The sequence below is a fragment of the Penicillium brevicompactum genome (assembly GCF_028827555.1).
Source record: "Penicillium brevicompactum strain IBT 35665 chromosome Unknown utg000005l_segment0_segment0, whole genome shotgun sequence".
Classification (NCBI taxonomy): domain Eukaryota; kingdom Fungi; phylum Ascomycota; class Eurotiomycetes; order Eurotiales; family Aspergillaceae; genus Penicillium; species Penicillium brevicompactum.
The window spans coordinates 5,425,494-5,688,111 of record NW_026623208.1 but is presented as its reverse complement, the minus strand read 5'-3'; the positions used below and the strand labels follow the sequence as shown (position 1 = coordinate 5,688,111).

General features: G+C 50.9%; 102 protein-coding genes across 102 annotated transcripts in view; 53 read left to right on the top strand and 49 right to left on the bottom strand.

The window, feature by feature from the left end:
• Positions 1-154, top strand: part of N7506_008029 (uncharacterized protein) — a gene marked incomplete at both ends in the record, with an annotated part of 1,680 nt that extends 1,526 nt beyond the window's left edge. The window contains 2 exons of the mRNA XM_056957322.1: positions 1-3; positions 53-154. The exon at positions 1-3 is cut by the window's left edge and continues 141 nt beyond it. Coding sequence (XP_056811656.1) covers positions 1-3; positions 53-154 — 105 coding nt within the window. The remainder of the gene's footprint in view (positions 4-52) is intronic.
• Positions 155-1,119: 965 nt separating this feature from the next.
• N7506_008028 (uncharacterized protein) lies at positions 1,120-1,419 on the bottom strand (the record flags this gene model as incomplete). Its single annotated transcript, XM_056957321.1, has 1 exon — positions 1,120-1,419. The coding sequence occupies one exon, from the start codon at positions 1,417-1,419 to the stop codon at positions 1,120-1,122; it is 300 nt and encodes a 99-aa protein (XP_056811655.1).
• Positions 1,420-3,174: 1,755 nt separating this feature from the next.
• Positions 3,175-4,030, top strand: N7506_008027 (uncharacterized protein; the record flags this gene model as incomplete). The annotated part of the gene is made up of 5 exons (XM_056957320.1): positions 3,175-3,247; positions 3,300-3,339; positions 3,362-3,395; positions 3,438-3,579; positions 3,630-4,030. 5 exons carry the CDS (start codon positions 3,175-3,177, stop codon positions 4,028-4,030), a joined length of 690 nt encoding a protein of 229 aa, XP_056811654.1.
• Positions 4,031-4,478: 448 nt separating this feature from the next.
• Positions 4,479-6,348, top strand: N7506_008026 (putative Golgi matrix protein; the record flags this gene model as incomplete). The annotated part of the gene is made up of 6 exons (XM_056957319.1): positions 4,479-4,512; positions 4,561-4,652; positions 4,713-5,126; positions 5,180-5,895; positions 5,948-6,054; positions 6,104-6,348. 6 exons carry the CDS (start codon positions 4,479-4,481, stop codon positions 6,346-6,348), a joined length of 1,608 nt encoding a protein of 535 aa, XP_056811653.1.
• Positions 6,349-6,524: 176 nt separating this feature from the next.
• N7506_008025 (guanylate kinase) lies at positions 6,525-7,330 on the top strand (the record flags this gene model as incomplete). Its single annotated transcript, XM_056957318.1, has 3 exons — positions 6,525-6,601; positions 6,716-6,813; positions 6,861-7,330. 3 exons carry the CDS (start codon positions 6,525-6,527, stop codon positions 7,328-7,330), a joined length of 645 nt encoding a protein of 214 aa, XP_056811652.1.
• Positions 7,331-7,729: 399 nt separating this feature from the next.
• On the bottom strand, positions 7,730-8,157 carry N7506_008024 (mitochondrial 54S ribosomal protein bL32m; the record flags this gene model as incomplete). Its single annotated transcript, XM_056957317.1, has 2 exons — positions 7,730-7,767; positions 7,830-8,157. The coding sequence occupies 2 exons, from the start codon at positions 8,155-8,157 to the stop codon at positions 7,730-7,732; spliced, it is 366 nt and encodes a 121-aa protein (XP_056811651.1).
• Positions 8,158-8,417: 260 nt separating this feature from the next.
• On the top strand, positions 8,418-9,803 carry aspD (septin aspD; the record flags this gene model as incomplete). Its single annotated transcript, XM_056957316.1, has 6 exons — positions 8,418-8,553; positions 8,613-8,741; positions 8,801-8,882; positions 8,972-9,109; positions 9,198-9,411; positions 9,465-9,803. The coding sequence occupies 6 exons, from the start codon at positions 8,418-8,420 to the stop codon at positions 9,801-9,803; spliced, it is 1,038 nt and encodes a 345-aa protein (XP_056811650.1).
• A 1,758-nt stretch (positions 9,804-11,561) lies between these two features.
• N7506_008022 (SKI complex subunit WD repeat protein SKI8) lies at positions 11,562-12,803 on the top strand (the record flags this gene model as incomplete). The annotated part of the gene is made up of 7 exons (XM_056957315.1): positions 11,562-11,564; positions 11,615-11,651; positions 11,701-11,961; positions 12,014-12,180; positions 12,235-12,328; positions 12,386-12,572; positions 12,623-12,803. The coding sequence occupies 7 exons, from the start codon at positions 11,562-11,564 to the stop codon at positions 12,801-12,803; spliced, it is 930 nt and encodes a 309-aa protein (XP_056811649.1).
• A 105-nt stretch (positions 12,804-12,908) lies between these two features.
• On the bottom strand, positions 12,909-13,735 carry N7506_008021 (kinetochore Spc25 family protein; the record flags this gene model as incomplete). The annotated part of the gene is given in 3 exon segments (XM_056957314.1): positions 12,909-13,205; positions 13,220-13,452; positions 13,510-13,735. 3 exon segments carry the CDS (start codon positions 13,733-13,735, stop codon positions 12,909-12,911), a joined length of 756 nt encoding a protein of 251 aa, XP_056811648.1.
• A 248-nt stretch (positions 13,736-13,983) lies between these two features.
• Positions 13,984-16,864, top strand: N7506_008020 (uncharacterized protein; the record flags this gene model as incomplete). Its single annotated transcript, XM_056957313.1, has 3 exons — positions 13,984-14,086; positions 14,137-15,321; positions 15,372-16,864. 3 exons carry the CDS (start codon positions 13,984-13,986, stop codon positions 16,862-16,864), a joined length of 2,781 nt encoding a protein of 926 aa, XP_056811647.1.
• Positions 16,865-17,133: 269 nt separating this feature from the next.
• N7506_008019 (copper metallochaperone ATX1) lies at positions 17,134-17,422 on the top strand (the record flags this gene model as incomplete). The annotated part of the gene is made up of 2 exons (XM_056957312.1): positions 17,134-17,221; positions 17,271-17,422. 2 exons carry the CDS (start codon positions 17,134-17,136, stop codon positions 17,420-17,422), a joined length of 240 nt encoding a protein of 79 aa, XP_056811646.1.
• Positions 17,423-17,607: 185 nt separating this feature from the next.
• Positions 17,608-20,460, bottom strand: N7506_008018 (DUF2293 domain-containing protein; the record flags this gene model as incomplete). Its single annotated transcript, XM_056957311.1, has 6 exons — positions 17,608-17,731; positions 17,784-18,355; positions 18,405-19,847; positions 19,906-20,160; positions 20,247-20,366; positions 20,419-20,460. 6 exons carry the CDS (start codon positions 20,458-20,460, stop codon positions 17,608-17,610), a joined length of 2,556 nt encoding a protein of 851 aa, XP_056811645.1.
• Positions 20,461-20,971: 511 nt separating this feature from the next.
• Positions 20,972-21,429, top strand: N7506_008017 (Complex 1 LYR protein; the record flags this gene model as incomplete). The annotated part of the gene is made up of 2 exons (XM_056957310.1): positions 20,972-21,258; positions 21,315-21,429. 2 exons carry the CDS (start codon positions 20,972-20,974, stop codon positions 21,427-21,429), a joined length of 402 nt encoding a protein of 133 aa, XP_056811644.1.
• Positions 21,430-23,792: 2,363 nt separating this feature from the next.
• On the top strand, positions 23,793-26,012 carry N7506_008016 (RING finger and CHY zinc finger domain-containing protein; the record flags this gene model as incomplete). Its single annotated transcript, XM_056957309.1, has 2 exons — positions 23,793-24,965; positions 25,011-26,012. The coding sequence occupies 2 exons, from the start codon at positions 23,793-23,795 to the stop codon at positions 26,010-26,012; spliced, it is 2,175 nt and encodes a 724-aa protein (XP_056811643.1).
• A 5,616-nt stretch (positions 26,013-31,628) lies between these two features.
• Positions 31,629-33,643, top strand: N7506_008015 (Leucine Rich Repeat domain protein; the record flags this gene model as incomplete). Its single annotated transcript, XM_056957308.1, has 3 exons — positions 31,629-31,806; positions 31,863-32,201; positions 32,250-33,643. The coding sequence occupies 3 exons, from the start codon at positions 31,629-31,631 to the stop codon at positions 33,641-33,643; spliced, it is 1,911 nt and encodes a 636-aa protein (XP_056811642.1).
• A 729-nt stretch (positions 33,644-34,372) lies between these two features.
• Positions 34,373-36,333, top strand: N7506_008014 (TFIIH subunit TFB1 family protein; the record flags this gene model as incomplete). Its single annotated transcript, XM_056957307.1, has 2 exons — positions 34,373-34,514; positions 34,565-36,333. The coding sequence occupies 2 exons, from the start codon at positions 34,373-34,375 to the stop codon at positions 36,331-36,333; spliced, it is 1,911 nt and encodes a 636-aa protein (XP_056811641.1).
• Positions 36,334-36,446: 113 nt separating this feature from the next.
• dscB lies at positions 36,447-37,499 on the top strand (the record flags this gene model as incomplete). The annotated part of the gene is made up of 2 exons (XM_056957306.1): positions 36,447-36,806; positions 36,873-37,499. 2 exons carry the CDS (start codon positions 36,447-36,449, stop codon positions 37,497-37,499), a joined length of 987 nt encoding a protein of 328 aa, XP_056811640.1.
• A 225-nt stretch (positions 37,500-37,724) lies between these two features.
• Positions 37,725-39,674, bottom strand: N7506_008012 (putative PHD finger domain protein (Ing1); the record flags this gene model as incomplete). The annotated part of the gene is made up of 3 exons (XM_056957305.1): positions 37,725-38,517; positions 38,574-39,226; positions 39,303-39,674. 3 exons carry the CDS (start codon positions 39,672-39,674, stop codon positions 37,725-37,727), a joined length of 1,818 nt encoding a protein of 605 aa, XP_056811639.1.
• Positions 39,675-40,476: 802 nt separating this feature from the next.
• On the bottom strand, positions 40,477-43,798 carry kgd1 (alpha-ketoglutarate dehydrogenase KGD1; the record flags this gene model as incomplete). The annotated part of the gene is made up of 3 exons (XM_056957304.1): positions 40,477-41,389; positions 41,440-43,484; positions 43,595-43,798. The coding sequence occupies 3 exons, from the start codon at positions 43,796-43,798 to the stop codon at positions 40,477-40,479; spliced, it is 3,162 nt and encodes a 1,053-aa protein (XP_056811638.1).
• An 832-nt stretch (positions 43,799-44,630) lies between these two features.
• Positions 44,631-47,684, bottom strand: N7506_008010 (uncharacterized protein; the record flags this gene model as incomplete). The annotated part of the gene is made up of 1 exon (XM_056957303.1): positions 44,631-47,684. The coding sequence occupies one exon, from the start codon at positions 47,682-47,684 to the stop codon at positions 44,631-44,633; it is 3,054 nt and encodes a 1,017-aa protein (XP_056811637.1).
• Positions 47,685-48,242: 558 nt separating this feature from the next.
• Positions 48,243-50,809, bottom strand: N7506_008009 (uncharacterized protein; the record flags this gene model as incomplete). The annotated part of the gene is made up of 3 exons (XM_056957302.1): positions 48,243-49,764; positions 49,823-50,600; positions 50,644-50,809. 3 exons carry the CDS (start codon positions 50,807-50,809, stop codon positions 48,243-48,245), a joined length of 2,466 nt encoding a protein of 821 aa, XP_056811636.1.
• A 1,572-nt stretch (positions 50,810-52,381) lies between these two features.
• N7506_008008 (GINS complex) lies at positions 52,382-57,547 on the top strand (the record flags this gene model as incomplete). Its single annotated transcript, XM_056957301.1, has 10 exons — positions 52,382-52,423; positions 52,488-52,548; positions 52,614-52,665; positions 52,719-52,908; positions 52,961-53,069; positions 53,123-53,165; positions 54,415-54,620; positions 54,705-55,162; positions 55,212-56,187; positions 56,229-57,547. 10 exons carry the CDS (start codon positions 52,382-52,384, stop codon positions 57,545-57,547), a joined length of 3,456 nt encoding a protein of 1,151 aa, XP_056811635.1.
• A 558-nt stretch (positions 57,548-58,105) lies between these two features.
• N7506_008007 (uncharacterized protein) lies at positions 58,106-59,580 on the bottom strand (the record flags this gene model as incomplete). The annotated part of the gene is made up of 2 exons (XM_056957300.1): positions 58,106-58,973; positions 59,084-59,580. 2 exons carry the CDS (start codon positions 59,578-59,580, stop codon positions 58,106-58,108), a joined length of 1,365 nt encoding a protein of 454 aa, XP_056811634.1.
• A 258-nt stretch (positions 59,581-59,838) lies between these two features.
• Positions 59,839-60,718, bottom strand: sod2 (superoxide dismutase sodB; the record flags this gene model as incomplete). The annotated part of the gene is made up of 5 exons (XM_056957299.1): positions 59,839-59,926; positions 59,978-60,045; positions 60,096-60,274; positions 60,321-60,503; positions 60,592-60,718. The coding sequence occupies 5 exons, from the start codon at positions 60,716-60,718 to the stop codon at positions 59,839-59,841; spliced, it is 645 nt and encodes a 214-aa protein (XP_056811633.1).
• Positions 60,719-61,027: 309 nt separating this feature from the next.
• Positions 61,028-63,349, top strand: N7506_008005 (putative G-patch domain protein (TFIP11); the record flags this gene model as incomplete). Its single annotated transcript, XM_056957298.1, has 1 exon — positions 61,028-63,349. The coding sequence occupies one exon, from the start codon at positions 61,028-61,030 to the stop codon at positions 63,347-63,349; it is 2,322 nt and encodes a 773-aa protein (XP_056811632.1).
• Positions 63,350-64,848: 1,499 nt separating this feature from the next.
• Positions 64,849-65,877, top strand: N7506_008004 (VIT1/CCC1 transporter family protein; the record flags this gene model as incomplete). The annotated part of the gene is made up of 3 exons (XM_056957297.1): positions 64,849-64,909; positions 64,969-65,314; positions 65,370-65,877. The coding sequence occupies 3 exons, from the start codon at positions 64,849-64,851 to the stop codon at positions 65,875-65,877; spliced, it is 915 nt and encodes a 304-aa protein (XP_056811631.1).
• Positions 65,878-66,438: 561 nt separating this feature from the next.
• Positions 66,439-67,023, bottom strand: N7506_008003 (DUF4202 domain-containing protein; the record flags this gene model as incomplete). Its single annotated transcript, XM_056957296.1, has 1 exon — positions 66,439-67,023. One exon carries the CDS (start codon positions 67,021-67,023, stop codon positions 66,439-66,441), a length of 585 nt encoding a protein of 194 aa, XP_056811630.1.
• A 567-nt stretch (positions 67,024-67,590) lies between these two features.
• N7506_008002 (uncharacterized protein) lies at positions 67,591-69,212 on the bottom strand (the record flags this gene model as incomplete). The annotated part of the gene is made up of 3 exons (XM_056957295.1): positions 67,591-68,237; positions 68,292-69,002; positions 69,056-69,212. The coding sequence occupies 3 exons, from the start codon at positions 69,210-69,212 to the stop codon at positions 67,591-67,593; spliced, it is 1,515 nt and encodes a 504-aa protein (XP_056811629.1).
• Positions 69,213-71,007: 1,795 nt separating this feature from the next.
• Positions 71,008-72,242, top strand: N7506_008001 (cation diffusion facilitator family transporter; the record flags this gene model as incomplete). Its single annotated transcript, XM_056957294.1, has 2 exons — positions 71,008-71,886; positions 71,949-72,242. 2 exons carry the CDS (start codon positions 71,008-71,010, stop codon positions 72,240-72,242), a joined length of 1,173 nt encoding a protein of 390 aa, XP_056811628.1.
• Positions 72,243-72,542: 300 nt separating this feature from the next.
• Positions 72,543-73,873, bottom strand: N7506_008000 (Cytochrome P450; the record flags this gene model as incomplete). Its single annotated transcript, XM_056957293.1, has 2 exons — positions 72,543-72,707; positions 72,755-73,873. 2 exons carry the CDS (start codon positions 73,871-73,873, stop codon positions 72,543-72,545), a joined length of 1,284 nt encoding a protein of 427 aa, XP_056811627.1.
• Positions 73,874-77,102: 3,229 nt separating this feature from the next.
• N7506_007999 (uncharacterized protein) lies at positions 77,103-78,519 on the bottom strand (the record flags this gene model as incomplete). Its single annotated transcript, XM_056957292.1, has 3 exons — positions 77,103-77,782; positions 77,884-78,079; positions 78,202-78,519. 3 exons carry the CDS (start codon positions 78,517-78,519, stop codon positions 77,103-77,105), a joined length of 1,194 nt encoding a protein of 397 aa, XP_056811626.1.
• An 822-nt stretch (positions 78,520-79,341) lies between these two features.
• N7506_007998 (uncharacterized protein) lies at positions 79,342-82,005 on the bottom strand (the record flags this gene model as incomplete). The annotated part of the gene is made up of 4 exons (XM_056957291.1): positions 79,342-80,410; positions 80,463-81,225; positions 81,277-81,775; positions 81,895-82,005. 4 exons carry the CDS (start codon positions 82,003-82,005, stop codon positions 79,342-79,344), a joined length of 2,442 nt encoding a protein of 813 aa, XP_056811625.1.
• Positions 82,006-82,703: 698 nt separating this feature from the next.
• Positions 82,704-84,681, top strand: N7506_007997 (Zn(II)2Cys6 transcription factor; the record flags this gene model as incomplete). Its single annotated transcript, XM_056957290.1, has 3 exons — positions 82,704-83,107; positions 83,161-83,766; positions 83,814-84,681. The coding sequence occupies 3 exons, from the start codon at positions 82,704-82,706 to the stop codon at positions 84,679-84,681; spliced, it is 1,878 nt and encodes a 625-aa protein (XP_056811624.1).
• A 295-nt stretch (positions 84,682-84,976) lies between these two features.
• On the bottom strand, positions 84,977-86,212 carry N7506_007996 (uncharacterized protein; the record flags this gene model as incomplete). Its single annotated transcript, XM_056957289.1, has 1 exon — positions 84,977-86,212. The coding sequence occupies one exon, from the start codon at positions 86,210-86,212 to the stop codon at positions 84,977-84,979; it is 1,236 nt and encodes a 411-aa protein (XP_056811623.1).
• An 845-nt stretch (positions 86,213-87,057) lies between these two features.
• Positions 87,058-87,462, top strand: N7506_007995 (uncharacterized protein; the record flags this gene model as incomplete). The annotated part of the gene is made up of 2 exons (XM_056957288.1): positions 87,058-87,297; positions 87,430-87,462. The coding sequence occupies 2 exons, from the start codon at positions 87,058-87,060 to the stop codon at positions 87,460-87,462; spliced, it is 273 nt and encodes a 90-aa protein (XP_056811622.1).
• A 5,190-nt stretch (positions 87,463-92,652) lies between these two features.
• Positions 92,653-93,612, top strand: N7506_007994 (uncharacterized protein; the record flags this gene model as incomplete). The annotated part of the gene is made up of 1 exon (XM_056957287.1): positions 92,653-93,612. The coding sequence occupies one exon, from the start codon at positions 92,653-92,655 to the stop codon at positions 93,610-93,612; it is 960 nt and encodes a 319-aa protein (XP_056811621.1).
• A 3,211-nt stretch (positions 93,613-96,823) lies between these two features.
• Positions 96,824-97,834, top strand: N7506_007993 (uncharacterized protein; the record flags this gene model as incomplete). The annotated part of the gene is made up of 1 exon (XM_056957286.1): positions 96,824-97,834. One exon carries the CDS (start codon positions 96,824-96,826, stop codon positions 97,832-97,834), a length of 1,011 nt encoding a protein of 336 aa, XP_056811620.1.
• A 289-nt stretch (positions 97,835-98,123) lies between these two features.
• N7506_007992 (nucleoside deaminase) lies at positions 98,124-98,627 on the top strand (the record flags this gene model as incomplete). Its single annotated transcript, XM_056957285.1, has 1 exon — positions 98,124-98,627. The coding sequence occupies one exon, from the start codon at positions 98,124-98,126 to the stop codon at positions 98,625-98,627; it is 504 nt and encodes a 167-aa protein (XP_056811619.1).
• A 1,661-nt stretch (positions 98,628-100,288) lies between these two features.
• On the top strand, positions 100,289-103,103 carry N7506_007991 (uncharacterized protein; the record flags this gene model as incomplete). Its single annotated transcript, XM_056957284.1, has 7 exons — positions 100,289-100,336; positions 100,387-100,426; positions 100,477-100,502; positions 100,561-100,888; positions 100,938-101,122; positions 101,174-101,372; positions 101,422-103,103. The coding sequence occupies 7 exons, from the start codon at positions 100,289-100,291 to the stop codon at positions 103,101-103,103; spliced, it is 2,508 nt and encodes an 835-aa protein (XP_056811618.1).
• Positions 103,104-103,609: 506 nt separating this feature from the next.
• On the bottom strand, positions 103,610-105,499 carry N7506_007990 (phosphoribosylaminoimidazole carboxylase ADE2; the record flags this gene model as incomplete). Its single annotated transcript, XM_056957283.1, has 4 exons — positions 103,610-103,806; positions 103,871-104,828; positions 104,883-104,980; positions 105,034-105,499. 4 exons carry the CDS (start codon positions 105,497-105,499, stop codon positions 103,610-103,612), a joined length of 1,719 nt encoding a protein of 572 aa, XP_056811617.1.
• A 197-nt stretch (positions 105,500-105,696) lies between these two features.
• Positions 105,697-107,104, top strand: N7506_007989 (uncharacterized protein; the record flags this gene model as incomplete). The annotated part of the gene is made up of 5 exons (XM_056957282.1): positions 105,697-105,706; positions 105,776-105,821; positions 105,875-105,923; positions 105,978-106,614; positions 106,671-107,104. The coding sequence occupies 5 exons, from the start codon at positions 105,697-105,699 to the stop codon at positions 107,102-107,104; spliced, it is 1,176 nt and encodes a 391-aa protein (XP_056811616.1).
• A 424-nt stretch (positions 107,105-107,528) lies between these two features.
• Positions 107,529-108,871, bottom strand: N7506_007988 (FAD-dependent oxidoreductase; the record flags this gene model as incomplete). Its single annotated transcript, XM_056957281.1, has 2 exons — positions 107,529-108,296; positions 108,353-108,871. 2 exons carry the CDS (start codon positions 108,869-108,871, stop codon positions 107,529-107,531), a joined length of 1,287 nt encoding a protein of 428 aa, XP_056811615.1.
• Positions 108,872-111,220: 2,349 nt separating this feature from the next.
• On the bottom strand, positions 111,221-112,090 carry N7506_007987 (uncharacterized protein; the record flags this gene model as incomplete). Its single annotated transcript, XM_056957280.1, has 2 exons — positions 111,221-111,967; positions 112,022-112,090. 2 exons carry the CDS (start codon positions 112,088-112,090, stop codon positions 111,221-111,223), a joined length of 816 nt encoding a protein of 271 aa, XP_056811614.1.
• Positions 112,091-112,567: 477 nt separating this feature from the next.
• On the bottom strand, positions 112,568-113,329 carry N7506_007986 (uncharacterized protein; the record flags this gene model as incomplete). The annotated part of the gene is made up of 1 exon (XM_056957279.1): positions 112,568-113,329. One exon carries the CDS (start codon positions 113,327-113,329, stop codon positions 112,568-112,570), a length of 762 nt encoding a protein of 253 aa, XP_056811613.1.
• Positions 113,330-114,061: 732 nt separating this feature from the next.
• ctpA (Cu(2+)-transporting P-type ATPase CCC2) lies at positions 114,062-117,589 on the bottom strand (the record flags this gene model as incomplete). The annotated part of the gene is made up of 1 exon (XM_056957278.1): positions 114,062-117,589. One exon carries the CDS (start codon positions 117,587-117,589, stop codon positions 114,062-114,064), a length of 3,528 nt encoding a protein of 1,175 aa, XP_056811612.1.
• Positions 117,590-118,203: 614 nt separating this feature from the next.
• N7506_007984 (uncharacterized protein) lies at positions 118,204-119,471 on the top strand (the record flags this gene model as incomplete). Its single annotated transcript, XM_056957277.1, has 3 exons — positions 118,204-118,252; positions 118,468-118,716; positions 118,822-119,471. The coding sequence occupies 3 exons, from the start codon at positions 118,204-118,206 to the stop codon at positions 119,469-119,471; spliced, it is 948 nt and encodes a 315-aa protein (XP_056811611.1).
• Positions 119,472-120,017: 546 nt separating this feature from the next.
• rgsB (uncharacterized protein) lies at positions 120,018-121,251 on the bottom strand (the record flags this gene model as incomplete). Its single annotated transcript, XM_056957276.1, has 3 exons — positions 120,018-120,254; positions 120,308-121,043; positions 121,097-121,251. The coding sequence occupies 3 exons, from the start codon at positions 121,249-121,251 to the stop codon at positions 120,018-120,020; spliced, it is 1,128 nt and encodes a 375-aa protein (XP_056811610.1).
• A 777-nt stretch (positions 121,252-122,028) lies between these two features.
• N7506_007982 (zinc-dependent alcohol dehydrogenase family protein) lies at positions 122,029-123,119 on the bottom strand (the record flags this gene model as incomplete). Its single annotated transcript, XM_056957275.1, has 2 exons — positions 122,029-122,555; positions 122,609-123,119. The coding sequence occupies 2 exons, from the start codon at positions 123,117-123,119 to the stop codon at positions 122,029-122,031; spliced, it is 1,038 nt and encodes a 345-aa protein (XP_056811609.1).
• Positions 123,120-123,693: 574 nt separating this feature from the next.
• Positions 123,694-126,209, bottom strand: N7506_007981 (fungal specific transcription factor domain-containing protein; the record flags this gene model as incomplete). The annotated part of the gene is made up of 2 exons (XM_056957274.1): positions 123,694-125,947; positions 126,001-126,209. 2 exons carry the CDS (start codon positions 126,207-126,209, stop codon positions 123,694-123,696), a joined length of 2,463 nt encoding a protein of 820 aa, XP_056811608.1.
• A 397-nt stretch (positions 126,210-126,606) lies between these two features.
• gcnE (histone acetyltransferase GCN5) lies at positions 126,607-128,182 on the bottom strand (the record flags this gene model as incomplete). Its single annotated transcript, XM_056957273.1, has 7 exons — positions 126,607-126,627; positions 126,681-127,388; positions 127,445-127,559; positions 127,618-127,844; positions 127,894-127,947; positions 128,005-128,096; positions 128,161-128,182. 7 exons carry the CDS (start codon positions 128,180-128,182, stop codon positions 126,607-126,609), a joined length of 1,239 nt encoding a protein of 412 aa, XP_056811607.1.
• Positions 128,183-128,360: 178 nt separating this feature from the next.
• N7506_007979 (OST5 family protein) lies at positions 128,361-128,773 on the top strand (the record flags this gene model as incomplete). Its single annotated transcript, XM_056957272.1, has 4 exons — positions 128,361-128,463; positions 128,522-128,551; positions 128,611-128,665; positions 128,728-128,773. 4 exons carry the CDS (start codon positions 128,361-128,363, stop codon positions 128,771-128,773), a joined length of 234 nt encoding a protein of 77 aa, XP_056811606.1.
• Positions 128,774-128,943: 170 nt separating this feature from the next.
• On the top strand, positions 128,944-130,107 carry N7506_007978 (Rad1/Rec1/Rad17 family repair protein; the record flags this gene model as incomplete). Its single annotated transcript, XM_056957271.1, has 1 exon — positions 128,944-130,107. The coding sequence occupies one exon, from the start codon at positions 128,944-128,946 to the stop codon at positions 130,105-130,107; it is 1,164 nt and encodes a 387-aa protein (XP_056811605.1).
• Positions 130,108-130,770: 663 nt separating this feature from the next.
• N7506_007977 (rhomboid family protein) lies at positions 130,771-131,919 on the bottom strand (the record flags this gene model as incomplete). The annotated part of the gene is made up of 2 exons (XM_056957270.1): positions 130,771-131,476; positions 131,528-131,919. The coding sequence occupies 2 exons, from the start codon at positions 131,917-131,919 to the stop codon at positions 130,771-130,773; spliced, it is 1,098 nt and encodes a 365-aa protein (XP_056811604.1).
• A 1,296-nt stretch (positions 131,920-133,215) lies between these two features.
• Positions 133,216-135,270, top strand: N7506_007976 (WD40 repeat domain-containing protein; the record flags this gene model as incomplete). Its single annotated transcript, XM_056957269.1, has 5 exons — positions 133,216-133,265; positions 133,324-133,340; positions 133,424-133,572; positions 133,691-135,196; positions 135,244-135,270. 5 exons carry the CDS (start codon positions 133,216-133,218, stop codon positions 135,268-135,270), a joined length of 1,749 nt encoding a protein of 582 aa, XP_056811603.1.
• Positions 135,271-135,994: 724 nt separating this feature from the next.
• Positions 135,995-137,745, top strand: trpE (anthranilate synthase TRP2; the record flags this gene model as incomplete). Its single annotated transcript, XM_056957268.1, has 4 exons — positions 135,995-136,006; positions 136,084-136,232; positions 136,306-136,379; positions 136,436-137,745. The coding sequence occupies 4 exons, from the start codon at positions 135,995-135,997 to the stop codon at positions 137,743-137,745; spliced, it is 1,545 nt and encodes a 514-aa protein (XP_056811602.1).
• A 587-nt stretch (positions 137,746-138,332) lies between these two features.
• Positions 138,333-139,274, top strand: N7506_007974 (isoflavone reductase family protein; the record flags this gene model as incomplete). The annotated part of the gene is made up of 1 exon (XM_056957267.1): positions 138,333-139,274. The coding sequence occupies one exon, from the start codon at positions 138,333-138,335 to the stop codon at positions 139,272-139,274; it is 942 nt and encodes a 313-aa protein (XP_056811601.1).
• Positions 139,275-139,551: 277 nt separating this feature from the next.
• Positions 139,552-140,614, top strand: N7506_007973 (ADP-ribosylglycohydrolase family protein; the record flags this gene model as incomplete). The annotated part of the gene is made up of 3 exons (XM_056957266.1): positions 139,552-139,703; positions 139,755-140,173; positions 140,238-140,614. 3 exons carry the CDS (start codon positions 139,552-139,554, stop codon positions 140,612-140,614), a joined length of 948 nt encoding a protein of 315 aa, XP_056811600.1.
• Positions 140,615-141,594: 980 nt separating this feature from the next.
• N7506_007972 (epsin) lies at positions 141,595-143,596 on the top strand (the record flags this gene model as incomplete). Its single annotated transcript, XM_056957265.1, has 4 exons — positions 141,595-141,667; positions 141,841-141,910; positions 141,970-142,190; positions 142,251-143,596. The coding sequence occupies 4 exons, from the start codon at positions 141,595-141,597 to the stop codon at positions 143,594-143,596; spliced, it is 1,710 nt and encodes a 569-aa protein (XP_056811599.1).
• A 621-nt stretch (positions 143,597-144,217) lies between these two features.
• Positions 144,218-145,530, bottom strand: N7506_007971 (Nif3-like dinuclear metal center hexameric protein; the record flags this gene model as incomplete). Its single annotated transcript, XM_056957264.1, has 4 exons — positions 144,218-145,077; positions 145,158-145,283; positions 145,350-145,393; positions 145,460-145,530. The coding sequence occupies 4 exons, from the start codon at positions 145,528-145,530 to the stop codon at positions 144,218-144,220; spliced, it is 1,101 nt and encodes a 366-aa protein (XP_056811598.1).
• A 224-nt stretch (positions 145,531-145,754) lies between these two features.
• Positions 145,755-146,240, top strand: N7506_007970 (BolA family protein; the record flags this gene model as incomplete). Its single annotated transcript, XM_056957263.1, has 2 exons — positions 145,755-145,971; positions 146,068-146,240. The coding sequence occupies 2 exons, from the start codon at positions 145,755-145,757 to the stop codon at positions 146,238-146,240; spliced, it is 390 nt and encodes a 129-aa protein (XP_056811597.1).
• A 323-nt stretch (positions 146,241-146,563) lies between these two features.
• Positions 146,564-147,347, bottom strand: N7506_007969 (peroxiredoxin family protein; the record flags this gene model as incomplete). The annotated part of the gene is made up of 5 exons (XM_056957262.1): positions 146,564-146,592; positions 146,647-146,812; positions 146,870-146,915; positions 146,985-147,084; positions 147,143-147,347. The coding sequence occupies 5 exons, from the start codon at positions 147,345-147,347 to the stop codon at positions 146,564-146,566; spliced, it is 546 nt and encodes a 181-aa protein (XP_056811596.1).
• A 1,529-nt stretch (positions 147,348-148,876) lies between these two features.
• On the top strand, positions 148,877-151,141 carry skn7 (uncharacterized protein; the record flags this gene model as incomplete). The annotated part of the gene is made up of 7 exons (XM_056957261.1): positions 148,877-148,933; positions 149,000-149,016; positions 149,092-149,164; positions 149,228-149,371; positions 149,432-150,325; positions 150,378-150,567; positions 150,618-151,141. 7 exons carry the CDS (start codon positions 148,877-148,879, stop codon positions 151,139-151,141), a joined length of 1,899 nt encoding a protein of 632 aa, XP_056811595.1.
• Positions 151,142-153,994: 2,853 nt separating this feature from the next.
• N7506_007967 (uncharacterized protein) lies at positions 153,995-158,789 on the top strand (the record flags this gene model as incomplete). The annotated part of the gene is made up of 9 exons (XM_056957260.1): positions 153,995-154,120; positions 154,210-154,266; positions 154,331-154,455; positions 154,509-155,683; positions 155,743-156,406; positions 156,783-157,162; positions 157,237-157,762; positions 157,823-158,709; positions 158,761-158,789. The coding sequence occupies 9 exons, from the start codon at positions 153,995-153,997 to the stop codon at positions 158,787-158,789; spliced, it is 3,969 nt and encodes a 1,322-aa protein (XP_056811594.1).
• A 1,376-nt stretch (positions 158,790-160,165) lies between these two features.
• Positions 160,166-161,655, top strand: mrsA (putative mitochondrial carrier protein; the record flags this gene model as incomplete). The annotated part of the gene is made up of 8 exons (XM_056957259.1): positions 160,166-160,194; positions 160,415-160,484; positions 160,534-160,569; positions 160,638-160,770; positions 160,827-160,919; positions 160,981-161,037; positions 161,094-161,538; positions 161,607-161,655. The coding sequence occupies 8 exons, from the start codon at positions 160,166-160,168 to the stop codon at positions 161,653-161,655; spliced, it is 912 nt and encodes a 303-aa protein (XP_056811593.1).
• Positions 161,656-162,489: 834 nt separating this feature from the next.
• On the top strand, positions 162,490-165,052 carry N7506_007965 (uncharacterized protein; the record flags this gene model as incomplete). Its single annotated transcript, XM_056957258.1, has 3 exons — positions 162,490-162,579; positions 162,630-164,772; positions 164,832-165,052. The coding sequence occupies 3 exons, from the start codon at positions 162,490-162,492 to the stop codon at positions 165,050-165,052; spliced, it is 2,454 nt and encodes an 817-aa protein (XP_056811592.1).
• Positions 165,053-165,395: 343 nt separating this feature from the next.
• On the bottom strand, positions 165,396-167,731 carry cog6 (Golgi transport complex subunit COG6; the record flags this gene model as incomplete). Its single annotated transcript, XM_056957257.1, has 2 exons — positions 165,396-167,378; positions 167,441-167,731. The coding sequence occupies 2 exons, from the start codon at positions 167,729-167,731 to the stop codon at positions 165,396-165,398; spliced, it is 2,274 nt and encodes a 757-aa protein (XP_056811591.1).
• A 179-nt stretch (positions 167,732-167,910) lies between these two features.
• N7506_007963 (uncharacterized protein) lies at positions 167,911-168,789 on the top strand (the record flags this gene model as incomplete). The annotated part of the gene is made up of 1 exon (XM_056957256.1): positions 167,911-168,789. The coding sequence occupies one exon, from the start codon at positions 167,911-167,913 to the stop codon at positions 168,787-168,789; it is 879 nt and encodes a 292-aa protein (XP_056811590.1).
• A 207-nt stretch (positions 168,790-168,996) lies between these two features.
• N7506_007962 (heat shock 9/12 family protein) lies at positions 168,997-169,397 on the bottom strand (the record flags this gene model as incomplete). Its single annotated transcript, XM_056957255.1, has 3 exons — positions 168,997-169,036; positions 169,090-169,282; positions 169,364-169,397. The coding sequence occupies 3 exons, from the start codon at positions 169,395-169,397 to the stop codon at positions 168,997-168,999; spliced, it is 267 nt and encodes an 88-aa protein (XP_056811589.1).
• Positions 169,398-170,279: 882 nt separating this feature from the next.
• On the top strand, positions 170,280-172,024 carry N7506_007961 (NYN domain-containing protein; the record flags this gene model as incomplete). Its single annotated transcript, XM_056957254.1, has 2 exons — positions 170,280-171,341; positions 171,392-172,024. The coding sequence occupies 2 exons, from the start codon at positions 170,280-170,282 to the stop codon at positions 172,022-172,024; spliced, it is 1,695 nt and encodes a 564-aa protein (XP_056811588.1).
• A 442-nt stretch (positions 172,025-172,466) lies between these two features.
• Positions 172,467-173,217, top strand: mog1 (Ran GTPase-binding protein MOG1; the record flags this gene model as incomplete). Its single annotated transcript, XM_056957253.1, has 2 exons — positions 172,467-172,543; positions 172,638-173,217. 2 exons carry the CDS (start codon positions 172,467-172,469, stop codon positions 173,215-173,217), a joined length of 657 nt encoding a protein of 218 aa, XP_056811587.1.
• Positions 173,218-173,484: 267 nt separating this feature from the next.
• Positions 173,485-175,263, bottom strand: N7506_007959 (SET domain-containing protein; the record flags this gene model as incomplete). The annotated part of the gene is made up of 3 exons (XM_056957252.1): positions 173,485-173,859; positions 174,258-174,410; positions 174,463-175,263. The coding sequence occupies 3 exons, from the start codon at positions 175,261-175,263 to the stop codon at positions 173,485-173,487; spliced, it is 1,329 nt and encodes a 442-aa protein (XP_056811586.1).
• A 285-nt stretch (positions 175,264-175,548) lies between these two features.
• N7506_007958 (CAZyme family AA3) lies at positions 175,549-176,040 on the bottom strand (the record flags this gene model as incomplete). The annotated part of the gene is made up of 1 exon (XM_056957251.1): positions 175,549-176,040. The coding sequence occupies one exon, from the start codon at positions 176,038-176,040 to the stop codon at positions 175,549-175,551; it is 492 nt and encodes a 163-aa protein (XP_056811585.1).
• Positions 176,041-176,122: 82 nt separating this feature from the next.
• On the bottom strand, positions 176,123-179,256 carry N7506_007957 (uncharacterized protein; the record flags this gene model as incomplete). The annotated part of the gene is made up of 7 exons (XM_056957250.1): positions 176,123-177,141; positions 177,206-177,532; positions 177,590-177,763; positions 177,816-178,344; positions 178,579-178,997; positions 179,050-179,122; positions 179,230-179,256. 7 exons carry the CDS (start codon positions 179,254-179,256, stop codon positions 176,123-176,125), a joined length of 2,568 nt encoding a protein of 855 aa, XP_056811584.1.
• Positions 179,257-180,710: 1,454 nt separating this feature from the next.
• N7506_007956 (uncharacterized protein) lies at positions 180,711-182,600 on the bottom strand (the record flags this gene model as incomplete). The annotated part of the gene is made up of 2 exons (XM_056957249.1): positions 180,711-181,503; positions 181,582-182,600. The coding sequence occupies 2 exons, from the start codon at positions 182,598-182,600 to the stop codon at positions 180,711-180,713; spliced, it is 1,812 nt and encodes a 603-aa protein (XP_056811583.1).
• Positions 182,601-187,091: 4,491 nt separating this feature from the next.
• On the top strand, positions 187,092-195,238 carry N7506_007955 (Glycosyl transferase family 48; the record flags this gene model as incomplete). The annotated part of the gene is made up of 9 exons (XM_056957248.1): positions 187,092-187,231; positions 187,286-190,430; positions 190,475-192,609; positions 192,666-192,985; positions 193,359-193,415; positions 193,489-193,849; positions 193,937-194,447; positions 194,500-194,991; positions 195,056-195,238. The coding sequence occupies 9 exons, from the start codon at positions 187,092-187,094 to the stop codon at positions 195,236-195,238; spliced, it is 7,344 nt and encodes a 2,447-aa protein (XP_056811582.1).
• Positions 195,239-196,456: 1,218 nt separating this feature from the next.
• Positions 196,457-197,615, top strand: scw4 (putative cell wall glucanase (Scw4); the record flags this gene model as incomplete). The annotated part of the gene is made up of 3 exons (XM_056957247.1): positions 196,457-196,476; positions 196,524-196,809; positions 196,857-197,615. The coding sequence occupies 3 exons, from the start codon at positions 196,457-196,459 to the stop codon at positions 197,613-197,615; spliced, it is 1,065 nt and encodes a 354-aa protein (XP_056811581.1).
• A 250-nt stretch (positions 197,616-197,865) lies between these two features.
• N7506_007953 (uncharacterized protein) lies at positions 197,866-199,326 on the bottom strand (the record flags this gene model as incomplete). Its single annotated transcript, XM_056957246.1, has 1 exon — positions 197,866-199,326. The coding sequence occupies one exon, from the start codon at positions 199,324-199,326 to the stop codon at positions 197,866-197,868; it is 1,461 nt and encodes a 486-aa protein (XP_056811580.1).
• Positions 199,327-199,492: 166 nt separating this feature from the next.
• N7506_007952 (WD domain protein) lies at positions 199,493-201,268 on the top strand (the record flags this gene model as incomplete). Its single annotated transcript, XM_056957245.1, has 3 exons — positions 199,493-200,111; positions 200,170-200,989; positions 201,049-201,268. The coding sequence occupies 3 exons, from the start codon at positions 199,493-199,495 to the stop codon at positions 201,266-201,268; spliced, it is 1,659 nt and encodes a 552-aa protein (XP_056811579.1).
• An 812-nt stretch (positions 201,269-202,080) lies between these two features.
• N7506_007951 (GTPase-activating protein BUD2) lies at positions 202,081-205,902 on the bottom strand (the record flags this gene model as incomplete). The annotated part of the gene is made up of 2 exons (XM_056957244.1): positions 202,081-203,051; positions 203,106-205,902. 2 exons carry the CDS (start codon positions 205,900-205,902, stop codon positions 202,081-202,083), a joined length of 3,768 nt encoding a protein of 1,255 aa, XP_056811578.1.
• A 1,705-nt stretch (positions 205,903-207,607) lies between these two features.
• On the top strand, positions 207,608-210,500 carry atgI (autophagy protein ATG9; the record flags this gene model as incomplete). Its single annotated transcript, XM_056957243.1, has 2 exons — positions 207,608-208,323; positions 208,370-210,500. The coding sequence occupies 2 exons, from the start codon at positions 207,608-207,610 to the stop codon at positions 210,498-210,500; spliced, it is 2,847 nt and encodes a 948-aa protein (XP_056811577.1).
• A 640-nt stretch (positions 210,501-211,140) lies between these two features.
• Positions 211,141-213,915, top strand: N7506_007949 (class I alpha-mannosidase 1A; the record flags this gene model as incomplete). The annotated part of the gene is made up of 3 exons (XM_056957242.1): positions 211,141-212,177; positions 212,230-213,828; positions 213,879-213,915. The coding sequence occupies 3 exons, from the start codon at positions 211,141-211,143 to the stop codon at positions 213,913-213,915; spliced, it is 2,673 nt and encodes an 890-aa protein (XP_056811576.1).
• Positions 213,916-214,098: 183 nt separating this feature from the next.
• N7506_007948 (DUF2013 domain-containing protein) lies at positions 214,099-216,637 on the top strand (the record flags this gene model as incomplete). The annotated part of the gene is made up of 6 exons (XM_056957241.1): positions 214,099-214,135; positions 214,185-214,277; positions 214,392-214,742; positions 214,823-214,923; positions 214,977-215,133; positions 215,184-216,637. 6 exons carry the CDS (start codon positions 214,099-214,101, stop codon positions 216,635-216,637), a joined length of 2,193 nt encoding a protein of 730 aa, XP_056811575.1.
• Positions 216,638-217,076: 439 nt separating this feature from the next.
• On the bottom strand, positions 217,077-217,993 carry N7506_007947 (uncharacterized protein; the record flags this gene model as incomplete). Its single annotated transcript, XM_056957240.1, has 2 exons — positions 217,077-217,409; positions 217,466-217,993. The coding sequence occupies 2 exons, from the start codon at positions 217,991-217,993 to the stop codon at positions 217,077-217,079; spliced, it is 861 nt and encodes a 286-aa protein (XP_056811574.1).
• Positions 217,994-218,875: 882 nt separating this feature from the next.
• On the bottom strand, positions 218,876-220,951 carry N7506_007946 (uncharacterized protein; the record flags this gene model as incomplete). The annotated part of the gene is made up of 9 exons (XM_056957239.1): positions 218,876-219,015; positions 219,080-219,233; positions 219,289-219,746; positions 219,838-219,889; positions 219,956-220,087; positions 220,140-220,233; positions 220,286-220,293; positions 220,405-220,457; positions 220,540-220,951. The coding sequence occupies 9 exons, from the start codon at positions 220,949-220,951 to the stop codon at positions 218,876-218,878; spliced, it is 1,503 nt and encodes a 500-aa protein (XP_056811573.1).
• Positions 220,952-222,554: 1,603 nt separating this feature from the next.
• N7506_007945 (SLM1 family PH domain-containing protein) lies at positions 222,555-225,164 on the bottom strand (the record flags this gene model as incomplete). Its single annotated transcript, XM_056957238.1, has 4 exons — positions 222,555-223,653; positions 223,702-224,039; positions 224,095-224,582; positions 224,645-225,164. The coding sequence occupies 4 exons, from the start codon at positions 225,162-225,164 to the stop codon at positions 222,555-222,557; spliced, it is 2,445 nt and encodes an 814-aa protein (XP_056811572.1).
• A 1,583-nt stretch (positions 225,165-226,747) lies between these two features.
• N7506_007944 (Tim17/Tim22/Tim23/Pmp24 family protein) lies at positions 226,748-227,515 on the bottom strand (the record flags this gene model as incomplete). The annotated part of the gene is made up of 4 exons (XM_056957237.1): positions 226,748-226,842; positions 226,895-227,089; positions 227,158-227,277; positions 227,332-227,515. The coding sequence occupies 4 exons, from the start codon at positions 227,513-227,515 to the stop codon at positions 226,748-226,750; spliced, it is 594 nt and encodes a 197-aa protein (XP_056811571.1).
• Positions 227,516-228,008: 493 nt separating this feature from the next.
• Positions 228,009-232,447, top strand: N7506_007943 (ubiquitin-specific protease UBP2; the record flags this gene model as incomplete). The annotated part of the gene is made up of 11 exons (XM_056957236.1): positions 228,009-228,030; positions 228,109-228,869; positions 228,927-229,134; positions 229,188-229,233; positions 229,288-229,685; positions 229,750-229,838; positions 229,895-230,432; positions 230,500-231,175; positions 231,228-231,648; positions 231,701-231,878; positions 231,933-232,447. 11 exons carry the CDS (start codon positions 228,009-228,011, stop codon positions 232,445-232,447), a joined length of 3,852 nt encoding a protein of 1,283 aa, XP_056811570.1.
• Positions 232,448-233,339: 892 nt separating this feature from the next.
• On the top strand, positions 233,340-234,965 carry N7506_007942 (3-oxoacid CoA-transferase; the record flags this gene model as incomplete). Its single annotated transcript, XM_056957235.1, has 2 exons — positions 233,340-233,402; positions 233,472-234,965. The coding sequence occupies 2 exons, from the start codon at positions 233,340-233,342 to the stop codon at positions 234,963-234,965; spliced, it is 1,557 nt and encodes a 518-aa protein (XP_056811569.1).
• Positions 234,966-235,310: 345 nt separating this feature from the next.
• On the bottom strand, positions 235,311-235,750 carry N7506_007941 (ubiquinol-cytochrome c reductase complex assembly factor 2; the record flags this gene model as incomplete). Its single annotated transcript, XM_056957234.1, has 2 exons — positions 235,311-235,655; positions 235,739-235,750. 2 exons carry the CDS (start codon positions 235,748-235,750, stop codon positions 235,311-235,313), a joined length of 357 nt encoding a protein of 118 aa, XP_056811568.1.
• Positions 235,751-236,000: 250 nt separating this feature from the next.
• Positions 236,001-237,227, top strand: N7506_007940 (metal homeostatis BSD2 family protein; the record flags this gene model as incomplete). The annotated part of the gene is made up of 3 exons (XM_056957233.1): positions 236,001-236,024; positions 236,107-236,583; positions 236,646-237,227. 3 exons carry the CDS (start codon positions 236,001-236,003, stop codon positions 237,225-237,227), a joined length of 1,083 nt encoding a protein of 360 aa, XP_056811567.1.
• A 558-nt stretch (positions 237,228-237,785) lies between these two features.
• Positions 237,786-239,862, top strand: N7506_007939 (uncharacterized protein; the record flags this gene model as incomplete). Its single annotated transcript, XM_056957232.1, has 2 exons — positions 237,786-237,915; positions 238,061-239,862. 2 exons carry the CDS (start codon positions 237,786-237,788, stop codon positions 239,860-239,862), a joined length of 1,932 nt encoding a protein of 643 aa, XP_056811566.1.
• Positions 239,863-241,122: 1,260 nt separating this feature from the next.
• On the top strand, positions 241,123-241,554 carry N7506_007938 (uncharacterized protein; the record flags this gene model as incomplete). Its single annotated transcript, XM_056957231.1, has 1 exon — positions 241,123-241,554. One exon carries the CDS (start codon positions 241,123-241,125, stop codon positions 241,552-241,554), a length of 432 nt encoding a protein of 143 aa, XP_056811565.1.
• Positions 241,555-241,929: 375 nt separating this feature from the next.
• Positions 241,930-242,977, top strand: N7506_007937 (uncharacterized protein; the record flags this gene model as incomplete). The annotated part of the gene is made up of 2 exons (XM_056957230.1): positions 241,930-242,055; positions 242,111-242,977. 2 exons carry the CDS (start codon positions 241,930-241,932, stop codon positions 242,975-242,977), a joined length of 993 nt encoding a protein of 330 aa, XP_056811564.1.
• A 463-nt stretch (positions 242,978-243,440) lies between these two features.
• Positions 243,441-243,923, bottom strand: N7506_007936 (SRPBCC family protein; the record flags this gene model as incomplete). The annotated part of the gene is made up of 1 exon (XM_056957229.1): positions 243,441-243,923. One exon carries the CDS (start codon positions 243,921-243,923, stop codon positions 243,441-243,443), a length of 483 nt encoding a protein of 160 aa, XP_056811563.1.
• Positions 243,924-244,302: 379 nt separating this feature from the next.
• Positions 244,303-245,406, bottom strand: N7506_007935 (uncharacterized protein; the record flags this gene model as incomplete). Its single annotated transcript, XM_056957228.1, has 2 exons — positions 244,303-244,960; positions 245,009-245,406. The coding sequence occupies 2 exons, from the start codon at positions 245,404-245,406 to the stop codon at positions 244,303-244,305; spliced, it is 1,056 nt and encodes a 351-aa protein (XP_056811562.1).
• Positions 245,407-246,093: 687 nt separating this feature from the next.
• N7506_007934 (uncharacterized protein) lies at positions 246,094-246,876 on the bottom strand (the record flags this gene model as incomplete). The annotated part of the gene is made up of 1 exon (XM_056957227.1): positions 246,094-246,876. The coding sequence occupies one exon, from the start codon at positions 246,874-246,876 to the stop codon at positions 246,094-246,096; it is 783 nt and encodes a 260-aa protein (XP_056811561.1).
• Positions 246,877-248,001: 1,125 nt separating this feature from the next.
• Positions 248,002-249,921, bottom strand: N7506_007933 (uncharacterized protein; the record flags this gene model as incomplete). The annotated part of the gene is made up of 1 exon (XM_056957226.1): positions 248,002-249,921. The coding sequence occupies one exon, from the start codon at positions 249,919-249,921 to the stop codon at positions 248,002-248,004; it is 1,920 nt and encodes a 639-aa protein (XP_056811560.1).
• A 1,618-nt stretch (positions 249,922-251,539) lies between these two features.
• Positions 251,540-252,742, top strand: N7506_007932 (uncharacterized protein; the record flags this gene model as incomplete). Its single annotated transcript, XM_056957225.1, has 1 exon — positions 251,540-252,742. One exon carries the CDS (start codon positions 251,540-251,542, stop codon positions 252,740-252,742), a length of 1,203 nt encoding a protein of 400 aa, XP_056811559.1.
• A 331-nt stretch (positions 252,743-253,073) lies between these two features.
• Positions 253,074-253,504, bottom strand: N7506_007931 (putative vacuolar transporter chaperon Vtc1; the record flags this gene model as incomplete). Its single annotated transcript, XM_056957224.1, has 2 exons — positions 253,074-253,420; positions 253,471-253,504. The coding sequence occupies 2 exons, from the start codon at positions 253,502-253,504 to the stop codon at positions 253,074-253,076; spliced, it is 381 nt and encodes a 126-aa protein (XP_056811558.1).
• An 859-nt stretch (positions 253,505-254,363) lies between these two features.
• On the bottom strand, positions 254,364-256,391 carry N7506_007930 (GMC family oxidoreductase; the record flags this gene model as incomplete). The annotated part of the gene is made up of 4 exons (XM_056957223.1): positions 254,364-254,785; positions 254,840-255,848; positions 255,913-256,092; positions 256,149-256,391. The coding sequence occupies 4 exons, from the start codon at positions 256,389-256,391 to the stop codon at positions 254,364-254,366; spliced, it is 1,854 nt and encodes a 617-aa protein (XP_056811557.1).
• Positions 256,392-257,750: 1,359 nt separating this feature from the next.
• On the bottom strand, positions 257,751-258,878 carry N7506_007929 (Zn(II)2Cys6 transcription factor domain-containing protein; the record flags this gene model as incomplete). Its single annotated transcript, XM_056957222.1, has 1 exon — positions 257,751-258,878. One exon carries the CDS (start codon positions 258,876-258,878, stop codon positions 257,751-257,753), a length of 1,128 nt encoding a protein of 375 aa, XP_056811556.1.
• Positions 258,879-259,420: 542 nt separating this feature from the next.
• On the bottom strand, positions 259,421-260,780 carry N7506_007928 (ferritin-like domain-containing protein; the record flags this gene model as incomplete). Its single annotated transcript, XM_056957221.1, has 5 exons — positions 259,421-259,660; positions 259,745-260,262; positions 260,313-260,402; positions 260,457-260,642; positions 260,696-260,780. 5 exons carry the CDS (start codon positions 260,778-260,780, stop codon positions 259,421-259,423), a joined length of 1,119 nt encoding a protein of 372 aa, XP_056811555.1.
• Positions 260,781-262,618: the final 1,838 nt, after the last annotated feature.

Below are 262,618 nucleotides of genomic sequence, written 5' to 3'. Positions count from 1 at the left end.
ATCGTGAGTCGTGCAGACATGGGGGCGAGACGGGGCTAATCTGTACCACTAGTGCATTGTCGGGTTGTATTCGTCCATTCGGTCGATCTTCCACAACCTTCGTGAGGGCGTTGGGGGAGGCAGCTTCTCGTGTGCGGACAATTCTCTCCACTGAGGCAGGGAGGTACTAGAGTGAGGTAATCCGGAAAAATTCTGATTCGAGGGGAAAATTACACACCGCGTTAGTGTGGATTGGTAGAGTTTATGGTATATGAATAAAGTGCAAATCTGGCTACACAGATGTCACCACTGCGCAAGTGATTTCCTTTCAGAGCGAGTAGTGGATCTGCGCACAGATATCCTGGATCACAAGGGATCCTTGTGTAAAATATATGGGCAGATGTTACACTGGAAAGAGTTAGGCTTGAATGGGAAAAAGATCAGGTACAACCTTGGAACAAAAGTACGTACAGAAAGAGTAACTAATGTAAGCGGTTACGCATATTAAACACCGAGGAAGGACTAGGTTGGGGACGCTAAGGAAACTAAGAAATGACTCGCAGCCGATTCACCCGGAGAATTGCTCACATAACCAGAATCTTACTCTATTTATGGTTTTGTACGGAGTAAGATGTTACTAGTTACGTTGTTATATAGTAAATACTAAGACCATGGATATTATATCCACCCAGCAATATTAAATAATAATAACAATATATTGATCAGGCAATAAAGATACAATAATATATATTTTTTGATGCATTATATTCTATTATATATGTGTTTTTTAGTTCGAACATAATGTGCTTCCCCTCTTATGCATCATAGCCCAACGCATGTACTGTGTCCCAATCCAACAGGGATCAAATTGTACATTCTGTAGAACCAGAGGGCACCGTGACCAAGAGACCGCTCTTTCGATTTGCTGGCCTCCAGGACCGAGACCCTATCAAGACACCCCTTCATCCCGGGGGTTTCTGGAGGGGGTTTGATGGAGGGGGAAAACTTGATACGGGGGGACTTCGAGGAGTACCTCAAGTCCCGCCACCTCAGGCGAAAGAAAATCCAGCCATGAACGGAGGAAAGGGAAAGGAAATATTGTTTTGGGATAAAAATTTCGTAAAAGAGATCCCGCTCGACTTAGTTGGCGACGTCACAGTTGCTGGTTTGTTGATAATTGTCCCAGAAGCGAGCCACAGCTCGCTGGGCGACGGGAGAACCGCGGTAGCGGGTTGTAAGGAAGTAATTAAAGAGGGCGAACTCGTCTGGACTCAGGACGTAGGTATCAGGCTGGGATTGGATGCGGTTCCAGAGTTCGGCAATGGTAGCATCTAGCACGGTGGCGGTGGAGGCATCCACGGGGCCATCTTCGCATTCGCGGGCATGCTCTAAGGCCTGTCGAATTTCCGGCCAGGATTTTGAGAGAGGCGGGTTTGGCATGATGTGATATGAGTTGGGGGGAGGGATGGAGGAGGAGAGTTGTTGAAACTGGAGGGGAGAACGCACGCGGCGCTCGAGAGCGATTGCAGAGCCAAATAGAAGGAGAAGGAGAAGAAGTGTAGAGACGGGGAATGTGAATAGTTTTTAAAATTAAATGGGATGGGTGGAGCTACCGGGGAGGAAGGAATCGGGCCAGTGGTCCGAAAAAAGCTATGTTCATAAGTGTGACATCCGAGCGAAAATAAGGAATAAGGGTAGGAAAAGCAATCCAGTGGGACATTTACAGACGGACTTCCCCGGGAGCGGAGATTGCGGTGTTGATGAACCTGCAAGACCGTAACCAAACATAAACATCATGAGAGTGGGGTGGTTTGTGCTGTATAAGCGGGCTCGCCCGGGAATGGCGTAACGGTTTTCACGGTTTTCACGGCATTTTCCAGGCTAGGATCGAAAGTCACGGACCCAGATGCAGCAGTGATTCGTGGGCGAGCTATAGAGCTCAAGGTTTAGACAGGGTCGCTTAAAGCCGATAGGGCCAATTGGGGGACCTTCAATGGGTCCAGCAATGGTCCGGTGCGTCAGTTGAGTGGGACTCGAGTGGAACTTGAGGCTCGACTTGTAACTTGTGCCGATTTTGAAAAATATAAACCCTGCGCTAGCGGACTTTTGGGCGAGTTTTATCTTGGGTTTTTTCCTATTGGCGAACCTGCTTCGGCCGGAAAGATCCCATCTTGAAACGGTAATGCTTCGTGCCGATGTACATCACACTTCCGAGACACTTATCCGGTTATTTCACGGCTGCTTCACACAAGCGGTTGTTCGCCCGAAATGAAAATGCAGTGTTCATCACGATGATCGAAATTTGGAGGGGGAAATTTCTGCATTGGGTTTCAGGTTCCGTCGGGGAGGAACGCGTCATGACCCATGCTGAAGCAGCCGAGAACTGACTCAAGTGGCCTTGGGCCATAGAGAGCGAGGGAAGACCAGGATTGTGCATAGCGTAAGAAGATTGGGGAGTGGGAAGCGAGAGGAGATGAAGTGTGAAATGGCCCGCAACTCTAATTGAGGTTCCTTAGCAGCGACCAAACGAAACGTGCCAACAAGTTAGTATTATGTAGTAATATCTTTAATGTTGATGAGTTAACATCAGCTGATGGTTACTTGAAACACCAAAAATTAAGTCTAAGTCTCATGCTATCGTAAAGTTGATCTCGTATACGGAGTACGGAGTGTTTGTTGCTGATAAGCTAGTGTTTCAGAGTCCGAGATGGACCTCGGGATTTATTTGGACGTGGAGCTGTCAGGTACATTATGTCTTTAATGCCCAGTTCCTTCATCAACCAGCCAAGTGGCCGAGCAGTAACTCAGCCATCTCATCTTCCTTGGTCTAGTGGTGATGATTTCCGCTTGTCATTAACACCGATAAGCGCGGGAGACCGGGGTTCGATTCCCCGAGGGAGAGATTTCTTTTTTTGGTCATGTATTTTTTGGTCTGTCTGCAATTGGGCAAAACAACACACCCAAGTCATGGAAAAGGATCAACAATACAAAAGTGTGTTGAAATTGGAGAAAGAACACCAGACTCCGATCTCTATACGGAGTAGTTAGTGATTACCAAACACGCCTGGGCGAGCCTCCAGCCCTGGAGGGCTCCGAGGTGAGGTCGAACTATAGAATGACTAAGCTGATAAAGAAAATCCCCCTCGGTTTGAGACCCCACGGAATCTCCAACAGATCAGCAAGAGACAGTGCATAATGGTTTACTACTTCACATCCAACGTCGTGTCACCCTCGGCCTTCATTTACGTCGGCAAGGACAAGTTTGAGAGTACGCCAATCGATCAACACCGCTATCAACCCGACTGTTCTAACCAGACTAGATGAGGATCTCATTCAGTTTGGACTAGATAACGATGTTTGGTATGCTACCTGCGATTTCCAGTTTGACTTGGCCACTAACCTTCCTGCGCAACAGGGTTTGTCTTCCTTCCGACTTGCGACGCCAATACCTCTAATAGTCCGCGCTCCCGCAGTTTCACGTCGACAATTTATCGAGCGCACACGTTTACGTACGTCTCCGTGAGGGTGAAACGTGGGACAACATTGCCCAGCCACTGCTGGAGGACTGCGCCCAACTGACAAAAGCCAACTCCATTGAAGGTAAGACCTCGCCCCGGCCAAGTCAGTACCGTCGGCTGACTTCTGGGCAGGCAACAAGAAAGACAATATCACCATTATCTACACACCCTGGTCAAACCTGAAGAAGGATGGATCTATGGCTGCCGGCCAAGTCACATTCCATAACCACAAGCTCGTCCGCAAGATCTACGTGAAGCAGCGCGAGAACCCTATTGTCAATCGACTTAACAAGACCCGGGTCGAGAAGTACCCCGACCTTCGTGCCGAGAAGGAGGAGGACACCCGCAAGAAGGCGCGTGGAGATCGCAAGACCCGGGAGGAGCAGCGCGCGAAAGAAAAGAAGAAGCAGCAGGAATATGAACAATTGAAGTGGCAGAAGGATCATGCGTATGATGATATGTTCACCGATGAGCAGCTAGAGGCCAGCAACAACCAAGATCGTGACGAGGACTTCTTGGACGACTTCATGTGACGGGTCTCCTCTGCAGACATACATTCTCTGTGTGACCTACAGTGAAGTTACAAAAATATACCCTTTACAAATTGCATGCAGGCAATACAATATCAACTCAAACATTATATATCGCATACACCAAACACTAGATGCGCTGTTGGATTTCAGGATGGGATCAACACAGTATATCTCCCCATCCATGGTTCCAGGGTTGGATCTGTACACCTGAATTGCTCTAAATACCTAGCTCGAAAACATCGAAATAAGATCGTACAATCAACTGTAGAATAAATCAAAAACCATCCATCTATCCATAGATATGATCTCAAATGCGAGTTCGATAAACGGATAAGGAGATTAATCATCGCATATCCGGGAAGGGCGCTAGCCGTGTTGACAGCTTACCCTGGAACCTTATGAATTCAACTTCTTCCCTCACTTCAGGTTTACCTCAATACCGTACATTATGACCGAGGACAATCCACCGTCTGTTGCTCCGAGTAAGATCTTATCGATAAACTGAATTGAACCCCGCTGACTTTCCCAAGGCGCAAAGTCCAAGAAGAACAAGAAGAAGGCCGCCAAAGCCAAAGCCGACGCCGCCGCCAGTGAGCAAGATGCGTCAATCGACCAGAATAATGTACGTGAGACATGCAGTCTGTGCCGGATGGCCTGACCCCCTGCTGAGACCCCTCCCCAGAATGAAGCCAGTGATGTCGACGAGAATCCCCCCGACGAACCCGAATCAAATGGCGCCGACCCCGAATCAATGGGTCTTCCAGACCGGTCAATTAACAATCAGCAAAATACTGCCGCTGGCGATGCTCCTTCCAGCGTCGATAATCAGCCCGACCCCGCCTCCGACCGCACCGAGCCAAATGATCGATTCGACGCCCTCGTTCGCGACCGCGACTCCTTGCGCGCAGAGGTAGCGGACGTGCGAAAATCACTGGAGGACATTCAGTCCAAGCATGCTGCAGAAATAGAGCCTTTACAACAGCGGTTGGATGACGCAGAGAGTAAAAAGGACCATGCAGAAACCCAGTACCAGAAGCTCTTGGAGCGGGTGAACACGATCAAGTCACAACTAGGAGAGCGGCTCAAGGAAGATGCCGTATGTTGATCTCAATTGAATTGACCGCCGCATCTACTAATATTGCTCATTAGGAGGAACTGGCTCTTGCGCGATCGCAGATCGAAGAGCTCGAGGACGAGAACAACACCCTCAAGGGTGAATTGGATTCTAAGTCTAACCAGATGCTCGAACTATCCGGTGATTCGGCGGAGAAGGAGAAGGAGTTGGTGACTCTCCGGGATCGGACGAATCTATCCCAACAGAACTGGCTGAAAGAGAAGGAAGAGATGCTTGAACAAGAGTCATATCTCCAAGCAGAATTCGAGCAAGCGAAGGAAGCCATGCACAACTGGGAAGTCCTTGCTATGGAAGAGCGGTCTATCCGAGAAAACCTCAATGAAAAGGTTGGAGATCTGGAAGAGCAGCTCGGCAGCCTGAAGGAAGCCTACGAACGAGCCATCGAGGACCGCGACACCCAACAATCAACCGTTGATGGTCTCCAACGAGCTTTGCAGGAAATTCAAGCCGCACGGAAGCAGGAGCTGCGAGAGCTTGTGGAGAGCTCAGACTCCCAACTCGAGGAGCTCCGGCGCTCCTTGCGCGAAGCGCAAAAGCAGGCCTCAGATTCAGAAAAGGGTCTCCAGGCTGCCCAGGAAGAGATTGAGCGGGTCAGACCTTTCGAGAAGGAAGTCAAGGAGAAAAACCTTCTCATTGGCAAGCTCCGTCATGAGGCGGTCACGTTGAACGATCACTTGACGAAAGCTCTCAGATTTCTCAAGAAAGGAAAGCCGGAAGATAACGTTGACAGGTAAGCTTTACGAAAGCAATCTCGATGGAATGCGTTGACTGATTCTGTACAGACACATCGTCACTAATCATTTCCTACACTTCCTCGGCCTTGACCGATCTGACCCCAAGAAATTCCAAATTTTGCAGCTGATTGCAGCTCTATTGGGTTGGAATGATGGTGAGTTGTCAGGTCTTGATTTTTAGGACTATTGCTAACGTCAGCCCAGAACAACGCGAACAGGCCGGCCTTGCCCGTCCAGGGACGTCAAGTATGCCCGGAAAACTGAGAGTCCCCGGGACCCCGCTGCGAACACCAAGTACACCCAACCTTGCAACGGAGTTTATGGACGGTGGTGCCTCCAGCAAAGAGACACTGGCTGAACTATGGTCTAACTTCCTGGAACAAGAAGCGGAGGCTGGGAGCATGAACCCCTCAAGGCGTGGAAGTCACCAGGGGCCACTCAAGCCTTAGGATCTGATATGTATAAATCACAGCTATAGAAATGAATATGATTACTCCATTATTGATATCTGGGCACTTAAATCCGATAGTTCGACTTAGTTACATACCGCCTTAATCTGCCTGTTTTCCAATGCGGTGTGGTCGCACCGCATTCATGGATCCAGACCGAGATAACATCTTGTCTTATGTATCCTTCGTCTTTTCGTGCTTTTTCGGCGTCGCTCAAACCATTCATTCGTGCTAGACGCTTTGCATCTACAATGTCTGCCGGTAAGCAACAGAAGGATCTACCCGTCGCAGTCACATCGCACATTCCGATTGATCCCCGCAATTGCAAAATATTTACTGACATGCGATTATAAGTCTCTCAATTCAGACCTGTGGTGATCAGTGGCCCCAGTGGCACTGGCAAGTCCACTCTCCTGGGCCGCCTCTTCAAGGAGTTCCCCGACAAGTTTGGTTTCTCCATCTCCCGTGAGCACAGTATGCCCCTCCAGCAGGACCACGACTGACCATAACAGACACAACCCGTCAACCGCGCGCTGGTGAGCAGGACGGCCGCGAATACTACTTCACTACCAAGGAGGCTTTCCTCGAACTCGTTGCCGCCGACGGCTTCATCGAGCATGCCCAATTCAGCGGAAACCATTACGGAACCTCCGTGCAAGCCGTCAAGAACATCGCCGAGAAGGAGCGCATCTGTATTCTGGATATCGAGATGGAGGGCGTGAAGCAGGTCAAGAAGACCGACCTGAACGCGCGGTTCATGTTCCTCGCCCCTCCTTCGTTGGAGGAGTTGGAGAAGCGCCTTCGTGGCCGCGGCACCGAGACCGAGGAATCTCTGGCTAAGCGATTGGCACAGGCAAAGAACGAGCTGGGATTTGCCAAGCTGCCTGGCTCTCATGAGAAGATCGTTGTCAACGACGACGTTGAGAAGGCGTATACCGAATTGAGGGATTGGATTGTTGACGGTGGTCGCTTCGGCGCATAGCGTTGAGAGGTGGAAGATGTTGCATGGACTTTCATTTTCTTTGCTTTCCAAAAGTTCACATTCTCGATTGCATACCAATAAGCCTTGTTTGTATAGCGATATATAGTGCCGAGATACACTCGGACAGAGTCCCTGGAATACTATCGTGGATACCACAATTTCGAACATAAATCTTGATAGCATTCAAAAAGGAGCAATATATTGTGTCAGTGGGTTTTGATCTACCAAGTAGAACATGCTGCTATAAAGTCATCGAAAAAAAAGTTGCCCCGCAAAAACCCAGACGCCAGGTGCCATGCAGCATATGTATCCACAGCTTCGTTCTAGAAATACACTCTCCGAGCCTGAGATGAGGAGTTGGAAGTCACACTACTCAAGCCCATAATCACGATCAAGCACTCATGCGGTGTCGAGGGTTCTCCAGGATTCCTTGATATCTGTTGAACGTCCAAATTAGCCTCCCGGAATCGGCTTCCAGCGGAAAAGACTCCAATCTTACCCTTGACACAGTGTGGACACAGCAAATGAGCGCGCTTCAGCTGACCGCAGCCCGGGCACTTGTTGAGACTCTTGACGTCCTTAAGAGCCTTACCGGCCATGAACCTGTGACGCTTCTTCATGTGGGAAGTCTTCTTCTTGGGAACAGCGCGCAGGACAGATTCCCAGATGTCGGAGAGCAGACCGGGGATATTGAGAGAGATTGAGACGGGTTGTAAGAATGCGGTCGCGACGGGTGGCATGAAGCGAACGGGGCGGAATTGGAGGGCTTCGGAGAAGAGGGAGCGCGACATGTTTGCCGGGGCGAACGGAAGGAGACGCAATGCCATGTTGAGAAATCGTTAGAGCGGCAAAGGAAAGGGGGGTGTTTGGATATAGTCGATGGGAGCTATCACAAGAACGTAAAGAAGCAAAAGCGATCAGTTTTCTCGCGGAGAGACGCTAGGCCCGATTAGGAATAGGGCACCCCTGAGTAGGGAACTCAGATAATAAGGGGTGGCTCTTGCCTCTCCTCTCTGCTGGTCAACTTTTGGGTGTGCGGGCTTTTTATATTCTCTCGTTCATTTCTCTTCTCTAATACCTATCGACAATGGCCACCGCTACCTCCCCAGCCGGCGCTCAGCCCACTGTTTTCCCTCACAGCCATGTCGGTTTCGACAGCATCACTTCTCAGATCGAGCGGAAGCTGTTGAAGCGTGGCTTCCAGTTCAATGTCATGTGTGTTGGTACGGAGTCGCCTGAACTTCTAACCCCCGAGGTCAGCAGCTGAAATTTCGCGCGTTAGGTCAAACTGGTCTTGGAAAATCCACTCTTGTCAACACCATCTTCGCATCCCACCTGATCGATTCTAAGGGTCGTTTGACTCCATCTGAGCCCGTTCGCTCTACAACTGAGATCCAGACCGTGTCGCACAGTACGTGATTGTTACCCGGGACGCGAGACTTCGAATTAGAATAGCTGACGGGGGACTAGTCATTGAGGAGAACGGTGTTCGTCTCCGCTTGAACATTGTTGACACACCTGGCTACGGCGACCAGGTCAACAACGACCGATGGTAATTCCGCCCCTCTTTTTTTCTTTTTGTTTCACTTTTTTTTTTTTTGGCGCTACACGGCCGAGAACATGGCTAATTGTGTATTCCAGCTGGGATCCCATTGTCAAGTACATCAAGGATCAGCACTCCGCTTACCTCCGCAAGGAACTCACTGCTCAGCGTGAGCGTTACATCCAAGATACCCGTATCCACTGCTGCTTGTTCTTCATCCAGCCCTCTGGCCATGCGTGAGTTTTACCCCGCCCATACCCCGGGTTTTTTTTTTCCTGGGGGATCTTTGTATCGGGGCTCCATCCAGCTAACCTTTTACCCCAGCCTCAAGCCCATTGATATCGTTGTCCTGAAGAAGCTGTCCGATGTCGTCAATGTTGTTCCCGTTATTGCCAAGTCCGACTCCCTCACCCTCGAAGAGCGCCAGGCCTTTAAGGAGCGCATCAAGGAGGAATTCGCTTTCCACAACCTGAAGATGTACCCCTACGATAATGATGAGCTCGATGACGAGGAGCGCGCCATCAACGCTCAGATCAAGGTATGTTGGAAAATACGATGGGATCTGTCAGAAAGATAACTGACTTGTCGCAGGATATCATTCCCTTCTCTGTTGTCGGTAGCGAGAAGACCATTGTTGTCAACGGCAAGCAGGTTCGCGGACGTCAGAACCGCTGGGGTGTCATCAACGTCGAGGATGAGAACCACTGCGAATTTGTCTACCTCCGCAACTTCCTGACCCGCACCCACCTCCAGGATCTGGTCGAGACCACCAGCCAGATCCACTACGAGACCTTCCGTGCCAAGCAGCTGCTGGCTCTCAAGGAGAGCAGCGCTGGTGGTGGTCACACTGGTGGCAGCCGTCCCATCAGCCCTTCAGCGGACCGTGAGCTGAGCCGCAACTCCCAGCGCGCTGGCATGAACGGATACTAGATTCCGTCGGTTGTGTGACGCGAGCGCCGTGACCCTATTGCGCGCAGTCACTTCCGCGCAGAAAACTTATCCCCTTTGACGCCAGCAGGCCCTTGCAGATATCCCTTTCCCTTTCCCTTTTCTATTTTTGCGTTCGTCTCTTTCGGCTTTTGTATCCTACACCCCATCTTGTCTTCTCGAGGATTTGTATCGCCGGGAAAAAAGAGATTTGGCACTTCAGCGCTTGTCAACTCTGATTCCATGTACTTAGTTTTCTTAATTAACTGACGAGAGAAAGTTTTATTCTGAGGCTCCCCGTTCGTGTCTTGTAGATATGAACTACCAAAATAGGGCTGCAACATGAAGTAGGTGATTTCCCGTTCTAGATGTGAGGACGAAGCCTGGCCGAGGCTTTGGACTCGACCAATTATTAGTAAATACCACTACTTCTACGGAGTACGGAGTATACCAAACGATCACTGCCCGGTTGGGTATTTACTTCTATTGATGCTAAAGCAAATGGTGAATATTCCTCTATAATACTATAACTAGGTACTTCGTACGGAGTATCTACGGAGTAGAGATCCATTCATAACCATCCTAGTTGTGTATATCAAAGCAACCGAATATGTAGCTTTCAAAAGCCCACTCTGCATTTGAAAGTCTTTCCAATAGGCTCCTTGGGCATGCGTATTGACTATATCTTCAAAGCCACAGAAGTGGGTGCATCATCATCGCGCGTCAGTGTGGGTCCCGGGCTCGTCGTCGCATCGTACCACCAGCCATCCGTATCAAAATGAAACCCCTAGGGTGATGGATATTGAGATATCTTTCTTGAGTGTTCATTCGTTTCTCAACAGTGCGTCGAGCGGCTCATCGACCATGTTGCTGAGCAATTTGCGTACACCATGTGTACCAAACTAGCCGCAAGTCCCTCGACCAAGCGATGCACAACGGCGCCGACACGCATCGGATGTACCCAGAGGATGCACGCTGGCACGTCTCGCGCCAGCCTTCCTCATCCGAGTCAAAGAAAGCCATCCTTGAGCCCCGTGCATGGTTGGTCAATCGGCTTTATCAAGCGAATGTGCTTATGCCCACATCTGGTACACTCAAACTCAGGCAAATGATAATCAGACACATCGAAGAATCTGAGCGGCTGTCATGATCAGAGCCAGGCCCTGAACCAGGATACCAGTGGATTTTCCATGCTGGAAATTTCGTTGGTAACATCGACCTGCCCACACGCAACATGACATGACATGTTCAGCCTCCGTTAGTCACTGAATTGTTCATCACTACTGCCAAGGGCGATGCCAATCATGAGGTCTTGTGACGGCAAGTTACCCAGCCTGAGAGGTAAGTGCTGCTGCCAATAGGCTCGGATGAGGTTTGCGTTAGCCACTGCAGGCATCTCTGGGTTTCGTGATCAACAATCGGACCCAGACATTGATGAAAGAGAGCAAGCGAGCAAAACAGAGCAGTGACACCCTGATTCTTGGCTGTCTGTCAAAAACCGACCATCATATCGTCAAAAGTGTCCGGATCTCGTGGCAATTGAACCTGACCCTGTTGCTGAAAGGTGAGAGGTGAGAAAGTTCCAAGGTTATCCGTTCATTCCCCACAAACCTTATCGGTCGGCTTATTAATTTCCCGCCCCGATAACCATCCGATAAGAGGTCCCACGTCCAGCCCAGGCAGGCGGTCAGCATATTTATTTGGCTTTCCACCCGCCTCACGTCATTGCTTTCTCAACTCGCGACGGCGACACTGATCAAGATGGTATGCTCTAATTTGTGGGAATCAAGCTCATGATGAACTAACAATACTAGTCAAAGCAATATCTTCATGCCGGCTCCGCAGTCAATGGTAAGACAGCTCCCGACGCACTTGACGATCTTGCTAAAACTCCATGCAGCGCACACAACCCTCATTTTCGATCTGGAGGTTACCGATACGCAGGTCATCACCGTTGGGGCTTCAACCGATATCAAGGTCCACTCCACCACCGAGCCCGGAAACCCGCTAGTCCAGGTCATTGAGTATGCCCACTCGAATGGCTGCCACCAAGTTGCGATCGACGCGGAAGGCACCCGAATGATCACCGCGGGCTTCAATGGAATCATGAAAGTTTGGTCATTCAACGATGGATCCTGGGTCGCCGATAAGGACTTGACCGGTAGGTTACAATGTCCCCGCCTATATTCCGAGTTATGCTAAAGCAGATTTAGCCGCCCTGGCCTCTGCCCGAACCTGGGCTCTTGACCTATCCGTGGATGGTCAGTATCTCGCCGGTGTCAATCCTGAGGGGCGCATCCAGGTCTGGGACCTTGCCGACAATGCCACTCAGATTCGGGACCAGGAGACCAAGGGAGTCTGGGGCACTTGCATCGACTTGGTAAGTGGTTGATTGCCAATGGGTTGTTTTGTTCGCTCTGCTAACAGCTCTTAGTCGCAGGATGGGCGCTTCATGGCCACTGGACACACTGATGGCTCTGTGTACATCTTCAGTACCGAGACTGGTCGCATGCCATTCTCTCTCCCAGGTAAGGCGCAGTTGCCCTATACATCATCATTGCATGATCTAATCCATTCATTTCTAGGATCGGTCAAGCAAGTTCGCGTCGTCGCTTTCTCGCCAGCTGGAAAACTCCTCGCAGCCACGGGTGATAGCGGTGTGATTACGCTCTACGACACTGTCTCAGGTGAACTGGTTGGGAGCTTGACCGGCAACACTGCCTGGGTTATGAACCTCTCATGGAGCAGCACCGGAGAGTATCTTCTTAGCTGGTAGGCAATTCCTTCACGGTTATACGATGTCAAGCTAACATGAAGCAAAGCTCCCATGACGGAAAGGCCAAGGTCTATTCTATGGCAACTAAGCACTGCGTTGCCACTGTTTCTGAGAGTGACAAGGTTCTTTGGGCGGCCAAATGGCTTCCCAAGGTTGGCAGAGCAGAGAGATTTGCGACCGTGGGCGACAGCTGTAACATTACGATTTACCGCGAGGCTTCTGCTTAGAACGAAATCTATCGATCACACGACGTCAACGGACCAACAGATATGACCTAAAACAATGCAATAAAAATCATGAAATTCATAACATCCATCGTCCATTGTGCACCACTAGTTCATTGCTTCGACAAACAGCTTGCGCATGCGTTTCAAGAACGCTCCAAAGTCCCGATCATCATTAACGAGATCCACGACATGCTCCAGCGCGTCATGGTCTAATTTCGGTCGCGAGTGGAACACTTCGTAGTCACGACTGGCAGTGCCAAGTTCAAACCAAGCCTCAGCCTCCCAATCCTTCTCAAACAGATGACTGTAGACAAACTTGAGTCTGTCCTCACGCCCCGCACCCTCGATCCGAATACACAGATAATCCTGCCAGAACTCCAGCTCTGGAAAGTTTAGACGAGACTGTGCATCTAAACTCTGAGCATGAGCCTTCTGTGCCTCCAATTTTGCGCGATCGCCTTTTGGGTTTCAGCGATTTGCTGCTTCAAGCGGTCGCGTTTTGTAAGACGGCTATCTCGCTCCAGGGTGATTTGCGAAATCGCCGCGTGCATTTCGGCTGCTTCCGCAGCTTCTTTTTGGAGGGTTTGTTCGTGGGTTTGAGACTTGAGATTGAGAATCTCAATGTCGCGCTGGCGCATACGTTCGTCCTCTGAGGGGCATGTGAGTTATACAGTGCGGAGATGAAAGACGAAGATAGGTCACATACCTTCATATTCAGCCATATTGATGTGAAACTGGTTTCGTTCTTCCAAGACTCTCTTCCGCCCGCGCTCAATGAATGCATCGAATTTGATTGTGAATTGAGCCATGCTGTTACGTAGGTCGTCAAACCCGAAGTTTATGCTGGGTAGCGAGTCTGCCATAGATGGCGCATCAGCTGAAGCAAGTGGCGGGCGCATGCCGCTGGTAGAGAGTGATGGTTCGAATGCCATGGCTGTATGTGTGGTGCAGAGAGTTGTAGTTGAGAGTGTAAATAGAGTGCAGTGTCGGCGCGCGGGAGTTGTTGTTGCGGCGCAACTGTCTTATCGATAAGAGATCCAAAAAATTCTTGATGGCCTCGATTGCAATTTTGCGCTTCAGACACCTCACAAGTTATATGGATAGCCTCATAACCCTCTCGATTGTATCGATATGGGTTGCTCTGTTCCTGAGCTGATCGCAAAAAGCAAAGAAAGATCCCATGGATGAACCTCATGACAGTGCTCTACACTATGGGCACGTAGGACGAGCTGTCTATCTCCCCGAGGAACAGACCTGGACATTTACGCGTTCCCTCGCTCAGGGTATGTATATCTACTCTGTGTTTTTGTACTACTTTGCTGATATTTGGAAGCCACGTCGATCCAGTACAGTGGAACGACCACGACAAGCGTCCCATCGCCGTACCTTCCAGACCAACCTAAACCAGTACAGAGGGTTCCCGAGAGGGACCTGCGACACGTGATTGGAGATTCATACCCAGAACTAGCGGCAACATGGTCGACAGTTCGTCAAGAGTCTCTGTCCAGGGCTATCACGGCAACAATTGAGCAATTCGACCCAGAAAGCTCCTCTCTTTTTGATATCGGTTTTGCGACGGACAAAAGACGCTACGACAAGAAATTCCCCTCCGTTCCTATAGCAGCGGCAGTCTCAGGCCCGTGTCGCAATGTTTTATCCTTGCGAACCCTGGAAGATGCGAATCTGGAGCTGCAGTCGCCCACGTATACCGAGATGCGAGTACCGACAGTCGGCAACACCGAGACTTCAGAATGGTCCAAGTGGGGTGCACCGATCCGTCAAGTTCAATTTGCACGCCCACTCGAAGAAGATCCCATCTTCATGGCTGCTCGTCTGCTGAGAAGCACCACCATCTTCCGACCTCTTTACCATATTGATCCTGTGCCCATGCACTTCCCTGATGACGCTTACCTGCGACCAATCAACGGGAAGAAGAACTCTCGGCTGGATACAAACCCAATTTTGGAAATATCAGTGGCGCAAACAGGTGGATGCTCACATTCCGATGTGACTTTCAACCCTTGGTATCAGCATCAATTTGCAATCATCGACACAAAAAGTCAATGGACTGTGTGGGAGATTGACCAGACGAAGAGTGCTAGACAAGACCTCGCGACGGCCCGGATTGTAAAATCGGGCATCTTGCCTCATCCCTTAAAGCACTATCGCCCTCGTCTCGATGGCTGGGCATCGATCCAGTGGATCCATGATGTTGGATTGATCATTGTTGCCAATCGTCGTGATGTGATGATCTATGCACTCATGGATCCTCAGATTCCGCCTCGCTCGGTTGTTTTGAACATGCAGAAGCCGTCCGAGTGGGTGCTGGATTTGAAAAGGAACCCGCGAAATCAGTCACAGTTCTTTGTCTTGACGACCAATCGGATATTATGGTTTGACATGGGGGCCTTCGGGGAGAAAGACACCCCTTCTTATTTGCACCCTCGAGTTTCCTGGAGACATTTTCGAGATCCAAATGATATCACTCTGCGATTAAGTGAGCTGGTGGTATATAAAGGTGCGTGTGCCGGACTTAGTGGACCAAGATCTGTGTTAACCTTTTTTTAGATCTTCATCTCATCCTCTTTTCTCAGCTCACGGGGCTTGTGCAAGCATTCCCTTGCCCCTTTACAAGCAACGAGGAAACAAATTCTATTTCTATAGCCGATCCACTGGTCTTAGATATGCCCTCGGATGCACGCGAGTCTGCGGGATTCTCGACGTTTGTGTTTAGGGAGATTGCCCATTCTCCTGCGTATAACAAACACCTTTACAACCCAGACTTAACTCTTATCAAACTCTTTTGGATGACCTCCGATCTTGCTGTCCATGAGTCTGTGTTCCATGGTCCACGGGGAGATCCCGACGACCCGGACCTGCATTGCGAGAACAGTGTGCTACGCTTGCGCAAGCGTTATGCTCCACACAAGCAAGTCAGGAGCGCGCACGATTTCATCGTGGATGACTGGGATGAATCGACGATGCAGCAGATAGACATACCTCACTGCCAAAGCCCAATCGACACCAGCCCTGAAGGCTCAGATCTGCAGTGGTCTTTGGATTTCTCACACATCTACGCAGTAGCTGTTGGACAAAAGGATCCCCCACAGAAAAGATCCAAGACAAAGAAAAGACCACCACCGGAACCAAGGACTTTTGATGGTCTTCTCGCAGATCTGCAAAGCACTGAATGGAAGAAGAAGGCCTCCGGCAAAACGGTGCTTGAACTCAGCGATAAAAGCCTGTCGACCGAGCAACTCGATCAAAGTGCGGATGACGTGAAGCGGATATTTTCGACCATCATGCCCGGTGATCACATTGCACACCGGTATCTATTTCTCCCACTTCAATCTCCACACGCAGGGTACGGCATGCCAACGCGGCTGTCTGAAGACGGAGACAAGCACATGCTCGAGGCCTACGATCAAATGGTCGACGACTGGATTGCTAAATTAGGGCCTCAAGTCCCCGTTCCAGTGCGACTCGCCAAAGAGAAGCTCATCCGCAAGGTTGCAGCCGAGATTCTTCTCTCGCGCATCGTTCGAATCAAGCCAGTACTTGAAGATCCAATCACAGCTCAGAATGAAGACGCCGTGTCCCAGCACCAAACTCTATCATCGAGCTTCTCCCAGATCCCTGCAAGCCAATCACAGACCCGCACCGGGTCTCAGCGCACACCGTCCAAGTATGCAGTCCCTGTCCTAAGTGGGCTCTCCGCATTTACCACATTCAAGAAACAACGCCCGCTGCCTGGAAACGTATCCGATCTCCTATCGCACTGGTCTGTCGGAGATGATCCTTCCTCGTATGCCTGGGAGAGGCTGGAAGACCAGGAGACGCGAATTAGCCAGACGCCTCGAACGCCCAGACGCAAGAAGCGCTTGAAGCCCGATCTTCAACCCTTGCCGGCAACCCCGTTGGTTCCTATGGTCCGAACATGGGGCACCCAGCCAACACCGCAGATCACCATCAACAGTAGTCAGCCAGCACCGATGACGCAGACTGAACGAGGGCCCTTTGGAGCAAAGAAGAAGAAAAAGAAGCGAGCGGCGGGTTTTTAAAAGTTATATAGATATGATACCCTTTTGCTAATTCATAACTCGAATTGAGACTTGGCTATAAGCTATAAAAACACTAAATATTGCATAATCGGTTCACCAATCGCGAATATCGCTCAAAGAGGATTACAAATACTCGTGCTCAGTTGTTTATATAGGAGGTTACTCTCCCTGTCTTTGTTTCACCTAAGAGAAAGAAAAAAGAAAAAGTCCACCGTGTCCATACCCCACCAAAACACCTTCACCCTACATCTCCCCCCGCCCCGCACAAAATGTCAGACCACCAGTACAAGTTCAATGTGACCATGACCTGCGGCGGATGCTCCGGCGCCGTCGAGCGAGTCCTCAAGAAGCTGGAAGGTATGAGCTCCACCTCGTTACCGGGGAAGACGCGACTAACATAACCCAGGCGTCAAGTCCTTCGACGTGAACCTCGAGTCCCAGACCGCCAACATCACCGCCGATCCCGCGCTCTCCTACGAGACCGTGCTGGCCACCATCAAGAAGACGGGCAAGGCTGTGAACAGCGGAGAGGCCGATGGAGAAAGTAAATCTGTCTAAAGCACGTACGCATGAGCTTGGAAGAGATAGAGGAATCCATTGACATAGATAACTATTGAAACCCCGAGTAGAGAATCCTAAGAATATGCAGGGTATCATCAAACAAACTGCGCAATGCACGCAAATTACAACAGCAAAAGAAAGAGAGAAATAAAGCAACTCCATCTAAACATGGAAACTGACGCTTAATCAACGGTGACAAAATGCCTTCCATCGGGAATAGGGTAGAAGGGTTGGCGCTCTGTGCGAGGTTCGACTGTTTGAACGTAGACCGGGCGGTTCTGCTCCTGGGGAGGGTAGTAGAGAGGGCTGCGGGGTGTCAGTCTGGGAAAGGCCTTGGGATCCGCGTGGAAAGGCTTACCGCGAGATGAAGCCGCCACTGGATGGTCGTTCACGGGGAACCTGGGGAGGGGATGCATGGGGTTGATTTTTCGGCACGGAGTCCGAGAAGGTGCGATGGTGCTCAGGATGAACACTTCGAGCGGGTAACTGGCCGCGTGGGTCGACCTGGACCTGAGACATGTTCTTTGTGGCAAGGTACTTGGGATCCCTTTCTCTGTTCCTGGACTGAGAGGCATCTCCAATGGGCTTGAGCTTGGTCTCGGGAGCGAGGCGCCGGAAAGAGAATTCAAACGAAGGGGGGCTCACGGTGATCAACAGGTCGGATGAATCCGTCCGCGTACAGGCTTCTTTCTTGCGTGTTCTCTGGAACAGGACGAGCATCCATGCGGGGTCGTCGAATGCCACGCTGCTCATTGGGGCGATCCACGCGGGGATTACGGTCATAATATGGATGCCAATGGTTAGAGGTGGAGTACCCAGGGCGAGGGAGATGAACAGTTGAGGCGCGCTCCTCGGGGAAAATGATACTAGAACTCGAGACTCCATTCGGAGGACGAGACTCCTGTGGCCAGCAAGTGCGTGGATCAGGTCCTTTGGCAAAAGAAAAACGCGGGTATCCTACGGAAGGGGGTGGTTCCACTGGCACAATGTCCCGGCGGAACTGAAGCTGATCCTGGGGGCGATGTTCGGGCGCATTCTCAGCGCGACGATAAGAGTCTCTGGGCACATAGCCTTCAGAGACGGGGAAGCCAATGGGTCTAGCCATTCGTGGGTCTGGACGGGGATCAACACGGGAACCTTCACGGCCCATCCGTCTTTTTTTGCTAGGCGGGTCGCCATTACCGTCAATTTCAACGACATCGGAGTGATGCTTCAATTCTCCCTGGGGTCGACCCGGCGTGACTGATCGCAGCGACATCTGGTTTGCCATATGCACCAAAGGGTATGCAGGATCGGTCCGCCGGGTTTCTTGGGGCCAACTAGCCTCGATGGATGGCACCACTGACTCCTGCGTGTTTGATCCTGGCCTGACTAGAGGAGAGTTGACGGCGCCAGGACGGCGTCCTAGTGGAACCACATTATTCTGGATCTTCTCCGTGGGTCCGCTCACGAACACTGGGGCATTTGACCTATTCTCCGACTGAGGGGGCAGTCTCTCTGGTCGCAAGTCCTTTCCCATAGGTGGAAGGTTGGAATAAGGCATGTTCATGTTTCTGGGCCCGGAAAGTTCCTCCAAGATTTGTAACTCGGGCGATTCCTGGCGGGTTAGTCCGGGCTTCCTGGAGCTGAAATTATGCGAAGAGGTTTTCTGGATGTCCGAGTGAGTATCCTGGACACCTACATGTCTCTGGGCTACGGAACGGTCCATTAGTGGGATGGCAGACATGCGCTGGGCCTGGTTATCCATGCTGGCCGAGCCAGGAATGACTCGCCGATGGGTTTCGGTGGCATCCTGATACCTAGAAGTGTTTGTATCCAGAGCGATGCGCTTTTCAGCATATCGCGGGCTTTGCTTTTCAGCCAGAGCGCCGGTAAACCGAGGTTGCTCAGTGTTCTGGATACCCTCCCGATACTCCTTGATGGCGCGGTTCCATGCCTGGTATCTGCTGAATCCGCGACGGTTGGTCGAATTGTTTGCCGGGACCCTTGTGACGAACCGGAATCCTGGTGGTGCTTCCTCGGATGGATCCCGGGGATAACCTTGGCCAGGGTTTGTGTTAATGGGCTGGGTGCGAATCTCATGGGTCCGGGCTTCAGTAGGTAGAAGTTCCACCACGCTGGAGTTTTGATGACTAGCCACAGAAGCCGCGTCTTCTTCTGATTCGCTGTCTTCATCGTCGGAAATGACAATGACCTCACGGAAGACATCTTCGAGCACTGTCTGGCCGTTTTCATCATCCCCTCGCCATTCAATGACTTTTGCTAGAGTTGGGTGCTCAACAGTCGTTCTTGCTTCATGAAATGAGGTCGTTTTTAGAAGGCGATCGTAGTCAGTGTAGACATGCCGAACGTGAGCAACCACCGCAAGTTGCGCTCTACGAGCGAGAGGCAATTCAGTGGCTGTCCCAACTTTCTTCTGGCCCTGACTTGGGTATCAGGTTTTCCACGTCCTCAGTCTCGGATTTTCAGGATATACATACCTTTTGGAAGGCGGTCTTGATGATTTGATTCAAATCTTGGTCGGGGATATTTGGGAACAAATCCCTGATAGCATCTCTAGCGTCTGTGTTGAGCCTTATTTGAGAGATTTCCGATCCCGCCCGCGAACGAATCTCCGTCCTGCCCATACCGAAGAGGGGCATTGTTTTACCAGTGCTCGTGAGGTAGAGACCAAGCTCCGAGCAGACAGATGCTACCACGGTGCTGGGAAAGTGATATCCTATCCGATGGACATGCTGTGACAGGTTGTGGGTCTTGTGATGTGGGGTGGTCTAGGAAAAATAAGCACTGCGGAGGATGGTGATCGAAGAGAATTTCTCACCGATACTGCATGGATTTGAAGGCCTTCGGCGCGACACTTCTCTTTGCACGCCGTGGTGAGTTGCGGGTTCCCCGCAGGAATGAACGTGTAGCCACTAGGTGCTTGCGCTTCGAAACAGATCTGACCGGTCAGTGGCAAGGTCATGACTTAGGACATGACACAGGGTACATACTACACTTCGGAGCTTCTTCTTCTCTTGGGTCACAGACTCCATGATGACTTTATGTCTTCGAGCTCTCCTCTGAACAGCCCGACTAGGAGCGCGCCTGGCCGTAGCCGAGGCTGCTCCCCCCATGACACGGGCCATTCTGATTCAGCTGAAGAGCCCTACTGATGGAGGTCCAGAAACATCACGTATGCGAAACAGCCCTGGACAACAGCAAGGCAAGTGATACACGCAGTCGAGGTGACCCTGTCGGAGATCCAAAGTGGCTTTTGCCGAAGCCAGGATAGGAAAAGGCTGAGCAGGTAGAGCAGCCAGAGATGAGCAAACAAAAGGCAGCAAAGAAGCAAAGCAAAGGGTAGGGAAGGAAGGGAAGTCAGAGAAAGTGCATCGCGGGATTGATAAGATTGCGGCCCAAAGTTCGACCTCTCCCGATCGGGCTAGTCCTGCCTAAGGCTTTCTCCTCTCTCTCTCTCTCCAACGCTTTTTGACCGTCTTTTGTTTTTTCCTTTTTAATCCATTTATTGGACCTGAGTGGATTCCACGTCATTGGTGATCAAAGATGAACGCTCCAGCGGATCGAGCTGTGGTCCACGCATACCGTCACCTCTACCGACAAGGGTTGAAAGCCTGTCACTACGCATCCCCGGCCCGATATATGCTCATACAGTCCTTGCGTAAAGCCTACCGCTCCTCCCCGGCTGAAGCATTCGATGCGACCCGAATCCAAAATACCATCCGTTTCCTCGAACGAGCTACCGAGGTCGCAGGCATGGAACACAAGATCTTCAAGAACCTCTTGATGACGAGGTATTGGGAGGAAGACCACCTTGGGAGAGAGGTGCGCGTGTAAGCATCTCCAATCTCCACATGGTGATGAAGATCTGTCGCTGACACGGCTGTAGCACCCGGGTATTAGGACTCGGCCACATCGAGCACCAATTGCGAGCCAGCGCTTTCAACCACTACAATTTAACGCTTGACCGTTTGAATGAGAGTTTAGGGACATGTCTCAAATGATTGGAGTCTCCACAGGTTCTCGACTTTTATCTCGGTGCCGATCCGACCCGCTGCCTTATGCGCCCATCAGGCCTCCGTGCTTCCTTTGGGCATGAATCCATGACGTGAGCCAGCTAGAAACGGGGCTGCAGATGCACATCGACCAGAACGCTATCACGCATAACCACATCAGGACTGGAGGCACGTCGACCTGCCTCATTTGGGTCATCGTCCGTTGCATGTTGTCGATGGCATAGAGCGAGACACTTGCCTTGGCGTTGACCATCTGATGAGAATCAACCAACTTGGGTCTCTATGAGTAGTCTTAAGTCTCTGCAGTCTGGCTGTCCCCATTCGGGGTTGCCCACACAGCATCCGAGAAACCCATCTTCTTCATAGAAGAAAGGCTCAAGCCCGGCTTGGCTGAGGGGAAAGTAACTTACATCCCAGGTGGTCTTCGCGATTGCACTTCGCAGGCCTATCACAATCAAGACTCCGGTGGGTGTGGTAGAACTATAACTAGATAGATTGGAACCTACTACCGACAAGGATAATCTAGGGATCAGGGAATCCAAACATGTCACTTTGGCAGACTAAGCTCTCCTTCCTAATCAAGCCTAGTCGTAGTCTGTCTCAGCGCCTGGTTCTTCATCAACTCTAGATCCCTAGCAGTGATAGGAACCGTGGGAGTATCACAATTTTCCAAAGCCTTCGTAGATCCATTAGCAACATTGTTGTTTGATTCGACTCAGTATGACTAGCAAGTATGGAGTAACATGATTCTTAGCTGCTGCAACCTTCATCAAGAAGTAACTAGCCAGTATCCAGCTAGCATTTTGAACTGTGATTGACTTTTTTCGTTGAGAATAGTCTGCATATTGATACTGTTGGTGAAAGTCCTCACTGGATCGTCATCGTAGGGGAGGCGTCAATTCTCTGAACCAAAATTCAGCTGCTGTTGACGATAGTGTCATGGGTATCTACTTCTTGTTGGGCTACTGAGCATAATTCCCTGCGAAGTGTAAAAATGCTCACTTTGCCAGTTGTAATTGAGGCTGTCCTTGTGAGGTGTATCCGCATATACGAAAAGCAAAGCTCCTTGCATTGCCCGAGCACGATTTCTCGCTTTGGGGATGCCTTGAGATATTTCATTGGATGCACCATCGCTTCGAGGTTATGGATCGTAGTCAGTTCAAGATGCCCATGATCGAACAGTAGGCTTAGTGTATGTTCCTCTCCATTTGCGTTCTTATCTCCATAGTGATTCAAAAGCGAGGCTGAACAGTCGATCCCAAGGCTCCAAGTCCATGATGATGATTCCAGTGATAAGGCCTCGGTGGATAATGCCCAGGTGCGTTGGGAAATTTGGCTGCCGGCGATAGTATAGTGGTACAGTGATGAATGTTAAGAGGCAGTATTTCTACTGGAATATGAGATTTAGAAAGTCTATCGACCGATATAATCAGCAAGCAGACACAATAAAGGAAAGAGAGAAGGCGAGGATAGATCTAATTGTCTTGAGAGAGGGGAGCAAGCACATCATACTCCGTATGAACTAAACAGATAGGAACACATAGTAAAGCTTGGAAACAGAGCAGCCATATACACCTGGGCAGTGAAACTGGATCATGCAAGCTATGATCCTACCCTAGCTCCTTTCTCTCTTACTGATCTATGATACTTTGGCCCCGGTGATCTTACCTGTTCTCTTTCATATTTTCTTCTTTGTTTAAGTCAAAGTATTTCATGCATTCTGACGTCAGCCTCCATGAATCTCTTTGCTTGCTGATACCAGACTAGCAGAGAAACGAACCACTATTTTCTATTGCATCAACCTTTCCAACTCCCATTGTAGCATGATTTCTTACCATCATCTTGTGATCTAAACTACATACGTTGAAATATGACTCTACCCTTTACTCAAGGAACTTGCTGCTCCAATCATCGATATCTGACATACTAAAGGGTCTTCTCAAGCCACTGTTTGGTCAAATTGAGCTTTGAACGTGGTTCCAGTTAGCCCCCGCATCTAGTTGATAGGTCGTAACATGTCCATGGTTCAGTGTTGTACGCTAGAGTAGTCAAGGCTGACTGCAGTCCCAGAGGTACCCCAGCTGCACAAGATCATATCAAACAATTAACCACTGTAAAGAATAGATAAGGCTCAAATTTTTGAAGCGACCCATGGATATTGTACAAAAAAAAAAGAGAATGAAACCAAAGACCGCAAGTCCAAGGCTGGCCCATGTGACGATGATTCAGCAGCTTTCAGCACGGAGGCGGTGCCCGAGGACGTCACATGCCAGGTCTTGTTTCACGCATTTCCGCAGTTTTGAGTCTTGACTTGTTCAAGCATCGTGAATTGGTATGCTGTAACATCCTTCATGAGTGGTTTCATTTCCTCACTGTTGATCCAAGTCGGAATACGATCTCCCGATCTGCCACCCCCACCAACCATCCGCGCTGAACACCCGAACGAACCAACCGAAAGCGATCATCGATTCACATCCCAACCGGACCGGCATTGCAAGCATAAATTGAGCGGAGATGCGGGTGCGGGCTCCCTGCATAGTCCTCCTTTCTTCACAACCTTGCCCAAAGAAATGGACACACGCGGTCTGCCGGGCACTCAGTCGGTGACCCATAGCGCACCTGGATCTATTCGAAATATGGCGACAGATGGCTTATTAGATGCAAACACTGATGTCAGCCCACGGTCTACCGACTCAATGGACTCAGACTCGCAACCCCACGAGGCGATAATGCACCATGCGCCACACGAAACGCCCTCGGCAGTGCCAATAGAGGACGCCCAGAGGCCCGCAAACAATGCATTCGACCTGGAAAGCGTGGTGCAGTCGTCACTTCCAGAGGATGACGGAATGGGCGTTCTTCGAAACAAGATCATCGCAATCCGAGACTTGCAGCTTGCCAATCCTGAAAAAGCACGGATGGTTCATGATTTAATGACAGAAAGATACAACACCCTGCATGCAATTACAGAGTTGACACCGAAAAGTCCACCGGTGGCTCCAACGAGTCCGATTCGGCGGATGTCTGGTAATCATGCACCCGAAGAGTCAGACCACGATGTACCATATGAGGATGTATTCAATCTCACTTCTGAGGATTTGCAGCCCACTTACGCCCCAAAGGTGGAACTGGAACTAGAGGATCCTGCACTTGTCGAAACAATCGATGGAGATATGGACACCGAGGAGTTGGCCGAGGCTACGTTGGGCTGTGCACATTATCATCGCAACGTGAAGCTCGAGTGTAGTACCTGCAAGAAATGGTATACTTGTCGATTCTGCCATGACGAAGTTGAAGACCATGCTCTCATCCGTCGAGACACGAAGAACATGCTGTGCATGCTCTGTGGGCATGCCCAGCCCGCGGCGGAGATTTGCAGACGGTGCGACGAGCAAACGGCTCAATATTATTGTGATATTTGCAAGCTTTGGGACAATGATAGCAAGAAAAGCATCTATCATTGCGACGACTGCGGTATCTGTCGAATCGGACAAGGGCTAGGGAAGGATTTCTTCCATTGTCAGGTAAGCGCGAAAACTGACCACTTGTGACTAGACTAACAGATACAGACATGCTCTGTTTGCCTCCCAATGTCAATCGAGACCACTCATCGCTGCATCGAACGTTCCACCCAATGTGATTGTCCGATTTGTGGCGATTACATGTTCACATCCCCCGAGACCGTTGTCGTCATGCGATGCGGACACAGCATTCATTCCAAGTGTCTGACAGAGTATTCTCGAAATTCTTTCCGCTGTCCCATCTGTAGCAAGACGATCACAAACATGGAGTCAACGTTCCGGAACCTAGATCGCACTATTGAAAGCCAGCCCATGCCTACGGAGTTCAAAGACACCAAAGGCCTTGTCTACTGTAATGACTGTGGAGTCAAGTCATGCGTCAAGTACCATTGGCTGGGTCTCAAATGTGACCTGTACGTTTTCAAAAGATCCCAGAACGCATTGGGAACTTTAACTGATCTCTCCAGATGCGAATCATATAACACGGCTCAACTTCGAATCCTACATGGAGACATGTCGAATCAATCCGAAGATGGCCAAGACACTCTCCCTCGGCCCCGATCATCGTCTCTTATCGAGACTGACGAGCCAATCTCTTCTTCATTTGCGGAATTGGGTGTTGACAACCCCTCCGTTTCTCGTTCACATCTCAATATCCCCAATACTACCGAACGCAGGCAATCTACATCATACAACATCACACGGGGTCGCGCTATCTCCCCAGTCGTCAGCAACTACTTTGGACTACCGACTGAGCGTGAGCCCGAAAAGCCTTCATCCATGCCATTCTTTGGTAGCCCATCTCGAGGTGTGAATGAGAGTGACTATGGCGCATTGAACTTTTTGAGCAAGAAGCTCACATATCCGTATGGATTATTTGGTGGTGAGACAAAGTCGACTGACGCCGCTCCCGACGCTGGAAATGATGATGATGAGGACGATGATGATGATGACGGTTCAGACTCTGATGAATCTGTCGAGTCGGTCGAAACGACTGGCTCGTGCGTGAATGAAGACGATGATCATATTTCCATCTTTGGTCATCGATGAGGTCTCATCAGACAGCAGATCACCCAAGTTCCCGCGTGGGGTTTTTGATCAAAAACCAATCCCGACACCACTTGCATCAGCAAGCCCCAATGCCGCAGGCTATATGAGACCTAAAATTCCCCTTGGGTTACTCAGTCGGGCGATGTACCTTGTCGCGACCATTCACAAAACACATATGACGAAATCCATCAGACTCAAGCCAAAATCTTTACAGTTGACTCGACATACCTGACTTATGCCCATGATTTTACCTGCATCAAGCAGCTGGCCTTGCTGCTGCATAGCGTTGAATATTCTTGACATCATGACGGAACGATAGCAATTACATCAAATGAAACACCCTTGATCTCGGGACTTCAAATATAGGTGTTAACTTCCAATATCAAGTCTTGTAGGTGTGAAGCTGTGGAGCTTGCTTTCAGCTTTTCTGGGAGGCTGGTCCTCATTAATGAGACCGTCGAGTGAGAAATTTAGAGGCTCAGTCGGTCGACTTCAAGAGTCATATCCTTGCATTTGCTTTTATGCGTCCACTGCCTCTTTGGGAACTACATTGAAGTCTCCGACGCGTCGGACGGTGATGTGAGCGTCACTTCAGTCCCACTTATCTAGTTTGCAATTGACAGGGAGACATACATTAAGGCTTGAGAGGCTCTGCCGATTAGAACAGTGTGGTTTTGGCCTTGTGGTTGACAGAAATATCATTCCTAAGGGATCTACTAGTTAAGTTACGGAGGACATCCATGGATCTACTCAGGTTCAACTTCCCCACTGACTGCCCCACTCAGTGGGACAGCCCTGGAGTTAGTGGGACGGTCTATGGGGCTTGTAAGGTATGGTAATGCCCCACAAAATGAAGCCTTTCTACCGCTTAAACTACCGTAAATACCCTGAAAGCCAAAATTACAGTGCTCAGACCGATTGAACGAACTGTACGGAGTACTCCGTACTACTCCGTACATCCTCTGTGATTCATATTTCCTGAACCCTAGTCACGGCTAACTAAATGGGATTTTCTCGATATCTCTGGAATGATAAGGATTCTACAGAAGAAACAATCCACCCACCAGCGGTAACTCAGCGGTAGAGTGTAGGATTGGTAAGCTATCCCTGTCACTCTCTTAAGACTATGAATCACCGAACTCACAACCCAACTAGCAATAATGACACCCCAACCTCTAACGGTGCTTGGCAGTTCATGTCACATCCTAAAGTCCTGGGTTCAATCCCCAGTCGTTGGTTTTTTTTTTGCTGGTTTTGGCCCCTATCCTCCCCTACTCTTTGAGTTGGAGCGAAATCAGAAAGAGTATCATCAGATCCATAGAGAGTCCGTCGAAGAAATGGAAATGAGAAGACCTGAATGAATACAAAAGATAGGAGCCTTGGAAGAGATTAAATGTTAAAAGTCAATAGAATTTCCAGGTTGTTATGTAAGTAGAGAGAGATGGATGGATGTAAGTATTGTTTCTTATCTTTGTTCTCATTGAAGTATCGATTCCCAGTCGCTGCTCTGTTGGCTACTCATACAACCCATCCCCCAGAGCTATAATAATCAGGCTTCTTGAAGGACGGGATTCAATCCGACATTGATCAAGTCCTTGATCCGACTCATAGTAGTAGTAGTAGTAGTAGTAGTAGTAGTAGTAGCTTGCTTGCTTGTTTTTTTTCTTGGAAATGAAAACCGATTGGCGAGTCGAACACATCGCTTTGGGGCATCGAAATTTCGCCAGTGCACTCTGGACTAACTTCATAACAGTACGCGCGAGATTGAGGGATTTGGGCTCAATATTGACACCGCGACAGACTTTCCCCTCCTTATCACATTCGTGCTTCGGAACTTGTCCAATGATACATCATTTGACGGTATCACTTAGTGTGAGCGTGCTGGAGATGTAGCACGAAGCTCGCAATTGAAGATGCAATTGCGCTAGTGACATCGAGGACAGACAGCAGTAGATGAGACAGATTCGTCGACGAACCGGAAATTCTACGTTGCTTTGGGTCCGCAAAAGCTGTGTGCCAGAAAGTTTGATGCCTTTTGTAAGCACGTCTTCGGACTTCGCGAGCTCTTTGGCCTTGCTTAGGTTATATAGTTGAGTCCGGGCCGTGTTTGAATGATTGAGAAATTTGTCGAGTAGTCGGAATCTGGTGGTGGTTTCGTCTGGCAATTGCCTTATCCACTGTACCCTTGAATGTTTGCAACGTCGGTGGTAGTAGGTGTCGCCCACGGCTTGTAATGCATAGGCATCGCGCTCCGCCTTCCAGGCTTAAGAGGACATACCGCGCACTTGGCAACACAGTAGTGTCGAGTCTGTGTTCTCTCACCCGACAATAAGCTCCATTGCGAGGCCTGCGAGATGGGAGTGAGGCGAATTTTGAAAGTGAGAGTGAAATATGAACAGGAATGTTGAGTCTTCTCATTTCAGTGGCCGATTGGCCTCGATTGCGAAGAGCACGAAACGATAGAATCTTCTCAAAAGGAACCTTTTTTCACTTGGAGAAGTTCCAGAAGAGGATGAAGAGGATGAAGAGGATAATCCCAGTTATATTCAAGCTTATTCAAAGACGAAGAAGACGAAGGGCAGGATAATCCCACACTTGTTTTAGCTTTTCTAGATACAGAGGATAAAGAAGAAAAAAAGATAAAGAGAATCACGAGTTGGACAATCCCGTTCTTATTCAAGCTTATCTGGGTACGGAGTAGATGGGTAGCAGATTGGTGGTTGCGCATGAATCCCAAGGTTGTTATCTCTCTAGGTAATCGTCAACATGGCTGAAACCCTCACTTCGAGAGGGGTGGTATTCAGATGCTTTTTTTTTGTCCTACATGGAGAGACATGAACACCGGTCATAGCCAGGACAAACAATCAGGGGCTTAGCATTTGGACCCTGTCAAGAGAAGAAGTCCTGGAGATCGATACTACTCAGTTAGCTACACCAGAACATCGGGAGAGTTGATTCGTATCATCAGCCCATTCTTGTCATGACTAAGGAGCATTGTGTTTGCACTCGACTCTGCCCACGGTCTTTATTGGTAAAATAGAAAAGGATTGTATGATTACAAGGGAATGTATATGAATGAGCATTGACTTGATGTAGATTGTCTTTCAAAGTAATAAAAGTTCGGTATATGGACTAGATGGTTAGTCTGCTTGTAATCCCCATTGGGCTGATATTGAATGGGATGCATGTGGCATCATGTTGCCGACAGATACATTGAATGTCGACGGCTCACCGAGTTTACGATTTGCAGTTATCATGGGGCGGGGTCAAAGTCGCGCGACCTAACGAAGGGCCAAGATAGATCGGTTCATACGCATGAGTGTTAATCTAAACCACAAGAACAGTCAGTGTGGGTTCTCCAAAGATTGCAGTCATGTTTGCGATTGATGAACCATGCTGAAAGATCATGCAATGGCCAATTTCCATTCAGTATCCACATAATTTCAACATTCCCAAGTAAATTATGGGGTGTCAGGTAATAGGAAACGTTTAATAAACGAGCATCATGCGGAAATTGTGCGCGATCATGCGCGATGTAGTGAAAACACAAGGCAAGGGAGGTTCGACACTCACAAATTCAGCGAGGCTGCTGGAACAGTCGACTATTGGGCCACCGATCATACCACTGGTCAGCTGGTCTCTTTGACAAGCAGTGAATGCCAAGACCTCAAAACGAGGCTGATTGTTGGGAATCGTTAGTTTTAAAGGCCCCAAAACTAGAGCAAGGAGGATCAGCGACACCGCCTCCTTAGCTAGCTTGGCAATCCCGGAAGCTTGGCAGTGCGTTCAATTCCGCGGGAAAGTGTTCACGACCGGGGCTTGGCTGGCATGCAGTGAATCCTACTGCCGTGCGCCCTGAACCGCAGGCGAAGGCAAGGGTCAGGTCACCCACAGTTTGTGACTCGAAGGACGTCAACTTGGCATCACATCAAGCCTTGGGATTCGGACTGAGTAACGCTGTCGCTGTCGCCCCGACATCAAACGAGGCGAGTGAAGCCTTTGCCGACCATCGGAATGTCACAAGTTGCCATGCTCCTCGGGGTTGAAGCCCTTTCTCGGCAAGTTTAGGAATGCAGGTCTGCTCTAGGTGAGTGCCCGAGAGTGAGACTCACACTGCGTTGTGAGATATGTAGGAGGTAAGTTTCTCAGGAGCTGGGCGAGGGGAAGAAAGTGCGGTGGAGAATGTTAGCGAAGCGATGGGTTGGACGATCGGTCACGTTGTCGTGGATCCCCAGTCTTGGCTGAGGAGTTGGAGACTCAGGCAGTAAAGTCGGTGTACAATCGGAGCATGACCGAGAGGGCAATTGGCCAACAAAGCGACCTTGGAAGACATGAATGGAACCCTGAGGAGCTCGGGAGCTAAATAAGTATACGGAGTAGGGAGCAAGAGGTCCGAAGTATAGCAGAGCGAGAGAGAAATTGTTGAATTGACTTCGTCATTGTGAGATCTCAAGATGCAAGGGACACGGACCGTCGATGGCGTCATGTGACTGGGATTTGAGTTTCCATTAGGTAATGGCGCGTCTGCCCCCGCATGATCAGCTCTAAGAGACGAATTAGAGACGAATTAGAGCGGATGGGGAGGGTGCAAGCTGCATGGTTTGGGCATATAGTTAGGTAACAAGAACCGTGTCTGGGGTATGCGGATACTTCGGAATCCATATCTGCTGACCTGTCAATTTGGTTGAGAGGATAATAAGCAATGGACAGTGGGTAGATTGGCATACTAAAGTGACCAAATTGGGGGCAATTATGTCATAGAAATTAAAGTCTCGGAGTGTAAAACGGTAGCCATATCCACAAAGAATTTGGTAAAGTCACTCCGTATTCTGTACCAGCACTCTGGTTCCAGTATGAAGTGTGATCAATAATATCACTGATTTTGTACTCGACTCGTATTTAAACCAAAGTCTCCAAAGTCCCTAAAGAACCCCGGATGCGGCCAGTGACGTCCATATGCAGAAAAAAGCACCGGGGTCTGCAGGGGTAGCTCGCGAACTTAATCAGTTTAGATGTTAGATCCGGGCTGTTGCACAATTCTATATATAAAAATGGGAGGGCTAGTGAAAAACAGAAAGTAGTTAAATAGTTTAATTATTTTCTTATTACTTTTTCAATATTCAAATATTTGATGATAATAGAAGAAGTACTGCGTCGGGGAAATAAAGTAAAATCAAAATAAGAGAGATTTGCCCCCATGTGGCCATGACCCATGCAGTTTTGCCTCTTTGACTCAACTTCGCTCATTCAACTACTCTAACCACAACTGAAACACTTCAAGCCATAGCCAGACTACTCCGAAAGACACCTCCGTACCAAAGTGTCTACCTCGTGTAGGCGTTGTGCAACAAACCCGTTTCCGTGACTAACAGCTTCGCCTTTTTTTTTTTTCCCCCGCCGGCCCCTCTGGGAGGGAGCCCTAAATCTCCTTCCACTCGGTCGAACAACTCCTTTCTATTGACCGAACCCGATCTTTTTTCCCCTGCACCGTGGGAATCTGGACCTCTATATTAAAATTCGATAGACTTTTTTTGTGTCTTGTGTGGGCTGCTCCAAGGTACCTGCCGACTAGTCGTACACCTCGGGCCCTTTATAGAGGGCCGCTGCTCTTTCAACATGGCCTCCGTGACTGCCCCCCAGAAGCCGGCCTTCCCGCGACTCTCTTCAATCCCCTGTGGTGATCACTTTCACTCACGCGACTCCTCCCCCTCTCCCTGCAGCACCCCCGACGGGTCCAGATCGAGTAGTCAGCGTCGTCCATCCTTCGGCTCCGTCAAAGAGGACACAGAAGACGGTGTGTACCGCGTGTATCCAGCAGATTTTGAATAGGGCTGACATGACTTGACTCAGGAATTGCGCAATCCTTCGTTGACACCCACGAAGCCCCATCTCCGCCGCCTCAAGAAAATCAAGAGCGCAAACTCGAGCGTCCTGGGATGCAGGCCCCGGATTTCTGCTGCCCGTGCGGTGGATTTCTGGGCTGGAAGCAGATTCGGCTGGGCGGCAAGAGCTTGAGCCGCAGCTACAGTGATCTGCGTGGGCTAGGTGCGGCCCAGGCAAAGGGTTGGGCGTGGGAATCCCACGATGAGACCCCCAAGACTCTTCCAGTCCCTGAGCCTCCGGTAGAGGAGGTGATGCAGACTCCTCCTGGCACTTCACCTTTGGAGAAGCTTCCCCCAGAGGTCCTCGGTAAGACGAGCCTTTCCCGCTCTGCTCCCGCATAGCTAACTTTCATAGACCAAATCATTTCTAACCTCGCGCTGGATCTTCCACCTAATGGCTACACGCCCCGAAACGTGGATCTGGTCTCGTGCCTTTTGACCTCCCACACTTTGCACGCAGCGACCCTGGGCGTCTTGTACAGAAACATGACCTTCCCCCACTCCATCATTTTCTCGAAGGCACTCAACCACATGTCCCAGTATCCCGCTCTCGGCACACTCGTTCGCCGCCTGGATTTCTCGCACTTCACCTCTGTTGGTCTGGGTCGCACCAAGCAGATGAACTCCGAAATCCAGAACTTGACCTCCAAGACGCTCTTGCAATGCCTGGAACTCCTCCCCAACCTGAAGGAATGTCTGCTCCAGGAACATCTGGAAGGTGACATTAGCGCGGAAGTCATTAGGAAGTTGTTTATGGGACTGCCGAACCTGCGCGCGGTGGATTTCTGCGGCTGCTCGACTCAGGCCTTCTCTGCAGTCTTCCAGGAAGCCCTGGTCGGTGGGCCCGTGTTGCCCATGACCCTGCCCAGCCTGAAACGGCTTTCGCTTCACGAGTGCAGCACCATCCCTGCCCCCATGTTCGACTATCTTCTCTCGCGACTTGTCAACTTGACCCACCTCGACCTCACTCACACTCAAGTGAACGACTCCGCTCTTGCCGCTATCCCTGAGACTGCTCGCATCTCCCACCTGAGCTTGTCCCGGTGCACCCGTCTTCGCCCCTGCGCGCTGGTTGAGTTCCTGACCAACCACCCCTCTGTCAACGAATCCCTCGTCTACCTCAATCTTATGACTGACCCAACCCGATTCCGTCTATTGGAGGAGACTGATGTGTCCGCCCTGCTCCCCAAGCTTCCCAGCACCCTGCGGTCCCTGAACCTTGGAGGAGCCAAGGTTACCTCTGACCACGTCCCATTCTTGGTCCCCCTAACCAAGCATCTGGAGGAACTTGGCCTCAGCTCCGCCGACCTGTCCGTGACGGACGTCAACTCGTTCTTCGCCAGCTACCGCAACCCCGCCACGGGAGAGGAGATCAACACCCCTAGCACCCTCTGCTACCTCGACCTCGCCAAGGTCCCGCAGATGACCATTGGAGCCATTTTCAATACGAGCACTTGTCTTCTCCTCGCAAACCAGAGCTACCCGCTTCAGGTTGTCGAATTCAGCGACAAGATCATCACCCCTCTGCGCGAGCGGGCGAAGACCCAGCGCGTTTCGGTCGGTTGGACCGTGCGTGACCTGGGCCGCCGCGGCTGGTACGTTCGCGACCCGGCTTCTATGCCTAATGAGCCGCTCGATGATGGCGCCCGCTACTGGAAGATGGGCGCCCGCTGGTGGGGATCGCGTAAGATTCCCATGGTGGTTGGCGATGTCGGTGGCCTCTATGGCCACTACATGTTCAAAAAATGATCTGCATCAGCGTTCTATCTTGAGAAAAGCGTGCCCGCTGGATCTTTTTTTCTCTTTGCCGATACCCTTGATTTTTGCATTACTTGCGTTTCTTTTTTTGGGTGGTTTATTTTTGCTCATCTTTTTTTGCTTTACGAATGATGATATCCGGTCTATGCATGGCGGCGCGCAACATGGTTTACGAATACGGCATTCTGGCTTATGGCTTCGGGTTCGTGCTCTCGGTCGCGTTTTGTCTTTTGGTTTTGCATAGCATCTGGCATCTTTCAGCGGTGTCATTGCGATCGTGACTCTTGATTTTTTTGCTATCTCTTTCAGTCTTAGGTCGGTTTGCTCACATTACTGGCGTTCCTGTATCTACTTGCTTTATATCACTCTACTCTTAGTTATTTACTCCCACCTTCTGTAAAACTTTTATCCCGATACTTGTAATATTTAAGCTGTAGCAATGTTAATAACGACCTTTGATCCAGCTTTCAACTTCCGTCGTTCGCAATATACAAGTGCACTCGATAGCCCAACTTAGGGCTTGGCTTCCGGGTGACGCTTGGCATCGATCATGTGACAATGCTCAGATGAGCCGCATCTTCTCATTATCACCTCTCTGCATTCTACTTGTCACGAAGGTTTTGGATCTTCGCCAGCCCTCGCCTTTGGGGAAATAAGTCTCCCGATGGGTGGTTTCGTCGTCGCCTCTCAGGACAGTGGAAGCTGCCAACACACGCGACCATGTCACCTCCGAGCGGCGCGGCCTCTTACAAAAAGAAAGATGGCACCCTAGCCATCTCTGCGGACGAGCGCTCGGTCTCATGGAATCCGACCGCTGCAGGTGCGGCGAAAACAATCACTATTACCGTCACCAGTATCACCAGTATGCAGTCCTCCTAGCCCTCGATACAGCTCTTGCTAATCCTCTACCAGACCTGCAGCAGACCCCCGCCGGAAACCCAAAGGTCATGCTCAAAATCTTCGCACTGGCCCCAGATGCGCCTCCAGGAACTGCCCCCGAGGCATACACCTTCCAGTTCACAGCTGGCGCGGACGCCCGAGCTCAAGCCGATATAATCAAGGACACGCTCAGTGCTCGGGTCAACTCTGCCAAGTCAGCCACACCCTCCCAGACGCCGGCGCCTAGTGGAGGACCCGAGCTGTCGGCGGCGATGGCGATTGCAAATGCCGTGACATCTGCGGGGACCGCTACGAACCCACTAGACGATGAGAAGAAACTACGAGGCGATGTGGAGCTGCAGCAATCGCTATTGAGATCCGATGCGAATCTGCAGAAGATGTTTTTCGAGGGTCTACATACAAAACCAGAGGCTTTATCGTCCGGTGCATTCGTGTCCCAGTTCTGGTCAACGCGACTGCACCTTCTGCGAGCCCATGCCATTGAGCAGGGCCAGACCCGCGGCTCATACAATGTTTTGTCATCGCTCAAGCCTCGGGTTGAAGACAACGTGACGCGATTGAATATCAGCAAAGAGCAGATTCAGCTCATTTTCACGCAGCACCCTCTGGTCAAGCGCGTGTACGATGAGAATGTGCCGAAGCTGAGTGAGCAGCAGTTTTGGTCTCGGTTCTTCCAGAGTCGACTGTTTAAAAAGCTGCGCGGAGAGCGTATCTCCGAAGCAGATGCGACCGATGTCGTTTTGGACAAATACCTTCGAAACGACGAGGGGTCCGGACCGGGCAGGGACTCGAATATTCACAGCTTCTTGGACTTGGCTGGTAATGAAGGGAATAACAGCCAGCGTCGCGGAAACCGACCTGATCTTGACATGAGACCCTCGGGGATGGATAAAGTACCTATCATCCGCACTTTGAACAGCCTGAGTGAGAAAATCATGGCCAACGTTGCACCTGCCGATGGCGACGCAAGTGCCCCTATAGGCCTCAACGAAGAAGATTGGAAAAAATTACAGCTGCAAGATCTGCGCGGCGACGAAGAGCAAAGCCGCATTACGCTGAACATACGCGACCAAAGTCGTTTCTTCGCTCACGGCCAGGAAGGGGACCAAACCAAGCAAGTTGAGCAGAAAGATCCAGATCAGATTTTGCAATTGCTCCGCGCAGAGATCACGCAGAACCTCCCATCGCAAGGAAATACTCAACTCGGCAAACTCGTCGACCCTGGCGATGATGAAGATGAAGAAATGGAAGACGCACCTGCCATCAACCGACCTGTTGGGTCATCCGCTGCCCTCCACGATGCACTCGGTCAAATACTCGAGGCTGTGCGCGACCGCCGTGCTCAAATGAATGAGAAGACGACATCGGAAACACAAGGCCTATCCATCGCACTCTTTGACCGATTGACCTTGACACACGCTACTACCACTGAATTCCTCCACCAGTTCTGGCAGGCATTCCTCTCCGGAGACCCCGATCGTGCCGGCGAAGTCGCATCGCTCGCAGAGTCTCTCCAGCGAGCAATGGAGCGCATCAAGGCCGTCGCCAATGACGCCGAGGCCGAACGCAAAGTCGAAGTCGATCGACTCAAGAAGCACGCTCGTGAAGTGTACGAGAGCACTGGACGAAAGCTACGTGTCAACCTAGAAGGCGTTGAAGGTGGCGAGAAGGTTGTCAACCAACTTCTAGGACCGACGCTTCATGCTCTGGAAGTTGCAACCGCCCAATACCAGACAGAATTAAGCAAACAGACCCAGGAAGCTGCTGCACTGGCCGTCTAAAAATCATCATATAATTGGCATTAACAAAGAAATACATGGACAATCCAAAGACTTTCTATCCTTCCACGGCTGCACATGTGTAGATCTGAGATTACGTAGCCAAAACAGTCGGCATGCCGAACTTCCCCGGACTTGTTCAAACCCACTTTGCCAACTGGCCCCTCAACCTGAACCTGAACGAAACACCACTTCCAACACCAGAGGCCAAAATGCTCACCTCCGGCCTAACGAACACACCTATCACCAAAGTCCTCTTAATATACACAATCGCCTCAGCCGTCGTTCTCTCAATCTTCGACATCAAGTACCTGGCCGTAATCCACATCTCACCTCACTTCTGGCCATATGCCCAATTCTGGCGCGCGCTAGCATGGCAAGTCGGGTTCGCGAATTCCACCGAAGCCCTCTTCGCCGCAATGCTAGCTTACCATATGCGAGTCGTCGAGCGTGCATGGGGAAAGCGGAAGATGGCGGTTCGTTTACATGCGATTTGAGAATTGAGAATACTGAGAAACTTGCAATACTGATGACAATGCTAGACTTTCATCCTCACTACATTACCATACACGTCTCTACTTCCACCGCTCTTGCTTACAATCCTTCGCCCTGTCTCGTTCAATAACTTGAATTACCTTCCCTCCGGCCCAACGTCGATCATCTTCGCTCTGCTGGCACAGTACCACGCCACAATTCCGTATACATTCCGATACAGCGTTGGGACTAGTTCTTCAAAGGATGCGGGCGCAGACGCAGACGCAAATGACGGTGCGGAAGGGCATTCGAAGCGGACTCCGAGCTTGACACTTCTCCTCTCTGATAAATCGACTACGTACATCGTCGCGTCGCAACTGGCGCTCTCGCAGTTCCCGGCTATGCTACTTCCGGCTGCGGTGGGGTGGACTGTTGGCGTGGCGTGGCGTGCGGAGTTACTACCTGGGCTGTCGAGCGGGAGCTCCGGGTTCAGGGTTCCGGCGTGGGTGGTTGGGGAGCAGGAGCGTAGGGCTGGGCCTTCTGGGTCTGGGGAGAGGGAACGGTATGAGGATTTGAGGCGGAGGATGGAAGGGGAGGTTGCTACGGCTTCTGGGATGGAGGCGTCTGGGCAGGCTCAAAGGCGGGGAGCCGGCGAAGGGAATGGGCTTGTGGATAGATTGAGGCGTGTTTTGTAGAAAAGGCAGGCTTGTTATTGTACATGCTATCTGGCATAGCTGTGTGGGAAATGAGAAGCTTTGGACCATACATTTGGTCATGTCAGACATGAGAGACATAATGATAAAAGGCGTGAGGCATTAACGCTAGTGTTGTGTATGAAGTGAGAGGACCGTGTCTATATCGTTGATCACCGCCCATTGCGACTCCTTCGCATGTTGTCCTTGCACTCATTGCAGTACCATTTAACTGGGACGTGTTAGTATGATCGCGACATGTCGACGAGGACCAAACATACCGTTCTTTCCAGGTGGTTTCGTCAACCCGACACACGACAGGTGGAACCATTCACGTGGACAGGCATCGTTATCACAAGCGACCATCTCTCCGAAACTGATCTCATTACAATAGCAGTATCGTGGCTCACCCTCTTCGTCTTCGTCGTCACCCTCGTGGAGTGATTCGTCGTCAGAGGGTATTGTGGGCTGGGGAATGGGTTTCTTCTGAGTGCGTTTGGTGGACGGGTCCTGGCTTCGCGTGGGCCGGGCACGCGGTCCTGGCTCTGCAAATGCCGAAAGCACCGGGGTAGATGTCTTCGAATTACGGCCCTTGGAGGTGTCGGCCTCGACAGAACCAGCCTTCCGATCCAGATCCTCACGCTTGGAGCCTGCTGGAACGGAGGTTCTGGAATGATAGTCATCATATTCACGATGTGTCTCGTGGTTGACAAGTTCATTCTTGACGGGTCCGTCCCGGGGTGTAGATCTGGGGTCGTTGAGTTTGTCTGTGCGGGGGATATAGTTAATGAAGAGGTCCGGGGAAGCTGATTGAGATGGCATACTGCTGTTAGGGCGGTTTGAGGCCGAAGACGATGGCCGGGCGCGCGCGTTGCTTGTTACGCCCGCATTTTGCTGGGCACGTGAAGATTGCGGTCTCGAATTACTGGGCCCTGGACTGGCGGCACCACGAGGAGCGTTGAATGTGCCAACCAGAGGGGATGGAGCCAGAACGGGCGATCCAGCATTGGAAGCATTAGCCCTAGGGTAGAAAGAGTTAGTTGAAAGTGACGGTGAGAGGTGGAGACTGGAGCATACTTCTTGCGCGCAGCGGCAGTCGGGTTCGGCGCGCGAGTGCGCTTCTTTTCCGCTGTGTCTTTGTTCGCAGCGCGTTGGCTGGTAGCGCCGCTAGCAGTTCGTTCCATTGGGACACTGACGTCCACCGGCAACGGTGGTCGCTCCACCTTGCGACGCTTGGGAGCAGCGTTCGGGTCGGCGTGATCACCGCCCCGTGCTTTGCCATTGGCGGTCTTGCGCGCACCAGAACCCCGAGTCTCCTCATAGTCTGCGTCAACATGTGCCCGACGTTGCTTCCGTGCCATGACAGCATCACGGCGCGCCTCGCTGCGGCTGGCGGCTTCAGCTTCGTGAAGCACATGCGATAAATCTTGCCTGTGTGCGACTGCTTCCCGGCGTGGACGCTCGTTGGTCGCTGCCTTGGCGGCACTCTTGTTGGAGTATGCCCAGTGCGTCAGACTGCCCAGACGAGCTTCCTCGCTAATCTCGCCCGCGATGTATGGGAAAACCGTATCCAAGCGAATGACCTGGCGGTCTAGCTCTTCATTCGCGTTTGAGATAACGTGATTCTTCTCGTCTGCGGTCATCATCAGGTCGGAGAGGCTTTGTCGTACGCGATCAAAAAGGAGCCGGCGACTTTTGCTTTCGGCGGATTCCGGGGACTGAGGGAGTTCCTGCGAAGACGTTAGAACCATTTAAAAGAAATGTTTTTGGGGCATTTATTACCTTTGGCAGAACATCCTCACGAACCACACCCCCGGCGATGGGGGCCGGGTGAGGAGGGTGAGGAACAGGCTGTGACTCGGAAGAAAGTTGAAGTAGTTGGAGTAAATTTTCCTCCAAGGCCCACGCTTTTGCATCAACTTCCTTGAGTAAAGAGTTGTGACGACGGAACTCGCGTGGAAGCGCGGTAATAGCATCAGTGAAATGCGTTAGAGCAGGATAGAAACCGTGGGGTGCAGGGGATGATTCAGGAATTTCAGTAGTCGAGCCGCGGCCGAACGCGAAGGACGACCGTCCAACGGTTTTTGAAGTCCGAGAGGGGTTGGTTCGCGTTTGGCGGGCTGATTGTCGACTTCCCTGGCCCTGGGGGTTCATGGCTGACGCGGAGACGGCGGACATGGTGAAGGGTAGAGTCGGGAGTGGGAGTGGGAGCTGGAGCTGCTGCGCCGTTGGAGGAATGGAGAGGGCCGAGCCCAGATTGGGTGTGATTCAATGGGATCAGAAACGACAATGGTGTTTGGATGTAGCCTCAGACCATGCACAAGAGTCAATACCTCGTCTAGCAACTAAAGGGAAACGACGTGGACGCAAGTACTGTTAGCAAGTTTGAGTGCGGAGAAAGAGTGATCGGATCAGGTGAGATTGCCGCCAGGAATGTGAGGCATACATGCGCTGAATAATGCAGGATGAAAGTACGTCATTTCTCAAGCCTCTGTTTTTCTATACTAATGTAGCTTGCTACTTGGTCATATACTCGGTATCATCGCTTTGGAACACAAATACAATTGGCAAGGCAGCATAAAAAAAATAGCAGGCGAAGAGGTAACTAAACTTTCGGCGTGGTACATCATGAAAGACTTCTAAAGATCAAGAGAGGACAGGTGAGTAGAGACCAAGAAATAATCTACACAATTGAACATGGCTTGCACAAATCAACAATTCTTTGTATTTTACATATAAGACGGTTCTAGATAAAGACAAGGTCCCCGAACTTCATCCAAGGCTAGGCTATGAACCCAGAACACGTTGATAAACACAAACTCAAATGAATACAAAAAAAGGGGGTGGTACAACAGGGATTAGACGCTAGCTTCTAAGAGAGCCGATGAATATAAGAAACCCAACTTAATGCAAGTGTCCGGGGGAGATGGCAGATACATCTTCGACAAAAAATGGTCGAGTCAGTGTGCTAGATGCACATTTACTCGCCCTTGAGGCGCTCCTGGTGGATGGAGAAAGCATCTTCCAGGAACTCCTGCTCCTCCTTAAGGTGGACGGCCTTGAGACCGGTGGCGACGGAGGCGCTGCCAGCACGACCGGCGTAGAGGACGTGGCGGCGGTTGTGGTGCTCGGTGGCGTTCAGCAAGCTCTCAATGCGGGGCTGGGCGTAAGACCAGGCACCGGCGTTGAGGGGCTCCTCCTGACACCAGACGATGTTCTTGGCGTTGGGGTAGCTGTCAAGGTTCTCCTTGAGCTGAGCCCAGGGGAAGGGGTGCAGCTGCTCAACACGGGTGATGGCAGTGTTGCGGATACCGTTGGCCTCACGGTGCTTCATCAGGGCAGCGTAGACCTGGCCTGAGCAAAGGACGACACGCTCGATCTTCTCGGGAGCATCGATGGTGGTACCGTGGCCCTCATCGGGGATGATCCACTGGAAGTGAGAGTCACCGCTCAGAGCCTCAATATCGGAGCGAGCGATGGGGTGACGCAGAAGCGACTTGGAGAAGAAGATCACCAGGGGCTTGCGGAACTGGCGGTGGATCTGGCGACGCAGCATGTGGAACAGGTTGGCAGGGGTGGTCATGCAAGCAATCTGCATGTTGCAGTCCTGGTGCTGGCGGTCGAGCTTGTCAGCAGAGGGGTACACGCGGGGCTCCTCGTTGCAAAGCTGGAGCCAGCGCTCCATACGTCCAGAAGAGTGCTCAGGGCCCTGGCCATCGTAACCGTGGGGCAGAGAGACAACCAGACCGGAACGCTGCAGCCACTTAGATTCACCGGAAGCGATGAACTGGTCAATGATACACTGAGCGTTGTTGGCGAAGTCACCGAACTGAGCCTCCCACATGACAAGAGCGTTGGGGGAGGTCAGAGAGTAACCGTACTCGAATCCGAGACTAAAAATAAATTAGCGTCATGACAGCGAAAAGGTTGTTTTCAAACTTACCAACCGAACTCACTCAGGGAGGAGTTAGAGATGACGAAGCTACCCTGCTTGTCACTGATGTGCTTCAGGGGAGTGTAGGTGCGCTCAGTCTGCTGGTCGTGCAGAACAGCGTGGCGTTGAGAGAAGGTACCACGCTCAACATCCTGTCCGGAGATACGGACGTGGTAACCCTCGTCGACGAGGGAACCGAAGGCAAGAGCCTCAGCGGTAGCCCAGTCAATGTTCTTACCCTCACCAACGGCCTTCTTGCGACCGCTCAAGATACGCTTGAGGTTACGGTGGAGCTCGAAGCCATCAGGGGCACCGGAGCCGCTGACCTTGTCAGCGATGTGCTGGAGGGACTTCTCGCCGACAGCGGTGGGAAGGTGAGGCAGGACCTCGGTGGCAAGCTCCTTGGGAGACTTGAAGTTGTTCCAGGCAGAGGTGAGCCACTCCTTACCGGTGGGCTGGTAGTCCTTGCTGCGGTCGAAGCTGTCGCCGAGCATTCCCCAGACCCACTTCTTGTGCTCATCGATGTCCTCCTTGGTGAAGGTGCCCTCAGCAATCAGCTTCTCAACGTACTTGTCGAGCTGAGCCTTCTGCTCAGCGATGCGCTTGTACATGAGAGGCTGGGTGAAGGAAGGCTGGTCGGTCTCGTTGTGACCCTGCTTACGGTAGCAGACCATGTCAATGACAACGTCACGCTTGAACTCGGCACGCCAGTCGGCAGCGACCTGGCAAACGTAGTTGACAGCCTCAACGTCATCGGCGTTCACGTGGAAAACGGGAGCGTCGATGGACTTGGCGATGTCAGAGCAGTACGGGGTGGAACGCGAGTAACGGGGATCGGTGGTGAAACCAATCTGGTTGTTCACAACAAGGTGAATGGTACCACCGGTGGAGTAGGCGGGAAGGGAGTGGAATCCCATGGTCTCGTAGACAACACCCTGGGCAGCAAAGGCGGCGTCACCGTGCAGCAGAACACCCATGGCGGAGTCGTAGTGGGTCTCGTCGTTGTTGTAGTGCTGGATGGCACGGGTCTTTCCGAGGACGACGGGGTCCTCAGCCTCCAAGTGGGAGGGGTTGGCAACCAGAGACAGCTGCACGCGCTTTCCGGAAGGAGTGGGACGCTCGAAGTTCATACCCAAGTGGTACTTGACATCACCGGAACCCTCGTCGGAGGGCTCGGTGGAGCCAGCAAACTCACTGAAGATGGACTCGTTGGGCTTGCGGACAACGTTGGACAGAACGTTGAGACGACCACGGTGAGGCATACCGATGACGATGTCCTTGATGCCGTAGTCGACACTGCGGTCAATCAGGGCCTTCATACCGGGGACCAGAGTCTCGCAACCCTCGAGACCGAAACGCTTGTCGTTAGGGAACTTGGTAGCGAGGAAAGACTCGAAGCTGGAAGACCAGATCAAACGGTCGAGGATGCGACGCTTGTCGTCAACCGAGTAGTTGTAGGGCTGGGGGATCTCGAATCGGTCACGGATCCACTCGCAAGGCTTGCGATCGGGGATGTGAATGTACTCAACACCGTAGGAGCCACAGTAGATCTTCTCGCAGGCATCGATGATCTCGCGAAGGGTCATCTTCTTGCGGCTGTCGGTGATGAAACGGGGCAAGATACCGGGTCCAAGAGCAAACTCCTGGTCCAGGTCACGCTCGGTGAAACCGTAGTGGTCCAGCTCGAGCTCCTTGGGCTTGTCGTACCCGAAGGCCTCGGCCTCTCCACGGATACCGAGAGGGTCGATCTTGGCCTTGTGGTGACCACGGGCCTGGTAGGCACGGCAGAGCAGCTGAACCTTCAAGTGGTTGGTCACATCCGCGCCACTGTCAAGACCGGCACCGGGCATGTCCTGGGGAACACCACCGGTAGGGGTAGGGACGAGAGTGGGAGGAGGAGTGAAAGCCTGGGAGATGGGCATGTTGCCATCTTCCATGTTCTTGAAGTAAGTCTGCCACGAGATGTGGACACTTGAGGGGTCCTTCTTCCATGCGACGTACATCTCATCGACATAGTTGGCAGTGCTGCCAGTGAGGAAGGAGTCGTTGGGGTCCTATAAGTGAAAGCGCAAATGCGCCGTCGCGTCAGTCGAATGCCCAGTGCTCTCTCAGCAGGAACCCGAATTGGATTAAAGCTGATGTATTATAGGATGCTAATGCTTACCACTCCCTGAGAAGCCGCGTAGGACCGGACGCCGTTGAAAGCGCGGTCGACGACAGCAAGAGGCCGGCGGGTGCTCATGCTGAAGCCGGAGCGTTTTGAGGCGCTGCGAGCACTTGTGGCGAGGTGAATAGAGCGGCGGGTTGTGGAGGTCACACCGCGCAGCATACCGCTGTGGGTGGCCTTGGAGGCAGTGTTTCTAAACATTGCGGGATTTTTCGTGGATACAAAGTCCAACGAAGTTCGGGTTGATTATGAGAAGAATGGATGGAAAGATGGGACACTAGTTCGTTGATCTGAAGACCAAAATCAGACGTCTAAGGGTCGATTTGCTGTAGTTCAATGATGTCAGCCTGATATTGCCAGGTTGTTATATCTCTGCCGAGGACACCGGAAGTCCTAGGAAAGGATCGGTAAGGTAGACGTACGAATTAGGTGACGAGACAGGTGTCGACTAGTTTTGCCGTAGCACCTGTATAGAATCGGAACACATCAGAGAGCTAAAACTCTCTAGATGGAAAAAAGAAAATGTGGGGAGAGGAGAGAGATGAGAAGAGCGCAAAAGGAAAGCTGCCGAGAATGACGGCTCTCGCGGCAGAGCAGGGAATGAGGCTGGTGCGCTGAGTCAGCCCGAGTCACAGCCGACGTAGCCTTGGAAGCGCCCGAACGAGCCACACCTCCTCAGCCCGGCTAAAGCATTTCGGGTTCTCTGCGGGAATTTTCGGCCCAATTGCACTAAAGGGGTTTCCCATTATTCATAGATCTCGGAGCATGTCTCAGTCTGGTTGGAGTCTGTTGAGGCCTGTCTGAGCCTGTTTGAGCCTGTTTGAAGCTGTGGAAATCTGCGTTCACTATATACGAGTCCAATTATATTAACATCTATAGCAGTCAATGGACAAAGCAAGTATTTGATACACATAGAAACGACAGTTGGGTATACATGACAGCGTGAAAATGCGAAGTCGCCGTAAAAAAGAAACAAGAACATATGCAAGATATGAAACATCAGAAAATGGCTAAGTAGGAGATTCAAATCATGCTACAAAACGTTCAGACGTTCGCTTCCAGCGACCGGCACTTGGCTGAGATCGGTGGCAGCTGTCGGCCTGGTGATTCCGCTGGTCGGGAGATCGGCATTTCGCCCGGGCAGCGGGGATGCCGTACGTGAATGGCCGTCATCACGGAAGTATCCGACACTCGTAGGCCCTTCGTCAGGAAAGGAAAGCTTCGCGTCAGCGACAGTCGGACTAGCCTCAGCACCAGTGAAGCTTGTACGGTGAGATGGAGACATCGTCTGCGGTGGGCTACCAGCACTGCTGCGCAGACTGCCATTGCTGCCACCCCAAGCTCCTCGTCGTAGTTTCATGAGTGCGCTAAGTGACATTTCATCATCGAGATTACCCATGTCGACAAGTTGGGCTAGGCCGGGGCTTGCCAAGGCTGAGTTGGGGTGGGTAGCTCCGTGGGTAGCTCCGTGGGCCTTCAGCGAGATCATGGAGTTCCGAGTGCTCCACTCACTGCGTTCAGTGATGGGTGTCAGGCTAGGCTCTTGGAACTTTCGACTGCTACTGTGGTTGCGTGTGATGCCTTCAACGCGCCGAGGGCCAAAATAACCTCCATTGGTCAGTTCGGAGCTGTCGCTGTTGTCTGCATGCGCGTAAAAGCCGAACTCCTGACCGTAGAACCCATCGTCGTCGTTCTCGAGAGCTTCTGCGTTGGCAGCGGCAACAATAGCATCATCAAAATACGAGTCATCGAAGTCATCGTACAGGCCATCGTCCAAAACATCTTCGAACCCCATGTGATCCGCGGATTGGCTGACTCGGCTTTCGTCGGAGACCAAGCCCGGTTGCGCATCCAGAGTCTGTGATGCCTGGCCTGCGCTGTCTTGTCCTTGGGATCGTTCGCTTGTGCTAAAAGTTCGATCAAAGCGCCCACCCTGGTTAAATTCGCTGGCCGCGAATGCTAGGGCATTGTGCAGAAGATCCAAGTTTTGTTCAGTGAGCACGCCGCCATGGGCACGGGAAGGGCCCATGTTCGGTATTGGCTCACCAAGGGGACCACGTTTGATAGAGCCAACGGCCCGATGATCACTGGCTACACTAGTCATATGCTTCAGCCCATGATCTCCCGGTTCGGCCGTAAAGCTCTCCCTCCCTGGCGAGTTATCGCCATGGATGCGGTCATCAGCGGGAGGTGCTGCAGGAGCATTGACCGTTTTTCGATCGTATAGATGGCTTGTCACGTCGTCGAAAATGTTCTCATCAAACTCTCCAGTTTCATCGTTGATATCAAGATCTCCAAACTCGCCATCGTCGAAGTAGAGTTCGTCATCATCGTCAAGAACTTGCGAGTGTTGATTGGCAGCTGCCTGTGTCTGCGGTGTGGTTGTAGAAGAAACAAGGTCCTGTTCTTGGCCAGGTTGCTCGTTCTCCAATGGGATGGTTTCATTCACTGGTGCAACAGGTTCAAAGTATGAGGTATTAGTTTGATTTGGCGGCGCAGGTGTGATTGGGCTCGCGACTACAGGCGACAGCCCCGGTATAGCCCACGACTTCGCTGCATCGTTTATATTGGCGGAAATGGAAGAATAATCGTAGTCATCATCATCTGCGTCCACGTTGACACCCGGAATCTTTTCCTCGAGACCATCCAAATCATCCAGCATATCGTTGTCAAAGTCGTCATCAAAGTCATCAAAGTACCCATCTTCCACTTTGCGACAAGCCTCTTTGGCCTTGTGTTTCTCTTCCAGCATTTTCTCCTGTGTGGAGGATTCCACTCCACTCATATCAAAGCTAAAGCGAGAAGCATTGCTCTTGAGATGCCTTGGTAGACCCGAGGAGTTGTATGGGGCGTGGGGAATGGTATCTTGATCCTGATGTTCTGTATCTGCCTCAGGTTTTGGTTCCGGAACGCTTGATACCTCCATCACCTCAGGCTCAGGCTGCTCTGCATGCGGTGAAGGTTCGTTGTTTTGTTCAGGTAGGTGAGAAGGTAAATTTCTGGCAAAAACCGGCAAAGAATTTTCTTGGCCAGGTTGGTGTTGACTTGTCAATAGAGAGGACTGGAGATATCCCTTATTTTCAGGCTGTAGAACATTCTGATCCTCGAAGTGTTCCTTGAAGACAGGTGAACGATCACTCTGTGGTCTGCTCTGGTCATTCCAGGAAGACCTGTGTGGGTTACTAGGCATTTGCGAGCTCGACGTATATTGTGCAGTAGACTCTGGCCGAGTGGCGGAAACATTCCGACGAGGTCGAGGTGCTGAGAAGTCATGAATGATTTTACCACGGATGCGAGGATCATAATCATCTGGCATAGCTGGGACATTGCGGTTTGTGATTTTGACGTCTTCTGCGCGGGAGTTGACAATCTGAGCGGATCGTCTGCGCGCAAGTAGAGACATCGGGTTCAAGAGATGAAGCATGGCTTTGCCTGACTTATGATGTGACTGCTCCCCAGACGCATCGCGATCTCCGGCGCGCTTCATAGCCGTAGCGCTGCTTTCCACCTTGAAGTCCTTCGGCATGCTTTGCTTATCTGCTGGCGAATCCTCTGGGGAGGTCCTGAATCGGAAATGGCCCGATCCCGCTGCCGCAGTCGGCGAACGTTTCTGTTTTCCAAAGGAACGTCTGAAAGGCGAGCTGGATTTGTGGTTCGACTCCCCGTCCCCTTGATCGGAGTGCAGACCAACGCTCGGTGTTTGTGGGTTGTTCAATTGGGATGTGGAGTGTTCTCCCTCGCAGTCGCCGGGACTCGAGTGAGGGCGGTTGCCTTTGTCATATGCTGGTGTGGGTACGGCGAGCGTGAGAGAAGAGGAAAGAGGCGCTGCTGATGAGCTAATGTTCAGCTTCGAGGCGTCGAGCTCCAGCGGCGAGTCGATTGAGGAAGATTCATCGTGGGAGGGGCGACCGCTGAAGGTGGTGGTCAACTTGGGGGTACCGACGATCTCCGGTATTTGTGGCGGACTGCTTATCGGTGTTCCGTTTCCCCCTTTTGAGGATGGTGAGGACGTGGCCAACGTAGCTGGTGATGCTGACGAGCGCCGATGGTCTCGGCGCCAGTAGGAAAAGACAGTTGACGGCGCCATTTTTTGCGCTAATATGCAGTCCTCGCAGCGCCAGGGTTTGCCGAGGAAATTATGAGGGGGCGTGATGGTCCATTGCAGTTGTCGTCAACTGCGGAGGGGTGTCGACAAAGAGGCCCGTCTCACATACCAGAAATAACAGGACCGTGGGGGCTGTGAGCCGCTTTGAGCATCAACGGTTGTTTCACTTCACTTCGCTTTTTCTTTTCTCGTTTCTCTTTTTTTGTCAACCTCAGACTCGGTGGGTGGTTAAAGCAATGATATCAAAGCATTTCTAAAAAGCAAAGAACCAAGTGGAGGTAACGGCTCAAACGGGTTACACTGTCTCTCCGCCTCGCGTGTAGTTCTGGGCCCATCTACAATATCGCGTCACATACTTGACGGCTACTTACATCACTTTTATACTTCAATTGAGTCTATTAATGGTGTGAGAATGCAATCCTTTCTATAAAATCAATACAAATATTCTACATGGATATCCTTCGAATCAAAATAGCACGCTCAGAACGACCATATGCTATGCAAAACATAGAAGATAACAAGGGAAAGAAGCGAGATGACTCAACGGATGCTCTGTCTCCATCGGTCGATCACATCGGGTTCAAGTTGGGCAACTGAGTGCCGGGCCATGTTAGGGTTGTGGCCCATTGACATGCCCATCATGGCAGGGTTATTGGGATAGCCGGACGGGTGCATAACTGGGTAACCATATTGCTGCCCCATTGGGTAGCCGGTCGCCATCGGGTATCCTGCATTTGAAGGGAAATGCTGCATGGACATACGGTGCCCGTATTGAGACATAGTAACGGGTCGCTGGGCCAAGAAATCATGCGAAGGTTGGTGAGCGAGATGAGAGGGGCGGCCTTGCGTGAGCGCAGCCATGCTTCTTCGTACCCGTGGCTTAGGGGGCTCGAGCGTGGTAGCGGCTTCTTTCTGGAGACGGCTGCGGCGCTGGGCTAGCGTTTCTTCTTCGTTGATTTCTGGTGCCGTCTGGGTGATTGTGGGCACGATGCCAGCCCGGGTATCGATCTCAGCCATTAGCTCACTGGCGAACACGCTCTCCGATCGAGTATGCCCTTTCAATCGCTGGAGGCGCTCGGCCATTGTCTCGATCTCGTCCCCACTATCCGCAGCTGGATCTGGAGCCGAGTCTGGGGGACGGCCCATATCGACTGTGGTAGGGCGTGGCTGCGGCTGCGGAATGGGTTCACCCCGCAGCCTAGCCCTGCGCGAGCTCAGTGGCTCGTTTTCTTCCTGTTGTCGCTTCTCCATCAAACCCAACGGGCGATCCTCCGGGTGGGGAGCCCCTTGGTTCTGGTAAAGCATTCCTAGAGGAACGTCTTCGTCGTCGTCTCGGCTTTCCCAGGCCAAGGCAATCGGACGCAGTCGCCGTTTGTCACTTTGCTGCTGGGCCTTCTCGTCCATCTGAAGCAACGTAGTCTGCATGCCTTGGAATGGTACAGGGACTGCGGTGCGGCGTCGGTGTTTCAATTCATGCTTTCGCAACTCCAGCTCGGCGAGCAAAGTGTTTGGTGGGCTGACGTAGTCCAGTTCCTCCTCATCTTCGTCGTGAGTTTCTGACAATTGCTCGTCAGTCTCCGACCCCGTGCTTCCCGACTCGTGACCGTGGTCATGGTCACGGTCATGTTGGTTCCCAGGCCCCGCTTCCGATTGATGGTGCACGGTCACAGCATCGTCGTTCTCGACTTCGTCGCTGGCACTGGTGGGCTGACCAAGAGTGGCCCGGGAATTCGAACTCTTATGTTTAGACTTGTTCGCCTGAGACGCGAGATGGCCGGCGTAAGGGTGATCGGTGAAAGCTGAGACAGGTGCATTGGCGGATGCGTCCAAAATACTCTCCAGGGTTGCAACCGCAGAATTTTGCTTCATCTGAACGTGGAGGGACGAACTCGGTTGTTCAAAGAACACACTTGCGCGCAAATGCGGTGGCACTGTGGATTTGCGCTTCTCGTTCTGGCTGCTGCTTGGGCTTTGCTGCTCAGCAGGGACGGTGGGTTTTCTATCCTCGGCGGCGATGGCACCGGCAATTTGCGTTCGACGTTTGTCGCGGTCAATATTGGTCCTGCGAGACAGCTTCGGGGGGGAGGTTCAACATGCGAGGAACTGGAGCGGGATAGTACACCATGTCCTCTCCCATCCTTGGCTCTTTGTATGACTCCTGGTTGCGGGCAAGTGGCGGACGGTCCAAGGGGACCTGTCGACCGGATACCCCACGCTCCAGCGGTGTGAAATGTACGCCATCGAAATCGTTGAACAAAGTGCGCGCCTGCTGGAAAGTATCGACTGACGCGACCGAGGCCCGTCGCTCTAGCTCCGCCTCGGCAGGAATGCCTTGTGGAACATACTGGTCGTAATAATAATCGCTTTGTGGGTTGAAAGGAGAATGTGGGGGTGGGAGGGCGGGGTGTCCGGGGAATTCATCAATCTCGTGATGTTCGTGGTGTGTGGGCTCCGAGACTTGGGCAAGATGCGATGCCCCCGAAACGGAGCGCAGGCGTGCAGGGGAAACGTTGGACCCATGGGCGGAGGAAATGGTCCCGGTCGGTGAGAACGCACCGTTGCGGAGGACAACAGAATTAGCCGCGGAGCTGCATGAGCGCTGCTTCTGCTCCTGATCCAGCCGACGAATCTCACTCCCAATGTCAGCAGAACACGAGCTCAGTTGCTCCGCGCTCTGTTCTAATCTCTCAACATTGCCAATATACGCGCCTTGTATCGACTGCAGATCCGGGATCGGGTGGCTCAGAGGCACGGAAGCCTCGCTGTGTGCGCTTGGGAGCGGAGATTCGAGTGGAGAGTATTGTCGCGCGACCGCGGTGTTGAGGGGGAGGCACGCGGCGAAGGCTGTCGGATCGCCGGTGATCAGCGTCGTAGTCATCGTCCTCCACCATATCGTAGCTATTCGAAGTCATAGAGCGGATCATAGATTCTAAGCCAAAACTGTCGGCGGTTTTGGCAGGTTGTAGGTGGCTTCCTCCCCCGATGTGATCAGTATCAAGCGGCAGCTGTTCAAATGCATGCCCGGCGGGCGAGGGGCTGCGTGATGCAGAAGCGGAAGAGTTCGAAGCCACTTCGTGGTCGAGTTGAGCAACGGCATTGTAGGCCATTATATAGTTGGGCACCGAGTCTCCATCCAGACCAGGTTAAACCAGAATGATCGAGTGACAGGGATGACAGACAAAGGAAGTGAAATGAGGGATGCAGGGACGAAAGAGCTGAGAAACATGGAGAAAGGAACTGGATAGTACGGCGTAGAGTAGTAGTTGTCACACGTCCTAATTTTGGAAGTTTGCCTGCCCCCAGGCGGAATGCCTAAAATTAACCCAATTGACCCAACTCCAAATACTAGTCCGTACTCCGGTACGGAGTAGTTTTAAGAAATTAAAAAAGCAAGTCAAAACAAGTAAAACCGACGCCACAAAAGGGGCCATTGCGTCTCTTAATGTCTCGGACCAGTCGATGCACTTCCAGGATTGGCCTCTCCACTCTGTTCTAGAGGGCTTGGCGTCCTACTTGATCTATAAGAACTACTCTCTCACGCTTCCCGGCAACCTGCATCTAACCCTTTAACCATCTACACCAATCATGCTTATCTGCTATCGTCTTTCGCCTTCTTCCCAGTTTGCCTTGCATATACCCGCCCAATGAACAGCACAACCAGAGAGACTCGAAGTGGTTGAAGTGGTCGCATGACCTCGACACATACGTTCTCTAGCGCAGACCAGACCAATCCCAACCCACTGAATAATCTTGCGGACAAGCCTCTTTGCTCCAGGGCCATCTACAATCAGTCTGGGTCGATCGGTGCACAGATACGGAATACATACGGTGAGTATGTACCTTGTACAAAGTAACTACGAAGTACGGAGTACGGAGCACAGTACTTCGTACCTGTTGCGCTATTGTGACCGTTGCAGGGGGGATCCTTCGATCTCAACATGTCCGGTTGTTTCCAACTGCTCCTCATTCTCACTTTATTGAACACGAGCCACAATCATCCCTCTAGGGCCCTATAACAGGCGGGTGGCCCAAACTCAGGAAATGCGGGGAGAGGATGTATGTATGCAGGCTCCCCACACACTGTTAGACATTCTTCGTATCAGGTTTTCAGATGACCAAAGCTCGATATTACTCAACCAAACCCTTGGAGATGACGATAAGAACCTTGTAGCCAAGTAAACGGGCCAAGAGGCGCCTGCATGAACAGGGCTGAGTCCGCTCGTGGACATTTATATAATTGTACTCGAATGGCTGGTTCGGGAATCGTTCGGTTCATCTCTCCATGAAACACAAGCCGACAAACGGCGAGCAAGAAGACCCTGTAACACGAATGAAGAGCATAAGAACAAACACCCAAAAACAAAAACAAAAGGCAGAAGTGCAGTAGCAGGAGAAGAAGTCTGATAAGGTCTCACACCATGGTCAACCTGGGCATGGATGCAAATCAAGGCTACACTTAATATCAACGAGATGTCTCCAAGGGTTCAGCTTGTGAACGGTAGAGTCCAGGCGTACTCCGTGGGTACAGAGTAGTTTGTCGAGAGCATCCTCGGCCCTGGTGAAAAGTGGAGTCTACCGGTTCGTCCCGCCTTAACATAGCACGTGACCACGGGCCGGTATCGACGCGCCGTATCTCAGAACCTTGCGATCGACAAGCATGAATGGTTTGACGTGTCACCATGTCCTACTATGATATTGACTCCATCTTGACCGACTCCCAAGTATGTCAAGCACAAAAATAGCATCTGCACTGATTCTCAACGAATGCTGACACCTGGATCCCAGAAACTGCCATGTACATTTGAGCTCGAAGTGCCCGGCCTGGGCATTCTGGAAGGCAACGCAGGTGAAGACGTTCGTCCCCGACCGTGCTGAAAACTCGCTCTTCACTGACACCGCCTCAGATCAAAGCCGGCACGCGTATTGACCTCCCACTATGGCTGGGTGAAATGCTGTCGATCGGGTAGGTCACCATCAATTGGCCCTTGATGACTCCTATTGACATGGCTGTCACAGAGCGAGATTGGGAACCTCACGTCTTGTCACGCTCGATATGCCCGATGCTCTCTCCGAGCGTGTCATGAATGCGCTGAAGGCTGATCCCCGCACACTTGATCTTCGGGCCTTAGCGCCGCATTTCTACAATCTCAGCGAACGGATTCTGGAATTGTTTGAAGAGGAAGAGATGGTTGATGTTCTAACTGACGTATGTGGCCTAAGCCATGGGATGCAAGACATTTTGGCTGACAAGGTGGCAGACATTCAAGAAACGAGCAGCAGAAATAGCCGACCACGCACACAACTCGCGTGGAGCGGTTGGCGATGGCGTTGATTTCCTTCGTGGACTAGACGAGACCGAGCGGCAATGTGGGTTCTACTCCTCCCATGCTGAGGGATATCACTAAATGAACTCATTCTAGTATTCCGGGCTGCTCATGACCGGGCCAAGGAAATGCGTGTCTGGTCTGGAGAGGCGAGACGCAAATGATGGTGTTTGGGTGAACTTTGGACTCTGAGCTGCGCTCGTCCATGACTACGGAGTATACAGGTCGCTCAACTTTATGCAAGAATATGATGAATCTGATTCGCCACGTGTGACGTAAATATTTATGATCTGGAGAATTTCTTCTGGAAAAAGAGTCTGACGGCGCGAAGTATAAGGCTGCATGAGACACAGCGGATTATGTCGGCCTGACTGATTGGAGGATCGGAGAAATCATGTCAGCTGGAGAGGGCCGAGCATGCGACATGTAAGAATGGAGAAAATGATAGAACAAAAGTCGCAGATGTGGATTGTAAATCCGTTGTGGAGACGGCCATATGGACCCAAAGATTTCATGGAGATCGGAAGATCCGTACATGATTGGGTTGCATTAGATTAATTCTGACGTAGTTTACAACTGAAGGGCCAACTAAAATTGATATGATCTCAAGTTGACAGAGGCGGTTGGGTTGACAATTCGACTGAATTTTCGTACCTCTCGAAGCCAATTAACGGACTGCCCTGACATCTCACGTATGGGGAGGAAGAGAGATTGAATCGAACTTCCCCAAGAAGGCATAAGAATAGTACCCCCTAGGTACCCAGACATCCACCTAAAGATGGGGACCAACCAGGTACTCCTTGGTACCTCAGCTGAAACCGAGCAAGGGCCCCCACGACCCAATTAGCGAAAGTTGTGAATCCAGGAGGGCTGGGAATCCAAGACTTCAACTTTCTTCTTCTCAGCTTTTCATTCTTCTATACATTCCTGAAGGGCTTCGGCAATTCAAAACAAAAAAGAGGACATAAGATGCGAGTGGGTCCTATTTTTTTTACAGCCTTTGCTAGCTCGACTCATCACAATCCGTTTGCGACATCCCCTCGCTTCGGGTGACTTCTTCTCTCACCCTTGAATCTTCCAGAACTGGAGTCTACCTGTGCCTTGATCCAGCTCTATTGCCTCTAAACCTTCCTTAGCCCCTCGTCCCCCCACAGGCTCAGCCAATTTGGCTCTCTGATTGCTCCCCGCCTGCAACACATCTGCACCCCTCGCATCGCGCCAGCTGCTTAGCACCCGCCAGAATCTGATCATCCAATACATTGTCTGGCGCCTATCCAATTGGCGACCGTCCGTCTATCGTCCGGACTCCATTCTTTAAACCTCCGATGTGGCTGGTGGACTGTGCAGGAAATTGTTGTCGCAGTGTCCACTGATTGACCAGGACGCAGGTGGGCCGCGCCCAAATTGGCAACCGGGGGTTGTATTCGGCACGTCAATTATGCGCAGGTGAAGATGATGCCTGCAGCCATAATGCATGAGAAAATTCAAAGGAGTTCGGCTGCTGGTCAGCCTGCTCCTTCGCACTCTCAACCTCCTGTATATCATTCTAATACTGCACCTAAGCGCAGTCTTTCCTCCAAACCTCGTCTCTCAAGTAAGTCAAATCTTCCAGTGTCCGATTGACTTGACTCGCACTCCCACAACACATCATTGAGCTTACAATTCATCCCTTTACCAGACTCCTCGGACCGCCCAGAACACCCGTCGCTGTCCCGCGTCAAAGGACGGCCTAATATGTTTACTCCACCTCCAGTCAGTGCTGAGGGCTCGTGGCTGAGAGATCAGTCACCGGCTCACCCTGGGACTAGGACGCCAAACCGCTCATATGGTATGTTTGCCAGATTCGTATCATCAGGCCGAATATTGACCTCGTATGATTTAGACACACCGGAACCAAGCACACCTACACTTGTTAATCCCTCATCTGCACTCCTGCAGGATCTTCTCAAGGAACAGCGCGCCCACCGCGGATCCAGAGGAAATATCTCCGAAGACTTGGATAATAGTGCTCCCCGGACACCTGAGACTGTCCGAGTGCACGACGATACCGCATCCGAAAAAGCACGTAAAGTTAATGACGCCCTCTCTGCCGGTCAGAGGAAACCGAAAGAGATGGGAATGCGCGAAATGGATAATGTGAGTGTGCCAATGTTCATCGTTTGAAACAGAACTAACTAGTCTGCAGTATGTTTCGAAAATGAATAAGCTCAACTTTGACCTGAAGCTTGAGGTGTTTCACCGCACGCAGCAGATGAAGATTCTCGAGCAGAAGTTGGGGCGGATGGCTGAAATGGAAGAACAACTCGCCTACATGGATCAACTCGAGGCGGAAGTCAAAGAGCTTCGGGGCGTGGCGAACGAAAACCGAATGCTGCGTGAAGCGAATAAACAGCTCAGCAGTGACTTCAAAAACAGAGACCAGGCCGTTGTGGAGGCAGTCGACCTTATCTGTCAGCTGGAAACGAAGATTGATGTACTGGAAAATGGCGGGCGAACCTCGAAGATGTCGATGTCGCGCCCTATGACTGCAGATGGTTCCGACATTTTGACGCCCAAAGCTCACACAATGGTTGAGATTCCGGAGAGAACATCTTCCAGACGCGGCTCGAGAAACTCCAGTGTCATGAACGTGGCTCATCGTCAGACATCGTCAGAGCTACGGAAACTATCAAAAGCGCCTTCGTTTTTGCGAGTGGATGACAAGAGTACTGCGACCTTGCGAGGTCTTTACGAGCCACAAACCAATGATTCACGCTCCGCCGTGAGTGAACTGGCAAAGTCTGAAAGCTTCCACACCATGAACGACACATTGGAACCTGAATCTCCCAGACTGAGCGTTCTTAGCGAATGCAGTGAGTTAAACACATTCGACACACCTACGAAATGGGACGACCTCGACTGTCTCGACATTCCTGTTCGGAAGGCATTGTCAACCACGGGCAGCATGGACAGCTATGTTCGTCCCACCGAAAAGGAAGAGAGCAAAGAAGACCAGATCGATCGGTGGATGCAATCCCGAGAGGACATCAATGAGACCATCATCACACGACGGAGAAATCGAGCCTCGTGGGCTCCCTCAACATCCGGTCTTACAAGTCTTGCTGCAGATCTATACTCTCAGAAACCTCGTGGGCGCGGACGCTTGGATGCGTCCCTGTTCGGTGGAATCACCCTTCCCCCACCCCTGACACTATGAGCACAGCATACGTGGTCGGCACCAACCGCTCCAATGGCTCGAACGGCTCAAACGGAAGCATTGAAGCTCAAAAGAGATTCCGCAATGACCAAGATCCGTTCTTCACTGCTAAACCAATCAACCGTCCCCACTCGGCCGAGGAGATCGCAAGCAGACGCAGTTTCAACAGCGAGGTCACAGACAGTATGCAAACCAACTACAGTGATACCACACGCCCTGGCGGTAAGGCCGAGTCTCACACCATGTTGCCCACATTCAACACTGTGTCTTCCAAGGCAAGCGAGCTACTTGGCCCCGGAAGCCCTAACAATCCGGCCATCTCAACATTCGGAGACCTGCATCAAGCTACCGTCAACCAAATTTCTACACCCACAATCCATCGCGTTCGCAATGTACCAAAAGCCATGACCCCCGAGCCGCAGCCCACTGAACGCGACGCTTCCCCGCCATTGACACCGCAGGACTGGATCGCCGCTGCGCATCAAGGCCCGCGGTCTCGCAAAGAAATGGCTCGCGCAGCCAGTCCCCAACTGCAGCAGACTGATAGAACTCCGCGCAAGGTCGTCAGCCCAACCGCTTTCGATGATGTAGACAGCATCGCATCGAACCCAACCGAGCCCGATTCTCCTGGTATCCCAACTCTTGATATGACCACCCTCGACATTCTGGAACAACCACTCGAAGTTTCCGAGGCAAACCCTGTTCCCGAAGCTGACCCAGAGCCCCGCCGACGTCTCAGCTTCCGTCCTCCCTTCTTCAGTCGCTCCACCAATCATCCCCGTCCTCTCCAAGCTTCTCCAATCCTCAATGACTTTGAAGATGATGAAGACGGAGCCCCATCCCCCATTATTCCCAAAACTCGAACGATGGGCGGTAGAGCTCAAAGACCTACATCTCAGCTCTACACAAACCCCAACGAGCTATACTCCAGCCTTCAAATCTTCAGCGAAGACCAACCCACATTCCCCAGAGGCCTCCCGCAGTCCTCCACAGAACCAAGAATAGCCGATCATAATGACCCACCGAATGCCTCTGGTCGCCCTTCTACATCCCATGGCTCTGACCACAAGCGCCGAAGCTCCCTCGGAATCATCGGTTGGATGAAGGGCAAGATCTCCGACTCAACCGACAAGCCTGAGCACTCGAAGGAGCCTCGCCCTTCCTCCCGTCTGGCTTTCGAGGCCGCAAATGGGGTTGAAATACCCCGTGCCGAGACACCAGACTTGGCGGAGGCGCCTGTTGTCAGACCCCGTTCGGAAATGATATCCCATGACGATGCTGCTAGACGGCCTCGGTATATGGGTCGTCGTGCGCGCAGAGGCTGATGCTGGTATTCTACTTCCAACTGCATATTCCGTCGATCCACTGATTTTTATCCGATTTCTCCTTGTTTCCATCAGTTGTACCATATGATACCCACGTTCCTGTACTACCTGATATGCCACACTGGCTACATTGCCCCTTATTCCCTATGTTCCATGCTCCAAGCTCCATTTTCTTTCAAATTATGGAATAACGAGATCTCCTATCTTGGCTGGCGTTCACTTTTTACTGACGAACCTTAACTTTCTTGGGTCAAGGTGTTGGAATGATTTTAATGTCATGTTACATCCAAATCCTGCTGGCAGGAAGCTAAAATTTTACATGTCGTTGTGTTTCTATCAGATTGATGCTCAGAGATATGAAAGTTCACAGTCAAGAAAAATCAAAAAGGTCTATACTGAATCTCATTAAATCCAAATTGTGTCGTAGCTCGTCCATTACCACCTCTGGCTCATCGAGTCAATGCAAATTAGTTCCTAACTCCAGCCCGTTCTTTTTGCGTGTCCAAAAATCATTATACCGTACAGAGTAGTAAGAGAAAACCACCCAAAAATGACAACCTAATACCAATCATTCCCCTTCTCGCCCAATTTCTTCTTCTTCGGATTCAGCGAGATAACCCGCTGACCAGGCAACGTATCCGCCGTAAAAGCAGCCTCGAAGATACTCGCGATTCCCCGCTTAGCATAGTGCTCATGCTGGAACGAATCATATTCATTCGTCTTCCCATTAATAGCAGCCCACTGAATCCCAAAAGGCGTCTTCCCATCCCCAAGATCACTCCACCGCGTCACAGTAATAGCCTGCTTGAACCTTCCGTCCGCGCGGTCCTCGCACAGCTTAACCTCAATCAAATACTCCGTCGGACACTCCGGACACCTCCGCATCGGCCGACAGAATCCGCACAGCGTCGTCAGCGCATTGGGATCAAATATGTCGCCCGCCCAGCGGTCTTTAACCCGATGCTCGAGTCCCTGTAGTCCACCCGTGCTTCTCGGCCGCGGGATATGCTCCAGCGCACACTTGCAAGCTGGCATGAGTTCGCCGTCGCGCCAGTGCGCGCATGCGCTGAAGTATGGCCAGTAGTCTTCGCGCGAGAACAGGAGCATGCGCTGCGCCGAGGGAGTCAGTGCGGGTGCCGCGAATGTCTGTGAGGTTACGCGCATCAGGAGCCGGCCTGAGTGCACGTGGAAGCGGGATGTGTGTGACCAGTCGTCGCGTTGCCATCGTCGGCCTAATGCGTCTGGGGTCAGACCGTAGGATGGGCCGAAGCGGTGGGCGCGCAGTGTGAGTTGGACGAATGTAAAGGGGAGCATGCGGCCGTGGGTGATGCGGTGGCGGGGAGGGGGGGTTGAGGGCGTTTGTGGAGTTGGGGCAGTTGAAGAGTAGGTTGAGGACGTGGGTTGGGCGTAGGCGTTCTGTGCCGCGCTGGGTGCGGACATGGTATCGGGCGCAAGGGATGCAGAGCAGGTGAGCGGGGGAGAGTTCGGTCGAGACCGGCGAGGAAGGTGAGTTTGTGGAGGCGGTTTTCGGGGTACTCTAGGGCCCTGAAGTATCTTGGGCCTAGGCGTCGGTATAGGGTGATGCTAGCGATTGATAGGCTTGCGGCTCCAGCAGGGTCCAAGTAGCTTGCTATTTGCGCCCAAAGCCTGGGCGATAGACTGGCGACATCGCCTTCACCTGGCGGTCGGCGATCGTTGTGTTCATATCTTTCTTCGGGGTCTTCGTCGACTCCCAGAGTGCCTAGCGAATGGATGATTTCTGTATAGTCTCGGCGCTCGCCGAGTTGACTGTCCACCTGGGCATGCAATTCCTTGTACTTGAGTCTGTGTGCATGTAACGGAGCTAGCTCTGGCATTGGGGGAGCAGGTAGAGGAGGAGGCGGCCCTTCGTCGATACTGGGACGAGCGGCCAGCCGCAGGTCTGTAGTCGATCTACTGCCCTTCCTGAGCGTTTGGCGTGATTTTTTGGGTCGCAAAGCATTGGAAACGAAGGACTTGAAGCCATGCTTCTGGCCTGGACTTTCTGCAGACATGATTGTGATGTGCAGAGAAAGCAAGAAAAGTCCAGAACAAATCAGGGTCCATTGTCTCGGAAGTCCGCGGTGAGCTTGTATTACGCGGTCCGCCCGGCCCGGTGGGTCCAGGTTGTATACAATTGTTACGTCGATGTCCAGCTCCGTCGTACGGATTGGGAATGATTCAATTATGATAATATTGAAAGTACATGCTACAATACAGGGGTAATAAATCGCAGTAGATCATAGCAGCATTTACAAGTAAAGCGGAAGCATTTAAGCAAAGCGCTTCTCAACGGTCTTCCAGTTGATGATGTCCCAGATGGCAGAGAAGTACTCGACCTTGCGGTTCTGGTATTGGAGGCTAAAATTGGGTTAGTGTTGTTATGACAATGAATAAAGGGGGAATTCTTACTAGTAGGCGTGCTCCCAAGCGTCAATACCGAGCAAAGGCTCGAACTGACCGACAACGGGGTCCTGGTTCTAGGAGGTGTTAGCAGTACCCCAATGGATTGAATGCCATAGTGACTTACAGCGTAGGTGCGGATGCTGATCTGGCCAGTCTGCTTGTCCTTGACGAGCCAAGCCCAACCGCTGCCCTGGATGCTGGCAAGAGCGGCGTTCATCTTGGACTGGAACTCGCCGAGGCCACCGTAGGTGGTGTCAATGGCCTTGGAGAGGGCACCAGAGGGGGGGCTCACCACCACCAGCGCTCTTGGGGGCAAGGTTCTCCCAGAACAGAGAGTGGTTAAGGTGACCACCGCCGTTGAAGTTGATGGCGGGCTTGAGAGCGATCTGGGCGGCAATGTTGCCCTGGTGCTGGGCTTCCTGGAGCTGCTCAATGGAGTTGTTGTAGTTGGTGACGTAGGTGTTGTGGTGGTTCTTGTGGTGAATCTCCATGATCTTACCGGAGATGGAGGGCTCCAGAGCACCGTAGTCGTCTTGTCGACAGTGTCAGTTCATGTGTTCCCAGGAAAGGCAAAGGAGACTCATATCCAAATGCCTGGGCATCCGAGATGCATAGCTTACAGGAGAGATCGGGAAGAGTGGCCTTGCCGCGGGCGAAGGTCAAGCCCGCAGCGCCGGCCTTGGAGGTAGCCGAAACACCCGAACGAAGGGCAACGCGGGCCGAGTTGTTAAGAAGAGCAGCAGCCATGATGGAAGTGTTTATGGGGTGAGTCTGTGCGGGGATAAGGGCCAAAGTGTATCAATGGTATGAGATGGATTAGTCTGAAGAGAAAAAAGTGAGCGAGGCGTGCAGCGGAGCTATGAAGTAACCGAGCTTAACCAAACGTCATCTTGTTTTGCGGAAGAATAATGTTCCGGTTAGATATACACGTGATTTTCATGAGCTTTCAACTCACACTCGCTTGCTCGTGCGGCTTCTCACATCACCGCGTTGCTTTCGCTGCAATCCGAGGGCGCTGTCACTTTGTTAATAAGCGACAAATGACACCCTGACAGCATGGAGTCGCCTTCATATGCCGGTCACAAGCGCAAGGCTGCCGACGTGAGCTCTGACGAAGACACAGACACACGCCCAACATCCGGCTTTCGAGGTTTCGCCAGAGCAGCCTCTCGATCTGAATCACCACCTCCAACAATGGGTGGAATTGGCAGTGGTTCACGCAATAATCGAAACAATATGGCCAACTCAAATTGTCGGGGCGGCGGCGGCGCGCCATCGCGCGGTGGGGCAGGAGGAGCCAACAGCTTTGCTGCTCGCATGATGGCGAAGATGGGTTACAAGGAAGGACAGGGTCTGGGAACAACAGGACAGGGTATCATGAACCCAATCGAAGTCCAGGCTCGACCACAAGGAGCAGGTCTGGGTGCCGTCAGCGAGAAGTCCAAGAAAACCCGCGAGGAAGAGCGACGCATCGCTGCGCAGCATGGAAAAGTCCTGGAAGATGACAGCTCAGAAGAAGAGCGCAAGCGCCGGCGCAAGAAGAAGGAGGAGCGCAAGACTCAGAGCCGAAGTGGCACAGGGACACCAGTCCAGCGCGCCAAGCCCAAATTCCGCACAGCGCGTGAGATGGAGGATGATATGGAGGGTCTAGAAGTGCCCAATGTTCTGAAATCTCTTGTGGATGCCACCGGAAAGGAGCAGCGTGTCCTCACTTCGACCGCTGGTCTCATGTCGACAAAACAATTCGTCACCAAGGAGGAAGGAGAAGCATTTAAGATCGCCCAGCGAGCTCGGAACGACCTCGAAGCATTTGCAGACGAATGGAAAGGTCTCACGGAAAGAAAGAAGTTCATCGAGGTTGAGGAGGCTCAAGTTGTGGATGAATTAGATTCATATCAAGCCCAGGTCAATCATCTTACGGGTCTGATTGCCGCAGTCGAAGAGCTCGACATCTTTGAACATGACGAAAGCATTTCGAGCAAGTTCGATGAGATGACCAACAAGCTTGAAGCTCTGGAGACCCAGTACCGAGATGCCATCGACGAACACCGACTTCCAGAAACCGCAGTTGCGGCTCTGCACCCGCTCTTTCGCCAGGCCATGGAGGAATGGGAACCTCTACAAGACCCCACATTCCTTGTGTCCCATCTTACTCGCCTTCAACCGCTTCTTACCCGTAGCAAACTGAACGAGCCGCTCAAGCGGTCATCCACCTCACCCTACGAATCAATGATCTACACCATCTGGCTACCGCAGGTGCGCTCGGCACTTCTGAATGATTGGGATGTTTACGACACCTCCAAGGCAACCGCGCTGGTCGTGGCCTGGAAACCGATTGTACCCTCATTCGTGTTCGCGAATCTTCTTGATCAGCTAGTCGTACCCAAGCTGGCTACCGCTCTCAAGAACTGGAGGCCTCGCAGCAGCCGACGACATCCTGGTGCTGGCTCCGAGCACGATGGGAAGTTCCCCTGGTGGTTCTTCACCTGGCTTCAGTACTTGGACGAACGACACACCAACCCAAAACAGCCCACGGGTCTCATGTCCGACGCGAAGAGGAAGTTCCGCTCGGTGCTTGATACATGGAGTCTGCGTAAGGGACTGGTAGATCGCATTGAAATCTGGCGCGATGTCCTAGGGTCTGAATTCGATATCTGTCTACGCAATCATCTTCTACCGCGCCTTGGCCGCCACCTCCGGGAGAATTTTACAGTCGACCCGTCGGACCAAGACCTCACGGCACTCGAGGATGTTTTGCGCTGGAAGGATTACTTCAAACTCAACGTGATTGGTCTCTTACTGATCGCCGAGTTCTTCCCCAAATGGCATGAGATCTTGTACATCTGGCTCACCAACGACCCAAATTACGAAGAAGTCGGTGCTTGGTTCTCTTGGTGGCGCACTCAGATCCCGGCAGAGGTCAATGAACTTACCATCGTTGACGAGCAGTGGAATAAGGGTCTAGAGACCATGAATCTTGCTTCTCAGCTTGGTGACCGTGCAGCCGCGGAACTTCCACGCCCTGCTACCACCCAGACCACACTTCCCACGCGAGAAGAAAAGGTCGCTGCCGCTACTGCAGCAGCGGCAGCAGCTCCTGAAGCCAAGACCAGGGCGCCGGTGGTGGAAGAAGTTGCCTTCAAGGACATCCTCGAAAGTTGGTGCATGGAGCAAGGACTTATCATGCTGCCCTTACGCGAGGCTCATCCACAAAACGGTCAGCCACTCTTCCGCATTACGGCCAGTGCTACTGGCAAGGGTGGTGTTGTGGCCTTCATACAGGGCGATGTGGTTTGGGTTCAAAACAAAAAGGCCAAGGAAATCTGGGAACCAATGGGACTGGAAGAACAGTTGGTGGACCGCGCAGAAGGCAAATAAACCTGCCTCACGACACAGACTGTTGGGTTCATGCTCTTATGTATCATCTTGCACAAATTATGTACGATCATGGCTCCTCGCATAACGAATATCCTGAAAAGATTCGACCGAAGGTCGTAAACCCCAATGTTCATAGCTGGCTGGGCATTGCGTCTCAGAATCGTCAATCTCTAGAGCTTCTTGCCTCCATTCGCCCTCCCCACTTTCGACAATTAACACTCCAGATAGTACTCCGTATCACCTGAACCTTGGAACTCCCCCTCGATTTGCAGAAAACGTTTCTGGATTGTTTCATTCACCCCTCGCTTCCTTGCCAATTTCGTCTGGAGATGCTCCATGCACGACCCCTCGGAGCTCGCTCAGGGATTTCAGGGCATCAACTACCATAGCCATCAGGGAGATTTGACAGAAAAGACTCCCCTGGCTTGAAATTCTCGTAAAACGACCCCAACAGCCCCACTGTATCCGCGAGCGTCGCCAGCGTCCCCAGTTGTAGAGCCTTGGCAAGCCATAAATGCCCTCAATTTTCCGCCGTCAGCACCGGACTGAAGCCATAGTCATTTACCTCAACTCCAGTTTGTCATCGCCAGAGCCCACTGGCAGGCTGCATCCCCATGAATTTTTTGTTTGTAACACCCTCATCGGGTTGTACTCTCGGGTTATTGCTTTCACCATCCCGATTGTCTGATCAGTGCAACTTGACCAATCGAGCATCCTAAACAAAGAACCGTCGCAGCTGTGTTGCATATAGTACTCCGTAGAGGAAGAAAAATGTCAACGCCTCTCGGGCATAATCCGAATAAGCGGAAGTGGACATCCCAATTTGATATGTCCGAGTCCGAATGTCAGTTAGAGCCGAAGGCTATTAGCAATCGGGCTAAATGCAGAAACAAGCCGCGATCGACCGGAGCCCTAAGAGCAGGCCTCTCCACCAATCAGAGACGAGGTATTGCACTTTAAATCCGTGGACCGCGGGAAGGGCGATCTTCCTGACGAATCAGAAGCGGGCTAAAAGTCATCATCGCAACGCTCACCAATCATGTCAACTGCATTTGTAGTCTCGACCGCGACTTCTCTCATTTCTGAGCAACGATCTCTCACCTTGCAGCTCCTAGACCTTCTAGATGTCGTAAATGCTGACCTTTCAGTGCTCAGTGATTGGCCGTGTGCTGCTCCTTGACGAATACATCCCCATTTTTTCCTTGTTCAACATGCACTAAGAGTGGACTGCCTGGGTTTTTTTTCTTTCTCTTGGGCGGCATGGGCGATTTGCTGAGACCGGTGTAGTCCACTGTTGAGCGTCTTAAAGGGGGGAGACGCTGCCGATCGTTGTTGACGCTTTTTTCTTTTTTCTGCTCCATAGTTATCCCAGGACTCAATCTCACGATACCCTTTCCAAAGCTTCACAAGCTCTTCCATTGTTGTCACACGACCCTTTCCCATAACACGCACCTTCGGGAGAACTTCTTGAGACCAGTCCTCGGGACAAAGTAAACACAATGGCTCTCTTGTTCATCAAACAGAAGCTGTTCCCCACCCAAGCCAGCAAGAATTCGTCCGGTAAGTAAATCGTCGGCATGGAGCGCTCCAGAACCATGCACTAACACATTATCTCTTAGGCAAACCGCTCCTCGCTCGCGTCGACGACGGGGATACCATTCAGGGAGACTCCGACTTGGAATCTCAAAACAGTCGCTCCTATGACACGTTCGAACGACGCGCCAGCAACGATGATTCAACAACCACGGTTGGCAGCAGTGGTAGCACCCGTTGCCGAATCAACCCCCGCATCGTCTCGGACGCCATTCTGGGTCTCTCGGACGGTCTGACGGTGCCCTTTGCCCTATCCGCGGGTCTCTCCGCACTCGGCAACACCAAAGTGGTCGTTCTGGGCGGTCTCGCCGAGCTCGCAGCTGGAGCCATCTCCATGGGCCTGGGTGGATATGTCGGAGCCAAGAGCGAAGCGTAAGTTGGAATCAAAGCAAAGCTGGCCGTGCGCAATTGCTAACAGTGTTCCCAGTGAATCGTATGAAGCAACGGTCCGTGAAACACAGCAACTGATCAAGACGGACCCACAAGAGACCCGCGCCATGGTGCGCGAAACCTTCAGCCCATACGGTCTCTCGGACTCGGCTGTTGCAGACATCACTCGCGATCTGCATGTGTCGCAGGACCGACTCCTCGAGTTCCTGCTTGCGTTCCATCACCGTGAGACTGCGCCAGACTGCAACCAGGCCTGGACATCCGCTATCACCCTCGCCTTGGGCTACTTCATCGGCGGCTTCATCCCGCTGATTCCATACTTCATCGTCACTCAGGTAATGGTTGCTCTGTACTGGAGTATCGGTGTGATGGCGATCACGCTCCTTGTCTTTGGCTATGTCAAGACCTGCGTTGTCCGCGGCTGGTCCGGTCGTGATAATGTGCTCGCCGGCGTCTGGGGTGGTGTGCAGATGTGCTGTGTTGGTGGTGTCGCCGCCGGCGCTGCTATTGGGCTGGTGCAGTTGATTGACACTGGTAGTGCTTAATTATTTGGTCGTGCCGCGACATCGATGACTGAGCGTTTCATGCATTGCGACTCGGAGTTCTCTTTTGCTCTCTACTCTCATATTTTGTTCGGATTTCAAAGCTTTTCTATGAGCGGGCGTTTGACGGGATGGAAAATAATTTTACGTTTAACGAATACAATTCAGCCAGTGATGATATCAATGTGTGCTTTTAACAGACCTTGCAAGTTATTTTGTAAACCCATGCCTGCTCCATGGTGCCCACCTGGACATGAGTTTATAGATTTCCTCCACGGTGGAAAAGGACTAGATAATTTCTTTTTCTTTGCGCTGTTACCACTTTCAGACATGAGAAAGACCATTGAAACCTTGAAAGGACCCAGAAAGGCATAAGGTAACAGACAACCGAATCAAAAGATGCCAACATTCTGATACTTCCTGGCGGTAGTTCAGTTCATATCAAGCTAGGAACGGCACCTTGTAAAAATAAGATGGATATAACAAGGCAAATACTGCATAGACATTAAGTTCTCTTTCAAATTGATATATACTTATGAACCACTACTCATACTAACTAACAAATCATCCACTCAATGCAATCCCAACCAACCTCTGCGCCTTCTCCGACAAATTAATCTTCAGCGCCTCCTCCCTCCCCCGTTCCGACATCTTCCCCCAAGTCTTCTGCAAAATCCCCACCATCTTCTCCTCATCCCCAAGATCCGTCTCAAACTTATCAAACTGATCATCCAAAAACACCAAACAAGCAACATCCTCCAGCGTCTGCGTATCCGGATCCCCCTGCTTCAAATCCGCCTTCCGCACAAGTGCCCCAACCCTCCCCGCCTCCTCAGCCGAATACCCACTCTCCACACATATCTCCTCAACAAGCGCCGCCTGTCGCCTCTGAAGCCCCGCGCGCCACGAGTGGTACCCGATCTTCGTTGCGGGGTGGCTATCGCGGGGAACTTCCCAGCGGCGGAGGTGTTGGGCGCGAATTGCGAGGCGCAGGAGCTCTGGTGCGTCTGGACGCAAAGTTTCAAGGTATTTAGTCATTTTTTGGGCGTAGTGGAGTTCGTAGGGCATTGGTGTGCCGGTTTGGGTTTGGCGGGGGTCGTCGGCGTGCGCGGCGTCGATGCGCGCGAGCGCGGTTTCGTATTTGGACATTTTGGGGGTTTGTGTGATTGCGATGTGGGTTTGATGGATCAATTGTATGTCGGCAATAGGAAATTGGACGTTGGACAGCTGGAGAGAGTGTTTTTGATAAGCTGCCGTCTGGAGGTTTCCACTTGGGTTTAGCGTGAGTGGTAACTGGGGACGTCTGATTGGTTGCCCATATCTATAAAACGCCCTTCACATTGAAAGGCCAACGTCTTAGCTTTTTGTTGGATCGAATTGCCATTCTTTCAAAATTTACTTGATATGAGTGATATCTTCAATCGACTTGTTTTTTTTTCCTTTAGCTTGGAAGCATACTATTTTCCTTTCCAAGGTTGTAAGCCAAGGGCTCGACCGCTTGTGAATGCGGCAATCAGTTGATCTTGATACATGACAAGGTCTATCTATCTATAGGATTTACTATTCAACATGGGCTTTGCTGCACAAGACAAAAGACAGAAACAAAAACAAAAACAAAAAAGACACCTAGATAACATCAGTCTTCGGTGTTGAGCCGAACTGGTCGAGTCGAGAGCACTGTCGTAATTACAACAAGCAGCAACAAAAGCGTTATCCTCATGAAGAAGTGCTGCTCTTCTTTGGGTATACAAATAGCTCTTGGGATGTAGCCGAAGTGGGAGTTTCCACATCGTAGGGTTTCTCCTTCTCAAAGATCTGCCCAACTTCTTCCAGGGATAGACCTTTAGTCTCGGGGAACAGGAAGTAGATCGTACACAGGAAGATAATGAGGCAGCCCAAGTAGACGGTAAAGTACTTCCAGCGGATTGCCGCAAACGCCACTGGGTTGACGTACTGGTTGAAGAAACATGCCATGGAGTCGGTCGTCAGCGTCACGGCGAGACCCTTGGCGCGGATCTGGAAGGGGAGAATCTCTGCTGGGTACGCGATAAACAAAGGCATGTAAGCCATGTCAAAGGCAGCGCAGAAGAGGAACAGCATCGGTACCACCGCGATGCCAGCCTCCAGAATCCCCAGCTCCGTAAACAGGCCACTCATGCTCGTTGCGACAGCAAGGTAGACGAACATCAGGGTGGTTGCGATGAGCCAAAGTCTTCGTCGTCCGAAGCGATCTGCGGCCATTGCTCCGCCGACCGCGAACATCAGGTTCCAGGCCTGCAGACTTATATTGATGGCAGCTTGGTATGCCGCGCGGTATATACCAACCGAAGTCAGAATAGGTGCTAGATAATATGAGACCACACCTAAGAGATGAAAGTTAATAACTGTGAGCAAGAATCAAGCGGGAGTCGCCATACCATTTCCGGACCATTCTTGCATGAAACCCAATATGATGCAGATCGCCAGGCGATGCATGTTGCTCCGGCTTTCGAAGAATGACATCCAACCTCGTGACTTTGAGCTTGATTCAGCATCAATACTCTTGCAGATGTTGTAGAATTCATCTTGGACCAGCTCATCGTCCTCGTCTCCGTTGGCGTGGTATCTTGCGAGAATAGCCATTCCCTCCTCTTTTCTGCCCCGAGACACCAGCCATCTTGGACTCTCAGGAACGAACAAAAGACCGACTAGCTGGAGAGCCGGATAAAACACTTGCGTTAAACAAGGGAGTTTCCAGGACCAGGTTCCTATCAATGAAAGTCCCGCAAAGCTGATTAGGGCAGATGTGATCGACCCAATAAACCAAAGCGCGTTGTATAAGCCCGTGAATGCTTGTCGTTGGCGTGGATGTGTCGATTCGGTAATGAGCAACGGCGCAGCTGTCTGTGAGATTCCAACTCCCACACCGGCCAGCACGCGAGAGATGAAAAAAACCCAATGGTTAGATGTTGCGATTTGAATGACCGATGCAATGATCACTAGTGATGATCCGATTAGAACACAGATCCTGCGCCCCAAATTGTCGGCAATGTAGGATGCTGGGATGAAGGCTAGGAAGGAGCCGAGGGAGACAGCCGCAATGATCAAGCCTCTCACATTTGTGTCAAGGTCAGATAAAAAGTCGTTGACTATATTCCCAAGTCAGCACATTGGATGTGGGTCATGAAATGGAAACCGTTACATTCGGGCAGCACGAGAAGGCCGTTGATCATACTAGCACAATATCCGGCAGTAGCCGATGCAGAGAGCATCAAACCGATGCCTAGATTGAGCTTTCGCAGTCCTGGATCCTTCACCCAGTTGACGTTGGTGTTGTTCCGCAAGACCTTGGAGGCCATGTTTGTCGACATACTGAAACACACGAGGTAAATCGCGTGAAATATTGTTCCGACGCCTCATTACGGAGCTGTCAAGCTCTTTTATTTAACCACTTAAATTCTTAGATGATAAAAAAAGCTCCGAACGGTAATCCGCCCTAACATTCCTGACATCCATCCAAGATTTGAGCTCTCCGGGCAAGGTTACAGCTACAGCTAAGGGCTGGAATGAAGGGATCAGAGTCAAATGATTAGATCACCGGACAATTTTTCTAACTTGGCTATTGCAATACATCTTAAATGTGACACGTTTGTCAACATGCCTGGTGCAAGATCGCGATTGGAAGCAGAGCTTCCCAAATCTTGACGGAGCTCGGATGTTTCAGGAATGTGCCTAGCTCATAGCTCTCTCCCTCGCCTTTGGCCACGGGGATCTTTTCCACAGTTGCCTAGGTGTAGCTCGAGGCTCTCAGCTATAGCTCCCGTATGGATGCCCTTGATCATTCAAAATGCGATAGATCGCCTCACCGATAGGGACTCTGTCTCTGGGGAAACGCTGTAAGGAAAAGATCCTCCTCGGAGGTTGGAGGTAAGCAGACTTTGGAGTTCCTCTGTATGGCTAGCTTTGATCAATGAACTAAAATGGTATAGTTCCAGCTAACGTCACCTGCTATTTCGTGATGCTAAAAGCTAGGGAAAATTGAGTCAAGAGCCTGATAATGAGGAGGAATGATGATACCGAGCTGCAACGGCTGCCACCAATCGGAAACATGGTAGCCTCTCCCCGTCTCTCTTTTTACCCCCTGGTTCCTTCTGGAGGGGAGGTCATAGCAGTTTCAGAGGAATAAACTTTCTGGGACGTCAATATGACGACGCGGACAGGTTAATTCTATACTTACCGCGTGAATGGCTTTTGGCCTCACATAAGTGTTGATGCTGGTATTGATGATTCACGGATGGAATGGCTGTCTGACGCTCTTTACAATCATAAGGGCATTTGAAGCTTGGAATTTCTTACTCATGCTGCATTCATGGATAGATTTTAGAAACAGGGACAGAGTGTTACTGTTGGTATGTCCTCACGTAGGTAAACTGTCATCAGGTTAGGGCTAGGTTTTGAGATGATTAAGCTTCGTTTCGTTCCAAGGTTCCAGCTGGGCCGACCTGGGACCCTTCCCGAGGTCCAACCTCAGAGCTTAATGATCATTATGGAACCTCGGGATAAACATACTACATAGTAGATATTAACTTGAGCCAATCAGGTATATAGTGTCTCTTGTACGGAGATCAGGAGCTATAACTGCTGACATGACTATGACAGAATCATAATAGCAAACCTATACTCCGCATGCATGCAAGATATCAAAGTCAGAATGAAATCTTGGAAGTAACCGACTCACCCTCCCGCACCCCATAGGTAGATGTTTCGGTGGGAAAATACTCCGCATACGAAATGGATGCTTCAGATGAAAGACATCGTCGCAAAATCCAGACAATTTCAACTCGTTGGGAAGTAACTATTCAACCACTATAAAATTTGATTGGTTTGTAATGCTCAAATCTTCCACCACCGGAGAACCTCCGCAAGCCCTACGAAATGCCGCAATTTGACTCGCTGTTTCCAACAAGCCAAGAGAAATCTCACAGACACTGCCACAATGCCAAGGCGCTGATAGTGCTCCGGACACCGGGGATTCTTGGCAAAAGACTCTTGGCTTTCTGTATGACCCTTAAACCTTAGATGCGAAGATTTCTTGTCGCTACTTATCTGATCTTCATCTGATAACTTTGTCCAGCCCTACCTCATACACCAAAAATGACTCCCCCGGAGGAAGACCCGCTCAACCTCAAACAATTCAAAACAACCATCATCGAGCAAAAGAATCAATGGATCCCATTCAGCGGCGACGAAAAGATCAGCGGCTTCTACAAACAGCAAAATGAGATGATCGAAGGATTCCTCTCCAGCGGCGACGAGGAGCGCCTCAAGGCCGAGGACGAAGCTCAAAACGGTGGCAAGGTAAAGTTGGCCGTACGTGCCAGCTTTGTTGTCAACTTCTGTCTCTTCATCATCCAGCTATACGCAGCTGTCTCAACCGGTTCGTTAGCTTTGTTTGCTACCGCTGCAGATGCCTTCATGGACCTCGTCTCCTCGATCGTCATGCTCGTGACCTCACGCATGTCCTCGCGCCCAAAGCCATACAAATATCCCGTTGGACGACGCCGCGTGGAAACAATGGGTGTCATAATGTTCTGTGCATTGATGACGATCGTGGCGGTGGAGTTGATCATTGAGTCAGCCAAGTCCCTGGCAGCTGGCGAGACCGAGTCTAAACAGCTTGCCCTCGTGCCGCTGATCTGTGTTGGCGTTGCTATCTTCTCCAAGTTCGTTATGTTCTTGTATTGCTTCGGACTCCGTCGGTATCCAGCTGCCCATGTCTTTTATATTGACCACCGCAATGATCTTGCCGTCAATGGATTTGGACTGATCATGGCCATCATTGGCGATCGGTTTGTCTGGTACTTGGATCCGATTGGTGCGTGCTGCATTGCACTGCTAATCTTGTTCTCCTGGGCATCTACCGCATTTGAGAACATGTGGCTCATTGTGGGCAAATGCGCACCGCGGGAATTTGTCAACAAATGCATATATGTGACTTTGACTCATGACCAGAGAATCCAGAAAGTGGACACGGTAAGTTGCAGAGAAAATATCTCAAGATTTCTTACCCATGATTTGACTAATGTCGAATATAGTGCCGTGCCTACCACTCTGGGCAGCAGCTTTATGTCGAGGTTGATATTGTCATGGATCCCGAGACCAAGCTTCGAGAGTCTCATGACGTGAGCCAAGAGCTGCAGCGCAAGCTAGAAGGCCTTGCAGATGTTGAGCGAGCCTTCGTGCATGTCGATTATGACTATGAGCATGATGTCAACGAGGAGCACAGGCCGCTTTATGAAATTGGTGGACCGGGTCATTCCATCAGAGCGTTGCTGAAACGCCTATTCGCCAAGACAAAGCAGAGAAATGCCGATGAAGCTACTGTATAGAGCGCATCTACCATGACAAGATCGAGCCGGGTCTCAACTTCTGGGAATTTCTGGAGAGTTATGCAGTATCCAATCTTTAATTAATCAAAAGCAATGGTATCATATTTGTTCACAACATAGGCAATACAGTCTCTGGGCACCAAAGCCCAACCATCATCAATTTAACCCAGAACTTGGAAGTCTCAAACGTGAGTCAGAACAACCAAGCCATGTCGTCCTGCATAGTTAATGAAGCATCCAAAACATAAACGAAGGAAACGGACCAAGAGAATTGAACATGGCTCATCACACGCATGCAAATTAGTTCCTCCTCTTCGTCACTGCGAACATTCCATATGGTTTCACACTGAAAGCTCCATTGAAGTTCTTTCCTTCCATATCGAAGGAGTAGTTTTTATCCGCCAACTCGAAATCCACTTCCTTGAGGATGCGAATAAGCACATGCAATGACCACTCCCATGCATACTGCTTCCTGTAGCACTCGCGCTGCCGTTTCCGAAACCTTTCTTCACCCCAGCAGGGAGCTTGTCAAATGCTTCTCCGAGCATGCGTTCCGGCTTGAAGGCATTCGGATCTTCGAAGACAGCTGGGTCGCGGTTCACCGCGGAGAGAATTGCAATCATAGTCTGGGTTTGGGGGATCTCGTATTCGCCCCCACCCAGTAGCACCGGCCCATCAGTGGGCAAGGGCACAATGTTGAATCCCGGCGCCGTGGCACAGAGACGGAAGGATTCGCGAAGGATAGCTGTGCAGTACTGCAGCTGGGCTAGATCAGAGTGCTGAAGTCCGTCCGAAGAGCTGACGAGAGAATCAATCACCTCGCGGGCACGAACGATTTCACTCGGATGCTTGGCCAGGTAGTAAAGCGCAAAAGTGACTAGATTGGGTGCCGTAGCGCTGCCGATGTAGATATTGATTATCTCGTCAATAACCCGACTATCTGGGAGCGATTCGCCGGTCTCTTCATCCTTTCCGTTAAGCAAGGCATGGAGGAGATCGTCTTTTTCAACTGGACTGTTACGTCGGTTTGCTATGATCTGCGCGCAATAGTCACGACAGATTTTGATGTCGTTGTCGAATTGACTCTGATAACGGAGCCAAGTGAGAACCTTTGGCCGCGTGGGTCGACGAACAGCTTCGAAAGTGGTATCTGACATCGCTTTGATCACGGCGGGCTCATCACCCAAGACGCAATCGACGCGTTGGCTGAAGAAACACTGTGTGTTGGCGGCATGGTTGAGTCGATCAAGATCATTGGAGACATTCACACGCCCGTCGGTATCGTTCGTCGTCCATTTCTTGATGAGATCATTTGTGGTGGTCTCGATATCTTCATGCATTGCCTTGACGGCCCCCGGCAGCACAAAGGGGGCCATGATGCGGTGTGCGATGCCCCAGCTCTTCTCATGCTCGTAGGCAGTAAACAGACTATCATTGGCCAAGCGACGAATCTCAACGATGGGGCCAGTGATACTTTTCTGGAAGCGTTTCTCGTCGCTAATCTCCTCCAGGAGAGCGGCGTTTGTGATGAAGACGAGCTGTTTGCCGAGTACTATGATTTTGAAAATGCCTTTGCTTCCATGCTCGGCTGCCAGCTTATTGAGAGAAGCCCAGACATTACCAGGAATCATGTCAAAGAGGTTCCCGACCACGGGAAGCCCCTGGGGCTGGGAATGGGTGTAGGCATGTTTGGGTAGAAATGACAAGGCTCTGGAGTCAAAGATCGAAGGTCTACTCCGTACGGGGCACGGAGTAGCAAAGACTCTTATTAGAAATCGCAGACATAAAGTTTACCCCAAGAATGCACGCGCCAGATGACCATCCCAAGCCGTGTGAGTTGACGATAGCTCTGCATGATGAAGCTGAACCCGCATTCATCGTCCATTCATATTGCTTGGAATGTTGGGGCCGCTCGATCCAGCCCAATCCGATTCGATGATGTGGGTAAACATGCATGAACATATGCAGTGTCACCACAACAGTGCGGCTGAGCCGTCAAGGAACTTCACCGTATATCACGGCAATTCGTGTGACATGATTTGACAGTGTTGAGCTCAAGTCACCTATAAGACCAGATATCCCAGCCTTGGAACTCAGCCAAGTATTCAAAGTCATGGGGCATAATCCGGGGGCTGACTCGGCTTAAATAGCCGATCCTATTTTGCAGGAAAACCGTGCAAGAGTTGCAATTTTAAGATAGCTTCCTTCAAAGTGGACTCGTAACGTCAGAGTGTATAAGCTTAAAGTATCTTCTAATGGTTCAAATCAAGCTGCAGAACCAGCCTTGCTTCTCGGTTAGACAATCAATTCTGATGACCCAACATGACAACATTAATGGTAACACAGATTGAAGCGATCCAAACTCTCACAAACTGCAACCGACAAAAATATTAAATCCAATCAAATGGGTAATATTCATATCCAACAACGAATGGCAAGAGTTTGAAACAAAGCCCGCGTTTCGTAACTGAAGCCCACAAGCAGCCAAGCAATAAGGATCTACTTGCGCCAAGTACGTCATATCACGGAGATCATAATTGTTGAAACAGCTTATTCAACAAGTCCGGTGGTTGTCGCTTTCTGTTTTGAGCCAGGATTGCTGGTGAATCTAATTGCCAGCCTGCGGTGGACACCAAGTGACTCGGTCGGAACAACCGTTCCATGATATTCTGAGTTCTCTCAAACACGAAAAATAAGATTCAAACCAATTCAAATGCACACAAGTATGCTTTTTGTTGGTGACGATCCGGGTGGTCGGCCCTAAGCCTGGCTTGAGTCGTGGTATAAACCAACTTTGCCAATGTGTGGCTCCCGCTTCTGAGACTGGCATGGAAGAAGCATGCAAAGGAACCACAGTTCAAATAACGTTGATGGTAGCTTTGAGTGAGTCGGTGCCTCCAGCATCATTCCAAATGCCTCTTGTCGTGGGTTTCATTCATTCATAATGCGCTGGACTGTGAAAAGACAGGTGAGTAGTTTGGAGACAAAACCATGCTGATCCTCACCTCCACAAACGCCTTCACACCGGAAGGTTACCAAGTTGACCTTGAGCTATGGGACTCAAGTTCAACAAGGCATCACTTGGTGCAGACAAATGGCAAAGACCTGGAGGTCCGGCCTGTGTACCATCGATGTATGACATCCATCCAAGCCAATTCATATAGCCAAACGACCATCCATGAATGTCCGAAGCACTGTTGATAGGCACTAAAGGTCGAGAAATTTTCAAGCCAAGCTCTTGGGAATGCCAAAATCGAACGAAGTACTCCATACGGAGTATACTTTTCGATCCAAGCCAATTCGTATCAACCCAAGCAACGAGCAAACAAACATCCACAGAGAAATTGCCACTTCACCAAGCACCAAACCTTTCACAGTGAACAAGCTTCTTTGTACTCCGTACCTGAGCCAAGTCTGACAAAAACAAGCTCAAGCACACCCCAAACTTCGACAACGGCCATGCTCCGTATCAAAGCCCGAGCTCAACGTGCGGCTATAGTAGCCGAAACAGACAGCCAATCGGGGCCAGAGTCCAGACCATTCTGGCATAAACAAAACGGCCCGAGAAACTACAGAGCAAAAAGGCGGGGTCCGATTGGCGGGTCTTCACAAGTCAGTCTTTGCATAGCAGAATGCACCGGATGCGCCAAACCGGCCACTTTGGCCGTGGCTGGCGGTTCGCGCAGGGGTTGGCTGTGAAATCGGTGTCGCCGATGCAAGCCACAGTTTTCTGGTTTTTCTTTGTTCCTGATTTCTCTATCCACCCGGCTTGGTTTGGGGGTTATTTGGGCGCTTTGGTTTTCACGGAACTTGGGCGAGGGGATCGGGGTTGGTTGACAACTGAGTTTTGTCTGAAAAAGGTAATCACAGGCGACATCAGTATGGCCAGGGGTCCCGAGGTCCAGCCAGCCGCTTATACATACCTGCTTGCGCTGACGCGAGATTCCAAGGTTCTCGGTGTTGATAAGCCAAGCGCTTAGTACGGAGTGGAGGGGCTTAGATAGCAGGTGGGTGGCAATTTGCCCAGGTGCTAGTCGGCCGATGATTTGTGGATTTCTTACGCGCTACGTTCCTACTTTAGAGAAGAGGGAAGAGTTATTGTAGTCGTCTATTCAGTAAATTGACTAGCTCTTTGGGCGTGCTTAATCTGACATCGAGGAGATGGACTCCATGATGCCACTATCAAGTTTCCCATGGTATGGAAGTGGAACATCAGGGAGTGCCATACACACTCCCTGGAATCATTGACCATGAACACAGCGGACCGCCCAGGGCCGCAGGAAGGGAATAAAAACAATCAGTGGTAGATCTGCGGAAAAGATGGAAAACGTGTGCAAGGAAACCGATAAAAGACAGCCATTACAGCAGTGAAGATCTCGAAAAGTTGCGTGAGATTAAAAAAAAGGGAAAAAAAAGCACGAGAGAGGAAAACGAAGTGCTCGCGAAAAAAAAGCAATCAAGCCTGTCCGCATTGGATGACTTTGTTTTCCACCCTGCCATAACGCCGTCCGATTGATGAAGCCGGGTATATCCAGCACCGTGATGCAACATGTACTGAGAATCGAAAAGAAAAAAGAGATCATGAGGGCGACAAACGTCAAGGTTCTACCATACCAGGAAGTATGGCTTGACGTATGGCAAAAGAGCCATCAATCACCCCCAAGTTGTAATATGGGTAATTTGGGTTTTCATCAAAAAAAAGAAAAAGAAAAAAAGGTGAAGCAATTTTTGGTTGATCGGAAATGATCGTCAAACGCATTTCGTCATCTGGCCCCGATGCCAAACATGCCGACCCCGTAGCTGCCGCTTCTTTCAGACATGGGGGTTGACACCTTAGCGACGTGTTCCTGGAGATGAAGGTCAGTTGGGGAATTCAAAGTCAAGGGATTCCAGGACGCATACCTTCTTGCGTTTCTTCTTCCCGGATCCCTCGCCGTTCGAGTAGAATCCGGGGTCGTCCTCATCATCCACATATCCTTCACCGTAACCGGCAAAGCTATTGTCATCGTAATGTCTCTTGCGACCTCTGCTGGCGCGAGGCCTCTCTGCTTCCTGTGTTTGCGGTGCGGCATAAGATTGACCAGAGAGACGACCGCCACTTGCAGCCGGAGTGACCTTTTTGCCCGTTTCGCCTGGGGCGGCGTGTTTGGCCGGCTTTTCATGTCCCAAAACATCTTCCCAGAAATCGTTGTTGCGGACTGGACCAGGTTCCATTTGCATCGCCTTAGCCTGGAGTTCCTGAAGCGCGGAGTCCATATCCGCAACTTTAATCGGCTTGCCATGCACCTTCTGATTCTGCCACTCTTCTTCGGGCCACAATGTCAAGTGCCGCAGGCTCCCAGGTTGACCAATTTCCTGCTTGATTGATTTGTTCCGTCCGGCGAGTCCCAATCCTTTCAGCTTTCCCTCGTATGACTTCCTGAGCCGGTTGATCTTTTCTCCAGTCACGGGATCCATGCGTGCTACCGAGTGCGCGACAGAGCCTAGCCCATAGAGGGAGACGAGATCCACCGAAGGATCTGGACCAGTGACGATCGGAGCTGTCATGGAAGCAGTGTTAACAACTTCGGGAATATACAAAACCAGCGAATTCACGCAGCTGTCCAAAATGGACGACGGAAATTCATTTGGGGAATCTTACAGCTCTTGCAAAGATGAAAAGCCGAGGTGAGCTCTTTCTGAAGAGAATCCAAACTGAGAATACCGGGATCTGTCCGCCGAGTTGGACCATCCACATCCATAGCGTCGGGGTCCGTCGAGGTCTGACCCTTCTCGGTGGCAAAATCGTCACTGCCGTTTGTTTGTGAAGTCTGTCGCTTGTGATTTGTGTGTCTGTGCTCTGTTGATTGTTGATCGGGGCCTTCACCCGTTTCTGCCGAACCCTGCATCTGCGCTGTCTCAATTTTCCCCCAATTTCCAAATCCGCCGCTGAAGTCGCATTCATTTGCTGACCACTCACGCTGCTCGCAGGCGTGGGGAATGAAGTGTTTGTGCTCATTGCTGGTTGCTGGGAGGCTTGGGTAGACATCGGCGCAGAGGATGGAGGCGAGGAGATATTCGGTTGGGCCGTTGCCTGATTCGGTGATGTATGCGAGGATGTGAAGTCGGAGGCATGACTTTGATCGCTAACCGACATCAACGGAGGGGATGTCGGGGTTTGAGGGATGTGGTCCGAAAAGATGGGCAGCCGAGGGTTCTCTTTCTGAGACTCGGCAGCTGGCGAGGAAGGCGAAGGAGGTCTTGCTTGGAAAGAGGTAAGGTGAGTGCGATCAGACATGAGAGCCCGTGGAGGTGTTCAGCATGTAGTGAGGTATGTGCCAGAGCGGCTCTGGATCCAAATCGCAAACTTTGATACCGACGCCTGGAGAGGGGGTCCCGGTCGACGATCGACGGTCGCTCAAGCAGGCGAACAGGTCGTTTAGCGGCCGACCTAGATCATCTGCATTCCAAGGTGCTATGAGGTGTTCCAAGGCCGGTGGTGTAAATTGGGGGTGGCTGATGGGTGGCTGGAAGGGAGATGAGGATGGACGACCCTGTGGTCAAAGACAGGACGAGATGACGGCGAATTGGGAGTTGCACGTGACCGGGTCTTGGCACCATGTACTTGACACCTGCATGTATACATGTCGGTCGAATTTATTCAGTCCATGGAGTCTTTGTTCCCAATTTCCTTTGTTCCATTCAAAAGTAACTGTTGGTGCTGTTTCAACATGGTGATCAATGAAATACAATAGCCACACTCAATGAAAGTTGACTCCGACATGAATACGAAACGGTATTATCCTCCCCACCAACAGTCTTTAGGTGAGGTTTAAAACACTCGCCAGTAGGCGATTTTACCATTGGGGGACTAATCACCGAGAACATTCAAGTCATATGGTCTAAAGTCGCCTTCCCTAGCGCGGGCTATCTCCAGCCTAGTTGATAACATGGCTATAATAAACCCTGAAACGACATGGTGGGTGTCAGAAGATGCGTCAGTCTAAATCATAATAGTAGTGATATCTCAACAATCAAAGTGTGGTTTATATCCCATCGGTCGCGAACGCTATCCAAAAATGACCCGCCTCCGACAGACCAAGCTTGAACATCAGGAGTCTCATGACTGATAGAAAGCATTATACTCGTTGATCAACTGTGCCGACACGTCAGGTATATTGTGCTCCAAGGAAGCCAAAAGCTCAATCTGCTCCTGTTGACTGAGGGTGCGTTCACGCCACGATGGCACCGGGAATGGCTCGTTGAAATACTGAGAGTACTGGTCACCGATTGAAGTAGTCCAGTTCATGGGGTCAACAGTGGCGTCAATGTACGCCAGATGCCCTGCAGTCGTAGACGCAAGTGAGAAGTTGGGATCCCAGCCTTGAAGGCCGGGAACAACTGATGGTATCGTGTTATATGGGGTGTTGGGGTCGATTGATACATCAGGATAGAGAGATGCTGGTCCACCGTAGGATTCCGACGCATACTGTGGCACCGAGCTTCGAGAAGAGGGTGGAGGTTTCATATCAAACGCTGGTGAGACTGGTGGAATTTGAGGTTGTGAGAAGGGGGCCGGGGTTGTTGCAGGGGGAGTTGATTCTGTAAAAGCAGGGTCGGCAGATTGACCTCGGGAGTAGGTACCACTAGAGGCAGTGTCGCCTATTGACAAGTTTCCACCACGATGGTTGTGCGAATAGAACGACGCAGTCGTGCTACTTGACGGACTGGACATAGCGGGTGGGGTCAACCCTTGGGAGGAAGTCGGCGTTGGGTGGTTGGAAGGAGAGTGCACAACAAAAGACTCCTCGGTGGCATAAGCCTTCAAGCATGCAGCAACAAGACGTTTGTAGAGAAGCAGGGCGGACTGAACACCAGGCCATCGTTCAGCGGAGAATACGATAATCTCGAGAGCCATATCTAGATGGCCCTGAACTTCCTCGATGCTGTGCTCCTTTCGTATTTCGGGATACGAGAGAGTCCAAAGAACAGTGTTCAAAGCCATGAACAAAGCTTGCACAAACACCCAAGTAAGATCAACAGATCCAGTGACCATCTGCTCTTTGTGCATGGCGATATTGAAGATAGCTGCGTCGTAGCATATATGTGCGGCCTGGACAGATGGTTCAGGTACCTGGGGAGATGGACGATACATGAGGATGACTATTGTGTTCCGTCTGCCAGTAAACCTGGAGAAGGATCAGCATGCATGCATTGCAAAACGTAAGAGAACCAACATACCATTTCACATTTAACCCACTTCCGTCATCTTTCTTGGGGCATGTAGACATCCAATGGTCAATTTTGGCCATCATCTGGGAGAACCATGGGTCTTGATCATCCACCGGTGTTTCCCGTCGGTTCAAGTAGAGTGTGCGCCTGGCCTCCAATTGAAGTAGTCGCATTTTGAAGAAGTGAACAGCGATACATTTTGCCAGAACAGGTTTGGCGCCTGGAGTAACTCCTCCAGCGGTAATGTATCGATCATCCACAAGTTCGAAGAACTTCACATTGAAATGGTCATGGCTCACCGAGTAGCTGTTGCAACGACCAAGACTATGTGAGAGTCCTAACTCCATGGATATCACAATCCAAAACAGCCTTCGACGCATATCAATCTCCAACGGGTTGAGAGGTTTCCCACAAGGCGATGTGGTCACGGTGGCTTCTTCGGTCAATCCCAGATCCTGACACAGTTTGGCGGCTGTTCCGACGACCCAGTATGCAGCTGTGCGAGTAGGCGTCAACATTGAGTAAGAGGCGATGAGCACGAGGCATTGAAGGGCCCTTATATCCATCCGTTTGAGCGTGGGTTCTAGGTAGGGCAAGGCTGCTAGGTAATAGCTGTCGGCAAGCCCGGCATATTCGGTGCTCATTTTTTGCATGCTGATGGCGATAACCATGCGCAGTTGGAAGTTTTGACAGGGGTCGGTAGAGCCAGCGAAGACCTCCTCGACCTCTTGACGAAATGTGTGCTCATGTAAAGTCGGAAGTAGCGCTTGTGCTGTAATACCATCAGTCAAGGTGAACATCATGTTACAGAGTGCTCAATTACATTTGGCCACGAAGAGATCAATCAATTTGTAGGTCAGGGCTTGTGGGGGTAGGTCGGCTTGCGGAATAGAGCTTATCATAGGATAGATCTTGGAGGTCGGTTTCGAGTCTTCTTGCGCAAAGGCATCTTTGATCTCCTGGGCGGTAAATTCCGGAACAACATCCTTGATGCTCTTTGAATCGGTATTTTGCTTGGCCATTTCCATGACCAGCCGGGTCATGGCAATGCCACTTGAAGAGCCAAGATAGCGCGTCTCGTCATTTTCCTTGAATCGTATGCGACCAGCGCCCCGCACCATCAGCTCCGCATCGGCGGCATGTTTGATCTCTTTCTCGGCTTCGGCGAGTTCTCGCTCCAGCGCACGAGCTTTCTCTCGCAGTGACACGATGTAGGTCCGTGGTATCGTCGAATCGCGTGTTGAGTCGTAGTATACGCACTTGGCATTGCTTCGTTCACATGGGGCACACCGCGGAATGCCCGGGTCGCATTTGGATTTTCGCTATAGGGAAGGTGGGTCAGTTTGCAGTGGCGGCGAAACAGGATTAAGGTCATAGACACCAAGGAAAGGGGGAAGGTCGAAATCGCGGGGATGTGAGGGGCGACAATGCCGCATCATACCTGTCTACACCTGGTGCAGGCGGTCAATGTGTGGGCAATGCGACCGTTTGGGGGCTCCAGAATTTGGAAGTCCGGCGACTTGAGCCCGGAATATTCGGGGCTCGCGGTCATGGCTTGAACCCAGGGATAAATTAAAGGGAGCAGTCAAAGGGGGGAGGGAAATCGATCGGATCACATGGGCCGGGTAACCGTTATAGACGGTTTCAAAGGCCAGAGTCGGCGATAAGAGGGACAGTCGACATGGTCTTTTTGAGGCTCGTGTCTCCGATCAAAGGTGAAACGGGTTATGGGGCCACAACCAAAAGTCATATAAGAGGGGCAAACCTCGGTCCAGATCTGGATCGACGCGCCTCGTTGAGACTTTGGAAGCGACGGGTCTCCGCGTTATAGTGGCACAGCTGAATGCTCGGAGGATGTCCTTGCTGTCAAAGGTGTCTTTTCCTTGTTTTGTATTTCAGATTCAACCAGGTTCAAACCAGTACAGAGCTTGAACAGTCAAAGGACAACAGTAGTGAAGTTGCAAAGTTGCAAAGTTGCGCAAAGTCGCGTCCGTGCGGAAGATCAGCCCAGAGGTTGTCGGCAAATGGCCCATTCCTCGTGAATCCCTCTCTTTTTTGTCTCAACGTCTTTTTCTTTGGAAAAAGTGGGTAAGGCTTATTCCCTTAATATCGCCCCTGCAATGATAGTCGCTGAATCCCCCAGCTCATGCAGGTCGTTACTTTAGCCATCCCCCTTTCGATTCTAGTCATGTGAGTAAAATAGATTCATGACGCATGGACGTTGCTGAACCGTCTCCAGTATAATGAGTCATGTCCGTTACAGCCACCACCTTCTTGGATAATCCCTTGCTCAAGGTGAGTCGTCCAGTGGCTGCCTGTTCAAGATGCAGAACTGCGAAGATCAAGTGTGACGGCAAGCTCCCCGCATGTTCGGCTTGTGAGCGGGTGGGCAAGGCTAGCACTTGTTCCGGGGCGAGCGATGAGTTCGCCAAGGGCAAGGAACGAAGCTATGTCGCCTCATTGGAGGGCTATTGTGAAAAACTCGAGAAGAAGATCAGTCAGATGCGTGCTCGTTCCACCTCGCTGTCCGCCGAGGGGAACGGAGTCGCTCGGGAGATGTCGATCACCTCCGTCGCATCTGAAGGTCAATTGGGGAGTGCACACCACACAGAGGTCTCCGATATCGATGATCTAGTCGGTGATTTTGGATTTCTGTGAGTTTTCCTAGTTGACATATGGATGATGAACCTCGCTGACAGTTCCTTAGGTCGGTGAATGCGACTTCACGAGACTTCCATGGCATCACCTCAAACACCTCCTTCGCCAGACTCCTCCTCTCGGTCGCCCTTATCGATACCCCCCAACCACCTTCACATACTTCACTCCCTGCACGGCATGAAGCGGCCCCGTTACTACAACACTACTTCGACAACGTCTTCGTTCAACTGCCATTCTTTGTTGAAACAAGCTTTTGGACATCGGTCGATGCTGTCTATCAGTCCGGCGGTCGGTTCGCCAAACCGTTCGATCACTGGATGCTGCGCATGGTCCTCGCCATTGCCTCGGCGTCAGTCTCATATCAGAATAATGATAAGAATCACCAAAAGGCACGAGCTCTTGTGGCAGAGGCATTGACATATGCCGAGGAAGTTCTCCGCCCCGGATCAATATCCGGGATTCAGGCTATCCTTTTCCTCGCTGTATATTCTCTGGTTGACCCAGCGCGCTTTCGCAGTTGGTACTTGGTCGGAATGGCTGTCAAAGTCGCAGTCGACCTAGGTTTACACCAAGACCCTCCCACCGAGGTTCCAACCAATGCCGATCGACTTGATATCCGCCGGCGTGTGTTCCATTGTATCTATTGTCTAGACAGGTTTGTTCAATTTGCACCTTGGAAGTGCCTCACTGACTTCATTCTAGGGGGTTGAGTACCACCATGCAAAGGACCTTTTCGTTCTCAGACGCTTCCGTCAACGTTGCGTTGCCATTTACATCTGCATCTCCGGGCGCTTCCACGGAGCAAAGTCATATCTTTCTACGCAGTACAGAGCCTGCTTTGCACCTTGTAAAGGTTCGGCAGATTCTGTCTGTGGGATACCAGGAAATGCATTACAGCGGGCGCGATCCATCCCCGCAGGCTTTGGTCCTCACATGGACCTTATGCTGGCGAGCACGTGAATGGTATCGTCAGTGTCCGAAGAATGCCCCTAATCATTTCTCTCTTTTATATCGACTTGAACTTCTTTACACCATCATCATCCTTCTTTCTCCGTCGCATCGATACCCCACGCTTCATGATTACAACAAAGCTCTCCTTTTCGACCGATGTATGGACTACATCAGCCAGATTCATCAGGTATTGGAGAACCCCAGCGCCCTGCCTTTCCTCACATATCTCGACATCCAACGTGTCCATCAAGTAGGCCGCCTGTTTGTGGGTGTTCTTTCCGAGAATCATGACCAGCTCATCAGTGCTACTGTTCCCCCGCCCCCACACGTCCCCGTTGGAACTCCGGACCCACCGGCCTTGGGTGACGAGGACCTCTTCAACTGTCACGCACGTGCCATTCGCTGTCTCTCTTACATTCGCGACTTGCTCAAATTCTGCGCTCGCAAATGGGACGTTCGCGGGCTCTTGGAACAGTTCGAGGATGAGTCTGCTTCTCTAAGGGACACTCTTATGGACAGCTCCGTGGGGTATATGTCGGAACAAGGGATCTATCCTCAAGATCCATCGGGGATGCTGCTGGTCGGCGATTCATACCCGGGTTATCATTTTGCTGTGTAAAACAGAACTAAAGTATGGAAAAATGAGTTACGGATCTTTGTGAAATACCCTACACATGCTGCGCATAGTGAATATTACTGCGAATCAACCACTGACCTCGGGGCTAGTACTTTGTACCTTTGATTTGTTTATCGGGTTGCTAAAGAATGAGATATGATAGAGGTATACTTTGATGCTTAAGTTAATGTTCAATTAATATAAAACAAAATCACTCTCCCCATTATTTGCTCATTTCCCCACTTCCAAGTTTACCTTCCATTGCTCCCCCCCTCGTTCTCTTCTTGTTGACCATAAGCTAAGAAGACTCTAGTTGTTTCTTCAGCAATCTGCTTTGCGGTGGCCTTTCCCACCGGAAACAGTATTGCCCCTTCTCTAGTGCAATGCGTCTCGTACGTGGACCAGTTCTCCAACAAGTTTCCCCTTCCGCCGTCCAACCCAACTCAAATGGCACGCTGTATTCTGGAGGGTCTGGAAGAGCTGGCCATGTAAGCTTTTTGGGCGCTTTGAAGTATTGTGCTTTGTCTTGTCTCGTCGCTATCCATTCATTCAAAAAATTGCGGAATTTCGATACATCAGAATCGAGTTCACGACGGCAAGTCCATTCAATATCCCGTACCATGTCGATATTGCGTTCCCAGTGGGGAATGCTTGTGAAGTGGGTATCGTTGGTAATGATCTCGTATAGCGTGAACACAACACCAGAGAGATCATCTCGATTATCCAGTAGATAATCTTCCCCATTGGCGGCCCAATCGAAGTCGAACAAAATTATCTTTTCTGTTTCAGGGTCGACAAGCAAGTTCCGTGGCGCAATGTCTTGGTGCATAATTCCCAATTCAAAGTTCAAATAATCCACAAGCTGTGTAAGTTGCTGTAACCATTCAAATCGAAAGGGTCTTTTTTGATTAGCGTCAGCAAGTGTTCCACCCGAGATGTATTTTGTTGTGAATCCGATCACGCGAGATCCCACGTCCCCGAGAACCACGCGATCAAATGGTATTATATTAGGATGAGGCGGCAATTTGCTGAGCATGTTTATCTCCTTCCAAGCCATATGTAGCCTTCGAGGCATATCCAACGGGTTGAATTTAAATGCGAAGCTCTGACCATCGACGGATGCAGGTGTTTGATCATTGTAAGACACAAGGTCAACACCCGGTCCAAGCCGGTCAAGCTCTGAAAGTTGAGAGAAGAGGACGGTAGGGCAATCCACAAGCGATGGACACAATGACAAGGGAAGATAACCGATAAAGCCCGAATCGTCATCTTCTGGGTCTGTCGAGACCCCAGTAAGAAGGCCATCATCATTGAATGAAATCGCGCAGACTTCTGGAGCGATGTAGTCTGCTAATGGCGGAAGAATCGTGGTCTCAACATCCTCTTCGGGCGGAAAAAGTTTCACGGTTCCCTTGAGCCTGATCAATCGGAGTTGATCCCAATCCCAGACGTCGGCGTAGGCTTTGGAATCAGGGCCCCTTGGGCAACGGAAGGATACTCCCATGGAGAAAAATCTATCTTCTGGATCAATCATGGTCAGAACCTTGGAAGAATGAGAGCAGGCTGTGGATCAATATCAATCGCATCAGTGGATCACTAGTGGACATTGTGGGGTTTTTGTTTATCATATCTTGTGGATGCGGTGTAAAACAGCAGAACACATCTAGATTCGAGAGTTGAGGACTCGAGGCATTTCAAGCCTTCCAGGGTTAATTGGTTGTTGGTTTCCTGGAGCGATCAATCGAGCCCCTGGAAGCGCCTATGGCATTCTATAATTTTAGAAGAGAGTAGTGGGAGATGGTGCGTGGTCCCGCCCGGCGCTTGGATGTGTCATTCAAATCGCTACTCGTGAACAGTGGAAAGATGGAGGGTTGATTACTTCAGGCTGACTCTTGTTTGATGGAAATCAACAACAGGCTGTGACTGATTGAGAGTTAGTGTCTCGGTACTAGCAAGCTGCACGGTGGTTGACTGAACGTCTTCGCTGGGATGTTGCCCACACAGGGCTCATCCAGAGTTTGCTAGCGTAGCACTTTCAATCAGAGCGAGTAGATAGTCTGTGACAGATGCCAGCTGCACACGGTGTGTGTGAGACTGAAGATATCACAGACTCAATTCTCGGGACTAAAAGAAAGGTCGAAGCATACGGTAGGTGACATAATTTGTCACATGTCCAGATGCTTATATAAATACGGAGCATCTCAGGGCTCACCGTGGAAAGCATCTAAGCAAAACAGCCGTAGACATTGTCTAGTGCTGTCCTCCATCCACCTCGGCCTTGCAAAGTACCTATCATCCATCCACAGATCTTTTTATCAAACTATCTAGCAATTCATTTTGTATTCTACTATCTTGTCTCCTTCGACACCTTCGGTCAGAATGTCCGACATTGCACCTGAGGATATGGGGTCAGATGTCGAAAAGCGACGAGTCAACAATTCCAGCAACCCTAACGACTGCTTCTGCGGGTGGTATATTTACTATTCAAGTGTCTGCAACCGTGAATACCAGAAACTACCAATTCACTGTGGTGCTAAGCCCACCAAGCCCACCAAGTCGGGAAAGCCTGGAAAAGGTAGCTTCTGCTCCACTCCAGCCCCGCGTAATATCATCTCCGCAGTGAGAGTTAATGACAAGTGTGATGCATGTTGATTTTTGGTGAGTGAAGGCCTCCTATCAAACTTACGAGGGTCATACTGATACTATTATCGTAGCACTGATTCAACCTCCCAAGATTATCACGCAGACCAGATAGCTATGATACTCATTGTTGGTGGTGCCTAAGGGACAGCGGTTTCGTGGGGCTGGATGGGCGATTGGAGACATAGCTAACGCACCGGCGGAGTACAGTTCAGTGACACTTTTGTGCAGAGTAGAAATAGCCAAGTCAGCTGTATGTATCTGCATTGCTACATCTATACATAATCGATTGTGGTGACGACAGGTAGAGATGGCAACGCAGTTAGAAAATAGTTCACTCAATGCAGCTAGTTATCAGAGTCCGTGGGTACCCGATCTATCATGCCGCAGGCTGATAGTCGTATATCAAGAGAGCTTCTCTCTCGCTCACTCTCGCTCACTCTCTACTTCTTCTCCCCGTCTCCCACAATACATACGTCTTTACACTCTCCTGTTTCTCCGTCGGAGCCTCAAATCTACTAGATAAACGTAGAACGATCCGTTCGCCCGAAGTTACCATGTCTTTCCTCTGACTATCAGGACTTGTCGCGATAGACTACACTCTGAGAAGCGAGGGGATAGCTTGCGCAGGATTTCAATAGAGCTGGGTTGATGTCTGGGCTCTACTCTGATCTAGTCTTATTCTTGCCGCGGTGCCTCTGAGTCGATGTAAAGGCAGTATCTCATCCAGAGAAAAACCATGGCTGAGCTCAGGGATCTGACATCGGCCGCCCGAGGCATATCACCGCTCAAATTTGATGCTTAGGAAATTCAACTTGACCGGTAATGCATATGTAGTAATCCAAATTCGGCGGGACTAGCGTCCCAGGGCGCACAAAGCCAGAGACACAAAGCAGACTCGTCTATGCGGTGTGCTCGCACCCCCTATTCTGTACATATTGGATCTAACGAGTCAATGGACAGCTCAGTACCTACTCCGTACCCCCGCCTGGATATCCACTTAGTACCATATCCCACCCGTAATGCGTTGTTTATCTCTAATATAAAAATCCAAGGTTGTCGGCCGACAGTAGGGTTGAAATCGAAAGTATGTATGACTACGGAGTACTCCGTATCGGTAGGGAGATGACCACCCGCACTCAAATTTCCACAACGCTGCGCTTCCACAATAGCCTGCAAGTATGTATCTTGTAGTTACTCAGGGACCAGGGTACCCACAGCTTGGCGATGCAACTACTGTGCATACTACGGAGTAGCTCCGTTGTACTTACTTATTCCGTACTGTAATGTATATAAACTTTGCCGCAGTGGATGTATCTCGGCAGTCCTTGCTTGGCTGTAGACTCAGCGGTGATATCTGGAGTAGTATGCTAGACATCCATATCCTTATGGCTGGAGTGCGGAGTCTTCCGCACGGGTGCGTTGGCACAAAAGTTGTTGCAGCAACGGCGGCAAGCCTTACTGCAAAGTGCATATTCCATATATGTATGTAGTCTTATACAGGGCTGTGCCGTTCATGCATATAAACAAAAATTCTCTTGGGGCCGGGAACTGAATGCAGCCATTTGTTTGGGTACCCAGCAACTAAGGCGCTGTGACCCGAGCCATATTTGCCAAGGACTCTCAGAGGTTCATATTCCTCAAAGACGGAATCTTCTAGTAATTTAACTCTATTTCATTGGCAGAGTGACCCAGGCCTTTTGTTTTCCAAGCCTCAAAGTTTCGAGGTCCAAGTGTAAGCACGAGCCTGTTATATGCTGTGGGGGCTATTTGATAACAGTATATGATACAAAGTAAGTGTATTGTATGTAGTACTTCAAGGTCATCTCACTCCGTCTGAGTTCCCGCTTTAGGGTATGTATTGTATAGTACTCTATACCAGGCTGTAACTACTGAGCCATGGGCTTTACTCGTACTCCGTACTCCGTAAGCTAAGGACCTCGCGCGGATAATCTTGATCACAGGATCACCCTCCTAGAGCCAAGGTGAGTAGCAAACCACAATCATTACTTGGTTTGTTTGGTTTGAAAAGAAAAATCATATGTCAACTCAGAATATGCTATATCAGGACTTACATGTGAAAGTACAAACACAGACTTTGTGCGTTTAGTTAGTCCACAAGGGTCCATTGTTATTCGGCACGTTGTCCACATGGCACGTTGTGGATATGGGCCACCTAAGCAGTAACGCCTTTTTTACTGCATATACGGACCCTCCGAGATTTGAGTGAAATCGACGGGCCATAGTGGGATCTAAAAGGTCTGGACCGAACCCTTAGACATGCCGCCTGAATATGGGAGCACTTGTAAACATCGGTCAAGCATGCTCATTGTGTACTGATAACCCAAAAGAGCTCTGGGACTAGTGGATCGAATCATATCCGGTACAAGCACTTCCCATCAAGATGAATACATCATATATAGCCTGGATCCATGGTACCAACAGAATGTAACCAAGGTCTGTTCTTCAGCAGGATATTGATATGAACCTGATATACGGAGTACAATGTCTTGTATTGCCCTAGCTGATCACAACCGCACTTGATTCTTTCATGAACGGATCCACTAATCCACTCCCGTCACCGATAATGAGCCGACGATTCAGTTCCATGACTGGAAGTGCTCCGGAGTACAACTTTGTAGCCCTGTGGCCTTCTACATGTACATACATAGGCAATCCTACTATGTACAAAGTACTTCGTACAAGTTCTCCTTAAGGAATACTTACGGAATATACATGTAGAGTAACCTCGGAGTCATACTGCTTAATACAGATTGAGAGTACTCGTACAATGCCTTAGGACAGTGTTCGGTGACCCCGGTACAGAATGTACAAGTACATACAACCAGACGGATGAGCGGTGAAATGAAGTTGCTATGGTGATCGATTAATCACCGCTCGTGAACGATTCATCTTACATATGCTACGCTATACAGCTACTTTGCCTGCTTTTGGTTTACTTCCCCGGATAGTCCGACAGAAATTACAAGTACCCCAAAGGAGTAGCATCACGGGCCTTCCAATTCGTGCTGCTTTCAGCTGCCTCTTTCTTTCGCCAAGGAGGAACCCGATTTCATTCATTTCATTCAGCTCCATGTGGATCCAACAGATGGGGCAGACCCAGCCCGGTGGAATCGGGCTGTACAAGTACGAGTTCATACAATGGACATATGCAGGAACAGATCGGCACGGCCCAAAGCTTCACGAACTGGAAATCTGAAGCTTCCATTATGGAATGACTAAAAATTCCATGCCTTGAAGATGGTTTGAAAATATGTTAGGGTCTCAAACTTGGGCAGAGGGTTAGTAAATAAAATAAAGAAGACTAGGGCAATAATTGTCAATTGATACGTAGACTTCGTCTCAATGCGGTTAGGGCGCATCGCACATCGCCTGCCCTTGGCATTGGGACGTATCTACTATTAGAACCAAGACGGCAATAGATCGATCCGAAAGGGTACACACTGGAGGCTAATTTCGGCCTATCATGAAAGGTATAGAGATAATGATAGTCCTCTCGGCAGAAGAGGATCCACGGGGAATGACCGAAGTCCCGCCGATCGACAGAGCTCTGTTCTGCCTAACCGCAGTGAGGATAAATTTGTGCTTTCGACAAGTACGGAGTACAATTATTTATAACGTATCAATCAGATAGATCATCCAAGACATTTCCACAGCGAGTCTACCCACAATTGAATCTTCAACATGTGAATTTTCTTGCACATTGAAGCGTACAAAATACACGGCACCGGGTGACCGGCAAAAGTGTTGATAATTCAACCAAAATACGATGATGTAGGTGGCCCCTAAGCTTTTGGCAACCAGATCTTGGACCCCAAGTACCGACGGTGGCTGACCACGGGGATTGCAGCGGATCAGTCCGACCGGGTTAAGTTTAACTATGTCCGCGTTAAGCTGTGAATCGATTCCGATCGACCAATGGGACCCATATCCGCAACCATTCAGCTGGCCCAGATAGAAGGTGGGTCAATGTTTATGTGGAGGCGTCAACAGAGCCAAGTGCCTCTCACAAAGACACTAGGCAACTTTGCCGTCCACATGGGTAAACAAGTGGGGGCATCTCGTTAATAGACGACTTTGATTCGCCGTAATGTTCCGCACTATTGGATTTAGCTTCTCATCGATGAACCCTTACGGCAATTGGATCGTCAATCGTCCCCTGAGTGTGTTGTGGTCGTGCAGATCATTCTCTATTCTTCGCGGGGTGTCCACTTCAATTTCCTTTGAAATTACTTGTACGGAGAACGGAGTACAGAACGGAAAAGAAAAAAAGAGGAAAAGCAGGAATATCAAAATAATAAGAACGGAGAACGCGGGATTTCCCTCACATAAGAAGTAGAAGTAATGTACATCATCCCCTGTGAAAAGTGGGTTGTGTAAGGGGCGCTGTCATGACCATTTGAAACGCCTGACACATCTCTTAACGGAGATAGAACCTTGGTCCCTGAGAATTGCCCCAAAAACAAATTTTATGGTTAATTTCTGGCTTTCCACCCACGACTGCCGCGGAGGTGCTCGGGGGGGCGCTTGCTATCAGTCTAATCTAACACCGTTTAGGCATAGGGTACGATCTAGGATAAAATAAACCTCGATATGCCTTGTGCCCCAAACATCAGCATGCAGATCTTAATATGAAAGAGCTTGCGCCGTAGAGTAGCCGGCAAGGCCCGGATTTACTTTCCGGGACGATTGAGTGGGAAAGGGTGCTGCTATGACGAGTTGATCGATCATTCCAAGGACGATGATCTGGAAATCCTGTTTCTACGATTTGATTAGAGTACGTCTTGAGGCAGTTGTAGGACTACTCTGTGTATACAAGGTTCTTCGTGAACAAAGCTGGCCTAACGGTAAGTGTCAACGTGGATCAGGAGTACGGAGAAGAGCCCCATATATTCTAATGGCTCGTACATGACAGTCTACAGGCGCTTGTGCCTTGTTCTGGACGTTTCCGTGGCGTTGAAATCTCGCCATAATGGAGCAATAGGTTCCACTCGAAGAGTTCTGTAATTTCGAGGACCCTTACGCGCAGTATGTATGCCCTATTGGGGTTGCGCTAACTATGGAGCGGACCCGCCAGCTAGGATACGACTACTGCCCCCCATTACTCCGTACATACACCAAGAAAGACATGAAACTTTTTGAAAAGGAGCAGGGGTTAAATGAGATCGTACCTGTAGATCCTCACTCTTGTATAAATAAGTCTTCCTGCTGCAGCCCCGTCTAACTTTTCTTCTTTCTCCAAGCCTCTCACTTCAGTCATTCTTTAATCAAACTCCAGTCACTCTTTACAGTTTCTATATACCCTAATTCAAGATGAAGGCCTCTTTCGTTGCTGCCCTCGCCGCTCTGGCTGGCTCTGCTTTCGCTGCCCCCACCAACCCCATTGAGGGCCTCGCTAAGACCCTCAAGATTGGCAACCTTTTTGAGGAGCTTCACCTCGAGCAGCTCCCCGTTGTCTCCCAGATCGCCGATCTCCCCAAGGCCCTCGCTGGTTCCGCCACCTCCAGCGCCGCTTCCGCTGCCTCCAGCGTGCCCGCCATCCAGAACGGTCACATTGTCCAGAACCTTGGCCCCCAGCTTGACAACATCCTGACCGTTGTCGGCCCCGATGCCACCACTCTGCTCATTGAGCTCTCCCCCGAGGTCTCTGCCCTCGTCTCCGGCCTTGGTCTCGGTGGCCTCGCCGCTCCCCTCGGTTCCATTGTTGCCTCTGCCTCCGGTCTCGGTGGTCTCGTCACTGGCCTCGGCCCCGTTGTTGACAACCTCGTCACCGTTGTCGGTGCTGATGTCGGTGCTCTCCTGATCTCTCTCTCCGCCCCCGTTGCTGGTCTCGTCTCCGGTCTTGGTCTCCCCTCCGTCGGCACCCCCGTCGGTACCGTCGTTGCTGTCCTCGGCAAGAACGTCAAGCGCGGTGAGATCGTCCAGGACGTTGCCCCCAAGGTCAAGAGCACCCTCACCGTCACCGGTGCCAACGCCAAGCAGCTCCTCATCGAGCTCTCTCCCCCCGTTGCCGCTCTCGTCTCCGGCCTTGGCCTCGGCTCCATTGCCGGCCCCGTTGGCTCCATCGTCGCTGAGGCCTCCTCCGTCGGTGACCTCCTCAAGGACGTCTCCGAGCCCGTTGAGAACCTCCTCCAGATCACCGGCACTGACGGCAAGCACCTCCTCCTCAAGCTCTCTCCCTCCGTCGTTGCCCTCGTTTCTGGCCTCGGTCTCCCCTCCGTCGGCACCCCCGTTGGTGCCGTCGTTGACACCGTCGCCAACAACGTCCTGTAAATTATTTCTTGAATGTGATTCCCCACTCTAGATAAACACATTGTTTGTCAGAGAGCCATTCATGATATGCAGCGCAGGGTAGCGTGTTGGGATCCTTCTTCCTGACATTATTCGGCGCACATGTCGCATGTGAAGGCGCCTTTTGTGCATAGTACCTTGAAGATATTCTTCGCCTTCCACACTTAACGTTGTTTCTCTTCCTTGGTCAATGACATTATTCATTTCTAATGTAATATATTGTCATAAAAGCTTATTAATCTGATTTACGACTTCTTACCTTGATTCTATCTCTGATTATATTTCCCTCGTGACCTTGTAAACACTCAAGACTTGAATCCCGGACATTTGAACAATATCTGAGATTCAACTGAGATTTCACTTCTGTGGGAAGTCCAAGTGGGCATCCTCGCCTCGTCTCGATGGTCTGCGAAGAGGCGGGTGTTACCTCGTCTTGTAGGTCATTCAAATCCATGGAGCAGGCACACGACAAGATGGTTTCTAGGTATGTAACTGGTGGCCACTTTTTTCGGTCCGCATGTTCGCTTCGCTACCTTGATGGTGCCCAGTACGGAGTTCCTACACCAGTGCTGCAACGACTTGCGAGACGAATGGAATAGAAACTATGCCACGCACTGCCCAGGTGACCGAGTTATCAATAGTGGGCGTCCCAAGGTAAGGGGTAGGTGGTTATATATCATGAAACCGAGATGCCGAAGAGTGTCTGAGAAAGCAAAAAAGCTCTCTACGAGGAAGCAAAAGTAAGAAACGATGGTTCATTGTGGAAGGATCTCTGGCGCATTAAATGCCCGCAAAACGGGCGCGCAAACCAGAAGCAATCGCTGTCGCTTTCGCGAAGCAACAGCGCAAACGCGCTCTGTTGCACGAAGCAGCAGCAGCAATTGCAGGGATTCCAAGGTTGCTTGCCCAACAGTGTCTTCACAGGTTTTCTGTAGATATACCCTGTGGTATCGTTCATCTCCTTGAACCTCATCCATGGATGTCTATACCCACATGGCCATTTTCCAAGGTTACCTTGCTCTTGTTCTTTCCTATCTCCCCTGCTGGGGTGATCGAACGGATTCCAAACTTGGAAGGTTCCTCTTTCCAATGACGCCTGCAAGCTAGAACAATATATATAGAGTATTCTCGTGGGCGAACATATCAAACTCTCAGCTCAGGTGTTGGTGGTTGCCCACCTGGGCAGGCTTCCAAGGTCGTGATGTGGATTCAAGGTCATATGGAGGACTTCTGAGTTCTAGCATAGCCTGAGGTACTATTGAGCGCTTTCTTATACCGGGACTTTGGAAATACTACCCAAGCAAAGACTTCCGAGGTTGAGCTCCAGCTTCCACTATGCAAGTTCCAAGGCTTGCGTCTGGTCATACAAGGATATACTATCTGGTGAGCGACATCGATGGATGTCTTTTCACAACTCTTGAACTAGGAACTAAGTACCTCGCCCCGAGGTCTGGCGTTCGCCTGGGCAGTCACCACAACTCAGAGTAAGATGCCCAAATTGCCCAGGTGTATTTCATGTGTGCCGGAAAATCGTCGTTCATGTGACCTTCACCTGATGTTCCAGAGTTGGTGGTTAATTTTCAGCCACCATGCTCGATGCAGGGCCCCGGCAAGCCACCCGACGACGCTGCAAGGTTTCAACCGTGATGTCGGGACCCTACCCGAAGCTTCGGCCCTTCCAAGGTTGACACTGCTTTGACTCTTGAGTGAGCAACGAGTGATGATTCGCGACATCCATGGATTTTAAAAGACGGCTATAGTGGCACCATTGGCCTGACTCCAGGTGTTCCTCAGGCCAGCTTTTCATGATATGATGATATGATGGTCTCTGTTGCGAGGTCCGAGGCCTTCTAGGGCTCACCGGGACTGGTCTCAGAGTTTGCTGTGATCAAATACTCATTGACATGCCAAGGTTTCCCATAACTAAGTCAATTGAGTTTAATGAGTAATCAAGGCCAAAAAGACGCGTGTGACCCCCGGTTCAAACTTTGGAATCCCATGCTCGGCGACTTTTCTCTCCCAGCCGCCCCTGTGGCTTGGCTGGCCCAAGCTTTGCATCGATAGCATATCGCCAAACATCCTGCAAATCTCAGAAAGCGCTTTATTTCAACTGCGTACGAATTACCTAGGTATTCCTTCAATCCTAAATCATGGATACTGCTACGGAGTACTGTGAGATGCACTGTGCTGCAGTGGCATCAGAGGTTAGGACAGGTCTCAGCCCTGGAGGTGGCTTGCACTTCTTGCAATATCAGTCGTCAGCGTCTCGGCATACATGCTACCCAATCTGTCTAGGTCAAGCTGCAAGCCTCGAAAGGGCCGGGGAAGGAGGCTCAGAGTCTATTCCCATTTAGGCAAGCGCACACGACCAGTCAGAGCAGAAGCAGCAGACACAAAAATCAACAAGAAACGGATCCCCCCGGATCACTTCGCATCAAGTACGGAGTACACAGCGTGGAAGAAGTCACACCTCACTGCTATGGACTTGTTTGCCGAGACTCGCGTGAAACAGTCGATAGACTAGGATGTCATGCCTCAGGCTTTTAAATACGACCAATCAGCAATGAGGGCTTAACAAGAACTAACGTATCTCGGACTAGCGTTGTGACTGGGGTCCATTAAGCAGCTTCCGCAAATAGAGTAGTGCACCGAGATTAGAAACGGAGATTAGTAAAGATCAAAATTTGCCTCCAGAGGTTCTTATCTCTCGATCGCAATTTCCAGCACATGAACCACGGATTCCGATCTGCACCCAAAATTGGAGATTGTACCATTCGAATAGGTAAAAGCTTAGACGCATTCGGATTATGTACCTTGACATGCTTATCTGAGCCGTTTAAATGGAGTTCAATGGAGGGGGCAATAGCGTTTTGCCCAGCACGCGAGGCCGGGAGCTTGAGGGACGAGCGTCCTATCAGCAGTTTGCCCGAACCCGCACCTTCGAGTCTCCAACGTGCCCCATTTAAATTCCGATGGATACGCCAATGGAGATCTCTCCATATCAACTGCATGGAGAAGGCCATCTTTGGCTTTCTCCGCCACTGCCTTTTTGCCTTATCTCTGCCGAGTCCTCATTACACTTTAGATTTCTCCTCAATCCTTCCTGACATCCTTGTACATACCCTTCTCCTGACCCCCCATGGGTGTCCTTTAGTTCTCCCACACTACCCTTCGCACCTTCGGCAATGTCCACATGTCGAGCGCCGACCTCTCCGGCAGCACTTTCAGCCTCGCTGATCGCTCTCCCGATGGCCGATTCGCAGAACGCACCATAGTCGCCTGTCTCATAGGTATTGCCTGGTACAATGCCTTGGAATTGATCGTTCTGTGTTTCACCACCTTCAAGCGATATGGCGGGTGCTACTTCTGGTGCCTTCTCATCTCCTCTTTCAGCATCATCCCATTCGGCCTGGGCTACCTCCTTATCATCTACAATATCTACTCCAATCTATTCCCAGTAGCGATGGAACTGGTCGCCTGGGTGGGAATGGTAACAGGTCAATCGCTAGTCCTCTGGTCTCGACTCCATCTCGTCTGCCACAACCCCAACGTCCTTCGCGCCACTCTCGCCATGATTATCATCGACGCTATCATCTTCCATGTCCCAGGCTCCGTTCTCGAACTGGGTAGCCACTCGAACAAATCTGACCTCTTCAATACCGGGTTCAATATCTTCGAGCGCATTCAGTTGGTCGGTTTCTCAATACAAGAGATCATCCTCTCCATCATCTACGCCTGGGAAGGCGTGAGACTTTTAAACCTTCGCCCAAGAGGCCATTACAGAGGCACTCTGGTCCAGCTTTTGATCGTGAACATTGTCATGATTCTGATGGACGCGGCCGTTATCGGAGTTCAGTACTCTGGCCTTTTTGACATCCATGTCACCCTGAAAGCCTTGGTCTACAGCATCAAGCTCAAGCTGGAATACGCTATACTGGGCAAATTGGTCGACATCACCGAGATTGGGGGCAGCAATTCGGCCCCCACAGATCTCTCGGACTTTGTGGATCTTTCCTTCCATACCAATGGAACACCACAACCCGACATAGACGAGGCCAGATTTGCAGATACCTTAGAGAATGGCACTCGGACGCGAGTGCGAGTCTCCTCGAAAGGATCGTCCACTAATCCTCTCACACGGACTCTCTCTGCCGCGCCAACGCCGAGTTCCACCAATTCGGAAGTTTCACGATCTCACATGTAAATAATGATTCTTTTAAATTTTTTGTCCAAGTACTTAGCGCAACTTCTTACTATAATGAACAAACTTCTAACTACGAATATCCGAATATGCGAACATCCGAATGTCTTACCTTGAAAATGAGGGGAGATGCAGCTTCCCCTCACCCCTGATCCCAATCGTCGGAGCTCGCCGTGAACCTCACCCAAGCACTGTACATAAACCCTCAATCGCGCATCCACTCAACAATCCCGAGAGTCCAGGATTAGAGATCACTCGCATTGTCAGAGATCAGCCAACAAGGATAGCCAAAATGACCAAAGCTCTACACCCCCTCACAGGCCCCCAGCTCACGGCCGCAGCCACCGCAGCCCTAAAGCAACAATCCGAAGCTCAAGACATCCACAAGAAGCGCCCCTTCTCCGCAATTCTCCTTGCACCAGATAACGAAACCATCCTCCTGAGCTCGAACTCCCTCTCCCACGTCCGACACGCAGAGAGCGAACTCGCGCGCAACGCAGCAGACAACTACGACTGGACCTACCTATCGCGCTGCACGCTTGTATCGACCTGGGAGCCGTGCGCGATGTGCGCAGGTGCCATTTACTGGGCCCACATCGGACGTCTTGTATATCTTGCTTCGGAGAAGGCGTTGCAGGATGTTATAGGTGTCGGGAACGAAGAGAATTTGACGTTGGATTTGCCTTGTCGGATGGTTTTCGAGAAGGGTCAATTTGAGGTTGAGGTTGTGGGGCCGCTTGTTGATGGTGGGTGGGAAGAGAAGGTTGTTGCTGATAGTAGACGGTACTGGGGGTAGGGTCTTGTGAGGTGGTTTGGGTTCGCGTGTGGTTCTGAGGGTGTTTGGGTTAGTTGTAGGGGTAGCTTGTTTTTAGCCCTAGAAAGGGCGTATGAGTCGTAGCTGGGGTTGGACTGCAGAATAGGGGGCTCGAGGATGCGTGGTTCTAAAGCTATGCGCGGTGTCTCGGTATCGCATACGGAGTATGCAAGGCACGAAACGGAGTGTTCGTATTGATGATCTCGATAGAGTACGGAGTAGAGATGATATGACTAAGAGATCGAATTGCCCGGTTGACTCGTATTGGAAACTCTGTGAGTATCCATGGATACTGGCCTTGGGGTAGGCACATGATGGCTGTCGCGTGGGATGACAATAATGAAAGTCAATTTCTTGAGACTCGAGCCAAACAGAGAAGAGACCTGAGACCCGGAATCAGGTTCGCGTTTGGAGGACGAATTAGATGAGCAGGAAGAAAGATCCCCTGGGAATTCCCTGATTTGGAGGCGCGATGAAGCGCACGTGGTATTAAAAGGATACCGATGAAAACAATAGAACCGATCAAGCTCGATTCAAAGTTAACATAAACGCAGAGAGGGTGGGAACGGAAATGGAGAACGCTAAGCCGAACGCGGCAAGGAATGGGGTATTAATTAGCGTGCACAGCCTCCAGCCACCCCTTTTTCCTTTGAGGGTGGCTGAATGCGAAAGCGAGAGCTTACTCCTCACTAGCTCAAGAGCTCGAAATGTTTGAGATAAATTTCTGTATGAGTTGGCATCCATGACTCCGTACTCCGTTCATGAGCAATCCATTGACAAAGTACTGCTCCCCTGCATAAACCTTGAAAGCATTGCGTGTCGCTATGTCATCTATCTTCTGTGGGAAATAAAAGTCTAACTGTAAGATCAAACCATTGACGTCAAGGTGAGCAGACTTTGATTATCAAGGTCCACAATTGATGGAGCATGATGATGGAGCGCGTGTGCCAAGAGTCTCGATCTCATCAACTTGGTAGATCGCAGGATTATTGGACCTTGATTTGAGAATGGAGTCATATATGGAGCAGCTGCAGCTAGTGCTTAAAATATTGTAGCAGCCTTATGGATGGAGCCCATTGCACACCTGTACATAACAGGAGTTGGGGCCCAACCATCAACAGAACACAAGTGTACTCCGTACTACCAATATACTACTCAGTAGCAGATTCTATGAGCAATTGAAGCAGTCTGAGCGCCTTGGGAGGAATTCCGTGAGCAAACAGGGAGCTGCTTTCCAGTGCCACGACACAATGACGTCAGCTGTCGATCATACAAGCACCCGCTTTGGGTAAAGTACCCAGGGGCCTTGGATACCTGTATACTGCCTGTACATCACACTGAAACCCAAGTACCCTGTATCCCCATGGTACGCGTTAGGAGCTAGCACTGTGGATTCCCCTTAGCTCATCATGGCGCTATGCTCCCGCCCCTTATATTCCGTCATCCCTTCACTTCTCGAGGTGTTCCCATTTTTCCCTTCATTCTAGTGATACCCCCTTGCTTTGTACACCTCTCAGGGAAAAAATAATTCCTAATACCTGGTTTGTGCTGTTTGTCCGGCCTGCAAACTCTTACTGACCTGTGCTTAGTCTATACATAATACCTATTGCTTTTGACTTTCCCTTGACACACATTACTTCATCATGTCGAAGGCCGTGAATGTTCCCACTGATACCAAGCAAAAGGAGAAGGTATGGAGCTCAATGCGCCAATTGAGGAAAGAGTACTGACCAGTCCCCAGGATATCAACCAGAAGCTCCAATTCTTCGGTATCTTCCATGGTAAGCCAAGCCTGACATCACCGCATTGACCTCGCTAACTCTTGCGACAGCTTTCAAGAACAGCAAGCTTCCCTCAGTTCGTCTCACGGTTTCGCTCTATATCGCGCTGCGCTAACCTGGTCTTCGACCTACAGAACAAGCAATGCGACATTGCCCTAAACACCGCCTTGAACTCCAAGGCCCTCTCATCGCCCCCTAATGAGCTCTCCGCCGATGGAAAGACCCTTGTGGCCGACTTGCGCAATGTCATTGACGCCGCTAAGAAGATGCTGCTGGTGAAGAACGAGGGTGAACTCATCCAAGACTTCGTCTGGCAAGCTCAGAAGATCACCACTGGTGATGCTAAGCGCCCCGACCTCCCTGTCGACAAGGAAGCTGGCAAGCAGGATGCCAGCAAGGCCGCTGAGGGCCTGAAGACCCTGGGTACATTGATGATCACCAATGGAGAGTTCCGCAAGCTTTGTAAGTTTGATAATGTAATCGGCGCGCATGCACCTCTAACATTCTACAGTGAGCGACGCCGCCACCCTCGGAAAGGATATCGCAGCAGATGCCTCCCAGAAGGCCGCCAACCAAGTGCGCCCTTCAGAGGAGGATCTTGCGCAGATCGACCAGGCCGCAGAGGATAATGTCTGGCACGAGAAGCCCAACATCAACAAGGACGACTTGAAGTCCAAGTTCAAGCGTAACAAGGCTGTATGTTTTACTCATATATTCGCAAACGGACAAGCACTTACATTATTGCAGGACAAGGAGAGCATTGCCTCTGCCTCTATTGCCGAGAACCAGTCTACTGTGGAGTCTACAACTTCGACCAAGAGCAAGACCAAGGAATACGCCGACAAGACCAAGAACTATCTTGCCGAGAAGGTTCCCAAGGAGCGTCGCGAGCAGACCATCTGGCGTCTGAAGAAGATGATCATCGAGATCCAGGGCCACGCTGATTGTAAGCTTACCAAATCCATTTTGTGATGCACGCCACTAACACCTTGCAGACCAGCAAGCCGTCGAGACCTTGCTGAACATGGCTGAGCAGTACGCTGGCCACACCAAGGATGTCTCTAAGCAGGGTGGCACCGCCGCTCGTGATGTCATCAAGACCGACAGCGTGCAGGCCGTCCAGCACAACTTGCGCACTCTGATTGAGCGTTTCGCCAACAACACCTCCCTGGACAGCTTCTTTGAGTCGCTGAACACCATCTACCACGATGCTGAGAAGGACCCTGAACTTCGCAACTGGTTCAAGAACGTTGACACCCTGATCCGCAAGTCTCTGCGTGAGCAGGGCTTCATCATGGAAGACGAGTGCAACCGCCAGTGGAACGAGCTCTACGACAAGGGTCGCTACCTTCTGCGCGAGCGCTACCGTGGTCACTCCGACCGCATCGTCGACGAGGTCAAGTTCCTCGCCGACCAGTTCGAGAGAGACACCCAGAACAAGGCCCTTGCCGACGCCTTCCAGAAGCTGTTCAAGGACCTCGGCCACGACAGCAATGGCAAGGCCACATTCAAGCCCGAGCTTCTCAAGGATCTCCGCGACGTCATTCTGCCTGCCATCTTCGAGAACGTTCGCTACGTTCCTATCCCCCGTATCGAGGTATCTGACCCTATGGTCGATGTTGTGGTCGAGAACCTCACCATTGAGAGCGACAACCTGATGCCCAATGTTGTTGAATTCGGCAGCGACAACTACTTCCGCTGGGGCCGCAAGAAGATCACCAACAAGCGTGACAACAAGATCATGATCGCCATGTCCGGCATTCAGGCCGATCTCCGTGACGTCAGCTACTATATCAAGAAGAAGGAGGGCTTCCCCTCCATCACTGACCGTGGTGTCATGGACATCTTGCTTGGTGGCGAGGGTCTCAGCGTCAAGATCGCCGCTTCTACCGCCCAAAAGGGTGACAAGGAGCACTTTGTCAAGCTTGACAAGGTCAACGTCGGTATCAAGAACATGGACATAAAGCTGAAGAAGTCCAGCCACAAGCTCCTGTTCAACACCTTCAAGCCCATGCTCTTCCGTGTTGTCCGCCCCGCCCTGCAAAAGGTCGTCGAAGGCCAGATCCGCGAGGCGTTCAAGAAGGGTGACCTCTTCGCCAACGAGATCCACACCGAGGCCAAGCGCGCCCAAGAGGCTGCCCGCGAGGACCCCGAGAACGCCCCCACAATCTTCGCCCGCTACTCCGACGCCATCCGTGCTCGCACCCAGGCTCAGGCCAAGGAGGCCGAGAACGCCGTCAAGCGCGACACCAAGGTCCAGACTGTCATGACCCTCCACGATTCGATCTTCCCCGACATCGAGCTTCCCGGCGGCGTGTCCAGCAAGGCTACCGAGTACGCCGACCTGGCCGCCAAGGGCGAGCGCTGGGAGTCCCCCATCTTCAGCCTCGGCAGCGCCTCCGAGTCCACTGATATCCCCTCCGCTGGCAAGATCACCAACAAGCCCCACGGCGCTAGCACCAACGGTGCCGGTGCTGCTGGTGTAGCTTCCGCCGCCGGATCCTCTGGCGACGCCACTGCCGCCGCTGCCGGTGTCACCAGCCCCACCAACGGCGCTCGCGGTTTCTCCGACGAGGTCGACAAGGCCTTCGTCAACGGCAAGGCCCCTCAACTCGGTGACGCTGTTAAGAACATCACCAACGGCACCCACGCCACTAACGCCACCACTGCCGTCTAAACTAGACTATTGTGGTCTCAATCCTAATGACATTCGTGTGACGTCATTTTCTTTTGTCTTTGTTTGATGAGTGTTCAATCTTTATGACGCTCTTGGGTCTTATTTGTGTTTCTGTGATTTTTCGTTATGATTTCCCCTTGTGCACTTCACTTCGGACATCTTCTTGTACGAGTATCGATTATCGATTACGGTAGCCTAATACATAATGCCACCGCTGAACGCGTTGAAAACAAATCCTCAATTGTACCATCTAGAGTTGAATAACCACGGGACATGTCTATCTCGACCCCCAGCGCTTAACCGCCGATGAGATATTAAAGTTACTCAAAAGTTCCGGAACCACGAGGTCAGAAAAATAAGGTTAAATGTCATTCAAAGTCGTCTATAAACGGAAATTAAGACCCAACCACTGTACAAGAGTCCAGGGAAGATAAAATCTCCACACATTTTGTTATCCGTCTCGCTTTCGTATAAAAATTTTCGTCACAGTCCAGAATCAGATACTCTTACATCTGATCAAAGTACTTCTGCCACCCAAGTTCGCGCATCTTGGTTCCCTTCAGCTCCATGTTCTCAGCACGGGCAGCCTCAGCGTAAGCCTCGACCTTGCGCTGGATATAGGGGTCGAAAGATCCGAGCACGCGGGCAGCGAGAAGGGCAGCATTGATGCTGTTGTTGATGCCGACTGTTGCGACGGGAACGCCTGGTTCGAGTTAGTTTTGTCTTGGGTTGAAATGGATTTTTTGGAACGGGTTGTAGTTACGTACCACGAGGCATCTGCACAATGCTGTACAGACTGTCGACGCCGTCGAGAACGCTACCCTTGACGGGCACGCCGATCACGGGGAGGGCAGTGTGCGCAGCTGCCATACCGGGCAGGTGGGCGGCACCACCAGCGGCGGCGATGATGACCTTGATACCGCGGGACGCAGCCTTGGCAGCGTACTCGGCCATGTAGTCGGGTGTACGGTGAGCGGAGGTGATTTCGACCTCGGGCTCGAGGCCGAAGTAGTCGCGCAGCAGCTTGAGACCAGGGACCAGGGTCTTCAGATCACTGTCGGAGCCCATGACAACACCGATGGAGGGGGCGGGCTTAGTGGGACCAGAAGGCGCGGCCTCGGTCTTGATGTCGGAGCGCTGAGCGCGCATCTCGTCGACGACGTCGATGAGGGGCTGGATCATGGTCTCGGCCTCGTGCATAGTAGCAGCGGTGACGGTGACGTGGCCCATTTTGCGGCCGGGTTTGGCGTCGCCCTTGCTGTAGAGGTGGATGCTGGCGTTGGGGATGGAGAGGGCGGCTTCGGTGGCCTTCAGGTGGGAGTCTGGGGTTGCGCCACCGATGATGTTGAGCATGATCGAGGGCTGGAGGAGCTCGAGACTCTTGGGGGGAATGGGGAGGTCGAGGATGGCGCGGATGTGGCTGTCAAATTGGGACAGAGCACAGCCTTCGATGGTCCAGTGGCCGGAGTTGTGGATTCGGCTTGCGAGTTCGCAGAGCATCAGGCTGTTGTCTTCCAGGAGGAACATCTCCACTCCGAAGGCACCCTTGCCTTCGAAGGCAGAGACGGCTTTGCGGGCGAGCGCTTGCGCCTTCTGGTTGATGGCGTCGGACACGTTGCGGGCAGGTGCGTACACTGTCTTGCAAATAGAGTCCTCTTGGACAGTCTCGACGGTAGGGTAGGAGAGAACATCGTCCTTGGTCTTGATGACCATGACGGCGAGTTCCTATATAACCATGTCAGTCACTTGTGGCATCGTGCCCAAATGCGGGCAACTAACCATCTTGAAGTAGGCCCACTTCTCGGCGTAGAGAGGGCGGTCCTTGAGAGCCTCAAGGGCCTCGGGGATGTCTGCCTTGGAGTTGACACGGAAGTTTCCTTGTACATTATAAGTATAAGATTATACTTCGTTGAGGTTATCCATGACTCACCGCGTCCGTCATATGCCATAGTCTTCGACTTCAGCATCATGGGGTAGCCCAACTGCTCGCCAACCTGGGCCAATTCCTCGGGTGTGTTGTTCTGCAACTCTCGGTGGTCGGCCATGGGGATTCCATATTTGCGGAGGTGCTCCTTCTGGTTGAACTTGTTCTGGATTGTACGGATAGCCTGCCAGCTGGGCTCGACCCGCACGTTCGACGCAACCTCCTCGAGGGCGTAGGTGTCCACATGTTCAATTTCCGCGGTGATGACATCGCAAGATTCAGCCAGCTTGCGCACGGATTCGCGTTCCTTGAAGGAGCCGGTCACATGGCCGTCGTGGGCACTGATCTGCTTGGCGGGAGAGTTCTCGACGTCGAGCACGTTGGCTTGGATGTTCAATCGGTTGGCGGACTCAACGAGCATGCGGCCCAACTGACCACCACCGAGGATTCCAACCTTGGGCGTGTTCCACATAATGTCGGATCGAAGGATTATATGACTCAATTGTTCAGGATATGCAAAAGAGAGATCGACGGTGCCCCTCAGCTCCGAAAATTCGCGGAGAGTCACGTGCCACTATCGATAAGCTCGGGCCAATCACCGTTGACACCGCCACAGTACCTTGTCGCAGCTTCGACCTCGTTTGCTTCTCAAGCACAGCTGACTGGAAAATGTCTCTGGGTGAGTTTCCCATAGTGGTCGCAGAATATGAGTTGCTGTGTGTATAGTCTGCTGACACCAATATTCTAGATGAGGAAGCTCTCCAAACAGCCGCCAATGGCGGCTCGATCGAGTTGTATGTGAACATGTGGATGCGTGATCCCTTATCAGACTGACGCGGCCATACAGGGAGAGATGGAGTGGCATGGCTACAGCGATGACCGAGCGATTAGAACACGTGCGCGACATACCCTTGATCCCCGTGTTTCAACCATCTAACAAATGACTCCAGATCGTGTACAATGTGTTCCCCATGCCCCAAGTGCGCCCCGAACCGCTGGGGCTTCAATCCTTCTTCAACGCTTCTCAAGAGAACAACACTGCCCCCGATAGCAGTAACAAAGAAAACGATGCGCCTGCACATCCCGGGACCGCATCCCAAGCAGTGGAACCTGGCTCTCCAACAGCCGAGCGCGTGCCAGACTCGCAGCCCCAAGCATCTAGCCAGAGCACAGATACCCTCCCGCCCCCGCTAGCTCTACTTTTGAACGCGATTCGCTCATCTATCCATTCCTTCTTCACGGACAAACCTCCGCACACCATACAGAGACTCGCGGAGCTGATTCTTTACCCCACAAAGCACTACAAGACATTACCGGCATACCTACGTGCCGTGGACCGGGTCACATCTGTCACAAGTTCTGCAGACATCTTCCCCTTCCAGACTCCAGCTTCCGAGAATGCCCAGACCAACGGTATCGCGCACCCTGGGAAGAGCAGTGTCTACATGGCTCCAGACTACTTACAAGGCCTTGGAAGCGATGAGTCTTTGGGTGGGGCACTACTCACCCCAATCCCATGGTTATCGAATGCTTCATTTGACGGCGACGATGAGGAATTAAACGGAGATGCAAACGTACTAAGCGAAAGTATCTACACCCTTTACCTGTTCTTTTGTTCCTGTTTCACTAACTTCAATAACCAGCCACTGAAGAACCTCTGCCCATCAAGTCGGAAGAATCTACAGATTCAGTGGCTGCTCCACTACCCGAGACTGAAGATGGAGCTACTACTGCTTCACCAGAGCCATCCGATGAGGTGCCTCATGCGCGAGGCCCCATCGTCCTCGGGGTCGAAGACATGGGTCTGCAAGACGGGAAGGGTGTAGAGATGAGCCTTGGTACCGACAGCACTGATGATGTCCCTGCCGCAGTGGCAGCAACGCCGACATCGGAGGAAGTGACCAAGATTGACTCGAGCTTGGACAAAGATGGTGACGGTGACATTGTCCTCGAAGACACCAAAGCTAAGGAGGAACCCAAGGACGAAGACGCAGCTACAAACCCCACAGAAGAGGACTCCAAGTCCGAATCAGTGGGTCAATCATCTCAAGCGCCGGACGCGAAGAAGGAAACATGAGCGATTTATTGGATTCTTTATTTGAGATTTCCTTTCTTGAGATTTTCAGTTGGTATTATCCTGGCTTCTAGTATCATGAGTGACGACCTACAAGATTTTCTCAATTGTCTATGAACAGCTGGCTCAGTGCCTTTGTTATTCAACAAATGTTTGACAACTTTATAACCGATTCGAGAGTGCCATTGACGTCAATAAACGGCGTTATACTTTGGATCTGACAGCATCGTAATCTTCGTTACTTTTACCAAACTATCTTTGGTTCTAGTACAATTTATTCTGCTTATAAGGCCTTCGCCAGAAAGACGAGGGGTTCCAAGGTTGGACCTGTGAGGGAGTAGTATCATGTTTTGTTCTAATTCTAATATAATACAAAGTATGTAAACAGCCCTGAATGGGTGGGACTTAAAACGCTACTAACACAGGCTTAATCAACCTTGGAAATGCCCTCCTGGCTGCCCTGCTGATCTATCCCATTGAACATCTGGATCATACGAGACGCGGCATCTTCACCCCAAAACATTTCGATGTCTTCGAGGCAACGCAGGATACATACCCGGGCCCGGGGAAGCATCTCAGCTTCATATGCAACGACAGCCCGGGCGAGGGCCGCCTCTTGAGCTTCAGAAGATTCAAGCTCGGCCTTATCCCCGCCAAGCTCTCTCACGACGCTGTCAAATAGCACCAACGCATCATACATGGCCTGATTGACGCCTTCACCATTTGGAATGGAGATATGTGCAGCGTCGCCCAGCAATGTCGCGCCCTGAGCAGATACCCATCGACTTGAAGCCTGGTCTCCCTCACCTGTCACAGGCAAGAAAACATCCGAATCCATGTGATAAAGAGGCCAAGCCCGCCATGGCCCCTCGGCGTATTCAATGAAGGCCCGAAGATCTGGGGCCCAGTCGGCAAAATATCCACCAGGTCCAAGCATTGCAGCACGCGCTTTGGTCATATCAGTGACATCAGCTTCTCCGCCAGGGCGGGTTACCGTTTCGGGTGCAACAAGGCCCATGTATACGCGATATGATCGATCGCCCATTTGCTGCACGACGAGGTTCGTCTTGGCCCCAGTGGCCATAGAATTTCCAGCGCCTACCATGTCGAGGGCTGCTTTGTACTTCGGATTGTCGTGCGATAGATGGCCCTCGATGAATATCATGCCCGAATACTGCGGCTTGGCTGATGTGATCTGGAAGGGAAGTCAGCGAACATTTCCAACACATGTAATTCCAAATTGATGCTGACTATTTGGCGCAGCTGGCTCCATGCTCCATCGGCACCAACTATGAGGCCGAAACCACTCTCGGTTGTGCCATCAGAAAAGCGCAAGACCCAGCTCGGGGCTCCAGACTTCTTGCCGCTATTCTCAACAGAACAGAGAATCTTGCCCCAGCGAATCCGGTGTTCGGGGATAGAGTCAAGCAGCATCTGCCGAAGCTGCAGCCGGTCAATCTCCGGGGCATCACGGGTCTCGCCAAAGGTAGTGCGGTGATTGCCCTGGAAGTCCTGAACGGTCATTGTCATTGCATCGCGGCGGGCTACCTTTTCGAATTCTGCAGATAATCCCGCGCGACGCAGTGCTTCCTGACCTGTTCCGAAGTGTAGGTCTAAAGTGCCACCTTGGAAACGGGGTGTTGGCTCTGATGATACCTCTCGTTCGAACACGACGTAGTCGATACCGGCCGTCTCGAGAAGACGTGCGAATGTTAGCCCGCATGGGCCTCCGCCAACGATGGCGATAGGATCAAGCTTTGAGTGAGGCATCGATATAAAAAGAGGTAGAAGGTTTTGTGAAGAGATGAAACTGGGAAATGATTTAGGAAAAGTAGGCTGGAGTGTGGTTCTTATAGTTGCGAGCCAACAACAGGACAAGAGGCAAAACAATACAGCTCCACTCTGGCAAACTATTCATTTGAGAAACTTAGTATTCAAAAATTTGTAGTTTTCGGTCCCGATTAACTGCCAAACATCTATGGAATACTGGCTAGCAAGACTGGATTTTCAGGAATGTGGTACCCTCGGTCCCGAACACGTGTCTCGGTCCCGAGCCTCCCGCAGGCCCTAACTTGAACTTCAACTTCAACCCTGTCGGTAGGATACTGAACCAGAAGGGATCGAAAAGTTTGAATTGGATTTTTCTCCCCTTGAAAAGCCTGGAAAAAAGAGTTGCCATGTAGAATAACCAACTGGACCAGCTATAAAAGCTGTAAACTACAACGGCCTTCATCGAACGACAATCAACCTTGAAATTACGGACTGATGATGTGATAATTTTCATATCAGAGAAATGCCTACAGGGAGCCATTTTGATGATATGACATAGCCAATTGACCGTGATCATAGGGGCAGGCATCTGAGGCCCAACTGACGACAGGGCTGCTACTGAGATAAGCAACAAACGCTGAGAAACAATAGATTCAGACTATCAAAACAAAACCCAACCAACCAGGGAGAAGACGAAAGAGAGAGAGAGAGAGAGGGAGAGAAATATGGCTGTGTCGCGTACTAGCGGCGGCGGTTGACACGTGCGAGCTTGGTGAGTCGCGACGGAGGAGGGAACAGTTCCGGGACTGTGCTGGGTAGAGCCCCAGTGCTCCATGGTTGCCTCAAGTCCGGCAACCTCGGAGACGACACGCTCCATTCAATGCTGAAGTGCCGTTATCCTCTCGGTGGTCTTTGCTCGATCAACCATCTCCAGGAAAACCGATTCAGTGTGGTTTTGGGGGGAATCGGCATTATGTTCGAGATGAGAAGCTGATTGGACAAACCAGCGACCCATGTCTCCGCGAGACATCCGTCAAGCTCTCCAACAATATCTCTGCGGAGCGCTTCTACTGCATCCGCATATTGGGAGAGTGACTGCCGTCCCTGTGCAAGCCTTTGTTTTTGGGTAGACCTCTCCCCTGAGTGTCTGGCGGGCTTTGATTTGGAAGAGCGAGATCCATGGCGGTCTTGAGAGTGCCTGTATGTAAAAGAAAGGAAAGTGAAGTAAGAAAGCCGAATAATCCGTGACAAGGTGGTGACCTGCGATTGGCGGCTGGAGTCCGGTTTGAATCTCCTGTCGGTCTCCTGCGTGAAGGGGTGGAAGTCATTGAGGATTTTTGGGTAGAGATTCTGGACGACGAACTCCCTGGCTGCGCCTCTCAAGTGTCGCAGCAGGGTCTCGATTTCAACGGCCGAAGGTTTTGGCGAGATGCCCGGAAGAGCATGGCGCCGCGCAGTCTCTCACGCACTTGCACCACGTACTGGTCAAGGCGAACGTCGAGTCTTTTGGCCAACTCGGCCAGAGAAGGAGGTGTTTGACCTTTCGATCACGAAAGTATCATGCTGGACAGAGATGTCAGTCACTAAATCTGTATAGGTGGATTGAAGAGAGCGCACTTGATTAGATGAGGCATGCTTATGAAGCTGCCGTGTGGATTTTTCCATCTTGTCCGTGGGCGGGACGTTAGATCGATGAAGAGGCAGGAAGGTCCAAAGGGTGAGAAATTCTGGCTCATGTGAAGTGAGAAAAGAAATTGGAAGATGAAGTGAGCTAAGAGATGAATGAGTTATGGGTTTGATTTGACATCATCCGGACCTACGTGAGAGGCTGTTGAGTACCTCAAGGGGGTTTGATACTATATGTGCTACTTTACAACACTTGGAAAATGGAAAGACGTTTCTGCTGCATCCGCAGATTGGAGAGAGGCTGCCGTCTCTGGACAAGCCGAACAATCCGTGCAAGGGTGACGAGTTACGATGGGCGGCTAGAGCTCGCCTTGAACATCTTGTCTAGAAGCCTGAGGACAAATGTTATCATATCATATGATCAACAAAATCAACACAATGATCCGATATGACAACTCAATTAGCTGGTCAACTTGATATTCCCCGTCACAGCTTTCAGCTTATTAGGGCTTTTATTGGGTGACAATGGACTATGGAACGGGCTGATGGTTTGATAATATCCAATTTAGTAACCAAATGAGCCCGTGAATAGCATATCGCAAAATTAAGAGGGAAGAGAAAATGTTGACCCTGACCTATGTGCTAAAGCGCAGACAAACGAAAAACAGTCTTCACGGCCAACGTGGTGACCCCTGCCGCTGGTATGAAGCGGTTTGTTTGCAGCTATCGGCGATAGTTGTCGACCTGCTTCAGCTTTCTGAGCTGCTCTTCGCAGTCTCTGGCTTGTTTCTCTAGCCTCGCAATGCAGCTCCCCATGGAAGAGGTAATCTGTCTCGAATTTCGTGGGCCGAAGTTCCATCGTGCCATAGTTCGGTCGAGCTCAGCAACTTCGGAGCGAACACGTTCCATGTGATCTTTGAGCGTGATCACTTTCCCCATGACCCTTGCTCGAGCCGTCATCTCGAGCAGAGGTGATTTAAACTGCTCGATGGAAGGGATCGGTGTGATCATTTTGACCAGGCTCTGGTCAGACAGCCCTGCGACCCATGTTTGGGCGAGGATTCTTTCATACTCTCCAACCATACCCCTTCGAAGCCTCTCGCCTGTGTCAGCATATTCAGAGACGGTCTGGTATCCTTGTTCAAGCCGAAGAATACGAGACAAGAGGGTAAGTTGACATTCCCGGTCTTGTTTCCGCCGGAACCTAGCATTGACTAACCGGGTGAACTCGGTGAAGTTATCGAGCACTTTTGGTCTGTGGCGGTCCATTATGTAGTCCTTGACGGCATCACGAAAATGTCTCATGAGCGTGGCAAATTCCGTCGAACGGCATTGGTAATAGAGCGAAGAGCTCGTGCTCTTCAGCTCATTGCGTACGTTTACGACGTACTCATCGAGAGAAATGTTGAGTTTCTGCAACGCCCGATCGGACGATGAGGTGATTGATAATTCGTCTGTGGCACGATCAAGCTGGACCGGGATGTTAGTCACTTAATCAGCACAGGAAGAATAAGAAGGGCGCACTTCATCAAATGATTCTGACCAGCGTATGGTAGCAATTTGGTTGTGGCGTCGGCGTGATGAGTCGCCCATCTTGTCTGAGGTTTGCGTGATAGAGGGAGGGGAGGAAGTTCTAGAATGTGAGGAAGTTTGGTGTTTATGAGGTGAGCAAAGAATCCGAAAGACGAAGTGAGGTATGAGGTGAATAACGCCCTGCTTGTTCTAGGTGTTGAACTACGACGTGAGACACTGTTGGAGCTTGAGAGGGTTTGATATTAAATGTGCTACTTTGGGTCGCCTAAATCACGGAAAGACAATTTGACTCGAGAGAGCAACGAGGCCCTCAACTATGTCATTGATGTTAAGATAAATATGGCCCACTGGCCCCCATAAAATGAAGTAATCCGAAAGATCAACAACTCTCAAAAGCAAATTCCCCTTTTTTTCCATCCTTGTGTGAGATAACCCTGACCCACTGGCCCATATGAAATGTAGTACATCGAAATAGCAATGACTCTCAAAAGCAAATTCCCCGTTCGTTCCATCCTTCAAATGATGTCAATGAGACCTTTACTGCGGTGAGGTAACAGGTCCAGATGTGTTTGTTGATCCACCCAACATGGTGATTTTGTCTTCGAAGACTTTGAACCGTGCAATGCATTTTGCCAGATCCTTGTCAAGCTGTTTGAGCAAGTCTTCCACCGGGTTCGAGTAGCCTATTCCTCGAAATTTTTTCATAGATCGAACGGATTCCAGGGCCTGGGCAGCAGTCGTGATGTGAGCTTGAAGCTTGAAGACCTTCTTCAGAAACTTTGCACATTCGATTATCTCGCTGAAGCTGAATTCTTCTAAATATGAGAAAGTCTTCATTGTCGCGGATATCCTGTGATCGGACAGCCCTGCAATCCAGGCGGCCATCAGAATCGGAGAGAACTTTTCCTCAAGAAAGGAGCCAATGTCATATAATTTGAGTCCATAGTCGGAAATTTTCTCCGAGCTTCCTTGCACAAGTTGAACAATTTGGTCGAAGGAATCGATTTGAGTGCCACCGCGCCAACCTTCGCAGAATAAAACATCACCGAGGTGGGAGGATAGCCTTTCAGAGTCATGGAGCGGCAATGATTCCTCATCTGAATGTCGATTTTCAGCTTCGACGGACCTGTATTCGATTATGGCTGCTTCGCGTAAGAAACTCAACAGTCTCTTGAGGTCATGTTTCGAGCGAAATTTGTAATCCTTGTTGATTGTGTCCTTGAGATCAAACTTGACGACCCTGAGGTATTTGTCAAGTCTCTTCTCCATGACCTCGTCGCTTGTGCGGGCTCCTTCCATTTTGGAGGGGGCTTCTCAGTAATGATGTATGATTCAGGTAAGAAGATGATGCTGTCGGGTAATGATGCACAGCTGGATGGATGTTTGAGAAGAGGAGAAGAAGATAGAAGACGGAGAGGATGTATGCTAGGGTGGTATGAGGTGAAAACCCAGGCAGAGTATATGAGCAGGTCAGGCGCAGAGTGATTGGTGACAATGGTCCACGCGTCTTCGCTTGCTGAGGTGAGAAAGTAGTATATTGGTCCTCTTAAACGTGATTGAGATGTTGTAAGAAGGAGCTTGGCTGAATGTTGACTGGTCGGTGTAGGAGAAGTAAGAGAGGGTGGGAGTGAGTATGCTGGTCTTCCTAAGCAACAAAGAGGTTAAATCAAGAAGCCCAGCTGGATGTTGAACGATGTAAGTAGTACGGAGTAGAAGCAAAAGAAAAGGTTCTGGGGAAGTGGAGGTCTTTTTATAGGCTTGGGACAGCTGTGTGGAGTGATCAAGTAAGAAGTTTTGTCAGTCCTCACTTACCGAAGTGAAGAAGAGCATAGGTTTGACTTTATGATGTATGATAGGTGATGTGAGGATGATGGTTGTGGAAGAATGCATAAATTTCATTAACAGGAGAGGTATCGAGCATTTAAAAACAGAAAAGGCATAAAAGTATCAATGCAAGGTGAGTACGACAACTCCAAATCGGGGAAAGGCATTGAGACATGATAAAGCATCTCTTGAGACATAGACTGTAACTTAAACGGGCGGTTCGACCGTCTGAAGGGGAACATAGCCTTCATCGCCTCCGGCAGAGCGTGGCTTTCCAGTAACATGAGACCAAAGCGAAGAGACGAGACCACCAGCACGACGACGCAGTGATCGCGGATCATCCGACACGATAGCAGCAGGGGCCCACCAGCTCGCCTTGCGAGCATGGACACGTCTAGGGTCGACCGCAGAGATCGCACCAGAACGCAGCTCCTTCTCGAGGCGCTCTGTCTTCATCCAGGAGGGACGACGCCAGAGCTTCAGAAGCAGACTGCTGACAACAACCGAGACACTGGACATGGCCATAGCGGCACCTGCCGCCATGGGCGGTAGCATGAAGCCAGTGAAAGGAAGGAACAGACCCATGGCGAACGGCAGGCCGATGACATTGTAAAGACAAGCCCAGATCAAGTTCAACTTGATGCGTGTGAAGACAGCCCGAGAGAGCGACAGACTGGCCGGCACGGAGAGGAGATCGTCCGGACGCATCAGGACGATATCGGCTGCTTCGACTGCGACGTCTGTTCCGGATGCCAGGGCGATTCCGACGGATGCTGTTGCCAGCGCTGGGGAGTCGTTGATTCCGTCGCCGACCATAGCGACACACTCGCCTTCTGCTTGGAAGGCGGAGACGATTTCGCGCTTCTGGGATGGTAGGACGGAAGCGTGTATTGAGGCTCTGGGGATTCCCACGGCTGTGGCGATTGCTATCGCTGTTGAAAGTGTGTCGCCTGTTACCATTGATGTTGAGATCCCCATACGGTGAAGAGCTGCCACTGCGGCCCTTGCTGTGTCTTTCACTGTGTCCCGGAGGGAGATAGTTCCAGCAAAACGGTTGTCGATAGCGACATGAATGCGTGTGATGCCAGAACCGTCGCTTGCTGGCTTCGGGGAATTAGCGTCTTGGTTCTCAGCCACTGCGGATCCCGAGGCCTCTGAGTCCGGGTCCGCATCTGCGGGCACAGGGACATCCTTTGAGCGAAGGAATTCAGCATTGCCGAGCAAAACTTGATGCCGGATGCGCTCGCCACTAGAGGTGGGCTCGACAACAGCAAAGATACCCTTGCCAACACAGTTGTCGAAGTCACCCATGATACCCGGCAAACCGTCCTCTCCGGGGTGACCCGATTCAGTCATCGCCGCGGACAAAATTGCCTTGCCAATGGGGTGTTCACTGCCCGTCTCTGCGAGACCCACGATGAGCCACCATAGTTGACGGCGCCAGTCGTTCATTGTCCACTGGGGCTCAATTCGAGTGTGAGCGACGCTCATTTTTCCGGTCGTCAAGGTGCCAGTCTTGTCGAAGACAACATGGGTGATCTTGGTGGCGGCTTCCAGGACAGCGCCTCCTTTGACAAGGATACCCTGCTCCGCGCCGACTCCAGTGCCGACCATGACTGCGGTTGGGGTGCTAAGACCTAGTGCGCAGGGGCATGCGAAGACGATGACCGAGATACACAGCTTGAGGCAGACCATGACCCGACCACCACTGCCTGCGACTTCGAAAATCATAGGTGGATGAGGCAGGATATGGCTGAGGAACATCCAGCCGAAGAACGTAATCAACCCAAGACTGATGATTGCGGGCACGAAGTAACCAGCAACAATGTCAGCCATGCGTTGAATCGGGGCACGGCTGGTTTGTGCGTCCTGGACTAGTTTCACAATCTGACTGAGTTGAGTATCCTTGCCGGCACGGATGACTTTGAAGTCAATTGAGTTTGTGCCATTCACAGTACCGGCAATGACCTGACTTCCTTTTGTTTTGTGAATTGGGAGCGCTTCTCCACTGATCATGCTTTCGTCAACATAGCTCTCGCCTCGAATGACTACACCATCGGCAGAGACTTTATCTCCCGGGTGAAGGATGACGATATCGCCGACCTGAATCAGCTCTGTGGGAATGCATTTGTGGCCGACCGTCATGTCTTCCGCCAATGCAGGTTGTTGGGATGCACCAGGGGTGGACTTCGAGGCCCAACGCTCGGCTAGCTTTTCTGCAGCGATGGGATCGTCATAGATCGTAGTCATAGATGGTGTTAGAGACATGAGGCGAGACAGGGCAGCGGATGTTTGGCCCTTGGCCCGGTTCTCCAGCCAGCGACCTAGGGTGATGAAGGTGATGAGCATAGTGCTGGTGTCAAACACAGTGCTAGGACGTCTGTGGTCCATGCTGCAAAGTCCCATGATCATAGTGAAACAACTGTAGAAGAAGGCAGCCGATGTGCCCAGCATCACGAGAACGTCCATAGTTGGGGACCGATGCCTCAAAGACTTGAAGCTAGAAGCATAAAAGCGTCTGCCGATGCCAAACTGCACCGGAATCGTCAGACAAAGGCATATCAAATCACCGAAATATAGGCCGGGGATCAATTGGAGATTGCCGAAGTCGAGGCTAGGCAAGTACATCGGAAGAATCATGCTGATGAGGAAGACAGGAACAGCAAAAGAGGCGGCAGTGATGAATGACCTTCTCCACTCCTGTATTTCCTTGGTCTTTGACAAGGATTCCAACTGTGCATTTGTATCATCAGAGTCGACTAGCAAGGCATTATAGCCAGCAGACTCAATCACTTCCACCACGGACCGGATACCAATGATGGAAGAATCGAAAGCAACCAGTATCCGTGAGGTTGCCATTTTTACCGATGCAGAATGAACGCCGGATTGCTGTACAAGGTTATCTTCCAATGCAGTTGCAGAAGCACTGTCCCGCAGGCCATGCAAACTCAGGTGCACCTGTTGCGTCTTTTTTGATAGAGGGACCTGCGCCTCTGATGACACAATGGAGGCATCGAACCCGGCATCTTCGATGAGGTCCGGAATTTTGTTGGCAGGGATGATCGTGGAGTCATGGACAACCACTGCGCGTTCGGCCAAAAGGCTGATGTTGAATTGGATCACTCCATCCACCGTGTTCAAGGCACCCTCGACACTGGATGTGCAAGCGCCGCAAGTCATGCCACCGATAGCCACGGTAGTGACCAGGATCCCAGACTTCTCCTCCGAGTCAACCGATGCTGATGCTTGAGGGGTAGCCATCGATGTGTCCAACACCCGGGCACCGAATCCTCGATCCTCGATGATTTCTGCAATCTGCTCCGCGGTGATGAGCTCGGCGTCATGTTCCACGACCGCACGCTCGGAAAGTAGTGATACATCCACCGAGTTCACACCAGTGACGTCTTTCAGTCCACTTTCCACTGCAGATGTACATGCACCACATGTCATACCCTCGACCGCCAGATTGGTAATCGAAATTTGCTTAACTTGAGCGACGTCGGGGGATGTTTGCTCCTCGGTCGATAGTACAGTCGCATCGAACCCGCAGTCCTCAATCATCTCTGCGATTTTCGCCGGCGGTAACACGGATGGATCATGTAGTACGGCGGCCCTGCCCATAATGAGACTGACAGAGACATCTTGAACACCGTCTACCCCTTTAAATGCGCCCTCGACTGCAGAGGTACAAGCGCCGCAGGTCATACCGTCAATCTTGATCGTCGTGGTGGCCATTGCGGGTCGAGCGGTCCCGCTGACAGGGCTGACCGACATCTCTCGACAGTGAAGCGCGGGGCGAACGCAATGGTGGGGAAAAGAGCGAACTATTGCATAGATATGTCTTTTGTGCCCGTGGGTATTTGTGATCGACGAACTGCCGTCGCGATGACAGGATGTGATAGCGTGATGGGGGATCGGAGGCTCACGGATGGCGCAAGGCACAGATCATTCCCGAATCAAGTCGACCAAGAGAGGCTACAAAAGGTTAAAAAGAATAGTTCGCAGACGAGCGCAGGAAGGCCACGTTGATTAAAAGAGACTAGAATTCTGCGCGCCAGGCGTGAAATGAAGGACGAGGAGGAAAGGGCGGATTTGATTACGCAGGATTGTGGATCTCTCTCCGCCGCGGCGCGGAATGCCATATGGCCAGCTGATTAGATGGTCGACTTTAGAATCGACACAATAAAATTCAATAAAGAAAGAGGTCCGAAGAATGTCGGCCAATGGACTTGGCCAGCCAAGTGTGATGGTGGTCTGAAACAGACTAATCTCATTGACAGATGTCGTGGTTTCAGAAGGTTTACACCTTGTATTTGGAGTACGTCAGCTGATATTGAACTCTACAAACCATGGCTATATACGGAGTACATGAAGACCCTGAGAAGAAAACAACAGCTTGTGAGATTGATACGGAAGATGCCACTGGACCTGTTCAAACCACGGTGTATTCCAAGTAAAGTGAATCAGGACTGTCAATAACAACCCGCCCAGACTTGGCGCATCAGATAAAGCATGTTTGCATACAATGCAAACACCACCAACTTCCATCTAAGCTCGAGAGCTCATCTTCCCCACATTGCGATTCGTCCTCTGCTTGAATCAACATGGACCAGACTCACACACGGGCCATCGAGGCTCTTCAATCGTTCATTCACCTGGCACAGTCAAACAGCGCCAGCTCCCCCGCTTCGTCGCCAATCTTATCACGAATGCTACCTCAAGTCCACAAACCTATGTCTTCGCAGAGTTACTCGAGTCACCCGCAGTCCAGGCATTACGGGCACCAGAGACCCCAGATGAGTTCAAAGGCTATCTGACCCTGTTGGAGATCTTTGCGTGGGGCACATGGGAGCAATATCATGGTAAGATCCTCGCTCCGATCTGGGAATCGTCAACGGTTATCCGTTGAACAACTTCCAATGACCTCGATCCATAATCGAATCTGAATACTAATGAACGCCCTGCAGCAACTCCGGGACTTCCAGAACTCAACGATGAACAAACCCTTAAACTCCGCCTGCTATCCCTCCTCTCCCTATCAACAACAATCAAACCCCTCACCTACTCCGCCCTGATGAACGCCCTCAGCATCCCCACAAAAGTCGAGCTGGAATCACTAGTGACAGCCGCTGTTTACGCATCCCTGATTAAAGCCCGCCTCTCACCCGCCTCCAACCCACCATCCGTGAACGTCACAGCCGTTGCCCCACTACGCGACGTGCTACCCCAGTCTCTCCCCAAAATGATCGCCAATCTAACGGAGTGGGAGTCGCGTTGCAGCGACGTTGTCACAGATCTCGAGGCGGAGATTGCACGCGTCAAGAGCGATGCCGCCAACCGTGCCGCGAAGAACCAGGCACTACGAGAGGCCCAAGAGCTGGCGATCGAGAAGATACGGAACCGCGGCAGTGAACCTATCAGGAAGCCCAAGCGGGGTGCTGGTCGTCTTGGGACTGGGGCTGGTGGGAGTAAGAGGGATGCCGATAATATTGAGGAAGATGATGGGTTCTTTGACCCTGCGGATGGCGAATATGGCTCACGCATGGATATCGATGAGGATCACGGTGCTCGCGGAAGTAGTCGGCAGCCCAAGCGAGTGTTGGGACGCAAGTCTTGAAGAGCGGTGTCGCATTGCTTCAACTTTGCATCTTTGGGCCGCATAGCTATGTGGAACGAAGCATACTTCTTCGAGATAATCTTACGAAATGAAATGAAACGATTGGATTACAGCTTTGGATGCTATGCATAAGGTTACTTCGATGAGAGAGCAACAGTAAATTTTCATTCGTAAGGCCGAAATGGCGACGCTCATCAAGAAGACAATCAATACATACAATACAAGATGTGAAAGTCAATAGGGGTATTGTTAGAATGGAAGAAATCACAGCAAGGCAATGAACGCAATAAATATGGACAGGACAAAGTGAAAGGAAAGGAGGGACCGCTGATAAGCGAGTAGATGGGTGAGGACGATTCCTTTGGAGTGACTTCAATGGCTCCGGTGGATCGACAGTTCGATACACTGGATCTTCCAAGGTGCGGGAAAAGCGAAAGCTTATTAACCTTGGACGATGAGTTGAAGGTATTGCGGAAGGCATCAGATGGAGTTGGCAGAGCAAGTGGTTTTCGGTTTTCGGTTTGATCAAAGGCCGCGGTAGAACATTCACAGCATGGTACCAGGGACGAAAATGAACAAAATGCTCAAGGCAGCCGCTGTCAGGAAGGCGATCATAGCAGTGACGAGGGCACGCTTGTTCAGAAGCTTTCGAACATAGGGCTCGCGAATCGGGGCCCAGTTCATAAAGGTGTATTCACTGTATCCTAAGATCGCCATTACAGGATCGATCTTGTACTGGTATGAGATGATGAAATATGAAGCGACGGCGAATGGAAGGATAATCTAGATAGGTTAGCGACACGGCACAGCAGCGGTCGAAGAGAGCCAGGACTTACCCAGCAGCGGATGTTGCGAGGCTTGTTTCTGAGCACGACGTAGAATGCACCCCAGAAACCTCCGCCGAAGCTGATGAGAGCAAAGGCAAGGCGCAAGATAGTGCTCAGAGGAACCATGTTTCCCAAAGCCTTTGCCTGCAAAAATCCGGGGAAAGCATCACGTTCCATAGCCTGGAAGACATAATCCTTAGCGGGGTCGAAAACCTCGGGATCATCTCGGCCGTCGTCTTCGACTAGGTTGATAATTGTGGAAACCATTGATTCGGGAAGCATGATTTCTCGTTCGGAGCCAGGAAGAAGATAGGTGTAGAGGATCTTTTCGGCACTGGCGCGGATATCATTACGGTCGACGGTGTGACCGGGAGAGTTTGAGTCGTTGTTCCGTGAGTCTGGCGTCTGACGGCCGTCTTCGTTCGAGGGAATTCGGTGAGCTGATTCCTCAGACGAGCCCAAGCTATTTTGTCGGGAGGGTGATGAAGTGGCGCCCTCGGAGCGAAGGAAGGCAGACAATCGGTGATCAGCGTCTCTGTCCTTCTCGTTTTCTTGGAATCCGGGTCTTAGGCGAGAAGGCCCGGCCTCTTCCAGTGGAATGTCGCCCAAGTTCTCCAAATTGTCTAGCATGGCAGATGATTGTTTGCTGTCGGCTCGTTCAATGTCGGGGGTCGCGACCAGGACAGAACGTCGGAGTTCTCGGACATAGTGTCGACACAATAGCATGTGCTGAGATACATCAAGCCTGCAACGACTGTTAGAAGGGCATTCGATATAGAGGCAAAAAAAGGGCCTCACCAGAAATCTAGGTAGTCCACAGAGCGCTGTTGATCCCGCATGTAAATATAGAACGAAAAGAGATCGACCGGAGCGAGGGTTCGGCGGCTGAGAACCTCGAAGAGTGTAGGGAGGCGATTACGCGACTCTGCGTCGGAAATATCGTGGTGAGACATGTTGGTGGTTTGTCGAAAGTTGGCAACGGTGAAATGACCAGCACCGAAATTTCAAAGCGAATGAGGGACGCAACTGGGGGACCGGGAGAGCAAGGTCGCGTCGAAAATCAATCCCAAGCAGCCGAAGCGAATGCGAGTAAGATTCAGGCGATTGGAGAAGAGAAAAGATTGGAGAATGGAAAGCGAAAGGAGGGGTTTGAAATGAATTCCACGTCGCGAGGTGCGCAACGGACAAGAGGACCCCCTGAAAGTGGGTTAATCGAGCATAAACGAGGTCGACAATTGCTCAGCAACAGCAACCACTCGAAAGCAAGTGTAGCAACGAAACGAAAGACCGAGGTAAGGGTGAAGCAATTGAGGTTGTTCCAGCCATCCGCATTCTCCTCTCTGAAACAGCGCAATAACGATGATCCGCGGTGTACTCGTCAGGGGGAAATTAAAGCAAACATTTAGGTTATTACATCATGCACATCTTTATTTTGATTTATGATATTCTTGATATTCGAGAGCTCTGACAGTTGCTGCTTCTATCGATTTGTATATTTGATGTGTCTTTGGCTCTCTGAATTGTATGGAGTACTCCGGACTGCACACTATGCGGTGGATGCAATAAACACGCCCAACCCTAACATGTCATCCCCACAATTTTTGCCCCAAGTCTGAGCATAGATCAGAGTACTCAGTATGGATCAAAATGGGTTTGGAATCGGTGATCATGAACAGTTAGATAACATTATCTCAAACTAAACTGCAGAACACCTCTAATCAAAGGCTATCTCAAAAATCAATGCACACCTTTCCAATATGTTGGCCGCTCGTGAGATAGGTATAGGCCTCCACAACCTGGTCCCGGGTGAACTTGAAAGTCTTCTCCACGGGTAGTCCGAGGTTCTTTTCACCGACGAAACGAACCGCCTCTTCCAACTGCTGCTTCGAGCCAACCATGATACCGCGCACAATCGCACCCTTGCCCAAAGCGAGAAGTGAAACGTCGGGCATTTCCTCTTGGGGAATGCCAGCGAGGAAGCCGATAACAGAGATGACACCGCCGTAGGCAATGGCTTCAAGGGACTGCTTGATAGTGCCAGCACCACCGTTCTCGAAGATGTAATCCACACCTTGGCCCTCGGTAATCTTCAGCGTCTCGGCGGCCCAGTTCGGTGTCGTCTTGTAGTTGATGGTGTAGTCGACATCATACTTCTCCTTGACATATCGCAGCTTCTCATCGGATGAAGAAGTGATGATTGTCTTAGCACCGGCTGCCTTGGCTAGGATAAGACCGGTGATAGACACACCACCAGTGCCTAGATGGATTGTTAGAATCTTGTATGCTGCCAATACATTTGATGCGACTGACCTTGGAACAAAATGCTCTGACCGGGCTTAATTGGGGAAGCTCCATACAGCGAGTTCCAAGCCGTAGTGCCCGTGCAGACAATGCTAGCCCATTGGGCATAACTCAGAGAGGAGCCGTGAGGGACCTTGACGACAGAGTGAGCAGGGACAGAGATGTACTCTCTCAAAACACCGTCGATAGGTCCACCAAGCCCATTCTCCCAGTTCTTGATCGGACCATAATGGGTTGCCTGATCAAAAGAGGTGACGACCTTGTCACCAGCGGTGAACCCAGTGACACCCTCACCAACGGTGACGATGTCACCCGCTGCATCGGAGCCAGGAACAACCTGATCCTTGACCGGGAATGGATATTTGCTAGTGGCAATTGCAATGTCCCGGAAGTTCAGTGCAACGCTTCGCACTTTGATGAGGACCTCGTGCTTGCCGGCTGTGGGTCGGGGCTCTTGGAATGCCGCGAGTCGTTCCCACGAGTCGCGGCTGGTAAGACGGAGAGCGGCTTGGGTGGACATTTTGATGTAAAAGTAATCGTTGTAATTGATTTTTGATCTGCATCAGGGGTGGGTTCCAAGAAATATTTATACTTCATTTTCGACCCCGAATGTTTTCAACCCCAACCCGCATCTGTAGAGAAGTGGAGCACTCGAAGGAATCAATAATCATCCACGGACAAGAAGATGCTTGATAATCAGTCTTGGATTCCAAGGTTCCAAGATTGAATGACTTAACCACACACCAGTGCTGAATTTAGCTTGTGCGTTTGACCCTGGGTAAAAAAGGTGTCTATTCCAACCTTGGAAACTGGCGGTGACGGCACTCAATGGGGCTTTGATGCATTTTATACCTCTACGTCAATTTTTCAGGGTTTCGAGAGAGAGAAAAAAAAAGTCAATTGACAGTTGCCGGACGAAATCCAGTCTGTTCTATTCCAAGTCACCAATTCCAATGTTGTGTTCAAGTGAGATTCACCCCAGACGGACCAAACTACATTCGGATTGCCATCCATTCACAGTGCCTGGAAACAATGTGCGATAGTGCACCACGATAGTTATGATGATGGTATAATTGAATAATCTCACGTGTGTCCTAGTATACACCTGGGCAAGCTTCTGACTCGAGAGCATCAGAGATGACCGACAGACATATCCCAATCCGACGAACAATATCAAAAACATGCGTTCCACTAGTGATCTCAGCCCATAGCCGAGCGGTTGATGCGGCAAGGCGATGTAAATTCTCTGCTGTCTCTTCCTGGTAATCGATGGTTTCTTGTAAATGTGTTTCTTTGACAAGGCCCTTCGCCATGGTGAGTAGTTTGAGTTCATCCCCACGCAAGGCAACTAGTCCACTGGTTCGAACGACTTCCGCAATGTTTTGCACCCATAAGGAAAGAAGCAATGCGCATTCAAGGTGGCATATGGAATGTTGGATACCCCAATGCATCACCTGGGTGCAAGCCACATTTTGGATGCCGACCCTGACGGGGATACTGAGGGCATGTATGCATTGAAGAATTGCCCTATCCAGTGGCGCAGATCGAACAAGAGATATTTGTTTAAACTTGGCCAGACCTTCTTTGGTCTTTGAGGTGTCGCTGGTGACAAAGTCATGACATAGTCCTGTCCTGATGTTGAGCCGGATGTAGGCCAGGCGTAGCAGCGCTGTTGCGTTGAGCCCAATCGGGCCTTTTGGTGAGTTTGGATCAAGAGTCGACTCCCATGTAGTTTCCCATGAATGCTGCCATAGCCTAAGGGCTTGTTCAAACGTTTTGAAGAGTTCGGGTTGAATGAATGACGTTTCTCGTGGAATTTGAATTTCAAGATATATCCTCTGGAGGATTGCGTGGATCAAGAGATAGTTTGAGAAGGCTGACACTCCCCATTCATCGCATATGCTTTGACCAATGAACAGTTGATTCAATGTTTGCACAAACGGACGCTCCCTCAAAGCCGATACATCGCGATGGCGCTGCCAAGCGATTGACGAATTGGCACCCCATTCGGCCTCACAGGACGGCAGACACAGGGCAACGTCTGGGGTCAATATCATTGGCGGTACATTTGTAATTATACTGTTCAAGTTGAGAATGACGTATGCAACGAGCAATGTGCGGCGTAGCTGTTCGTGAGCTGTCCAAGCCAGCCAATCTAGATTTGCGTTGCTGGAATCGTCTGGCTTATCGATTCCGAGCTGGCGTACCAAGTACGCGAGTTGACTGCTCATAGCTAAACTGTCTTGGAGAAGCGCTTGATCACCCCATGTGCCTGTGGCTATGAGGATGATCAAAGCTTGTGCTCTTTCAAGGCGAGCTTGCAGCTCGTCATCTTCGGTCGACGAAGCGCTCGATCGAGGGGTTTCGGTTGCATGCGATGATAGTCGAGGAGAAGAAGTAAATTCCCGAGCCCCGTGCCCTGCTTCAGTGGATCTCGGAGCGTGGGATGTCAATTGATCAATCAAATCATCACGACAAGATCCCAAACTGGACTCGATCAACGAGCGAGCTGCACCATACAAACGATAGCCTTCCCTATACTCAAAGCAGTAAAACGCACCAATTGCAGCCATGGACAACAGAAGCTCCATTCCAACATTCTCTGGCCTGAACGATGCCATATGCAGAAACGGAAAGTGGTCATGGAATTTTCGAAAGTAGCCCTCGAGATAGCGCACAAGAGTGCATTTTGATGGAAATGGTGTGTTCAGCAACGCAGGCTTCAAAGTCGTCATCTTGTTCATGATTGTTCTGTAATTCGAGGGCAATACAGCCCATGGGCAATTGGCAGTCTCAGATCTTGTGTCCATATTGCTGATGTCAATGTTATCGCCTAGGGATGGAAACCGTGGAGGGTGTCTTAAGTTCATGCTGTCATGCACGTCGCTGTGTAGCGGAGAGCTCTTGCTCTGAGTAGGAGTCAGGAGTTGAGGCACCGATATAGATCCATTTTCGGCAGAGCTGTAAGTCCCCAGCTCGTTCTGTGGTGGCATTTGCTGGAATAGATCACTAAGAGAAACACCCGTTTCCAGGAATTGAGATGGTATAAAGTCTGGAAAAGAGAAAGCGTCATTGTCCCACGACAAGTCAGGTAACTGCAATGCATCTTGACTTAGGGTTACTCCATAAGAGTCACTGGCTGGTTGAGCCATATTGGAGGGGTTTGGCGGAATTTCATCCGACAAAGGCGAGGGGTGAAAGCTCAAGCCCAGCTGATCTGGAGGCTCTACTTGAAGAGGTGCCCTATGTTCGGGTTCTTCAACGACATCTATGTCGTCCGAAAGACCACTTGACCGGGTGACTCGCCCTTGGGCGTGATGCAGCCTTTCATGGCGACTCAACAGGTCCCTGAGAGAAGACCATCGATCAGAAGAGTTTCGAAGATTGGAACGAGAGCTTACTGCCGAGAGAAAGAGTGACCACATTGACAGTGGAATGGCTTTTCCTGCGTGTCTAGATTGACTGCCAGATTAGATTTGATAGCAGCCAAGAATGATTGACGGCAACACGCACGGGTTCGTTCATGTCGTTTCAGGTGCTCCAAGCGCTTGAACTCTCTGTTGCAAAATTTGCATGGAGGCAAGTGTGATTTCGGTCTACCCCGAGGCATTGGGGCTTGAATCTGTGAAAATTGCTCAATGCTGTCAGGTTGATTAAGTGCCCCAAGTGATTTTCCACCCCGACTAAGTGGAGAATGGGGCATAAAAGACGATCACGGCTTCAAAGCTTAAAATAGCATATTAGTCAACCTACGTCATCACCTGGGCATGTGCTCCAGGGTTTTTAGGTTAGATCATACTAGAGGTCCTGGGCTTGGGATATACCCCAAGGCCCAATTGGGTATGTCAAATTTCACTTGAATGATGAATCAGAATTACCCCAAAGCCAGAGCACTTTGAAAGGTTTCTTCGTAATAATCTATAACAGGGTATTGCCTTGAATCCGAAAACCCCAACGCCGCTCCCAAAACAAAAACACCCACGCTGTAGCCAAAATTTGCTCTTAGATCAATGATTATCGGCAAGGTGCTAGAAGTAGGAGTCAGTATGTATCAAAAATATTCGTTCAAGGGACTACTCACCGACCACTCCGGAATATTCCGGATTTGCTGCCACATGAACTTCTCAAGTTTGTTTGCACTTTTGGCGTAGGGCGTGGTCTCATTATTGTATCTTCGACAATTGTCGAAAATTAACATGGCATCCTTAACGAAATCTTGTGGAGTCGGGTACAAGTCCTTCTCGTGTTTCTCTTCCATGGTCGAGAGGTCCATAGGCTCCATGATCACTTCATAGTAGTCAGGAACCTCGTCACGATTCACCGGCTGAGTAAATGGCCAAGCTGCACTGTTGTTTTGCATGTCATTCAACAAGTGCAGTAGCTGGTTGTAGTTTGGCCCGTGGCGAGGCTGACGTGCCAGTTCATCCATGTCCGGTGACCATCCAGACTCTTTGATGGCAGGGATGCTGAGTGGGTCGATGGCGTACACCTTGGTCTTCCATTCTTTAGGGGGCGGATGGACGATATGTGAGCGGCTGAAGGCACGAATCTTGGCTTGCACGGACTCCTTCTGTTTGGTCAGCATGCGTCCCATTTCCAAATAGCGAATTTTTGGGAGCATGGTGCACTGCATGAGTGTACCACCCTCATAATCTTTGATATAACCCATCCAAATTGACCTGTCAAGCGTGATCTCTTTTGTGAATCCTTGCTTCTTGAAGTAACCAATGGCATAGTTATCGGCGTAGGTAAGGAAGTGCATGATAGGAGATGTTGCTTTGACATAGTCCTGGGAGTGAATTTGTTAGGTATGCGCTCGACGGTAGTAGCCCAACAAATGCATACCTTTAGGTGAGACATCAAGTGTGCACCATAACCTTTGACTTGTTGATCTGAGGAAATAGCACAGAACACAATTTCAGCAAATTTGCGAGTGTTGAATGGACGATAGGTTATTCCTCTGTTATCAAGACCGATCAATACCTCCCATCGCTTTGCGGACCAGTGTGGAAACATACCCGACGACTTCCAAAGGATGCTTGACAATCGCTATGGATAAATGAGACCGGTCATACACAAGGCGAGCGATATAGTCCTTGGGCATTTTGGGCAGTTGCTTTTGGAAGATACACTTCAGGCCAGTCAAGACGATGAAGCTATCATGGGAGCCATCGTTGTTGACCACTCGAAACTCGATATCACCGCGGCGTTCCTCGAGTACTGCAGGCTTCGTATTATCAGTCATCTGTTCCTGGATAGATGCACGCGGTGTGCCTGTGTGGGGCTGGAGATACCTTCTCAGGGAACGGAACAATCCGAAGGGGAGCTTTCTTGAGGGGGCCATCTTCCTGTGCAAGATGAATGTTAGATCAAACAAGCCAGGTGTGATATTTTGAAGGCCTCACTTCTTTCTCAGGCGAATCGGTGCGTGCCTTCTTGCTCGCCTGCTGCCCGGAGTCTGGGGAAGCTGCGTCCTCAGAGGCCTTGCGCTTGAAGCCTAGATTCAAAATAGGGTGAGTCGCCATTCATGCACAAAGAATTGAAGCAATCCAGGCACTTACTTTTGGGAGAATCAGCAACCATGTTGATCTTGAGGTCTTCAAAGCTTGACTTGCCTTGCGCTGTCGCGCGGCATGACATGGGGTACGGCCGGATTAACTAATTGCCGATCGAGCCAGATCAACACCGGCCCATCATATAGATCTATCTTTCACTTGTATCCAGTCTCTCTCAATTACAATTCTCAATTTAATTTGTCCTCATGTCTCTGAACGAAGTCTGGGAGGCAGCCGCCAAATCTCCTTTCATCCCTCTTGTTGGCAAGGACGCCCAATTCTCCGTCGGCTTCAACTTGCTGGTCCTCGGTAAGTTCCCACTTATCGCAGCTTGGATAACGACTCATTTCTAACCAATTTCTGTTAGCCCTGGTGACCGCGACTCTTTTCGGCCTGAGTAAGTGTGAATTTTGATTTATGGCCCATTGAGCACGTACTGACATTCACGTCAAACAGATCGGTCTCTACTTGGCATCGCATCCTTGGGTGTACCGGCCGCACTGGCATTTGGGTTAGTAGTCCGCTGCACTGTACTTCTCGACATACAATGTACTGACTGGATATCTTGGGCAGCTTCGGAGCCGTGTTTACGATTTGTGCCGCCGGAGTCTACGTTTAAACGACGACTTGAACTATTGCGCGTCCCCTCAAATGTACCATAAGCGTTGGGCTCAGAGGGGTTTGTACTGCTAGAACATCCAAAGCCGTCACGCATCTGCGGACTTATAATAACTGTTCTGTGTCAAACAATATCGCGCCTGCGAAGCTTGAGCTAGCAGCTCCTACAAAATGGAGCCCTTTTTCGTCGGCGTCTCCAACAACGCCCAGCATCTCTATACATTGCTCTCCTGCATTGGATTCGCTCCCAAGGCTACCGTTCAAATCACCCCGGACGGACTCCGATTTTCAGTGGAAGAGGGCCGCGTGATCCAAGGTCTAGCTTTCCTCGACAAGTCGCTGTTCACGAGCTATACATTCAATTCATCAACCGATTCAGAGCCCAACCAAAATGAACCTTCCAACGACAATGAATCTTCCCAGCACTCAGACTACCCCCACTTCGTTGTCTCCCTCTCTGCCCTCCTGGACACCCTCAAGATCTTCGGCATCAATGAGCTGGATTCCAACCGATCCCGAGACACCAGTGTCACACAAGCAAACCCCGCCTCGTCAAGCGCATTCAATGCCCCCACGCTGCTGATGGACCGCTCTTGCACCTTACAATATGCCCATCATGGGGCGCCACTCACCATAGCGATCACCGAAGCAGGTGTGAAAACAACATGTGAACTCGTCACTTACGAGCCTGATGAGAACGAAGCAGACATTCCACTCCAGCGCGATGCGATCATCATGAAGATCATCATGCGCTCCGCCTGGTTGCATAACGCCATCGCTGAACTCGACTCCTCAACCCCAAATATCCTAAAGCTATCTGCTTGCGCAACACGTGAACCGTACTTTGCTCTTTCCGGGGCTGGCGGTCCTTTCAGTGAATCTACCATCGAGTTTTCGGTTGACTCAAACAACGGAGTTGTCGGTGGCGCGGGACAAGGTGCCCCACAATCCCAGATGCGCAAGGTACCAGCAGACGATGGTTCTTCCCGGAGTCGTGCCACAAGAGCCAAGGTTGCACCCACTGTCACAGAGACCTTCCTTGTGTCCCCGCCGTCTTCCGTGGGGGAACGTATTCAACAAGGTTATCGCTTTGCGCTGATTCGCAAGGCTGCAAGGGCCATGTCGGTTGCTAATAAGGTCAGTATTCGTGGGGATCGGCAGGGAGTGTTGAGTCTACAGTTCATGGTCGAGCTTGATGATCACAATGCTCCTGTAGGTAGACCGGTTGGTGCTGGTGTTAAGGGGCCTAATGGGCCCGTCTGCTTTGTTGATTTCCGCTTTGTACCACTTCTTGACGAGGAAGAAGCCGAGCTGGAGATGGATGGAAGTGAATAGCTAAGATCAAGAGCAATGAAAACTAGTTACATCCTACCAGTGCTTCTCCCTTCACTTGATGTGAACCAGATGACAGATACATTGCCCGGGTAAGAGTATCAAACAAGGGTACATCCTTAGATTAGAGTAACACACACAAACAGAAGTACTGAGTAGAAGTGTCAGCTAAATGACCAAATAAGGGCTGCCTGGTATAATAAATACCAGCTGGGTGAGGTGTCGCTTGTCCTGATTTCGCTACAGCTTAATCCCAAAGGGCCCAATCCTCTCCATCTGTTGGGACAGTTTCATTCCTACCCGAAGTACTGGGTTCGACTCCTAGTCCCGATGTCCAGCTGAGTTTGTTATCTTTTTCTTTTGGCTCTCCTACCTTGGCGTACCTTGGCAGCACACGATATCAAACAGACGCAAGACGGGTATAGAAACAAGTCAAATTCAACGCTTATGCTACAGCATTGCACAGGAGCCAGAATATTGGCTCCATGTACAGGAAGGAGAGTCGGAAATCTAAACCAGGTCCAACAAATCATGTACATCATCAAGGGTAGACATAGTGTCAGTATAAAAAAGCCAAGCCGAATATCGCTCATGAATGCGAGTATGTCCAATACTCCCAAGTGCTCTTTCGTAATATCAGAGAGTGGCACAACGATTTACAATCCCTCATGCATGGTCGGGATTATAGCTCGTCTCTCCAAGCATGCTTGGGCCAGGCGCAGCCGCAGTGGGTGTCGCCGGATGCTGGGAAGAGGGCTCTCCCACGGGCAGCTGAGGTCTTGGAATAGTGGCAGCTTGCAGCCTCCGGTCCAAAGCCTTCAGGGCAACAGCGCGTCTCCGCTCTGCCTCTTCGCGCTTGCCTGCTCCCCGTGCGCCCCCGCGAGAGTTCAGCAAGGTGGGCAAGCCCGCTTCGCCGCGCGCCAGCACCTGCTCATTCCCGGACGCGATATCATCCTCCGAGAAGGGTTTGAGGATTTTGACTGCTACCAGTAGAGTATAGATCTGCTCTGCGACGAATGCGATGGGCGGCTGCATGATGTCTGGGAAGAGACAAGCGAAAGCGAAAGTCTCGCTGGCATCGCCTTTGATACCGGTTCCGGTGCTCGATGTTCCGGTCAGGTCGGGCTGGTACTTGTAGAAGCGGAGGTAGGTCCAGCTAGCGAGAACGCCTAGCCAGGCCAGGAAGGCGGCTGTGTCTGTTCCGAAGGCGATGCCGCTGATTGTGTTGAGGAGGAGGAACAGGGCGGGGAAATGTTTGACGCGCATCTTCACCAGGCCCTTGAAGACTGTCACGGTGTGTTCCGGGACTAGTTGTTTGAAGGCGACTAGGAAGGAGGCTTGGATGGAGACGCCGCCGCAGATTTGAGTGAGCCTGGACGATCGGGTTAGCTGAGCGCGGGGTCTTGCGTGCGGAAATACATACGATGTGCCTGAGGTGCCTCCAAGAGATCCCCAGATTAGGTAGATTGGGATCATGGCCACACAGGGAACCACGGCGATCACAGCAATGAATTTGCTGAGTTCGCGCGAGCCCCACGCGCGCTCGAGGTACTTGCCGCCATAGAAAATGGTTGTGGCATTCAAGAGAAGGGTGAAAATGTTCTGCTCGACGAATGTAGCCGTGGCTAGGGTCCAGGGATAGTAGTAGAAGTAGGAGGGGACGAGGGTCAGATAGGGAACGAGGGGAGAGGTTGTTGGGGTTCCGCCGGTGGTGTCAATCTGGCGCCATCTGGCAATATTGTACAGCAAGGATAAAGTGATCAGGCTGACAAGGCAGAACCGAGTAGCAGGCGGAATATTGATTCGAAGCGACATATTGGAGCTCTGGGAGCTCTGGCATGCAGCGAGCCTGATGTTGGAGAAGGTTAGGCTTTAGCGTAGGGCGGAAAGCCATATTTGGCCCCATTGAAGGCTGGGCCTGCATGGAGTCTGTTCGTGCCGCTAGGCCTATAAGTATGAGCGGTAGCCAAAAAAAGAAGAAATAAGGGACTCGACAGAGTTAAATAACTATGTGTAGTACATATTACAAGTTTAAATGTGTAGAGCAAGGTCTTATGTACTAGAAATCCATGGCGACCCTGGATTAACCCAAGTGTATATGCAGTACTCCGTATGCCATATGTGTCCACAGAGAACAATAAGGACGATCCGGTACCCAGCTGCAGCTCATCCGCAATTCGGGAAGCTCAGATATGACAAGTGCCCCGAAACATGCCTGCACATATGTCTAAGTCCGGTATTTTGTGTCAGCCACCCTGGAATGATTGCAGGACCTGCACCCTACGAGTTCTGACAAAAGGACCAATCACCGAAGCCTCATTGGACGAGATTGGTCCTGTTCATGTACCCAGGGGGTGGTACCAGGTAGTATTAGGGACTTTGCAGTGGGAGGTGCTCGTGCTGAAATACCCCGATGTGTGGAGAACAGATCAGTTTCAAGCCATTCGGGTTGAAGGTGAGACTTGACGGTTCGAAGGATAATCCGACAAGACATACTCCGTATGTAAGAGCCGAGTGGGGTGAATTGAATGGAGCAGAAATGAGAGCACATCGAGTCAATAGGTCAAGAATCCGGACAAGAGTCAAGTCTCACCAATCAGACCCGTGACATCCTGCAGGACCAAAGTGTGGAGGGCGCCACACATCGAGTGGCTAGTGCTAAACTCTGGACTTCCATTCTGGATCCTTTAATCTCAGATCTTCACTTTCTTCTTTTTCCCCCTCTAAGCTACGTATTTGGTGACTGCACTTGATTTGATCTAGGCGAAAGGCGGGAAGTCCCACTTTCCCAGTCACGTCCTCTTCCCTCTGAATCTCCCTTGGCTTGGCTTGATCAACCTTACCCAATCTTCAATTTTCCCTTTAAATCTCCAGACCTCTCTCGATCTGACTCTCTGGCTGCTTTTGAGCTATTGAGGCTGGACCACATTCAATCTCCCCCTTTTCATTTCTTTTCATTTCTCCGGAACTTCCCTCCTTCCGGCCTCGTGTTCCTGAAGCTCCGTCTCCGCGCATCGAAGCCTCTCCACTTTGATTTTCACTGGCCTAGCGGCTAAGAGCTCCTTCCCTCTCTGGCATGTTCGCGGCACTTAACTGGTCGCACATGTAATCATGGCACAACCTGACCTCACCTCGCATCATGTCAATTATCTAATTTGGAGGTGAGTGACCTGAGCATGTCTCTCCCCCCCCATTTTACAATTCTAATTCCCTCTCTAGATATCTCCAAGAATCAGGTTGGTGACCCCGTCGCTGGATCGCAGCGCTTCACGGTTCCCAATCTCTACCATTGGATCTCTGTCTAACTCCTCCCCTGCAGGCCACGGCGATGCTGCCGTCTCTTTGCAACGCGCGTGGTATCCTGACCCACAGACCCTCCCGTTCGCGCCGTACATTAAAACACATGCGCTAGTCTCGCTGGTCCAGAAGGGCCTGCAGTATCATGAGCTAGAGACCTCCCTTGACAAGGTATGTTCCTCATCTGAACGGAATTTTTCCGATGCGCCGATGCGCACATGTCTGATTGGAAAATCTACGGCTTTCCTTCCACGGCTTCAAGTCGAACCCGAAACTAATCGCACTACAGGAGGGTAATCGCATTACAATCTCACCCTCTGATTACTTTTTCGGACCAGAGCGTTTGGAAAATGGCTTAGTACGAAGTCGCGATGATGCCATTGGCACAGACCAGCCCGAGTCGCCGAGTCAGGCTGCGCGCGACCGCCCGGTCAACGGCCATGCCGAGCCCGGAAGGCAGATCCGAAAGGACGAGGAGGATAGCGACGAGTCCATGGAGGACAAGGCGCAAACCGAAAGCCAGCCCGCCAGTCCTCACCCCATGGATGGGGACGGCGATGTCAGTATGGCGGAAGAAATACCCGAGCCCCCGGTTACCCTGGAGAACGGCGACAGCTCTGGCATTCAAATCGCCCCCGCCAAGACCGTTGATTTGACGCCCGACACCGCCCTCCTCGATGTGGAGAATCACGTGACCCAGGCTCTTTGGCGCCCTCGAGATTCCACGACGGTCGTGGCAGCTGGTCATGACTATTGTAGCCTGTGGAAGCTTTCCCTTTCAGCAGAGCCGGTGGAAAAGAAAATAGTTTCTTACAAAAAGGGCAGTACAACTGTCTCGAATGTTGCTTGGGATGCCATTGGAGACAAATTGGCCGTTGCAACTTCTACTAACGAGAAGGGGACTGTCACGATGTACAACACCAGCGGTGACGCTGTCGACCTACTGCCCGAAGTGCCCCGGATAATCACTGGTCTGTTTTGGTCAGATGTCAGCTCACAGTTGATCGTTGTGGCCTCAAATGACAACATATCAGAACTCGCGCTCTGGGATGACCACCGCCGGCCTGATGCTTTCCCTTCACCACAGATAATCGAAGACCATCTCTACACGGTCTCATGGTGTGGGCGCAGTCAGATCTTTGCCTCCGGTGAAGGTGCAATCTACCAATGCGAGGTGGATAATAGTATCCGCTTGGTCAATACGTTTTCTTCCCGCGAAAAAACCACCTGGGACTTCCTTCGGTGCATTCAAACCGACTCTCAATCTGTTGCAATCGCGGCATCTGGACCAGACTCTTCAATTTGGATTCCGACCCATCAAATTTTGATACCCAACGCCCACTCTGAGCAGATAACTGGTCTTGAGCTTCGCCCTCAATCCCACGCACGGCGCATTGTCTTCGCAACCTTCTCCCAGGGCGGCAAGGTGAAGGTTTGGCAGGTCGACCTTGATTCCGGGGACCACAATTGCATCCACCAGTTTTCCCTGGGCCCATCTCCCTCGAACAACGCGCTCACCGGATGTTTCTCCCCCGATGGCTATGCCCTTGCGGCAGCTAGCAAAGACCGACTATGTATCTGGAATGTGGAACGCGGAGGTGAACCCATCTCTACCTGGACTGCACCAAAATCCGAAGTGAAAAAGGAAGACCCCGACCGATCAACTAATGGACACAACGGCTTTACTCATTCGGAATCACCGTCCTTCTGGCCTTTGGTCTGGGACTCAGATGGAAAGCGACTTGCGTACGGTTTCAACAAAAAGGTACGCACCCTCAAATGGACCCCCAACCCCGTGGATAGCTCCCTCCGAGCCCCAAAGCTGACGAAACTCCCCTTCAGATGGCAATAATAAACTTGCAGCGGTGACGGAGCCAGTTTACAGCGGTCACATAAACTCGCGACTCGTGCTCAATCGAATCGGCATCCTACTCGGAGGGCCGTGTCGATTATATCCCCGAGCACAATAACCGTCGGGCTCTCCGATTACCACTACTTTACTTCTGTGAACATACTCCGTACATTTGACTGGTTTAGAAGATGCATAATGGCTTTACATTGCTTGGGACAGGCTTGGGTGGGACGGCGAATGGCATGGATTGGCGACGGTGGACCTTTCCCCTTTTTTTAATCTTTTCTTTTTCTCCAAACTGTTTTTATTCCCCAATTCAGGTGGGTACTTTGATCGAGACTCACCTTTACTGAATCATAATCAAGAAAAAATACCCAAAAAGCATTGCGGAGTACTGGAAGTATGTATGATTGTAGTGGAGTAGCGCCTTTATCGATAGTCTGTGCCCCTCGCTCAGGGCTGGGCCGATTCGGAACATTTGTGCTCGTTCTATGTGTAATTCTGGACATATTAAGCCCTCGTTCCTTGTCTGATAGGTGATTTGTACGACATAGGATAACAGGTTGAGGTTCATTCTCGGAACCCTCGACAATCTATAGTGAGATTGTACTATTGCTTGCAGGCGGGCTTTGGTGATCTTGCCGGACTTGCGGCCGGTACCCCCCCCACAATCTTTTTCCCATCGTTAACCCAACTCTTTCATTACTCTCCATTCGCATCGTTGAAGATAATCACGACACAATGACAACTCCTGTAAGCTGAACTATCAGGCGCGCTACAATTTTCGCTCCTAAGACGTACCGAGAATTTCGTTAACACTCCTTGAACAGGTCGTCAGCGTCCCATCCCTTCAAGAGGCGAAGGATGTAATCTCGAAGTCCAGAAACTCTGCATTTCCTCCGAACCTCCTTCCTGTCACTGCGACGATCTCCGCCGATCTTTTGACCCCGACTTTAGCATACCTGAAGATTGCTGAAAAGTGAGTCATTCAGTGCCTCACTGCACGATGAGGCGGAATCTTGACCATTGAAGAAGAACTGACACCGCTTCAGCTCGCGGCTATCATTCTTATATGAAAGCGCTGCCACCACAGAGACCATTGGACGTTACAGCTTTGTCGGCGCAGGTGGGTGGTTTGTTCAGCCGCTTGTTCAACACCATTGCTAACCAATTGCTACCCAGACCCCAGAAAAGTCATCAAAACCGGCGAGGGCCATGGCCCAGCAGCGGATCCCCTCCCATACCTCGAAGAAGAGCTCTCTCAATACCGCGTCGCAACAGTTCCCGGATTGGTTCTGCCACCATTGACTGCCGGAGCCATCGGATATGTTGGGTACGACTGCGTCAGATACTTCGAACCCAAGACCGCGCGGCCCATGAAGGATGTTCTCGGGGTACCTGAGTCTTTCTTCATGCTGTTTGATACCATCATCGCATTTGATCACTTCTTCCAGGTCGTCAAGGTCATTACTTACGTACCTATCCCCTCGGCGGATGCCGACATCGAGGCCTCATACCTCAAGGGCCAAGAAACCATTCAAAAAACCATCGACACACTACTCCAGGAGCGCACACCGTTCCCACCCCAGGGTCCCATCATCCCCAACCAGGAATACACCTCCAACATTGGACAAGAGGGTTATGAAGGCCATGTCCACCGATTGAAGCAGCACATTGCCAAGGGTGATATCTTCCAAACCGTGCCATCACAGCGACTCTCCCGGCCTACCTCTCTCCACCCTTACAACCTCTTCCGCCACCTTCGTACCGTCAACCCCTCCCCTTATCTATTCTATATCGATTGCCAAGACTTCCAGCTGGTTGGAGCTAGCCCCGAGCTTCTAGTGAAGGAAGAGAACGGCCGAATTATTAGTCACCCCATTGCCGGCACAGTCAAGCGTGGCAAGACCCCAGAGGAAGACCTCGCACTGGCCGATGAACTCCGCAGCAGTCTCAAGGACCGCGCAGAGCACGTCATGCTGGTCGATCTTGCCCGCAACGACGTCAACCGCGTCTGCGACCCCACCACCACACAGGTCGACCGACTCATGGTCGTGGAGAAGTTCTCACACGTCCAGCACCTGGTGTCTCAGGTTTCCGGCGTCCTGCGCCCGGATATGACCCGCTTCGACGCCTTCCGGTCTATCTTCCCTGCCGGTACCGTGTCCGGTGCCCCCAAGGTGCGGGCGATGTCGCTCATCGCTGAACTCGAAGGCGAGAAGCGCGGTGTGTACGCCGGCGCTGTTGGATACTTCGGCTACAACAGCGCCAACTCAGACGGTACTGCTGAGATGCCCGGTGCCATGGACACCTGCATTGCTCTGCGGACTATGATGGTCAAGGATGGCATTGCTTACCTCCAAGCTGGAGGTGGTATTGTCTTTGACTCGGATCCTTATGATGAGTACATGGAGACCATCAACAAGCTCGGTGCTAACATTGCTTGTATCAAGGGTGCTGAGGCGAAATACCTCAGCATGGAAAAGCAATAAATGAAAAGCTGAGGAGCAGAACCCGGGCGCTCAAAGCGGATGCGCTCATCTAAGATGTTCAATACCAATTTCGGTCTACCATTGGTTTTTACACATATTTTACAGCATGTGGACTCTTCCATTTTTGGTCTCAATTTGTGAAATGGGTTTCTAGCGGTTATTTTTATTTATTTATGTGGATGGGGCCCTCTAGCATCATGGGCTGCTTGTCATTGTCATGATGGTTATTTTGGATCAATATTTTAGAGCTTGACGAAGAGTATACAATTTGTGCCAACCACATTTCTCCCCATGCGCCAATTGTTTCGCCAACCACATCCATGGATAGTATAGGCAAAGAATCTAGTAGCAACGCCAGGGTAAACCTCGGCTCATATCCCGTCAAGCCTGCCGAAGATGAGCCCGAATGCAAACATCCCGATGACTTCGTCCAATCATACCCCTCGAGCCCCATGTTTGGGATGTTTCGACCGTTTGTCACTGACGTCAGCAGGGTCTAAATGGCAAAGTATAAGTGAGCTGAATCCAACACCCTCCATTCTACATTAATTGTCAATTAAGAATTGTTCCTCACCATCTCGACTACCATGACACCCAGCACAGGCCCAGTTGTTGCCATTGCCGGAGCCACCGGGCACCTCGGCAAACATGTCACAAACGCCTTCCTATCATCAGCATTCTACGACAAATTCTCCGAGATAGTGCTCCTGTCAAGAAAAGAGCCAAACCTCCTGCAGCCATCCGAAGTCCGGGCCGGCGTCAAGGTCACAACCCGGACATATAACGAAAACAGCCTCGAACAAGCCCTCGAAGGCGTGCAAATCCTCGTCAACACCATCGGGCCCGAAGGCCACGATTTCAAAACCAAGATCGCAGCCGCACTGCCTCGAACAGGCGTGCAGGTATACTTCCCGTCTGAATTTGGCGTCGATCATTACGGACACGACTTCGCCCACTTAGAGTGGTACGAGAAGAAGAAACATCTAGCGAATGCGCAGCCCGTCGTAACACACATGAAAATCTGTCGAATATTCTGCGGTCTATTCCTCGAAGACAGTATTGGGCCTTGGTTCGGTCTCGACACCAAAAACGGGAAATATACCAGTGTGGGGCCCCCGCATTCGCCGATCTCGTTTACTTCGCTTCAGGACGTGGGGAAGACTGTTGCGTCGCTGGCTACTTTGCCGGAAGAGAAAATCCCTGAGATTGTACATTTGGCTGGTGATACTCGCTCTGTTGCTGAGGTTGCGTCGATCATGCAGGCTGCTGGTGCGGGGCAGATTGATGTGGCGGAGATCCCTTACCAGACGTACAAGGCGCAGACAACGGCTGAGGCCTCGTGGGACCCCGCTGCTTATTTGCGGTTCTTGATGGGGGATGGGAATATCAATCATTCTGCGGATGGTTTGGGGAATGATAATGAATTGGTTAATCCGGGTCAGCGACTGTGGAAGTGGAAGACGTTAGAGGACTTGGCGAGGGAGACCAAAGGGCGACCGTGGAAGGACACCGTTTGGCCTCCTAAGTAAATGTGAGTAAATATGAGTCAAGATTGACTTGAGAAAGTCGTGAAAAATAAAAGATCCATGGATGCTCGCAAATTGTGCAGTTTTGAGTCTAGCGTAAGGGTCGCAACACGGTTGTTGAGCCTCGTATCAGCCTAAAGAGTGGATTCCAAGTGCTTACCGTCCGTGATCTTGCTGCGCATCACGCTGTGAGTCAATCGTAGTTTCCCAATCGCGCCTATTTAACTTACTTGATCCCCCACATATCTCCAAAGTAAACTTTACAACCTCACCTCCGAACATGTCTCACTCCCTGGAAGACCGTGCCCAAGGCGCCATCTGGGGCGTCTGCGTCGCCGATGCCTTAGGAGGACCAGTCCAATTCAGAGATCCAGGAACGTTTGAACCAATAACTGGCTTGAGATATGTTGCTCCCTTCGACGAGCCAGCTGGGTAAGCCTCGATAGCACTCCAAACAACGAACAATTCATCTAATCCAAACAGCTCTTATTCCGATGACGGTTCCATGACGCTGGCATTAGCAACCTCTATCTTCAAGTCCATGCAATACAACCACGAGCTATCAGTCAAATTCTACGTCGAGTGGTTGAGCGAAGGTCGTTTTAGTACTATTGGTCGCGCGTGGGACGTGGGACGTTCAACCCGCCTGTCCTTGAAGATCTGGAGATCTAGAATGAGCGACATGGCATTTGCCCAAGCTGGGGTGAACGCACAACTAAATCGCGAAGAATTCTCGGGGAATGGGAGCTTGATGAGAATCGCCCCCATCGGAGTATGGTATTGGCGGGATGTTGAGCTGGCGAGAGAATTTGCCAGGGAGCAGAGCAAGATTACACATCCTTCGCTTGCTTGTGTGGAGGCGTGTGAGGCATACACGGAGTTAGTGACTCTGGCTATGAATGGTGAGTCGTCTGAGTCTGATCCGTGTGCGGATCATTTCAAATCCAAAGGCTAATACGTGAATAGGTGAGACGAAACAACAACTTCAAAACACGGTTTCGGCATTCCCATTCACGCATTCTGCTCTCGCGAATCGAATTGCTAAGTACAAGTCGATCGAGGATTGGAGAGCAAAGAATCCGAGCGATATGAGGAGCAGTGGGTGGGTGGTCGATACGCTTGAATGTGCCTTATGGGCATTCTTCAAATATGACTCGTGGAGAGAGGGTGCCTTAGCTGTTGTCAATCTGGGTGGTGATTCTGATACCGCTGGAGCTGTTTACGGAGGGCTTGCGGGTTGTTTCAACGGAGTTGCATCCATCCCCAGCGAATGGAGGGACGGTATGCAAAGGAAAGAGTTCATCAAGGGTATCGCCAACTCGTTCGCAGCGAAGGTTAGGTGATTCCAAGGCTGTGATGCTCGCGAGATATCCTTCACGTCGACATAGTTATGAGTGAATGAATGCCAAGCAAATGGAATTCTAGAATGAATGACGTAAGGCATCCCTTAAATGGCAATGGAAATGTCAACTTGAGAGCTTCGGGATGTGAACGCATTGAGTATTGTACTCCGTACTCGTATCCTGAAGCGCGCATGCCAACTCTCTGGGCGAAGCATATATTCACTGTTGCCTGATGTCTGTTGCCTGAGACATCAACGTTGCGCGGCTTGCCACAGTGGCGCGGCAAAGAGCAGGAACCCCCAAGGTCCCGGCTTGGAAATTTGTCGAGTTAGCATAAATGATTGAGGTCGTATTGGCTTGCTGTCCATGCTTGCTGTTCATGGTAATATACACGGAGCCGGACAGATATGTTGGGCCGAGAATCTGACAGAAGGCGTGCTACTGGCGACTAAGTAGAACTAGGTCGACCAAGTAGATTGATCCTGCCGTGTTGGTATTTTAACCGAAGGTCAACATTTGCTTCCTTTCGACTCTTGTAGGTCTTTGAGTGAGCTCAGTAGGGTCTGTTTGAGAAGTTGAAAAATCTTTCGTGTCATAGTTGGAGGAGTGTAGATCTTGACTGAGTACAGTTGGAGTGCATCCGGTACAAACTGCTTCGTCACTGCCAAGGCTCAGTTCCCCCCCGTTCCAGCCACAGTCCCCTCTCCGTCTTTCTCTTCCCCCATCTCTTGCAACCTCACTATTGGCTCATTGTTCAATTCCTTCTCTCTTTGAACCATCTAATACCCTGTCCCTTTGCGACTACGTGGTACCCGACTACACGCGCTTGTGAACCATCTTGGGCCGCCATCCGGAGATACTGAGCGGGCTGTGTGTTCTTGGCAGTCCCAGACGCCTTACTGCGATTATCTTCTATCTCGAGTGCTCAGTTCCTCACGATCAATCTGATCTGATCCCGCGACCGTCGCATCACCGCCACCATGTCAAAAGTCGTGCGAAGCGTGAAGAACGTCACAAAGGGATATTCCTCGGTGCAAGTTAAAGTCCGAAATGGTACGAGCTATTCCAATCATATCGGCCTTTGCAGCGAGTCTTCGATTCCAGGCGCATCATCACAGAATGCACGTTGCCTCTCGACGTGTCTCCTTGCTGTGTCGAGGCTGCATCGTGCCCTGTCACCCCCGCATATGAACCGACCACGATGCTAATTTCTCTCGCTCTTCTAGCCACAAGCAACGATCCCTGGGGCCCTACGGGTACCGACATGTCCGAAATTGCCGCCATGACTTTCGGGAGGTAAGGTCGAATCGCGACCCATCATGTGGATACCGCTAATCTTACCTGCATCCGTACAGCCCGAACGAGTTCTACGAGATCATGGACATGCTTGACAAGCGACTCAACGATAAGGGCAAGAACTGGCGCCACGTCCTCAAGTCGCTGAAGGTCTTGGATTACTGCCTTCACGAGGGCTCGGAATTGGTGGTCACTTGGGCTCGCAAAAACGTTTATATTATCAAGACTCTACGTGAGTTCACATATGTGGACGAGGAAGGAAGAGATGTTGGACAAAACGGTGAGTTGTTGCGAGACTTGAGAATCAAACGTTCCGGGACTAACGGGTTTATCTTCGCAGTGCGTGTGGCAGCCAAAGAATTGACTGCATTGGTACTGGACGAGGACCGATTGCGCAGTGAACGATCCGATCGCAAACTTTGGAAGACTCGTGTGAGCGGACTCGATGAAGGCTACGGGAACTCTGGCGCCGAACCGCCCCGCCGAGAACGACGCCGACGCAACGGAGACGATGACTCCGATACCGAATACCGCTTGGCCATCGAGGCTAGCAAGGCTGAAGCCGAGGATGAGCGCAAGCGACGCGCCAAGGAGACAATGGGAGTCGATAATGACGAGGATCTGGCCAAGGCGATCAAGCTCAGCAGAGAGGAAGAGGATCTGCGAAAGCGCGAATTGGAAGAGAGCAATGCGCAATCTCTCTTTGACGACAGCACCCCGGCCCAAGTCCAGCCAACTGGTTACAACCAAGGCTACCAGCAGCAAGGTGCCGTGGACTGGTTCGGAAACCCGATCAACGCACAGCAGCCCATGACTACTGGGTTCCTGAATAACCAGTACGCGCAGCCAACAGGATTCCAGAACCAACCCACAGGCATGAACAACCCATATGCTACTGGTTTCCAAAACCAGCCTACGGGCTTCGACCAGAACCCCTACGGTCAGCCCCAAAACAACTTCTTGCAACCCCAGGCGACCCTTCAGCCTCAGCACACCTCATTCAACCCTAATAACCCCTACGGAGGAGGTGATGTCTTCTCGCAGCAACAGCAGCAGCAGCCACAGGAGAACTACCAGGCTGCAGGAAGCAACAACCCGTGGTCTGGGAACCAACCACAGCAACAGCAGGGATTGCAGCCTGCCGATGCCCTCAGGCCAATGCCCACAGGATCAAACAACCCCTTCGCCCAGCGCACTCAATCGCAATTCAACAGCCCTGCCCAGACCGGTCCACCTACTCTCAACTCCTTGGCGGAGGATCGCACGACAAACCAATTCAGCGCCAACCCATACAGCCAGAACAAGCCCTTCAACCAGCCCGCTCAGCCCAACCCGATTGCCAACTTCCAAGCCCCACAGCCACCAAAGAGCACTCCGCCCCAATCCCAGGATCCTCATCACGCTCGTCTGAACGCCCTTCTCGGGTCAGGCGAGGGCCAAGACACATTCGGCAACGTTGGAGATCTCCGTATCCCCGCGCAGCACACAGCACCAGGTACCTTTGTCAACTCTGCTGGTCAGGGTCTGGACCGTCTCCACGCCACTCCAACCGGCAACCCATACATGCAGCAGCAGTTCACTGGAATGCCCCAGCAGACAGGTTATATGCAGCAACAGCCAGCGAACAACAACCCCTGGGGAGGCCAGCAGCAACAGCGGGGTGGAGGTAGCTTGATCGACTTGTAATCAGCTCAGTCGGCTTTTCCATCTCATTCCTATCCCCTTTATGGCAATGCGAACACATACCATTTCCTTTTCTTCTTCTTTTTTCTGCCGGCCCTTTCACTGTGCTCGCTCGATCAGTGAACTCTCATCCAAGTCTCATTGATCCTTACTTTTTCTCCCTATCCTTACTCCCACTTGGACCCCATGCCTCCTCAAGTCCCCGCGTCTATGACCGGTAGGGCTTTGTGTGAGCAAGGCCCAGGTTCCGATCTCATTTTTTATGTGCCTACTTCTGAGGTCCCACTTTGGTCGTCTTTCATCATTGTCTTGTATTCTCTCCCGCACAAGACATTTCTTTTGTTTTTGTTTTCGTCTGCTTCTAGGATATCCTTCTCATTTTAAACAAGTTTCTTGAGATCTTATCAAATGATCTTCCACTGGCCAGACTCTTGGTCACTAGGTGCTGTGAAATCACCCGGCGCTCCGTGTGTAGGATGTATGAAAAAAGGAGACATGATACCCGCTGATAATGACTTCCTTCGTATAGCAGTAGAGCTAGACGAGTTTCCTGAAATAAATCATTTTTTCATGCCTACTATATTCCAGTACTCATAAACAACCCAAGAAAACGATCCGCGCAATCTAGTTGCCGCGCCAGATCATAATTCCATACGGGTCACGGTCAGCCTCACTAACAGAAACCTGAACCTCACCTTGCTCGACATGCTTCTTAACCAGCTCAACTACGGTCTGCTCCGCTTGACCCTCCTTCGCAGTCTCGCCAAGCAGAGACTTCCAGCCCTGCGCAAGCTCGCCAAGGAGCTTAGGCTGCATAACCGAGCGCAGGTATCCGCGCTCAGAGTTTGTATGAGAAAGCGAGATAACAACCGAGCCACGCTCGGTAGCAGCCAAAGCCTCATGGTGGCTCATCTCGCCAGTTAGAAGGAGGTCAGGTATTTCACTGCCGCGAAGAAGAACACCTGACCCAGATCCAGGACACATGCCTACTGTGCGGATGCGGATCTGGTCAATGGAACTACCTTGGGGAATGGCGATGGGGATTCCTCCTGGCATGCCGATGCCACGGGCGACGTTATCGACCAGGGTGGTGAGCTCCTGTGGTGTTTCGAATGTCACGAGGCGGCCGGCGCCGGCGGACTCGAAGCCTTCGGGGATCGAGTCTGGCGGGGATGGGTGGATTGTGCTTCTGGTGTGGGGTGGGCCCTGAGGACTTTCGTTGATCTCGGGGATGGCGGAGGTCGGGTAGGATGGAGCGGTGTACATGGATGACTGGCAGGTTTGGATGCTTGCTTTGGATGCTTGGGTAGACGTGAAGTTGCCTGTTACGACGTCGCAGAGCCAGTCGGCCATGCCACCTGGGACGGTGTCGACGGCTGTGTGGGGGGAGTAGACGCTGATGCCATGCTGTGCTAGGCGGAGGAGGGACTTCTGCTGGGAATCGGCGAAGGTGATGGACTTGAGGCCGCGGAAGATGATTGGGTCTGTGTTGTGTTAGGGACTGAGTTGGTTTCGGATATGTGCAGGAGTGGTCCTGTCTTTGGCGAGATAGGGTAGGCCATACGATAAGCAACGACAACTGAGTTTTTGTTCTTAATGGCTTCATCGGCAACGGCGGTCGTGAGGTCAATGGCTAGAAGGACCGAGTTCTTTTGCAGTCGCGAGGGGTCCAATGGAGCTTCAAGAAGCACTGTGTTGGTCCGCGATCAGCACTTCGTACAACTTATTTCGGTGGTATGGAGCATGCCACACGTACATCCTGTGTTGTCAAAGCTCTTGTCTGCCAATGCTTCGGGATACCTGCGCGCTGAGGTCAACCCTAGCTCCATACAATGCGGGGAGCTCTGGGAACGAGGGGAAACTTACAGCTTCCTCATAGAGGTCACCACAGCCTGGGTGAAAGGAGAGCAGTCCTTTGACAGCTTCGAAACATTCATTGTAGAGTATCGACGAATAGCTGTGCGAATAAACTGCATAGAGTCGTATGATTACGGAGTAGAAGAGCCCAAGTTGGAAAGAACGATAAGCCACACACACGTGCCACCCACCAGCCACAAACCGGAGGCTCTGAATTTGTAATGAACGGCCGACTCTGAAACTCCATAGTTACTTCGCGATAACCTCGGGTCTGTCTCTCATCCTCTCCTCCCTACCATACTTGATGTTCTCCCGCGCCTCCTCCTTGACCGTCTTGAGTAGAAGCTGTCGCTATCTTCTCCGCCCTCAATTTCCCACCAGGGCATTTTCCCTTACCGCGCGATCCCACGCCGCCATCAACGCCGCCATGGCCGACACATCTGGAATCACTGCCGACTCCCTAAAGAACAAGTTGACCGAGACTCTGCAGGCGCTGCATGTTGAGGTTGAGGATCTGTCTGGTACGAAATCCGATTTTGAAAAATGATGCTATGACGTCGAGGCATTGCCTTTTATTCCATCCATCAATCTTACTGATGCGCTTTGTCTTCGTATAGGTGGCTGTGGCCAGGCATTCCAGGCCGTAATTGTCTCTCCTCAATTCGAGAGCAAGACCATGCTTGCCCGACACCGTCTCGTCAACTCCGCTCTCAAGGCCGAGATCGCTGCTATCCATGCTTGGACTCCCAAGTGCTATACCCCCGAGCAGTGGCAAGCCCTGCAGCAGTAAACTTCACAATAACTGGAAACCATGATGAACCACGATTTCTAAATCAATCTGTCCTGATGGACTTTTGCCGGCGGACGCAGGATCAGCCACTGAAAACCTAATCGCGCACCTCCAATGAAACCAAGCGCGAGCTTGGCTATAATGCAATGATTACTTGGGCGTTTGCCGGGTTGGAACGGATGGATATTTGTACATTAAACTCTTGTGCACTGCGAGTTACAGTGCAGCAGGGATCAGAGAACTAAATTTCAGCCTTGCGATGATATCACATGTTGATCTATGGATTTGTAAGTATGCTACATAATATCTACATACAGACAAGTTTAGCCCAGCACCTTCTCGGCGGCGGAGACTGCGATCAATGTTAGCATAGCGCAATGTACTTGAGAGGAGGGTATTCGCTTACCGTTGAGACCAGTGTTGTCGGGCTCAATGAAAGTCTCCTTGACCTTGCCGTCCTCAACAAGGAGCACGTAGCGCTTGCTGCGGTTGTTCCCGAAGATGGCGCTGCTGTCGAAGCTAAGGTCGAGGGCCTCGGTAAACTTGCCGGAGGGGTCGCCCAGGAAGCGAACCTAATAACGCAAAATATGTTAGCCATTGTCAACATTTATATCGTAGGAAATACATACACCGCTCTTGCCCTGGGGATCCAGGGAATCAGCCCAAGCCTTGGTCCTGTATAATCGGGTCAATAAACACTCCATCGGGGCCCTGCAGCCCTTGTATCTTGTAATTGTAGCTTACACGAAGGGGTCATTGACAGAGATGACAAATGCCTGGCCGGCCTCCTTGAGCTTGGGGTGGTTGATGAAACCGGGGACGTGGGTGCTGGAGCACGCGGGGCCTAACAGAGGATCAGTCCCGATCGGGAATTTTGTTTTCTCGAGGCACAGGTCACTCACTGAAGGCAGCGGGGGTACCAATGATCACAGCCTTGTTCTTGATCTCCTTGGCCAGGTTGACCTTGTTGCCAGGAGAGTTCTCGACGAGGACATCAAGGTTGGGGATAGCATCGCCCTTTTGCACGAAGGCGGGCGCGGTGCTGTGGAAGAGGGAGGCCTGCGCGCGAACGCGAGGAATGTTTGCGAGACGACGAGCGGCGAACATGATGAAATTGACAATTAAAGTAGTGTACACGGTAGTTGTTGAAGGTTGAAGGAGAACCGGACAGTCGGGTCGGGGAGCTTCGATTTCGTCATGGCGCCCGTTTATCGGCTGCATAGGCTGGAACTCTGTTTTTACCTCACCGTCTTCGGCTTCTGGTTATTGTAATTCTATTACGAGGTACTTCCAACGGCTCTTTTTGTCTCTTACCTCTCTGTATATGACTCTTAAATCAACCTTTGTCCTTCCATTCAAAATACCTAACTTGATACAGTGCGACTTGCGGAGGCTATACCGCGGGTACCGCAGTAGTACAACCTATATGAGCTGTCGCCTATGATATGTGCCTCTCCAAAAGACAGGGCTCGCATAGCATCCTCGAATCGGATGATATGTACTCGCACCCTATTCCTTCATGACGTGTTTGGACCCTGCACTGTCACACTGTGGATCGTCAAACCCCTGCTGAAAGATGCAGTCATCTTCTAGTTCAACCCGTGGACATGAGGGTGTCAATACGATAGTTGAGTTGACTGGGTTTGGAAGTGGTGCATAATCAATACGACCATGTGTGACGATTGCAAGTACCGAAAGTGGGATGCAATTAAGAATGTAATTATCCCCCGTTCAATGTACAATCGGGGAGCTATAAGGAGGGATTAGGATCCATGGATATAGTAGCCCATCTCAATCTCGGAGTGGAAGAGGCGATACTCTCGTACTTAGTACAAAGGATAAGGCTTGAACCCAGTATATTTTCCACGGTCAGATATGCCACACCCTAGAGCCTAAATACGATCATATGATTATCAAATGCCTTTTAATATCCATCGCGGCTCTCGGGTAAGCGATATAGATTAAACGATATGAACCTGTTCGTTCCCAAAAGGCGCTTTTGTATTACTTACATGTGAGAGGTCGGAATTATGGAGAACAAAGGACTCTCCTCGAGAGGCTAAGCTAATCACGATCCAGAGAGAGTCTTAGCCTGGAGTATCGTTACCGTCGTCTCACCACGTTGCTGCGCACTGACATGTCAACGCATGGCGAATAAAAAGAGACCTGCACTTTTCTGCATATGAAGATTTTCGCAGTGTCAGTGTTGGTATACTTGGTATACTTCGTACACCGTGAGGAACTCCGAAGCGATACGCGGGAACCATGGACATTTTTGCCCCTGCTCTTGAAACCGGGAAGAAACCCTTGCATAGAGAAATGTCAAAAAAAATAAATATGACAATGATGCTGTTTCTTTTTTTAAAATAATAAGGAAAAGAACCGTGGAAAAGTACATCGCATGTACCAGGCAGTACCTCCACAGTAACTTTGGTACTTGGCTCTACCGCTAGACCCCCCGTTATTATTCATTCATTTTTTTCCCTCTTCCACCCTCCGTGAAGGTCTGGCGGTTATCCCTACTCTCTTTCGTGAAGTGTTATTCCTCATTGCCCGTTATATTTACAATCAAGTATATCCGTGTTGGGACGAGTCCAGACTGCTTGTTCGACCGGTCGCGACCCGTCTAGCCCAGCATGGACGGTGGCCAGACCTCTTCCAATCCCGCCCCCGCTGGGAACTCCAGTGATTTTGTATGTGATGATCCTACACGTCTAATTTTTGCCTTTCCCTCAGAGTATATAGCTAACCATGACTAGGTACGCAAATTGTACAAGTATGTCTCTTGCTCGCCGTTGCCCCTGCTTCCTTTCGCCCTGTTGGTGAGGCGTCGCTAACCAACTCGCCCTAGAATGCTGGAGGACCCAACCTACGCGTCTATTGTACGCTGGGGTGATGAAGGAGATAGCTTTGTGGTCTTAGAGGTAATGCGCCCGCGATCTGGTCCTCGAAAATAAGAAGAAGCCTCCCGTCGCTAACTTCCACAGTGTGAAAAATTTACCAAAACCATTTTACCCAAGCATTTCAAGCACAGCAATTTCGCCAGTTTTGTACGACAACTGAACAAATACGACTTCCACAAAGTGCGCCAGAACAACGAAGAAAACGGCCAGTCACCCTACGGGCAAAATGTAGGTTACACCCTGGAACTGGAAATTGTGGTTGGGCCGAGGTTCTGACGCGGAACACAGGCATGGGAATTCAAGCACCCCGAGTTTCGCGCCAACAGCAAAGAGTCTCTCGACAATATTCGACGCAAAGCACCCGCACCTCGAAAACAAACCCAGAGCAATGAAGAGTCCGCCCCAACACAACAAATCGACCTGCTCAACCAGCAGATCGTGGCCCAACAGCAGCAGATCCAACATTTGGCAGAGCGCAACAGCCAACTCACGGTGGATCATCAGCTCATGATCCAGGAGCTCATGCGTGTACAGAAAACAGTCTTGAACCATGAGAATGTCATCCACCAGGTAATGAACCACCTGCTTTCAGTGGATCGTCAGCGACGGGATAGCAAGGGTGTATCATTCCAAGCGGCTGGAACAACGATGAGCCCTTCTCAGGTCGGCGCTGTGGATGACGAGCCTTCATCACCTCTCCAGCAAGCTTCAAAGCTCTTGAGCGACATGAATGCGGAACTTCAATTCAATATGAATGGCACCGACTCGATGAACGACCCTCAGAAGGGCACCGTTGTCTCAACCCCTACAATGGACCCGAATATGCGCAATGGCTCGCTGCGCCCAGCGAATGCTGCTCCAAACCCCGCCCAACCTGAGGCTCTCGTTTACCCGAAGATGACCGGGGACTTGGAGCAAGTGGTATATCCCGTTGGTGCTACGAATGGGATTGATCCCATGTATAGCGAGCATATCAACAACGTTCCTTACCCAATGCCACCCAAGCAGGAGGTGGATCCTCCAGAAGCCCGTCGGCAATTCCCCGACACCCGGAAGAAGACCAACAACGTTGATCCTGGCTGGGTGCGCAGTCCGCAGATTCTATTGGTTGAAGACGACGCCACTTGCAGGCAGATTGGCGGAAAGTTCTTATATTCTTTCTCTTGTGTTATTGATACCGCGGTATGTTTATGCCTATCATCCGTCGCCAGGAGGTTTACTAACGTGGGTATAGTTTGATGGATTGGAAGCTGTGAACAAAATTCAAGGGGGCTCGAAATACGACCTTATTCTAATGGATATCATAATGCCAAACTTGGATGGTGTATCGGCATGCCATCTCATTCGCCAGTTTGACCGCACTCCTATTATTGCTATGACCTCGAACATCCGAAGCGATGACATCCAACTCTATTTCCATCATGGTAAGACCGTTTTCAGTATTGATACCAAGACATAAACTAACGAGCCCTAGGAATGGATGACGTTCTTCCCAAGCCATTCACTCGCAAAAGTCTTCTTGACATGCTTGAGAGACACCTGGACCACCTCAAAGTATCTCCTCAAAATCCCCCCGGAATGGAGCAGGTGCCGCCTTCCGCGACTGCTGTGAACTTGGCAACTGCAGCCCAAAACTCGGCAACACAGTCAATCAAAGAGGACAGCTCCCCGGGCCAGTCGCCCGCTGGATCCATGAACAACTGGCAATCACCGGGTCAGTTCCAGAACATGCAAGCCGTTCCTACAAATATGCCTGCAGTTCAAGGCCCATATGTCACCGCCCCACCAGCGGCATATACCGTTGACCAGAATGGCATCCAATATCCCGCACCACCTCCCGTAGGAGTCCCTACCGCGGGGGCTCCTGTCCGACCCCCTCATCGCCGACAGATCTCAGACATGTCCAGCGCCAACGAAAACCCCAACATGCCCAAACGCCAGCGCATGTACTCCCAACCACAACCAATGCTTGCCATGCAAGCCGGACGACCTGGTTAATCACCCGTTCGGCCTTTGCTATTTCTTTAACCTTTTTTCCGCCTGTCTATTGACTCACGATTCCCACTTGTCTATAACGAGGTTTCAAATTTCAAATTACATACTTTTACCTTACTTTTCGCGGATGTGGTCGCGATTCCCACTACAGGTCCTGGCGTTGATTGATTTGACTGGGTGGCGAATTGAAACTTGTGCGACTTTACTTGCGTCAGCTATATCCACCGCGCGCTCACACTACCGCCGAGGATACTTTCCCGGTACATACCTACAAACATATTCTTTTTTTCACTCATTCCACATTCTATACCTGTGTATGCGCAGGGCCTAATTGAGTAATTTGCCTCGTACGCGTAGCCCTAGAATTTTCGTGTATGACCACATCATCAGCAATCCTTTCCATGGATTCTCACCTAGCGTCGAGAGACCCATTGTTTGACATCATTTTGGTCAGGACTCGCGTCGGATAACGCTGCAGCGGAATCATACCTCGAAATGTGTTACGGCTCCGCGATATTCGCGGGACGGGCCCGAGATTGCACGAACTGCAGGGGGAGGGGTCTAGAATTGCACCTTAATATCGATCTAAAGGGATCCAAGAGGGCCCAGACCTTGTGGTCCCTTGAGGTCTGGACCCAGGGTTGATCTCGCCGTTTAAGCTCATGTTTGGCTGGTTTGCATTGTCCACATCCGGCGATCTTACCACTGGCACACGTCAACCTGGGTTCGAACCAGTACCATTCACCCAGGCTGGAGATACCTTAATTGATATGGTAGAGCCTGTGATTTGTGGGTAAGAATCGCCGTTCCAACAAGAACGTGACACCAGGGATTAGTTACTTGCACCTTTTGACGGACACCTGTCACTAACCTCGTGTTTCATAGCGATATCCGCTACCAGGTCCCTGCAGCTCTGAAACCCACTTTTCAAAGACATGACAGACTTTTTCTGTTCATCATGCATAACTGTCAAGTCACATACTGAAACAAGCTCGGGGCGTGGGTATTGAGAAAGCCCTACAACACCCTGCAATACTTAGACACCAATAGATTGCCGCTTCAGATTGCGCTCAATTCCACCAGGTCTCGGCTTCTGGGAGGTGCTTATCAAGGCACACATACATCTATCCTCCCTTAGTGAAACTTAAAGGGATTTCTACGGAGTAAAGCCAACGAGATCCCAGAAGAGCTTCTATGTATGATATACCTTGCGTCCAATTATTGATCCAAGTCGACGATATGTCATTCTGCATCTTTCCTAAATCCATAAATCTGGATTTTTTTTTTTTTTTTTGTATAAAGTCACTGCGATATATGCAGGGCTTTGGTTAGGTCACACCTTGAATGGTGTGTTGCCCAGGTGGGTATGAGTCTAACCTTGGAAGCAACAAAGAGGCAAGTGATGCTTCGAGGACTACAAAGGGTCTCTACTACCCACGGAGTCACTGATAAGTCTTGGGTTTCATTGAACTGAGCCATAGGGTTCCAATCATGGCTCATCTCATTTACTGAAGGAGATGCTACATACCTGTTTGGCTGGCTAAGGAGTACTTGCGCCATGGTTTCTTTCGGAGTGGCCTTGACGACCCGGTTGAATGCGCAAGATATTGGTTATGCTTGGCACCATGAACTCGAGCGTATACCACAGAGTTATCTGCTAACCCTCTGAGACATTCTCTTTACCTCATGCATCATTGTCGGTATTGGTTTTCTTGGTGACTCTGCTTGACCTTGCCAGTGCACATTGATATAGAACTCGAGAGGCCTGGTCATCAGCCCACACTCTTCCCTCCACCAGTCCCACATCTATAAGGAGCTTGATTGCTCTGTCCATGAATATCTCAATATGACATGCCTCGCAAGCACATGCTGGGACGTTGGTTGAATGATTTGGGCTCCTATGTTTTGAGATATACACCATAAGTAAATCTTTTCAAGAAGGGAAATGTAAGAATCACGTTCAAACCTTGGAGCTTGGCGAATGCTCAGTTATTATCTTTCAAGTGGTTTGAAGTGTAGGGTGAACCTATTTGTTTCAACGCTTTGGTCGTGCTCAACTACATGCTTGGGGTACACAATAGCAGGAAAGAAATCTCGATTTTGGTAAATCTATATTCTGTCACTTGGCTCAGAAAATACTCAGCCAAGTTTCTGTATAAGCTAAGTAGATATACGGAGTACCAATACCTTTGATCAGCCCTTAGGAGAACCAGAAAAGAGAACATGACCTAAACAAGAGATATCAGATCGGAGCGGCGTATGCGTTATCATATAGAACAGCATCGCGTCAAAGATACTGGCAAGTGCAATAAAACTGTAAGATTATTAGCGATAAAGGAGCTAAAGTTCTTCTGTGTTCACAATTGTATACTTTTGACATTGAAAACTAGTAACTAGGTCCTAGGTAGGAACATGTATCAATTTTTTGGGATAGAAGTAGTGCCAGATCCTTTTTTTCACCAGTGGTACTATTTTCCATCCTATAACAGAGTATTAGTCAATTCTGAACATTGAAATGATCCTTTATCACGATTCACAAATTACGAAGTAAAGAACCTTGGAAGCCATTATAAAAATGACACCTAAGGCAGAAACCCCAGTGGGTAGCTCACACAAACAGTACAAACAGGCGGGATGACTCCGATGCTTTTTTGTGCCCTTTGATAACGAGCTCACTTTTTCTTGGAAGTGATTGTGCTATTTCTGGCGTCAATACGGCTTGGAATAACTGCTTGTATTATATCTTTTCCTTTGTTCTGAGTCCTATTGAATCCTATCTCTGAGGGCCACTGTCCCTTTCTGAAGGTACGATCCCTCCACGCTCTTCGCCGCTCTACAACCCCAGCAACCGAGACAATGTGGTACAATATTGAGTCCGATTCTGATACTGATCCGTTTCCAGAAATGGCCCCAAAGCAGAAAGGTGGCCAAAAGCCAAAGGCAAACACGGCGGATGAAGTGGAAGAGACCTTCCAGGCTGTGGTATGTTTCGCCGTCGCGCAGATCGCGCAACCCACCCCCGGCCAACTACTCCGGAGTTACGAATTTAACTGACACCTCTTGATATTTAGGTGCTTGCGGATACCTTCGAGACACGGTTCGAACCATTTACCCGCGACAAGCCCCGAGTACGTCCTCCCAGAAGCCGAACCTCATCTTATGGCATGAATCTAACCAGTCAACCTGCTACAGTGCCTCTTGCCGCTTGCGAACACCCCATTGATCGAATACACCCTCGAATTCCTGGCTAATGCAGGTGTGGAAGAGGTATTCCTTTACGGAGGCGCCCATTCAGACCAATTGGAGAAATATCTCAAGTACGACCTATACTTGGAATGGCGCACAGAACATGGCTAATTCAAATGTCTAGTGCCTCGAAATGGAGGGCTCTTTCGTCTCCTTTCAAGCAACTTAGCTTCCTCAAATCGACCTCTACTTCCGTCGGTGACGTTATGCGCGATCTGGATGGCAAGCATCTCATTACCGGAGACTTCATTGTTGTGAGCGGTGATGTGATCAGCAACCTGCCCATCGAAGGCGCCCTTGCACAGCACAGGAAGCGTCGGGAGTCTGACAAGAACGCAATCATGACCATGGTGTTGAGGGAAGCTGGTCGCAATCATCGGACGAAGTCATCCTCGGTCTCTCCGGTTTTCGTGATCGACCCTACAAAGGACCGCTGTTTGCACTACGAGGAAATCGACCACCACCAGGATGATGATCAGCCCGCTCGCTTGAACATTGATTCCGAACTGATCTTGTCAAACGTCGAGCTCGATGTTCGCCAAGATCTGATCGATTGCAGCATCGATATTTGCACCCCGGACGTGCTGAGCTTATGGTCTGACAGTTTTGATTACCAGTCGCCCCGGAAGCACTACTTGCACGGTGTTCTCAAGGACTACGAATTGAACGGCAAAACTCTCCACACTTACATCATCAAGGATCACTATGCTGCGCGCGTGCGCAACCTGAAGGCTTACGACGCTATCAGCAAGGATATTCTCTCGCGCTGGACATATCCTCTCTGCCCGGACACAAACTTGCTCCCCGGACACTCTTACGACCTTCGCAAGGGTAGTCTGTATCAAGAGAAGGGCGTAACACTGGCGCGATCCTGCGTGATCGGTCGCCGTACAGTCATCGGAAAAGGAACAAGCATCGGTGATCGGACAGAGATTAAGAACACTGTGCTGGGCCGGAATTGCAAGGTTGGCCGCAATGTCAAGCTGGAGGGTGCCTACATTTGGGATAATGTCGTGATTGGGGACGGAGTCGATGTCCGTGGAGCGATCATCGCTGATGGCGTCGTCCTCGGCAACAACTGCACCGTTGCGTCCGGTGCTCTTCTTTCATACGGCGTGAAAATTGCAGCCGGCATCTCAGTCGAAAGCGGCAAGCGTATCACGAGGACGCAGATTGACGGAACCGTGGGCAGGAACGATCCCGCAGTTGTTGGTCAAGGTGGTGAGGGCTATGAATTCATTCACGGGGAGGAAGAGGACGACGACGATGACGATGTCAGCGTCGCTTCATCAGGACTCGGTATGCTTGTTCTAGGTTCATATCTGGAGAATCCTGTACTAACCCTTCTATCTTTGCAGTCTACCGTATGCCCGGTCTCTCACTCTCCTCTGTCTCTATTTCAACTTTGTCATCGGAAGTCTCCGAGAATTCCTGGGGAGATTCCGAAGGCAGCTTACTCTCCGATGACGAGGAGTCAGATAACTTCCACCATGACGCATCAGTCAGTCTGTACGACAGTCTCCGCGAAGGAGTGGCAGCGGACGTGGTTCAGCTCGAGCTGGTCACTTTACGCATGACTGCCAATGCCTCAGACAACCAGGTCCGTCGGGCTATCGTTGAGGCCTTCATGAAGCACATTGAGCAGCTCATCGAGGGTGGCAAGGGAGCCGGTCCTGCTGTCAACGAGGTTTTTACTGCATACAAGGAAGTCGTCGAGCGCACTCTGTTCGACCGTAACCAGGATCAGAAGAAGGATCAGGTCGATCTGCTTCTCATGCTCCAACAAGATCTTATCACCCGCAGCAAGGGAGACACAGTGCTTCTGTTCGCGGCCAAGTCTCTCTATGAGCTCGAGCTTGTTGAGGAGGAGGCATACGATCAGTGGTGGAACGATGAGCGCTCTAGCAACACTGAGGAGATGCGCACCGTTCGTAGTCAAGCTCAGCAATTCGTTGACTGGCTGGCTGATGCCGAGGAAGAAAGCAGTGAGGAGGAAGACAGCGAGGAAGAGAGTGATGATGAGTAGATACCACTATGTTGACGAATGACCAATTCAAAATTATGTATTTCATTTTTATCATTTTTATGAGAGGTCGCATTCTCAATAAAAATGAGATGTCTTAGCCTTGGGAGCCTACAGCGCAGGCAGACAGGGCTAGCAAAACCAATGGGATGATTCCCAACGCCAGAAGCAAGTACTTAACGATGTTCCGTAAATCTTTTGTACACCGTTTCTTTGTTTAATTCGAACATGCTGGAGACAAACAAACCTAAACCTCACATAAATCTGCAATAACCCAAAACGTCGTTCGCCCCCCGAAGAGCAACCGAAGACCCCCCCCGGGAGGCTCCATCTCCCTTCCCCACTCCCCCCTCCGACCATCCGTGCTCGTCACAGGTTTTACCCAGTGACGTGTGGCGCAGAACAGAATCTCCCTCTACCTCCTGGCACGTTTGCCACTTCATTCACCACGCCTCCCACTACGCGAAAGAGAACGGCGGCTGAGGCGGCCATTGACAACGAGCCTCTGACAGCCGCCCACGGGCACCGCACCGCGACATCCCACCAACGTTCGCGCAAGCCCGACTCAGCCCCGACCGCGTCTTCCGACACCGAGAAACCCGGCTCCGCCAGCCCTGCTAGTCGGAAAAAGGGGTTCCTCGGGACACCCGCATCGACAACCGCCAGCATGGATTCGGACGATGACTTCATGAGTGATGTCTCTAGTGACGAGTTTTTGGGAACCCAGGGCTCCGACAACGAGAGCTTGGGCGAAGGTATGCGTCATTTATGAATGTCCTTTATGTTGAAGAACGAGTTGGCTGACAGGTAGCTATTGGGTGAATGATAGACTTCGGTGACCTCGATACTGGGTTCTCGGACGACAAAGACCTCATTAGGAATAACCGCAAGCCATATGAAGTTGAGTTTAAAGTACTCGATCCGCCAGACATCGACCACGAGCAGAATGTTCAGGTCGACGAGGTGTGCGCCGTTCTAGGGCTGCCGCCTGAGTCGGCTGCGATTCTGCTACGTTTTGGTCGGTGGAACAAAGAGAAGTTGATCGAGTCATATATGGAGCACCCGGAAGAGACTTTGGAAGACGCAGGCCTTGGGACGAGCTTCGAGGGGTCCGCGAAGACCGAGCTTGTGCCGGGGTTCATGTGTGATATCTGTTGCGAAGAGGGGGATGATCTCGAGACATATGCAATGCGGTGTGGTCATCGCTTCTGTGTGGACTGTTATCGCCAATACCTGGCGCAAAAGATTAAGGAAGAGGGCGAGGCTGCTCGAATCCAGTGCCCCGGAAATAAGTGCAGCCGCATCGTGGACTCGAAATCAATGGACCTGCTGGTGACACACGGCCTCAACGAAAGGTGAGCTACTCTTATTGCTGACAAGCTATGAGTGAACTGTTACTAATGTGTACCTTGCAGATACCGTGAACTTTTAACCCGGACTTACGTTGATGACAAGGAGAATCTAAAGTGGTGTCCTGCGCCAAACTGCCAATATGCTATCGATTGTGGAGTAAGGGCTCGCGACCTTCGTCGCATAGTTCCTACCGTGAGATGCTTCTGCAAGCATGAATTCTGCTTCGGTTGCACTCTCGCCGACCACCAGCCTACTCCATGCACATTGGTCAAGATGTGGCTACAGAAATGTGAAGACGATTCAGAGACTGCTAACTGGATCTCTGCCAACACCAAAGAGTGTCCCAGATGCAATTCCACCATCGAAAAGAATGGCGGTTGCAACCACATGACTTGCAGAAAGTGCAAGCATGAGTTCTGCTGGATGTGTATGGGCTTGTGGTCCGAACATGGTACTAGTTGGTATAACTGCAACCGATACGAGGAGAAATCCGGCTCGGATGCCCGCAGTGCCCAAGCCAAATCTCGTTCTTTCTTAGAGCGGTATCTGCATTACTATAATCGGTATGCGAACCACGAGCAGTCCGCCAAGCTTGACAAAGACCTTTACTTGAAGACCGAGAAGAAGATGACCAGTCTTCAGTCTCAGTCCGGTCTATCTTGGATTGAGGTGCAGTTCCTGGACACCGCGTCGCAGGCTTTGCAGCAGTGTCGTCAAACTCTGAAGTGGACCTATGCGTTTGCATTTTACCTCGCGCGCAACAACTTGACCGAAATCTTCGAGGACAATCAGAAGGACCTGGAGATGGCCGTTGAAAGTCTGAGTGAAATGTTTGAAAAGCCTGTCCCCGAACTTGCAGAGCTCAAGGTAGATATTCTGGACAAAACCGCGTATTGCACCAAGCGTCGAGTCATTCTTCTCAGCGATACTGCCGAGAATTTGAAGAACGGTAAGATCCCCTTGCATTCCGTCAGTGACACATGTCTAACCCATCACCCAGGAGAATGGTCATTTAATATGGAGTGGTAGCCCGCTGGCGGCTGGGTTGCCACAAACGCTTTTTATTTTTGACGACATGAATGACATCTATTTCTTTGCAATCAGCATATCCTTTTTTAAAGCCACATTCGAGGGTCTTGGTTAGATCATCGGCCCTCTCATGGTACCTTATGGTCATCTCTGAACCGGGCTTATGTCCCCTTCCTTCTACCTGCACCAACCTACACCTGTCCACCCATGTTTGATTGATCTCCTATCTTGCACTACGTGTCTTTCATCTTTGGATTAGGCGTATTGGTGTTTCCAGAACTGATTTGAGTTTCCAAAAAAAAAAACATCGATATTCGAGTCTAATGAGCGATACTGTGTCCATTCAACTGAATAGCGTAGGGAACCAGATCTACAAGTATGGGAACCGCAGAAGAATCCCGTGACAAATGTCAGAAGTCTCTAGTGCCTTATACGAGGGATCAGGGGGCGCTGTCAGAAAGGTTTTAGTCAGGTTTTGGGCCCAGACGGCTAAACCGGACCTCGGCAGGCCCCTTGGAAAAGTCGCGTGTTCCGTATTTGAATCGTCCATGGGATCAAGTACGAGCATACCTTCAGCCAATGCGGAACGCATCTGACAATATAGGGATATCTATGAAAGAAGTCGAAGATGAGACGAGAGGTATGAGACCTTAAACAATGGACACGTCTGTACATACACTACACTGTCTCCATCGGCGATCGAAGATATTCTGGAAGATGAAATACGCTCCACTCGAAGGTGACTAGGACAAATTAAGACGAAGGGCGTCTGCTGGGTCAAGGGGCTAATTTCTTATCTGATTGATAATTTTTTACGTACCGGCTAGGTACCTACACCCTGGTAAATGCAGCCAAGAGATACCAGAAAGGTACCTGGTCTCTCCGTCATCGGATTCTTTCAAAAGGCAGTTGTTTCCAAGGTTCTGCTCTGCTTGCCCAACTCATAGAGGAACCAAAAAAAAAAAAAAAAGAATATGTAGAATGACCAATGTAGGTATGACCGAAAGTCCGAAGTCCGGTAGTATCAAAGACAGAGAGACGTGGATAGTAGCGAACGTCGGCCTGAATAATTTCCTCTTAGCGTATTTTCCTGTTGGGGGATTGATCTTTATTTTTTATTTTTTAATTCGGAGAAACTTCATTTAATCTTCAATTTTATTCTGCGTCACAAAAAAACCCCCATCTGGACAGGCTGCTTTACTCACATTCCTATTTTTCGCCTGTTCGTGTTTTGCTCGGGATCTCCACGGAGAACCTGCAACCCAACCCCGTTTACCTCATCTCCCTCCAACTTTCCATTCCTCCACGACCACCCTCTTCGTCCTTCACTTTTCAACCCAATTGCCGCTGCTAGGTCTTGGCCTAGCGAAAGCTCCATGGCCTCCGACGAGAACCCCGAGTTCGAGTATGTAGCTCCCCGGTGGAATTTTTTTTTTCTCAGATAACCGGATTGGCGTCGGTATGGTCGGGTTGAGCGCAGGGACAGAACGCATTCGTGAACTAGATGCACAATCAAGTTCCGGATACTGCGACGACCGTCCCTGCTGGGCGTTCCGCCTGCTCGCCTTGCTGTCGCTCTCCGCTGATCACATGGACCGAAGCTAATGCGATTACCTCCGCTCTAGCTACGAAGCTCTCCCTTCCAACTATGGCCTTGGCCGCAACATGTTAGCGGGTGCTTTCGCCGGAATCGCGGTATGTCGACTTGGTGATTGACGAAGAACGTGGCTGATCAGATACTCAGGAACACTCGGTTATGTACCCCGTGGACTTGCTCAAGGTATGTTTGAACGCTGTGACAGAAATAAACGGAAAATAATCAAGATCTGACGGTGTGCTATTATCTAGACTCGCATGCAAATTCTGAACCCTTCATCTGGCGGTCTCTACACGGGATTGACCAACGCGGTCTCTACAATCTACCGGGTTGAGGGCTGGCGGACACTATGGAAGGGTGTCTCCAGTGTGGTTGTTGGCGCCGGTGCGTATTCATGGGTAATTTTGCGGTGTTTATGGGCTGGTACTGATCCCTGACAGGTCCGGCACACGCCGTGTATTTCGGCACATACGAGGTTGTGAAGGAAATGGCAGGTGGTAATGTCGACGACGGACACCACCCTTTCGCTGCCGGTAAGTTCTGGGCACCGACCTTGGATTGTTTTTTTGAGCGCGACTGACAGGATTTCGACAGCTGCGAGTGGTGCCGCCGCTACGATCGCCAGCGATGCGCTGATGAACCCATTCGATGGTAAGGACCCACGCAAAGCAACACACTGGTGTCGACCCTGCTAACCAGCTCTTCAGTCATGAAGCAGCGTATGCAGGTTCACGGCTCCGTCCACAAGACCCTGGCGCAATGCGCCAAGACCCTCTACCGCACCGAAGGTCTCCAGGCCTTCTACGTCTCCTACCCTACCACACTTTGCATGACCGTGCCCTTCACGGCCACCCAGTTCGTTGCCTACGAAACGATCTCTAAGTCGATGAACCCCAAGCAAAATTATGACCCCTTCACCCATTGCATTGCAGGTGGTTTGGCTGGTGCTTTCGCCGCTGGTATCACCACTCCTCTCGACGTTGTCAAGACCCTTCTCCAAACCCGAGGCCTTGCGCAAAACCAGGAGGTTCGATCCGCCAAGGGCTTGTTAGACGCCGCTAGCATCATCAAGCGCCAATTTGGCTGGGCCGGCTTCCTGCGTGGCATGCGGCCTCGCATCATTTCCACCATGCCTAGCACTGCGATTTGCTGGTATGTATTCCCCGGTTCCTGAGACGCATCCCCTCGAGGTTCATTGGGCCATGACTAACATCTTTCAGGACCTCCTATGAAATGGCCAAGGCCTACTTCAAGGAACAGTACGATTAAAAGAAACACCGTCCCCCTCTCCATCCTTGACCGTTCGCCATTTGCCCCGTCTCTACCCCCGATGGGTCCTCCTTGTTTCACTTGTTCAATATACCACGTTTGCGTGGGGACCACATAATCTTTTTCACTGATCTTTCGAGGCGACACGGGTCTGTTCTTGTTTTCTTTTTCAATCTGTTCCGGGGTGCGGATGACTGGGCGGCGCCTAGCAAACCTCACTGAGGCGCATCTCGGGTCAAAAATGCCTTGGGTTTCAATCTTGCATGTTGAGGGGCTTTTTATGAAAAGCGTTACTGGCAATGTATAGTTTTCTGGGAAATCGGGAATGTCACGGCTGTGCTGAGCCTACTCGGAGCTCGAATCTGGTACTTTTCTCTTCTGTTTGATTTGGATCGATGCTTCTCCAATGTGTCGGCGTTGGAATAGGAAGTCTTCCCTTTTTGTTGGAATTCTTTTTTGGAGAACTGGGTTCTCCTTTGGCATCGACATAACTTTTTATGTTTTTTTAGTATCTTTGCATGTACCCATAGACATGAGAAATCTTAGAGATGATATCCGAGCAGCAATTTCCCGAATACATCAAGGATGTAAGGAAAGGAAATTGTAGAGGATATCAAGTACTCTGTAAAGTAATATTGTATAGTCTTAAAGTCTTGTAGTTCTATAGTGCAGTTCATATAGTCTTTAAAGTGGTCTCAGACCGCATGCAGTAACTACCGAACCGACGACGTCACGCGAAAAATCATCCCCTCACTCCGCGGGAGATCATCGCATTCTACCAACTCCACCAACAGACCTCGTGTAATGGATGCAGGCAGGGCCTGTTGATTCCCAATGATGCGCCCACGGCCTGCGTCTTCCTTGCAGAAGACCTACGACGAATGCTATCTCGCGTGCTCTACTGCAGTATACTTTGAGGGCCAGGTATGTGCGCACTAGCCCCCGAACACCAGTTCATGAACTCATTACATCAGAACAACGAAGAAGAAGCATTGCGGTCCTGGCGATCCGCACTCGAGACCATCTACCATCACAATGCCCGCCGTGTCCCATCGACTTATACACCGAAATCCGAAACCGAGAAGGCCCTGCAGGACTCCATTCGGGCGCTAGAAGTTCAATGCCGAGAACGGGTAGATCTACTGGGCGCCCTCCGAGCCAGCAGGAAGGAATCCGCAGAGGCTAATGGCGGAGGCAAAGAGAGCGCTACTCTTGTAAAGGGCAAATCTGTTACCAGCGCACCGCCACCCTCGTCGTCCAACCTTCCCGGCTGGATCGGAGATGGAACCATTCCTGCCGTCGGCTACACCGACCTTTCCAAACCCGCCGCTATCCCCGGTCGACCTTCGCTGCCTACGAAACAAAGCTACGAGTCGCAATCTTTGTATGACGATGCAGGCCCTTCGCATTTGTCCGCGGCCGGCACGCCTGCGCTGCGGGTGAACTCGAATTCCTCCGAGAAGACGAAATCGCGTGGCTCCAGTCCCGAACGTCGGAAGCCGATGCTGACGACTCTCCGCAGCAGTGATGGCAAGAAGAATGGCAAGAAAGTCAAGGTTCCGTCAAAGAAGAAAGAGTCCCGGCCTGCTGCCTCCAAGGCAGCGGGCCTCGCCTGGGGCAGTATCTATCGCTCTGCATCTGGAGGGAAGGCTCCAAGCGAAGCCGCTCTCGCATCTTCGCGCGCAAGCGCCACCGTTGAATCTAGCCATCGACGCGATCCAGAGCCGAGAGTCAGTTCTGGGGATGAGCCGCGGCCGACGAAAGTTCGCACTTCTCGTGATTTGACGGGTGATCGAATCCCCACGGCCCATTGGCGAGAGCCTCTTCGTGCCTCCCCGAAGAGGACTTCACCCAAGCTGCCTACACAGTCTTCACCGCGTCCGCCTCAACCTCCACCTCACAGCCCTCAATTACCGCACCCGTCTCCAATGTCCATGCCAAACCCGGCTCATTATACAACCCCTCCCAAGCCATCTGTCAAACCAAAGCCTGTTGCTTTGCGATCTGCCCAGCCGCCTTCAAGTCATCCAATGCAGACTACTCGATCTGAGCAGACCCTGCGGACGGTGGCACCTCGGCCCGACCGAGAAGCAAATTCTTCGGTCGAGCGACCGCGAACAAAATCTGCACCCAAAATTCCTAGGGTTGGTGAAGCTTCCCGTGCTTCTCCTTCATCTGGTAGTGGTGATGATCTTCACCGTGGAGTCAACCGACTGGCTATTTCACAAAGAAATGGGGACAGTGTAACAAGACGCAAGCCTCCGCCACTTAAACGGCGAGAGACTCCGCCATCCAGCGATCAAGAGTCCTCAGATCCGCAATCATCCGCAAGCGAGAATGAAGACGAGGACGAAGAAAACGACGAAGATATCAACAAAATCTTGGAGAAGTTGCCCAAGGGCGTGGACCCTCTGTCTGCAAAGCAAATTCTAAATGACATTGTAGTACGCGGCGATGAAGTACATTGGGATGACATTGCCGGGCTAGAAGGAGCCAAAAAGGCACTGAAAGAAGCAGTGGTTTACCCATTCCTTCGCCCCGACCTGTTCTCCGGTCTCCGTGAACCAGCCCGCGGAATGTTATTATTCGGTCCTCCGGGCACTGGTAAAACCATGCTCGCACGGGCGGTAGCCACGGAATCCAAATCAACCTTCTTCTCCGTCTCAGCATCAAGTCTAACCTCCAAATGGCATGGTGAAAGTGAGAAACTCGTGCGTGCCCTATTCGGTCTCGCCAAAGCTCTCGCCCCATCCATCATTTTCGTCGACGAAATCGACTCTCTACTTTCCGCGCGCTCGTCGGGTTCAGAACATGAGGCTTCCCGTCGCTCGAAGACGGAGTTCCTGGTTCAATGGTCTGATCTCCAGCGTGCAGCCGCGGGCCGAGAGCAAACAAGCCGCGAGAAAAAGGAAGGCGATGCCAGCCGCGTGCTGGTCTTGGCTGCTACTAACATGCCATGGGATATCGACGAGGCGGCCCGACGTCGCTTCGTCCGTCGGCAATACATTCCCTTGCCAGAACATCATGTTCGCGAGCAGCAAATACGCAAGCTTATAGGCCACCAGCATCATGAGCTCAGCGACGCTGATATCCAAGTTTTGGTTCATGTCACAGAAGGTATTTACTGATGTCTTGAAAACCCCCTCTCTTGACCGTTTTGCTAATTGACTATATAGGCTTTTCCGGCTCAGATATCACAGCTCTCGCCAAGGATGCCGCCATGGGCCCTTTGCGTAACCTGGGCGAGGCCCTCCTCCACACTCCCATGGATCAGATCCGTGCTATCATATTCCCGGATTTCGAAGCGAGTTTGTATTCCATCCGGCCTAGTGTATCTCCTGACGGATTGAAGAAATACGAGGACTGGGCGAGAGAATTTGGCGAGCGAGGTGGATAGACTGAGACTTGATCTTGGTCTTCTTTCCTTGTCTTATGTCGTCAATTCGCTCTTTGATACCTCTCGGCTCCGTGTTCTGTTTATTACTTTTGGTTGCCCTTGTTAAACAAAGCCATAACAATGCAATAGCAGTATGCTTTTCCAATTTGCACCGTATTCTGAATGCCTCTTGTCAAAGTCTCTTACTTGGTCCTGCCTAGGTACCTTCTAAAGCTATCGAGCGGAATCACCGTACCCAGATGCCCAGGTGTTGCCCAGGTGGATGCTACTTAAGACCTCGGGATAATAAACGATGGATAGATAGACATGGATATATAACTTTATAGCTTACACAAGTCCCTGATCAACTTAACAACACGCGGATTTCTCCAGTTGTCCGAGGGAACAACGATCTCAGACTCCATGCTTCATCGTCATCCTCTTCGGCTTCGTCGCTGTTTTTCTTGTGTGCCTCAGCATTACCGTCTGATCGTCCACTCTGGCCACTGACACTACCGCCACTGCCAACGGCAACATTAACAGCACCTCTGGCTTCGTCCGCGGCAATGATCATGCCTTCAATAAATTCAAAGTCCCGGCAGAACGCCTCAACAGCATCCTCTGTTACGCTCTGCACAAGTGAAACACTCTGTACCCGCTTGAGATTATCAGTTGCATCCATTAATGCAGACGGAAGGAAATCGTCGAGCTGCTGACTGGAGGTCATCAAAGACTCTGGTTGGAAGGCAGGTAGAGTGGTCAGATCTGCAAGGTGAGGCTTCTGGTTTTCTGTCTTCTGAGTTTTATTCGCGGTGGAATCGGAGTCTTTCTCGGTCTTGGAGAAAGGTTCCAGGGCCTCTAGAAGGTCTTGGAGGCCTGAAGACTCGAGAAGGAAGTCACGCTGGGTGTCGAGAAGATCATTGCGCAAAGTTGCCAATGCTGCGGACAGCGGGGGAACATGTGTCGAGCAAGCGAATGGGAAGGGTGATATAGCTTCACGGGCTGCGAAGAGAATGTTGGTGCGGTAGATACACTGCGCTGTGGTTGTTTTGAGTTCATCTGACGAGGCACGAGCCAATGTCAAGAATGGATCGAAAGCGACCCGAAGCACGGGTGTAAAGGCGTTCTCGTTGCTCGAGTCCAGAGATGACTCTTCCGGTCCAACAGAAGCATCATGGCTCTTCATAAGCAAGGATAAATCTTCCAGGGCATCTAGCAGGAATTGTGGAGGCGATAGATCGTCTGGCGGGGACAACGCGATGTTGTCTCCAGCTAATGTGCTAATTTGGTCACGCATCAATGACTCGAAGTGGCCAAAAGTGAACTTCTCCAAATTCTGACATAAGTCCACCAGATTGGATTGTTTGCCCACCAGTTTGGAGAACGTGGTGCGGTAGAAAGACAGCAGGTTGACAACTTTGTAGCAAGTGATAGGGTCTTCATGGCTCTGAATGACAAGCTCGATTCTCTGCCGTAGTGCGCGAGACACTCCAGTAAGATCACGGTTAACTAAATCACTCAGTGCCTTTTGACCATCGAACGTAACCTCTTGATCCTCGTCAATGCGAGACCAGGGCTCGCTGCTCATGCCTGCCTGGAATCCTCTGGCGAGTTCATCTCCATCATCAACAAATAGTGACTCAAGTGCTTCCCGCTCGGACACAGTTGTAGAATGCACCCACGCGAGCATATCACCAATGTATCGAAGCGGGTCGTGTGCGGAGAATTCAATCGGTTTGACAGTGCTATCGCCTCCAGCTCCAGGACCACCAGCTCCAGAGATGGCATCAGTCAATGCATAGTGGAAAGCATCAGACAAAACGTAGTCACGCGCCTCTGCAAAGAACTCCAAGCAGCTTTGGAAGAGACTCGGGCGTTCTGCCAGAACCCGAAGGGCACGGCGGATTGAGCTGCTGATCCGAGGGTCTTCAAGATTCAGAGACCTGAATTCTTTCTGGATCCATCGATAAAGCTTCTGGTATGCTGAATTGAGGTTCCGGGCACTCAAATCCATGACCTCCAGACCCAATCGCTGGTTCTCACCACCAAGCAGGACTTCGCAATCGTGGTGTACTTGTTTGACACGAGCCAGGACGTCGAAGAACCGTTCATCTACTGACTCCTCGGCTGATGTCAAAACCAAAATATCCTCCTCAGGAATGAGGAAATGCTTAGAAAAGGCTTCTAGAAGTTGTTGCTTCGTTTCGGTCTCTTTCTTCTGCGCCATCAGAGCGCTGGCCTCTTCGAGCACAGGTGTGGTATCTTGCTTCGCCATGTTGATTCGCTTGCGCATGTCGTCGCATGTCTGATTCAGTGTTGTGATAACCGTTCCGATACGCTTCAATTGCTGCAATTGTCGAGTGGCATTAGTACTTTGTAATTGAATCTCAAGAGCAATGGTAGTCTCACATCTGCCACTTTACCAAAGTCCTTGACAATCTCCGCATTGCAGTCCACAACCTCCTTCTCCACATCAAGGCGAAGCTGCCTTCGTGTCTTTTCGGAATTGTGGATTCCCCGCAAGCTCAAAGTTTCAAGGGAATCCCGAATGTCCGAATCCGCATAAGAGGCCGAGAGAACGGTTGTCAGTCGATTGGTGAGAGCGGTGGACCGCTGCGTTGGCGGTGTCGATGGTGAGGATGCAGCCGGAGTGCCCGTGCCATTGCTGGCGCTGCCACTTGGCGGGAAATAGCTCGTCATTGTTGTATACGTACGGGCTACCAGCGGAGTTCGGCGTGGGGGAAGTAGGGGACAAAACCACACTTGGCGCATTCACCGCCTTCGGTCTATCTCTTATCAACAGATTACCCCGTTTGGTAGCTACTCCCTCCTCTTGTTGGCCAACTTTTGACTATAAAATTTCAAAAGAAACCGACTCTATGGACAGCCCACTCATTTCACCTGCTAAAGCTCGGCAAGCTGCCATTCAAACCAAAGACTGGGCATACGTCAACACCTGGCTCAATCGACAATATGCGCCGAAACCAGTCCCTCAGTTCGAGCGTAACGATGATACCCTCCGTGTGCTTCTGACGTTGGCAGCAGCCAATGATGCCGCAGACGAAGAGGTATCTCTGCAACAGCGGGCTCGTGAAGAAGCAGTTCAAGCTTACAAAGCACGAGAAGATTTTGAGCGCAAAGACCCCCAAGAGCAACAAAAAGCCCAAATCCTTGAAGAAGTCGAGATGAGTCTTGACGATAGAGGCAGGCGTGATCTAGATGATCTTGCTGACTCTGCGGCAGCTCTTGGCAATACATTGAATCCGAATCCCGGAGACCTGGGACAGTCAATTGTGGAGCTTACCGTGGAGGAGTTCGAAGCTCAAGAACAAGTTGCGAAAGTTGACACATTGCATCGATACCTCCAACAAGAGCTAGCTCGACTACAGGTGGAGCTCGACGAACTAAAATCCGATGTGGCATATGAAACCCCGGCAAATACACAAAAATTGACTTCGGAGTGGACGCGGGGCACAAAAACGCTTGCCATCAAGGTCGCAGAGTACCAGGATCGCATCGCCTCTTTAGAAAGAGTACAGTCACATGGCCCGAATATTGATGAGCTGGTAAAAGAGGAGGAAAATGTGCTCCGAATGCGCGAGACAGTCAGGTCGCTGCAATACCGGGCGCGGGCATTTCAGCACCTTCCCAAAAATGTTTCAGCCGCGCGAGCAAAATGCAAAGAGTTGGAGAACGAACTTGGTCAACTCATACATCAACGAGACTCAATGCTTGGCAGTCTGGCCGAACGACGTTAAGACTACTATCTAAGAGCAGCTATCATGCACTACCTAGTCTGTCTACGTACGCAATGAAGCCACTTGAAATGTGTTATATTATTAAAAAGAATTCCGGCTATGACAATCAAATGGTATCATGAGCTCGTTATGAGTCGTGAACATAGGGCTGTGCCCAAATTATGGAGTGACCATCATAATAGCCACTCAGCTCGGAAGGAGATTATCCTAGTTGCCGAGACCAAGGGCATTCTTGACCTTGTCGCCGCTAAAGTTTGGGTTAGAGCGTGATAGATGACTGAAATTATCGATTCGACTTACATGGAACCGGTGGCACCATCGTGGACGTGGTTGTCACTAGCACGCTGGGCCTTGTCGAAGACCTCCTGGCCAGCACCCTTGCTCTCGTCGGTCTGCAAGCCGCGGGCAATACGATCGGTAGTGTCGGTGGCAGCCTCGTAAATCTTATCCTGGGTGGACTTGGTGGAGTCAGGTGTGAGCTCCTCCTTAGCCTCTGATGAACGTTGGTGTCAGTCATGATATCTTTCGACTCTGTCTTGTTGTTTTGACAGATTGGTTCAAGGGTGCAACATACTGGTGGTGAAATCCTTGCGACCAACGTCAGACATGATGAATGTATCGAGTGTTGTTAAAGGTATGTGGTTTGAGAGTAAGCTTGTTCTGTATGGGATGAAGAAAGAAAGTTGTGCAGCAGAGAGAAGGGTTTATATAGACATTGTATCTGACCCTATACACAGCGCCAATGACGTTGTTTGGGCTAGCTATCTACGCAAATATCGTGATAGACCCAGTGCATTGTCAATAAACAGCATCTAAATGCCGCGTATACGAGGGTACTTAGGCTAGGGCCCGGGCCGAGATCATGGTAACCAACCAGCGAGGATACTGCGCTCGGCTACAAACGACACTTCTACCGGCGGGGCCCCTGAGAAGCAGCCATGGCTCGATCTGACACCCGATCTAATCCGATCTGTTGAGGGATGCTACATTGTGCAAGAAATGACGTCGCCATGAAGATGTGGCTGACCCGATGCCAAGGTTTAGAGTTAAATCACGACGCCACGACAGTTCCCGCTTGTGCACGTGACCAGTCACTTTCGGACATCGCGATATCACGTGCGTTGTGCTTGGTCACATGACTGGGTCCCTTTGAGATCACGTGTATCATTCGGCGTAATGGGTAGGCGGTCTGTCCAAGTAGAAATGGTACACCGCCACCGTCACCTGCTCGGTGTCTATCGTCCTTGTTTGATTGACTTGCTACAACTTCTCATCCTTGCTCTGACTCACGCACGATGTGGATTGAATCGATTCAGATTTCTGCATCATTATCTCCCTTTACCTGAATACCAATCAAACCAATCCTTCGATGATCAGACAACAAATAACTTTTCTTGATTATCTTTGCTTATCATCTCCACATTGTAGCAGAGATTCATCTCAAAGTCTCTGCTTTCATCGCCACAGCAATACTACCTACCTAGCCATCAATGGTCATTACGAACTCAGCTGAGTCTTCAAGTTGGGATTTCACCCAGGTGCATGACCTATTGCGGTCGCCCACCTATGGGGGTGCCTTGAGACCCAGTCGCCACACCGAACCTACAGCTTTCCCCGCCCAGGAACAGCAGTCCAAGTCTATTGGTAACCATGTCGATTACAAGCCTCAGTCTCTGAGTGCTCGAGTCAGCGACACCAAACTAGGGGATTTCGGTTCACTTTGGGACCTTTTGAATAATGGCCCCGCTCCTGTCAGCCCAACACCAGCTTCTGTCACCACGAAGTCCAGCTTGCCAGGGAATGAGCCAGCATCAACTCTCGACACACTGAATGATTTCGTTTACCGCATCTCATCAACCGATAGACCTGTCGCTGCTTCTCCTGCCAACAATTCGACTGACCACAATGTTGCGAATGTAAAGCGTTCGGATGCCGCCAGAAGCACTCATTCTCGTCACCCATCCACACCAGTCCGACCAGTGTCTATACTGAAGCGAGCTGTAGATGAGCAATGCTCTGGAAAGAACGTCAATGTGAAATTTGACGACCCACGAACTCCTGCCAAATTTAGCTCTGCGACCGACGGCAGTTCAAGCGATACTCCCAAGAGGAAGACCAAATCCAAGAACCGGGACAACACCAAGAAATCCAGCACCCGCAATGAACCGATTTCATCTGAAGGCAGCGCCGGGGTGGACTCAGACTCGAGCGCTCTTTTCGATCGTCCTTTGCCTAAAAGAACCGGGGCTTTAGCATTTGTTCCAGCTCAAGTTGGCACGCCTGAAGTTCTAAGTGACCGCTATGATACTCCGCCATCTTCGTTCGACGATCAAGATTGGTCTTTGAACACAGACACTATCAGAAACGGTATTCGTGTTCGGTCCACCTTGTACAAATCATCGACGGAGCGAAGGATCTCCCTGATGACAAGACTTTTGAAGGAGTATCCAGGATACGCCAAGATCGTCTCTCAAGTCGGTCAATCTGTGCAAAGTCCTCCCAAGAAAGACGTTAGCTCGCAGCCTATCCATATCTTTGTTGATATGTCAAACGTAAGTCTTCTTGTCACGTCCATCTCTTTACCGGCTAACTGGACCCTCAGATTATGATTGGATTCCACGATTCAGTCAAAGCCTCGCGAAGTATTGCTCAACAAACCCGAATCCGTCGTGTGCACATGTCATTTGCCAACCTGTCTCTGATCATGGAGCGAGGCCGTCAGACCGCCAAGAGAGTCTTGGTCGGCTCGGATCGGTTGCCCTCCATCGATGAAGCTGAAACGCTAGGTTACGAGACCAATATCCTGGACCGCGTGCAAAAAGTCAAGCACATCACACCCCGTCGCAATAAAATACGAAAGTATCCAGCCTCCGACTCCTGTGGGATATCCGGTGGGCCTGAAACGGTCGCCGCCTCCGGAGAGCGTTGGGTCGAGCAGGGCGTGGACGAAATTCTACACCTGAAGATCCTGGAGAGCCTTGTGGATACTGATGAACCAGCCACCATAGTGTTGGCTACAGGCGATGCGGCAGTTGCGGAGTTCTCTGGCGGGTTCATGAAAATGGTCGAGCGTGCACTGCAGCGCGGTTGGATCGTCGAACTCGTCAGCTTTGCGCAGGGAACTAGCTACGCGTACCGAAAGAAGGAGTTCCGGGCACAGTGGGGGATCGATTCCACATTATCGAGCTGGATCCCTATGTTGAGGAACTTTTTGAATGATTCTCACCGTTTGTGAAGAATATTTGCTGTCGAGTGTTGATTTGTACGAAGTGAAATATCTTCCAAGGACTTTAGCTATCTGACTCACATTTCATGTTGGTAGACACTGCATACACCTCGTATTTCGTAGACTTTGCGGGTATTCGAGTCAAGGTTGCACCCCACCAATCGGACGTCATTGGGCGGAAGACGACTGCCCGCGCTGCTGCCTCTTTGCACATGTGCTTGTCTGGCTAAAATGATCGGTTGGGTCAAATATATTTAATACCGGTAACCTATCTGTGTTATTCCATTATCGTGATCCTTTTTGAGCTCAGATCCCAAGATCCCAAACATCCTCAGAAAAATCAGTGCTTGGCATCCACCTCAATCTCAGCCTAGCTCTGCCGAATCAGCAGAAAATCCCCCCAACCATAAAGCAAACGGGACAAGATCTCATCAAAAAACATACAATACCAATGTCTCAACACACCACCCAAGAATTCTACGGCGGAGCCCTTCGAGGCGTTGTCCCGCAGAGCTGGATTGATTCCAGGTCAGTATAAAAAAAGTCCTTCCCGTTCCGAGGTTCATTTGGCTCTTCGCCGCGATCAAACCACCCATCTCAAGCACCGCTAACCATCTCCCAGCACCCTGCGCGAAGTGCCCGATCACCAAGAGCTCTTCCTCTCACCAACCACGCTATCAAACCTGATCATCGAAATCAACCAGCGTGTCCCACAGGAAGAGGCCCTGACTGCCAGTGCCAAATTCAGCAACCGGCCAGCAGCACCTAGCGGAAGCGCTACCTCTTTGCAAATCGACCATGCCGCTTGCCTGTACCACCTGCACGATCTGTGCGACGAGGGCGACACCATGAAGGTGGTCACTTCCCCATCGAAGGTTGATGTCCAACTCGCTACTTCTTCGCCCTCGCCTGTACCGATCAAGGCCTACCGTGGCGTTGTCTCTTTCACTACACCGAAGAAGGACGCCGAGCCTGTGTCGGCTGGCGGCACGCCGCCTTCGTCACGGTTGTCCTGCCACTACCTGCTTGTTCGACTGGCTGCTCAGGAGACTGATTTGTTGGTCTTCTTCAATGTTCCCCATGAGGAGTTTGAGAGTAGTGGTGATCCTAAGGGCTTGGCTGCGGAGGAGGCTCTCGCTGCCGATACTATTGGCGCTTTAGTGGAGAAGTTGGAAATCTGTGACTGGGGACTTTTTGTTTAAGATTGGAACGATTGAGAGTTCTAATGGGACATAGGTAGCAAATGAAATAGTGATTTGAAGATACGGTCATGAAGCCGACGACATTTAAAACCCTGGCAAGATCACTTTACAAAAACATTAGTTTATCAACACAAGTCTTCGTGGTAATTGGCATTTGGAGGTCAAAATTAACATTTTAGCGTTTGGGGGCTCTTGCTTAATCCGTAATGGTGCCTCTTTGGGAAAGCGCTACCCTCATAATTCTTCAAGAACTCTTTGAAGCACCCCTCAACGCTTCAATTTCTGAGACCCTGAATGATCAATTAGCTGGCGATCAACCATCCTCTGCTCCATATCATCACACCTTTGCTCGAGGTTTCCAAGTCGTTCGTTAGACTCCTCGATCAAAGCTTTCATCTTGTGCAACTTGGCTTTCAGCCTGTCAATCTTTTCAGTCCAGGCCATAGCTTTCTCTCGTGCATTGAATTGACGCATGGCTTCGGAAACGTGTGGTGAGTTCGGGCGTGGGGCCACATTTGAGCGTGCATTTTCCGATCCTTGTACGCCGTTAGGTATGGCAGAACCATTGCCTGTGGCTTCTTTGCGATCCGAGACAGTCCGTTGGGATATGTATGGCATTGTGTCGAGGTTTGGTCGCCAAGACTACAGATGTTTTGGAATATGAGTATGTGGTTATCCGTGTCTGTAGTTTAAGAGAATCGCTTTCCTTTTATGTATTTTTCCAAGGAGATGCAATTGTCTAAGCCCTTGTGTGTATGAACAATGAGTATGCATTTGAAAACAAAGGGGTGGAGTAGAGATACCCCCGGGGCTCTCCATGATTGAGATCTTTGTATTCTAGATCTTTGTTCTAAGCAAAGGTAAGCTCATTGGGAAGTCAAGTGAAATACCCCCGCAGATAAATGATATCTATGTATCTTTATGTTCAAGATTCTTCCATCGCCAGCGATGTTTTATAGTGACCCCATCAACGGCAGGGCAGTCCATTCACTCTGTTCTTCGACCGGCTCCTCTGAGACACATCTTGAACATTGACACACGAAAAGAAATGATCTTCGAAGATGGTCGCGGCGTGAGCTGAGGTCTTTGTATTTTGTCAAGTCGAAATATGAGATACAGCATTCTTCGTCAGGGAAGATATCGCGAGATGCAGTGAAAACCATGCGGCCTTTCTCATCGGCTTTATGGATGATCTAGAAGATATTAAACAATGCTCGATGAGTGCCAGGGGCGAAATCCACTTACATTTGGAAAGCACGAATGGTTCGCTATTGCCGCTGTGGGATAAACAGCTGCAGCAAACTGTTCCCCGCGATCGATTGGAGGATTTGGGACAGGGAAATGACCAGTTTCACGCGGGTAGAGCCCAAATGAGTTTGCCTCTTCTTGGCATATGAGATGGAGAACACGATCTACTCCCATTCCATGGGGGAGGGCAGAGCTACTCTGTAGATACTTCTTCACAAGGGTGGACCATGATCGCACTTTGTCATGCGACCAAGTATCAGATGATCCACAGAGCGAATCAATACCCTCCCAGTCATGATTTGGTTTCTCAGTCGACATATGGTCGCCGACAATTGATAGCTCATGCAATTGGACATGACGCCTAGCAAGCAGGCGAACAATCACCCACAGCATTCCAAAATCATACTCACTCCATTTGGCGCGAATGGGTCCGGCATATCGTTTGAGCCAAGTGCATTCAAACCCATGTCGAACTTGATCAGCGACTTGGCAGGTATTGCTGCACCAGATCACATCTGACAGACAGGCCTTGGGGCATGAGATGCGCTCTGAATTGCGAGCCGGTCGATTACAAGCGGGATTGCTGCATATGATGTTGTCGGGGTCTTCGTCAACAGGAATTATTGCGTAGGGGCGATCCACGAGGAGACAGGCGCCTTTTGGAATGGGACCGGAGACTCGGAATTGGCGACCTTTGGTCGGATCGGTGCTTTGGATGAGATGCGGGTGGATCCAATCGGGCTGGATCCCGTCTACAATCTGATTCGTTTCGGTAGTAATATATACGAGATTGGACATTGTTGCGATGGGAGGTGTTTACGGGCTTTGGTGAAAAGTTTTGCGTGGATTGTGCAATTCGAATGAAAACTTCCGTTTGGCCAGTGTGGGTCACTTTCCAAAGAAAAGACCTCGGAAGGGTGAAGCTATCCCAAGCGACTCCAAGTGATTGGCGGATCCTTCACGGGTCGGATTCCATGCATCTGATTGGGCGATCGTGGATTTCTAGCGTTTCTAGCGTTTCTAGTCTAATTCTTAAATTCTGTCGGTACTTGGCAGCAAGCATGTATTGATCTTGGTGAGGTTCTATCTCCATGGTTCAGAAGATTGCTCGTTCGTTATGCACCAACTCAAATGTGCGAATATCCTCCAGTAAACATCTGTGGCAGCATCTTTGCCAACAACGGGGTCGAGATGCCCATAACCTTCCGCTAGAAACCTGCGATAGTATTTTTCGCCGAACCGTCGCCGTAGAAGCTCATAGTCTTTCAGCGTCGACTCGGGGTCAAAGACTTGATTCTCCGTGCCCGAAATGAAAAGGATTGGTAGTCCTTGGAGCCGGTCTATGTTCTGCTCCGTGAGAAGCGAATGTCCGTCATCATTCACGCAGACCCCTTTGGTTCCCATGTTTACTACCTGTTTCATGAGTCTTGTATGAGTGCCGCCGAAGAATGTGTGAACACTGTCGTGAAGCTCTCGGTCAAGATTGTCATGGTTCCACAGTAAACCGAACACGAACGAGGTTCGACGACACGCCGTGGAGGTGCAAATATCGCGCAGATGTCCCACAGGATACATGCAAAGCAGAAGATCGAGTATTCTTTGGATCAACGGGCTGCTCGAGCTACTAGAAATGGGAAAGTAGTCACCGGCGAGAAATTCATACAGTCGAATCAACAAAGTAGTCCTCCCTTTTGAGTGAATTCCAGTATCCGAAGACTTGGTTCATGAAGACAGAGTTGACGGAGATCCCAAGAAGCTGGTTGCTTTTGATAGTGCCATCAAGAAGTCCCATGCAGAGGGCCACCGAGCCTTGGCAATGAGCTATTACATAGGGCTTCTGTAGCTCCCTGCTTCGGATTTCCTCCAATGCTGCTGCAACATCTAGACGGCAGTCAAAAACCGTCGAATTTCGAGCGTCAGCTAAGTCGCAACCCCAGCGAGGCGTCAATGCATAACAGCGATGTCCAAGCTTAGTGAAATATCTGACCGCATTGCAGCGTAGAAAAGGCAACGCAAATAGGTTGTGCTTTGCACCCATGCCAGTGACTCCGGGTAGAAGCAAAATTGGCGGATGGCACGTTGGACCATCTGATTGTTCAACTCGGGGCTCTGGCTCATATACATCGAGATGTACAATCACACCGTCGGAAGCTCGTATCTTGTACGGCGCTGGACGGGGTGTCTTATGATCGGTGTGTTTTTGGACCGGTATCTTAGGATAGTCGACGGGCGCGAAGGGCCGAAAAAAGAAGATGCTGATACAATATGAGAAAGAAAGTAGAAAAGCGATCAAGGTGAAGAGAAGTCCAATGTGAAAGTTTTGCGTGGTCCGGAAAGTTTTGATTTGCCGCTTGAAGTCTGAGAGTGAGATGTGGACAGCGCCCATTCCAACATGAGTCCCATCTGATCGAGTGATACTAACATTGACAGTGGTTGTGGCCTGCCAGGTCTTTTTCACGGAGAATGCCATAGTTGAATTGATGGGCTTACTTCCTTCCAGGTGGTACGTCATCCCCTCCACCGTGACGAGCTCCAAGTGATATAAAATGGCTAATGTTTCTGCCCTCTCTATCATGGGCGAGAAGAATTCGATCGTTCCATGGGCAATTCGAAGAGTAGACTTGGACAGTGCACGACAGGACACAGTACCTGTGCAGATACCCTGGTATCCTGATCCTGCAAGGTATTAGCATTATTCATGAGGATTTCATTCCAACTTCGAAGGGTCGATCATGCTCACCTATCTGTTTACACAGCTCAATTGTGAGGACCATCTGCATGGAACAAGACGAGCTTTTACCCATATTTTCAGAAAGCTCGTAGTCTTTGGACCTCGGCCCCATGTGTATATGTCCAGACAAAGCTTCTGTAAACTGCCAGCCTAATGAGTTTGGGTTGTCTTTCAAGTTGTTTTGGAAGTGTTGGCTCTCCCTCGGTCGTTCAGGCTTGCTGTCTGTCTCCAGTCGTCTATTTCTTGTCTCCAGATCAACCCATAGCCCGGCCTTCTTTGCGACCAAGTCGACAGATCGCTCTGCTAGGGCAGATATCGTTGCCAATGGATTGACACCTAACATGTTAGTTGGGTCGCATTAATGTCTAGTAGTTGGGATGTAGCTGAACTCACCCAATGATGTTGGAATGATTGATGCATCACAACATACGAGGCCTTGGTGTACTTCACTGCCCAGGGAAGTGAGAACTTCTCCTACATGATTTGTAACGCCACTTTGCCCTGTGCCATCACTGCTCATGTTGGCGCCTCCCAGTAGATGCACAGTGACCTCCTCTTGGTGGCGTCCTAAGATTTAAGTTAGCGAGATGCCAAGCTGTTTGGGAGGATTTTGTCCTACCATAGAAATACGTGAACCCCATCTGTGCTCCGGTTCGAGCAAATAGCTCATGAAACATCTCTTTAATCCTTTGGAAATGTTTAGACTGTCCTTCTTTTGGTGCTGATAGACATATCTGGTTGTCCTTCAGCGTCAATGTCATTTCATTGCTATCATGCGACATCACCAGATAGGTTGATGTTCGTTGAACAGCTCCACCAATGGCATAAGGTCCAAATATGACAGACCTGAGCGAAGCAAGAAATTTTCCTCTTCCATCTCTGGTGTTCCAGACTAATGAAAACGCTCGAGTTTTCAAGGTCTGTAGAAGGAGCATAGGATGAATTATTGGTTTGAATGCCTCTGGGATGCACCCATCTTGGATGACATATCCAGATAGGCTACTGGTGGCATCAGTCTCTCGATTGTCAATCACACCGGTGATAGTTGGCCCAGGTACAGATTCGGGGTCAGAAGATCGCCGTGCGATTCCGTTGACACGAGCGTTATCATTGTACCCTTTTTGGAGACATCGATCAGACTTGTGCTCCTTTGATTCGAAATAGGCAAAAGGTCTTACCAAAAAGTAATAGATCCCCATTTCCAGATAGGTTTTGACCAACCAGTGGAGATATTGGCAAGCCAAGGCTCCTTGACCGAAGCAAAATCTCTGTTGTGCCCAACGCACCTGCTCCAAGGAAGCAGAACTCACGCTTGGTGGTAGAAGTGGCGGTCAGTGGGGATCACAAAACATCCTCGCGCGTCCAACATTATCATCACTCACAGATTTGACCCAGAAAAGCTGCTCCTTGAAATGATCCCCAAAAATCGCCCTGCCACTTCCGTGCCAGGCAAAGTGGATGATGTACCCTCCTTCGTTTGTCTTCTCCACAAATCGAACCTCGCAACCACAGAATATCTCAGCTCCCCAGTTCCAGGAATCGACAAGATAGGTCGTAGCCACAGAATTCTTTGAGCCATCATTAAGCCCCGTACACTCATGGCCCGTTCTGCGATTTGCCTCCATTTGTACGCCCGCGTTGTTGCGGCCGCGGTGAAAGAACGTAGTGAGTGGTGCTCGACGGAAATTGCCTGCCTGTCCTAAACATTTTGACTGCTTTTCCAGATGCTCGAGTTTGCTCAAAGTTTGAAACTCCTCGGGGTATATGGATGGTTGCAGCATTGTTTCCGCGCGGGTGTAGTCTGTTTCCTTCAGTCAAGGTCGCGTATGTATTTTAAACGAAGTAGAACTTACAATCATCAAGCACAGTGGGCTCTTCTCTGATTTCAGGTGGCCATCTACTTGCTTCCAGAGTCGCTCGATCTGCCTTCAAAAAAACTCCAGCGTTGATCAATGAAGACCCCCCGAGCCCTAAAAAGTATGCTGGTATGAGATCTCTGACTTGGTCCTACTAGTGTCAGGGACTTTACATACCATGAGCTGAAAATACATGTTGTCCATTGCCTAGGGTCAACTGAAATAGCTTCGTGGGGTCTGCGGGGGATAGCCACTTTGAGATGAAGCTATTGTTCGCAGAGCTTCCTGAAACATTTATGTCTCCCAAACACTGAGATAATGTATAGGGAAACGAACCAGCTAGTTTTTTTGTTAGTATCAATGTTCAATGTTTGGAAATGTGATGAGACTCGGTAGATTTGTACATCTTCTTTCCCAACCAAGCTCTAGCACGGCGACAGTCTTTCCTGCGCGGGCCATTCGACTAGCTGCTATTCCAGCTCCATAACCAGACCCTACAACCACAACATCGTACTCTGGCTTCATCGATTCGAATGGGCGACTCAGCCTTGGATAATTGTCTGTCTTCTCATGGATAGTCGACATTCTGTGCGGAGGCTATCATTCGCATGTGATTGGTGCCAACGATAGGGACCGGAGGAAATCCTTCGGGTTTTACTGATAAAATGTGCCTGTAGTGATGCCAATAATTGAAAGGTGATAGACTTGGCATATAAGGCCACAACACGGAGACACATGTCTACCATTACGTTGGACTCGGCTAGCCATTTCTGTGTTCTCCGTGTAGAAGCAAGGGCTAGAATTGGGCTATCCATGCAGGAAAAGGCTAGATAATACATAGAGCCCAAGTGATGACCAAAAACAGAACCCTAATTCCCTGAGATAGGCTAAAGCCAGCGCTAAGTTGGACACAGCGGCTTGTCAGAGAACGTGCTAGCCTCGGATTGGCAGGCAGATGTTAAATCAGTTAGCCGACGGTATTAGTGCAGAATGCGAGCGTGCCAATGTCGGTCGAAGCGCGCAATCAAGCTAGATCGAGTTAGGTCCAGTCATCATTACGAGTATCCAACACACCGTCAAAATAATAGTGTGTGGGCTAGCTATTCCCATTGGGTCATCCATGGCCATCTCCACCACAACTTTCGTTCGAAATTAGTATATCTCCAATCCCTAATTCTCTGTTCACGGCTGAGCCAATACTTTCTTTACTCGACTCATAATAATTATTCGATGATAGCTTTCTTTCATGTTCTGTTAGTAATCGATTCTACGATCTACTAAATAAAGAAAGGGAGTAATGATACGCAGGAAATAGTTGGAAGGATGGCTAAAAAGAGAATTAAAAAGGCAGCCTAGTTCACAATACCCCCCAAGTCGATGATAGCTCTCTTCCGTTAACAATCAAAATATCGAATATTGATCATTAACTGATATAAGAGAAGGGATAGCGATAAAGCCTCGCAGATGAAGCAAACATTATCGTCTTTTTGGCCGCGCGTGAGCGCGGTGCTGAGGCTTGTCGATAATGCATGAAATCATGGATACCATCGATTGAACGGTTGTCGGATAGACTCATTTCTTCATTATTCGAGGACCAACCTCTTAAGTTAACAAACATGAAAGTAATTGGCAGATCCCCTAATCATCGTCTAGATTGATCACCACTTTTCCAATAGTCTTTTTGGGGGAGCGCGAGGCACAGGCTTGATTTGTTTGAGATAGCCTCTGCAACGGCCACAGCGATGACGGACCGGATCCACACTCTTTGAATGGCGCCCGACCTCAAAGGGGCATCCCAATCCTACGCAAGCCCAAACATACTTGTGGTTGATCTCATAAGTATGTTTGGTTGTGACTTCCACTCGACCTCCATAGACAGGATGGTCTTTTAGAGCCTGTGTGCATCGAGCACCCCACTGCTTGAAGCTGACGCCGTGCTGCGCCGCACCCTTCCCCCTGTTTTCAGTGATGAGAATGTCGAGCAAATGGCAATACTCGTGTGTTAAGGTGCACAGGATCTTGTCCTCGGTGTCCAGGACTTTCTCTGACAGTTCAATGGTAGCGTTGTAACGTCGGCGCCCGGGATCTTCGACGCCGCCTTCTCTCGTGAACACTCGTTCTGACCGAACAGTTGCTCGACCAGCAGTGTTCCTGAAATTCTTGGTCCATATGAGTTTGATTCCGCCGGTGTCTTTGGTCATGCTGGCAATACGACCATCGAATATGCCATCCAAGTGCTGGAGGAATTCTTCGGCAAATCCAATTTTGTTCTCGTTGAATTCGGCCACTTGAGCACGAAGCTCGCGTTTTCGTGCCGCCTCGGCTTTCTTCTGGGCTCTTATAGTGGTTGGGGGTGTATCCTTGGCCCGCGCCGTTGATGCTGTGAGCGGCGGCGTTGAGTGCTTGCGACCTGGCGGAACACTTGATGACAGATCTTCTTCAGAGTCCAATCTAGATTCGGTGATCAGTATGAGTCGTCGATAGGATTCGATGGACAATTCCAGTTCTCGGGTGGCCTGAAGAACTTACATTGGCATCGATGCTTCTGGCTGTGGGGTATCCTCCTCATCACTTGATAAATCAAGGTCTTCGAGATGCTGGATGAGGTCGTCGGAGTTACGCAGTCGCGAATGAGATGGATTTATGGAGACATTCAGGTACTCGGGGATTTTTACTTCATATCCAACAGATTCTCGCTTTGACTCGAGAACGGGGCTTGTTGTGAGTTCCTCAGGTGTAGCTGCCCTCGACCTGTTGTCGGGTGTTTTTGACCGTTCTGACTCTCTTGATGGTGGCGTTGTCGTGGTCGTTGTAGGCTCAGTCTCCGAGGGCGGCCTTCTTCCGCGCATCAGTCTCTTACGGGGAGACCGTACGGGGGATGGCGGCGGGGTAGGTTCTTCTTCTGTATCGGGTGTTTCATGATCGGATTCCTCGTGAGAGCTGGGCTCTTCATTATCACTAACGATGAAATCATCTAGTGAGCCCAAGCTGTCGTCAAGGCTCTGTTGGTCAGATTCCTCTTCTTGGTCTTCGTGCATTGGCTGTCTCCTGTCCATTTCTCTTGCTCTGCTTCTACTTGGCGTTTGAGAAGCATGTCGTCTGGTGGGTGGTTGTCTGGTTGATGTTAAACCAGGTGAACGGTGTTCATCCGTGGAGTGTTCTGGTACGTCGTTTTCCTTGTCGTACCCGGCGGTCCGCATGAAGGTCGGTCTGGGCCTCTGTGTTTTCGGTAAAAGGAGCGAGTTCACTCGTGCGATTCCGAGCGTTCGTGGTCGTTTCTGCTTTCCAGTGGGTTGATTGCCGATTTCACTCTCCGATGCGGACTCGTCGTCTGGTAATATATTGAACAAGGTGCTGGATCTCGCTAGTTGTCGTCTGTTTTGGTTTGGTGGTTTTGGTGCATCGTGCTTGTTTGGGGACTTTGTGGTGTTGGGGTATGGCTGGTTCGATGGTGACTGGCTGTCGGGATTGGATATACATGGAGTGTCCTTGCTTCCCCTGTGAGGGGTGCCGTAGACCAGAGGATTGGCGGTATTTAGTCTGGCCATTTCTGCGTCCCGGCCTCAGATAAATTCACGAGTATAATAATAACTCTGGGAAGTAATGATGCTTTCGTCGATCACTTGTGGTTTGAGTGGAAGGTTTGATCGGAACCACCAAGCTGTCAACGGACGCGTTGGCACGGCAACCGAGGTCTGTACAACCCAACTCCGGGTCACCTGAACTATACGCGATCTCCCATTGAGATGTGTTGCATCAAACTGGCTGGTTGCTTCATTGATGTGAGATACTCCAACGCTCCCCCTCTTGTTGGCTTGTTCTGTTGTATATCTCGATAGTATCTACTCCGTACATATCTATCTCTTCATCCAGACTATATATTTACACGAGTAAGATAGATATTGATAGTTCCAAGATTTCGAACTTTGGACATCAATATGACGTGACAAAGCCTGCACCCAAGATAAATATTCCTGGCTCATCCATGGATGAATCTGGGCACTCGATAAGTCCACGAGTTGTTCCATGGAATTTCCTACCTTACAAGATTGAAAGCAGACAAACAAAAAAATATGGAAGCCTAGCCCTGAAACGTGTCAGAAGTGAGGCCTAGAGATCATTTCCATCTTCAACATATTATTTCGGGCGCTTCTCACCTTCACTTGGTGACTGAGATCAATTTCGTGAAAGACAAGATTGAGTCGACGTGTGGTATATAGGAACGTGCATTGCCCAGGTGTGAAGTCAAGATAAGAAGATGGACTTCGGGAATGTCTAACCAGAGATATTGGGGCTTCGGGAACAGATGGTGCCAAGTAAGAGCCCCGGGAATACCCTGGATAAGACCAGAACATATGAGATATAGCACGCAAGTATAGCCCTGGAGAGCATGCCAACTGGGCGGCAGGTGGTTATAGCATGCGCCTGGTGTAATGAATTTGACGCTAGCCACGAAAACATATTCCTTGTAGGTATGGAGTAAATAGATATTGACTTTCAAGGATATGCCGAATGATCTATAGCAACAATGCTAAAATAGCACAGTTCCTACAAAGGATATGAGGTATGGCAATTATGATTAGGCTCACTCCAGGGTTGCGCAGGTGAGTACCGGGCAGAGCTATCAGACTCCAGTGCCTGTCAATGAGATGGAGTCACCATCCTGAGATGCTGTTTTCGCTGTCCAATGTAGCTATGGATGCGCAGTAGAGTTACGTAGTACATGATACCTAGTCCTCTATATATGGCACTACTTCTGAAACCCAGTCGTAATGCTCGATTTTTAAGGCTATAGATGAGCCCTGGAGAAACATTACTGCGTGGTCGCATGATTGTTTGTGCTTCCAACATACTGTAGACCTGCTCACTGCACGGAGTATGGATTACGAAGTACTCCGTACTCTGTAGCCTAGTCAATATGAAGCACAAAATAAAATATACATCATGTACAGGATACTTCGTACTTGAACAATGATGCACATGGGTAAATACATATGTATGTCGGACCTCAGGCTCTCCAGGGCTTTACTGCTCTGTACGCGTACTTGTAAATGTTTATGCACTCAACTATGTATCTTGTAATGACGCGACATCAAAAGCAGGGGTTATCATTGGCCCACAACGATAATGGAGAGTTGGCCCCAGGTCCCGGGGATACCGGGACACAGCCCCCTGAATCTTCGGATATGATTGGGACTGGAAGCTTCTCCTTCAACAAGCTCCCTATGGCTCGTGCGCACTCATGTAGAATTATTACATACGGAGTGGACGTGGATCAGTGGCGAGAAATATGTAATTCCCATCTTTCCAAGGGGTGCAATGCCTAGTGGCAAGTAATCTCAGGGGTTAGGGCCAAAGATAATTTAGGAAGAGCTTGTACGGGGCCTATGGGCACGCCAATGGCAGCCATCGCCGCAAGTGGCTCTCCTAAAATAATCGGTGCAGCAAAAGCAAGCCACCAAATAAGTGATGAGGAGTTCACTTACTCACAATGTGCATCGGATGGAGTACTCCGTACTCCTAACCCCGTATGCGGCAGGCTATCTCCATGAAACCTGGTGCCAAGATTGATTTCTAGCCACATTTCAGGACAATCGTTTTAGTGCATCGGTAATCAAGTATTCAAAGGTGGCGGTTTATTACAGAGACATTGTTACGGCCATACAATAAATTTGCTACACCAGAAATGCGCCTGCCGGCTAGTGATCGCTGGCTAGGCCCTTTCAAGACAACTTGTTCATCATGAACGGAGTAGACAGGTTATTTTTGGCATGCCATTAGCGATCGCTATCGGTTTTTTGAGATGTCAGTAGCCCTATATAGCGTCACACGTCCCCTGATGATCCAGTGGGCTGCTGGGATCAATAGGGGGAAGTCATAAAAAATCACAAAAAGTTGTTTCTAATCTTATCTGGTGTTTTTTTTTTTTTAGGTAGCTGATGTATCGTTCCTGCGCGATGCTGCAACAACGGGGGGCGAGGGAGGGTGAACAAGGTACGGACCCCAAGTTGTAAGCCCAAAATTTATGCAGTTGGCGATAGAGGTACTGAAGTACTCCGTACGAAATACTGAAGTCTGCTTTGTACTCTGTGCAAATGCTACGTATCCACAGGGTGCCACGACATACCCGGTCTAAGCATCATGTTTCCGCTACAGTGCATTCGCACGCCAGTGCGTAGAGTGGCTGGCCAGTGGCAGGATTGGTCGAGGCTCTCAGGAAGAACTTGGAAAAGAAGGAAAGGAAAGCAATCGGGCCCACTTGGTGCGTGGAATCAGACGAAATCCTAGGTTTAACGGTGGAGATCAATTTCGATTCCTTGTAAAAGATTACTAGCTTGTAAATATATACAGAGTGTATACTGTACAGTAATACTTCCTGCGATCGAGTACAAGTATGGAGTACAGTTGTATATAATTGAGGATCATATTTCTGCCTAAATACATATTTGAACATGAGCAATTATTGCCTATAGCAGGTTGTCACTTATATATTCTGTGTTGACGTACGAACAGACAGAACCCTAATCCCGGAGTGTGGTTCAGTAAAATCCGGCAATGGATAAATATAGATACAACAAAACCGAAATCACAGGTCATCGGCTTTTTTTTATTAATTATTATTTTTTTATTTCCAATTAGCGAGTCTGGGAGAGCTCGAACCAAGGCCCCGATTCAAGTTTTCGGTGGTGGTACTGATCCACCGTGCGATACAGTCTCTCCTATCATGAAGGGCAGGCTGGCCAGCTGGTCCTTAATGCAGGTTAGCTCAACGGCAGTGGAAAGTGTAATGTGATACACATTGAACCACAAGTACATTTGAGACAGTATGGTGGCAAATCAGCCGTACGCTAAAACAGAATAAAAGTCTGCGAGCACCAAAGGAGAAAGGAGCATTGACGATCGTGGAGATAAGCATGGAATTGGCTACAATTAGGTACAGTGCACAAAGGAAACCCGAGTGGGCAAACGGGGGGAACTGTGGTTCATGTCGTTTGAGTGCCATGGATCAGTTGCAACACTCTAGAGAGATCTATTAATGTGAATCTACATTACTCCGTAGTGCTGATGAAGAAATCCAGCTTCAAGTGAGAAACATGAAATCAGATTATGAGAAGTGTTACCAGTCACATTGAGGAGGCAATGGATAAGCACGAGGAATGAACAACAATACCTCCCTGCATACCGACGTGGTCATAACAACAGAAGTCATTTTTGGATATTAGGTATTCTGTGGGAAAAAAATACCCACATTATTTGTTACCTGATTTGACGGTGGAGCAAGTTTCAGGGGCCGTCGACACTCCCTTGGATTCCGGTGGCCGAGGAAGACTATCATTGGAGGCTGGTGAAGTGAACTTCGGGGAAACACAAGCGTAAATACAGTCGGACAATAACGGTAATTCCAATGTCAACGAACGGTAGGAGGAGAGAGAGACATTGATGTATGGTTTATGCAGGCTGGAAGTCAAACGGAGTACCTGCGTATTACTGTAAACAAGTGGGTAGCGGGTACCTGGTCTAGATAGGGGTTAACCATACTAGCCAGAGGTATCTGGTACCCGGAACTCTGACACGTACCCTTTAGTGTATGGTGACGGTAAATTAGACAAGTGAGCCCCCCCCAAATCCCAAAATAACACCAAGCATTTTCTTGTCTTTCCTCTCCAACCCCCTTCCATTCGCTTTTTGTCTCCAACCATCCTTCCTTTCCTTTTTTTGCTACCTCTCGTTGCTGCCTTTTTTTGACGATTGGAGGGAGAGGTTGCTTTCTTTGCTTTAATCCCCATTGCTCCTTCCTTTGACGGGATTACATTCGTTACTTTTGAGGACAATTAGACACGCGCATCTGGGTATCAGCGCATCACTCTCTGTGCCTATGCTGCATTAATTCGACATCTCACCACATTTACTTTGAATGGTCGCGGTTGAGGTGAGACTTGGGATCCCCAGAGCCAAACTGTTAGTGGAGGCATTCGATGGGAAGCGGGACTAACTTACACTAGAGCTGTCAGCTTTGAACCGATCGCGACTCGCCCGTCATGTCAGGCTACGCTGGCGGAGGCCACTATGACGATGGCTATGCCAATCAAGGTCATGGTGACTCCTACTACCAGGACGAACATGCCCAAGGAGGGTATTACGATAATCAAGCATATGGCGATGGTTACTACGACCAGGGGTAGGAGATTCCCAAACATCCAGAGTGAAGTTAGAAGGCTGACGAGAGATACAGTCATGGCTACTATGGAGATGGCCATGGTGCTGAAGGGGGTCATCCCGCTGAAGGCGCTGCCCACGGTCAAGGCTACGCGGAGGGAGGATACTACGAGTCAGGCCACCAAGATTACGGTGACCAATACTACGACCAGGCCCACGGAGACTACCCACGAGGCCGACGTGGTGATTCCGAGGAGGACTCCGAGACTTTCAGCGACTTCACGATGAGATCAGAGACCGCTCGCGCCGCGGACATGGATTACTACGGCCGTGGAGACGAAAGATACAACAGCTACACCGACAGCCAATACGGTGGCCGCGGTGGCTACGGCTATCGTCCCCCTTCCTCTCAGATTTCTTACGGTGCCAACCGATCATCTGGTGCTTCGACCCCTGTCTACGGCATGGACTACGGAAACGCGCTCCCCGCCGGTCAGCGCTCGCGTGAACCATACCCAGCTTGGTCCTCTGATGCCCAAATCCCTCTCTCGAAGGAGGAGGTGGAGGACATCTTCTTAGATTTGGTCAACAAGTTTGGTTTCCAACGCGACAGCATGCGGAACATGTACGACCACATGATGACCATGCTGGATTCTCGTGCTTCACGTATGACTCCCAACCAGGCTCTTCTCTCCATTCACGCCGATTACATCGGTGGACACAACGCCAACTACCGCCGATGGTATTTCGCTGCTCATCTCGACCTTGACGATGCGGTTGGTTTCGCCAACATGAAGCTCGGAAAGGCAGACCGCAAGACCCGTAAGGCCCGCAAGGCTGCGGCGAAGGCGGCCAAGCAGAACCCCGAGAACGAGGAGGAGACACTTGAGGCTTTGGAAGGCGACAACAGCTTGGAAGCCGCGGAATACCGGTGGAAGTCGCGCATGAACCGCATGTCGCAGCACGACCGGGCCCGTCAAATTGCCCTTTACCTGCTCATTTGGGGTGAGGCCAACCAAGTTCGCTTCCTCCCGGAGTGTATCTGTTTCATTTTCAAGTGTGCCGACGACTACTACAGCTCTCCCGAGTGCCAAGCTCGCGTTGAGCCAGTCGAGGAATTCACGTACTTGAACGAAATTGTCACCCCTCTGTACCAGTACTGCCGTGACCAGGGATACGAGATCATGGACGGCAAGTACGTTCGCCGCGAGAATGATCACAACAAGATCATTGGTTACGATGACATGAACCAGCTGTTCTGGTACCCGGAGGGTATCGAACGCATCAGTTTCGAGGACAAGACTCGTCTCGTCGATGTGCCTATCGGCGAGAGATGGCCCAAGCTGAAGGACGTGGTCTGGAACAAGGCCTTCTTCAAGACTTACAAGGAAACTCGTTCATGGTTCCATATGATCACCAACTTCAACCGTATCTGGGTTATCCACTTGGGTTCATTCTGGTTCTTCACTGCTTACAACGCCCCGACCCTCTACACTATCAACTACCAGCAACAGGTTGACAACAAGCCTGACAGTCCTAAATACCTCGCTGCGGTCGGTTTCGGTGGTGCTCTTGTCTCGTTCATCCAAATTATGGCCACCATTTTCGAATGGGTTTACGTTCCTCGTGGTTGGGCTGGTGCTCAGCACCTGCGCAAGCGTTTCATGTTCCTTCTTGGTGTTTTCATCATTAACCTGGCACCTGGTATTGTGATTTTCAGCATTCTGCCAACTATCGGGTTGACCAAGAGTGTGGAACACGGTGTTGGTCTCGCCCTCGGTATCGTCCACTTCGTTCTCGCCGTGTTGACGGCAGTGTTCTTCGCTGTCCAACCACTCGGTGCCATGTTCGGAAACTACATGAAGAAGAACGGACGCAAGTACGTCGCCAGTCAGACATTCACAGCCAGTTTCCCCCGACTTGCGGGCAACGATATGTGGATGTCCTACGGTCTCTGGGTTTGTGTTTTCGGTGCCAAGTTGGCTGAGTCTTACTTCTTCTTGACTCTGTCCTTCAAGGATCCCATCCGCATTCTGTCACCCATGCAAATCCACCAGTGCACTGGTGCGAAGTACATCGGTAACGCTGTTTGCCACAGACAGCCCCAGATCTTGCTGGGTCTCATGGCATTCATGGATTTGACACTCTTCTTCTTGGATAGTTACCTCTGGTACATTATTTGCAACACGATCTTCTCCGTGGCTAGATCTTTCTACCTCGGTGTGTCGATTTGGTCTCCGTGGAGAAACATCTTCTCGCGTCTGCCCAAGCGTATCTACTCCAAGGTTCTCGCCACCACAGACATGGAAATCAAGTACAAGCCCAAGGTTCTCATCTCCCAGGTGTGGAACGCTATCATTATCTCCATGTACCGTGAGCACCTCCTTGCGATCGACCACGTCCAAAAGTTGCTTTACCACCAGGTTCCTTCCGAGCAGGAGGGCAAGCGTACTCTTCGTGCCCCTACCTTCTTCGTCTCCCAGGAAGATCAGTCTTTCAAGACCGAGTTCTTCCCTCAAGGTAGTGAGGCAGAGCGTCGTATCTCTTTCTTCGCCCAGTCTCTGTCCACCCCCATGCCCGAGCCTCTCCCAGTCGACAACATGCCAACCTTCACTGTTCTGATTCCTCACTACAGTGAGAAGATTCTCCTTTCATTGCGTGAGATCATTCGTGAAGACGAGCCTTACTCCCGTGTTACCCTCCTGGAATACCTCAAGCAGCTGCACCCTCACGAGTGGGACTGCTTCGTCAAGGACACCAAGATTCTCGCTGATGAGACATCCCAATTCAACGGCGACTATGAGAAGCCCGAGAAGGATGTTGCCAAGAGCAAGATCGACGATCTTCCCTTCTACTGTATCGGTTTCAAGTCTGCTGCTCCCGAGTACACTCTTCGCACCCGTATCTGGGCTTCCCTCCGCTCTCAGACCCTGTACAGAACTGTCTCTGGTTTCATGAACTACAGCCGTGCCATCAAGCTCCTCTACCGTGTTGAGAACCCCGAGGTCGTTCAAATGTTCGGTGGAAACTCCGAAAAGCTTGAGCGCGAGCTTGAGCGCATGGCCCGCCGCAAGTTCCGCATCTGTGTTTCCATGCAGCGTTACGCCAAGTTCAACAAGGATGAGCGTGAGAACACTGAGTTCTTGCTCCGTGCCTACCCGGATCTCCAGATTGCTTACCTTGATGAGGAGCCCCCCCTGTCAATGAGGGCGAAGAGCCCCGTCTGTACTCCGCCCTGATTGATGGTCACTGTGAACTCCTCGAGAACAACATGCGCAAGCCCAAGTTCCGCATCCAGCTTTCCGGTAACCCCATTCTCGGAGACGGAAAGTCCGACAACCAGAACCACGCCATCATCTTCTACCGCGGTGAATACATCCAGCTTATCGATGCCAACCAGGACAACTACCTCGAGGAGTGTCTCAAGATCCGCAGTGTTCTTGCCGAGTTCGAGGAATTGACCACTGACAACGTCTCCCCCTACACCCCTGGTGTCGCCTCCCCCGAAGAGAACCCCGTTGCCATTCTTGGTGCCCGTGAATACATTTTCTCTGAGAACGTTGGTGTCCTTGGTGATGTTGCTGCCTCCAAGGAACAGACATTCGGTACCCTCTTCGCTCGTACTCTCTCGCAAGTCGGTGGTAAGCTGCACTACGGTCACCCCGATTTCCTGAACGCTACTTTCATGTGTACCCGTGGCGGTGTCTCTAAGGCCCAAAAGGGATTGCACCTGAACGAGGATATTTACGCTGGTATGAACGCTATCCTGCGTGGTGGTCGCATCAAGCACTGCGAGTACTACCAGTGTGGTAAGGGTCGTGATCTTGGTTTCGGATCCATTCTCAACTTTACAACCAAGATTGGTACTGGTATGGGTGAACAGATGCTGTCCCGAGAGTACTACTACCTCGGAACTCAGCTGCCTCTTGACCGTTTCCTCTCGTTCTACTACGCTCACCCCGGTTTCCATCTCAACAACATGTTCATTATGCTTTCAGTCCAGATGTTCATGATTGTGTTGATTAACCTCGGTGCCCTGAAGCACGAGACGATCATTTGCAAGTACAACTCCGATCTGCCCATCACCGATCCCCTCGTTCCCACGCTCTGTGCCAACCTGACCCCCATTCTCGACTGGGTCAACCGTTGTGTTATCTCCATTTTCATTGTGTTCTTCATCTCGTGGGTGCCTCTGGCCGTCCAGGAGTTGACAGAGCGTGGTGTTTGGCGCATGGCTACCCGTCTGGCAAAGCACTTTGGCTCGCTCTCCTTCATGTTCGAGGTGTTCGTTTGTCAGATCTACGCCAACGCTGTGCACGCCAACTTGTCTTTCGGAGGTGCTCGTTACATTGGTACTGGACGTGGTTTCGCCACCGCTCGCATTCCCTTCGGTGTTCTCTACTCCCGATTCGCTAGCCCGTCCATTTACCTCGGTGCTCGTCTCCTGCTGATGCTGTTGTTCTCCACCACCACGGTCTGGACACCTGCTCTCATCTGGTTCTGGGTGTCTCTGCTCGCGCTTTGCATCTCGCCCTTCTTGTTCAACCCTCACCAATTCGCTTGGAACGACTTCTTCATTGATTACCGTGACTACATCCGCTGGCTCTCGCGCGGTAACTCCCGTTCCCACGCTTCTTCCTGGATTGGTTTCTGTCGTCTGTCTCGTACCCGTATCACTGGTTACAAGCGCAAGCTCCTTGGTGTCCCCTCTGAGAAGGGCTCTGGTGATGTCCCAAGAGCTCGCATCACAAACATCTTCTTCAGTGAGATCATCTCGCCCCTGTTGGGAGTCGGTGCTACCTTGATCCCCTACCTGTACATCAACTCCCGCACCATGTTCTCTGATGACAACAAGTGGGCCGCCAACCCCATCGCTCGTGTCGCCATTGTCGCATTTGCCCCTGTCGGTATCAATGCTGGTGTCGCTGGCATGTTCTTCGGTATGGCTTGCTGTATGGGTCCTCTCTTCGGCATGTGTTGCAAGAAGTTCGGTGCTGTTCTCGCCGCCATTGCTCACGCCATCGCCGTCATCGCCTTCTTGATCTTCTTCCTGGCTATGTTTGTGCTTGAGTCTCTCAACTGGGCCCGTACTATCTCCGGTATGATCGCCGCCATGGCCCTCCAGCGCTTCATCTACAAGTTGATCATTTCTCTTGCCTTGACCCGTGAATTCAAGAACGATCAATCCAATATCGCTTGGTGGACTGGAAAATGGTACAACATGGGATGGCACTCCCTCTCCCAGCCTGGACGTGAGTTCTTGTGTAAGATCACAGAGCTCGGCTACTTCGCGACCGATTTCTTCTTGGGCCACATCTTGCTCTTTGCGATGCTCCCAGCACTTGCCATTCCTTACGTTGACAAGTTCCACTCGGTAATCCTGTTCTGGCTGCGTCCCAGGTTAGTACTCCCATCATGATTTCCTCCCCGTCGAACAACGCTAACATGCCTACCAGCCGACAAATCCGTCCTCCCATCTACTCCCTCAAGCAGTCTAAGTTGCGCAAGAGACGTGTTGTCCGCTTCGCCATTCTCTACTTCACCATCCTTGTCATCTTCGTTGTGATCATAGCGGCGCCCGTTGTTCTCCGGAACACTAAAGTGCTCGACTCTTTCCTCAAGGACAGCCTGTGGAACGCCATCGGTGTTCCTGACACCAACCACATTGGTCTTCTCCAGCCACTCGACCACGGAATCAACGATACTGTTGACTGGTACACTGGATCCAACCTTCCCGGCGGCTACTCCTCCGCCTCCGCCCCTACCCCCGCCGCAGGTACCGACAGATGGTACATCTAAGGCGTTTGCGATATGACATTGGAATGGTTTGTACAAACTCGTGTTTCTTAAAATTCGCTGCATTTTCTGAATCCACCGGCGCACACGTTGATCTTAATGAATGGCTGCTTTCAATTATCTTTTGTCCAATGACGCTTGTATGAAGGGCCTTGTCATTCCGGGGGTTTACCTTCGTTCCAGCTTTCTTTGCTTGTTTTATTTACACTTCAATCGGAATTAAATTGCATTGCTTTCGTGAACATCTCCCTTCTCCGTAGCGTCCTCTGGACCTTAGGAATAATCAGTAGGACTTCGTAAGTAGCGTTATGGACACCACGCTCTGAGTGGTCTGACATCGCTCCTCGGACCAGGTCACGTGCCACGGAGTTTCCAGGACCCCGAGTCCCCCGTTTTACCAATCTCACTTGGTGAGCGCCCCGATACGACCTACCTCGCAGCTCTTCCTCAATTTCACCTACTCCTGACACTACTTCGATCCAGTGCTGCCTCGCGAGCGCCTCCGAATCTCCGCCATGGATCTCCAGGAGACCCAGCGCCTCCTTTCCGTATACCTGCACGAACTTGCGGACCTCTTCCACCGTGTGCCTGGATCGGCAATTTTCCTTCGCTATGTCAAATCTAGTTACCAGGATGACCCAATTCGTTCTGCGGTCGAACTATTCCTTTTCCTCTTCGCTGTGCGATACCTGCTAGCCCCGAAATATTCGACCAAGCCCGGCGTCGTGCCACTCACCGAAGATGAGATCGACGATTTGGTGGATGAATGGACCCCTGAGCCTCTCGTGGGGAAGCCTACCAGCCTTGAGGAAATGGAAGTCGAAAAGCGCGCAGTTATTGTTGGGTAACGTCTCCCCCTCTAGGCCTCCACCCACTGGTCCCCGCGGACCTTCTCTTTTTCTTTACTAACGCATGACACCTGCATGTGCAGCCCTGTAGGTCCCAAATCGAAACTTGCCAATGGCCGCACCGTTATGAACCTCGGATCTTTCAATTTCTACAATTTCAACACCAACGAATCACTCAAAGAACAGGCGATCCAGACACTGCGCACGTACGGTGTTGGTCCCTGCGGTCCCCGCGGTTTCTACGGTAGTCAGGATGTTCATATGAAGACTGAAGATGATGTTTCGGCTTTCCTGGGCACTGCGGCTTGTATCATCTATTCCCAGGCGTTTTCCACGATCTCAAGTGTTATTCCTGCCTTTTCAAAGCGTGGAGATATCATTGTTGCGGATAAGGCTGTCAGTTTTGCAATTCGCAAGGGTATCCAGATTTCTCGAAGCAAAGTCCACTGGTACGAACACAACGATATGGAGGATCTGGAACGAGTTCTCGCGAAGGTTACCAAGGACCAGGCTCGCAAGCCCCTGACTCGCCGTTTCATCATCACAGAGGGTCTCTTCGAGTCTTACGGTGACATGGCAGACCTACCCAAGATTGTATGTCGTGAACCCGCGCCTGATCATAAAGCTAAACTAACAATTTTGGCAGATCGAGTTGAGACTGAAGTACAAGTTCCGTCTCATTCTGGATGAGACTTGGTCCTTCGGTGTTCTGGGCCGCACAGGCCGTGGTATTACCGAGCACCAAAACGTCGACGCAGCTGAGGTCGATATGATCGTGGGATCGCTGGCTGGTCCCCTCGTTGCTGGCGGTGGCTTCTGCGCTGGCTCAGAAGAGATTGTTCACCACCAGCGCATCTCTGCTGCTGCTTACACTTTCTCCGCCGCTCTCCCCGCTTTACTTTCAACTACTGCCAGTGCCACTATCAAAATCCTTCAGAACAGCCCTGAGACTGTGTCACAGCTTCGCGAAGTTACCAGCGCCATGCGGGCTCAATTAGATCCCCGCAGTGACTGGGTCTACTGTACAAATTCGCCTGAGAACCCTATCCATATCTTGGTTATCAAGCCCGAGGTTGTCGCCGCCAAGAGGTTAACACCGACTGACCAGCAGTTCTTGCTCCAAGACGTCGTTGATGAGGTACGTGGTTTTTCTTGAATTTTCCGGTAATCTATCGTCCGATTTAACTCTAACTCGTTCGCAGTGCCTTGCCAATGGCGTTCTCATCACTCGACTGAAGGCTCTTGAGGACAACTTTGAGCCCAAGCAGGTCCTGTTCCCCGCTCTCAAGGTGTGTGTCACAACTGGCCTCACGAAGAAAGAGACCGAAAAGGCGGGCACAATCATCCGTCATGCCATCACCAAGGTGATGAGCAAGAGGAAGTGAAGGTGGTTTTCCACCAGGAAACTTTGATGACCACTCACGCTCCATGACCTCGACATCTCTCGATTTCATTCTCCTCAATCGACCTACGCCCTAATGCCCTTTCAATCCCTGTATTGTGAACTCTGTCGATGTACATTCTTATTGCATGCCTTGTACAGGGCCGCCCTTTTCTCTTTCTTGGCGGGCTCATGCTTCCCTGTACAAGGTTCTATGTTGTTTAATACTTATCCTTTTCTCCTTGGCGCTTTGTTCCGAGGGTGTGTTTATTTGCATACATTATTACAAATGCCGAGGCTATTCAGCTGAGTTTGTGCTTTCCTTTGAGTAGCTTTTGGGACTTGAGGCTTGAGCTCCCTTGATGGATCCTGAGCCAGACAGGGAGTTAGGACTCGGGCTTAGGATCTCGCCACGACTCCTTGGCTCTCTTCCATGTACATTGTATCAAAGTTCCCCCACAGACCCTCTATGTAATACTTCATTGCTAGGGCATTCCAGCTAACATTCAAAGGACGCCCCTGTGTCCCCGAGCGACCAGACGGAATGGACCCTCATTCTAATAGGTCCCCCTTCACTAGTCGCATTCTCGGTCCAGTCCCGAGTGAAGCCTCCATGCCAATGATACTGTCCACCCCCGGTCCAAACTGTTTTCTCCGAAGCCGAACCTCCATCCCAGAAGCCTTACCCGGACCAAGGGGCTGGTGGAAACTTGGCAGTTCCCAGATCTCATTCCACATCTAGACCCCAGATCCAGGCGTTGTGTTGTCGATCCCTTGCTTCTGCATGCTCCACCTATACACTCCACGCCCTTAGCCATGGTTAGCCATGGATATAATGGGGCTGATCGGCACTATGCTCGATGGACACTCTACTTCGAATCAGGGATGAAAGTTTTGTGATCGACGCTCATTGACTCTTGGACATCTCTTTCGTGGGATTAGAAGTGAGTGTCTGAAGGAGTGCTCGATTGCAAAATGAAAAGACTTTCTCAGGCGCTCGTGGGGCTGTTACTTGCATGTGGCGTGTGCGCCGATGCTTCAGGTGAGACTGCCACGAACATGGTCATATGGCTTTGATGCTTTTGAATGGAACAAAAGTACTTATTTCTTACAACAGAGGCCAAATGCCTGAATGGTCTCGCTCAGCAAGTTTCGACTAAAGAGGTAGTAGTCTGGGTCAATGAAGATGGCGAGCCCATTGACCCAAGCATCGCGAACAGCCATGCTCCAATTGCACAACCAGTGAGTGAATACACAGGATCTTAATGTGAGCTGTTACTGATACATAGTTCAAAGTCGGCCCCTCAGGCTCCATCACAAGATAGCCCTCCATCAGGACCAGACACAGATGGTGCTCGCACGGCATCGACCCCTACAACATCCAAGGATGCTAACGACATGAATGACCGTTCGGTTGCACTGGTTGAGAAGCCCCCGGGGATACCACCACCGCCGCCCCCACCACCACCAGCCCTAGCTCCTCCTCCCGTTGCCCCTCCCCCTCCTCCTCCTCCTCCCCCCCACACCCTCAAGCTCACCCCAAACCACCAGCGCCTCATCCTAATACCCCTGCTGGTCACGAGCATCATGACCAATTTGGAATCTCTTACTCTCCTTACAAGGCAGACCGTTCCTGCAAGAACCAGGAAGAAGTAAACCATGATCTAGACAGACTCTCTCAATACTCCTTCATTCGCATCTACGGTACAGACTGTGACCAGACCAAGACAGTAGCCAACGCTGCACGACGACACAATATGCGCGTTTTCGCGGGAGTATACGACCTCCAAGGATTCCCAGGAAGCCTGAGTGCCATCAGTGATGTCGCAAAGGGTCCTGATGGCAAACCAGACTGGTCCATCTTCCACACCATAACAATCGGAAACGAGCTCGTAAATGGCGGCACCAGCGATCCCGCCGAAGTCGTCAGCGCTGTGAACAAAGCCCGCTCTATCCTACGCGGACAGGGATACAAAGGCCCTGTCGTCACAGTTGATACCTTCTCGGTTCTCTTGGACCACCCGGAACTATGCGTTGCGTCTGACTACTGCGCTGCAAACTGCCATGCTTTCTTCGATGCCAACCAACACCCTGGCGGTGCGGGTGCATACGCTCTTGAGCAAGCGCGTAGTATCTCGGCCGCCGCCAATGGCAAACACACTATGATTACGGAATCTGGGTGGCCGCATGCTGGAGATACAAACGGGGCTGCGATACCCTCCCCCGAGAACCAGCAGACTGCACTTGCAAGTCTGAGGAAAAGCTTCGACCATCGTCGTTCAGACTTGGTGCTTTTCACTGCTTTCGATGACCTATGGAAGGATGACAATAGCTTCACTTTTGGTGCGGAAAAGTTTTGGGGTATCCATGGAGGTCTTTAGGCATGTAGCCTACTGACCGTTGCCCGTTTGTCTGGTTTTCATTGCATCTTTAGGACTCTTGGTTGTTTTTGTTGTAGCATGTGTTTGTAAATAGATGATGTCTGATCCCTACCACAGGTAGCTTACAGGCGATGAAGAATAATTGAAATAAGAGAACGCTATGCTTCGCTCATATTAAGCTGAAATTAGTGGAGATTATAAGTACACCTGAAGCACTCATCAGGACGGTCCCAGGACCAACTAAGAGCGATTAGCCCTGGAAGTTCCGGCGCAACTCCCGCTGTTTCGCTTCTTCTTTCGCGGCTGCCTCTATCTGATCCATCCACCCATCCTTGCGAATGAGCTCATCTAATGCGTCTCTGTTGGATGGCAAATCCCAGAAGAACTCTCGTCCATCTGCAGCCTTCTGGTGAGCTTCCAAGTCACGGCGCTGACGAATCACAAGACCGGTAAGCAAGCCGCGGGATTTGCTACTAGGGTTGACACCCAGTTGGTTCATCTCACGCAGAATTCCAATCACTGCAGGTAGATCCTTACACACACGCCATTGGTAGTAGATCAATTCATCGTACAGGCCAGAGGAAGCACCCAGAAGCGCGGAGATACGACCGTGCTCCTTGATAGTGGAGTGGAACTGGCTAATGAGCGGCGAGCGAGGGAAGTGCGTGTTGAGCAAACGGAACGCAATCAGGAGCGTCTTTGGGTAAAGAGCAGCCAGGACAGGGGCCGTAGGGACGACATGCGGGATTCGGAGAGGACCTGATAGCTGGGGGCTTGGCGATTCGGGCGTCTCAACCACATCCAGGTCAACTCTTGAGGCTTCTGCCAGTGTGTTCTCATCCAGGTGTCGCAGCATCGAGAACACGCGCTCGTTGCATACTTCCCACACGCCCATATCTCCCTTGCCGTCCTCGACGGCTTGGAACAGAGAGAACTCAATGTGCTCTGACTCTCGTTCAACAACCATCTCAATGGCCTTGGCAACGCTGATCGTGACCTCTTCCGCTGTGGCAGTGGCGGGCTCGAAGTAGCCCAGCTCGCTGAGCCTGATTCGTCTTGGGCCTATTTCCTCCGGGACCTCCTCCTCTTTCGCCTTTGCCCTTTCTGCGGCTCTTTTCTCGGCAAATTGCATCTCGTATTTTTGCTTTTTCAAAGCTTTGACGGCAGCTTTTTTCTTCTTAGGATCCGAAAGCAAGTTGTTGAACACAGCCATGAGTTCAGTCATTTCAGCTTGCTTCTCTGGACTCAATGCCTTTGCCTTGGGGTCCATCTCGGCAGTGACTCCATCATGCTTGACTCCAATTTGTTCCAATAGTCCTCCAAATATCAACTTCTCCTGTGGTGTAATCTTCGGCGCAGCGCTCTTAGTAGTCTTCGCCGTCGCAACTGGGGTTGGGATCGAAGACTTGGCAGCGGTCACGGATGCCGCGCGTTTTTGTAAAAAGCTCCTGCGTGGCTTTGGGACATTCTCAGTCGAAACTGAGTCAATTGACTCTTCAGACGGAAGCTTTGTCTCTGCTGGATTGGTCACAGCAGAGGCATCATCCTCGCCAGAGCCATGTTGTGTAGAGAAAGATCGTGGGCACCGACGGTTCGAAGTGTTTTGGACAGAAGGCGAAAAGGAAGTGAGTGTGCGAGTGTGGAATAGAAAGGGAGTGGTGGTGTTCCTAGTTGCCCGAACGAAGCATGATCGGGTGATGTTTGTAGCCATCGCTGAGTGATGTCTGCAAGTTGCACTTTTGAAAAGACTTTCAAACTCAAGCTCCAGTATCCAAAGACGCTTCAGCTTCGAGTTCCGCAGTTTCCAGGTCACTGAGAATAGACCTCGAACTATCACCAAGCACAGACTGAGACTCGGAGGTCTTTTTTTCTCCGCAATGGGTCACATGACTTCGCGCAACTCGAGAACGCGTGCCGTTCCGCGCACCCCTCCAGCACAGAGGGACAAGTCCAGTTCACCTGAGTCCAAAATGCCAGTGAAAAAGGAATTGTCCGAGTTTGAACAACAGAGGCTGGCAAACATTGCCGAACGCGATGCACTCTTGAAGCAATTGAAGCTCGAGTCTCAAAACTCCGGATTCTCGACGCCGAAATCCGCGAACAACAGCGCAAACAAGTCAAAGAAGCGCGCGACGCCAAGAATCAAGGAGGAGATCGATACTCCGCGGCGCACATCTTCACGTCTCAAGGGAATTGCAGCCGAAAGTGAAACCGCCAAGCGCAAGGCCGACGATGAGTACGAGGCCATGCGGGAGGCCGATCGCGTCAAGCGATTGCGCCGGACCGGTTCCTACAGCCAGGCCGACATGTTTGTTGCGGGTCAAAAGCTGAGTGGCGATAGCCTCATCGGCGTGGATGTTATAACAAAAGGTGTCGCAAAACCATACGAAAGAACGTTTGGGGACGACGACATCGACCAGACCACCGACAAGGACTTGAAGGCACTCCGTGAAGAAATGAACGGGCTTTCCCTGTGGGAGGCATGGGATCCGCAGCGTATGTACCCCGCAATTCACGTAGAAGAGGTATGAGATCTGACGCTGTATGATCGCAGGTATCAAAATTACGCCCGAGCGCGTCTACGCAATGGCCTTCCATCCGTCTGAGACCAAGCCTCTTATCTTTGCCGGTGATAAGATGGGGCATCTCGGAATGTTAGACGCCTCTCAGGAAAAGCCGGAAGTGGACGAAGATGAAGACGACGAAGATGTCAAGGACGACGATCCTGACCCAGTGTTAACCACATTGAAGCCCCACACGCGTACAATCAGCGCAATGGTGGTCAATCCGTCTAAGCCCACCCATTTGTATACGGCGAGCTACGATAGCTCCATCCGCTCTCTTGACCTGGAGCAGATGGTGTCGTCCGAAGCCTATGCACCGGAGGCCTCGGACATTGACGAGGCGATCTCTGGGGTCGATATGGCACCCGAAGATCCTAACGTTCTGTATTGGACGACTCTCCAAGGTGCTTTCGGGCAATACGATACGCGGACCCCAATGAAAGACGCAAACGTATTATCATGGAACTTATCTGAAAAGAAAATCGGCGGGTTCAGTCTCTGTCCCTCAACTCCAAACTACTTTGCAACAGCAAGTCTTGACCGATTCATGAGACTGTGGGATCTACGCAAACTGTCTGCCGAGGAGCCAGTTCCAGTGGCTGAGCACGAGAGCCGACTTTCCGTCTCGCATGCGGCGTTCAACTCCGCCGGCCAGATTGCTACGTCGTCATACGATGACACATTGAAGATCTATGATGTCGGCGCTAAGGGCTTGTCGTCATGGAAGACAGGACATACGCTCCCTGATAAGCAATTCACTCCCGATACCGTTGTGCGCCACAATTGCCAGACCGGACGCTGGGTTACTATGTATGCTTGACACTTTCCCTTCAATTGATTGTACTCTCTGTTTGCTAACCCATATTTAGTCTCCGTCCCCAATGGCAGTTGAACCCTCAATCGCCTATCCAGCGCTTCTGCATCGGTAACATGAACCGCTTTGTGGATATCTATAGTAGCAATGGAGATCAGCTTGCCCAGCTCGGTGGTGATGGAATCACTGCTGTTCCTGCTGTTGCGGTCTTCCATCGCAGTAAGAACTGGGTTGCTGGTGGTACTGCTAGCGGCAAGCTCTGTCTGTGGCAATAGGCGTGGAATGCTTGTTGGATGTTTCTTCTGGCAACCTGTCTTCGGGCTTGTATTTTTATGTCTATTTTCTCAATTTTCTATGTGTTTTCTGAGTGCTGGCGTTGTTTCCAAGGTTGGGAGGATTTTGATTTGGAAATGTTGACCTTGTATCTTTATTTTCTCTCTCTCTTTTTTTCTCTCCAAATGAGACAGACTTCTTGATTAACCCTTGGAAAAGACTCGTATCAATTGAGCATGTTTCACGCAATGCAATTGTACATCGATATCTGGAGATCAAGAACACCAGTCCATTCCATCTATTGGAGGAGCAAAAAAATAAATGGTATTTACACGATGGCCACCTTCTCCGAAGGAAACCCAAACACACGATTAAAAAAAAGACCCAAATGGTTTTCAAAAAGACCAACCAAAACGAGAAAGATATCACGAGTGCCTCAGCCAGCTTGGGATGTCGAATCGTGTTCTTTTTTGCTTCTCAGAAATTCAGATGCTTTTTTGGCTCTCTTGTCTTTAACGAGGCCAGACCGAGGGATGTGTACGAGGGGTGGCGGGACCATGAAACACACGATGGAAAGAAGGGATGGGTATCAACACCGTGACACATGCTTGGCGGGGAACATAGACGGGCATCATTCAGATAGCCAGGGAACAAGGAGGAGAGACTGGATGGTTGTAGGTGAAGTATAAAAAGGAGAGAAGAGGAACGTCGGAATCATGAGGACATGGAAAGATGAGAGGGAGGAAGAGACAGCGGTAAATCAGTTAATCAAACATGTATGGCGATGGATAGATATTGCGTGGTCGTTCGTGTATCAAGATTCATTGCGTAGGTCTTCGTGCGACTGGTTGTGAGATTGATCACGGTCTTTGGCTTTGCGTCGGGATGGAGCAGGCACAAAGTCAAAGAACCGGTACTTGCTTGAAGATTCTTTGCTAACGCTGGCTCTGCGTGTTTTGGAAGACTCGGAATACTCCAAAGAGTAGGTTGAGGAATTTTTGGAGCTCCCGGTGCTATCACGCGGGTCCGACCAGCGGGGTATAGCAAATGGAATACGACTTTGATCCCAAGTAGCCGATGATGAACTTGGTGGTGTATCGTCCTCGGCGTCAGGAGGGTTGTCAGTAGAGCGCCGAGGGATTGCAGGCCTGGGGGCAAAGAAGCCGATGGAGTTCCGGTGACTGCCCGGGGTCGGTGCAGAGCCAGCTATTGAGGGGTCTGTTGGTGCCGGAGTACTGGGCTTGCTTGTGGTTTCGTCGTATAAGGTCACAGCTCGCTCCATCTGGTCTACCAACTCTTCCCATTTGATTTCCAAAGTTCCGCTTGGCCGCTCGGCTTGCTCAGCACGAGTAAGACACTCCTCCGTACGTTTTCGTAGATGGAGGGCTTCTTTGTGGAACTTTGAAAGGTTGATATCCACTTCATGCAATTCGTTCAATCGTTCAGGGCCGACGTCAAGCCAAACACGAATCAGATTTGCAAAAGAACGGGCATGGTCAATGATGAATGGAAGGCTAGGGAATCCCTCGCGCGAAGTAGGTGGCAATCGTCCGAGGATCTGGAAGGGGGTGGTGTATGAGGGCGTGACGATGGGGGCTGGTCGATCAGCGGGAATTGCACAGACCGAGTCGACGAAGTCCTTGAAATCCGAACGGTGGCCGACCAGAAATTTGTTCATCGGCTCCATCCAGGGCTCTTTGTTGCCGAATGTTGTCATGTTGGCTAATCCCTGCAATGCTTTGGCGATTAGAGTCAGGGTACGCTGTGCCCGAGGTCGGGGGTGATCTAAACGTGGTTAGCAAATGGTGGGAAAAGGCAGTTGATGACGAAAATTCTTACCCTTCAAAAGCCCAAAGAGCTTGGGATTGAGAATGGCCGGGCAGAAGAAGCGCAGAAACAAGAAGCCCGAAACGCTACTGTATGTCACAGACCGAAGGAAGTCGCCATAACGATCATCTGCACATGCTCTCACGTGCCGGAATATGAGACGCAATTCTGGAGGACAGCGCGAAGCAGATCCTGCGATGGATTTCCACACACTTGTAGTGAGAGCTGTGAGGTTCCGCCAGTTGCGTTCAAGGTCTTCATGGCGTGGCACGCGGGATGGATCGACTTCACATTCGGGATCATTGTCATCGATGTCACGCAGTTTTTCCGCGATTGTGTCTTCAAGATATTGCTTTCCTAGACGACGCATGTGGAGATCAAGGGCCTTAGTGAGGAGAGAATTTCCACGGAACAGGAGATTGGCCTCCACGGTGGCTGTTCTCCCCATGTCTCGGACGAGGACCTCGCGCTCTTGGCCAGTTTCCTGTGAGTTGTTTGAATGAATCCTCGTAGTGTATCGCAGTCGGTTCGTTGTTGACTCTTTGTGCACACCATCGATTTCATCTTCGACCAAAGCCGATATCCACTCCACCGTGGATCCCGAAACTTGGTAGATGTTGAGCAGCATTTCAGCGAGTTGGTTGAGCTCTGATGACATCAATTGCGCCATGTTGATGGTGAGCCCGTTAGTGAAATTGTGGAGCAGCTCCGACATCGCGGAGTACTCGTCGGACATCAAGACAACTGTTTCCTCCATTCTGGCCCGCATGAACATTTCGCCAATCGGTTGATCTTGATCATCCAGGATCGGCCACCATTTTTCGGTGTCCACACCTGTATCCAATTCTTCCAGTCGTAAGTCTACGCGTCCAGAAACAGCATCGTTTGCCGAAATCTCAATTTCATTGAGCATGTTGGAGGCGTTCATGTCTTGATTTGGGGCATATGTTCCGTGAGAAATTAGGGTCCAGTCTTTCTGTGTTGGGTTGAGGGTTTTGACGAGAATAGAGGCCTGGGAGAGAACCGGGGGTAGGTCGTTGAAAACGAAGTCCTCTCGCCAGAAGGGATTCATAGTGCGGTATTTGACAGCAGTCTTGCCACGAATTTCTCCGTCGAGAAGAACCTCTGTGTAATAATCACTCAGCTTGGGAGAGGGGGAAGGTTGGCCATGTGATCTTGATGCTTTGCGGCTTCGAGGTGTGCCTTCTTCTTTGGTCCGGAAGAGCTTGGCCTCTACAACCTTCAGGTTCAAAAACCGCTCAATTCGGAACATGTCCTTAGTCGAAGGCGTTCCGGGGGTTTCGGCTTCTGGTGTCTTGTTGGGGTCTTCGCGGAGTTGGGATGCAGGACCATAGAGCTCTGGGATGGTGAAAGCTCGCAGCAATACGAACCATACCTCGAAGAGAACGCGGCTCTCAAGGGCGAGATATATGGGGCGCAGGTTCGATTCTGTTATCGGGTGCGCAGCGTATTGAGGATAGATAGCGATACAAAACTCGTCATCCAATACTGAAGAGTCAAGCTGTTGAATCGCGCAGCGGGATAGCTGGGACAAATGCACAGTTGCAAGGAGCGATACATCGGATTCTGTGTAAAGCTTAAAGTGGCCGTTTTCTTGTAGTGTGCAGCTCACTTTCTGCCATGAGGAAGAAAGAGCCCTTGACTGTTTGTATGTTGAGACACGACGTCCAGACACAGGCATTGCACCGGAAGCTGATGGCTTGTCCCAAAGAAGCATCTTGCCAACTTTGATTATCGTTGCGTCTTTCTGTGCTGAGCTCTCAGAGTTTCGCCGGCGCTCAGGGATTCGTCGGTCTCCCATCACAACTTCCTGGGGTTTGGTCATTTTGTTCTGAACACCTTTTGGTCGAATCGGTTGCCAACATAGAAGAGCAGCAAGCCAAGAATCAAATGTCTCGTTAACATGGGGGCGTAGTTGTATTCCGAGTCCGGAGGTGAAGGTGTGGACACTCAGGTAGGTTGTCTGCAGTTCGGGGTCAAACATCGTCCGAACTCGACAACCGCGCAAGTCGGGAATCAAAGTCTTGGCCAATGCTGGCTCTCCTTTGGCTTGGTAGATGAGGCTTCCAGTGGCGACATTGATGGCGCAGTACCCGGATGTCCAGGAAGTGGTCGGGGCGGACCGAAAAGACAGGATTCCATGCATTCTGCCACAGGTTGTCTTCATTAACTGGAGGATCTTCGTAGCTTCCGTACTTGAAAGGGGCGATGCGAATGAGTCTTGGTTGATCGCTCCGAGACCAGTGGCCTTGCTAAACCGATTGCGAGGGACCGTCTGGCTGGAGTATTTTTGTATCGATGGGAACCCAATTGAGGATGAAGGGTCTTCGGGAACCTTTGGCTGAGACGGACTGGCCGTGTTGATGGATCCGATGCGCGATCGAGATTTGAAGGTATTGGGGGTGTCGTTCCGCTGCTCCTCGGCTGTCGTTGTCCGCGATCGCGCCCTTTGGCTCCTGCCTTCCCCTGGGCCGTCTTCCTCGGTTCCTCCGGTTGAATGCTTGTTGAGGCTTCGGATCCGCTCTGGCTCGGTGGTTCGTGAACGCGCGATACTGTGAGGTGAAGAAGCAACGCGGTCTACTGGCGGCTCGTTGTCGGACAAAGGTGAATGGTTGGCGGACTCTGGTGTCACGGTTCGAATGGTGGTTTCTCGGAAATTGTCAGGGTAGACCATACCATGCCTATCTCTTGATGATGACTTCTTGCTTGCACGTCGTTCTACTGGGCGACTGTATAGCGCTTGATGCATCGAGCTCCGCTTGAAGGCGTTCGGGTTCTCAGGCTCCATTTCGTTCACGTCAATAAATATAGTCCTTGGCGAGGCAGGCTACACACGGGGGGGGAATGCACGCTGTCGATGTAAGGAGGGGCGAAAAGGATGTCCTGCGCCCAACGCAACCTCCCTCAGAACCACCGGTGAGAAGAGGCTGTTTGTTGGCACCCGACGTGTGCTGCACAGCTGCGCTTGTACAATTGGAAGTCGCTGTTGGCCAGGATATTGTTATGAGACCACATGGAGTCCGGTGAGAGGTTGGGTATCGGAGTCGCACATTCGGTCGAGGCGGCGGGAGGGGGCAATGGGAAACCAGGACAAAGCCGGCGCGGGTCACCGTCGTTTGTCTGAATTATGCAGGTGAGCCTAGTGAATGCGGTGAGTGTCCAATCCTCCCAGTCGGTGGCGATGGTGTCGCTGTCAAGGTGTCAAAGGTCAACGGCAGTTCGAAGCTAAAGGTTGTTTCATCGAGGGAGGGGGGAAGGGAAATGCGCACATACCTTCATCAGTCCCTTTTGGAAGATTATTGAATTTTTTCTTGCTCCATAGAAAGAAGAAAGAGAAAAAAAATATTGAGATCCAATAAGGAAACCCGGGCAAAGATGATGTCGCAAAGAGAGGGGGGAGGGGAGAGTGGATAACGGAGAGGCTGTATAGGGGAAAATAATGAGAACGGCACGCTTCTTGTTTTCTGCCTCAATTCTTCACAATTGGCCTATCATTCTTCTTTTAGTCTCTCATCTATGGATTCTACACTTCATCTTCGACTATTTCATGTCTGATGTTTCTACAGTTCCCATTCCGAACACTCCCACGAGGTGTACTAGCGACACTAACACTAGAAGCATTACGGAGTACCAACTTCTCCATAGTACGCAGTCCTTCATAGTAAAGTACTCCAAGTACTCCGTACTCCGTACTAAAGACTAGTGCTAGCAACCTTTTGGCTTTCAGCCATTTATCGACGATAAAGATCACCAATCGGGGCTTAGGATCGGGGCAAGGGAATCCAGTGTGGCATTGGGATTTCCACTCCTAAACGTGTCCTAAACTGCCGACTACACGGATACACAGAGAGCTGTAGCTGGTGATGTCGATCAATACCTATCTGAATGGATTCATGTCAAGAACCCGGGCACATCTCATGTAAATAATGTAAGTAATGTAAATAATACCATGGACATACTCATCGTAATGTAGATCTTCGTCCAATTTGGCAATGGTACATACTAACTTTACGCGTTACAACAAGCCAGGGAAATTTTCCGGTTCTTGTCTCGGCCCACCGTATCTCTACTGTAGATGATGTGCAGTAGTCATATGTAGACAGAGAAACAGTATTCTTCAGCATTCAAGGACAGACGCAAGTACAGACAAATTGTACAAAGTCACTCGCTGGAGCCCCGCACATCATGGCACATGATGGTATCTTATCTAGTGCCTAAGGCATCACTTTATGTCATCATAGCTTCACGTTCACAGCTCTGGTGACTGCTCCAGAGCTATCACGAGACGAATCCTACCGTTTCTCTTTCTTATTGTAACTGACTTGCTGCCTTGGACCTCCATACTAATACTCTCTCCCTCATGCAATCTATCCTGTTGCGTTGACTACCTCTCATTCCGTCTACTGCTGAATGGCCGCTCGTCACTACAACCATCGGCTTGTGGTGCCGTTGACATGAGTGGTCTGAATCAGTTACATTCAGTCTGAAGCAATATGATGTCTTCCAACATTCTATCTCGGTTCCTGCCCCCGACCGGCTCACCATCCGTCTACGAGACCATCCGCCAACACGACGCTGGATCCGAATCCTCTGATGTCGAAGAACGGGCGGGCTTAGCCTTCGAGGATGACCAGGAACATTTCAGTGATCGGGAACTGGAAGATGCGTTGGCAGATGCGCAGGAAAGTGAGATAGTCAGTCCAAGCACTGCTCTCCTGAACCAGGCTCGCATGGGCAAGGCCCCCGACCGGACTTCACCTTCTAGCACACGCCGTCGCAAATCATCTCGACCTCGATGGATGACACAGGACTCGTTGGGATATGAGCTTGAAGGGAATGACGATGATGTACCGCAGTCACTGCTGGTGGAAGGTCATCACGAAGATGTGAAATCGCGGTTACCTCCTCCTCCTCCCCAACCCCATGGTCGGTCAGACCGTCAAAGAATCCCGAGTCCCGACCCGTTTCCACAGCCCACCAGACCTCGCTGGAATGAGCACACAAGTCAACCTCCTGACGATAATGGTCACCCGGTTTCTAAATGGCTTTCCGGGCAGCACCCTGGCCTTGCCAACATTGACCCTGAAAAGAAGGCAATGTGGCGATGGGCCAATGTGGAAGATTTGGACAACTTTTTGAAGGATGTCTATGTCTACTTCCTGGGTAACGGAATTTGGTCCATCCTGCTGACGAGGGTGCTCAACTTATTGTATGTGGACCAGCCAATTTCCAAACTCAAAGCTAACCAGGGCCAGAACATTTGCTTTTGTCGTTGGCTTCTCGACCTTCTTGACAAATTGCATCGATTACTCCAAGGTACGGCGGAGCAAAACGCTCGATGACATCCTAGTACCCAAGTGCACGGCAAATATGTCGGGCTCTTCCACATTCTTGTTGTGGCTCTCCAGCTTTTTCTGGATTGTAAAGCTCTTTCAATATGTGCTAGATATCCGCAGGCTCAAACACCTGCATGACTTTTATCTTTATCTACTCCATGTCTCCGATGCTGAAGTGCAGACTATTTCCTGGCAAGAAGTGGTCAGCCGACTAATGGCGCTAAGGGATTCAAATCCATCTACCGCCGCAGCGGTCTCTGCAAAGCACCGAAAATTCCTGGGAAGCCAGTCGAAGCAGCGCATGGACGCTCATGACATTGCTAATCGTTTGATGCGCAAGGAGAATTATATGATTGCATTGGTAAACAAGGACATATTGGATCTCACTCTTCCAGTCCCATTCCTCAGAAATCGCCAGCTCTTCTCACGGACCATGGAATGGAATCTCAACCTGTGTGTCATGGACTACGTCTTCAACGAGCAAGGCCAGCTGAGGACCCTGTTTCTGAAAGACACTCATAGGAGAGCGCTTAGTGATGCCCTGCGTCGGCGATTCGCCATCGCTGGCATCATGAACATTTTCGTAGCACCCTTCATCGTGGTCTACTTCACAATGCATTACTTCTTCCGGTACTTCAACGAGTTCAAGAAGAACCCAGGGCAGATCGGTTCCCGCCAATACACTCCCATGGCGGAGTGGAAATTCCGCGAGTTCAATGAACTTTGGCATCTCTTTGAACGTCGAACCAACATGTCTTACCCATTTGCTAGTCGCTATATTGACCAATTCCCCAAGGACAAGACTGTGCAAGCGGCACGATTCGTCGCTTTCATCTCTGGGGCTCTTGCCTCTGTGCTTGCCCTTGCTTCGGTGATAGACCCAGAGCTTTTCCTTGGTTTTGAAATTACTCCCGATAGAACGGTACTCTTCTACCTTGGCATCTTCGGTACAGTTTGGGCATTTGCAAGAGGCCTGGCGCCCGAAGAGACGGACGTCTTCGATCCTGAATATGCACTCCGCGAGCTGATTGGTTTCACTCATTACTTTCCCTCCGGGTGGAAAGGTCGTCTGCACAGCGATGACGTGCGAAAAGAATTTGCAGTCCTCTATCAGATGAAGATCGTTATATTTATGGAAGAGATCCTGAGCATGATCTTCACTCCTTTTGTCTTGTGGTTTAGCTTGCCAAAGTGCAGCGACAGCATTATCGATTTCTTCCGCGAGTTCACCGTACACGTCGACGGTGTAGGCTATCTCTGCTCGTTTGCTGTCTTTGATTTCAAAAAGGGCTCGAACGTGCTGTCTCAGGCTGCACCGGCACGCCCAGGTCCTGGCAAGCCGGACTTGCGTACTGATTATTTCTCAACCAAGGACGACAAGATGCTCGCCTCATACTACGGTTTCCTGGATAATTACGGGCCCAACCACCAACCCTCCACCCGACGACACTTCCAACCACCTCCGACCTTGCCTACTCTTGGATCCGCCTCCGGGCTTGACTTTGGGGCTCATCCCGACCGCCCTGATCCCCTTCACCCCCGCCCAAGTCCGACTATGGGTGGGATGTTTGGTCCATCCGCGATGGATACATCCAAACTGAGGCCCATGGGAGTCGGCGACCACCGATCTCCTGCTCCCTCGATGCTGCTTGACCCCCATCATCAGCCATCAACTTCTGGATTCGGCCCGAAAACCCGAAAACCACCCCAACAGTATCAACGTTCTCGACTCGGGCAGCCTCTTCACCACCCTGACCCTATCTACGACGAGGAGGAGCCGGTGTCCCAAGATGGCCGTGATTCCGCCGCACGGTTGTCGGCTACTCGAGGTGGTACATCCAGTGCTGGTGCAGGCACCAGCGAAAGCAATCTAGGGGAGTCATGGCGCATGAACCCACTGGGCAAAGACGCCGATGACGCCGATGAAGGCGACGAGGGTGACGAAGGCGACAACCTCGACGCCATTGCCGGTGGTGTCGGAGTTTTGGGTCTGATCCAGCAATTTCAGAAAGCGAACACAGATGGGCGACGAACAACCGTGGGGATTTAGACTAGTCAATTTCACGTGCTGTTTTCGGGCGATACCCTAGTAGTAGTAGTCACAATAAAGGTATCTTGCATGCGATATATGACTGAAATTACCATCACTTCAAGTTAAAGAGGATATTCGTATTGCTAGTCGTACGTACTCCGTACAAAGCGCAGCATTTTAGATTTGATTTTTGGCCCCCAGAAGTGTATGAGGTGTTCTGGAGGCTATCAAATCGCTTAGAGAGGGTCCGGAGACCCTTGCGGATCTGCATCCAAGCGATGCATAGGGCGCAATTTCATCACAGTCGATCATTGGCCCCGGATTTTGGCGTCTCGCCGCAATCCCCACTTGTCTCGGGGGCCCGAGAAACGCGGTTTTCCCAGGGGCTCCAGGGGCTTCAATGTCAAAGGGTCTTCGTTTGCCCTAATCAGCAAAGCAGGAAATTCCCGGAGAGAGAGACAGGGAGAAAAGCAGAAAGAAGTAAGTTCTCCGCAGACTATTAATAAATCTACCCGACACGGCAAGATCGGAAGGAGCGAAGATCGAACTCTCTGACCAATGTGGATCTATTTACTAATAGTCTCGTGATTCCATCTAGACTCGCCAATTCTCCTCCCCTTTCGCCTCTTCTTTTTGTTTCATTCTTTTGTACAGCACGATGTTGCGAGCGCGTCGATACCGGGTCTTTTTCATATTCGCCGCGGCCTTCGTGCTGACGTTCTTCCACTTTGCGCGGTCCCGCGATTGGAGTAGCCCAGCAGTCGAAGAGTCCATTAGCATTCACCCGGCCGATCCCTATCCAAAACAGCCCCCAACCCCCAACTCGGACGTCGCTGCTCCCATTGAAAATACCAAAAATTTCCCTGAACCTTACCGCGGCTCCACTCCACCGTCAACCGAAAAGATCACCTCCCCCGTGGGTCCCAGCAGCGGATCAAAGGAAGGCAGCAATCGGCTCAAAGATGCGAGCGATAGGCCTCCATCGGCGATTGCGCACACCGACAGCGACCACAAGGATCCCCCGAAGGTCCCCACGGTAGTAGAGAGCACGGCCAAGCCGCCACACGCATCAGACGAGGAAATCGATAATGGAGGCGGGGGTCGCATTCCAGTGGACCGCCAGAAGACCAGCTCTCCCTCGGCCAGATGGAGCAAGTTCCCAGAGCGGTATCCCGTCCCTGCAGCGGAGGTGATCAAGCTACCGAAGCAGCAGTCGAAGGCCATCCCCAAACTGCAGGCCAAGTTCAAGGATGAGTCGAGCTCCAATAAGCAGGAGCGTCTTCAGCGTCTCAGCGCGATCAAGTCCGAGTTCAAGCACGCATGGCAAGGCTATAAACAGGTTGCTATGGGACATGACGAAGTCAAGCCCTTGTCCAAGGAGTCTGAGGATCCCTTCAATGGGTGGGGAGCGACTTTGGTCGATTCTCTTGATACCCTTTGGATCATGGAAATGAAAGACGAGTTCTCCGAGGCCGTGGATGCCATCAAGAAGATCGATTTCAAAACTTCATTGAGGGAAGACATTCCGGTGTTTGAGACTACCATCCGCTACATCGGTGGACTTTTGGGAGCTTATGATATCTCCGGCCACCGATACTCGGTGCTTTTGGAGAAGGCTGAAGAGCTTGCTGAGATTTTGATTGGCGCTTTCGACACGCCAAACCGCATGCCGCATCTATATTACCGCTGGGCACCGTAAGTGATAATTCCAGGTTCTATCAATTGTCCAATTCTAACTCGTATCCAGAGAATTTGTCGCAAAGCGTCACCGGGCTTCTTCTCGCGCTGGACTGGCTGAACTTGGATCCCTTTCGTTGGAATTCACTCGCTTGGCTCAGTTGACCAGACAGGACAAGTATTACGATGCAATTGCACGGGTCACCAATGAGCTAGAGAAGTTCCAAGACTCAACCAGCGTCCCCGGTCTCTGGCCCATTCGTGTCAATGCACAGGGCTGTACCCGATACAAGTCTCAGCGAAACGGCAGCCCTGCAGATGAGGAACGTCCTGCCAGCACCCCCAAGCCTAGTACTACTAGGACCCGTAAAGCTTACGCCGCACCAACGGACGTTGAGAGTTATATGAATCTGATCAATCGCGACCAGTCTCCGGTTTCCGAACAGACTGCCCAACGTGCCAATGGCACCTCGTTTTCAGATGAGTCCTATATCCAGGCACGGAAGCAGACAGTCTTGGCGGACCAGTGCAACGGTGGTCTCGAACTTCCTCTCTCGGCGGCTAGCAATAAGTACAGTCTGGGAGGAATGGCTGATTCCACTTACGAGTACCTACCCAAGGAGTACCTACTCTTGGGTGGCGCAAATGAGCAATATCAAAACATGTATACAAAGGCGGCCACGGCAGCCCGCAAGAATCTCCTCTTCCAGCCCATGGTGAAAGGGGGACGCGATATTCGCTTCATGGCATCGACAACTCCAATCACACCTGGGAAACCTGCGCAACTGACTCCCGCCGATTTTGAGTACGAAGGTCACCATCTGACATGTTTCGTCGGCGGTATGTACGCTTTGGGTGCCAAAGCCTTTGGGATCGAGGGCGACATGGAGCTCGCAGCGAAACTGACCGAAGGCTGCGTATGGGCCTACGAGTCAACCCAGACCGGTTTGATGCCCGAGCGATTCCGTCTCTTGCCTTGCGAGAAGGGATCTGCCTGCGAATGGGATCAGGCCCGATTTGACGCTGGAGTGGCTCGCTATTCTCGCGTGGATCCTGAGGCAGGGCCCCAGTTCCGCAATGGCGAGGATACGTACGGACAGCGCCTGAAGCTGAACGCACACGAGGCACCACAGGAGTCTGAAAACCGGATGGTTCCCGTTCCCATGCCGGGCTCCTTGAATCCCCACGACACCGACGTGATCTCTAAGCGTGATGGATCTGGAGCGGGAAAACGTGCCGAGCCTTCTTCCTCGGCCGCCAGCGCGGCTGCCACGCCCGTTGGGTATGGGTTAGAGAACCGCGATGCTCCCCATTCTTCTTCGGCACCTGCTTCGCCTCAGGTTGCTGCCGTGGGTAAGGACCACCTCCCAGCGGGCATGATCAGCATTCCTCAGCCGAACTACTATCTTCGGCCAGAGGCAATCGAGTCGGTTTTCATTATGTACCGGTTGACCGGTGATGAGACCTGGCGCCGCAAGGGATGGCAGATGTTCGAGGCTATTGCCAGATATACCCGAACAGAGCTGGCCCACGCAGCCATTAACGATGTCACGGCCCAAAAGCCAAGTCACAAAGATACGATGGAGTCTTTCTGGCTGTCCGAGACTCTGAAGTACTTCTACCTGCTCTTCAGTGACCCCAGTGTGGTAGACTTGGATAAATATGTTCTGTGAGTGACGTAGTGTAAACAATCCCCAATAACCGCTAACTCTTCTCTAGGAACACCGAAGCGCATCCCTTCCTGCGCCCAGTTTGATGATTGCATTTTGATACCAATAAATATTTCTTTCGCCCTTTCAAAAGTAGTTGTGTTCTAGAAGTTCCAGATTCAAGTTAAAACGTGGTGCGTAGGGTCGACCCGCAGTGGGACTAGAATTTCCCCCGCCTTCAACTCTCTAACTTCCAAGGTTCTTCAATCCGGCATGATCATTGACGGGAAATGGAGCCTGAGGTCTCGGAGACTGAGTTCTGGGATGGTGAGACCTCTCTTATTTCTTCTACCTTAGACATAATTGACACCTACAGAACTCCAAACGATCGTCTCCAAGTCTTGTGACTCCGAAGACCTGATCGACGACGCCCTCCGAGCTTATCTCAGTCTAACGACTCAATACAAAGGTATACCTTTCGTACCCTGTCAGCGATAAACCAGTCCCAATTCTGGCCAACTGCAGCAGACGACCTCGTCTGCACCTCCGCTTTGCGTCCAACGTTAACACCCTCCCTTCCTAGGTGAATACCTCCGATCGGAAACCGATATCTCGCGCTGTTCCTATAAGCTCTTCACGTCGAGTATCTTTGCCAGTCATGCGGACTACGTTCGACGACAGATTATCTACGGTCTCCTACAGGAAGATGACCCAAACGTCCTCCATTTCCTTGCGTCGTTCATCCTCTTCGACGGCCGACAAAATGAGAATGTGCTTCAAATGCTGAACTCGGAGGGCGCGTTTGCGCGTCTCCTTGAACTCATACAGGCTATGCGGAGGGCGGATTTGGACGGCGATGCGGGTCTCCATCGCCTGTTGATGGATCTGATTTATGAGATGTCGAGAATACAACGAGTCAAAATAGAGGATCTGGGTACGTTTCAGAGTTTCAGAGTTATACGGGTCGCTGGAAGGCTTGCGTTGAGCATGTGGCTGACTGTTGGACTTTGGTAGTGCTTGTGGACGACGATTTCATTCGGTGTCTCTTTGATATCATCGAAGATCTGTCGTACGATGTCACGGACCCCTACCACTATCCTGTCATTAGGGTGCTGGTGAGTTTCCCTTGGGATCTTACAGCAATGGAGAAGACTGACCCGTCCTATAGCTGGTGCTCAATGAACAATTCATGATATCAGCCCATGACCCGGTTGATGGTGCACCCTCGGGGCATCTGACTAACAAGGTCATCAAGATCCTATCCGTCTATGGCGGAATGTACAAAACATTTGGAGAGAACATTATCCTTTTGATCAACCGTGAAGGTATCGATGGCCTTTCCCTTGGATAAATCTATTTGCTGATCAAGATATAGCCGAAACATCTCTGCAGTTGCTAACATTGAAGCTTCTGTACCTCATATTCACAACCCCTAGCACGTATGAATACTTTTTCACCAATGACCTTCATGTCTTGGTCGACATATTGATCCGAAACCTACTTGATCTACCTGAAGAAGCAGCGGCACTACGGCATACATATCTACGTGTGCTTTACCCGCTTCTGGCTCACACGCAGCTGCAAAACCCACCGCACTACAAACGCGATGAGCTCCGAAGGCTACTGAGTGATCTTGTTCGCGGTCAAGTCTCATATGGGGCTGACTCAGAACACGAGAAGATCCTCCATTTCGAAGAGGTTGATGATACAACGCGCCGACTTGTCGCTCGATGTGCCACAGTCAAATGGCTTCGAGATGTTGAACAGCCCTCACAAGCAGAAACACAAGAAACCCTTACTCAAGTGGCAGAAACCACGATTGACACTGTTCTGGACCAAGCTGAGCAGACTACCTCACCTGTGACGATCAGTGAGCCAATGGATGTTCCACGTACACTCTCGCGAGCAAGCACCATTGCAAGCTCGCCAGATACGGCATCACCCACCAGAATGGACTCATGGCACTCTTCCAATGCACCTGGCAGTCGGAAACAAAGCTTAGTGCAGCGACTTGGCATGCTAGAACCCGCCTCTGCATCCTCGCTGAGCGTCCAGGCCGTTGCAGCACAGCACGAAAAGCCAGGCATTATCACCCCAAGTCGCAAAGATGAAAATGTTGCAGCTGCCCTCAGTGACGAGACACCAATCATCCGACCACCGAAAATCAAACCAGAGCCACCAAAGTCCCGTCGCTGGCGCGGGCGCCGCCTGGCTGCGGACGAGGAGGACCATCACTCCGCTGGCACCAGCAGCGACGGGAATACCATTCCCGAGGGCGTTGAAGTGAGCCCAACCACAGTATTCACCCCTGTGACCCCTACCCTATCATCTCAGGCGATTCCCGGCGAACGTCGCAACTCAGGCCCAAGTTCCAATCTTGCACCCCCGAGCCTCCAGCCCCGGCGATCAGCCTCAAACCCACCCCCTGCCGTCCCGCCTCCTCGTCGCTCAAACCACTCCACGCCCTCTTCAAGTCACCACCGGCCCGTAGCCCCGGTTTCTGGAACGGGCCGGCACGGACAGGCTCCACTCCCACCGAAGACGCGCCGCTGGGGCCGTGGCAAGGCTCATGGGCAGACTGACTCCGTTGAAAGTGCAGCCAGCAGCGTCAGCCCTTCTAAGGATCTTGAATCTTTTGAAAATTCCGCCGCTCTGGCTCAGCAAGAACCGCCGCCGGACAGCGGTGCGCCCTCTGATCCATTCTCGCCGAAGTCTCCGACTTTGTTGGTTTCTCCGGCTACGGACAGTGAGAATGTTTCACCTGACGGCACCGGCGATGGTGCACCCCTTAGTGTAGAGGAAGCGGTGCAAAATGTCTCTTTGCATTAAATCAATAGCATTTGGATCATAAAATCTCCTCGATGCTTCATTTATATCTACATTTTTGGTTTGGGTTCTGTCTTCTTCGGCGAAGTAAATGGGAGCTATAAATAAGATAATACATGTGAACATGCTAGAATTGAAAAAGCAGCTTGCCCAGATGTTGAAATCTTGGAAAGCTACGAAGATGGGAATAAAACATGGGATCAACCGCTCCAATGACACCCTAGCACGTCGGCACAATGGATATTGGGAGCACGGGTTAAAAGTAAACAAAAAATAAATCTTTGCGCTGATGAGAACGGAGTAGAGTACAGTTTTGGCAGAGATATCAACCAAACAGAGCAACAATAAAATTACAATTCATCTCACAGACCACGAGGTCTGCGAAATCTACCCATCGAGGACACGAAATGGTCTTCGAGCAGAAGCACTTTCAACAATCCAATCAGATCTTAAGCCCCCAGCTCCGGCCAAGTCCAACGGCAGTATTCCAACCGAACCCAGCATATTGCCCAATGCCAGTGAGTTTATCAGCAATCGCCTTACGATCCTCGAATCGACGATCCACGAACGCCGCCGTCTCCACAAGATCCGCCGTCGGGTCGCGCGTCATCACAACCTCCGCACTAGCATAGATCGCAGACACCGCCAAGCGGCGCGTATACCAAGTCGCATCGACAGCATCGTCTCCAGCCAGCGTCAGAATATCAGACGCAAGAGCGTGCAATTCACCCAGTGACAGTGGGATATTAGAAAGAAGCGACATTTGCGCAAGAGCCTGAGTACCAATCCATTAGCAAAAATACCCAAATCTAGATAGAGGATGTAACTCACATCTTGCCAGACGTCCTTGACTTCTTTGTTCATGCGCAATCTTTCCATTAGTAGTCCGCGTACTCGCTCCTCGGAGCTAAGCTCGAAGACATCTTTGCCTTTCTCGCCTGCGATCCGTCGGAATAAGCTGCCTTCTTCGACTTTGCCGCGGAGGATGCCGCGTCGGCTGGCTAGCCAGAAGAGAATGAGGTCGAATTCGCCGCGTGGGAGGAGCTGCACGGAGACGTCGAGGAATCCTGCGTCGCGGGCGCCGAGGGTTAGGGCTTTTGATGTGAAGCCGTGGATTGGTACGTGGGATAGGGCGGCGGTGAGGATTACGGTTTGCGAGTTTGTGTATTCATGGTCTGGGAGGCGGGGGTGGAGGGTTGAGTGGTAGCTTCGGCGGGGGGTAATGACTTGTTGAGTTTGGGGTGTTCGAGGTGTGCGGTTGAATGAGTGGGATGTGGTAGCCAATATGATTGTTGGCCGGACGAGGCTAAGGGCCGAGGGGTTGATGACCCTCTTTGTCATGCGAGTGAGGTGAGCCATGATGTTGGAGTTATTTTGGTGCGGAGGTTTCGGAGGAAGCGAAACTTGGAGATTGATATAGAGGTTGGTCCGTGCGCCTGTAGTATACTTACACGCAAACCAATAATTTTGGAACTAAACCAACATGTCTGAGAATTACTCCAGGATAATACCAAGACGGCCTATGGGCTTAGCAAATAAACCAATAAGAGATTTAGCAGTGGTTTCCTGTAAGAATTGCTTTGGTTCATTTCGTGTTGTCTTGCTTTTAATTGCTTGCTTGACGAGGTGATATGTATGGAGTATTGCGGTCTAATTTTGCTAAGATTCCTCACTGTCCAGGAGTCCTTTCTGGTAAATTGTGTGAGACACATCACCCCAGAAACCAGGCACTTCCCTTTTACCATCTAGCAATTGGCCTGAAGTTGGCTATCCACACGCCAAAAGAGATGAGCGAGTTAGCTGGAGTGTTGTATCCCAGCTTCTGCCTAGGTGCCAAACAACGACCTGAACAATGACCTTTGGAGCAACTTGATCTCAAGAACACAATGCAGGAGAGAGAGAAAAAAGTGCTCGCGCAGAATCGAACTGTCAACTTGATCCAAGGAATGGAAAGTAAAGCCGCTAGATTTACGCTGGCTGAAAACCTGCGAACACAAGACTACCACTGGATTCTACCAATTTACAGAAATTAAGAGAGATGAAGAAAGAGCGTTCTCCATTTTAGAAAAGGCATAGTGATCACCCAAAGTAGGGACACTCAAATCTCAGTCTGTCACAAGTCCATGAACAGCAGAACTGGATGGGAATAAGGGAATCATCAAAAGAACAGCGAACATGCCAGACGCCCCCTTGCAAGAAAGAGGCAGACCATAGACCGAATAAAAAACAGATGAAACGAAGTTACATAATCTGGTCCTGGGTCAGACCGGTAGGCTCTTGGCCTTCCATCATGTCGTCCGGGTGAGGGGCGCCAGCGTTCATGTACTTGACAAAGGTGATTCCGAGGGGACGGCCACCGTACTGGTATCCAGAGAACTTGGCTGTGGGTGGATCAGCGGGTTGTTCGATAATGTCCATAGCGAAGGGGAGATGGTTCATGCTTACAGATGGCGGTGTCAGCGGTATCAGGAGTGTCGAATTGGACGACACCAGTGCCGCGGGAACGGCCATTGGGCTCGTATTGGATTTCGGCGCGGTCGACCTTGCCGATGGTAGAGAACAAGTCAACCAGGTCGTCATTGCAAGTGGACCAGGGAAGCTGTTTGTTGATTAGTCTCGCCCACTGTGGATGTCTTGAGAGCGCAATGACTTACGTTGCGGACATAGATGACAGCACTCTTGTCGCCGTTGGAAGTAGCGTAGTCAGTGAATGGGTTGGGGGGACCAGTCGGAACAGGGGGACCCTGCTCGAAGCCACCACCGGGGTAACCACCACCGGGAGGACCACCGAAACCACCACGGCCGCCGAAGCCACCACCGAAACCACCACGTCCAGCAAATCCACCGCGGCCTCCCATAGGGCCGCCGAAACCACCGCGACCTCCCATGGGTCCACCGCCAAAGCCACCACGGCCACCGCCGCCAAAGCCAGCACCGCCGGCAAATCGGTCCTCACGGACTTCAAGGGGACGACCCTGCCAGTCGTAACCGTTGAACTGCGCAATGGCGATACGGGCATCGTCGGGGGATTCGAAAGCAACAATACCAGAGCCCTTGGGGCGTCCAGTGGCATCGGTGTGCACATCAGCACGAATGACGGCACCGTTCTGGGCTGCATAGAAAATCAAGTCAACTCATCATACCCTCCGACTAGACATGTAGCAAGGGCCAAAGGTTGGCGGGGATGATCGATCTGTACTTACCAGCTTGGCGGAACAAATCCTTCAGGTCTTGCCAGCCAACATTGAAAGGAAGCTATATCGAGGGGTCAACAAAACCTGTCTAGACTTAGCATCACAGGGGTGAAGAGAGGGTACAAACGTTTGAGACATAAATCTGACGACCGGCAGCGCCGGGGTGACCGCCGAAGCCACCACCGAAACCGCCTCGGGCACCGGGGCCGAAGTCTCCACGGGGAGGTCCACCGACGAAACGGGGTTCAGCTTCACGGTCCTACTAGTGGTCAGCTCACGTCATTCGAAGTTGTCAAAGACCGCATGCATACCTCACGAACGTAAACCAAGCGGCCCATCAGGTTCTGGTTGCTAAGCGTGTTGACGGCGTTTTGTGCTTGATCTCTAGTGGCGTATTCCACAATCCTAGGAGGGATCAGCAGGAGGTTCAGTTGGGAACGAAGGAAAGAGCACTCACCCGCATCCCTACAAATAGCCGGACAGCCATGTCCATCCCGTCAACCACAACGTTCCAATCAAACCAAATATAACCAGGGGAATAGAAAGGAACAAGCCATTCTACGTATTGACGCCCACCTTCGACATTCCGTTAGGAAGAAGCAAAACATCGGCAAAGAGAACTTCTCCAGCTGTAAAAGGGAAAGACACACCCCCAGTCAGCAACAATTCTCATTCACGCCACCCAAAGCACCCCCAAAGCACCCTGCTCACCCTGTCTCATAAAATCTTTAAGGTGATGCCACTTGACATCATAGGAAAGGTTGCCGACGTAGACGCGGCGGTCTTGTTGAGATGAGTCGCGGACGGTCTGCATCATGTTTTCTTTCGCAACAGTGCGATCCTCAGATCGAGCAGGAGGGTATCCACTGCGTCCGCCGTATGGAGAAGCGGAAGGTCCAGCAGCGCCTGAAGCACTCACAGGAGATCGAGATCGGCGTTCGCTGCGACGGTACTCGTCACGTTCACGGGGTTCAATGCGGTCCACGCGGTCGACACGGTCACCACGGTCACGGCTGCGGGAGCGGCTACGCGGGCTGTAGGAACGGCGGGCACGACGGGGAGGACTGCGAGAAGGGCGGCGACGAGGGGATCGAGACCTCTCACGCTGGTAGGGGTCAGTCATTGTGGTTGAAATGATGCGACAACAGCCAATGAAGTGGAAAATTGATGGAACAAAGAAAGAGGTGTAATGGTGCGGAGACGGGGTGTACTGGCGCAACCGCGGAAGTCGGGGTCTTGAGTCTGGTCACCTGACCCGTTCAGCTTGTCTCAAGTGAGGACCTTCCGGGGGTTGGAGCTTAGAGCCACTGGCACACATGTATTTTCCACACGGCGCACAATGCTCTTGAATCAGATGAATGGTGATGCGGGATGGCCGGGTTCCGGAGATCTCGTATATTCGGGATGGCCTTCACTGGCATAGCTCTGGCGGATTCCGGCCCCCCGCACCGACCACTGTCGCAACAAGCCAGAGGATGCGCGCAATCAACAACAACAAGAACGAACAACGGACGAAAGTAAAAGAAAGCATATATATATATATATATATATATATAAAGTCAAGACCGAAGACTTACTTGGTATGGGCGATAAGAATCGTCTGGGCGATAAACGTCGGCTGGGCGGGAGGGTTAGAATAGATCAAGAATATAAGGAGAGAGGGAAAAAGGGAGGAAGCGGGGGAGAAGGAAGGGTAGAATCAGGAAGGTTTCAACATTGGGGGGTGGGAAAGACACGGTGATTGGTGGTCTGGAATGACCGGGACCTGAGAATGTACCAGGGCAGCGCAGTAACAAACGAGTAATACAAAGATACGAAAAAGAAAGAACCCACCCATGATTTCGAGGCCGCGCGTGGCTGTAAGAAGTCGGTGGTACGAGGAAAGAGGTAAAGAGGGAAGAAGAGAGGCAATGGAGATTATAGAAAGGTCTTTGGAGAAGAGGAGGCACAAGATTCTGATACTGGCGCTTGGGTGCCGCTCACCGCCCCCATCAAGGCAGATAGCTCAACTTGGGGTGTATGCAACTTCCCTCACTTCGTACTTTGTTCTTCTCGGCGACTGCGGTAAGAACATTGAAACCCGTTGGAGAATCTCGCACTGCAGCTTCTTCCCTTAAACATGATCCCATATCCCACCTTCATGAAGCTCTTCGACCATCAATTGTAGTGACCCAGCGCAACTTCAAGCCCGCTCTAGTCCCGCTCCCCCCAGCTCTTATCTGTACTTATCGTACCACTCCAGCCTACTTTGTCATGGATATGCACCTAAACAGCTGTGTCCAATATCTGCACCTATGACTGGCTGCATTGCCCTGCGTATTTCAATTACTCAATTCCAAATGCCACGGCCTGTATACGTCCCGGGAAGTTACAGTATTCAAACGTAGTCGATTGCCAACTAACTCTCAATAAAACATCCCACAGGGATTGACAACGAAGGAGATGGGTGCTGGATGCTCAGCACTGGGAATCAAGATTCAATCAAAGCCAAATGCGCCACACCCTGCCTGAAAACGAACGCCTATGCAGCATGTGCTGTTGAAAAGAACTGGGTGGAAGCTCCAACGAGGGGACCAGAACGCCTGGAACGGACGAAAGATAGAGAGGGCCGACGAAGGGGTACATGTACAGAAATGGAAAAGGAACAAAATAGATGATCAACATAAGGCACGTGGTAGAAAAGAAAATGTAGATATAGAGAGAGATGGAGGATAGCGGTGATGTTTTTATGCCGCCACATTGGTAGGGGGGTAACGGCCGGGGATTTTCATATCCAGGGCGGCTATGCTGTCTTTCTTGGGGCGGAGCTCCAGAGGGACCGATGTCTCAGCGCCGGATCCAATTTGAGCACCGGGGGTAAGGATTTTGGGATGTTCCATGGTATCATCCAACGAGGTCGCATTGGTGTGGTTCGTATATTCTGTCACGTTGGTATTGGTAGGTGCAGTTGAGACACTCTCCCGACGAGCCACCTGGGGAGGAGCCGACTGATCGCGGCGATCGGCAAGACCGACACCCGTGATTGCGGCAAGAGAAGCTTGGTCGCCATCAGATCGAACCTCACGATCATCCGTGGGTTCCAGCTGTTGGGACTGCTTTTGTCTCGCGACAATGGCAGCAGGGCCCATCCAGTCGCCGTAGTAGCTATCATGTTGCGTCACTCTGGGACGCGAAGACCTACGGACGGTCCCGGTACCTTCGCCAGACTGATAAGCGTTGTATGAGTCGTTATCGGCTTCACGACGGGCTGCTTGCGCGGAGTTGTCATTGAAGGGACTTGAGCCATCGGGGAAGGAGCCAGCAGCGGCTAGCATGTCTCCTCTTCCGGCGGAGCTGTCACCACTAGACGGGGACAGGGGTGCTTGGAGGTGACGGTCGATTTGGACATCGCTGGGAAAAGCACCCCCGGCCTGGCGCGAAGACGTGGGTCGGTCTTGTGAGAGGACCACTGAGCCCGCCGAGTAGGGTGTGCGATCGGCTTCATCATCCTCCATCACCTCGCTATTCGTGGACCTGCCGCTCACACTGCGGACATGTTTGCGCACGAATGCGTTTCGCGCTTCTCCTGTCGTGCTGATAAGACCTTCAATATCTTCGAACCATGACATCATGGTCTCGTGTGACTCGGCGCGGAAGATCCACGAGTGGCCCCGGTGCATCGCACCAGTCTGTCGACCCTTCAGCATGAACTTGTGCGAGCTGGAGTCTTCTTGGGAGTGAGAGCCGAGCTTTTGCTCTGGCAGGTAGAGTGACATGACTGGTGTCTGCGATGCCACACGATCGGCCGACTTGAACTCGTGAAGATGCGTCGGCGACAGAACATACCTAGGGCTGATTAGACAATGTTTCGAGCATTGGGGTGATTTGACTTACCATCCAGGGGTATAACTCTTGAGATACTTGCTCTTGCGCTCCAGCATTCCAGCCCTGACCTCGGCAGCAGCCGGATGATCCTTACCAGGGTAGGTGATGTTCTCCACATTCCGAAGGGGGATTCGGGGATCGACGAGCTCGTCCGTCTCGGCAACGAACGAATTCCACTCGTGGTCCTGAGGCATGGAGATCGGGCCGGCTTGCAGCTTGTCAACGGTATCGAGAGCCTCGTTCGCCTCGCGCCGAAGTATACTGGCGTAGGCATTGTATGCCTTTTGGATCTCGCTCACAACAATCCCCTCCAGTTCGCGACCAGAGTTCTCCAGATTCAAGTATGCCTAGAGAAGTGATTGTTAGTTCGATATTCAGTGCACGTGGGGATATGGTACACACCCGATGCAAGTAGTTCTCCTCCTCGATCTGCTTCTCGACCTGCTTCTCCACGTTCAGACGCATGATGAACGGGTCACCTTTGCCTGATGTCGCAGAAGGATCGGTATCAACCAGGCCAAGAGCCTCATGTAGGTTGCGCACGGACTTGCGTGTGCCATCGATTTCCTTGTCCACGGTGTTCTTGAAGTCACCGGAAAGGCTTTTGATCTCCTTGGTCTTTTTCTGCAGATCACTCCGGAGACCAGTCAATTGACTGATCACCTCTACTTCCACCTCGATGGCCTTGTTAGCCTCTGTGTAGCCCTGTCGGTGGAAATCTCGGAGGATCTCCGTCGCATCGGCCAGACCACCAGATTGAAGGAACGCCGGTGGGAGGGTCTGATTGTTGACAACGTTCGAGGCGGACATGAATAGCTTCGCTCTAGTTTCGTAAGACTTCTGAACCTCCTTGAAGAACAGAATCAGGTCCTTTAGAACCTTGCGCCACGCTAGATATCAAAGAGAAAGGTCAGCCAGAAGTCAGATAACCTGCACGGAAAGTCAAACCCACCTCCAAAACGGTTCGCCAGCACCTCGGTCGGGTTCCCAGTCGTAGGGATCGGAAGCATGAAAGCACTATTTACATCATCCGACCCCTCAGTGTGGTACTTTTCGCGATCGCCCAGACTGAGGCTCCGCACGCTGCCCGCGCGCATGCTCCTGCGACTTCCATTCCGGCGCAAACTCCCCTTTTTGCTCAGAGAAGCCTTCTTTCGGAGGGTGCCCGCCCGAGTCGGGGTCTGGGATCGCACATGGGACATGGTGGAGGCCGACCGCTGAACCCCCACGGGAGCGTCGTAGACGGAGCCGCGGTGGCTGGCGGCGTCGAAGTCCTCCCTGAATCGGGGGTTGTGGATCTGCGGGTCGAGAGCGCCCGAGCCGTAATTGTACGAAGTGCTCCCGGCGAAGGAGCTCGGTCGGGAGAGGTTAGAGCGCGGGCCGTATCCGCGACTCAAAGCCCCCGGGTCGTTGGGTTGCGGGATCATGTATGCATCCTGCGAGGGCGTTCGCGGCCGCGCGGCCATCGCCATGTCTGCGGAAGCGTAGGTTTCTTACGGGGGTTCGGCAGGTTCGGCAGGTAGAGAGTAATCGCAGCGGATCGGAGATAGGGGGAGGGGGGAGAAGGGGGGTATTGTTTTTTGGAGGATTGAAGTACAAGGGATTCCAAGATTGGGAGGGAAAAATCAAGGATCGCAAGTCCAAGTGGCGTCTGGTTACCTGGCGAACGGAGGTGGAATTGTTTGCGGGGAGAACGATCAACTCATTTGACCCACACCCACTATTCACACGAAATTGAAAAAGGAGACTCTCCTTCTCTCGGCGGGGCATTGGGCCTCGATATAGGCTGAAATTAAGGAACTCTCTAACGATGACGTCTACGGTGAGGAACTGGGCCGGCGCACCCGAACTCTTCAGTCTTTGACGTACTGGATCGGAATCTCCATCCGTTCCAGGGGTTGTCTTAAGCCTGTGGATTTTGAATTGCATACAAGTGTATAGAAAAACACGAAGATATCCCTTATGCAATTGTACGATTGTACGGAGTCCTCACAAACCGTACAGAGTAGGCCAATCTGGCTGCCTGGACAGAGTGGCGGTGCGCCCCCTGAGAGAGAGAGGAACTATTGATTTAAGATTTGCATGTGTGTCATCCTCCAATCCACCTGTGGCTTGAGATGCTAGTCCAAAGTGCAGGTTACAGGGCGTAGGTTGCCCTGATCGCAGTGATGAACAGTACATGACGTCGGGATCTATATTGAAGGCCTTGGCTTCATCTGATCGTTTCATCCTTTTGTCCTTGGAGTACGGAGTATGATAAACTCTATACGCCCCTCTTCCCCCTCTCGCTCTCGCACTCAGTCTCTACCAAGGTTGTCCTTCGCTCCCCACCTCGTGCAAGGTTGCATCTTCATCACTCGTATTCGCTGGACCAATGAAGTATTCCCATCGAGAATTGGAGTGCTAAAATCTGATTTGATTGATCTATCTCCAGTCATATCAGAAAAACCAGTACCTGCAGACCATGGTTGTCTATGCCCAGTTTTGGTCGGCCAACACTAGGAACCTGTAGTATGCGGAGTAGTCCACACGTACTTTTTTTTTTTGAATAACGATATCTCTTTATCTCATGACTTTCATGACTCAAGTATACCTAGGGCTATCAGCCCTTGCATCATGTCATCTTAGTCAAGTGTTCAGTCCACCTCCAGGGCTGGGTAAGACTGAGGCTCCTTTGATATCCACCCACTGTCATTGGCTCGCTGGGCTCCGGGGATATCCCCTCACTTTCGCATTTTCGAATTGTGCATGACTATCAACTGAAAATGTTTGCACTGAGCATGCCTTAATCTCTTATAAGAGCCGGAGGTAATCTCCAATCAATACTCTTCATCACTTTCCAACCTTCTAGCAAGACTACATTTCACAATTACAACCTTGGAACCTCCCAACGTCAAAACCGAAGCCGCGTTCAAACTTGAATGTGTAGTGTTTTAATTTCCTGGGAACTAAAGAAAACCTGATCGGATAGACGTGTCCGGCATGCGATAGGCAGCGTGATATGGGGGGATAATTTACACAAAGCAACGGGAAAAGGCGCGAATAGAATGCAGGCTTATGATGCGGGAACCGGGGATGTGGGAACCTCAATACCGTAAGCGTTCTTGATGCGCTCACGGCGTCTCTCCTCGTAGCCCGGGCCGTAGATACCTAGCAAAATTAGTGACAATCGAGATGGTCGGAAGCTAGACGAAACACGTACCACGTCCCTCGCCCAACTCAGAGACGGTTTGCTCTCCGGGGGTCTGGAATGCCTTGCGCAGAGCTGTGCGGCGGTCGAACTCATCGACGGAGGTGTCCTTCTGGTATCCGAAGAGACTACCACCGGTGTACTCGAAGGCGGTCATGGCGGTGGAAAGCGCGATACCGTATCCGAGCAGAGCGGGGAATGTGCGGACTGGAGACACAATCAACATTAGTTTCCAACTCGTGATTCGGAGTCAATTGAGTTTTCTTGAAACATACCACGCAGTCCGAGGATAGCGCCGGAGAAGAAACCACCAAGAGCGACGTTGTAGTGGTCCTCCTTCTCACGCAGGTTGGCCGAAGCGGTCTTAACAAACTCGTAGGTACCACCCATGGCAGCTATCAAACAACATGTTAGCATGTCAATACCTTAGACTGTGTGGAAATCCATACCGAAGATACCAATGGTACCTCCACCACGGATGAAGATGCCCAGAGGTCCGACGTTCTGTCGGGTGAGGGTGTTTTGCACGGCGGATGCGAAAAGACCAACTCCACCAGTGAGCATGGTCGCCTTCATGGCTGCAGAGATAGCATCCTTAGCATGGTAGCTGTGATCTTCCTCGTGGTGCGCCATGGTGTGTGATAGCAGGGATGGATCTGCTTGCGGGTCGATGGGATGTGGTTGGCGATGGGATTTTGGAGTCGAGTTCTGCCGACCGCGACCGCCAAATCTATACCGCCCACCATTGAACGGAGCTCTACATGCTTGTCTGTAGGCGCCAACACTCTTGTGTTGCATGATTTGCTTTATTTGTCGTTCATCTCTGCAATTTGAACCAGTTTAGATTTGGCGCAAGTTGTCTTCAACCCCATATTGCTGAATAGGGAACGATCACGAGCTCCCAAGCCTCCCACGGTTTCCTGCCAAGTGTAGTAGGCTCCCCGCTGTCTCTCCGCATACAACAACGCGCTTTCAGCACTCAACCACAAAGCCATCACCTCGCGCTGAAGTATCAGATGGGATCGCCATATTTTGAGGAAATTCATCACTGAGCTTCACACAAACCACCTGGAGCACCAAGGCAAGATAGTCAACCGGCAAGGCCTTGAGGCCTGGACAGCATATCATGGCGCCTGAACAGTTGGCTGGTAGGTCCAGGCACCACTTTTTCCACAGAGGTCAAAGGCGTTCCGTTCGCATGCTAACAAGATTATTTCGTCCCATAGGCAAGACCGCGCCGCGCCTCGTTCAAGACATTCAGCTGTATGATCCAGCCCACGATTCAGACACCGGTCTCAATCTATTGTCGCAGACCCCGCCTCTGTATCCGACGAACTATCATGGTCCGCGGTCGTGGATTGCACCAAACGCATGCCAGCATGAATATGTCTTGAAATCAGACCAAACATTTGTGGCACAGACAGCACATCGAAGAAGACCAGGAACATCTTCCAAAGTTTCGGCGATGTGCTCGAAATGCCGGTGTCATCTGCAAGTGGTCGTAAACTACACCAGTAGCATGCAGGCATCCAACCAAGCCCTCAAAGAGCAGCATTTGCACCACCTGGTCTATAAGTCAGGACGGCAAAAGAATGGACTCTCCATGCCTGAGGTCACTCACCATGGACAGACAGCAGAAACGTTCCACTATCAATGTTCACACGCTTCATGTTCGGCAATGGTCTCGTTGCGAATCCTTTCACCCATACTAGGTGCGGATTATATCCATCTGATGACAGACAAAGACCTGTTGCGGAAACGAGCCGAAGAAGCATTCGCAACGTATCTAGAGACCATGGAGGGCATGGCAAAGCCAGAACCGATCAATTTGCTGGACAATCTGCGGCTTTATCTCACGAATGCTCTCCGGAACCCGCAGCGCAGTAAGCCAATTGCCTCGGGCAACAAGAGATTTGTGCATGTCTTCGGCGTTGAAGGTGCTGCGTGCAAGAGGCTGTTAGAATTCCTGGGATTCACTTACTTTGAAGTGAGTGTACCGCTCTGTATATGTGTGTCTGGAAATGTTACTGACAAGGAGTGCTAGGAATCTGGAGTGTGGCAACCACCTAGACTGCCAGCGGACGCCGAGAAACCATATCAAGACCCGCTTTGCTGTTTTATCGACGACGTTGTTTTAGAGCTTCTGGCATTGATACATCAGCGCCCCTCGTCTGAGAAGAGAGGAATACAATTTCCCAATCTCCCGCCTTCTGCCATCCCCGACATAATTTATGCCTTGGAAGCTAACGATTGTTCGTATTTCATACTTCCTCGTCTCGCGCTCCCCAACTAACTCTAACATCAGATCCCAAAGCTGCACGGGCAGATGAATTTGAGATGGCTTCGGACTCGTATGTCTCTTGATCCCAACACAGCGGATCTCATCCTAACTGATGCATCTACAGTTGCTACGAAGACCTTGGTGTGGTGGAGAGCATGTCTGCTGGCTCCATTGTAGAGGCATACAAACAGCAAACAGCGGTGGACGTCCCTGATATGGCTCCCCACTACTTGACCTGCCTCAAGCAAATCGCCATTCTTCGTCGGGGAAAAGATGACCATATCATTGAAGAAGCCATCCGTGACGCTTATGCAATCGGTCAATTCTCATCGGAAGATGTTGACGAAGCATACAAGTTCTTCGATATTGATCCCTATGGTCACGGCATAACCAACACCCACATCCTTGAACGTTTCTACAGCTACCTTGGGTCATCCAGGCAGGAAACCCAGGCACGTCAAGAATTGTGGCGGATTGGCAAAAGCAGAAACAGCGAACGCCTCCTGGCTGCTTCCGAGGATCGTATGTTGTCCCGCTCATTTTCAACCTCGTCCCGAGCGCCACTCGAAACTAATTGCTCCAATAGGTGTTACCAATGTTGAGCAGGCAAACGTCTTTTTGGGTGTTGAGAATGGGACCCATGATGATTTCGTTCTAACAATGTACACAACCAAGGTTTGTTTCAAACTTCTTCCCACGGTGGGATTTGATGCTAACTTATACGAAATTAGATCAACGACAATCCAGCAACCAAGGACGTGGCGCATAAAGCTTTGACACTAATTGCTGAGTCTCGGAATTCGCCTGTGCTCAATCATTTCCTTCTCACCGGCGAGACGCCCGCTGGTGAAATGGACGTTAGCGATGCCTATCGTTTACTCCAGCTTCCCGACGGGACGGTCGATGATGGAGCTATCACCGCTGGATACACTATCTGTGTCGATGATAACCCGGGCGAGGCTGACAAGTACAACCAAGCTTTGGTCATCATTGCCAATCACATCAACAGTGCTTCGCTGAAGGCCATGGCAGGCATCAGCACCGAGCCTGAGCGTAACATGCGGGATTGGCCGGTTGGCTTGCAAAACATCGGAAACACCTGCTATCTCAACAGTCTGCTTCAGTTCTACTTTTCAGTGCGCCCATTCCGCGAAATGGTGTTAGACTTTGAGAGATTCCAAATGGATCTCAACGACGAAGAGAGCCTAGTCAAAAAGCAAGTGGGATCCCGCAAGGTCACAAAGAAAGAGATTGAGCGTTCTATGCAGTGTAAGTCCCAATTTGGGGAGATCTAGCCATACCTGTTTCTCACGAATACTGACCGCTTTGCTTGCAGTTTTGAGGGAACTTCGAACATTGTACATTGACATGATCACTTCTTCTCAAAACTCGGTGACACCTGGAAAAGAGCTTGCCCGTTTGACATTGATCAGCCCAAGCAACGAGGCGGCAATCCGTCGCCGGTCCACAATCACTGCCACCCGAGCCCAGATTCTCGGCGAAATCAACGGCAATCCAATTCTGGGGCCTCTTGGCCCACCACAACCCCTTCTTGGGGGGCAGGTGGAGCAAAATGGCTCTAATACCGCCAACTCCACATCTTCCCAAATCCCCACTGCCACTGATTCTGAAACCGATACTACTATGGCCTCTACCATTAGCACGGAGGAGGCTCCAAGTGTCTCTGCCGAGGGCAAAGAAAACAATCCACCAGGATCAGATGACTTCGCATCAGACCAAACAGAAAGTGGATCATCTCGACCCGACATTGAAATGGCTATCGATCCAACTGATGTGACCTCGACCAACCCCGACACCTCCAATGTACCACCACCTGTCCCGCCTCGCCCTATTCCCGAGATCGATCGTGAGAAGCAGCTTAGAGATGAGCTTGAGTATGGCGCTCAGCAGGACGTCACCGAGGTCATCAACAATGTTCTCTTTCAGAGTCAGTGTGCCATCAAGGCTCGAGGAATAGACCAGGACGGTGAACAGATCGATCAAATCAAAGAGTATGTACTCCACGCTGGCTTGGTGCGGCAATTATACTGACCACTTGATTAGTTTGTTCTATGGAAAGACCCGCTCCTACATCTCCACCGAGAAGGGCACCCGGTCCAAGGACGAGCGTTGGTGTGATATCAAGGTTGACGTTGCCCACGGTTCCCGAGACATTTACGACGCTATTGACGGGGCTTTTGACGTTCAAAAGATCAGCGTTGACAACACAGTTGCTGAACAACACGGATCGATTAGCCACATTCCCCCGGTGCTCCAAATTCAAGTCCAGCGTGTTCAGTTTGACCCTGTGAAGAAAACTTCTTTCAAATCAACGAACCACCTCGAGCTGCTTGAAACCATCTACATGGATCGTTACATGGACACCAAGAACCCCGAAGTAGTGAGCCGGCGTGAACAGAGCTGGGCATGGAAGGCAACTGTCAAGAAACTTGAGGACAGGCGAGAGGAACTCCTCAGGAAGAAGGTAAAAATATCTTCAATCATTCCCAGATACATGTCGCTAATCTTGTCTGTAGGAAAACGATGGCATGGACCGGGCGAAACTGCTGGATGAAGCGAGAGCTGCGCTCCTGCGGCTGGAAGCCCTCGAGAAAGACAATGTTCTCGGGTCTGATTCTAGCGGTTTGGGAATAGAAACAAACCTGGCAGCAGGACTCGAGAGCCTTGCTCAAGAGGCCAAAGCCGAATTGCATGGTAAGAATCTTGATGATCAATTTGCTTCTAGTTGAAATGCTAACACTTTTACAGCCGTTGATGAACAGATCAAGGACACCCGGACCATGATCGCGAGCCAATTCGCCGATTACCACAATCTTCCATATCGTCTGTATGCCGTGTTCGTTCATCATGGATCTGTCTCATTTGGCCATTACTATATCTACATCTTTGATTTTGAGAAGAACATCTGGCGGAAGTACAACGATGAATATGTCACCGAAGTCCAGAACCTCGATGAGATCTTCAAGGGCGACTCTACCAGCAACCCACCAACTCCTTATTTCTTGGTCTACGTTAACAGTGATATGAAGGAGAGATTGGTGAGCCCCTTGTGTCGCGAACTCGATGAACCGATGCCCGACCAGGCGGATCAGCCGATATCAACCGTGGAAGACAGCAGGGCTGCGAGCTCCAGCGAGGATGTGAACATGGACCCTCCTGCCTATGACGAAGTGTCAACTTCCCGGGCCTCTTCAGGTATGGGTCTTCCCAACTCTCCCAGCGAGAACGATGCAAGCTGGCCTCGCACTCCAGTCAGTGGCTGACTCGAACCAATGGTGGTAGATCACAACCTCTCACCCATCGACACGGTCAATCCTCTCAAACGCAAGAGTGTTGACGCTGATGGCAACCCGATGAAATGACCTACGTGACACCAGCATGATTGCACGAACGCGAATGGGTTCCGATTTTTCTTCTTTTGTTTATGATTGCTTGGACTTTACTGCATTGCAAGCGATGAGACATATTCCGGTACATATTGTGAAGATACCAGGAGTACCTGTAGATTTATGGGAGAATCCAATTGATACTTTATGAGACATGTAAAACCACATGATGTGCCTGTGTAGTAGTCCATGGATGGAAGACGCCTAGACCCAGGGTTCAGACGTCCCCCGGATGAACGAATTAAGCCCTTGATTAGTCACCCCCAATATTTCCTTTCACGTTTAAACTGAGATCATGTGACTGCCAGTGGACGCCTTAGTCAGCCCAGAAACACCGAAAAGCGCCGCGGGATCGGAAACGGATCGGCTAAGAGTTTCGGCAGCGGCAACTTCGGAAACCAAACCGCCAGTCTGGGGATTGGGGAGGTAATGAGATGCAGAAAAAAGGTGGATGATGTAGAATTTGTCACTGGAAAATTTGTGCTATTTTCGTCCACGATTTGTCCTGTCAAGGAGCTAAAAAAGTCGATATAAGAATTATCTACTGAGGGCGGAAGCTACCGGGTATCCACAATTCCGGGGAAACGTATAGTCACCCGGGACTCTTTCCGCGCTCACTGCCGCTCGGGATTATAAGAACCACAGATTGCCGTTGTCACGACCCCAGAGGGTTCTCCAGATCTTTATATACTGGGTCTGTTGGCAATTTTGGTTTTGCTCCATTTCCATTGAGCTACTGTCCAATTCTCACAATTGGCAAATCTACATCATGCCTTCTCAGGTAGCAACATGCTTGCGCCTCGCGCGCCAGTTCTCGGCCAACCCAGCCCAGGTAAGTAATTTGTTACTTTAGATCATATCGGCTGGAGAATCGTGGGGACTGACAGCTCGTTCCTTGCAGCACCAACGTTTCATGGCCCGTGCATTCTCCAGCAGTGTCCGCCGCAGTGAGATCAACAAGATCTACCCTTCCGCCGAGGTCGCCGTTAAGGACATGAAGTCTAACTCCACCGTTCTGGCTGGTGGATTCGGTCTGTCCGGTGTGCCCGACTCTCTTATCAATGCCGTCCTCGCCAACCCCTCCATCACTGGCCTCACCGTGGCCAGTAACAACGCCGGTGTCGACGGAGCCGGTCTCGGTCTGCTCCTCAAGTCCAAGCAGATCAAGAAGATGATTGCTTCTTACGTCGGCGAGAACAAGACCTTCGAGCGCATGTATCTCACCGGTGAGATCGATCTCGAGCTTACTCCCCAGGGAACCCTGGCTGAGCGGTGCCGTTCCGGCGGTGCGGGTATCCCCGCGTTCTACACACCCGCCGCCTTCGGTACCGTGGTGCAGACCGGTGCAGTTCCCTTGCGTCACAATGCCGACGGAACCGTCGCCAAGTTCAGCGAGGCTCGCGACGTCAAGGTCTTTGACGGCAAGAGCTACGTCATGGAGGAGGCCATCAAGGGTGACTACGCCTTCGTGAAGGCCTGGAAGGCCGACAAGCTCGGTAACTGCCAGTTCCGCTATGCTGCCGCCAACTTCAACGGCGCCATGGGCCGTAACGCCAAGATGACCATTGTCGAGGCCGAGAACATCGTCGAGCCCGGCGAGATCGACCCCGCTGCCATCCACCTGCCCGGTATCTACGTCAAGCGCGTTATCCAGAGCACCACCCCCAAGGGCATTGAGAAGTTCACCTTCGCCAAGGAGGAGGGTGCCGACACCTCTGCTCTCGGCAAGGGTGAGACCGCCAACAAGCGCGAGCGCATCGTCCGCCGTGCTGCTAAGGAGTTCAAGAACGGCATGTACGCCAACCTCGGTATCGGTATGCCCATGCTTGCTCCCAACTTCGTCGACCCCTCCGTCGAGGTTACCCTGCAGTCTGAGAATGGTATTCTCGGACTCGGCCCCTACCCCAAGCAGGGTCAGGAGGACGCTGACCTCATCAACGCCGGCAAGGAGACCGTCACTCTCAAGCCCGGTGCCAGCTGCTTCGGCAGCGACGAGTCCTTCGGCATGATCCGTTCCGGCCGTATCGACCTCACCATCCTCGGTGCCATGCAGGTCAGCGCCAAGGGTGACTTGGCCAACTGGATGCTCCCCGGTAAGATCAAGGGCTTCGGTGGAGCCATGGATCTCGTCTCCAACCCCGCTGCCACCAAGGTCGTTGTGACCATGGAACACACCGACAAGAAGGGTAACCCCAAGATTGTCAAGAACTGCGAATTCCCTCTGACCGGCCCTGCCTGTGTCAGCCGCATCATCACAGAGCTCTGCGTCTTCGACGTTGACTTCTCCCACGGCCTGACTCTGATTGAGCTTGCTGACGGTGTCACTGTTGAGGAGATTCAGGCTAAGACCGAGGCTCCCTTCAAGGTCGCCGATGACCTGAAGCCCATGCTGTAAATGTTGTAAATTTGCATGCATCTTGTACGTTCTGTTAAAGCGTTTTGTACATACCAATCGGTTGTTTCGCAGGAGTTAGATTGTTCAAAATTCAAGTTTTCATTCATATGAATATTCGTGGATTGTGTATGTGTTGGTTACCTAGGTATACAGCGAAAATATTGCCTTTGGGATATATTTAGTACAATGGAGAGTAGAATATTAGGAATACAGACAAAAGAAAAAGATAAAGAAATACAAAAGGTATTGGTACAACTCATGCAACCCATCAAATCAAAACCCCATGCTCACTCCAATCCAGGGAGAGGATAAATATCCTAGACACAATTTTATACAGCGAAACAATCAGGTCAACCGTATGATACCAGCCATCCGCTTCTTTAAACGGCCGAACCAATCGCGGTTCGGGGCCTCTGCAAACTCGCGCACAACGTTGTCATAATGGTCTGGGTTGCTTGCTGGCCGGCGCAGCTTCTCCGGTAGCGGGTATTGGGTCGCGAAACGGTTGTTCAATAGCGCCTCGAGAGCCTTGGTGGAGGTTTCGGAGATCGCTGGGCTAGATTGATTGCTGGGCTGGAGGCGACTCTGGATGTAAGTCTGGACAGAGACTGAAGCTGGGCGGACCGCATCAGAGGGCCATTGTTTGAGGATGTGAGTGAGGCGGCTTTGAAGCGAGCGCGGGCTGATGGTCTGAATGGGATGTTAGTAAAGAATTAAAGACAAAGACCCCTTTCATCTTACAAGATGAATGGGCAGACTTGATTGGTACTCACAGGCTTAGACATGGTCGGATAAGTAATTGAGGGAGTTCGTGGCGGCAAGACGATCTGGAAATACTCGACGGACCGGGAACAGTCTATTTCGGCCTGGCTCATCAGGCACCATCAGCCACATCCATTCTTGTTGCCTTTCTAACCCCGACATCTTCCACATCCCCCTTTACTCTCGTTATCCTCTCGGCATTCCAACCTAAGTTGCGTTTAGTCTCTTCTTCTCTTTTGTATCTATCCACGTTCACCTCCCGCTCAGCTCGCCATGAGCTCGCAGCGCTACTCACGGGTACGCATCCCCTCCGCTGATCTCATCTATCGAACATCTCGGATGTGACTCTTCGACGAAATACTGACCGATACTGGTATAGGTTAACGCCCATGATGAAGAGGATGGACCACATTCCTATCCGCTGAACGCGCGAACCGATCCCAACTCATCTCCGCCACCCTCTTTCCGCTCCAGATCCCGATCTTCCTCGCCGTCTTCCCGACGGCTTTTACACAACGACCCGCTACATAATAATGAGGAGCAAACCTTGGCCGATGCTTTCGGCGACGAGGATGAATCCGACGATGATAATGAGCCAGATGACCGGCAGCGCTTGATGCGAGCTGACATCGACTCCCGGGGTCCCGTGGATAACCCCCAGACGGCCAGTTCGTCATCATCGGTGTCTAGAAGCGATTCACAGGACCAGAGCCGATCAGGAATCATACGGAGGCCTACTATGCTGCCGAATTTCTCAACGCCCGGTAGCCGGCAGATTGCCTCATCTAATGATGGAGTCTTTGCCAATCTAAATGCTAAGCCTGAACGGGGTGAGAAGAGCGAAGATCTTCCTCCTGTGAGTTGACTGTTGATTCTTATTATTTGCCGGAATTTGATTACTGATACTCGTTCATGCAGTCATATGAGGAAGCAGCCGCCGACGCCACACCTCCGTACTGGGAGACCACCATTGTGGCACCTGGTATCTCATCCGACGAAGTCTACGTTGACGGACTTCCAGTTGGATCTGTATTCTCCTTCGTTTGGAATGCCATGATCTCCATGTCCTTCCAGCTGGTTGGTTTCTTATTAACCTATCTGCTTCACACCACCCATGCCGCAAAGAACGGCAGCCGAGCGGGCCTCGGTCTCACTCTCGTTCAATACGGATTTTACATGAAAGGCGGCAGTGACGGTTCGGGTTCGGACGGCAGTGGCTCAGATCAATATGTCCCTCCTCCAGACCCCAACAGCCACAGCTTCGATCCGAACTCCGTTGGTGAGAGTGGCGGCGATGGAGGGAGCGGTGCTATCTCTGGCATCACAACGAGTGAATGGATCTCATATATTCTCATGATCGTGGGATGGTTCATTTTGATTCGCGCAGTCAGTGATTTCCTGCGAGCACGACGTCATGAACAGCTTGTGCTGCAGAGTCCAGATCGCGGTCTCGGTGTGCCAGTGATTGCGGAAGGCGAGCGGTCCGAGACTGTTGTCTAATATTGATATACAAGGGCCATTGGCTCACGGGTCATTGGTTTATTATTTCTCTTTTTTGTGGTTTTGTTTTATTGGGATATGGACATGGACAGGAACTACGGCGTTACAGCATGGAGTCCATTTTGTACTGACACCCCCTCATTGGAGCATTGCCTCCAGATTGCATTCCTTGAATCTTTTCTCCTTTTGTTTCAGATACATTTCTGGTGTAGCTATTTTGAAGATACCAACGTTTTTTTCATACCCAACATCCAACGTAGATCCCAACTATAATCGAGGGCCAGTATATACCCGCGCAAGCGGGCCACGCACTGCGCCACGATCGGTAGGCAGCATCCTTAACACTCGCCCTTGCGTCCCTTTGTCTCTCGTGCAACTTCATTCCAGCTGATCCCCGCCATTACAAAAATCAAGAAGGCGGCGAACGAGCTCCGCCCATTGCCGAGAGACCGAGAGACCCATTGTTTATTCGCCGTGAACCTCGACTCTTCAACATAACGACTCCTGCAATCCGATTATATTTCTTGCTGGGCCCGGTGGAGAGCGGCCTTGTCCGCCATGTCTACTGTCCCTCAGGGTCCTGTCGAGGCGCGTTCGCTGTCGTCCGTGACCGCTATCGCGTCAAATCCCCCCCGCCTACCCTCGCAATCCCACCCACGAAAAGCACGATCCGCTGTCCTTGTACATTGTTCGCGTACCAGGTAGCAAAGGTATGTCTCAATTTGATCGCACGATTGATTCTCTAGGATCTTGGGCTCTATACCACATCCCTCAGCCTTCCTTAACCTTATCAGCCCAACCAGATAAGCTGTAACTAACTGCTGCCTATACAGACATTTTTCTCTCGCCTTTGAAGCCACCAACCAAATCTAGCGTCTCCGCTGAGGCCATCAATGCATCGCTATATTATCTCCATGTATCAAGCCCCGAAGACGATACCCTGCTTCAAGAAGTGGAAGAACAGCGCGAGGAGGAGGCTCAGTTGCGCAGGGAACAACTCGAGAAAGCAGGCGCCGACGATCCAGCGAGTCGCGAGTTTGCACGGCTGAACAATGTGCGCCGGAAGCCTGTAGGAGGGGATGCGACCTCTGAACTCCCGCCAGTGCCACCCAAACACAATGTTATTCCCCCGGCTGTACCGCCGCGCAAGCCGCCCATGCCGCAGCTGACTGCGGAAAATGTGTCTTTTGCTGGCACCCCTATAGCCAATGGGCAGTCTCCTCAAACGTACGCCGTGTCTGAAGGCGCTGCAAGTGAGACTGGGGTCCAGAGTGCCCTGCCATCAAGGCCCCTACCTCCACTTCCTCCCGGCGAAGAATCCTGGGCGAATACACCTGCTGCCGAGGACCCCCAAAAGAGGGCAAGTCGGTGGAGTGCGTTCGCTGGTCATATCCAAAGCAAGGGAGAGGTTTGGAGAGAAAGGTATGATGCGCTGTCATCCGGCCGTCATAGTCTTGACTCCCCGAGGCCCCATCTGCGGCCTCGCTCGTCTCATGATCGCCCGGGGTCGCCATTGAGAAGCCCCGGGCAGTCTCCTTCACGGCAGAGGAATGCAAATGGCACGCCTATCAGCAATGCTGGTTTCCATCTCACTTTAATTAGACGTGATCCAACGTCTGGTACACAATGGAACGTTGCGACTATCTCAACGCCGCGCATGGACCGCAATGCCGTCGATATAGAGATCTCTACGCCTGGGTATAACAGATTCGCAGGGTCCAATGAAATGCCTTCGTTGTCCAACCTGGCAGCCAACATTCCAACAGGAATAGGTCGTGCTGGGTTCCAACAAGCCCTAGCCGCCGAGCAACCCAAAGACCAGCCAAAGGACCAACCAACTGGGCCTCGCAAGTTCCATCGTCAGCTCTGCGTATCGAAACCTTTCGATGACTCTGGCGCTGATCATAACGGCCACGGCCCAGATAACTCAAGGCTGAAAAGCGGCTACTACGTATTCACCTCACCCTGGAATGGCACTTGCACCTTCGCCAGCAGCGTCAACGGCCGAAGTCTCAAATGCAAACACATGATCCCGACCCCCGCCGGCTTCGTCCCACCAACCGGCGAGCACGAACCACCCCCAGCCGTGACAGTCGCTGAGCTCCGCTTCAATACCCCCTTTCAAGCCGCCAACCTTCACTCGCACGCCCATCACGCAGCCCACAAGCCACACCCCAACCACGTGTCCCCATTCAACCAAAGCCAACTCCAAACCCAACACCTGCCTCGTCCTAACTACGACTCAGAGAATCCAAGCCCAGACTCGCCCTCCAACTATGCATCCGCCAAACGAGGCTCCTTCTCCCAACTCCTCAATCCAAATACATACTCCCGCCCACGCGCCCACTCAGGCCCAGGCTCGGCCCCAAGCGTCCCCGCCAATCCAGCCGACCCACGTCCCCCCTTCAATCCCTCCGCACTCCTCCGCAGAACGTCCCAGCGCGCGCAACGTTTCGCGCGCCAAAGTCAGTTCTACTCTCCTTCACAGCCGCATGATTACCGCAGCACGAGTACCAGTAGCGGTGGTATGGATTGCGATGTTGACTCCGATGAAGATCGATTGGATCTCTCGCTTGCGAGGAGCCGGCTGGCGGTGGGTTGCGGGGGAAGAGCGCCAAGCTTGGAAAGTTGGTGATTGAAGATGAAGGCCTCAAGATGTTGGATTTAGTTGTTGCGGCTTGTATGGCTGTTTGGTGGAGAGGCTACTACTACTAAACTTTGCAGTTGTCTTCAAAGTGACGCATTGGATATTTATTTTTGGATACTTTTAGACTTCCAAGGTTGGTTGTCGATATGAGCGACTTGGTGCAGATCATAGCGTTGAAATGAATTCATGATTTCCCTTTTTTTTTTCAAGCATATTACATGATGATGTCCTTTGCATATACCAAGGTTGTGTCCAATCTGTCTATGATTTTGCTATCGCTATGATACATAGTCAAGACTGGTAGGTAGAAATGACAATTGACACAGCACAGTAGTGCTCAGGTGTCTGTGATCCATTCCATGCCTACTCCTACCAACCAACAGTCAAGATGGTTCAACTAATTGAGCACAAGGCCCCCAAAGACGAGGGTTCCGTGCTAGCAGCAATAACATGCACCAAGCACCAACTTTTTACTTTGATCATCCCCCTCAATCAACTCTAGGGCTTACATGAATGATACTCATAGCCCCATGGGTGTTAGTTCACCGGGGTTTGCCCGAGAGCTCTAATGCCCAGCTAAGGGACCCACTTGGGGCATGGTGGCCGCATTGCCGCCCGCTGGTTGGTGATCATCTGCGTCATGATGCCCGTTTTGTGCCCATCTTTGGCACGTTCCTGAAGAAACGGCTCCCCACGGCTCGAGTCAGCCTTGGTGTCAGATAGCCAGTCTCCGTGGGGGTTGGGCTTGGCAGGGGAATCCACCAGGGACCAATGGAGAAATGATGCACATCGAGGAGTTGGACGTTATACAACGCTCATGCCTGACCCCTTCGTGTCGCCCCCGGATTTCAGTTGGAGCCTCTACGTCAATTTGGGCTGAGACATCATTCTGGGATACGCTCAAGCTTGAATTATTCAAAAATGAACGCCATTGAATTGTATGCCCTTCCCACCCGCGTATACTTGATATAATCATGCTTGACCTCCACATCTTCGCCCCCAAAACATCCTCGTATCCGGCATCAGATCAATGCCCTTTTTTGCAAGACTCTGCGCGGTTTTTGGGATGATGATTCCGGAATGGCTAATGAGACGCCTGAGTCGATCTCTACCAGACTTGTGAATATGTCTAGTCACGACTTTTTCAAGCACGACCCTGAGCTGGGTCTCTGACAAGACTATAAAGACCTGCACCTCTCTCCTGGCTCTTTGACTATCCATCAACCAGACTCAAATCACATCAAGACAATGCATTTCTCTTCCCTCACCCTCTTGACCCTTCTATCCGCCCTTGCGGCCGCCAAACCCGGCAAGGTCGTCCTCTACGATACCGCAGGCTGCACAGGCAAAGAGCTCTGGACTGGAGAAGTTGACCACGACCCCATCTCTCCCTCCAACGACGAGATCAACGCGGCCCGCTCCTTCAAGTACGAAGGCTACTTCTCGCTCCTTGTAGCCAAGAACCACCTCCTCAATGACCACACCTGTGGATACTGCAGCAACTACCACGAAGACCACTCTGGTGGTGGCTGCCAGGACATCAACACTGGATGGCCACTGAACGAGGGCCGCATTGTGCCCGAGACGAACGATCCCAGTGATATTCCTTGCCGGAACTATTTGATCAACTGTCCTTTCCCTGTGCCACCTGGCAATGGACTCGAGGACCAAGGAGAATAAGCACCTCGATATATTTTGATTGGCAGGTGCTTTGGGGTTGCTCTCGATTTTTATATGCCTTTTGGGTGGGGCAATACCGGAACTTTATATCTATAGATTGATCGGTCGGGAGATTTTTTTCTTTTTGGCAAATTGGAACATTTTCTGATTCCTCATCAATGATCAAAAATAACCTATGTTATGTAGCGCTCGAGAACATAAAAAAGGCATGGATCTGTCTAATCGGTGATCGAAGTGTACACCGAGCACTAGCCCTAAAAGAGTCTAGCTGTCTGCATCTAAAGATTGTTCTAAGACATCCCACCTCGAAGTCCTTTCTCATACTGTGGCGAATTCTTTTATCACACGAAAATTCTAACTTCTGCCAGTCAGATCATGTCGTTGATCGCAAACGTCCTGGCACGCCGGGAAACCCAAGTGATAGTCGCTCGGGTCCCGCAAGCAGACAAAATATTGTTGCAACTGTTCATTTTCTTGATTACATGCATTGCTCTTGCCTTGGTAAGCTATCAAAGGCTTTTAAAGATCAAAAGTGACGGAGGCTCATTCATAATAGGTTGATTACATCTGCAGTGTGATTACAGTACTCGCCGCGATCGAAGATGTTGATCAAACCGCGTACATTTGCCTCGACGACGAAGGTCCAAAGGACCCTGAGACCGGTGACTCATTGAACAAAAGGCCCATCACAAGTGGATTGGGCTCGGCTATCAAATACTTGTATGCCCGCGGTGGCATCCGGTCATGCTTTCGCGGATTTCGCATGTGTATGGCTGTCCTCGCGGCAGAGACAGTCCTTGCAGCGATAGCAGGCTTTGTGTCTCCGCTAAATCGTGAGTCTCTCCTGAGTCTGTTCCTGGTACAGTTCATTGCCACCATGCCCTTTGCAGCGTGGCGAATGGCGTGTGTTCATCGGATGATTGCCGACAAGTCCCCTAAAACCAAACACCGACGAATTACTGGTTTCCGCTATTGGCCACGAATTGCTCCCGCGGCTGCTCTGTACAATGTTGTCAATTGTATGACGATAGCCTTGTTGTTCTCTGTGGCAGAGAGTGCTGGATGGATCACTAAGAACGTTGTCAACGAATCAGGCTACAAGGTCCTCGCATCCCTTCTACTTGGTATTATGCTCCCTACTATAGCTGGGATTACATTGTCTTTACCTGCCCGGGTAATCTTCATTCGCGTCGCTGCTTCTATGCTACCCACAGAAGATGTGCCGATCGTGCCATTTGATCCTCAGTTTGGTGGCAAGGTTGATCCCAATGTGGCTGACAGGAGCAGCCTCCGCATAGTAGATGCCTGGAACACCTTGAGCTGGCTTACGCTTTTTCGAATTTCGAAGCTTCTGTTCCTGACATTATGTATTGAAAATGCACTAGGGGCTGTGGGTGCTTTCGTGGGGGTCATACTGCTATAGCAGACCTCGGGAGCTTCTGATCTGGTCAATTCCATTGATCGAACCGATATATATCATCTGTTTCTTTGATATTGGCACTCTTTATGGTACCCCGGCACCTCCAAGGATCTGCGGTCTATGGGTAGTCCCGCTTTCTGGTCATGCAGAATGCATATACACATTGTGCCACGCTTCATACATCGATCAAAGTTTTAAGGTTGGAGAGATCTCGTTCAGGTTCCAGGTTGACAGGAGTGGTGAGGGGCAGCTACTAAAGAGACTATGGGGAATACAGTCTACTGGGAAGCAATATCCGCGAAGTGAGATGTATGATGCGCATGGAGAGAGGAGAGAGGAGAGAGAGGGAACTACATAGTGTCACATGATGTTCTCCCAGCTATGGTCTCTAACATAAATGAATTCAGTAACCTTGGAAAGCGATTGTAGGTTCGAGGAAGTAGATATCCACGAAGTCCCCCTAAATTCAAAGTTTCCCAGTATCAACAAGCCGCCTCAAAACCGCAATTGTTCCTTCAACAGCCAATCTACTCATCTTCTTTTCCTTCTTCAACAAAGCCGGAAGCTCCTCCTCGGAAACATCAGGGTGTCTCCATTCAAAGAAATAAGTCATAAAAAGCTCCCCATGAGCATTCTCACTGACAACATTCGAAATGGTACTGCCATCTTGCTGCTTGAATATGACCCTGGAAGGTGCGAATGCCTCAACAGTCTCTCGAGCCTTGCGTTGTGATTCGACAAAGACGACCTCTCGCACAGTCACTTCGTTGCCCGAGGTGGGGTCAATGGATTCGTCGATCACCGTGGTGGATTCAATGGCATTCGGAACGAAGGTTTCTGCAGATCGGATCTTCATGCGCAGGCCGGCCCAAATTTGGTCGTGCTTGAGCTTTACGCTTTCGCCCGGGGGATTGATAGGCGCAGTGAAGGCGATGTTATTTGTAGGCATGGTGTATGATATACATTATAGTCCAAGTGGTATTTCAATAGAACTAATTATTTGCGTCCTTGAAAAGCTCTCCTGTGACGTAAGGAAGACCGAAGATGATGATGACTTTCGGCTTTGGTTATCCGATCCTGGGGACATGGAATATGTCTGTTCGTACCATGGTCGAGCTTCATTAAACCATGATATTCCAGCCCTCGTTCCTTCCTGCCTGGGTGCTTGATATGGATTGAATGTTCACGTGGAAGGTGCGATGGATGCTGCGCATAAAGCCCGGCAGGCAATGTATATCGATATGATCTCTCGTAACCATCAAAAGGTAGCACGAGAAGAGCTTGTGGACCTCAATGTCGAGAAGCTTGAAAAGCTCCAATGCATCTTTCTACTTCTTGAGACGTTTGCTTGTTCTGGTCGGGGTCGGCTTCTCCTCGCTCTCAGCTCCAGACTTGCGTTTTGTTTTGATTTCAGAGGATTTGGTCTGGTTTGTTGGGGATTGCGTGCCGGCTGATTCTTTGGGTGCAGACTCGGTTTTTTCAGCAGCAAAACTCGATAGAGCAACATTGCGAATCACAAAAGCGACCTTCTCAATGTCGAAGAGAGAAATTGGCCCATGGTCATCTGCTTCTGTGTCAAGGCGAGCACGTAGCTTATGCACGCTTTCCCAGAGATCGCGGTACTCGTTCACGTTATATTTAGCAATCAACTCCCCACTGGGCTTCTTGTGATGCGATGGCTTCTCTGTGTCGCCTGCGAATTGCGGAAGAAGATCCAAACAAAGCCAAAGATAAACATCGTCGCTATAGAAGGGAATTTGGTTGCTGGCAGTAGCAAATGCTGTACCGACCGACAAAACCAATGATGCGGTAGCCGGGCCAACGCCTCGAAGCGGCACAGTGAGCGTATCTAGATTGGACTTGGGGAAAGTCTCAGAATCTGCTTCTGAGATCGTGGCAAATGCTGTCGACGTCGCTTGAGTGACAGTCTTTTCGGGATTGCCCTTAATCATTCCCATCAAAGCGGGACGGAAGACACCGTGTTTCCTGGGGCGCGATCAGTATTGTTTAGCAATCGCAAAGACGGCTACTCACATCTTCCAATCCATCAAAGAGACAAGCTCCTCCTTGAGAAGAAAGGCCCCCTCTTTTCCAGAATTCTTCCGCTCATGGACTATCTTTGGCAAACCTTCGTAGCGCCAGCGATCGAGCTCAAGGAACTTGTCCGTCTGCTCGCGAACCTGCGCTTCCTCCTCGGCACTGGGCTCCGTCTTGACGACAGACGCGCTTTGGTTGCGCTTCGATCCATTTGCTGATTTTGGCTTTAGTTTCGTTGAGGCCTTATGTTGATGCACATGCGACACGGTTGCTTCGTAGCAGGACAGCAGACGGTTGAATGTTTTGAGGCTGATTGTAGAGGGACTGAAGGATATGATAGACGCGTCCTCTTTGGGTGGGGATTGAGACCCAGTTAAAAGCTCGTCTTTTCCCATTTTGAATTACTGGTTTAATTTGTCGATTCAATGTTATGGAGCTTCGCCTGGAGTGCCGAGGAGTTTCATGGGGAGCTCGCGCGGGAGGTTGTCGATCCAGCAACGTATGTAAGGTATGGTATCCTGCGGCCCAACTATGTGTAATTTACTGTATCACTGTACAACTCTGAGCCCTAAGTAAATCGGGGGACGGAATCTGGCAACGTATTGCCTCACACAATTGATAGGCTCCTATCAATGCTGATCTTTCTTATGCAGAGCTATTACGGCCTACCTCAATAGACAGTGTTGATTTTACCCAGACACTTTATTGCTCGGAGAGCGAATTGTGCCCTGAAAATGAGCACACTGCTTCCAAGGTTGCTGAGATCAATTCAAACAGACTTTCAGGGGAACTACAGCTCGGTAGTACATGCAAAGAGACGGCTAACTAAGTGAGAGGTAAAATGAAGATGAAAGAAGTATCAGTCAAAACAAACTTGGAAATGACTATAGTTTGATACCGAAGTGACTATACAGTGATCACTATCCAACCAGAAACACAAAGCGAGTTGTCAAAATTATCATTGTTGTCGGAGCTATCTAGCTCATTGATTCTACTCATACAGCGCCCCATGAAAGGGGACTTCAACAATATCTCATACACTCATCCGACAATAATCAAACAACAACTGAACACACAGAGGATCACACCCTCGGCGATGGATAGACAGGCGGGCGATCCTTGGACAAGTTCACATCCAGCAGAGGGGTAGGCGCATACCCATGCCTTCTGAAGTACATCTGAACTTCATCCAGGACACGGCGGTCTTGCTTCCGATCTCGCTCAAAACGCCAGTATCCCTGCCTCAGTGGGACAGACGACAGCCCCTCCAAGGAAAGGGTGTACACTGGGAGGAGGTGGCCTTGCACATGGGCACGGTAGAAGTCCCAGTTGAAGTTGTTGATTTCAACGACTGCGTACGTGGTGCACGGACGGACAACAACCCCAAGCAGGCGGACCTGGTTGTCCCGGGTGAGGTCTGGGTTTATGACCCACGTGTCCATGAATGGGTCCAGGAATTGCCACACGGATCCCAGGAAGTCAGCACCGTCGAGGTATTCGGTTGGGATTGTCACCCCGATTCGGAATGCTGAGTTGCCGTTGTCTCTCAGGGCCTGCTGGAACAGCTCCATGATTTTGTTGAAGTTGCGAGCTTCCAGCTTCACTGGGAGAGGGACTTGTGGAATCCACCTGTACAGGACGCCATTGTAGACCACTGGGTGGTAGCGCATGCCACTTGCATGGCGATGCTGGTTGATGGGTGCAGCAGGTCTGACAGGCGTGCTTGGAGCAGCAGATGGAGGAGGAGGAGGAGTGATTGGACCAGGTGGTGTGAGGTCTGAGCGGTTGCTACCTTCATCCAAAGCACCGCCAGAGATGCTGAGTGCTTGAATGGGTGGCTCGCTTGGAGTTTGTTCTGGATTCATCGTGTAGTTGGAAAGAAAACTGAGGATTGTACGTAGTAGGCAAGATGGCTGGTTCACGACTTGGGTTCACGACTTGGGAGGGAAAGGAAGGAAGAAGCCATCGCCAGGACTGAAGATAAACAAACAATCCATCGCCGATGCGATAATTCGAGCTGATTACATCGTCGGGGTGGGCTCATTGGCAATGATGTCGTCGTAATACGACCGTTCGAGCCGAGACGATCGCCGAGAGCTTGTACTTCAGGAGCCCAGCGACGAAGACAAGCTGCCAGGGGGACCTGACGCAGTTTCAAGGATTGCCGTATAACTGATCCCATTAATAAAAGTCTGGAAGACGGCAATGTATCCAATGTTGATTTTAAGCCTCGATATAGGGAGGGCTATATAGTTCGCTCGCAACCCTATGAGCAAGTACGCTTAAGCATAGTAACCATGGAGCATGGGATCGGGAAAGTTCAGCACTAGGGGCTTTAAAGTCTTGGTTCAGAAGTAGTCCTGGAGGCTGCTTGCTGTCTCGAATGCAGACACGATCCATGGATGTTAATACTGCCAGCGTGTGAGGGAAGAGGACGCTCAATGGCATGTACTTTGGGCACATCCATGGATGAGTCGGCTCAGCATCATCAAGAAACCTAGAACAAGGCAATGATAAAGAATCTATGTGAGGAAAAGTGGTAGTTAGATCCATTGGGAGCAGTTGAACACAGTTATGTACTAGATGCATACTATAATCCCATGACATGTCGAATCACCGCTGTATAGAACGAGGTACGGAGTAAATCCTTAGAATATACCGCACCAGCTAGGAAAGACAGAGAGACGATGCACGAGAGAAAGATTTTCGATTTCAATTATCTATGCCAAACCAGTCGCATTTTTGTTGTTTTTCAATCTCATCGCTATGTACATTCGCGGCCGTAAAGTCTTCATTAAAAGCAGATATCAAGATACAGGAGAGACGCATGCATCACAAGAATAAGAAGAGTCGTATCACATCATGATCGAGTTCAGACATCGTCAAGATAATCCGAGGTAATTGACATGACAGACAAAGGAAAAGGGGTAAGATGTAAGACATCTGACAGAGAGGAGAGATAATAAACATGAATACCCAAATATTAGGCATTAAGGTTTGCGGTCACGCTTTTGATCAGGGTGGACATAGCCGACACGTTCGTCGTCAAATGCCATTCCCATCTTCTTAGAACGCGAGCGCTTGAGAGGTTGGACCGGGGGTCCGGGTTGGGGAGCAGGGCCCGCGAGAGAAGGGCCCGGCTTTGCCTCAGTGGTGGTAGGCGCAGCAGCAGCACGGTCGTCGTCCTCAACTTGGATGTGGCGGAAAGCCTGCTCTTCCTCATCGGCTTCAGAGGAAGGAGGGCTATCGGAGTCCGAAGCAGCCTCGTAATCGTCTTCATCGTCACTGACCAAGCTGGGGGCCTGGTTGGATTCCATGGCGTGGGGACTGAGGTTGGCGTGGTCCAGACCAGAGTGGGCCTCTAGAGCCTGAGCTTTACCGGCGATGGAAATGTCCAGGAAGGAATGGGGCCGAGAAGGAGTTGATTCCTCCATTGGGTGAGCGCGATCGAGGGCCTTTCGGCTCTCGGGCTCAGAAGCTTGTCCAGCGGGCATGCGCATGGGCTGGCGACCGGCGCGAGCACCCACATCCTGGATTTGAGGTCGGCTGTCGTCCGTGTCGAATTCGTCATCGGATAGAGCACCTAGGTCCACGGGCTGCTGGAACTCCTGCACCAGTTTGCTCATGTCGAGGCCAGCGCCACGAGACTTCGCGAGGGCGGAGAGGTGAGGGGTGGCAGGAGAAGCCAAGAAGCTTGGATTGGGAGGCAGTCTCACGGGCGCAGATTGTCGGCGGGTGGGTTCAGTAGCAGGAGGCGTGGCAACCGAGGCGTGGGTTGCCATAGGCTTGGAGGGAGTAGCAAAGTCTTTGGCAGGGGTTGGAAGCGCCTTGGAGGGGGAAGCGGCGTCCGAGCGAATCAGAGGGTGAACGTAGCCTGGGGTTGTTGGGTTGGCGGTTGGCTCTGCCGAACCGCCGACAACGAGGCCAGAGTCGTCCACTTGAACAGATTGGCCGCATGCCATGGCAGCAGCATCGTGACTCGCAAAGTTGCGGTTGTGCGCGATGCGACAGTGATTGATAAATCCTTGGGTGCTGGAGAAGTTGTCGCGACGGCAATCCAAGCAGACCAACTTGACCAGAACGCCATCTGACTTGCGTCGGATGAGCATAGGGCCAGATTTCTCCTTCACCATGGGGTATCCGCTTGGCAGGGCTGTGTGCTTCGCACCCGTTGAACCGCGCTGAGGACGCGAGTTGGACGCGAACATGTTCACATCAGGGTTACCACGCGTTGAGCGACCCTCTGGAACCGCGCCAGCCAGCATTCCGGAGTCGCCGTCGAAGCGTGGATCAGGCAGCAGCCACTGGGCGTAGTGTCGCGCGTAGGGACCGTCGGTGACACCCCACGGGGCCGGCGAGACTGCTGGACCATTTCCAGGTACCAGCAGTGAGGCGCCCGTGCCGGAGCTGACATCCGTGGACAAGCCGGCTTGGGAGCCCGGGAAGGGAATTTCGCCACATCGTCGCAACTGTTCCAGAGCGACTTGACACTTGGCGATCTCTTGGTCGATGAGACGGAGTTCGTTGTGCTTGAGTAGCACTTCCAAGCTCAGTTGGGCGGAAATGGTTTCCCGAAGTCGGGCAACACCGGGGGCGGCGTCCTGCGCCGGTTGACGCGATGCGACCGGAGGATTTGAAGGGGCGAGGTTGGAAGGAGTTGACGGGGTTGGAGGAAGCGAGTCAGTCGCAAGAACGGGCGGGCGCGTGGACTCGGTGCACAATTTTGTCGGGGCGGGCGCATCGGCGATAGAATCAGACCGTTTGCGTTTGGGGGTTGAGGACAAGGTGGTGCAGTTGGCCGGAGCCAGCATCTTGACTTCCTCCATCACCTTGTTCCCTCCTATTGCAGAGGGCCAAGGGAGCAAGCGAAACATGCCATGAGAGTGCATATAAGTCGATCGATGGTCCATGCGCAGTGTATTACGGGAATAAGGAATGGACGTCGACTTTGCGACCAAGACAGGATTACTTGAAAAATCTATTAATAAGGCAGGAGGAGAGGGTGGAAAAGGTAGAAGAAGAAAAGAAAGGGAAACAAGAAGTGTAAAGAGTAGAGAAAAAAAAAAACAATCAAGGGGAAGAGAAAGAAGAAAGGGGGAAACAAAGGGAAATCAATAATGGGAAGTTGGGAATGGCAGGGTGGATCATGATGTGATACTTGTTGATCTGCTATGATTTCTATGGCGGCCACAAGTACCGATGCCGACGGGGGGGGCACGATTGGACGAGTCTCAAACATTACACGTCATACACTTCTATAGACTCTTATAGATCTGGGAGATCTATCATATTGTGTTCATATCCGTGTATTCATATTCTATTGTGCGAGATATGGAATATTACTACTCCGTATTCAGCTTCAGCTTCAGCTTCAATATACAATACTCAATGATCATCTACTCCATACTCCATACTCTAGTAATCGATTTCCCATCTCGGATGCTTGCGGCTGTGTCTATACCCAATTTAACCCAATCCCCAGGCCTGACCCTACTGGATCCAGTTCGCGGGTCTCGACCTGGAAAGTGCCCTAATCGGTGGGCAACGTCCAATAGGCATGAGGATCTGGATGTCGATCGCTGCGCCCCAAGTCTAATATAAAATGTTGGTAATATAAAAATATCCTATCTCAGCGCTAACGACCAACTGCCTTGGAAAAGTGGATGAAGTAAGCCTACCCGGGTGTGGAAGGCGGTGGAAACCGATGGAAGCTCATAGAATCACCCCCGGGACTTTCACGTGATCGTGATCGTACTCGTATTCGTATATTCTCAGTAATAAAGTACCTACTCTGTAGTATACTCCGGAGTTACCCCGTGGGCAAGTATTAACCGCTGTATCCCTACTCCGTAGTGCGGAGTATACTCGCGGGCAGACCTTCACAGCCCTGGAATGGGGATCATTGCTTATATACCTCCTCCCAACCTTCTTTCTCGGACAATCCGAGCCTCGGACAATTATCTCCCGAAAACAAAAGGGTAATCCGAGCAACGTAGCCGATCCTACGAACAAAATGCTAGCCTGCTCTCCACCGGGCTCGTCCAGTCACGGAGCCTCGTTAGCATTCTCCGCTCCCTGGTCCCATACATCCCTGACTATCCTCACTATCCTGGGGTAACCGGTGGATCGCGGTCACGACTTAGCGGTTCCTGGCATCCTTGGCCGCCCCGTGCCAATGCTTGCCCGCATGAAGCGTCGCATACAATAACCCGAATAATATGGAGCTCCCCATCGCACCCTAACGGTTCCGAGCACCAATCTCCGAGATCATCGTAGTATATCACCTTGGGATATCCGAGTCTGCCACATTGTTCACGGCTGCACCCCACACTGCGGACATGAGCGGGGTGCATCTGTGTCTGCACGGGTTCAACTCGTGGTCTGAAGTCATACTGTGCGAGTAGTTCGTGGTACAACGCAGATATAAAAAGGCCGATGGATGTCCGCAATGACATCGGACCCACATTCCATTCACTACTCGTGCCCATTCCAACGGTCATTGTGACTTAAAACACTCCCGAGGTCACCATGCGCAACTTTCTCTCGCTATCGGTGGCTGCTTTGCTTCATGTAGCGGCAGCATCACCAACCCAAAAGGCCCAATCACACAAAGTCAGCACCGCCGACCAATATGTAGATTGGCGTACCTTTACCGGGTACGGCGTTAATCTCGGCGGCTGGCTCGAGCAAGAATCCACAATTGACACAACGTGGTGGGCGAAATATTCTCATGGCGCAGCCGACGAATGGACCATGTGCGCCAACCTTGGATCTGCCTGTGCTTCTGTCTTCGAAGCTCGTTATAAGACCTACATTACGACATCCGATATCGATACTCTCGCCGCAGCAGGCGTCACAATCCTCCGCATCCCAACCACCTACGCCGCCTGGATCAACATGCCCGGCTCTCGTCTCTACCATGGAAAACAGCAACAGCATCTCCGCAAAATCGCCCAGCACGCCATTACCAAGCACAACATGCACGTCGTAATCGACATCCACAGTTTGCCCGGTGGAACAAACGGCTTGGACATCGGCGAAGCAGTCGGCCATTGGGGCTGGTATTACAACAGCACTGCGTTGGACTGGAGTTTGAAGGCTGTCGATGCATTGGTAGACTTTGTTGCCAGCTCGCCTAATCCATGGAGCTATACCATCGAGCCTATCAACGAGCCAGTTGACAATCGTGATTTCTCAACCTTCGGTACACCAGCTGCGTTGTCTGACAAGGGCGCCAAGTGGTTGGTGAAATATATTCGGGCCGTTCTGGACCGTGTTGAAAAAGTGGATGACCGCATCCCGGTGATGTTCCAGGGCAGTTTCAAGCCTGAGACATACTGGAGTGGCTTCTTTGAAAAAGAACGCAATCTGGTGTTTGATGCGCACCATTATTACTTCCAATATTCAAACGCGACTTCGGTCAATTTGCCGACATTCATTTGCAAGGACGCGAAGGCGACAAAGGGTGATGGAAAATTCCCTGTCTTCGTGGGTGAATGGTCTATCGAGGCAGGTGGTAATAACACACTCTCGCTGCGTGGTGACAATCTCAAGGCCGGTATCTCTGCCTGGGCGCAGTATACGCAGGGCAGCACGTTTTGGACGGCCAAGTTCTCCAGCAACGGGACTGTGGCAGGCCAAGGAATGAAGCAGAACTACTGGAACTTTGCTGAATTCATTGAGGCTGGCTATCTGGATGGAGAGGTTGTGACCGAGAATTATTGTAAATAAATGTACGAGACATGACGATCAAGACAAAGCTACGTCATGAGATTGGGAGGAATATTATTTGCGACCATTCAGTGGGAAGAATCCAATTCTTGATTTTAGACGAAAACCCATGCAAAACGCCAATTGCAATGAAAGCAGACGCTCGATTCAATATGAACAGAAAAGCATGGCCTCATAAGCACAAAGCAGACCATGTACGCCGGAATATCCATGAGACATAATGATGACAATAACCAACTCGTACCAACTCGGGCACAAACACACAAGCAGAGGGCGGGAGCTTCTCCCTTCTCCAAATTTCAAATTTCAAGATCAAAAGTCACTGCCAGACTCAGTTCATCTGGCCGTCCTTGATGCGGAGAATGAAGTTCACCACCACAGCCGCAAGAAGCGCAATGGCCAGAATGGTGGGACCGAATCGGTCATCAATGCCGCCCTGCCCGCGGCGTCGGATACTTTGTGCTCGCCAATGGAATGTGACGAGGGCGTAGATCATGGCGCCCATGGCGATGACGGTGAAGAGGGCGGCGGAGATGCGACCGATACGGTCACCGAAGTTGAGGAGGCCGACGGCGAGACCGCCCAGGATGACGGTGAAGTTGAGCCAGGAGAGGAAGGTACGCTCGTTGGCGAAGAAGACTTTGGGCTCGACGCGGGTGGGCAGGGCAATTCGCTTGCCTATGATTGTCAGCGGGAATTGGTGAAACAAGGATGCTGGTAGAACTTACCAGGCGCGGTTTGGAGAAGAGGTTGGCTGGACATTGTCAGGGTGCAATTCTTTACTGCTTGGTCAGAATAGAAAAAATCCGAAGTCCTTGGGAGGAAAATAAGTTCGAGAAGCGAGGAGAGCTCGAGGTTATTGGAGGAGACTCCAGACGTCGTTAATCCGGTTTGGGCTTAGCGCGGATAGCTCGAGCACGCACGTGCGTCGTCAATTCGATGAGAGGATCAGGTGACCCACTGATATCTCCGTTCTTCCAACTTGTTTGTTTCTTGCCAGATTTTTCTTCGTTGATGTTGAGAAATTCAGATGAATCCTACTCATGTCCGTATCTGAGGGATCAGTTCGTTCATTTCCCTTCAAATCCCCTTTGTACCACCTCCAATGCTCCGGTGAATGAGGCACGGCAGTCGAATTCCTTAGTAAGTTAAGACCTGTAGAGGTTTGCTGTGGCATATTGTCCGATTATCACCCGAATAACTTAGGAAGATTGACGGGCCTTGGCCTTGATTATACTTGTCTACTCGTGCTGAATACACACGTTCTCACCGTTTCACGATTGTTTGAGCATTCTAAACACTTGTTGTATGCATAAGCCACAGTTACCTCGTTAGACCCACTCAAATGGGCCAGACCGACCCCCACATGGCGAACATGTGTAGACAGGATCAATGAGGGTCTAAGGTTGATCACAAAACCCTTTTCTCACGCCAACCAAGCTTTCTCTCCCGAGGTTCAAGCCACAATGAAACGAGAGTATACAGGTAAGACATTGAGGTATCTACGGAGTACGCGTGTTGCAGATACGCAAGTAACACTCTACCGCACAACACATATTCGAAGTCCGATCCAGAAAACATGATGTTGATTTCGCACTGTTGAGGCGTATATAATCGATGACTATACCATCAATTTCTTGGCACTGAAATCCCAATCCTCGCGGATCAAATCCGCAGCCTTCTCCGCGACAGCATAAACACTGCTGACAATGTTTCCGGATACGTTGTTTGGGAAGACCGAGGCATCAGCAACACGCAGACCCTCGACACCCTTCACTCGAAGCCTGCTGTCGAGCGCATCTCCCATCGCAACAGAGCCGCAGATGTGGTATTCACCCGCAACAAGATTGTGCACTTCTTTGCGTGCCGCATCCAAGTCTTGGAGGTCGACTGATGGCTCTGGAATGGCACGCTGGATGATTGAAGGCTTCAAGTTCTGGTTCTCGGCTACCTGGTCGCTCCAGCGAAGGAACGCTGCCAGCAGGGAGACATCCGAAGCATGACCGCCGTAGTTGGGATCGATAATGGGGGATTTGGTAGGATCTGAATTGTCAGCATTGCGATGCGCATCAACATGAGTGTGTCAGAATAGCTTACCAGAACTCTCGATGTGGATTGTGCCTCTTGCTACGGGATACTGCAGGCACAAAGCGAAAGTCACACCGGCAGGCTTGTCCGCAGCACGCGGAGGAATAAGAACACTCTGGTGCTCAATACCATCGCGCTCCATGGAAACAGGCACAGTGACAAGCTGGAGATTAGCAGAGCTGTCACTTTGAAGGTGCGCAATGATCTGCGCAAGTTGCTTCTCGTGGAATGCGCTCGTCGGCTTGACGTCGCGAATGCTTTGAATAACCTCTTCCAACTCAGCCTCGGAAAGGATCTTCTTTGCGGGGAAAAAGCCTTGCATACTGGCAATGCAGCTTAGAGGTCCGCCATTCTCTTCCGCATATTGCTTACCCGCAGCCGCCATTGCCTCAGGGACTTGAGAGAGGGTATCCAGCGTCACAACGCTTGGCTGAACCTCAAACAGTGCAAGGGTAATATTGTGATCTTGCACATTCGCGCCGACACCCGTGTTAGAAACCTTACACTCAACACCTGCAGCTTTAAGAATCTCGGGATCACCGATGCCCGACAGCTCCAAAATCTGTGGGGACTTGATGGTTCCACCACTGACAACAATCTCACGTCGCGCGGAGACCTGGTATTCAACTCCACCGTGAGTGAGACTCACGCCAGTGGCCTTATTGCCATCAAGCACGACTCTGTTGACATAGGCTTCACACAGGACTTTGAGGTTTGGCCGAGTAGCTCGGTTCGCTTCATAATAACCGCGTGCTGCGTAGCTACGCTTTCCCTTGTTGGGGCCACTTCGAACGACCGAGCCCAGTGTGTGATAGAAACCAATATGATCGCCGCTCCAGGGGTCGGTAGGTTTATTAGGGATCCCGGTAACTTCTTCGCAGGCTTTAATGATGTCGTTTTCAACTGGCATAATTGTATCGTTGAACCCAGTGCGAACCGGGCCGCTTGTTCCGTGGAACCCACCGACAAATGGCATTGTGGAACGATCGGTGATCTTCGGGTCAATGGGCTCGAGGGTCTAATACGACGTTAACGTCAATGCAACAAGAACGGCCCAAGCCGCTGGAATATTTTACGCATACCTGATGCTTCCGCATGTACTGCTGCATAATTTCCGCTGACCAGCCTTTATCCTCGGCGAGTTCCGCCCAGTCGTCGTAGTCCTGCAGAGATCCGCGCACGTACATCATATAGTTGATGCCACTTGATCCTCCGAGCAGCTTTCCTCGGGGAATGTGATGTTTCTTGCCATGGTTTCCTTCCTAAATTGAAATGTTCAGTGCTGTCATTCAACCTTGTTGGCATACCAGACACATACCTGAGGGGTTGTATACAAGCACCAGTCGTACTCTGGGTTTTCAAACATCTGCGAAAATGCCGCAGGTGTATCGACCAATGGATCGCCAATGCGATATTTACCAGCTTCAATGACACCGACAGTCACGTCGGGATTCTCACTGAGACGCGCAGCAACAACTAGTCCTGCGGTGCCACCCCCGCAGATGACATAGTCAAATGTGGTGCGGGTAAATTCCTCGACAGAGCAAGTTGGTTGGGCCATTGTGCTATAGATGTGAAATGGAAGGAAAAGAGCTGGATCGCGGGGGATAAAATAGATTAAATATTAAGCGACACAAGCTACGGAGTACAATTCCCAGGACGTACCAGGAGTAATTCCAATGTCTTACGTTGGACCAGAAGCCGTGCGGGGTGTATTGGAGGGACTTGGTGACGGACTATCTTCTTCGTTGTCTTGGCCTGCAGAAAGTCAAATCCGAGCCTTACCTTTTCCACCAGGCAAGCGTAATGATTGGTCTAATTGATCTCGCTAACGCTGTATTGACATGAGGCTTAGACTCCTGCAGCCCCGGGCTTGGGGAGGGTTGTATGTCTCAATTTTGAGCCATGCGATCTGAGCTTAAAGAATGCGGGGAAACCGGGGATCTGCGGGATGGCATTGTATGAAAACAAGGACGGGATTCTTCACCAAATTCAATAATTAGGAGCCTAGTGCTCTAAAAACTTCGGTAATCAAAATCCCAAATTGTAGTCAGGGCGCAGAATAAGCGTGAGACCTGAAACCTACTAAGCCCACCTCGTTTTAGTTCATGATAGGCGTCCTGTCCAAATGTTCATTAGCGGCTCACCGAAGATTGACAACAAAGTCGGAGTGTATGAGCCCCTGTCCGTTCGTGGTGCGGTTTTATCTATCATAACCGTACGATTCTTGTCGTCGTGAACCAAGACACTTATCAACTTGCCCCATTATTCCAAGCCTTGCCGACTTGGATCGAACAATAGAAGGACCCTCTCGCATTCCGTCACTCGAGTCAAATGAAAAGCGAGCAAACATTATGTCTACTCGAGTTTTTCCCGACTGATTGAATCGCGAACTATCTGCCTCTACCCCAGGACCACTAGTGCCATGGATGGTAAGAAATTGGAATATTTACACTGTCCCGAGGTCAACCTTGTCTTATCTCTCTGTTCGCTGTTTCTGTACATTGGGCAATGCGTTGATGTGTCTACCCGATTCGAAGCCCAAGCCACATGAGGATTATACCAGCGTGCCTCGGCATTCGAGCACTGCGAAAAAATAGCTTCCATATGGATCGAATTCGTGAACTCTGCCACGTAGGCCAAAATATCAGTGCCCAGGCGTACCCCGAGGTCGAAACTGACGTTCTGACATTCCCAGGGCCCCGCTATACGTGTCTCCCAGGTCGTCGCAGTCCACGGGTAGGTCCATGGGTACCAACCAACCACCGGTAACAACCGACCATCTTTGTCACCCTGTTACATAACTTCATATGTATTATTCAAATATGCTATATGTACAAATCAGCCGATCGAGTAGAGGCCCGTGTACTGGCCTGTCCTCGATGCTAATCCCCGGATCAAGTTTGATACTTCCTTCCCATTAAGACATTTTCCGTTCAACCCATGAAAGTGCTCTTTCCCACCTCGGATCCCCCGATCTCAGAGCATCAAGCAGCTCAGCAATCAGGGCTCTGCCCGAGTTCTTCGCCCACCACCGCTTGCCGTGCAGCTCCGTCAACAAAACACCCCAGTACATCAAGATGAGCAGAGAGAACGGCTGCCGACATCTTAAGCTATCGACAAACTCCTTTTCAACCCGCGCGAGCCAAGCAAGCACAGGCGCGGGGTCTGGCGAGCGTGCGAACTTTGCATAACAGTGCCGCAAATGCGAAATAACCTCCCGGTTAATGCGATGTTGTTCCGAATATATTCCAACCATGACTTCGTCGTTCAGCGCCGACAGATGCACCAGTGCCGATTCCGTGTCGGGGTCGAGTTCCTCGGGCGTTTTCTTCCAAAACTCGCCCTTTGAAAAGAGCTCCAGTTTGATCCACGACTGACTCACTTGCATAATCTTCCTGACACCCTGAAGGAGCTCGAAAAGAGTCACTATGTTCTCAGTAATGCTCGTGGTGTCGTCTTTTGTGGCAGTAAGACGTGGTGACGCGATGGTGATCGCGATCATAACGATGGAATGCGCGAAAACCGCGTTGCAATTTTGCGGCGTGATGTTGTCGATCGCGTTGCGGAACGGGGTCAGACTACGGTTGTAGTACTGTAGCCCAGCATCGTTGTACAGCAGGGTCTCTGCTGGTTCGGCGGATGTGGCGATGTGCATGGAAGCCAGCGCCAAGATACCATTCATAAGGTAGTCATTCTTGAGTGCTAGTCGGGGGATAGTGATTTGCCAGATTTGAGTCTCTGAGTCGCTTACACACAGACTTTGAAATGTGTCTGTGGAGAACTTGTGCATCAATTCTAAATTGTCGATGCCGTATGAATTGGCCTGGGGCGGGCCGGTGGTTGTGACAGGTGAACGGCCGTGCGACCGTTCGGAAGTTGAAGGTGGAGTGCGATTTGTACGGGCAGCGACTTTCAAGTAAGTACACTCTAGTCCGCGATTTGTGCAATTGGTACATGGTGGACCCTGCTCGTCACATTTGACCCGCCTAGTTCTGCATTGGTCGCACCCGTTGCGAGATTTGGTGTGCGCTCGAAGAGGGGGCATCCTTAAAGTTAGTTACCATGCTGATGTCCAATCAGGGAGAACAGGAGGGACAGAGCGAGTAGAAAAAGGAAGAGATGGAAATTATCCGAGACATTTCGTAGTATCATGTGACTCGGGTCTAGAACCACCTGGGGATCCTCACATAGTCTGCCAGATCACATTTTTGTTATTGTATGGTCTTATGTCTCACTATAACAGCCTGGCAATAGTCTCAACCTAATATGCACAGGGTTTGAATGCAGCTGTAGGTTAAGGTATTTTGGCCAAGCCGACCGGTGTTAAAATTTGTACATGTTTACTACACTTCTGACCCACTAAACTTTCAAGCCAATACTTTGAAGAATGTAAGTATGCAGAGAAATCTTTGACCTTCTTCATACCCTGCTTGGTAAATTCCCAGCGATGTCATACATTAATGAAGTTCAAGTAATATTCAGACCAAGCCAATGGCTATTATTATAACAAATATCAAAATTCCAATCCAATGGAGCGACAATGGAGCGACATAATCACCTGCACAGGCCAAAAATCACCTCCTACATTTAGAGGAGCGCCACAGCGACCGCCAGTCCAGCACCAGCAACACCGACAATGCTACCGGACATCTTTTGAGCAGCGCCAGTGTACATGGGAGAAGCAGAAGGAGAGGCAGTGGCAGAGGAGCTGGTCCAAGCACCGGACATGGACGATGAAGGAGTGGGCATAGTCATGCTGCTGTGCTTGCCACCCATACCCATGGCGGCCATACCGCTGGGGGTACCCATAGTGCCCTTCTTGCCAACCTATTAAATCAAGTATCAGCCCTGCAAACATAAAGGGGAACAGAGACCCCGACCAAAAGCGCAAATGCTAGCAAGCTAATTTACCTCGACGATGGCCGGACCGGCGACAATGTTGTCATCAGTCGCCTGTGTGTTGCCCTTGGTCAGGACGAAGTAGCTCTGACCGGCAACACCCTTGGGCACAGTCACGGTGAACTTGCCATCACCCATGGACTCAATGGGGGCCCAGACGGGTCCGGTGACGGTGATGAAGGCGGCGCTGATGTCGGTCGCCTTGGTGTCGAAGCCCTTGCCTGCGGTGACGGGGACCTTGGCACCGGTCATGACGGCATCCATGGACTCCATGGTGAGCGAGGGGAAGGCCTTCACGGGGAGCATGCCGTTGCTGGAGGGGCACGAAGCGATGAAGGGGGAGGCGACAGTGTACACCTCGTTGAAGTCGAGGGGGTTGTCAAATGCCTGAGCGAAAGGAACCTCGCCGAGGGCGGCGCGCAGGTAGGCGCTGTGGCGGGCCTCAGTGGTGAGGATGCTGCCGGCCGCAGTGAGGTAAGTATCGTTCATGATGTGCGCGGCAGCACCGAGGTAAGCGCTGACTCCGACACCTGAGCTCGCGGTTAGAAGAGGGACATCGAAAAGTGAATGTGTTGCTTACCCTCGAGCACACTGGCGAGAGCCAAGAAGCTGTTCACATCGGTGGATGGGAAGTTGTAGGTGCAGCGGGCAACAGGAGAGGCACCGGCAGCTGAAATCGAAGTCAATATCTCTTTGGGAATTGCATTTTTGTAGGAAGACTTACCCTTCAGAGCAGAAGTCAAGAAAGTCTCATGCTCGACCTCATCAGAAGCGACCTCCTTCAAGTTGGCGTAGAAGGGATCCTTCATGCCAGCCTTGACAAAGTCGGCCTGGGTGTAGTTCTTGAGACCCTGTTCGTAGAAAGCAGCCTCGAGGTGCTCAAGGGTGAGAGCATAGTTGAGAATGTCGGCTAGCGAAAGAAAGTCTTAGTCGTAGGTCAATCGCTTGAATACAAATACATACCGTCAGTGATGGCACGCTTGGAAACAGGGCCGGCATTGACAACACCCAGCGCAGCGCCGGCGAGAGCAAGGTTGGTGAACTTCATTGTTTGGGGATGGAGAGCTTTGAAAGATTTGTAGAATGAAAGACTTGCTCAATGAAGGATAATCCAGCATCTCTTCAGGCAAACGACGGGCCTTTTATAGCCTGTAGCTGTCATGTCGGCAACTCGCGATTCCGAGGAAAGGAGGTACCAACTTGAGCCCAAAGCCCAGAAATGGATGCATAGGCCAAGGAAACTAGTTGTTTATTTCCTTGTTTGGCACTGAACTTTCTTTTCTGATATGAATGATATGGCTACTATTGGGATCATCCCAGGATCCGCCGAATCGCGATGGACCCTTCACGAAATGGGACATGTAAAGTGGAAAAGACAATATCTCCGAGGTTGATGGGAGGGGCCAGATTACTCTAGCTTGCATGATATTTGAGCTGCAGGGACCACTATGTGGATCATATCCGGGGTAAAGAAGAGACCCGTGAACTAGTTCCTCTGGCCGGGAGTGTTGGACCGAAGGATAATTGTGGAGAGTATGGATTCTCGGGGTTTTATGAGCCAAACGCATCAAAGAGCGAAAGCGAGAGCGAAAAGCCGGCGTAAAGGCAAGTAGCGAGAACGGCACCGAGAACGAGTCCGGAAGCGAGAGCGAGATGTTCCCCTCAGCACTCGCAAGATATCAAGTTTGATTTGGAATACCCCTGTGTTCCGATTACCGAAGACATGGGTGACTTCCTTCTGATCAGTCTAAGAATTTGATAACAAAAATCTTTTCGTCGGCCATTTTCAGATTTATGGTATTCTCTCTCTGCGGTCGACAACAGGCATGTTGATACTCTGTATTTGCATTGTGTCAGTCGTCCGCGTCCAACCCAACGCAATGCGGTCGTTTTTTATCTGTTGATAAGTTCCAGTTCTGCTAACATTGTGTTTTACCTTGGATTGAATGCCTGGCATTTCTGTGCCGTGATATCACTCTGCTTGAGAGCGTTCCAGAATTTCTTACACTTTGTGGGAATCATTCGTGTCTCGGCAAGCAAATGCCGTGAAGATCCATGGATTGAGATTTGGAAATTTGTCAACTGGGGCGGAGGTGGATGACAATTTTACAGGCAATGACCGATGAACGTCCTATCAATCCCAGTCACCCAACAGGAGCAAATGAATGTACAAGGCCAATGCTGATTTGACGTGTCCGTTTCAGTCGGTAAAAGGTCTATATGCCTTTCGGTACTTGACTTGGTGTTTTCACAAAATGCATAGCACCTTGATTAATGCTTCAACCTTGGAAGCGCGAGCATGAGAAAGTGGCAGGGATTACCTTGAGGCCGAGCCTCTATCATGTCTGCTCGGAATACAAGCCAAAGAGAGCTTTGAAAAAGGCCGAGACATACGGTAATCTCGACCAAGAGCCATGTCCGTGGCCATCTTTTGTCGATGCACAGACTCGGCCACTCTCCTCCCGAGGTCTGCCTGAAACGCCTCGTCTATCACACAATCATGTTGACAGCATCACAAAACAGCCTATCATGTGAGTTCAACTTCATCCTGCAAGCTTTACATAATTTCACCAGGCCATGCCAGCAAAGTTGTCTCCAACGCAACTTCCGATTTTTTTCCGCGCGTGTAGGCTATCTGACGACCGATTGTATTCATTTTAATTGCCGCCACTCGATTCTGCAACTACACTTCAACCTTCGTCAATTCTCTGTTGGAGCTCACCTTCATATCACGCATCCAGCGCCTATCCATTGGAAGTCAAGTGACTACCAAACCAAATACTTGGAATGTGATATCAGCCAAATTCGTTGGATGTTTCCGCAAAGAATGAGGCAGAGGGGTCTTAGAAGGGCTTGCGACCCTTTAGAAGGCAGGCAGGGCTCAGG